The following is a 288,358-nucleotide window of genomic DNA, read 5'->3' as shown; positions in this document are numbered from 1 at the left end:
AAATGAGGAACAGAGTACGATAATTCCTAACTAAAATGCATAATTTTAAGATGGAAGAAACCTGAATACATTTTCAGGGCATTCCTAGATTATCAGTTTCCATTCTAGAGTAACAAGTAGCAAGCAAATGTTCTTTCACAAATCCTAGCCACATAAAAGGGAAATGAAAGAAATAAAAACTGCATCTCTGATATGAAAAAGAACAAGAAAATAGCATTTATGGCACTTACACCCAGAATTTCCCTTAAAGGTCTTCTAAGGGTGGAATCTAGTTCCATCAAAAAATACATTTTGAGTTATTATCCTGTGAGACAGAAATAAATAAGCTTAGTGGACTATGGCTTTTCTTGAAAAGCCATAATTTGGAGGATGCATAATGATAGGAGCACAGCTGGTAGACTGGTGCTTCCCTAATCAGGTTTTCATACCTATGTTGCAAAATAACTCAGTAGAAGTAAGAACTTTTCGAGGAGGATAGAGCACATACTACACAATGTTTATATATCTGTTTCTTTCAAGCCTTGCCTGTGGTGACTTGCTAAGGATTTTGTTCCAAAACATTTTTTCTCTTTTTCTTACCTCTGTAAATACAGTTTTATTTTTCAACTAAGTCAAGTATGACAAACTCTTAACTCACTGGATATACTCTATTTGTTCAGAGGCACTCTCCTAACAGTATAGCCATTTTTCTTTGGTTACAAAACGATGGCACTTTGATGGTATTAAATGCAGTTTTGTGTACTTAATGTAAACCTTTTCCAGGAAAATGAATCACTGTTGTGAATCTGATATGTAACTTGTGAATCTGCTATTTCCCTTAGCATATGACCAAATACAACTGAACTATTGCTGTTATTTGTCATTGTTATTTCAAGTTATACCTCCCCCTTCCTTTTAGAAAATGCTCCTTTCCAGAGCTTTAAGATGAATTTACATTAGCTGATATGTGGAATGGATATTTAAGTAATATATTTAAAAATTGTCATTCCCAGGTGCACAGTTTTTTCTTGTAGTTTAAATACATAGTGGTATTCTGATAAATGTATAATAGCTTGCTCTGCCAGCAATTTGTTCCACCATGCCATACCACTAACCACCAAAGAGTAAATCAGCACATTAAACAACTGCCCTATACAATGAGCATGTGCTCAAACCCAAGAGTTTATTTCTCTTTTCTCATGATTTTTTTTTAATTTGGCTCAATTGGTTATATTGATGAATATCTCATTAAAACCTTTAGGTAAGACTGTATATATATTCAGATACTCTTCATGTTTCACAATGAGAAAAACCAGTGAAACAATTAAATTTGACCTCTAAAATTTTAGGAACTGATGAGCTGAAAATTATAGACAGCGAATCTCTGTTTTTCCCCCAGTTCTATAAACAATTATAGAAACTTTAATGCAATATAATATATTTAATATTTAGAATTAATTGGTTGTATTCTATTTTTGATTCATAGTGACCACATAGATCAGGGATGTGAAACTCAAGTCCCACAGGCCGGATCTGGCCTGCAGGGTGCTTAGATCTGGCCTGTGGGCCGCCCTGGAAACAATGAAGGACTGGCCTGTGGTGCCTCTGCCAGTGAAAACAGAGCTCGGGAGGGCCACACGTGGCCTCCCAAGTTCTGTTTTCTCTGGCATTGGGTTGCAGGAGACCGTCCCAGCCAAAAATGGAGCTCACGAGCCCATTTTGCTGGCAGAACTCTCAGGGCCCCACAGATGCCCCTGACACAAGTGATGTCAAGCTGGTGATCCCCCCCCCCGGCCACACACACCTTTTCTTCCCCAGGTCAAACACAACACTGATGCAGCCCTCAATGAAATCGACTTTGACACCCCTGACATAGATAGGTTTTTCTCCAAGACAGTTTATCCACAACCCATTATTTTATGTCTTCCAATGGTGCATTCCTCACTTCTGTAACTGAACCCATCTATCTTGCTCTTGGTTGTCCTCTTCTCTTTCCTTCCATCTTTCCCAGCATTAGAGCTTTTTTCCATAGAGCTGATATAATACATCCAAAGTAAAATAATTTGAGCCTCGTCATTTGGAGTTTTAATGAGAACTCTGGGATGTTTCATTCAGTGATTCATCAGTTTGTTTTGTTGGCTGTCAACAATATTCTCGGGAGTCTTCTCCAACAGCAAAGTTCAAAAGCAACAATACTCTTTCTATCCTATTTCATCAAAATTCAGCTTTCACTTCCATAAAGTGTCACAGGAAATTAAGTGCCTTTCACAGTTCTGATATTTGTAACTATAGACACACCATGGCATTTAAATATTTTTGTCAAGGCCTTAATGGCTACTTTATAGAGTGCTAGTCTATGACGTATTTCTTAACTGCTTGTTCCTTTGATGTTAATGGTTGATCCTAAAAGACAGAAGCCACCCATCATTTCAAAATCTTCATTGTCAATTCTAAAGCTAATTGTTATACCTATTGTTATTAATTTGATTTTTTTTATATTTGATTTTAGTCCCATTTTTTCATTGTCCTTTTTGATTTTCAATACTAGCACTTGCAGATCCTTGCATTGTTAGTGTTATCAGCATAACTCAGGTTATTGTTGTTGTTGTTTTCTCTAATTTTAAAATCACATTCTTCTTCCAATCAAGCTTGCCTTAATAAATAAGGCAATAGGTTTAATAAATAAGGGGAGTTATGCAGCCTTGTTGCCCTGCTTTTCCAGCCTGGAGCAGTCTGTTTCATCAAGTCATGTCCTGACTGTGGCTTCCTGACCTGTATATAAGTTACTCATGAAAACAATTAGATTCTCTGGAACTCCCATTTTTCTGAACAGATTTTACAATCTGACATGATCAACATAATCAAAGGTTTTTCTATAATTAATGAAGCACCTACTGGATTCTTTCGGGGACTCTTTGTCTTTCTCAGTTATCCAGCGTGCATTGGCAATAAAATCTTGTGTTCCTCAACCTTCTCTAAAGCCAAGTTGAACAGTTGGCATCTCTTTTCCATGCAGGGCTCTAATCGGTACTGGAGGAAGCATATTTTGCTAGCTTTTGCAATTACGGATATTGTATAACTGCATTGTATGATATTGTTAACTCTCTCTTTATCACTCTCTATGAGCTATGGTGGCACAGTGGTTAGAATTCAGTACTGCAGACTACTTCTGCTGACTACAGGAAATTCGATAGTTCAAATCTCACTGGCTCAAGGTTGACTCAACCTTCCATCCTTCCAAAGTAAGTAAAATGACGAGCCAGATGGTTGGGGGCAATGTGCTGACTCTGTAAATCGCTTAGAGAGGGCTATAAAGTACTGTGAAGCAATATTTAAGTCTAAGTAATATTGCTATTGCTCTCCTTCTCTTTCTCTCTCTCTTTCCCTCTCTCTTTGGTATTGGAATGTAGATTGATGTCTTCCAATCAAATGGCCACTGTGTTGTTCTCCCATATGCTGGCATGGCTTGCTGCCCCTCAAAATAATTTCTAACTATTTTTATTGTCTTTCATATTTCTAATCCAGTAGTCTTCCTTTACCTTCCTGTAGGTTCAGACTTCAGGTTTCCGTAGTATGCATTCCAACATAAGATAAGCAAAAGTGACATACGGTATTTGGTATCCTTTTCTAAGGTATGGATTTTTAGTGTCTGCAATTCAAGTGTTGCATAGTGGGTTAATCATAATAAATACTAATCTACATTCAGAACATCTAGCAAATTTAAAAAAGACATTTCATCAAGGAAGAGCATTTTACCCTCATACTGTGAGTTTAATTTATTCTTAGCATTAACTTTTTTGTTGTTATTATTAAATTGTCAGGCTTTGCTGGATGTCCAACCATGGAATCCTATGACATAAATGTCATTCCTAAATCATCACACCCTTTTAGGAGTACAAACCTAAGATGTAGCTGATCATTCTTTAATTGTGACTTCATCTGTAAAGTTCAGCAGGATCATAAAGAAGAACTAGATAATATTTATTCCAGTTTTTATTTCCTTTTTCTTTTGAAGGCAGAAAAGGGCAGGCACTGAAGGAAATGTCAGAGAATGCAACTGATGTTATCTTTCTGCAGATTTCAAAAAGAAATCTTTGACTGTTTCTGTTCATGCTTAAATCTTGAAGTCCCTCCTAATTTACCACAATATACTGTAATTCCATTAAAGGACAAATATAAACATTCAAGTGAAACAATATGCATAAAGAATTACTGGGATAAAGGTACATTATAAATAGATATAAAAATAAAATACCTTCTAGTTTATTTTTTTTCTAATTCCCGAGTTTTAGAATCTGACACTCTACAAGTATACACATGCCTGTTAAAATAATTTTAGTTAAATAACAAGCTTTATGCCAGTGAATGTAATTATTATTTCATAGAATGGTCACAGAATTTCAATCACTTTATGTTTTTTTTTTTAATTTGAACCTCTTAATCTGTAATTCCGTAGCCAATGCACAGTGTCCCTGGGAACGCAGTAGAATAGAAGTTCTCTCTTTTCACTTGGAGTCAGAGAAGATATCAGTTTCAGAAGGGGTATTCTTGATTCTCCAAATTTCAATAAGGCTGGCTGTTTCTGATTTTAGGAAAGCCCAAAGTCAAAAAGGAGTTTTAGGATGAAAAACAATCTAGCTTTCCATCACTCTTCCAATATAGGGAAAGAATTAGATAACCCCTGATAATTTTGAAATAATAGAAAATACTTGTAGCTCGGGTTTTAGATTTTGGCAGTGATTTGCTCTCCAAACTTGTTTCAATTTAGTTTCTGAACATTTCATCCCAGCGAAATAGAAATGGTCAGCCCCTAGCAAGAAAACCATAAAATAGTTGGGCTTCTCTTTGTTTTTCAGTTTCCTTGACCTTAGCTTTCTTTGACCATCCAAATTCTGAAAACTATATTACAAACACACTTTTTCTGTAGCTCTTATTTCTATCTCAAGAAAATTTCTTATTTCTATCTCATTTGACATCTTTGCAAGGGAGGAAGATACTATTGTTGTAATAGTATCTTGTTACTAATAGTATCTTGTTAGTGTTTAACTGTTCTGCCCCAGCTATGGACCCCAAAGAACGCAGCACACACAAAGTCTGTACAAACCTAAGTTTACTAAATTAAATCAGTCTTTTTCAAACAAAGGCTGTTAATTAACTTTATTAACAGCCTACAAGAATCCAAAGAATAAATAATCATAATCTTACTATGGTTGGCAGAAAACCCAGAAGCAATTTGAAGGAAACTGATAAGAGAACTAAGATCCAGACGCGAAGGAGAGTGAACAAAGTTGTTTCCTGCAAATTGCCTCAGTTGTCGTCCTTCCTTAAATAAGCTAAGGGAGTGGCCAATTAGCCCCAAGCCTTACTCTCAAGGAGACCTCCTCCTGAGGAGCCACTCCTGCCTTTTGGCAGCTCTGCGCACCCGTGCATCGAGAAGAGGCTCCTCCTCCTCCTCCTCTTCACTTATAGAAGCTTCTGGAGGTTCTGAAGGCCCTGCTGAATCCCCGCCTCTGGCACCACATCTTCTCCATCCTCCCATTGTCTGACTCGAGTACCAGCTGCACAGGCTGCTGGCATAGCACCACACCAGCCTCCTCGCTGTCAGAATCAGGTACTAGCTGCACAGGCCGCTGACGGGCCACAACACTAACTGAGGGGGGTGGGATAATATGTGTTTTTGTCCTTTGGTGTTTTTTTTTTAATTCACATTTTTTTCTTTCAATGTTTTTGTTTAGTTTTGTTTTAACTCTGTTTAATTTTTTTTCTTTTAGATTTTGTATTTTAACCTTTTAAAAAAAAATAAAATAAAATTGTACAATAAAAAGAGCTCCCCATTTTTATTCTATGTGTAGAAGAGTAACAATAAGCCAACCATGGGTGATTTCATAAAGTTAAACAGGGTTATAAATGTGTAATATTTGAATGGAAGCTGTACTTTAAACTGGGAAATATAACAAATTCCAAAAAAAGGCTATGGAAAACCACTCTCATGATGTTTCCATTAAGTCAACTAGAAAGAAACATTACTGTCTAATGGTGGAAGCGAAAGAATTAAATTCCTACTCTTTATTTTCTCTATAAATTATACTGTGTAGAAGAATATAAGAAATAAGTCAACTGCAGATAATTAATGTTAAATTTAGTTTGAGAGTAAAAGTGCAATATATAGTCTGTGAGTATAAAATGTTACCCGGCTCAAAAAACCATATTCAAAGAACAAGGCAAACAAGATAGAGGAACACAATGCACCACATAAGAGAGAATGTGTTACAAAACAGACTAACAGATTACAATATTGTTATCCTTACTTTACTGTGTGTTGCATTGTACAATTTTGCTAGTTAAGATCTTTTCATCAATGTTCATAACTACATAACTGATGTATCAGTCCTACCTTACTCCCATTGTTAACTTTCATTTAAAAAATTATTTAAATGAATTTAAATATGCAGCAATTTGTGTGTGTGTGTGTGTGTGTGTGTGTGTGTGTGTGTGTGTAAAAAAAACTCTCTTTCTTCCTTGATTCCATTTGTCTAGGAGAAATTTACACCAGCTTCTATTAGAAGTCAGAAAAATGCTAACTCTTTCTTTTAGAATAACTTCCTGGATTCACCTTCTGACATTTTGCTCATTAATGTTTTCTGTCTAAATCCTAGTTTTTGCATTTGATAAGGATAATAAAAGAAGATGGAACTTTTCCTACCAATGGCAAATTTTCTTCTGTCCTCTACCCTCTTATAAAGCTGTGCTCATATCTGTACTCATCATACCCTTGAAAGAAGAAATTATGTGAGGTTTGCGAAGATGATTTAGTTAACAATAATTCATACTATCATAATTCCTGGCAATAAGCAACTACTACCAAAGACAGAGGTATTTTTAAAAGATATGTGATACTTTGTATTAAAAATGAAAATATTTTAAAGTTTACTTAACAGCTGTAGATCCCTGGAAGTGATTGACTATATATATATTTTGAAAGACCTTAAAAAGATTTTTTTTGGGAATTTAGAGGATTCTGAGCTGTGATCTTAGCCAGGATTTTAAACATTTTAACTAACAAACTTATAATGACACGGGAAAACACCCAAGATTTATTTATATATATATATATATATATATATATATATATATGCATATTCTTTGTAGCCAGGTTTTACCTACGTAAGCTACGATGTTCTACAGCCCTGGTTCTGTGAAATCTCATTTACACGTTTCTGGGCTTTTTGTTTCTTGCTGACAGACAGCAGACTCTGTCTGCCCTTTGGGAGACTCAGATAGCTATTTCTGCCTTATAAGGCTTCATCAGTGAGCCACACCCTCTTCTCAGGTATCCTCCCTGTAAAGGTACAATGTTTCTTTTTCTTTCTTTTTCATAGGCTTTGAGTCTCCCAAAGGGCAGCACAGAGTCTGCTGTCTGTCAGCAAGAAACAAAAAGCCCAGAAACGTGTGAATGAGATTTCACAGAACCAGGGCTGTAGAACATCATAGCTTACGTAGGTAAAACCTGGCTAGAAAGAATATGCACATAAAAGCCTATGAAAAAGAAAGAAAAAGAAATATATATAATATATAATATTTTAAAACATATCCAAACAGACTCTCACACATGGTCGAGTAGGGATTTCACTATCCTTTGATAATCTTAAAGCAAAAAGTATACTGCCTCCAACATGCTGGCAATTGGTGTGGAAATCTAATATTTGAATGAGATTTATAAGCATACAGTCCAAAGCAAGAAAGCTCAAAGTAAAATCAACTACATAATTTGAGCCTGTATAAATTGGATTTTTCAGGCTTAAACCACTCCTGGATATTTGCTCCCCACATGATGACCAGATGCTGCTGTGCCTCATGGACTTATGAGGAAAGGTGGTTCTTGTTCCCATTTCTTACAGAGAACTAGAGGATTAATTAAATGTGTATATGTATATCTAACTCGTTAGAACTGCCTCATAAACTCCTGATCAAAGAGGATATAGGTAAACAGTTGAAAAGTGGGAGAGGCAAAAAAACCCTTAAAACGGTTCAGTATAAAGTCAGGTGCCTTCTGTATTTTCAACCCAATTTCATTTTTTTCTTGAATATTTCTTAGCACATCTTTTTTTTTTAAAGAGAATGGGTACTAATAACTGATGATTCATCTTTTAAATATACTTTCAATAGGCAGTGCCAGAGATGCAGGTGATGTATATTCAGTAATATTTATATTTATAAAGAATGCAACTGCTCTTACTGCAGCCATTGTGAGACAAGAAAATGTGTATAGTTTTAGACACCTAGGCAAGGATTTGTATTTGGACAAGCAAATTGCCTGATAAGTACAAAAAGGTTGCTGTGCCAGACATAAGGAGCTACAAATCATAAAGGGAGGGGGAAGGGGGTGAAAGGAAACTGATGGTAGATTTCTTTGTGCTTAATGAAGGCAGCAATCATTAGAGTGAAGCAGGGAGCCAAAAGGTCAAGAACTTTAAAAAAGAAAGTCTATAGCCTTGAAGATGATGTACATCGACATCAAATGAAGGCAAAGAACGTTGTGTTCATAGCAACAGAAAGGCCACATCTAAATTTTAAGCCTACACAGTTGTTAGGCACTGGTGTGTGAAGCTTAGATTAAGCTGCTAAGTGTTTGTCTTAGAAGGGTTTCATATGATATGTGACATTTTTTGCTTAATTAAAACCATTCTTTATTGTTATGTGTGTTATAAAATATATGCCCTCAGGCATAGATAGTACTGAATAGATGCTTAAAATGTATATTACATTTGCCTTTAACTAAAATGGCACTCTGTTTAGGTATCTACGTTCACTCATTCATTTATTCATTCCACAGAGTTTTATGTTTATTCAATTTGTTGATTCTGGGTGACTTACTTCATGCCAGTATTTTAGCAGATGATCAACAACAACAACAAAAAAGAGGCCATGTCATTACTACCACAAAATTTGCAGTGGAAAAAAAAACATTACTTATTAACGTCCGTATATTTGCTGTTATAATTCCAATAACTTGTCACCATTTGTGATACTACTAGGACCTGGATAGAAGCTAAAGTGTGAAACAAAGTAGAAAACCTTGAAAAGGAATCCTGAGGCAGAAAATAGAACACTCAACACAGTATCAACTATCGAAAGTCACAAGTATAGCACTAAAAATGAAAATTTCAAGTTTCTTTTGAGGAATCATTAATGCATATGCAGAAATATATGCATTTCTTTCAATAAGTAGTTATAATAAAACTCCATATTTAATATGACTAATATATTAACATCAAAAAGAGTAAATGGAGGACAATCACAACCACTTCCTATTAAATTAAATGGGAGCGTGAAATAAAGAAAATTTTGGAAAACTGGATCTGCAGTTTGAAGACACTGCCACCAGTAAGACTGATGTAATCCAGTAGACTAAAAAAGACATAACTCCTTCCAATTTTCTCCCACGCTTTCCAAAAGTCCAGTTCTCAATAAGAATAAAGTTATGAAGTATAGAAAAAGGAATACACTACAGTAGAAGCATCAGGACAATGTTATTGGGCTATGAATCAGTCAGAAGTAGCAGTACTGAAAAAAAATTCTAATGACAATTATAATAATAATTCCTGAATAAAAACTAATAAAAATTTTAATACACCAGATGTAACTTTGGTTGAAAAGAAAAAAATATAGATAACTGATATTGATGTAGCAATATCAAGAGATAGTAGAAGACAAAGAAATTGGAGAACAATATGATACCTGGTAGTCATGTTTATTCATTCAGAACTTGGAATCAACAAATTCCAAACTTCTAGTCTAACATTCAGAAAGAATTTTAATAACAAGGAGAGTACAAATTTCAGTTGTAAAAGTATCATACTGCAAGCATAATAAAAATAGGTGGAACTCAAAATCAAGAGGAAAGCACTGAATTATTCATGCAATTTCCAATGGGTATTCAATAACATTTCTGGACTATTGATTTATTACTGATTACTACTGACTTTCAAATAAATCTGTTACAAAGTGAGAAAAATCATTGGATTCTGATTATATATAATTCCACTCCTTCTTTTCCTTCCTTCTTTCCTTCCTTCCTTTCCTCCTTCCCCTCTATCCCTCCCTCCTTCCCTCCTTCCTTCTTTCCGTCCTTCCTTCCTTTTGGAAAAGTTCAACCCTGATCTTTGACAGCTGTCTTAAAGGCATTTTGTACCATGTGTTTCGTCATTATCAAAACAATCTGATCCTTTCCCAATATTTATTATTCAAATTTCTATACCGCCCTTCTCCTTTCGGACTCAGGGCGGTGAACAGCCAAAATAAAACATTTATACATAAAGTGCAATTAAAAATAGATTTAAAATAATTAAATTTGGCCCATAGTTTAAAATTTATCAATTTAAAATCCATATCAAAATTTAAAATCAACCATAATCCCAATATAGGGATACTTTTTCTTAACTGCCAGTTCTGTTGTCTTTGTCCTTTCTTCAAGAGGGCAAAATAGTAAAAGCAAGTAAATCATTCCCTTTTTCATACTGATTTATGAACCCAAATATGACTAATTAATGTGTAGGTGCAAAACCACAAGAATAATGACATTTTAAGCCAACACGGGTAGTCAATAATTAGATTATATATTCAGCTTTGTGCTGGTAGATATCTTAAAAGAAGTATTACCTTGCGCACTTGCTCCTTTGTGTTTTTCTATTGAGACAAAACACATAGGCAAAGAAACAAATCTACTCCAATGAAACAAAAGCATTATTTTCAAGCTTTTGTTCATATAATAAATGCCACCTGGATTATAATTAGGTTTCGGGTAATGTTTAAAAGTGTTTCTATGAGTTTAAGAAGGCTGCCTTGAAAGCTTCTAATGGTGTGGCTTTTGCCTATCATTTAGGAAAGCGAGGACACGTTCATTTTGTCCTATCGAGACTGCACTGAGTCCCTGTCCCTGCATATTTCTAAATTCAGTGCAAGGTTCTGTCTTTGGTTTGAAAAACAGCCTCATTGTTTAACATGTAAATATTGGTCTCTCCTTGAATAATTCCATTCCCATCTGCACTAAATTCTGCTTAGACAATCTGCAGAATATCTGAGCAAAGAATCGTATGCATGTTTATACAGATAATCTTCGGTAGAAAAGTATGCTTTGGGCTTAAAAGTTTTTTTAATGGTTCTTAATATATGGAATTTCTCTGTGTGGATCAATAGGAATCTATTCTTTTATTTTAGATCTTAATTTTTCTTTTATTTACGTATTTTTAATGGTTAATTATTCAGCTACAGAATCTTTGTTCCGTTGGTTACAAAAAACTTTTTGGAGTGGGGAAGCTATAAAAATCTAAATAATAATGATAAAAATACATTCATTCTTTATTTTTTTAATTTTGCTTTAAGGTTAGGTTGCATTGTACAACTGTTTATACTATTTGCATTAGTGGTTTAAAAAGGGAAATGGATGTAAATAAATGCAATTTATTGGTAATGCCCTCATTAAAGAAGCCTCTTCATGATATTATATCATTTTTATCCGCATTCTCCAGCATGTAGATAAATAACAGGTTCCAAAGCCTTTTGGTTTAATTTCACAGCTATTAGCAACCATGCAGAGATCTAAAAGGCAAATCAGAATAAAAGGCATTGTAAAACAGGAAAGAAAATTACAGTTGCTGGCCAAATGCTGGACAGTTTTGAAAAGTCTTGCAATAGCCCAGTGTTTTCAAGGAATCACAAGAATGTTCAAAAATAATGGTTTTAATGCAATTCAAACAATGTTGGGGGGTTGGGGAAAACCATAGACATTATGCAAACGTATTAGCAAATGTAAAATGATAAATTAGCAAGCAGCTATTTAATTATTACTGTGACTAATTCTTGTAGATAGTGACACAACAAATGAACCTGAACTTGTTCTGGTTGATTGTAATGTTTTGCTGAAACATTTCCATTTGGTTTTTGTTTGCTGCTTGTGTGTAGTTTGCTGAAGGAGACAGCATCTGTTTAATGAGCTTCCACTTCATTACTGAGCTTCTTTCCTCACTGAGTCATTCTCCTTAAGTATTCAGGCTGTGTAATCCGGTGTTGTTTTAAAGCAAATACTAATTTATGATTACCTGTCACATTAGGCCATTGAAAATTGTACTCACACTTCCTTGCATGAGCAGAATGCTAATGAGCCGATTATGGATTGTTGAAACAGACTCTTATTAGCTGTCCATGCGGGTAAATATAGAATACAAGTTACTGGCTAGGCAGTGTGCTTGCTTTACTGGAAAAAGGATAAAAATTCTTCATATGCAAAGTGGATAGGCTGATTCTCTGACCAGGGATTACATATAATGATCATTTCATTATAGCATCATTAGAAACAGAAGTAAATATATCAAGAATGCAGTAAAAGGCTATGGTCTGCAAAAGGCAGACAAATAGCTATAATGCACAATGGAAAACATTATCTTTTTTTAAAAAAATGCAAATGTTCTTCAGTCTTCACATGTTCACCTTGGAATCTAAGGAAAATTTTTAAAAACACTTATTCTAAAGTGGGATACTGCCTCATGGACTAACTTGAGAACAGATGGCATCTCTCTAGGTTTTGCAGCTAAGCAAAGTTGGGCCTGATAAGACACCCAAAAAATAGTAGGATTTTTGGCTAGATTAGGAAGTTGGTGGGGGGGAAGCAACCTGGCAAAATACAAAAGACAATCACAAATCACTCCTACTATTGCCAAGAAAATTGCATAGTCCCCAGGAATTTGGCTCAGCCCAAAGGGGATTTTGCAGTTAGTAATTATTTGGGAACCTATTATTAGGAGGAAGGTGTGCAGTTGGAATTACCTAAACTACATGTCTTTACTAATTACAGGGATCTATAACAGTAAAATTGCAACTCCTACAAAACTAACGTTTGATGATTGGGATATAGAATATATCCAAGTAAATCCCAAGGATAGTTTTTTTTTTTTTCATATGAATTTAACCAAGCCCTGTACTTTTTTTTTGTATTATAAACTATTTATAAACAGTAATTAGCTGCCTTGGGGTATTTTATAGAGAAAGCAAAGGTAAACTATCAGTACTTAATGATAACATGCCATATATTAGCATGATATTATTTACTCTTCACAAGTGCATATGATCCCTGCATGATCATTTCTGTTATATGGAGATATTTATCCCAGATTTCAGGAGCGAATCTGGCTTAGATATAAAAAGATCAAGCTAGAAACAATCTGCATTCCTTACCTATTATATAAGATTAAATAAATTGTATGTTTGTTGTGTTTCCTAGTGTCCTTTCAAGGTCATCACAACTACCCAGTGGGCACCTTTCTTTGATGCTCTTGGCAGGTTGCTTAATGGCCGCTCTAGGATTTTGAGCTTTTCTGTCTTGCTCATGGATAAAAAGTTGCTTCTGCCACATATTAGTATTGTAGGCAGCTGGGAAACGGATTTTTGCTTTGTCATTCTAAAAGTTACTACTAAATTTTCAATATCTTCATTATAATTATATTCAAATTTTCAAGAAAGCGAAGGATGTTTAAAGCACAAGGAGTGGCTGCTTCTTAAATGCCCCAGCTACATCAGTAGATAGCAAATAGTTCTTTTCCATTTTCTTATTTAAAGTCTGTTATGTCCTTATAAGGACATCCGCCCGGATTGGCTGCCAGCCATCGGGCGGGAAAGTTTGAATCGCTGTCAGGGGCGGTGCGACTGCCGGAGCGAATATAAGGAGAGCTCCGGCAGCGCACAGCCAGTCTTGCTACTGTTTCTTGTTCTCAATAAAGTTACTAATGTAACGAGCTGGTCGCGTCTTCCATTCCTGCGCCGATCTAACACTGGCGACGAAGGACTAGAGGAAAGAGACGAACCTCGTGGCACCAAACCAACAAGACCAAGACGCCGGGACCTGAAACCACAGTAGGCATTCCCGAAGGCATGGCATCCGCTGAAGTCACTTTGCCAGCCCTTGCTCCATTCCGCCCAGGGAAGGACAAGTGGAAATCCTACGTGGTCAAATTCCGGCAATACCTGAGAGGCAACAACATCAGGGATGCCGATGATGACCGGAAAAAGGGCATCTTCCTGGCCAACTGCGGCTCCGAAGTCCTGGATATGGCAATCGATCTCGTAGCACCACGAGACATCGAAGAAGTGCCATGGACGGACCTGCTGCAGACCCTGGAAGAATACTATGCCCCAACTGGAACACCAGTGGTGAACCGTTTCACCTTCCATCAGAGGGACCAAAAGGAAGGTGAGACCATCAAAGAATTCGTGGCTGCCCTGCGCCAGATCGCAGCCAGCTGCGAGTTCGACCACGTGGACAACGCCATCGCTGACCGTGTGGTTTTCGGCATGAGGGACAGAAGCCTGCAAAAGAAATTCCTGAGCAGGAAGAAACTCGTGCTCAAGGATGTGGTGGAGGAAGCCACCGCATCCGAAATCTCAGAGAAAGCGGCTGCCGCAGTAAGCAGAGCTAAGGGAATCCACAAGATTCGCTCATCACAGCAATCATCAACCGAGGATTCCACAGCTGGATCCGAGTCGGAGGTGGAGTCCACCGTACACAAGGTATCCAGACCCCCAAGGTGGGAAGCCGCCCAACGAAGCTACAAGGGGGAGCGCTGTGCCAGCTGCAGAGGGGACCATGCCAGGGCGACCTGCAAGTGGAGAGATGCGACCTGCCGACGCTGCAACAGAAGGGGTCACATCGCCGAAGCTTGCAGAGCCGAGGAACCAGCCACATAGCCATCCAGCCACCGTCTCCGCGAGATTCGGAAGGATTACCAGAGATCATCCAAACGGTCCTCTGGCCCATCCAGACGCAGAGACGATGATTTTCCCCGGAGTGGAGCGGTCCACCAGACGACCATCGCACACACGGACTCACACAATGCCACCAAGTTCCACGTGACCATCCACGTGGAGGGAGCACCCTGCGAAATGGAGGTAGACTCGGGCTCGGTCTACTCCATCATAGACTGGCAACAACTGAAGCGCCTGCAACCCAGCATCACCAAACGTGACCTGAAGCCATTGCACTCCAAGCTCATCGACTTTGGGGGCAACCCCATTGGAGTGTTAGGAAGAGCCAACATCCGAGTCGCCTACAACGAGTTCAAAGGCAAGCTCCCCATCACCGTTGTGAAGGACAGCCGACCGAACCTGCTAGGAGTGGAGTGGTTTAAGCCGCTGGGCTTTCAATCGAAGGCATCAACCAAATTCGCAGGGACGAACTCGACAACCTCATCGAAGAGTTCAAGGAAGTCTTCGATGGTAAGCTGGGGAAATTTGTGGGGAGGCCAATCTCTTTTAATCTGGACAAGGGAATCACCCCAATTAGGCTGAAGCCCCGCCGGGTTCCATTTGCCCTGCGGCCTAAAGTAGACGAGCAGCTGGATAAGCTGATCGCCCAGGGCATCCTGGAACCGATCGATCATGCTTCATGGGAGACCCCCATTGTGACCCCACTGAAGCATGATGGGTCTGTGCGCATCTGCGCCGACTATCGTTGTACCATCAACAAGGCGTTGGCACAGAGCGCATACCCAGTCCCAGTAGTGCAGCACCTGTTGCATTCCCTGGGAACTGGCACAATTTTTGCAAAACTGGACCTGGCCCAGGCTTACCAGCAACTGCCAGTGGACGAAAAAACGGCGGAGGCCCAAACCATAGTCACACACAGGGGGGCATTCAAATGCAACCGTCTCCAGTTTGGAGTCAGCGCTGCCCCCGGCATCTTCCAATCAATGATGGAACGCCTCCTCCAAGGCGTTCCAGGGGTGGTGCCATACTTTGATGATGTGCTGATCTCCGGAGACTCACAGGCACAACTCCTTGATAGGCTCAGGCTTGTCCTGCAGCGCTTCAAGGCCAAGGGCTTGAGAGTCAGGAGAGATAAGTGCATCCTAGGAGTACAGGAAGTCGAGTTCCTGGGCTATCTCATTGATAGCACTGGCATCCACCCCACCAAATCTAAAGTGAAGGCAATCCATGAAGCTCCGAGCCCCAAAAACAAAACGGAACTTCAGGCATTCCTTGGGTTGCTCAACTTTTATGCAATCTTTCTTAAACAGAAAGCCACAGTTGCTGAGCCACTCCACCGCCTGCTGGGGAAAGCGGCTTCCTGGAAGTGGGGCCAGGAAGAGGAAGCAGCATTCCGAGCCGTGAAAGGACTTTTAACCTCAAAAAGCGTCCTCATCCAGTACAATGAGACGCTCCCCATTAAGCTAACCTGCGATGCGTCGCCCTACGGGGTGGGGGCAGTTCTCAGCCACGAACTGCCCAATGGCTCTGAAGCCCCAATAGCATTTTTCTCAAAAACCATGTCTGGCGCGGAACGCAACTACAGCCAGCTGGACAAAGAAGCCCTGGCCATCGTTGCAGGAGTGAAACGATTCCACGAGTATCTCTACGGGAGGAGTTTCACCATAGTCACCGATCACAAGCCACTCCTGGGGCTCCTCGCAGGCGACCAACCCACACCGACCTTCATGTCCCCGCGGATGACGAGGTGGGCCATCTTCTTAGCCGGCTACTCCTACAGGCTCGTGCACCAGCCAGGCACAGCCATAGGAAACGCCGATGCGCTGAGCAGATGCCCATTGAAGGATCCTGTAGAAGACCCAGCCCCCATGCTCCACCTATTCCACATAGACGACGACGCCAGCTGTCCAGTCTCGTCCGCAGATGTGGCAGTCCACACCCAGAAGGACCCCACACTCCGCCAAGTGAAGTCCTGGATCCTCAGGGGGTGGCCATCGCAACAGACGGAGGAGAAGTTCAGCCCGTTCGCCAGGAAGCAGAAGGAGCTGTCCACCATGAAGGGCTGCTTACTATGGGGAGACAGGGTGCTGATCCCAAGCACTCTGCAACGGCGGACACTCGAAACGTTGCATAAAGGGCACCCAGGCATCGTCCGCATGAAGGCCCTGGCACGGAGTTATGTCTGGTGGCCCGCACTGGACAAAGACATTGAAGAATGGGTCTCCAGATGTGACCCGTGCCAGGAAGTTCGCCCAGCGCCGCCACAAGCCGAAACAGCGAAGTGGGAGACCCCCAGCAACCCCTGGTCGAGGATACATATCGACTTCGCGGGCCCGATGCAAGGGCGCCACCTCCTCATCGTGGTAGATGCCTTCTCCAAGTGGCTCGAGGTGGTACCCATGGCATCTACCACAACGGAAGCGACGATCCGGGCCCTGCGCCGCCTTTTCGCCACCCATGGCCTACCGGATGTGCTGGTCTCCGACAACGGCCCCCAACTCACATCCCTGGCCATGGAGGCGTTCCTGGCAGGACTGGGCATCCGCCATGCCCTGTCCGCCCCCTACAGGCCAGCTGGGAACGGACAAGCGGAACGGATGGTGAGGCTCACCAAGGAGGCACTCACCAAGATGGGCACGGGCGACTGGCAGGAAAGAATAGACAACTTCCTCCTCACCCAGCACATCACGCCGCATGCCACCACCCACAAGAGCCCGGCCGAACTGTTGATGGGCAGAAGGTTGAGGTCACCATTGGACCGGCTGCACCCACAATACAGCCCAGAAGTGACCGCAACGGCCAGCCGCCCGCTTCGCGCCTTCAGCAAAGGAGATTCGATTTTCGCGCTGAATTTCCACGGCTCTCCTAAGTGGCTGAAGGGGAAGATAGACAGCACAACCGGCCCAAGATCCTACACCGTGGAGCTGGAAGATGGACAGGTCTGTAGACGTCACATCGACCAGCTCCGGAAAAGGTGGGGGGGAGTGCAAGAAAACCAGCCTGACAGGGGAGGCCTACAACACCCCGACGAGGTAGGCCTGCAACACCCCTGCGAGGTAGGCCTGCAACACCCCGGCGAGGAAGGCCTACGACACCCCTGCAAGGTAGGCCTACGACACCCCGACAAGGTAGGCCTACCACACCCCGGCGAGGCAGACCTCCACCACCCCGACGAGGCCGGCCAAGCACACTACCAGGCGCTAACACAGCGGCAGTCCGGAGCGGTAGACCGGGGTCAGCCGAATGGAGGGTGGCAACACCAACCCAGCAAGGTGGGCACCCGGCACGACAGGGCGAGAGACCGCCATCACAGCACACGAGTAGACCGGGACCTGCCCAGAGGGGAAGCACCACACCCCGCCAGCGAAGGCAACCCACATCAGCCCTGCCAGGGAGACCTCCACTCCAGGCGAGTAGACCGGGGACCATCGGAGATGGGCACACCGCAGCCCACGGGCAAGGGTGGCACACGACTCCCCGGCGAGAGGGACCCCCGTCCAGCGCAGAAGACAACCCGGCAACAACAACAACCCAGCCCAGATGACTCCAGCCACCAACCTGCGGTAGACCAGGGACTAGGGCGAAGGGAAAGCCAACAACAACCCGGCCAGGGAGGCCTGCGCCACCCCGACAGGGGAGACCGCCACCAACCCGCGGAGGTAGCCCCGCAACGACAGCCCGACCAGGGCGACCACTACCGACCTGACGGGGGAGGCCAACACCAGCCCGGCCAAGGAGACCTGCGCCACCCCTGCGAGGTCGGACACCACAACCCGAACCAAAAACCATCCACAGCTGGCAGACCGGACCCGAGGGCACCGATCCGAACCACCCACCAGGCAACAACGAGCCGAACCGCGACCGAACCGCAGCACCCGGGAGACCGGGGAAGAGCAAGTGACAGCCGGTGACTTACCAAGACTCAGACGCTCTTCCCGGGTCGGAACCGAGCAGCATCAACGAGGCGAGAGATCCACAGGCCAGGAGGAAGACCACCAGAACCAGCCATCCAAGGTCTGCGGTCCGGCCGGAGGCGCTGAGGGTGACCCCACACACTCGCCAGCCGAACCAAGCCCGGTTCCGGGGAAGGAACCAGAAGATGGAGGAGCCCCGTCCGTCCAGGGCGGGGACGAGGAAGAAGTGAGACTGCGCAGGTCAACTAGGGCGCTGAGGCGTCCTACGTACCTGCGGGACTACGTGACGTTTATAAATGAACTTTGAAATTTTTTTCGGACTAAGGGGGGAGGAGTGTTATGTCCTTATAAGGACATCCGCCCGGATTGGCTGCCAGCCATCGGGCGGGAAAGTTTGAATCGCTGTCAGGGGCGGTGCGACTGCCGGAGCGAATATAAGGAGAGCTCCGGCAGCGCACAGCCAGTCTTGCTACTGTTTCTTGTTCTCAATAAAGTTACTAATGTAACGAGCTGGTCGCGTCTTCCATTCCTGCGCCGATCTAACAAAGTCATTGATACTTCTTATGATTTCTATAGTGATTTTGGGGGTCCCTCCTGGTGGCATAAAGTTAAATTATAAATGAATGCATGTAGAAAAGACAAAAGCAGTCAAAGTAGCAGTTAAAATATAAAAGACAACAGAACCATAATCAAGGCAACTTCCATAATAAGTAGAAGCTTCTGGGAAAAAGGTCCATTTGGTATTGAAATAACTTTCAAGGTGGCTTGAGGCTAAATAAGCTTCTCTCAGCCCTGTACTTGGTTGGTGCTTAATATAATAGTCTACTTCATAATGCTTCACAATAGTAATTCAACTGTAAATGGCCCAGAGGTTCAGGTATACCTAATAAATAATCATATTTTCTAAAATAGTGATTGGTACCCACTATTTGTTCTCTAAATTTACACTATGATTACCACTGTTTACATTTTTTTTCAATACTAAGGTTTTTTCCCCTTATCTAAGCAACAAATGTAGCCATTTTGACAGATAAATATATTTCACAAACATACCGACTGTAACCTAAGCTCTGTTTAAAAATGTAATAAGTCAAGAATTTTAATATATGGGGATGACAGGCACACAGCAACCAGTCAGTACTTACTGGATACACTATTATTCAGTAATATGAATAAAATCAAAGAACCCTAAAACCTTTTAGAGAAAGTGCTTTTGGACAAATGTTAATTGCTGCTTGGTGAAATCCCTTTTACACTTTTAACTATTGACATTCAGTTTGATGTGAAAAAAATGGGACTTTTTAAAATCAGAGGCAACCAAAGAATGATGAAAAGATCTGTCACCAGGAATGTACACAACAGCATTTTATTTCATTTAACAAGAGCAAAGTGAGTATAAATCATTGCCAAACAAAAAAAAATGGAAGAAATCCAAAGGCATTCTGTGATCAAGAGACAAAAACCAAAAGCTTCTATTTTGAGAGAGAGAAACTTTCAGGAAATTGGGAAATGATTTTTGGCACCATAGTGAATTTAACCATTATTAAAACTAGACTGCCAACTTGCTATATCTTGATTTCCTGGCTAAAACTATTCTGATTTCATATTTTTCTGGTGCTATGAAAGGATGAATCAAACTCTCCTGCCTGTGTTTATATTTTAAGAGGACACTTTAAAATTTCAAATTTTCTCCCAGACACCCTTCACCAGCATAAAGTCTTTTTAAACTTCTTCTTAAGAGCAAATTAATGCAGAAAATAAAAAGGGTGGCAGAAAAAAGAAAAGGCAGATGAAAAGAGAAAATTGCTCTGCAATTCTCTTCTGTAAGGAGGTTTTTATGGAAGCACTGAGATGGCAATTAACAGTCAGCAACAGGCAAAATTAATTTGAGAACAAAATCAGGGTACATCCTCCCATGGAAAAACCAACCAAAAGCATTTCATTTCTCCAGGATTTTCAGTCATGCCAGAGTTGAGACACTCACAGCATTTAAAAGCCATTATCCACATAATTATTTTGTAAAGGTGCCTGAGGAAACAGTATTCCAAATCCCTCAGGAAGATTGTCAATAAAATAATCCAGTTCAAGTCCCTATAAATATCTAGCTCCCATAGTATTTATCTCTGAATGAGATTATTCTGAATGGATCACAATAATTGCTCCAAAATAGATAAAAACATGTCCTCAATTTTTTTTTTCTTGCTTTCATGTAACAAATTGCTGGCAAAGACTAGTGCTAGTCTCTGCATCCTTCACTGATATTTCTCATCGAAGTCTGAGGTAGTTCCCATATTTGATGCAGGCAGCTGATCCAAGAGAATCAGCAAATGTCACAAGATTAGTCTGTTGCATTTACATTCATCAATGAATAGTCATGGAATGTGATCAAATGTAGACTCTAAACTGGAGTAGGTAACCTGCATCTGAGGATAATGAGGATGAAGCAGTTCTCTTTCAGCCATGAGTGCCAAAAATGAAATGTGCTATCCCTTTTTTAGGCAGGAAATGGGCAAAATGATAATTCATATTCTAAAATTAAGCTAATCTCAAATCTCATTTTATTTTAGATACGGGGAAACCTTTTGACTCTGACCCTTTGTGTGATACTGTCATGACACCTTGTCCCTGAACTACCCACTGTAGTCTTTAAAAAGGTAAAGGTTCCCCTTGCAGGTTGGCAGTTCAGCGGTTTGAATCCCTAGTGCCGTGTAATGGGGTGAGCTCCCATTACTTGTCCCGGCTTCTGCCAACCTAGCTGTTCGAAAGCACATAAAAAATGCAAGTAGAAAAATAGAAATTGGTGGGAAGGTAACAGCGTTCCATGCGCCTTTGGCATTTAGTCATGCCAGCCACTGTGGTTTTTAATCACTCTCAATTTATTAAGTGGCCAGCAAAAGATTGTGCAATCTATTCTATAATGGTATGGTATGCTATGGTAAGAAAATCAGGAAAGCGTTTGAGAATATTAAAGGTAAGTAGATGTTATTTTCTCAGCACTATTCTCTTAGAATAAAAAAAATATGTACAGAATTAAAACTTTCATTGGAAACTATAATTATCCTATACTTTCTGGTGTAACAGCTTCTTCTGGGAATTTAGAATGATAAAAGACTAGTTTTATATATATATTTGGTATAAAATGGTTTGTCGTGATTGTGACTGCTTGAGGACTCCTGGATTGGAGCCAAAAGGCATGTCCTTTTTCATGTGAGTTTTTGCACCTCCCCAGGGATTACCCCTGATTAAGCCAGAAGAATAAGCATTTTAAAATCCAACAAAAATGTTAATAACTTTTCTAGATGAATGCAGTGTTCTTCACCTCAATTAGTGTGCATCACACCATAGAGGAATACAGTTTTCTGTATTGAGGTGGCAATAATTCTTCTCATCGAGGCAATTTGTATTGCCTCCAGTTTCTGACTGTAGCTGAACAGCCAGACAAGACTTGAGACAACACACAGTAAAACAACAAGGCAGATTCACACTTTAGAACCAATGAAGGGGAAAGGCACAATGCATCATGAAGCAGCTCTACTGAAGCCTATACAGCTCTAGGTTCTAACTAACATAGAACAAAAAGTTGCAATCCTTACATATGTTCCTAGACCTATCTCTAAGTAATATTCATGAAACAGTTTGGATGTTTGGTAGGATGGAAATCATATGCAAGCAAGATGTTATATTCAACCACACCTAGAATGAGAACAATTAATGACAAGAGGCCTCCATATTGCCACAGTTTTCATTCCCCACAGTTCAGAATAAATGTCAAGGCAATCTGTGATCTCTTGTCTTCACATTTGCCATCTGAAATGCTGATAATAAGATGAGCAAATCACCAGGTGGCCAAGATGTTACACAATATGCAGGAACAAAAATTCCTACACCCCTACACAAAAAGTAAAGTGAGAGAGGGAGACTTTGCAGATCAGGAGTTGAAGCAAGTGAAGCTTATCATTGCCACAGGTATGGGAGTGTGGATATCACAAAAGATGACAATCATGATTGAGTGATCAAAGCTTTGCCCCCTTTTTACATGTGTTGCATCCACCATCTTGAATTTTTCAATCACCTCTGCTGCAGCCATCCCTAAACTTTAATATTTCAACTTCATGAAAGGTGAACCAGAGATAAATCAGCTCAGTTTTACAGCACTGTAGGTGTTGTAGGAACACGAGGATGTACAGCTGTTTTCATTCTTGCAATGAATTCCCATTATTTATGACATTATTTATTCCAATGTTACTATTATATTAAACAAAAAATAAAGATGAAACTGAAAACACATAAAGTAAATAAAAGATGATTTTTGTTTACTCTTTTCATCTTAATTTGATTTGATGTGATTTCTTACTCAAAACATACATTTTAGACTACTAATCTAATAAAAAGGCTACTAGATAGTAGAAATATGTGACAGCATCAATATTCCAAGGAAGGATTCCCTTGTGTCAGGTGATTTGGCTGATGTCCTTTCAAATCATTTACAATGCCCTAACAATAAACTAGCATGAAATTTACTGTTTTGGTAAACTGAATTTATTGAGGCAAACCCTAGCTAAGAGTACTCTCCTGATACATCCTGTTATTCATTCTGTGTTTAGTAGAACAGTAGGTTTCTAATACAACCTGTTAAATGCAACTGTATGCAAAGTACTTGCAAATCAATTAATGAACCTGATTTGTGGAAGATTATAGAGACTATGTTAGATTTCAAGTGTTGATTCCTCTTTGCAAAGAACATTGTCTAAATGGAATTATAACTGAGCTAAACACAAATACCTAAAATGGTCAAAAGGTGGTTAGTAATCCATAAAACTACACAGTAATTAAACCTTCAATCCAACAGACTCTAAATATGAAAATTAAATCTTCCTATTATCAACCAAAAAGTAGAAGCTATTCCAGGGATAAGATATTAGAAGGTAAAAGAAGTAAAAGTAGATTCTAATATCTCTTGTAAAAAAAAAAAAAAAGCCTCAGAAACATATTTTCTTCGCCATTACCCCAAAAGGCCTGAGGGTTTTTTTTCAACCAGTTGGGTAGACCTGCAGAAATAAGGATCCCAGCAACATGGTTGTGAAGCATTAGAAACACTTTAGTGAGCAAATAATTTAATTACAGTCTTTGCTGAGGCAGCTTCTATGACTTACCCTCTGACCCTTTGTATTGTGGTACCTAGAGTCAGCGTGGGACTCACACTTCCTATTCCTGTCACAGAATCTCTCCATCTTGTACCATTTAATATAGTGTGCTCCAGGTGTTCTGTGGTGAATGAATAGTTATATTACTACCTGTCAGACACAATCACACTCTATTCATCATTCGCGGATGGCTGCGTGAAGCCCTGGTTCCAGCAGCCTCCCTCTCTATTTCCTTGTTCAAACGTCTGCAGTGCTTTCGGCCCATCTGTCAAGACTGTCATTTAGAGGGAAAACAGTATCAGCGCTTTAAATATATAGAGTTCTCTATTGAAACAGTGCTGTGATTGAACTGTCAGTGTTCTCCGTATCAGACAGTAATTCATGACTGGTCAGAGCTCCATTTAGGTTGCTATTACTATGTTGACCCCATTGGGTCAGGCTGACGGAGTTTTTTTCTCTCCTGCCAGATCTATAAATAGTGCAATTAACCTTTCAGGAATTACAAAATGTTCGTCTTTCCCCTCCCTCTTCAGTTGCTGCTTATGACATTTACAATAAAGAACAAATATCTTGAAATGTGAGAAGAAATTAGCTTGTGTTGAAATGTGTACCAGATGGCAGTACAAATAAAGACTATATTTATTCCCCTTCCGGTGTCCCTTTTGCTGGCAAGGCCTGTCCACTGATTTCAGACTTAGTTCTTTTAGAAATGGTTGATTCCCTACAGCTTTGAGCAAGCATGGCTGGAAAAGCCATTTTGGATAGTGTGTAAATAGATAAAATGCTCATTTTATGTGTATGTGTATATACACAAATATATATATCTGTGTGTATGGGTTTATATAAACACAGAGAGAGAGAGAGCGGGGGGGGGGGGCTATAGCCAAACAATGCTTTTTATTTGAATATAAGGCAGCAATTAGGTTTTTGTTTCCTGAAGAGATTTTAGTCTTGGATTTTAAGTATCATGTATTAAATATCATCAGTAGCTGTATTGTGGCCCCAGGATTATAAGATATCTGAGTTGGGGGGGGGAACCAAATATAAAACAAATTGCCATATGCCTTCTCTGTTATGGGAATCTTTTTCTAATTTTTCTTTCTTCAAAACTAAACCATCTTTTCCCCTCTATCAAAATTAAGTTATGATCTGTAATTTTTTAAAAAAAATTATGTATATATGTATCCATGTACGTGTATGAGTGTGTGTGCATTTATATGTATAAAAATCCCTACTTACCTCTAGGAGTGATCTATGCCCTCCTTAATTGAAGGTCCTCTACTAGAAACCTGGGATTTTGAAGGTTCTGCATAGCATCTTCCTACTACCACTGGGGTTACTTTGGCCTTTACTTTTTACTCCATTTCCTCCTTCAGGCTCCGATACTTCTCCAATTTCGCCAACTCCTTCTTCCTGATGTTGCTGTCACTTAGCATTGCTACATCTATCACCACTGCTGTTTTCTGGACTTTGTCTATTACAAATGATGTCTGGTTGATTGGCCAGTACCTGCCTGTTTGGAAGTTTCATAAGATCTTAGCTTTGTTATTTCCAGGATCTTCTATAGAATCTTTCATCTGGACTTGGGAAGCTCTAGCCCACAGGTCTTCAAACTTGGCAGCTTTAAGACTTGTGGACTTCAACTCCCAGAATTCTGGGAGTTGAAGTCCACTAGTCTTAAAGCTGCCAAGTTTGAAGACCTCTGCTCTAGCCCATGCACTATGCAAATGTCCCTGTATCCAATGCCAGCTACTTGTTGGTGCCATTCATTGGAGCTGCTTTGGCTCTTACACTCTGCTACTTTGAGTTGCATTATCTCTCTGCACAGTCTACACCTTGTGTCCTGTTAGTGCAGTTTGCCCACTTCTGTGGATCTGGGGCTGGATGTCTGTCTTTATGCTGCTAGGTTCAGTGCCTCAGTGCTGTCATTTAATCCAGCTCTTTCCAGCCACTGTAGGATTTCCTAGTGTCAGCCACTTCAGTGATCTGTCAATAGTAAATCCCATGCAGGATCTTGTCTTGCCATAGCACTTCCTCTGTTTTTCTTTATCCCACGTCTTCATTCTCTCAACATTTCATCTTACTGATGTACTCCTGATGCTCTGGCTTTCATCCAGGACAGGGGCTTTTGTTAAGGAATTGATGTTAATTCCTTTGTTAACAGGACATTAACATATTTTTAATAAATAAATAAAATTGAATGTGTATGTGTGTGTGTGTGTCAGTCTGGCAAATACAGTTTTTCTGGGGCTAGGATTTGGGGTTCCCCACCACAACCACCTCCAAACCCTTCTTTCTCACTCCCCCCACCCTCTGGAACATAAACTATATGTCTCCCTCCCAAACTGGGAGGAGATGAGTTGACTGACAGTTCTAATACCCAATCATTACACAGTAACAACAAATAGCATGGACAAAACTTGATTTGATGTATGAATATGTTCGCATGCACACATATACAGACAAACACAGACAATCCTATATATATCCAACAAAATTAACTGATAAGCCTTCTGTTGCTCTAAATACGATTTTATATGATTTTGCCTCAATTTATTGTTTTTTAAATGTGCTTTTATTTTGTAAAGTAAAAGCTACTTCATATTGAATTTATCCTTGGTGAATACACAGATAGATACATACTTTAATCTTGGCCACAATACGGTAGTGGTTTGCTTTTCATTCTTCTGGGATTTTTAGCTTTTAGCTAGCCTCTAGATGCTGCTGCTAAAGTGACTTTGGGTTTTGTTTATTTTTACAAAACCTCAGGGTTTTATATTACTTACACTGGACATAGAGAGCCAGTTTATTGTAGTGGTTAAGACATCAGGCCACAAACTGGAAAACTGTGAGTTCTTTTCCTGCCTTAGGCATTACACCAGCTGGGCTACTCACTCTCTCTCAGTCCTAGGAAGCAAACAATGGCAAACCACTTCTGAAAAACCTTGTCAAAACTGCAGGGATTAATCTAGGCAATAGTCAGGAGTAAAAAACGTATTCAAAGGTGTGTGTGTGTGTGTTACACATTCATGAATGCAAACACACACACACACAACAATCCCCACTCAATATACTACTGTACATTCTCTGAGGATGCAGTACTGCCAGTCACTGTTCTTTTTGGCTTTACTAGGAACTCATTTTATATATCCAAAATGAAAGATCAATGATCAATTGTTGGATGTTTCATTGCATATATCATTAGAATTCTTGGTTCAAGTCAGGGGTGGGTTCTACTTACCTTTACTACCGGTTCACAACGGGGCCATGCGCATGTGTTTGCTTCGTTCACGCACGCGCTCTTCTACGCATCTGCAGAAGCTTCTGCGCATCCACACAAGCGTTCTGATGATGTCGGGGTTGGTGGGCAGAGCCTCCCACCAGTTTTACTACTGGTTCTATAGAACCGGTGTGAACCAGGGGCAACCCACCACTGGTTCAAATTATTATTACTTATAAGATGGAGTTTCTGTATCTAAATTGTCAAAAACACTTCTTAAAATTCCAAGAACCAGGCACATTTTCTCTTTGGGGGGTTTTTTGTTTGTTTGTTTGTTTTTGGTTTTTTTTAGCCGACTTGCCTCCTGAAAAAAAGTAAGGAGTCAAAATCTTGCAGCAGCTTTGCAAACTTTCATCTGGCCTAATAAAAGTCAATACAGATTCATGTGGCTTACAGTAAAAGACTAAGGGCAGATAGTGTTACAAATTACAAGTCTGGAAGCCTCACTCAGCAGATAAGTGTCAGCTTAATATTTCAAAAGTTTGAAGAACTATTTTTTTCATATCTGAGTAAGTGTTTTATCACTAAGATGAATGTGACTTATACTGTTCTCTATATTTAATCTTCTATTTGTTATCATCTTTTTTAAAAAGCAGGCATACAGATTTATAAATAAAGTGGTTGATTTTAGCCATATCAGATAGAAATATATAAATACCTAAATTAATAGTTTACAAGTAAGGAACAATCATATACATCCTTTTGATTCTTTTTATTTTTGCAGAAAATAGAAAAATAGAAAAGAGACAGCAACCTATTTGCCAATTTGCTAATGGAAATTTTTAATATTAGTGAGAAAAAGGCAACACTACAGGTAGTCCTCAACTTACGATCCTAATTGAGCCCAAAATTTATGTTGCTAAGTGAAACATTTGATCAGTGAGCTTTGCCCCATTTTACGTCCTTTCTTGCCACAGGTGTTGAGTGAATCATTGCAGTTCTTAAGTTAGTAGCATTGCAGTTAAGTGAATCTGGCTGTCAGGCTTGTCAAAATGTCAGAAAAGCTGATGACATGATTTCAGTGCAACACTGCAACCGTCATAAATGTGAACCAGTTGCCAAGCATCCGAATTATGAGCACTTGACTGCAACAGTCATAAGTGTGAAAAACAGTCATGTGGCTTTTTTCAGTGCCGTTGAAACTTTGAATGGTCACTAAATGAATTGTTGTAAGTCGAGGACTACAGCGGTCAGACCATTTCATGAGTCTGTTCATATAACAGAATTAGTGGAAGAGTGGAAACTGAACAAACTGCTTAGGGCAGTTTGACAACTTGACAACTTTAAGCCTGGAGAACTTCAACTCCCAGAGTTGCTGGCTGGGGAATTCTGAGAGTTGAAGTCCACCAGGCTTAAAATTGTCTAGATTAAAGACCCCTGGTTTAGGGAATAAGATTGCAGAGACACTGCCCCGATCCTGGTGAGACAGAATGGAATTGTGTGCACCTATTCAAATCCAGAGTTATACAACAACTGGTTGTTGTTGTTTTTTGGTTAATGAAAATTAACCAAATGAAAATTTAAAATGTTAATGTCACCGTGGAAACTCTTATAAACCCTGCAACTTATACATTTCCAATTAAGATATTTGAAATGTTCAATTCATATCTGAAAAGAAAGCTGGGGCAAAGTCTCTCTGTTTCAGTGGTCCTATTCTATTCTATTCTATTCTATTCTATTCTATTCTATTCTATTCTATTCTATTCTATTCTATTCTATTCTATTCTATTCTATTCTTAATGGACGCAGTCATTGCTGCTGCTGTTATACTTGTAGTCCAAAGGCCAACCTCAGTGTGTAGGTCTGCCACTGAGAAGGAATAATGAAGGAAAAGTTGATATTGCCTTGGAGATAGTCACACAACAGAAAAGCATAAAAGAGCTTCTTGTCTGTATGATGATTATTTGTGGATGCACTTCAGACTGCTCTCAGTATCTCGGCTAAAGCCTTTGGTCTGATTCCAGAGTAAAACTCATCCCATTAGCTGCTACATTAGCAGCTTTGAAACTATGGCTATTCGGGTTTTGCAGAGTATTCAGGATTGTTTAATTATTCACAGCAAAAGAAAATCCGCCAAAGCTGTACCTTTCCAATAAACACAGAGACACGAGGGCAGAGGTTATCCTTCATGATCTAATGTTGCTGGAGATGGCAATACTGGAGACAAAACAATAAAAAGTCTTTTGTCTCAAGCAAAGGAAATGCAGAGAAAATGGATGGGGAGCGGGGTGGGGAGGGATATAATGTTTACATCCAGAGATAACTGCTTTTGAATCTCCTAAACTAACAATTGGTTCTTTCCCTCCCCCCTCTTCCTTCATGGTGGAACTAAATCACACAGTACATTCTTTATAAATTATACCACCCTTTGTTAATTACAGGGTGTTGACACTGCTTGTCAGTACTAAGCTCGGTAATGCTTTGTGTGCTTGGATTTTTAATAGCTGTTTGTTCTGCAGAATGTGACAGAGCTGTACAAGCCACTCGGATTGGACATTGCTCATATGCTTCTTTTTTTAAAGCTTTTCACATTTTGCTCTATTTTTAATGCACACACACATATGCATGCGTACACACACACACGCACACACACACACAATTAATTTCCAGTTGCACAGTTTGCATTCTCAAATGTCACGGTATTGATTCCGACAAAATAGACTGTGCCTTACAAACAAAGCTTTAGAGGTAGAGGAGAATCCAGTAAATCCTCTGCACTTCTCAAGCCACATCTGAGTGCCATAGATCTAGGATGCATTAGCATTCTCCTCCCAGTGAAAAATACATTGCCTGTCAGTTTGTTTCCAAAAGAATAACTTGGAAATGAAGCAAACTGGCAGGCAAGCCAGTTAGTCACCATGTTCCATTTGAGGCTAGATTACACAGGCATTTAAAAAAAAAAAAAAAAAGCTTCAACACACACACACACACACAAAAGCCACATATACAACATGATCTTTACAACACAATCTGACTGCAGAAATAGATTTTCACCAGGTATCAGATGCATCGACTGCAGAGCTTCTATTTAAACCAGGTTGATCATTAAATGAACATCAGAGAAGCCTTTCTCCCCACCAAAACAGTGTTTGCATGACAGTGAAAACCAAAATACATACACATCTTCATTTTAATCTCATTCCAAGCTCAGAGTCATCACCATGTTAAATTTATGGAAACTGAAATTTGTAGCAGGTTTCAAATTCCAGTTTATTCCAGCCTCAAAAAGTGCCCATTCTCACCATGACTGGCATGGTACGCTTAAGATTTTGGTTAAAGAATTGCATGTGATGGGAATTCAATGTTGGTATGCACAGGCTCATTAACCAGATTTTGGGCATATCCTATTTATTGCACAAGCATAATCTAAACTGGTGTAATTTGAGCATGCCGCATTCTTGAAGCCATCATACTTTTCCATTTTTTTTTTGCTGTGCAAGTAGCACTGTGAAGGTTGGCTCAGGCCAGATATTCTGATTTTTTCTACAGACATACAGTATTCCTAACGTTCTATCACTTGGTGAAAGTAATATGGCCCACATAGAGGCATTTCAAATATGCACTTGCATGCACCTGAGCACTGTTCTTCTTCTTCTTCTTCTTCTTCTTCTTCTTCTTCTTCTTCTTCTTCTTCTTCTTCTTCTTCTTCTTCTTCTTCTTCTTCTTCTTCTTCTTCTTCTTCTTCTTCTTCTTTTTTGTAATTCCTGATATAAAATACACAATTTTGTCCGCAAATGATTCCACACAGCTTGCAAATAAGATGTGATCCCAGTCTGTACCCAAATAAAATAACCTTAAGGGTTATTTGATTGACCTACACTGTTGTAAAGCTACCATATCCATTATTACTACATAGATTTATGGGTGGTGGCATTCCATTTTCAAGATATTTTAACTGCAGGAATATATTGCATGTAAATAAATCACATATATGGCACTTGACTACTTTATTTTCTTCAAATATTTCCATTTCTGTGCATTTTTCTGCTTTCTAAACAAGGTGGGGGGGGAGACCTCCATACCTTTCAAGTTCCTGATCTCTCCTTTTGTTGACAAGTAAAAGTGATCTCCCAGAGATAAAGATATTCCCTAACAAGGCAAGTCTCTGTGTATCCCAGAGCTGTGTCTGAGATGTAAGATTTATTACAGATGAAGGTGACGGCTGTGTCATATCTGCTTACACCAGACATACACAGTTGAGAACTTGGCTACACTCAGCATTCTAATAATTGGAATGGAACTCTGTTGAATAAAAATGGCCCATTCATCCTAATCCCTATAGTTTTTTATTGGGCTATTCCATTGGCATGAAAGAGACTAAAGCTGTTAATGGCAGCTGTTATAGACAACATACCTAAGATAAATTTAGGGCTTTTTGGCTCAGGAAACTCCTGGCTTTCTGCTACGAAAATAATTTCCTAATTGCAGCCCACTGTCTACCAAGACACAGTAGAGTTTAAACAATCCTGTGCACTGCAATGTGCTAAAATTTGCTGGTAGTTCAGTCAACATTTCAATGACCTTTTGCTGATTTTCCTTGGTATAATGAAGACATTATACTACATTTCTTGATCCAGACTTTTCACCAACATATAAATGTATGTAGCATGGAGCTTTGTCGTAATCCTTTATAGTTCTCTTCATGCACTGACCGCCAAAATAGTTTACCAACTCAAAATTCTAGATGGGATTAGAAAAAGAAACAGCTATTTTGACTAGACTAGAGCATTAAATGAGACCACACTCTTGGAACTGTTCTCTACTGCCTCCAACACTAATGGCTCATCAACAGGATAAATTCATATCTACACTTCAAGATATTAGCCTGAAAATAATGAATCTTGAATTTCCTCTGGCTTTCTGTGTAGCATGGTAAATATTAAATTCTTCATGAGGGAATTTAAATATTTAGTTTTCTAGTATTTGTACTTATCTGAGAGGTTGTCTCTTTCTATGAAGTGATCTGAATGGAATATATGTTCAAAATTTTACAGGACATTTTAGCTCCTGACTTTAATATATTGATAACCTGAAAAATTAATTGATCCCTTATGCCTTTCTATTCATTTGACAACTAGAAATGCACAGTTTTTAAATTTGTAACCTGATTACATTTCTACAATGAGACTAGTTTTTAAAGCATGAGTAGAATGCTTAATATGTGTTTTATAAATATGACCTATTGAACTCTACAGGAATTACCTATTTTCTCCAAATTAGGTGAATAGGACTGATGCATCCTGTCTAATGATAACGTTTTTTTAAATTAATATGTTGATAATAACTGTTTTGTTTTATTTTCACATATAAGAATAAAACTGGGGGAAAAAACATGATCCTCTTCAGTATGCTGCTGTAATCCATGTTGAATTTAGATCTTCAGGAAGTCAAAAGCAGTGAATATGGGTCATACAGGCAGGGTACATCTGAACACAGAATGCCCATTTAGGCATCACGACTAATAACTGTTAATAAGTCTTATGGTGAGTGTAAAATACTTGGGTTTGGGAAGCAGTAGGTGCAGGGACTGATCAATTAGTGTTCTAGAACATTACCAGGCATATTCAGCCCTTGACTATTTCAAGAGTTTTTAAGAGGTTATTGATCTTTAAGGATTATACTCTGGGTGGTAAAGGATAAATAGTCAGCATGTCCCTTCTTGCTATGGCAGGATTAAATGGAGAGTAATTCTAAATAGAAGATTTCAAGGTAAAGGGAATTCTTCAAACTTTCCTCTTAGGTTTATGATCTAAGGTTGAGGAAGCAAGATTATGGAGCTTGCAATACTCATACAATAGTCCTGAAGTTTCAGGAGATCCTCCCTTAACAGCGTACCCTATTTAAAAAGTGATGTTCTGAAAGTAAAAATGATAGTAGTTTATATAACCCTGGTCAAGCTAATGCAAACTGTTTAATATAACAAAGGAAAACAGCCTCTGACTGGTAGAATCTCAACTGATCTAGTTTAGCAGTTCTGTTCTAGCTTAAGTCAAATACAGTAGGAAAACCTTCAGGGGAAGTCACAAAAGATGATGAACATGACTATACAATCAAAGTCTTGCATCTGTGATGCATGTAAAGAAAGGGACAAGGTTTTGATGCTGTAGATCCCCCAGGATAAAATCATTAGTGTTCCTTTGAATTCTCTTCTGCTAAATGTCTAATGGATATCTCAGATGATTATCTTCAAAGTTTCCAATAATCCTTTGTAAGAAGATGTTTCATCAGAATTCCCAAATAGTAGCGTAACTTTGGAAGGGCAAATGTAAAGCAGAGAAAGAAATTCAGGAAGACCAAAAGCTTTAAATCAGTGGTTCTCAACCTGTGGGTCGCGACCCCTTTGGGGGGTCAAACGATCCTTTCACAGAGGTCGCCTAAGACCATAGGAAAACACATATTTTCAATGGTTTTAGGAATAATTTTATGGTTGGGGGTCACCACAACATGAGGAACTGTATTAAAGGGTCACAGCATTAGGAAGGTTGAGAACCACTGCTTTAAATGATCTGATTTTTGCTGAACTACATTCTTTTCAGGAGGAGTTTTATTTACATAAATTAATGATCTGGTGACAAGAAAGGAAATCCAGGATTGGGCTATAATACTATCTTCATGATCTCCATTAGTATTATCATCTTGGTAAGCTTATTTTTATAGGAAACAATAGCTCTAGGCTTCAAACCATGCATAGAGATCATGTGGGTAGAAAACACAGAAAATTTCACTTTCACTTACTCATATTTCAGTACTTGGCATGGAATACCAGGATGAATACTCCAGTGCAAAGCACTTTTTTTAAAAAAAAAAATGAATCAATACATATTAAATGCATTAAACACTATACTGACCTATTGAGAAGGATAATTCATAAGAACATATTCTAGAAATACAACGCTATCCTAGATTGGGAAAATAATCTGGATGTTATTCCACAAGCATTAACTACTTGCTACAAAGAAAAGAGGGAACTGTATGTAACTAATACAAAACACTAGTCGCGATAGGGTGGGAAGAGGAAAGAAGTGATAAAACAAATTTGGCATGAAATCTGATCTTCTCTAAAAACAAGCTATACTATTTATGGGAAGCAGTAGTAACACAGACTAATTCTTTCAAGCCTTGAGGGAAACGTTTAAGCCTTTTGAGGCATAATGGAGAGAGAGAAATGAAGCCAAGGGTTTAGTTATCAGGAAAAGAATGCTGTGGAAACAAATTTAGCAATTTAGTTTTTTTTAAAAAAAAAACCTGTTGATTGCCAAGGGTTGACAGGTGTACAGTTTCTTATTTTTCTGGATTACAGCCAATAAACAGTTTTAATATGCATCTAGTGCTTTACTATAAGGGAGAAAACAGCTGTCTCTCTGGCTCAGCATATAAAGAGACAAAAATATTAAGACAATCTGCACTTTATAGCAAAACTCTGAATAATTTTGCCAAACAGAGCTAAATAATTCATGGATTCTGTGCTAAATATATTTTATATCATAATTCACATCAAGCACACCAAGACCAACATCTTCCTCAACTTTCATGTGATTTTTTTTTTCAAAAAACCTATCCTTCTAGCCATCTCTAGATTTGCTTGAAGAAATTGAAGAAACAACTGAATTTTCTGAAACACAAGCATTTGCAAAAGGAATCAAACATTCAAGATAGCAAGTGAGGCCACCCCTTTGACTTTAGATCCCCCAGGACAGCCCAAGAATAAGTTCTTGCATAAAGTATGTGTGCTAAACTATCAGACCCTTTGGTCAACTCTCTCATGCTTATAACATTGCTAATGTTAAATGTAATATAAAAAATAGCTTCAAAACATGCTCTTAAAACATTTTGCTTTCTATTCATACTTTATATCTGTCTCTAACTTTGGCTACTTCATAATTAATGTCCATAAAATAATCCTGGGTTAATAAGAAAATGAACTAACTAACTTACTTACTTACTTACTTACTCATCTTTCTTAGCATTCTGATAGGAGCTACTCAGTTTAAATTTAAGGGAAAGCAAATGAAAAAAAAATCCTCCCAATATCCAGATAAACATGTGGTTTTCATTTGCAACCACATTCAACAATTGGACCTCCTAAATCCTTAAGTTTTCATAATGCTGAGAGATGTTTGCCATTAATAAACCCTTTGAACACAAAATATTTCCTCACTCTTCAGTTGCAAGTGTTTTTCTATGGTTCTTGGCAAAGCTTTCATTCTGAAGCCCAGTTCCCCCAGGAGGTTTTTAAAAATCCCAATATACCAGATGTAATAGACTATAAAAAATATTCAGCTGGCTTATATTAAATTTCTTCTTTGGGTTGGAGTTTGCTACATTATTAAAAGCTCCTGATAACCAGCTGGCAGACTGTCACTGTGTGTGCACACACATCTTGTTCTCTTCCAAATATAATATCCAAGGTATTAAATGCCAGCTTACTAAATTTGAAAAATTAATTCTGGATACCAGTAAGTCAACTAAAAAGTTAATGTCTATGAAAGTATAGTGCCATTAGATGGATTAAAATCAGTTTCACAAAATGACCTAAACATTTGCATTGGTCAAAGGGATTGGATTCCAAACCTATATTCTCATTCTCTGCTAAAATTAGAGGAAAATAATTGATAAGTGACACATAACTATAGTGTTATATTCATACAGTATTTGTGTCTCTCTGAGCCTGTGTGTATTTGTGTGATAGCATACAAAGCTAAAGCTTATTTTCATTGAATAGTGGAAATCTCCAATGATTAGAAATTATTTTTGGAGTTTAATATTTACAGAAATTGGCAAAATTGTTAGTGAGAAAATTAAAAGAGTGCTATGGCTACCTTTGCTGGGAACATTCATTGAATATAATAAAGTTTATCTAATGAGTTCTAATATTTTTTTGAAAGCCCTTCACTGTCCTTTCCTGAAAGTATTTAATAAACTACATACAGTAGTAGTCACATTCCCTCTTATATATTCTACCAGCATGTGGAGAAAATGTACTCTATATCTTAAGGTGGGGGTATTGAAGAATTAACCATCTTCAAATGACAAATTAAATAATCATATTGTCATTGTTTATAAATGTGTATGGACCGAATGAATGGCGTTATTATGGTTTGCCATGCAGTTAGCCAAATGTTCAACTGGATGTGGCATTTTTATCCACCTGTCGAGACCTTCCCAAAGATCTGGCATAGGCAGACATTCATGTTTGATGGTGTTAAAGCTATTATTGTAGAATGTTAGCTGTTCAATGTAAATCTGACTTTTGCAATTGACTGATGGTGAGTTTGCCAATGCAGATAGTATTCAAGTGGTGCTCCAGTTATTTTGGAATTGCACCTATTACTATTGGTACTACCTTTGTTTTCTATTACAACAGTTATTCCGTTTCTGTTTGCAAGTCTTTATTATTATTATTATTATTATTATTATTATTATTATTATTATTATTATTTAATCTTTAGTGAGATTCACAGCCTTTGAGGCTGGTTAATAGCTCAGCAGCTCGAGTCCTAACCAAGGACCTAGGAACTGTTAAGGTATCGTCGGAGGATGTAAGCTGTTCCGAGTAAGGTGTTTTTTTGTAGAGTCAAAATGTTCAAGTCCAGCAAATTTAGAATTTCTAAATAGCGGGGTAGCCTTTTGGGTATTGCTCCAAGGGCTCCAATTACAATCGGGACAACACACGATTTCTTTTTCCACAGTCGCTCAACTTCAATTTGCAAGTCCCGGTACTTTATGATTTTTTCTTGCTCCTTATCTTCAATCCGTGCATCATTATTATTATTATTATTATTATTATTATTATTATTATTATTATTATTATTATTATTATTATTATCTTTTATTCATTAAACATGAAATTCAGTCAACTGAACATTTAAAAATGTATCACAAATATCATTGACTGGCTCTGATAGTTAATACGGGTTGCTGCCAGCATCCTAAGTATCAACCAAGTATGTATGTTGTTCCGAGTAGTGCAGTCATTTGCAGTTCCACTGGTGTTATTGCAGGAAGCTACAATTTCTTGATGTATTTTGTAAAATTCTTGGACATGGTGCCAAGTGCCCCTATGACAATGGGTATCATTGTCACATGTTTCATCCATAATCACTTAGTTTCAATGGCCCGGTCGTGATATTTCATGATTTTTTCCAGTTGTTTTTCTTCAACTTTAGCATCTCCTGGTACAGCGATATTAATAAATTGTACGCATCTGTTTTCGACAACTGTGATATCTGGCGTTTTGTGTTCCAAATTATGATCTATCTGTATTCAAAAGTCCCACAAGACCTTCACCTTCTCATTTTATATAACTTTTTCCACTTTATGTTCCCATGACTTTTCGGATACAGGTAAATTGTATTTTTTACATAATGACCAATGGATTAATTTAGCAACTTGGTCATGTCTAGCTTTATAATCAGTTTGTGCAATTTTACTCACTCACATATTAAATGTGAAACAGTTTCAACTTTGTCATTGCAAAGTCAGCAGTTTGGATTGTCAGTGGATTTCTGTATCTTCGCTTTCGTGGCATTAGTTTGTAGTGCTTGTGCTTGAGCAGCAAGTATTAAACTTTCCATTTCTTTCATGATGGTTCCCATCTTAAGCCATGCCCATGTCAAGCTGTTATCACATTTAATGTCCTTCAATGTTTTTCAAGTGCTGTCCATGAAAAGCTTTGCTTTTCTATCTTTTTAATCTGTCATCTAGCTGTTTTCCCTTATATTCTGTCTTTGTTTCTGTTGTTTTAATAATGTTCTCCATTTTCACAGCCTGCAGCAATTTTTCTGTACTTTGGTTCACATAGTCATTCAAACTTCATTTTTCTTCTTCTACAGTTTGATGGATTTGCAATAGCCCTCTGCCCCCCTCTAGGCAGGTACAACCTGTCAATGTCACTTCGTGGGTGTAAAGCATGGTACATATTCAATAGTTTATGTGTTTTCTGGTCCAAGTTTTCCAGTTCAGCCACAGTCCAGTTGAAGATTCCAGCTGAGTAGCATATCACTGGAACTGCCCATGTATTAATGGCTTTAATTACATTTCTACCATTCAGTTTTGATTTTAATATTTTATGGACCCTCCTGATGTATTCCTTTTGCGTTGACTTTTCCATTTAAGATGTTATCTGTTTCCAACTTGCCTAGGTACTTGTAACCGTCATTCTTTGCTAATGCTTTCACAATTTCCCAGTTCTATTCCTTCTATTTTTTTCATTTTTCCTCACTGCAAGGATAATATCACACATTTTTCAAGTCCAAAGTTAATTCTGATGTCGCTGCTGAACAATTGAACTATGTTGAATATTGATTTAAGTTCAGTGGGGCTTTTTGCATACAATTTTAAGTAGTCCATGTACAGTAGATGGTTCATCTTGTCATGCTGGCTTGAGATTTGGTATCCCAGTTTTTTATTTTGTAGGATTATTGTCAGTAGAATTAATGCGATGTTGAAGAGTAGTGGTGAAAGTGAATCCCCTTGGAAGATTTCTCTTCTGATGTTGACTTCACCAATGTTCTCCCCATTTGCTGTTAGAACTGTTTTCCATTTTTTCATGTTTGCTTTCAAAAATGTACAAATATTTTTGCTTATTCCAGAGTTTTCCAGACAGGTGTTAATCCAGCTGTGGGGTAGTAAGTCAAATGCCTTCTTGTAATCGATCCATACCATATTCAAATTTGTTTTTCTTTGTCTTGCATTTTTTAGTACCATTTTGTCAATGAGCAGCTGATCTTTTGTTCCTCTTGATTTTTTATAATTTCCTTATTCTTCTACCGCATACAAGCTGTTTTCCATCAGACCATTGAATACTGAATTTGCCAATATTCTTGTAAAAAGTTTGAATGTTTTTGGCAGACAAGTAATTGGGCGATAGTTGCTTGGTTCTGTGCCCTTTTCTGGATCTTTCATTATCAAATATGTTCAGCCAGCTGTTAACCATTCTTTGCTTGTTGCATTTTGAAGCAACAAATTATTACTACTACTACTACTACTATTATTATTATTATTATCATTAAATTTATTATTAAATTTATTTGCTGTTCATCTCACATTTCAAGGCAATTCTAAAGTGCTACAAAACTAAATTTAAAATCTACCCTGGGGATATTAGATTGATATAAAAATAATAATTTTAGCAGTTCTTGCATCAAATAATGATGCAAAGAATTTGATTCACAATGACCATTAATAAAAAATAAGAAGCATTTTCTTTTTGCAATTGAATTATTTCTAAGTAGTTGCAGATGTTTGTTTGCAAATACAAATTAAAATTCTATTAAAAGCATTATTTTAAATGCTTTAGTACAAGAAAGAAAATCCACACATGGGACCAATTGCCTGTAAAAAGAAGTGCCTTTCTGTAAGAGAATATGTTTGCCGTTTCAGAAAAAGAGCGTCTAAAACAACCAAAGCTCAGATTAGTCAAACACAAGGGGATGGGAGGCAGCAGGAAGGGGAAGCACTGGTAATCACAAAGCTCACATTGTTGCATTTTGAAAAGGCTGCTGATCACTCATCGTGCTAATAGGCTGTTAATTCCAACAATCTCTCCAACAATTGTATTGTAGATATGACTTATAATATCATAAAAGAATGTTTAAAATCCAGTTATGGATTCTTACCAGTTCTTACACCAGTGTCCTACAGGCCAATGCCATTCTGAAGTTTATCAGTTCACAAAATATAACCTTCTAAAAACATCCCAAAAAATTTTATGGGACAGATAACACTATCAAACTTAGAATATGAAGACCACCATGAAAATCATTTTAATACAGAATCCATTTTGTACCTAGAAAAGGAAAGAGAACTTCAAATGTTTATAATGCATTCAGGGGCATATAGGCTAGAAGGTGGCTCTTGATCCAGGGGTGAAATGCTCCCGGTTCGGACCGGATCGCCTGATCCGGTAGCGATGGAGGCGGGTGGTTTGGAGAACTGGTAGTAAAAATTCCTGCGCCGCCCCCCCATGCCCAGTTGAGCTGCACAATCATCAGAGACTTTTATTTTTAATTTTTAAAAGCATTTTTTCTACAACCTCTTCGGCCAAAAATATGTTTTAAAAGTAAAAAAAAAGCCTCTGATGATCGTGCGACTCAGCTGGGATCGTCAGAGGCTTTTAAAAGCATTTTTTCTTTTCTCTGAAGAGGTTGTAGAAAAAATGCTTTTAAAAGCTCCTGACGATCCCAGCTGAGTTGCCTGATCGGCAAAGGCTTTTTTTTCTTTTAAAAGCCTCTGACGATCCAAGCTGAGTTGTCTGATCGGCAAAGGCTTTTAAAAGAAAAAAAGCCTCTGCCGATCAGGCAACTCAGCTGGAATCGTCAGAGCCTTTTGAAAGCATTTTTTTACAACCTCTTCGCCGAAGAGGTTGTAGAAAAAATGGTTTTAAAAGTAAAAAAAGAAAATGGCCACGCCCACCCAGTCACATTACCCCCACCACCAAGCAACGTCCACAGAACTGGTAGTAACAAATTTTAGATTTCACCACTGTCTTGATCCATAGATTTAAAAAATCTACTCTTCACTTCCAAGAAATGGAAGTTAAATGCAGCTGTTCCTTTTTTCTTTTTTTTAATTTGATTTATATGCCGCCCTTCTCCAGAGACTCAGGGCGGCTTACAATGCATTAAGCAATAGCCTTCATACTTTTGTATATATTTATACAAAGTCAGCTTATTGCCCCCACAAACTGGGTCCTCATTTAACCTACCTTAGAAAGGATAGAAGGCTGAGTCAACCTTGAGCCTGGTAAGACTCGAACCTGCAGAAATTGCAGGCAGCTGTGTTAATTACAGGGTGCATTAAACCACTGTACTACCAAGGCTCCTCTACCCTAGTCTAAAGGTCAAAAGGGCAGCAAAGTTTTTAGGAGCAGATTTCCTTGATATTTAGGTCCTTTGCCTGCACGTTTAAGAGAAATGGACCAATAGAGTGAAGTTGACAAGGAAAATATATGTTTCATGGTTGTTTGATTTCTTTTGATTTCTGCTTTGTTCAGACTAGTGATTGATAAAACTTGGGTTAGAAGGAGTTTGGTCATACCTGTTCAAATTAACACATTTTTATTAAATGGCATAAGCTTTTGTAAGCATTCATGAAATGTTACACAACTTTTTCATAAAATTCATTAGTCCGTAAAGATGCTACTAAATTGACTGATTTTTTGCTACAATAGCCTTTATAACTCTTCTTCTAATTTAGCACTTGTTGGTAGACCTCCCCCTGCCAGCTATTTGGTTCAGCTAGCTTAATCTCCAATTTTCACTTTGCTGCATTTATTAAAATAAAAATCCTTTATTTTATTTTTTTCTAACTCTTGTGCTGAGTTTGTACTATTATCGCGAATTTCAAAATTGCCTGAACCTGGTTACTCTGATAAACCGGAGCTTCTTGCTTGAGAAAGGAGATCTCTTGTTCTGCTCTTCTGGAGTTCCAGATAAGAAAAAGGGAATTTTCTCATTCAAGAACAGGTGGTGGCACCCAAATTACATTTACCAGATAGAAGTCTTTCACCAGAAGAAATAGCTACATACAAAAATCCTGGAAGTCATGTCTATAAGTAGAAAGGTAGAAGTCTCAGGCAGTCTTTTGTCACATATCTCTAAAATGTTGTGCCTTGTTACAGTGTGTATACATAAAAACACTTTTGGGTTTATTTCTTTATTTAATAGATTTATATGGGCTGTCCATCTACCAAAAGGAACTCTGGGTGGTAGCTTTGGAAATATGCTAATAGCTTCTTTGAAAATCACTGAATTAGTGACCTCTAATCCTATGTGAAAGATAAGAACTAGGCAGGCCATGCTGTCCCTGTGACATTCTAGTTCTGTGACATACAGAACTAAATATATCCTTGGCATGCTCTCTTCCAATGAAAACAAAATAAACAATGACATCACAATATGTTGCCTTCTGGTAACTTGGCTAGTTGGCCATTCCTGAAAGTAACATAACCATTCAAAGCAGTGGTGGGTTTCAAAATTTTTTACTACCAGTTCTGTGGGTGTGGTTTGGTGAGTGTGGCAGGGGAAGGATACTGTAAAATCTCCATTCCCACGCCACTCCAGGGGAAGGATACTATAAAATCTCCATTTCTTCCCCAATCCAGGGGAAGGTTACTGCAAAATCCCCATTTCCTCCCGATCAGCTGTGACTTGGGAGACAGAGAATATATGGGGGTGGGTCCAGTCAGAGGTGGTATTTACTGGTTCTCCGAACTACTCAAAATTTCTGCTACCGGTTCTCCAGAACTGGTAAGAACCTGCTGAAACCCACCTCTGATTCAAAGCAACCATTAAACAATTAAGCCATTTTATGAAATGAATTTTCTACTTGTTAACACAAAAATCAATAATATTACAGCAGTGGAACCAAATCTTAATGATTTAATGAAACTCTAATTTACCATTGAAAGACACTGTGCTATCAGTTTCTTAATGGAAACTATCATTACAGAAACCTCATTGTTAAAAATTAATTCCCTTTTTATGGTAGAATTTTTAGGCACCAAGTGGGAAGGAGATATAAAAAGATATGATCGTATCACTCTTCTCTAATTTTTTTTTTAACCTAGTATATTTTCATCTAAATATTTGGCAAGATCTAGCAATAAAAATATCTTAGCCTTTCAACTAAAAATATCCTTATATTTACAAATAATTCAGTGTCCCAATCTTATCTCTCTGTTGTTCATACAAGAACGGTTAGGCTGAGGTTTAGGGTATGGAGCATATTTACTTACAACTGTCTTATCTTGTTATTAATAAAACATAAATAATCTCACACCATAAACATCACAGAATAATTCTTTAAAGAATTGGCATCCAACATTTTATAAAACAACGGAATATGATATATTTGTCTTGGGCTTGCTTCTCTCCTTCTATTGTTTAGCACTTTGTCCTTATTTAGTACAATACAGGGAAGATAAACAATGGTGTACAAAGAGAAGATTTATATGGTATCTTTTAATAAAGGCTTATGTTTAATAGTAGATGTGTCCAATGGAAGAGAGGTATTTTGCAGTTAGTTTTCATTCTTTAAAAAGCAGCCCATGAAGGTCATAAAATGCCATAATTGTGAAGCATTAGATCTGAGGAGGAGCAGAAGTCATTCAAGTAGGATAATCAAAATAATCCTAGAAATGCAGTTGGGGTGGGGGAGGGGGTTGTTGCTCTTTTTTTTTTTTTTTTGCAAAAAAAAAGTGTTGTGATCTATATGCATTTGTGGATCACAGGCTGTCCATGCTTGTATTAACGCAAAGCATTTCAATTTATGTAAGCAAGCTAGAGTAGCATTTTTCGTCTGATCTATGCATGATTCAGCAAACAGTGCTTTCCTGGGAAATTGATTCTAAGGTTTGGGCTACTCTCTGGAGTAGCAGAGAGCTGCAATATGTAGGGGAAGAGTGGGGGAGAAATTCCACCTGGCCCAAATACAACATTTTCTTTGGCTTTTACTTTATGCACACTTATGAGATTAATGTTATACTTCCAAGTATATCTATTGCTAAACTGAAATTAACATTTCAGTTCATATTATATCACTTAATATTTTGTGGCATTTGCTGCTAAAATTAGAAATAAATTATTTGAGGACAGTTATAATTGTGTTTTAATTGCAACATGGTATGAGCATCTCTACAGGAGGCAAGAGCATTAGTTCATCCTATTGCCAAGTTTTAAGCTCAAGGGCAAGTGTCAGCTCAGGGGCAATTTTTTCAGGAAAATTGAAAACATCCAGTAGATTTACCCAGCATATTAATTTATATGGGTTATACATTGATTAATATTGATCTGCCACTGCATTATGATTATTAACTGATGAAGTATTTTTAAGAGTTGTTCTTTGCAATCCTTTCTCTTGTTTTCCTGCAACAATCCCTAAAATGACACATATATCAATCCGTTTTTAATATGTTACATTTTAACAGAATGTCACCATGAAGACAATGAACTAGGTCTTTCAAACATTCAGAATAAGGGCTGTAACATCACTTCACAATGTTCTCTGTCCATTTGGATAGCAGCAATCTTGGCTGGAAAGTTTTGTGCAATCATGACGTATTGGCCATTCCAGTGCTTTCTCCTCTTAGTTCCATTTGTCATGTCAGCAGGGGAAAGGATTGACAAGATTGTGGTTTTCTCAACACTTCACTGAACTGCAATCTTGTCCTCTTCAATCTCCTGCTGATTCAAACAATAAGAACCAATGGAAAGAATAGTTCAGTGTACTAAGGTCCAATCATAACAGATTTGGAGCTCTGGGGTGCTTAAAGGGGCACCTGTCCAAGCAGATGTCAGCTCAATATTAGAGCAGCTTCCCACAGAGATAGATTTTCTCACTGTCAGAAAGACATTGAAAGTAAATCCTTATTTTGTGAGCTTGTTTCTACATCAAGACAAGAGAGGCGAGAGCTTTCTTTTATCACTCTTCTTGTATCTTCTCAACTTGTGGAAAAGACAGCGGTGCTAGAAGTTAGAAACCCACTGAACATAAAACTTAGGTACAGACATAATCTAAACTTCCATTTTATTATAGATACCTAAGGAAGGCCAGACTCAATGAAAGCTTGCTCCTGCCACAGAAGCTTTTGCATGTTAAGAAATCTCCCTTGGGTTAGTCAGATGAGGAAATCGATTTGATTTAGTTTTAAATATGAATTTACCTAATTTTACACTTTCTAACTAATGTTTGAGGCAACATTTAGCTATATATCATGTATCAGGTTAGAGCTACAATCAAAATTCACTAATAACTTTTTAAAATAAAAATTGCTTTCACTAACGTGTACAAAAATGTGTCCCTTAGTGAAAGTTACAGCAGGGTGCTTGTGAATGTCAGAAAGACAGGACAGTAGCCATAGTAATTGCAATAAAAGCCCCACCTCTTTCCATATGTGTGTCATCAATACATGAATAAAACAGATGGAGCTTTGAACATCATCGTCTTGTCTATTTTAATAAATGCACATGCACATATGTGAACAGCATTAGAGAGTTGTGGATAACATTTTAAAAAATTGTCTACGGAAGGCAAAAAAGCATTTTTGGAGTAGTTGTATATCAAAATACATACATATTTTACAATGAACATTAAAAACAATCTCAAGTTCAGCGAGCCCAGCTTGATATACTGGCAAAAATAAGAAGCTGAAATAATTTAAATTCAGATTTGTGTATCCCTATTTGCCTGTTGCCCAAATCATCCATTTAATAAAAGCTAAGACAAAAATATGTAGCAAACTCTTATTTCCTGGAAGCTTGGTTAGCTTAAAAAAATACACTACTTCCACCAAATTGTTTAATTTATTTACAGGGGAGAATAAATTCATTGTATTCATTTCAAAATGAAATGGGCAGCAAATAAGCTTAATAAATAAATAAAATAAAACCCCAATCACATTAATCTCTATCCATATGCACATCCTTTGATGAGTGTGCCTGATGGTCTTCCTTATTCCATTGACTTCCTCTTTTTTGACTTGTACATGGCATATCACTTGGGAATGACTAGTCCCGAAGTTTTTCTGTGGTTGTATTTATCTCAAAGGTAACCAAATAGTTAATTTATTCTCTGATCTAGATGAAACATTACTTGGGTTGTCAATAAAAACATTTCTCTTTTTAAAAGCAATCAGCCATTTGGGTATTGACACAAATCATTCCTTGTTCATTTATCATTAGTTTGAAGAATAACTTTGGAGGATTTTAACTACAGGCCTTGCAAACAGTTGTTTATGTCTCAATTACCTCTTGTTTTGGATTACCGCAACATATTCACATGTGGCAGCCCTTAAAGACCATCTGGAAGCTACACCTGGTCCACATTGCTGTTTTGGGTGCCCCACAGTTCACCCACCCCTTGTAAGCTGCACTGGATTCCAGTTGCTTCCGGATGCAGTTATTACCTGGTAATAACCTGGTGCTGGTTATTACCTTTAAAGTCCTACATGGCATAAGGCCAGGTTTTTTTGTGGGAACATATCTCCCTGTCCAACAAGGTTAGTTAGGATGGGCATGTTCCAGGTCCTCTCCCTTAAATGTTGTCACTTGGTGAGACCTCCCACACGAGATCCAAGAGATAACTACCACATTAGCCTTGCAGAAGGCCATGAAGACCTGACTTTCCCACAAATGATGGGCCAGAATGGGGGTTGAACCAAAAGTCTGTTTAGTTTGGCTCCTTGTTGGAAGGATATTTTTCTTTTTATCATTATTTTAATGGATTTTTATGAGATATCTAGAATCATAAATGGCCATACAGGTTATGTAAATAAAGAAATAAATTAAATAACTATGATGTGTGGCTTCTGATATTTTTTTCCTACCAGCTGGATGACAAGATTTTTGGCCAATGTGAAACATCTTTAAATCTTCTGTGTATCTTAAGTGAGGCATGCACAAGTGTATTTAATAGATTAGTGGTAAATACATCTGTTAATTGTATATATTATATTCACACAATATGTTCAGTGTAATGTAACATTAATCCTATATAAGAAATGTGGGATGCTTTCACCATTGTCTCTATATTTAATGTCCAAGTGCTCCAAAACAGTTTAAAAACTATCCAAAATGTCTTCAGTTCTGTCCAATTGCTGACAACAGAGTGAAAAACTCTTCATAAGTTTATCTTAGCAATAGCCTCAAACTAGCATTTTAACAGGATCTGAAGCTCAAGAGTCATAGCCAGAGACTCTCAAAAATAAACAATTGATAGCTAGTTTCATAGTAATAAAAGCTACATTTACTCCATTCTAGAATGCTGCTGATCTTGAAGGAACACAGACGTCATTGGCTGCTTTCAAGAAGTGCAGACACTAATACAGAAAGACACTTCATCATAAGTACGAAGCAAGGTGACCCAGCAAATTGCTACTTTTAGAATCATCCTCCTCCTCCTCTCCCCTCAATTGACCAATGAGGATCTAAGTTATTATAACCAGGGAGATGGAGGGCTAATCCTCTTTCCAGCCCTTTATTTGTGCCTGTGTACAGAGGCAGGGAAAACAGGCGTTTAATGAAATAAAATAAAGCCAGAAGCAAAGAATTTTTATGTCAACTAGTTTATCCCTTGGTTACACTTAAAATTGGGTTAATCTTAGAATTAGGCTTAGATTTAAGAGTATTTACTAGATGACATGGAAATAATTGATTGTGAACAGAGAGGTTGGGGGGGATGGAAGCTAAAGGCTTGCCCACACTCATTTCAGCATAATATCTGACAGCAGATGCTCTACCGTTTTCAAATGTTCTGCTTGACAGAATTCCTAATTTGGGTATCGCCTTCCAGCATTTAAGATCATAGAAGCTGAAAAATGTACTTGCTCGCTGCTCTGTTAGTTTCCAACCTTGTTTTGCTTTTTTGTTTTTTAATCGAATAAGCCTTTTATCTTTCATATAAGAAAATGCCACTTGCTGATGAATGTGATGATGAAATGCACCTTCCTGAGTTTTTTGTAGAGAGTTACCTGGCCTGCACTGCTAGGATTGATACAGGCTAGAGAATTTTTAGAATTCAAGGGGGCAGGAGAGGCGCTTGAATGCACAGGGTGAAGTTCTTGCATTTTATCTCAGGAGGCTGAAATCCATCTCACATTGTGAGGCTGTGATGTTATTCATATGTTAACAGTATGCCATTTCCTCCAAGGGCTCAATATGCTGGAATAAAGACAATGTGTTGACATTGTGCTGAACACTTCCTGTCCAGAATACTGATCAACAATTGACATTCAGCTTTCCAAACCTAATCTGCCCAAAATAACCCACGATCTAACCTTTCAGATTCCGGTTAAAATAATTTATCATTTTGCAGAATGAAATGATGAAACAGACTATAACTGTATTTTCACTCTGCTTCTAAAATGCAGCTCTAGTGCCCCAGGGATGTCTTTCATCTCATGTAAGCACCAGCATATGATATGATTGTTAACATAGCTGGCCACCAGATGAAGTGAATTATCTAAACTGCCAAGGTTTTACTTTTATTCCAATTTAAACATCAGTTTAAGATAGAAACTCAAGGGTATTATGAAACCTTAATGTAAAGTATTTTACACAGGACAAAAAGGACTCTGGTTTGTTTTTTGTTTGTTTGTTAAAAACCCTCTAAAACAATTAGATGAGTGAGAAAATATACAAAGTAGGAAGAAAGTAGTGCATTCCTGCCTTTAATAGAGAACAAGATAGATAGGTTAAATTGTGGAATCCTTGATGTTCTCTGAGCTTGGTTGCTTGCAGATGTTTTCTGTTACCACATAACATCTTCATTGCTGTATACAGAGAACCTTAAGATTAATGGGAAGTGATCTATCCATAGGAAGGGTTTGATGGTAACATTCTCCAATTCCAGATTGTGGTGATATAATAATATATGACTATGAGTTGGACTGTCAATAAACAATAAATCAATAAACTGGATCAAAGCAAACATAGTTACCATGAAATTCTAAGGTGCCTCAGAATCTGGCCCAAAAGAAGGTAGGTTGAAGTCCCTCAGAACTGTAAACCCGGGGAACTCCATCACCAACTTGGCCATAGCATGGAACGGTTTAGTCAGTTGTGCAATAGGGAGGCTATTTCATTTGATCCCTATAGTGCAACTTCACAAACAGTATCTCAGGTCAGGTTATATCAGCCTTATGAAGTGGACCAAACAGGAAACACCATCAAATGTACTAATTTTATCTTATTGTATAGTTACATTAACAGAATTATACAAGTCTGAAAGTACATCTTTCCTTCCATCTCCTTTACAAATCAAGAATCTCACTGAGCCTCTTGTCCCTCCCACATTCCTGCTGTGAGCTGTTGTCTTTTACCTGACTATTCCTTTGGCTGTGTCTTTTGGCCCTATCTCCCAAGGTCATTCCATATACAATTGAAGGTTAATCTGTGGAGCAGAAACCCTGGTAGCTATCAAAGTTCTCTATAACAATAACCACTCCATCACTCTATCCCTGGAATCATGGCTGATGCCTTACATGAAATCTGGAGGAGAGCAGACTTCTGCAAGAGAGTTCCTCTCCTCTGCAACCAACCACATTGGTAATGGATATCAGGTTGGCCTTTTCATCCATAATAAAATCATGGATGAACAAACCTTATTGCAAACCAACTTGCACTAAGCATAAGCATCTTGAAACCAGGACCAATGAAACACCAAACACCAAAACATGGGACAAACCATAGCGGTCTACATCTGTTTTCTACCAATTTCGCCATGATCCTGCTTAGCTTCTCTACCCAAACAAGGTCAGACACGTGTCCACCAGTGAGAGCTTGGGAACAGCAACTATTTCTTCTAGAAATAACTAAATGCAGCTATAATTTTGTGACAAAACTATTTGAAACAACTGGCAAACTTGATATTCAGCAAGAAAAGAAAAAATTCTTCAAGGCTTTCTGGAAGAGTTGATGAAAAGTGGTACAAAGCCAAATCATTTCTTGAAAGTGTAAAAGAAAAAGATAGTAGAATGTCCCTTACACGCATAGCCTCGTGCCACGTGCATCGTGCAAACAATGTCATATCAGCAGAAATCCAGCCTAGTGATGTCTTGTGGCCCCTTTAAGATTAACACATTTATAATGGAATAAGCTTTCATTGGCTACATCCATCAGTGTTACCCTGATTTAGAGCAGGTTCATGAATACTGAAATTAGAAGGAAAGAAAATGCAAAAGTTACAGACTGTAATAAATTCTTTCATGGAGCTTTTTGAAGCATATGGCCAAAAAAAAAAAAGAAATTAAATAAATAAATGAAGATAATTAGCACTTCTTTTTGAAATTAATGAGCTAAATATGTTATTCCCCAAGACTCTGATGCTTGATTATAAATGTTATTTATTTCCAAAATTCATTTGGAAAGAAGTTTCAGAAGAATGGACAGTAAAACCAGAACTGAAATCAGTCCAGCAGAATAACAAAAGAACATCCATTAAAACAGCTAAAAAGAGAAAGCTGAGACATTATTTAAAAGACCTTCAATACAACCAATGGCTTGAATAAAGCAGAACAAGGTTCATTTAAGGAAATTGAATGAATATGTAACAAAAGGATAACAGAGTAGATCCCAGACAGGTTTCTCTGAGTAAATGACGCTGTAGCTCAGGGCTGTCAAACTTGCGGCCAGCGGACCAGATGCATCACGCACTGGACACGCCCACATGCAGTTTAGTGAAGGGGCAAAAAGTTGTGATACATCACGTTGCCGTGATGACATGAGTGTGACACCCGTGAGGTAGCTAGTCAAAGTTTACTGCCAAGTAGTTCAGAGCATAGGAATATACTTGAAGCAAACCTTCAGTTACAATCTCAGGGATTACATAGGACTATATGGAAAGAAGTATAGCTTTGGCTAATACCATGAAAACCATAAGGTTAACTTGAAGATCTCATCTCAAATGCTCTTTTAGAAAAGGAAGAATATGTGTGTAAAAATCCTCATAAAATACAGGTAGTCCTCGACTTACAACCACAATTGAGCCTAAATATTGGTTGTTAAATGAGACATTTGTTAAGTGAATTTTGCCTGATTTTACAAGTTTTCTTGCCATAGTTGTTAACTTAATCACTGCAGTTGTTAAGTAAGTAAGTGATACGGTTGCTAAGTGAATGTGGCTTCCCCACTGACTTTGTTTGTCAGAAGCTTGCAAAACTTCAGGACACTGCAACCGTCATAAGTGAGTCAGTTGGCAAGCCTCTGAATTTTGAATACATGACTATGGGGATGCTGCAATGGTCTCAAGGGTGAAAAACGGTCATAAGTCCCTTTTTTTGTAACTTCGAACAGTCACTGAATGAGCTGTTATAAGTCGAGGACTATCTGTATCAACTTTACCACTGCCATGTTTACAGAATGCTTACTGAATGAAAAATGGATGAATAGTATATTTTATAACATAGACGTTAATATAACTGTGTGAGGAAAAGAAGCAAAATAGGACATTGGACTACTGGCTCCAGATTCAATGCTAATAGTATGGAAAAGATGAGGTGATTTTAATATGAATCTATTCCACAACGCCACTTGATGGCACATATATGGCTACCTTTGTTGCAAATTATTTGCTCAGCATATTAGCTTGGCATAATATGAGGTTGGAGTCACATGGTGGTCATCCTACTACCGGCTGATCATGTTCAAAAAGATCATTTGCAATGATTTTGCTGTCATTTTAGCCAGTCTTCCACAGTAGCTTTCCAGGAAAGGGAATGCTAGAGGCAAGCTACCTTTGCACATTACTCACAACTCCTGTGCAAGTTGCCAATAACAAGCAAACCCTAACTTAGACATGAAACACAGGTAGGAAGCTCAGGCAGAAACCAATAACCCTGCTTGAGCAAAGAGTTTCAAAAGGTGAAACACACATTAAGAAGATTCCTCTTGTAGATGGTGACAAACATCCATAGGTTTTGTTTATCACATTGATCTCTTCATTGAGACATAGCAGGGAGTGCTCTCAGTAACTTCCTTAAGTGCCCAGATGCCATGTGTTCACACATGGAAAACACCAACCAAACAGGAAAGGGTGACCATAAGGAGATTGCAACTTCTTCCTCAACTTCTTCTCCCAATTCCCAGCTGCTCTATAAAGTGTATAAAAGGTAAGGTAAAGGTTCCCCTCGCACATATGTGCTAGTCGTTCCCGACTCTAGGGGGCAGTGCTCATCTCCGTTTCAAAGCCGAAGAGCCAGTGCTGTCCGAAGACGTCTCCGTGGTCATGTGGCCGGCATGACTAAATGCCAAAGACGCACGGAACGCTGTTACCTTCCCACCAAAGGTGGTCCCTATTTTTCTACTTGCACTTTTTATGTGCTTTTGAACTGCTAGGTTGGCAGAAGCTGGGACAAGTAACGGGAACTCACCCCATTACGCTGCACTAGGATTCAAATCGCTGAACTGCCGACCTTTCAATCAACAAGTTCAGCGTCTTAGCCATTGAGCCACCGCATTCCTATAAAATGTATAAGATTATACATATATTGGTGTGGGAGTATATTTAAAATGAAGGCTTAGAACTAATAAATTGGTAAATGATACCAGTGCTTGCAATTTGCTGTACTGTATATTATTTCTTTATTTTCTTGCAATACTTATAATTCTTTTTTGCTTTTTTTCTCTAAACAAGGATATTTTTTTTCCTGCTCTGTAATGAATTTTGTCTCATTTTCTCTGTATGCCTGTTAACTGTCCAATACCCTGAAGCATGTACTAATCAAAGGCCAGGAGGTCCCAAACTCAGCTTCCACCCTGCAATTTATTGTCTGCTGTGTGGTTTATCCACAGAATACTCTGATCTTCAGTAATCTCTCCAAGTGAAGACTGAGAAAAAAGTTATTGTTGGAAAATGGAGAATTTAAGATGAAACCAGGAGAACAATTGACTGCAGAGGGATTTATTTTTCAATGGTTTTCATATGCACAAGCAATGAGAAACAATGTTATTTCTTTGAGGAAAGATGCTATGGAAGAAGGATCTTGGGAATGGGATTGGGAGGTTGTTTGAATCCTCTGGAATGGATTCATCTCAGGAGATAGATGATGGGTAGGATGAGGCAAGGAGTGAAGGTTTCGTATATTTAGTTTACCTAATTAAGCATCATACTGTATTGAATCATTTGGAACAACAGGGTACATATGTGAGGCTGTTATTTGTGGATTATAGCTCTGCCTTTAACACCATTTTACCAACAGGTTGTTTTTTAAAATGTCCAATTTGGGTATAAATCAGAAGATTTGTTTGTGGATAAGGGATTTTCTGACAGATAGGCCACAGTCAGTAAGGATGGGATCTCACCATTCCTCTACTCTGATACTAAGCACAGGAGCCCCCCAAGGTTGTGTGCTAAGCCCTTTCCTTTATTCCTTGTACACACGTGATTGCACCCCATTGTATAACACCGACACAATTATTAAATTTGTGGATGACGCAACAGTGGTGGGGCTCATTAATAAGAACAATGAACATTATGTAAAACATACATCCACATAGTGAGATGGAATCAAATAGTCTATTTTCACCCCTAAACAAACATCGTAGTGAGGTTGCTCTTGTCCTTCAGTCCACAGAATGCTGGTTTTGCCTCCAAACATTTAATGACAACCAGTTGCTTTATCTTCTTTCTCAGTTCTCCTGCTCCACAATTCAGCTCTTTCCAAGTACGGATCAAACAGCTGCAACTCACCTACTCTTCAAATCACTGATAGAAAAAACATTTACACATAGCGCATATAATGCAAATCTGCTTTTACTTACTTTAAATAATCTATTTTTACATGAAGTTCTATGAGATGAGAACATCAATATTCTATATTTACCTCTGTCAAGGCATTGCTGGCCTACACTTGCCTTGAACTTAAATTGATTCTTATCATATTCTCTTTCCATTCTTGGAAGTTTATTTAAGGAACCCCATATTAAAATTTTGTAAAGACACAAAAGCAACTATTCAAAATCCAAATGACCAGAGTCAGACAATGTGGCCTCTAAAATATTTCTATTTGAACTGAGCAATAAAAATATGCTCTCTGTCCAATTTAAATATACGCTAAATGTTTAAGGGGCAGAAGTTGGCTTTTTAAAATTCTATTTGTATTAGGGATATTAGCCTTCTAAATGTGAGACTGCTCATTTGTTTGGCTTTCATCACGTTCTATTTCAGTATTAATGACGTCAAAATGTCTACTGTTTCCAGTATACTGATTAGAATCATAATTGGTTTCCATCTGATAACTCCATACCATTCAAGAAAAGTGACCCGAGGAGAGAATATTTGCATTCTAATTTAATCCAGACAATGCTTTCCAAAGGTGATAGACAGGTACAGCAAAGAATTGTACCTTGTATTCTCCAGCCTTAATCTTTCAGCTCAAGGCCATTTATAACAGTTCCAAATGCTGTTAAAACAGAAATCATAGTGGGGCAAATGGCACCGAGAATGATTGATTTAAATTCAAAGCACCATACAGAATGATTTGTTTGACATACCCAGTAGGAAAGTGGTATTTGTTGAACTTATTATTCATTTATGTATTCATGGGCGGTGAGGGAGAGAAAACAATAAGACTGTAATCTCTCTGCATCATATCTGGATACTCACATAAAAATGAACTTAGAGCTTTGAGGTGTTATGAGGTTTTTAACTTCTACAAAATAATTCTACATTGTTCTATCATTACCTTTGTCTAGAATTTAGATTACATTAACAAATCAGCAGGGGAAATTTAACTCGCATGTAAATTAAACTTCTTTTGAGGATTGCACATTAAAAATGAATATGCAATGTGCTAAGTGTTCATGTGGCCTTTTTCATCATTTATTTACTCATTTATGTCCTGAATGCTTCAATTGTCAAGAAAATACTGTGTTATCATTACTTGTTTACTGGAAGATTCAGTGCGTTCAAACAAATATCACACCAGGTGAAGGGCACTCTTCACCATTTGTTCGACTTCTGAATCACTGTTTATTTAATTGATAGTTGACTTCACAAGTTAGATGCCCAATTGGCATGCACAATTTCTCTCTAGCTTATGATAAATTTGCAAACGCCTTGTATGTTGAGCTTTCCCATCAGATATACTCCAGATGTTTTCGGCTGCAACTTCCATCACCCTTGCTGTGGCAGTCAGGATAATTGGAAATGTAAAGCAGCATGACTGGAAAATGTCAAAGTGGTTTATTCAAGACGCATTGCATTCTTATGAATTAAATAAAAAGAATGAAAATGCAATGCGAACCACCAAGATCAGCAGTGCCAGTTTTATAAGAAAAGATTATATAGTTATACTGTTGGATCCAGCTGTTGAGCAGCTAATTGCAAACATCTTGCACTTCCCAAGCCATGCAAATAAAGCAGTTGTCTATGTTATCTTTCTCTGTGTGTTCCAAGGACAAGCATGCAAGCTAAAAAAAAAATGGGATTGTTATTGCACTGCACTGGTGCATATTATATCAATTTATTACATTTATGTATCAGTTAAATTTATATTCTACTTTTTCTCTAGTAGTTTAAGCAATGTGCATACCATGCTTTCCTTCTATTTTCCTTATCACAACCTGTGGAAGTAGGTTGAGCTTATGGGAAATGATTGCCCCCAGGTCATCCCATGAGTTTTCATGAGTGATAGTAGACCAAACCTGTCCCATCCTAGTTCTTATCCATAGAATGAATGAATATCTATCTATCTATCTATCTATCTATCTATCTATCTATCTATCTATCTATCTATCTATCTATCTATATATATATATATATATATATCTCACATATCTCTCTCTCTCACACACACACACACACACATCTATATAATTATTATAAGCCACTCAGAGTAACCCCATTGTAAGATGAGCAGCCAATAAATTTTATAAGTAAATAAATACTTTGTCTTATGTATGTCGAGTCACGTGAATAGCTTAATACTTGTATTACAAAGATTTTTTTTACTATAAATTACAAGGCAGCTTCCCAATTTCAGTCATAGACCTTCATCACTGGGTTCTGGGCCAGTCTGCCATTCATTTGACTGCTGATTTGCAGTGAGTTGCTAAAAGGTCAAAGGAGAGGGAGGGCATAAGGATGAAAAGGGATAAAATGTTTACAAAAGTGAGAAGAGTTTGTATATGCATGCATCTGTATAAGGAAATTTTTATCCCAGCCCAACAATTTCATTTTATTCATTTTAGAACTTAGAACTTTGTCCAATTCTCCATCAATTGGATCTATAAAGCATGTTGTCAGGTTTCGATGCTATCTCAAAATAAATGAACTTCCAAACTGCCGATCTTTAAGGAAATTTTCTCTTTATTCGAGCACAGCAAACTGATCCTGACTCTTTTCGTGGTCAGTACTGACCTTTGCCTCCCAATCCCTCCCTTTCCGATCCCCAATTCTTGCTTCTCATTGGCTATCTTCCAAGTCACTTTCCTGATTCCTTTTTTGTCAGGTCACAGGAATGTCTCCCCCCTCCCCATCTCTGAGGAGACCGAATCTTCAAAGGGATTTAGCAGGCAAAAGTTCAGGCTTGTCCTCCCTTTTCTATGTCAGTTCTGAGACGCTGACACATGTACTAATAACAGAGTTGGAAGGGACCTTGGAGGTCTTCTAGTCCAACTCCCTGCATAAGCAGGAGACCCTATACCATTGAAGAGAAATGGCTGCCCAGTCTCTTCTTAATAACCTCCAATGATGGAGCATCACCAGCTTCTGGAGATAACCCATTCCACTAGTTTATTGTTCTCACTATCAAGCAATTTCTGCTTAGTTTTATGTTGCGTCTAATGCTGCTGATTAGTTTCCATCTTAGTTGTTTCTTGTCCTGCCTTTGGATGCTTTGGAAAATAGATTGAACCCCCACTTCTTTGTGGCAGCCTTCAAATATTAAAACATTGCTATCATGTCACTCTTAGTCCTTTTTTCCACTAGATTAGGCATACCCAATTCCTGCAACCATTTTTTAATGTTTAGCTTTCAGCCCCCTAGTCATCTTTGTTGCTCTTCTCTGCACTCTTTCTAGACTCTTACCATATTTTTTATATTTTGGTGGCCAAAACTGGATGTAGTATTCCAAGGGTGGTCATACCAAGCCATTATAAAGTGATACTAACAATTCACATGATCTTGATTCTATCCCCCTTTTAATGCAGCCTAGGACTACATTAGCTTTTTTGGCAGCTGCAGTACACTGCTGGCTCACATTTAAGTGGTTGTCCACTAGGACTCCTAGAGCCCACTTTTAGTTACTGCTATTGAGCTAGGTTCCACCTATTCTGTACCTGTGCATTTTGTTTTTCTTGTCTAGTGTTCAGTCTATCAAGATCCTTCTGGATGTTGAGTCTATCTTCTGGGAAATTGGCTATTCCTGCCAGCTTGTCTGCAAATTTTATGAGTTCCCCTCCTATCCCCTCATCTAAATCATTTATGAAGGTTTTTTAAATCATTTATGGATTATCTAAACCATCAAGCTGCCTTGTAATTTATAGTAAAAATAAATCTTTGCAATGCAAGTATTAGGCCATTCACATGATTCAACAATGTGGGAGAAAGTATAAGAGAAAAATAATGACTATACTATAGCTTTTAAGCTATTTGAATGTTAGTTGGTTGATTATGACAGGAAAATTCTCATTCCTCATTCCTCATAAATTGATTCTCATCTAAATAATTTATGAAGATTTACTTAAAAAATAAACCAAGTTGTATTGGTTGTGAATGATTTGTAGATAATTTAGATAATGGTTTCCAAATTTTGGTGGTATAAATCCAGTAAACAATCTTCACATATGTGCTGCAATAGATCAATTATATTTTGAATAAGATAATTGTGTACAGTTATTTTAAATAGTGAGGGCTTTCAAAGAGATTATAGTGACAATGCCTTCTACTCAAGAGGACTTTGCCAAAGGATTTATTCTTCCTTGCAGACAAGGAAAATAAAAGGAGATGTTCATTTCTAACTCTTACAAGACAGGAAGGAAAGAAGGAAGGAAGGAAGGAAGGAAGGAAGGAAGGAAGGAAGGAAGGAAGGAAGGAAGGAGGGAGGGAGGGAGGGAGGAGGGAAAGGAAAGGAAAGGAAAGGAAAGGAAGGGAAGGGAAGGGAAGGGAAAGGAAAGGAAAGGAAAGGAAAGGAAAGGAAAGGAAAGGAAAGGAAAGGAAAGGAAAGGAAAGGAAAGGAAAGGAAAGGAAAGGAAAGGAAGAAAGAAGACAACAGAATAACAATGAACTGTTGACTTTCTGGAACCTTTTACTTTCTGTAGCACATTCAACAATTAATCTGAATGCCAACCAAAATGTAAAGGCAATTAAATTTCATAACTTATTTACAGCATATGAAAGCACTGGATGGATTTACTTACAAAATGGATGAATACCAGTTTTCTTTTTAAATGTAAGTCATTGCTAGAGGATAAGTGTTACATGACACTTGAGTGATGCTGATATGTTTATGCTTGCCCATCTATACTGCTATCTCAGCAGTAACTTAAAGAAAACTGTAGCAATTAAGTAGAGTTTCAGATTGCACAACATTGCCCTGAGGCATGTATGGCTTGCAAATTGCAGAAGGAAAATGTACACACCATCTTCTGCACCTAATCAAAAGAGGTTCTGTTTCCTCCAGTGGTGGCCCAAGGCATTTTGTGGAGCACTACCTGGCCTACTTGGACACCTGGGCGAACACTGGTCATTATGTGTTTTGTGAGACAAGCTTAGATAACAGATCCTTGTATTGCAATGGTATCCCAATGTGCTTCTAATGTGAGTAATTTCCAGAGTCAAATGGAGGGATGTTTCCTTGATGGAATAGTTTAAGAGACGGGGTTTCAACTTCTGCTTCCTATAGAGTATCCTATAGAGCAGAGGTCTTCAAACTTGGCAGCTTTAAGACTTGTGGACTTCAACAAGAATTCTGAAGTTGAAGACCACAAGTCTTAAAGCTGCCAAGTTTGGGGACTCCTGCTATAGTGTATCATACAATAATAAGTGCATAATAGCATTAATACAATGCCAAGTAGGTATCTGCAGGTAGGACAAACCCCTCAGTATACTTATTTAAGCGGTCATGTCGGGAGTGTCTTCAAGGTTCATTTTTAAAAGTCAAGATGGTGGCAAGGCACATACAAATAGGCAACACTTTAATTCCATTGTCATGGTTACCAGCTTGACTTTTTTTTTTTTTACCATATCCTATAGATGTCTCTGACTTCTGTCATAAGTGGCATTTTTAGATCGCCCAGAACTCCTTGGGAGAGATTTGGAATGTAGATCTTAGAGACAAAATCGTACAAGCAATTCCCTAAGAATTTTTCCTAATACATTTCAGTTTGAGGGGGGAAAGGCAGTGGTTTACCTAGAAAACTCATTTTCATCCTCTCAATGACAAAATCCACTAAACAGCATGTACCAATGTGTACACATCGGGGGAAAGATGGAGATAGAATTGACCAATGTATATTTTCACCTTTAGTGTCCTACACATCATTTAAATACAGCTGTTTATAGATAGATCAATCATAACTTCTGTGTCTGGTGTCAAAACGAGCAGCTTATTTGAAGGTAACTCTAGCAGGCTTTAAGTATGATTCAAGCACGTGTACTGGCAATATCTTTGTTAAACCTAACTAGTACATTAAGCATTGTGGACAATTTTTGAAATCTCGAAATCTCTTTATCAGGCAAGAAGAGCAGAAAGACAATTGAACTTCTACTGCAGTCATAGTAGAAAAGCATCATAAGAAAGTCATAAGGACTTGCATAAATGGGAGAGCAGGGATGAAATTCAGCAGGTTCTGACAGGTTCTGGAGAACCGATAGTGGAAATTTTGAGCAGTTCGAAGAACCAGCAAATACCACCTCTGGCTGGCCCCAGAGTGGGGTGGGAATGGAGATTTTGCAATATCCTTCCCCTGCCACGCCAACCAAGCCACATCATACCACGCCCACCAAGCCAGGCTTGCAGAACTGGTAGTAAAAAAAAATTGGATTTCACCACTGCTTGAGAGGTAGAACCATTGGGGTGTCGATACATCTTTAGAAAAACTGCAAAATGCTGTTTCTTGGTAATGTCAGAATGCAAAAATCAGGAGAAAAGTATTACTTGTTGGGTCAAGAAATGGACCTTTTTGTGAGAGGCCATTGAAAAAACACTGAAATATGAATATCTAATTAAGATCAGTGATATGCAGACTGCTCTACTTCTTTCTATGTAGTAATGAAATTCTACAGTTCTGGAGCCAATTACGGAATTGGATTTAAGGTTTTAAATATTTATTTTTATAGGGGCTTTGATCTGATATTTATTGTTCCTAAGAAAATGAGGAAAATGTGCAAGATAGACAAGCACACACCAAAAAATTTCAAGCCCAATAGGGGAAGCTATACTGATAAAGACATTTTTAAATAGTTTTTGTAATGTGTATTTTAAAATACTACCACATCTGGGCAGCAAATATCCAGACAATCAGTAGATGGTGTCTAAGACATGGCCACATCCATCTTCTGAATGTTTGCATCCCAGATCTTGTTAGCCTTATGCAAGCAAATCTGAGAATCATCTTTTGCAATTATGCCAAGGCTGACCTTTAAAGATACAGGAGAGAACCTGTGTGCTACTGAAGATCTAAAGCATATCATTATGTATGCCAAGAAAGTTATTTTGAGAAGCTTTCTTCATATTGTTGCCCTACTGTCACTGCAATGCTGACCGAACACACAGAAGGTGAAGATTGTATTTTAAGCACTATTAAGAAGGAAATCTATTGAATTGTTTGTAATTTGGTCATACAAAGATCACTTGAAACGTGATGCTTGTTTTTTACGAGCCAAAACTTTCACATTAACTTTAGCCTAGATGAAATCTTTTAAACTCAAAATGCAATTATTTTTTTGTGAATCTTCGTCATGCCACACCCCAGCATGCATCGTATTTCTTAGTTCAGTAATACTCAGTTTAGGATTGGTTGTACTTGCTTGCATAATATCAGTGTGGTAAACTGAGCATGCTAAACAGAACAGAACAGAATAACAGAGTTGGAAGGGACCTTGGAGGTCTTCTAGTCCAACCCCTTGCTCTAGCAGGTAACCCTATACCATTCCAGACAAGTGGCTGTCCAGTCTCTTTTTAAAAGCCTCCAGTGATGGAGCACCCACAACTTCTGGAGGCAAATTGTTCCACTGGTTAATTGTTCTCACTGTTACGAAAGGTGTTATGGCCCCCCAGCGGCCTGCGCGGATTGTGGCTGATCCTGACGAAGAGGAGGCTGGTGTGGTGTCGCACCAGCAGCCTCCACAGCCAGCGCTCGCGTCGGACAGCGAGGAGACTGAAGAGGATGTGGTGCCAGAGGCAGAGACTCAGCCAGGGCCTTCAGAACCTCCAGAGGTTTCTTCAAATGGAGAGAGCGAAATGGAGGAGCCTCTCCTCAATGCTCGAGCATGCAGGGCTGCCAAAAGACAGGAGTGGCTACTCAGGATGAGGAGGTCTACTCAAGAGTAGGGCTTGAGGATAATTGACCACTCCCTTGGCCTATTTAAGTCACACGCAGCTAGTGTTTTTTTGCTGGAAACAACTTGTATTTATTATCAGAGTATTTTGGTTTATCATATCTTGTTTTCTGGGCTGGTTGCCAACCTTTGCCGGTCTTGTTTATTCTTGCTACTTAATAAATTTGATAAGGACCATTGGTGTGTGTCAATATCCTTCGAAATCTGGAGCTGGGGCAGAACAAAAGGTCTCCTTAGTTCCAGGTTGCTTCTCTCCTTGATTAGTTTCCCTCTATTGTTTCTTTTCTTGCCTTCTGGTGCTTTGGAAAATAGGTTGACCCCTTCTTTTTTGTGGCAGACACTCAAATATTAGAACACTTCTCTCATATCATCCCTAGGCCTTCTTTTCTCTACTAGACAAACCCAATTCCTGCAAGTGTTCTTCATATGTTTTAGCTTAATCATCTGCCTGAAAAAAAATGTTTAATGTTTAATGAAAATGAGGAATATGGTTGGGGTTTTTAAAGGTCATCCTCAGTGGTGGGATTCTGCTGGTTCTCTCCAGATCGCACGAACTGGTAGCAGCGACTGTGGGAGGCTCCGCCCATCCGCCCTGACGTAATGTGCGACTGCGCATGCACAGAAGGCCGCGCGCATGCTCACATTTGCGCGCTCACATTTGCGAACCAGTAGGAAAGGTAAGTGAATCCCACCTCTGGTCATCCTGTATAATTACACTTCAATAAATAGCAGGATCTGGCTAGCCTTGCCTGAATTCAGCAGTGAAATAGGGTTGGTCTTGGATAATACAGGTAATCCTTCTTACAACAGTCCATTTAGTGACCATTCAAAGTTACAATGGAACTAACAAAAATGACTTATGACCATTTTTCATACTTATGAACATTGCTGCATCCCCCATAGTCACATGCTCAAAATTTGGACACTTGGAAATTGGTTCATATTTATGATGGTTGCAGTGCCCAGGTCGCAAAAATCACCTTTTGCAACCTGACAAGCAAAGTCAATGGGGAAGTTAGATTCATTTGACAACCATGTTACTAATTTAACAACTGAAGTGATTCACTTAACAATTATGGCAAGAAAGGTCATAAAATGGGGCAAAACTCATTTAAAAAATGTCTCAGCAACAGAAATTTTCGATTCAATTGGGGTCATAAGTCAAGCACTACCTATACTTGGATGACAAACCAACAGGAAATACTATAGCTATAGGATAAATTGGAAAGTTGACCAAAGATCCTAGGACAGTGATGGCAAACCTTTTCAGCACTGAGGGCACCGAGTGCCAAAGTTCAGCACCAAGTGCCAAAAAGGTCGCGCGGAAACATAGCACATGCATGCTCATCGGGGCCGCCCTCTGGAAAAGCCGAACTTCTGGGTTCTAGCGTACATGCATGCCCGATGATCAGCTGGCCGGTGCGCATGCACAGGCCTGTTTTTGGCACTGCCACATGCGTGAAGGTATAGCACTCCAGAAAAGCTGAACCTCCGGGTTCTAGCGAGCATGCACTCCTGATGATCAGCCAACTGGCGCCCAAGTTCAGGCTGGTTTTTGGCACTGCCATGCGCATGAGGGGATCGCACTCTGGAAAAGCCAAACTTCCAGGTTCTGGCATGCATGCGCACCTGACAATTAGCTGGCCGGCAAGCATGCGCACAGTTTTTGGCACTGCCGTTCACGCAAAGGACAGCTGATTGTCATGGATGCATGCATGGCAGAAACCTGGAAGACAAATAGGCAAGGCCGCACGTGCCGGATGACATGGCTTTGTGTGCCACTTTGGGCATTCGTGTCATAGGTTCACCATCATAGTCCTAGGACAAGGTAAAAGCAGGCCACAATGTTTCATGAGGGACTCCAGGAAGTCAGGAAGTAGGTTTGACTTAAGGACAACACTATATTTATTTATCATTAGAGAAGCATCTTCAGTTTTTAATGAAGTAGGAAAAGGAGGGCAGGAGATATATACAGTAGATATATTGAGTTGCTAGTATTTTAAACAGTATGTTAACAAAATGGTAGTCTTAATATCAAGGTGGCACATATAATACAGAAAGCTTTATTTTCATAATAGCTAGAAACCTTTAAGATAAGTTTTGACTGGCCCAAAATCCTTCAATGAACTTTGATGATTTCTACTCTGATCTCACCAGGCTAGTACGAGCAACCAATCACAGACTTCATCAGGCATCTCTTATTTGCTTATCTTAAGCATGCTTATAGGCATAATGATGCCTAATTGGTCCAAATAAGATTTTGAATGATAGTTCTTTCGTTTAGTCCCAAGATAAAAGCACATAGTTTGGCTTTCATCTATATATTTATATATTTATCACCATAAAAACCTAGTGCTTCTCTTTCTTTTACCTTGCATTACCTTGCATTCCACCATTATGAACTCATTAATTATGGTGGAAAATATCCAGCATTATAAATGAGTTCACACAGCACATAAGTTATAGCAAGATTTCTTCATTTTCATGTATTCTATTAACCAAAATTATTGCTTTTGTAAATCAGTTCATGGTTTGAGGAACCTAGACAAGGTTAGTCAGAAGCTTCCAGGGACACCTGAAGTCAACTCCATCTAACCAGTTTAATTCCTAGACATTTTCTAGAAACCTTTTCCTTGACCCTCCTGACTTTTATCAATCCATCACTACATTCAGGAATCAGGGTTGCCAGGTCCAGATCATCCCAGTATGGCTGGAGATAAGAGAAATAGGAGGCTACCTATTTGAGAACCAGCAGTTTGGCTGTAGCACTAATAAATCAGTACTTTCTACAATATCAGCAAAAGTGAATTGCAGACTTTCCCCACATACTGAGGATTGTAAGATTCTCTTCCTCTCTGTTTAAAGTTACATTCTAGAGAAGGGCAAATTTTCTATGTTCCTCCTTTGGTTTTAAAAAAATAGAACATGAATGCAACCTCTTGATCAGAATAGTTTCTGCTGTTCTTTCATTGTTGTTGTTGTTGTTTTTAAAGTTTTGGAAAAGTTTTTTATGCTGTCCCCTTCTTCCACTGCATCTTGATGTTTTTAGTATGCTACCGATAGCTTTTGCAGAATTTTACTTTATAGGATTGCAAATAGATATTTTTAAAAAACAAAGTGAAAGCATAGTTAACTCTTATCTTAAAGAGCTAATTTATGCTGTGGATATTAAGAACAACTCACTCAGGGAGCAACATTCAGGTAGCAATTAGTTAAGGGACTACTAATGTAAGTGCAGAGAGCCAAAAGTAAAGCTACTTTAAATCAACCTAATGAATTTATAATACACATTAAAAAAGGAAGAGAAGAGAGAAGGGTGAAAAAAATGATTTGCAAGTATGCGCTGCAGGACAGGAAAAGGTTCTACAATCTTTACTTATACTTTATTATGGCCAAAGGCCAGCATAGCATAATACAATATAAAAAGTTTATAAATCATGATAAAGAGAGGGAAACATTCAAAACCCAACAAGGTATAGTCAAAAGTAAGTACTAAAAACCAAAATTAAAAAAAAAAGATAAAGATAAAAAAAATATAACAAGCAAATTCATCCTGTACAGAAATAATACAGCCAAAATGGAAATAAAATTACCCTATACACTATATATAATTGATCACATGTAAAGCAGGAAAATACCAGTGCAGGAAAGAAGTAAATCTAAAAAAAAATCCTTGCTGAAAACAGAAAATATATATGTTAAATACAATTAACATTATTTCAAAAAGCTATTACAAGTAGCTTTGGAGAGAAAAAAAGACAGTCTAAAAAAAAAGCACAGGTAGTTCTCTACTTACAACAGTTCATTTATTTATTTATTTTATTCGGCTTATATGCTGCCCTATCTCCCAATGGACTCAGGGTGGCTCACAATAATAAAAACACAAGCCACAATACAAAATAAAATCTAAAATCTAAAAAATTTAAAATTTAACCCTTAAAACCCTCCATCAGACCAGGTCAAGTGATTTAAAAAGCCAAGTTTTTAATTCACGACGGAAGGTGCAAATTAGTGAGCTTTCAGTTACAACAGCAGTGAAAAATGTGACTTATGACTGTTTTCCACAGTCAGGACCTTGCATTCCCATCATGTGGTCAAAATTCAGAGGCTTGGCAACTGACTCATATTTATGACCATTGCTGTGTCCCAAAATCATGTGATCCCCTTTTGTGACCTTCTGACAAGCAAGGACCCAGATTGTGGGGGCAATAAACTGACTTTGTTTAAATATACAAAAGTATGAAGGCTATTGCTTAGCGCATTGTAAACCATCCTGAGTCTTCGGAGAAGGGCGGCATATAAATCAAATTTTTAAAAAAAAGTCAGTGGGGAAATCAGATTCACTTAACATCTGGGTTACTAAATTATCAACTGCAGTGATTCACTTAACAACCATGGTAAGAAAAGTCATAAAATTGGGGGAAACTCACTTAACAAATGTCTCACAATAACAGAAATGTTGGACTCAATTGTGGTCGTAATCAAGGACTACCTTTATTTTGGAGGGACCAACATCTTTCTCATCTTAGATGCCACCACACAAAATTTCACTACATTGTACATTATGGTGAAGCTCTTGCTAGACAATAGGGAAGAGATGCTGATGTGTCTGGGATGACCTGGAAAATCCAGTAGCTGTGGTACAATAAACGTACAGTTGATTCTCAATATATGGCTATTTTATTGGCAAGCAAGTAGCACATGCTCAGTTGTGTCTAACTCTCCATCAATCAACTTGGACTGAAAATATTTTTATGTTTCTTCTCAAACATTGTGAAGGAAGAGCCAGCAAAAGTACTTCTATGCCCTGAATAAACCAATTCTGATTCTACCATTAGAAATTCCCAGTTGCCAAGGAATTAAGGTTATCCACAACATATCATTCATTTGCCAAGAGAAAGTTTCTCCCACTGTGTCTTGATTATCCAATTTTACTTGCAAAGAGAATTATGCTATTTTTCTGCTTAGTGAATTGCTACAATCAGACAAAAAAAAGATAGGCCAAACAACAACAGCAACAAATAATTCCATCAGTCATTTAGCTGATGTGTGATTCATTACATACCTGGAGAGCAGGTTTCTGTGACTATTGGTCCCCTTTCAGATTTTCTGAATTTTTACATATTTTTTCTACTAAGTATGATCAAGTTTCATGCAGGCCCAGCTGATGCATGTAGAGAATTTGGTTGAACTAATAATCAATTTTGACTGTTGCTTCCTTCATTTATCACATAAAATGAAGTCTTCCAACAAAAAGTAATTATCCCTCAAATTCTCTAATTAGTTATCCACCTTTGGCTGCAATAAGTGCCAATTAAATTCTTCCCATAAGTGATCAACCTGTCTTATCAGTGGGTAGGAATTTTGGTCTGTTCCTCAATGACTATCTGCTTTGACTCAGTAATATCTGAAGACTTTCTGACATAATCTATTTGTTTCAGATCCTGCCACAATATTTCTTTAAGTTTAGAGCTAGTCTTTGGCTATTCCAAAACAACAAATTTCTTATTTCTTTTCTTATAGCCTTGCTTCTACATTTAGATTATTTCCTTTCTGTATGACGCCTTTCCGTTTAGCCTCAGAGGCCTAATACTGTCCTATACAATTCTCTGCAAAATGCAGACTTCTTTTAACCAATTCCTAAATTTTGTCAATGCCATCTTCATGCTTGACGGGTGATATGAGGTTCTTCTTGTGGAATACAATGTCTGGTGTTCCACAAACCAGATTATACTCATGTAATCCAAAGAGTTCCAGTTTCCACTCATTCCTCTGTAGAAAATTCTACCACATAAACCACATTGTCTGCCTTCATGATATTCTAGGAATCTCATTTTTATCCACATCTCTTTTGAAGATGGATTCATGAGCACCAAATACCACCTGGATATCCTTATGAGATTTTTTGTGTCATTTTGCACAAGTTTATGCTGTTCATTTAGAGTATTTTTTATAGTTCTTTTTAACTATAACTCAATTTTCAGGAGATCAGTTATTTGATTTTTACTAATCTTTGAGCAATAGTAGAAGCACAAACATTCTGAAAAGCTTTTTAAAATTCTTGAATTGAACTCAGCTCTTTCTAATTACATGGACAAATCCATCCTTGCTTCCTCCTTTCCACACAATAATATGTAAATAGTTTGCTATTTATGCTATGCTGATGACATTATTCTGATAGCTGAAAATGCAGAAGTTTCACAAGTTCTAATAATGAAAGTCAAGGAGCACAATAAAAAATGGAACTAAGATGAAGTATAGAGAAAACTAAACTTACAACAACAGGTATACCAGCCAGCCTTGAAACTGACAATGAAGATATTGAAATGGTGAATAGTTTCTGACTTTTTTTTTTTTAATTTGATTTATATGCTGCCCTTCTCCCGAGACTCAGGGCGGCTTACAATGCATTAAGCAATAGCCTTCATACTTTTGTATATTTATACAAAGTCAGCTTATTGCCCCCACAAACTGGGTCCTCATTTAACCTACCTTAGAAAGGATGGAAGGCTGAGTCAACCTGGAGCCTGGTAAGATCCGAACCTGCAGTAATTGCAGGCAGCTGTGTTAATAACAGGGTGCATTAAACCACTGTACTACCAAGGCTTATTCTGGTAGTAAAAAAAGTATCTCTTCTCCCCAGTTTGTACCTGCTCTTTTTTTGCTCCTGGTCAGATCGTTCATCTACCAGGCACTGGAAGATAACTTCAGCAGCATTACCTGATCAGACCAAGGGAAAATATACAATAATTATCAACATTCTGATGATCTTGCACCCTGTGCTGGCAAATGAACTATCATATAGTTTCATATAAATGTTAAATAGGAGTGCCGAGAAGGTGGTACACTAGGACACCCAACACAGCAGGGGCTTCAGATTCAGACTCTCCTCTCCTCCAACACCAACTGGAACCAGCATCAATGAAAAGAAGAGGACTACTGAAGAATAGTGCCTCTTACTCACAGCTGTTCAGCCAGCCCAGAAGGATAAGCAAGAATGATAGGATTAAAGACTACAGAGAAATCAATGAGGGTCAGTTTGGAGGCTATTAACTGTTCCACTAGTTGAGACAGCAAAGAAGACTCCTGGGACATCTTTTTACCAAGAATATAACTTTACTGAAAATTCCATGTGAGTACAGAAGTGGAAAAGCCAATTCTAATGTTTTCGCCCACAAACAGCATAGGAAAACTTCCCCTTTTCCTGGTCCTCACACTGTCTATTTGTCTAGCCACTTGTGTTGCTTTTGGAACAGTCTCTCCACCTCAGACTTTCCCAGCTGATGACCTTGGAGAGCTGGATCTGCCTCAAGCTTCAAGTTGGCACACTTGCATTCCTTTACCCTCCCTGCTTGCCCGCTTGCATTCCAATGCATTTCCTCTCCCCTCCCACTGCTGGTTGTGAGTGGGGTTTGTGCAGAGAGCCAACTATGACAGATGCACTAATGTAACTCCAAGCCTGATAAAAGTCATGACAAGTGCAATCAAAGCCATCTTAATTTTATGAGAAGGTCTCAATTCTGAAAGAAATCCAGTTTATGACAAAATAGTTCAGGTTTTTTAGAAATTTGCATGATGTGCACTTGGAATTCTTTTCATTAGGCTGAAACTGATCATTTTAAACCAGTTTATCTAAGCCTCAGTTTAAAAGTGTATAAATATTTTCTAGAATTAGAAATAAATATTTTCTAGAATTAGCTCTGTAAATTTACATTACATACTGTAAATGGATGTGTTACAGTTGTGCCTTAATGTAATCTATTCATAGTTCACCTGCTTAGCTACTTTTAGTCCTTGCTTTAAAAATTTAGATTGTGGTTTGTGTGACCCAATTGTTTTTGCAAGAAAGAAATAAAAATACCAATTCAACTATCAGCTGAAATAGATTATATGTATTGAATAAAAATGCAGCCTAAAGTAGGAAAATAGAAAACACAGTATCTAATATATTAATATGTTCATACATAATGCCAAAATAGAAAAATAGTGGAATATATAATCAAGCTGACAGCTAAAATTAGATCAATTTGCTTGGCAGTCTTATTCTTTGCCTTTCTATTGAGAGCCAATTCAAACAACGAGAGAGAATATATACCAACAATCTATTGCTACCAATTGGGATAGGAATTATTTTTCCAATGCTCTATAATAATTATTTTAGTTCCTTGCCATTTGACTTATTATTGATACATAAAAATAGATTTCATATGCTAAAGACAAGAAAACAGATGCATGTTTAACAATCAGCAGTAATTTTAAAATCTTATTAACAACATTATGAATTTCTCTTCAAACTTAAATAATACAGAAGGCCAGATTCACGTCAATAATTGTTCTGGAACTAAACTATAATTCAAGCTACATAGAATCTGCAGCTAATAGCACTGAGACTTACCGTGTTTCCCCAAAAATAAGACAGGGTCTTAATTTCTTTTGAAACCCGAAATAAGGGCTTGGCCTTATTATCGGTGGTCTTATTATTTTGGGGCTGCTCATGGTTGTTGATGTGTTGAACAGCCTCTCGTCGGCTGTTCGCCTGAGACCATGCCCGCGTCCTCATGTCCCTGTGCCCGGCTCTTCAGTAGCCTGCTTGCAAGAGAGCCACTGCCTGGCGCTTTGGTGCCCACCCTTGGACACCTCCTTTCCGGCCAGGCAGAGCACCATTCACCAACCGAGCAGTGTCACGATGTGGCAAAGCCGGTCCTTGAGGAGTCCGTGCTGCCACCATCCCAGCACTGAGGCTGCCTTCCCCTACAGCTTCCAAACCCCAACTGGAGGCCACTGGAAGCGGAGAAGAGGCCAGTCAGGCCAGCTGCCTGCTGCTAAGTCTTCAGGAGCCTGGGCAGAGAGGTGGCGAAGTGTGAAGGGAGCCGCAACCCCGCATGGGAACTCCATGCTGCCACCATCCCAGCACTGAGATGGTAGATGGGACAGCCGCACGGACCTGGAACCATAGAGCTGACTTCCTGCTCTATGGTTCCAGGTCCCTGAGGCTGCCCTGGCTCCCAGAAGATTTGGCAGCAGGCGGCTGGCCCGACCGACTTCTTCTCTGCTTCCAGCTGGGGTTTGGAAGCCACAGAGGAAGCCAGCCTCAGTGCTGGGATGGCAGCAGCGTGGACTCCTCAAGGACCTGGTGCTCACTGGTTTCGCCCACATTGTGATCCTGGGATACCGCTCGGTTGGTGAGTAGCTCTGACTGGCTGGGTGGGCACCAATTGTCAAGAGGTGCCAGGTGGCTGATCACTTGTGAGCAGGGCAAAAGTTTTCAGGCAAATGGAAATGGATGGATGGATGGAAGAAAGGTGGGCGAGTGCCAAGAATGCTGGAGCAGCTCCCAATCAGCTCAGCTGATCTGCGTGTTGCCAATTAAGGAGACCAGCTGCCATTAACTGGCCGGGGAAGGGAAGGGCTGCCTTTTGTGATGCCCACACCCAACCCTTCACTAGGGTTTATTTTTGGGGGTAGGGCATATATTTACGGCCACCCCAAAAATCAGGCTTGGCCTTATTTTCAGGACTTGTCATATTTTTGGGAAAACGCATTTCATAGTGCTTTACAACCTTCGCTAAGTGGTTTACAGAATCAGCATATTGCCCCCAAGATTCTGGGTCCTCATTTTACTGACCCAGGAAGGAAGACTGAGTCAATCTTGAGCTGATGAGAATTGAACTGCTGACAGTCAGCAGAATTAGCCTGCAATACTGCATTCTAACCACTGTGCCACCATGGGTCTAAATAATAGTTATTTAATATTCACAACTGAATATTAAAATTCAGTTTTAAATGAATTTTAAAATGAATAAAGTCCTCAAATTATAATGGAAATTGGGACTGAATTGCCATCATTAAGTGAAATGGTCATAAAGTGTGATATCATGTGACTATGTCTGTCAGTGATGGCAATTCCAGACGTCTTCTATCTTGTCATTAAGCAAAGACCACAAAGGTCATTAAGTGACTTCCTAGCAGTTTCCCTGTTGAGTTTGCTTGTGGGAGGTTGTCAGGGAATGTAGGAAATTGTGATACCATAGCCTGGGGACACTACAACAGCTGGAACTACATCATCCTTTGTAACTAACTTTTCTTCAGCCTGATTGCAATTCTGAACAAATGGTTGTAGCCAAGGACCACTTGTATGAACATATTTCTATTGCATTCGCCTTCTGCTGGGAATTTGATAACAACAATCTTCCATTGTAGGTAGAACTGTAGCAGATGCTACACAAAATAAACCCAAGGTAAAAAGGAGACCAGTGGTAGCACTGTGCTGCAGAACATATTTATTCCCAGATGTTCTGCTGTGTGGGCAGTATTGGTCATCTTTCTTTGCTACCTGCCCATAGGATATCTCTATAGCTTCTACATATCCCCTACCAATAGACCAAAGTGAATAGTTTGCCTAGTTTGTCTCTCCACTAGTGTGACTACCACCCTGTTGCTTTGCCCTTTGTGCTACTTTTCCTCAAGTCATTATCATAAGGAAACATCTAGTTTTCTTCTCATTTTGCAGTCCAGTTCAACATGACTTAAGAGCTTCTTCTTTGGATACAAAACTGTAACCTGCCACAAAAAGGATACAACTTCCTGTGTTATTCTGATAGCATAGGTTTGATTATATATAATTAAAAAGTCAAGACACACCAAAAGAAATGTCTCAGGGAATATCGTTTGTCTTCCATTAATTCACTGTGAAAACTTTAAGCAGTTCTCTTCCTTAACATCTTCTCCAAACCCTGTTAATTGTTTAAAATATACAGGAATAGATATGATTAAGATTCCATATGCTTTTGTACTCTGTCACCGGATAATATAACATATCCAATGCTCTACCAAAAGAAGATGGAAAGCAGTCAGCATTTTATTGATTTGCAAGCAGCATTCAAAAGAACATGGATATTGTTTTTCCCAGCACTTTGAAATGTTACCATCCTAAATGGTCAAAGTTTACTTCATTTTACATTAAATTAAGCTCAAGAGCAAGAATGTAAATCACATGCTCACAAGTCTTCTTCCGACAAGCCTTTGTTACCATGGAAACATTTTTTTTTTCACAAGCATCAATCAATGAGCTGGTGGAAAACAAAAGATTATAGTGCACCAATTATACTTCAGCCAAATTAGAGAGGAAAAAACTGATAGAAAATAAGATAGGAAGAATGTAACAAGAACTTTGCAGAGGAAAGGAAACACAGAGAGAGGGGGGGAGAGGGAGAGAGAGAGAGAGAGAGAGAGAAGCAGCTAAACATGAATGAAGGAACATTTTTGTACTATTTATCAAAGATTGGACTGGCTGAAAATGCCTTGTACAGTAGCTCCCTACTTGCTTCCCAAAATAACACCTATTCACATTTTTAAGAGAAAATATCTGGGAAAAGCTGCTAAATTTCCTTATTTAAGCTTTGCCATTTATAAGATAATTATATTTCTATGCCTAAAAGAGAGCCCCAAATTGAATATTAAAATGGGTAAGATGCTTTGTGCTGATGCATTGGAATGACTGTCATTCTTTGAGGAGCTGGCAACGTGACAGACAAGTTAAGGCCAAGCTTAATGTAAGACTATGAGACTTTAAAAAGGAAAAGACATCCTGCCTGTCAAGACAGCCTGGCTGGGTATTCAGCAAAACAGTCCAGACAGTGACCCTGAGCAGCACACAGTGGGGGTCACGATTACATGCCCCTTTGCTTGGAGTCATAGCTTCAGGCAAACAATAGACATTGTTCACACTCCATTGTTCAAGAGCATTGGAAACATTCTATGGGGGGGGGAAATCAGTGTTATAACACAGCTGGAACATTCCGTTATTCTTTCAGGAAATTAATAGTATCAACTTTTTATATCCTGTTATTCCTTCAGTAATGCTGCATGGTACATTTTAGCTGAAGAATAACTATATTCTCCAGGATAGGCTAAGATATGATAAATAGATGGATGTTTTTACAGAGTGATTCCAGATTTTTCCTGGTCAAAACTGACCATAATATCTGCAAAAATAAGTTGGGAGCTCTTGCAAATGCCTTTATTGTATTTGTTCTTTGTTGTTCTAACAAGCTTTCTAGCAAAAGCATTTGGGATCGTTTCAACATTTATAACTGGAATGGTCTAATATGATGTTGCTGGACGTAATGGACTTGTGTATGCCTTCTTTTGAGTATGCTAGTGTTCCTGCCATTCATGCAGCTTTGAAGATTATAACAATACATAGTAGCATATACTATATACTAGTTAGCTATCTGTCTGTCTGCCTACATCAGGCATGTCTAACCCATGGCCTGCAGGCTACATACTGCCCTGGACAGCTGGAATCACAAGATCGTAAACTTCTATCATTATTGTGTGATTTATATACATTAACTATATTATATATTTTGTATGCAGCCCAGGACAATTCTTCTTCACTCAATGGGGCCCAGGCAAACCAAAAGTTGTACACTCATGGAACACACACACACACACACACACAGAGAGAGAGAGAGAGAGAGAGAGAGAGAGAACTGGTGTAAAGTAACTTTTTTGCCTTTTGTCCCATTATTGTTTCCAGAAATGTATTTGTCTAGAAGTGTATTAGACATTAACTAGAAGTGGTAGATAATTATAGTTTAATCATTGTTTTGCAGTGGTCCAGAACCCAAAGCAAATGTTAGAAACTTTCTTCTGAGTTAGTGCCGGAGGTGGAACGTGACATCAGGTGCTAGAAAAGGGCAGTAGGTGCTTTAATATCTGTAGTAAACTTGGTTAACTGGTTGGTTTTGTTGTGGTTTGGGGGAGTTTGGAAGATTTTTATGTGCAAAAATATATCTGCCAATATTTCAGAATCTAAAAAGGAACATGATTAGTCTGAAAGTTAAGCAAGCATTGAGCCTATTTACTACGTGGATGGGAGATTTTCAAGGAACAATAGGATGGAGGGTAGATTGAAAAGTCAGAGAATGTGGCATAATTGTGAATAGTGAAAAGTACAGGTCCACATTTGGTAGGACAGAAGAATCCATGAAGAAGTTTAAAATGAGTAGGATTCAGAGGTGGGGGGTTGGACGGAAAAAAAAACCCTTTCCCACAGGATCACAATGGGAAAAGCAGTTGGGGAATGTCTCAAAATGCTGCTAATTGCACAATTCATTCAAAATAAGTGCCATTGAGAATCAAAAGAGCAAATGAATTTCTTAGAGCAATTAGGTATTTTTGAGCTTCAACTTTCCTTTTGTTTTGCATTTAAGCTTTGAAAGGTAGTTATTGTTGTTTTACGCGCAGACACTCATACACACACACACAGGGGAAATAAGTGAAGTGTTAGTTGTTAGGCCTGTTCACCATGGCCATCATCATAAAGTATTTATTTAAAGATAAAGTATTTATAATAGGTAGAATGGATTCATAGAAATTTTTCATAACACACTTTCGGTGTATTTGATACACTGCTAGAGAAATGAGGTTATTGGGTGAATGTAATGAATTTGAACAAAATATGTGCTGAGAAATTGAGTTTTGTTATACCATCTGGGAAATCTCTTTCACTCAATAGTTATAAAGGCCCCAGTTTTCCAGTATTCTGCAAAAGCTTCTTGTTTTGTTTTCTTTTTAAAAGTGAAGAATGTTTTAAAATAAAGGCCCCAAATCATTTTTTTTTTCATTTCACTTCTTTAAAAGATCTACAGCTTGATTTTCTGCTGGGATTACTCTCCAGAAGTAAGCAGTGCTGAAACTCAAGACAGGTTATAGTGATTTACAACAGATCTTATTTACTCAAAATAGATTGTAGGGATTTAAATGGCACAATCCATTTCAAAATCATCATCTTGATCCATTGATTTAATGCATTGCAAATACAGATATCTTAAATACTATTCAGTAATATAAGATGCCAGAGTAAGGAGGGACAGAGGTGAATACTGGTTTTAGTGATCCACAGTTCTAGGTTCAAATTATAGCAACCGTGTGATCAGAGCAATAAGCATTGCTTAACTTTTAATGGCTTTGGAGCAATAGAACCACTGAAAGTAATTTATATAGCCTGCAGAAGAGGCCAAATTTCATGGCCCAAGAATGAAAATTGGAACAGGGATATTTGGGAGTGTCACAAAGGTCAAGAGGACACCAGCAGCCATGTGACTGATGCCTCATCCTCCCCCCCCCTTTTTTTTTACAGAAGTCAGAGATGCAAAATAATAGTTGAGAATAATCATGTGATCATAGCCACAATCTTGATTTTGTTGGGTCCCCCTGTCCTAACATCCCTGATCAGATGGACTGCATTTTTCAGTGCCTGGAATCTATCATCTCTGCCCCTGATCCACTCCAGACTTGGTTCTCCTCCAGATATGCCTTATTGTTGGGATAGGACAGGATAGGATAGGATATATATTTTTTCTCAATATCTCCTCTCTCTGTCCCAAAAATCACAGAGAATTACTCTTTCTCTTGAATGAACCGTTTTAATCTGTGAAATATGCTATACATTTTCTCCACTAGAGGAACTCTTTTTGCTCTTCATTTCACTGTATTTTTCCCAAAACAAGCAAAAATTAAGGGTTGTAAAATATTTATAAAGAGAGTGCAGTTTGAGAACTTTTGCACAGATTTCTAGGAAACTGCTAATATTTCAGCCTTAACAATAATCTAGATTTCCTGTAAACATTATCCATTAAAATAGGAAAAACATGAGTCCTTTAAAAAGAGATTCAGCTTAATACTTGTTCTGGCAAAAATTGATGATTCTAACTTTTTTGCAAAATGGCATCATGTTACGATAAAAATAAACAAAATCATTGTAGCCATTTATGTTTTCCCCAGATTAAATAATAGGAGAGCAAATATTCTGATCTTGGGTTCAAGTCAAATCAAATGTTTCTGGAAGGAAAGTAGAATGGATTGGGCCATTTATAGAGCTCTTGGAAAAGATCTGGTTAGTCTCCACGTAATCATACTAAATGCATAATTTAGGGCCATGAGATTTAACATTATTGGAAGAACCCACTGCATATTTAAATAAATAATGCACCTTTGAACATATTTAAGTTTTTTGCGGGGGAAAAGTCCAAGAGGACAAAGAGGAGGTATAATGGGTGTAATCATGTCACACTGATAGGCAGGACTGAATCTCTTTCCCCCCCCCCGTTTTTTTGGCAAAAAATAAGATTGGATTCCTCTTAGTTTATTTTGCCATGTGAAGCCTGGTTTGCAACACAGCTATTATTTTGTGTGTCAAAAATGAAGTTGTTTTGATAAAACTAATTAGCATCATTGGATCAAAAAAAAAAAAAAAAGGAGACATTTGGCCCAGAAGTGACAGGTTGTCTACCCCAGATAGTGATGATTAGGTGGGGGGGAAGGCAGAATAACCACAATAAGAAAAATATATTTATGCAACTATTAAATATTAAGATGTGAATTTGCCTTTGTATACTGCATAACAAACTATAAAAGAGTTGTACTGTGGAGTTTTGGTGCTCCCTGAGCTTGATTGTTGGCTTTCAGATGTTTTATTATCCATGCACTGATTATATTACCTAGTCAGGTAATAAAATGTCTGCAAGGCAATAACAAAGCTCAGAGAGCACCAAGGACTCCATAACAAACTATGTTTCCATATGATGACGTCATATTAAGAGAATACATAACTAGCCATCCTTTCCTTTTACACTTGTACTTACAGGGCATGCACCAATGTATATTCACACTTTGTGGTCATCATTGATGGTGTCATTACTTCATTGATAAAAATTGGGTGGCTATTATTTCACAGTTCCCATAACATTGCTGTCATCATTGGGAATGTCAAATGGCAACCTGCATCTTTTTAATACTGCCAGAGAAGCTCAGAAATCCTTGCAGATCATTTCATCAGTTGACTGATAAAGACAAGAACCGTGGCATCCTCATTTCCCCTAAATACAATGGAATCATTTATTTATTTATTTATTTATTTATTTATTTATTTATTGGTTCGATTTATATACCGCCCTTCTCCGGAGACTCAGGGTGGCTTACAATGCGTTAAGCAATAGCCTTCATACTTTTGTATATACCTGCTTAGTAGGGCTTTCTCTGCCCCCACAAACCGGGTCCGGATATATAACATATATCACTTAATTTACCAGTAATCTGTAAAGTTTGTTCCTTTTCCACAGCCAGAAAAAACAAAGATCAATATAATGGTAAAAATGGCCTATTTTATTATTTTATTATTTTATTTTATTGAATTTCTATACCGCCCTTCTCCCGAAGGACTCAGGGCAGTGTACAGCCAGAAATAAAACCATAACAATATAAAAATTAAAAACAATTAAAACAATTCAATAAATTGGCCAAAAACTCTAATAAAACAACCCATTAAAATAGTTAGGCCAGCCTGGCTTGTTGGAATAATAATGTTTTTAGGGCGCAATGAAAGGTACGAAGGACGGGAATCTTATGAATCTCTGGGGGCAGCTCATTCCAGAGGGTAGGGGCCCCCACAGAGAATGCTGTCCCCCTGGGGGTCATCAGCCAACATTGCCTAGCTGACGGCACCCAGAGGCGCCCCTCTCTATGGGAGTGTACCGGTCGATGGGAGGCTATCGTTGGCAGAAGGCGGTCTCATAAATATCCAGGTCCCAAGCCATGGAGCGCTTTAAAGGTAGCAACCAGCACCTTGAATCGCACCCGGAAGACCACCGGGAGCAAGTGCAGCTCGCGCAGGAGCGGTGTTACATGGGAGCGGCCACATTCTGGACCAGTTGGAGCCTCCGGGTGCTCTTCAAGGGGAGCCCCATGTAGAGAGCGTTACAATAGTCCAGACAGGAGGTGACGAGGGCGTGCATAAGGAGTCCCGGTCCAGAAAGGGATGCAACTGGTAAATCAGATGAACCTGATAAAAAGCCCCCCTGGCCACAGCCGTCAGGTGGTCTTCTAAGGACAGCTGCGAGTTATGCCTTATTATAAACACTCAAAAATTAAATCTGAATTAATACCTCACTTTATCCTATTGATTTGCTACGCTAAAAGCAAATTAACCCAGAGAAACTTGGAAAAGTCAGGCAGATTTACCCTTAATTCAACATTGGCTTTCACACTAATGGGATTTTATGGACTTCATGTTACAGTAGAGCTGAACTGTTTGCAATTCTTATTTGTTCATGTTGAACTTCTTTCATGCAAGACAGCTTATTCATATTACAGCTAGAAAATAGCTTTTTATGTTATTGATCCAGTGTTAACTAAGACAAGAATAACCTTATGGAAGGAGACTTTTAATTGCATCCATCCTATACCTGCCGATCCTGGTTTCATTGGGTGGGGTACTTAGATGTTTCTTCTGACAGAAGTCCTCAACAATTGTGACTTAATCCTTGTTCTGGCAAAAAATGATGATTCTAAGCTTTTTACAAAGGTTCTCTCAGCAGAGTTTCCTCTGTGGCTTCAACTCTCACACAAATAATTGTTTTGTAGTCATATTATGCAATTAATTTTTTTTCTTTCAACAGAGAAAAAGCCCTGATATGTCATGCTGATCTGCTGAGATAAGATTCAGTACCTACAGGGTTTTTTTTTTGTTTTGTTTTTATGAAACTGGCTTTAATTCAAAACTATAATTGATTTCTGCTAGCTTGCATTAGAAAGTGTTTTTGGTACATCACTTCTTTCATTCTAAACAACATTCTTATAAATAAATCTTTCAAACACAGTGGTGGGAAGTGCTTTAGAAAATTCAACAGAATTTCTTATACATGATTTGTTCTAATCAGTACATTTTAGATACAACACATGACTCTCCCACCTCCTCTAGATTATTTTGGCTCCCCCCCCCCTTTTGTCATCTTATACTAAGTTTACACATGCAAGGTTTCTGCCTGCACAAAATTTCCCAAAAACATCCTGAAATAATGTCACAGAAATCCGTAGAGCTGTTCTGTAATAGATGTTTTTCCCTCACTAAATCAATTCAGGGGCTAATTGGGGTGGAAGGTGACTATCTCTAGTGGTTATAAATACATTTGCATTGCTATCAATCTTTTTCCACAGACAACATTTAAGCAGGCAGAAGGGAAAAAGGCCATCAAGTTTAACTACATAGGCAATGCTGCCATCAAGTGGCAAAATTATTAGTTGGCACCACTGTGAAATAAAGCAGGAGTGAACTAACAGTGCAAGGGACAGGGAAGAAGAGAGAATGGATCTTAAAATAGATTGTTACTGGAATGGACTGAAGCATTTACGGTACAGCATTGTTTGTGGTTCATGCTGGTACCTTCCAGATTTGACTACTAGAACATGGTTTTGTTAAGTCATCTTGAAAAACTGTCAAGCACCTCTGCTCATTTTGGCAGTTTTTTTGGATAGCATGTGAACTGTTGATCTTTTTCATGATTGCTATATAAAAAATACTATTTAATCCTCCATGACTTGACAGCCTCAAGCACCGGATATTCAGAAGTCTGCTATATGTTTGCATCTAAACGTCTTTCTATGTCCCTATTTAAGACTCTTGAGGGACAATTGAATTCTTACATACCCAGCCTCCCACATATTTTTCTTCCTGCAAAATAGCACACATGATCATTTTTCGGCCCCCCTGTAGCCAACAACAATTTCCAATCGCCCGGTGGGTTCCCACAGACAGGGCCTCCTCAGGGTGCCGTCGGCCAGACAATGTCGGCTGGCGACCCCCCCCCCCCCCAGAGCTTTCTCTGTGGACGCACCCACCCTTTGGAATCAACTTCCTTTGGAGCTCCTGACCTTCGCTTGTTCGCCCGTGATTTGAAGACCTTGTTATTTCGAAGCCTGGACTGATGAGGGGGGTTTTTCTTAATAGTTTTTAAACTGATTTTAAATTGCTTTAATTCGGACTTTTTAATTTTATATTGTATTAATGTTATTGTGTATTTTACTGTTGTGAGCCGCCCTGAGTCCATTGGAGATAGGGCGGCATATAAATCGCAATAATAAATAAATAAATGATCAAGCAGCCTTAAAAATGGAACAAAGATAGACAGGAAGTTGTTCCATCTCAAAAGACTCTTAACTAGGCAGATAGTAATTCAAAATCAGATTCTTAGCTGTAGATGAAATACCAGATTGCCATAGTATCAAATGTAATGCCTGTCCTGTGTCAGAATCATTTTTCATATGGACAGGTTTTCCAGGATGCCAAATAGCTCATTTAAACTAGGTGGGCTTTTACAATTTCAATTGTTTCATTTGTTTGATAGCACTCTTGCTACTTGCACTGTTAAAGTTTAAAATGCATTGGTCTATGATTGCTTTGAGAATTCACTTAAATTTAAGGGCAGCATCATAAAATGAGAATGCACCATTTTGTGATCTGAAAGTCACATGCACATGTTGAAAGTCTGGGATTTAACCTCCAAGATAATTTGAATGATTGCCACAGAATTACGTTTAAAGTGATGGGGCAAATCATTACAAACATGGGATTATAATCACATTGATTGTATTCGATTTTAATTCATTTACATCTGTTTTAATTTTTTAAAAATTTAAATTCTAGCCTATCGAATAACTATTTTCAATTTTATTTAATTGAGTTCTATCAGTGATGTTCATGTGAACTTTCATTCATATGAAGGGGCCTTTCATTCCCATCTCCCAGCATTGCTTCCTGTCAAGAGCAGAATTGGGAGAGAAAGTTGAAAGATACAATGAGCAGGGAACTTTGTTTAGCCAGCATTTTTATGGAAGGATATGGGAAACACTAAATCGCATACTGCCTGTAACTTCAGAACACAAATACCTTTGTAGAAGCAGCCATGGATATTTCTTCTATCACTTTATCTGATTTAAATTATGAACTGATGGTGTATAAAATAATAAATATCTAAAGGGAATCCTACAGAAGCCCATGGTTCACTTTATAATGTTTCTCACTTCAGGACAAGGAGTAGCTAGCTTTCCTAACAAAACAAAACTAATAGAACAGGGAAATTTATCAAGCTAGTGAAGTAATTGGTAAGGTCCACCTTTAGATGTGTTCAAGCAAGAGTTAGGCTACCATTTTTCAAAGATACTTTAATTTGGATTTTTTCAGCAATAAGGTTTTACTTGGGTGAATAGTCCCTGCCAACTCTTATGATTCTATCTTAAGCTCTTTGTATTATTGTACATTAAGTAATAATTCAGTGAGTGTATTATTAAAATAGAAAAGTAGATGTATGACCTGTTCAGTTCAAAATTCAGTTACACTTAATTTTGCTAAATCTTCCTCAGGTCTGATGTGTGATTCTTTAATAAATGACTCCTCTTCACTCATGGGAATAATCTTGTTAGAGTTTTAGGTATCAAATTTATTATACGTTTGTACCTCTGGAATACTTAGAAAGGCTTGTTTCATCATTCTGAGTAAATGTACATGTCACTCAAAATGAAAGTGAAGAGTTTCTTCAGAACACAGTTTTAAAGAGGCACACACAATACATGGCACACAAATATGTGAAAGATGTAGCATATGAAATAAATATTGGCTTATTACAGCCAAGCAACACAAAAGATAAAAGCTGTTAAGTTGCAGAAGGAGAACAGTGTAAAAATTACAAATATGAATGCTTTTTTTAAAAAAAGAAAAAGAAAAAACACCTCCCTCCACATGCCAAATTGTTACAAAGCAAGACATTTATTTAAAATATTTCTATCTTATGTAGGCAATTAATAACATCAGTAAGAACTCAGCAATAAAAACATCAAAACAGCAGACAATTGCTAAAGCAGCAATTAAAATATTAAAAGAGCAGCTTGATTTTTTAAAAGAAAAAATATATTGAAAGAGAGAGGGGGGTTAACAGATAAGGTGAAGGTACCTTGGAGATCTTCTAGACCAGTGGGTCTCAACCTTCCTAATGCCACGACCCTTTAATACAGTTCCTCAAGTTGTGGTGACCCCCAACCATAAAATTATCCCTAAAACCATTGAAAATATGTGTTTTCCGATGGTCTTAGGCGACCCCTGTGAAAGGGTTGTTCGACCCCCAAAGGGGTCCCGACCCACAGGTTGAGAACCACTGTTCTAGACCAACCCCCTGCTCAAGCAGGTCCTATACCATTCTGTACAAATGGTTGTACAATCCGTTCTTAAAAGCCGTCAGTGATAGAATACCCACAACTTCTGAAGGCAAGCTGTTTCACTGATTACCGTATTTTTCGCACTGTAAGATGCTCCGGACGACAAGACGCACATTAGCTTTAGAGGAGGAAAACAAGAAAAAAAATATCTGCCTCTACCTCTCAGCATCCATCCTGTATTCATCTGGCTAGCGTCCTTGCAGCAAACAGCAAACAGTTTGCCTCCTCTATGTCTGCTGCCTCTGTCAGGGAACACTGGAGCCTTCACTGCTGAGCAGCTGATTGGTGGTTGGATTGGCTTCCCGGAATACTGCTGATCAGCTGTTCTAGGTCGCCTATCGCTGACTATCGTCGCCACTGCCGCTTGTTCGCAACCGCCACCCATTCACTGCCATCAATCGGCAGCGGTATGTGGGTGGCAGTGAACGGGTGATAGGCTGCAGCAGCGGCTAACAGGCACCGGGAGCAGCAAGCAGCAATAGGTGTCGGCGGCAATCCCACCTAAATCAGCTGATTGTCGGTATTCCAGGAGGCTGATCCAACCGCCAATCAGCTGCTTGGCAGCAAAGGCTCCAGCGTTCCCCAGCAGTGGCAAATGCCATCAGATCCAATCCCCTTCCCTGGCACAATATTCACTCTATAAGACGCACAGACATTTCCACCCATTTGAGGAGGGGGGGGTGCGTCTTATAGTGCGAAAAATATGATAATTGTTCTAACTGCCAGGAATTTGTCCTTATTTCTAGGTTGGTTCTTTCATTGAATCAATTTCCATCCATTGCTTCTTGTCCTGCCTTCGGATGCTTTGGAATGTAGATTGACCCCTTTTCTTTGTCACAGTCTGAGATACTGCAACAATGCTATCATTTCACTCCTAGTTCTGGCCCTTTACACTAGAAGCAGAGCCCCAGTTAAGACCTGGGCATATTTATCCATAAGTAAATATGCTTCCAATTTCTCTTTCTAGGTGGAGTTAACCCTTTCATTCTATAGGTAGTACACTCTTAACGTCTGCTCATTTAATAATGGTTCTAATTAACCATCATCTCAGAAAGGGTGCTTTATAGCCTGTAAAACTCTTTGGACTGTTGCAAAATGTCACCCACACTAACATTATACAGTCATATGGTTGTGATCTTGTTGCAACCAGTTGTCAAGCAGTCATGTGATTTCCGTTTGCAATCTTTTCTGAAAGATTCCTGAGAAAATCAATAGGGAAGCAGTCAGGGAAAGTTGCAAGTGTTTGTAGTCCCCTTCTACTGATTGACAAGTACTTATAAAGTAAGAATTGCAAGGATTGTGCATGACTTTGCGTATCTCGCTTTCTTTTCACAAGGATAGTCTTTAATTTTTCTGTCAAAAACAAATTATTTAACCATTCACAGAATAGTATTACACAGAATAGCATCCCATCTATTCATGTTTCAATCAGATATATCAATGACATATATTAAATTGGCAGTTGATGCAGTATGTGGTTAATAGCAATAGCACTTAGACTTATATACTGATTCGTAGCATTTTACAACACTCTCTAAGTAGTTTACAATGTTAGCATATTGCTTCCAATGGCAATATGCATTCTCATTTTACTGACCTCGGAAAGATGGAAGGCTGAGTCAACCTTGAGCCAGTCATGATCAAACTCCTAGCAATGGGCAGTTAGCCTGCAATACTCCATTCTAACCAGTGCACCACTGTGGCACTGACTGAGGTGTCAGATTAGCATTGGAAAGATACAGAAGTTCACAGGGATACATTGAACAAGTTACTGTCAAATCAATTTACGATAAAAAGTTGTTAGGGTGGACAATGGGAAAATGGAAGAAATATTATGGATGCCTAGAAATTAAAATAATAAACTCTATGGAACACTTAAGAAATAAACCAGGCAATTGTCTATGGAGATTCTCAATCATCCAGGTCATGGTTATCCCAAAAGTGCTTTTTTAAAAGGCAAGTGGACTTCCTTTGTTTTTCCTTGAAGATGCTTCGCTTCTCATCCAAGAAGCTTCTTCATTTCTGACTGAATGGTGGATAGCATTTATATTCCATCTGATCATTAACACTTTTCCTGAGAGTTGTTGAGGTCACTTGGAGGTATATCAGTGCCGTCAGGGTCACGTAGTGCAATAGTGCAAATGGGTGTGGAACCTTCTTGGAACTGCTGAAATGACTGTAAACAGGAGATAGGTATTGTTGTATCCCTACCCCTCTGTTGAGAGGGCCGTTCAATCTTAATGTAGATGGCCTCTGTGACCTCTTTCAAACTAGTGGTCCTCTCTATCCAGAATGTGGACTTTTACTATCTTCAAGAGTGCCTTTGTTTTTCCAAATGCAAATGGACTGCTGAATCTTGTCCTATGGGTTTGTTCTGCTATGTTGTGCCATGTCTTTGAGGTGGTTGTTTTGTTTCTCCATTGTACAGAACTGCACGTCCGCATTGTACTGCATATATCACATTGCTCAGTTTGTGTCTGGATGTTTTAGCCTTAGTTTATTTGGGGTTTAAAGTATATTGTGTTGGTTGAAAATCCTTCTGAGCTTTTCAGATATTCCTGCAACGTTTGGAATGACAATATTGTTTTGTTTGTTGTTCTTTTTTGTCTGTTATGGAGAAGCTCCTGCAGGATCTTTTTTTTTTTTTTAATTTGATGAAGGCCCAGTTGAGATAGCCACAAGTTCTGAGGTCTTCCTTAAAGTACATAGAACATAGAATAACAGAGCTAAAAGGGACCTTGGAGGTCTTCTTGTCCAACTCTCTGCCCAGGCAGGAAACCCTACACCACTTCAGACAAATGGTTATCCAACATCTTCTTTAAAATTTCCAGTGTTGGAGCATTCACAACTTCTGCAGACAAGTTGTTCCACTTATTGTTCTGTCAGGAAATTTCTCCTTAGTTCTAAGTTGCCTCTCTACTTGATTAGTTTCCACCCATTGCTTTTTGTTCTACCTTCAGGTGCTTTGGAGAATAGTTTGACTCCCTCTTCTTTGTGGCAACCCCCAAGATATTGGAACACTGCTATAATGTCTCCCTTAGTCCTTCTTTTCATTAAACTAGACATACTCAGTTCCTGCAACCGTTCATGTTTTAGCCTCCAGTCCACTAATCAATTTTGTTGCTCTTCTCTGCACTCTTTCTAGAGTCTCAACATCTTTTTTACATCGTGGCAACCAAAACTGAACGCAGTATTCGAAGTGTGGCTGTACCAAGACATTATAAAGTGGTATTAACACTTCATGTGATCTTGATTCTATCCCTGTTTATGCAGCCCAGAATTGTGTTGGCTTTTTTGGCAGCTGCTGCACACTACTGGATCATTTTTTTAAAAAAAAAATTATATGTCACCCTTCTCCAGAGACTCAGGGCGGCTTACAAAGCGTTAAGCAATAGCCTTCATACTTTTGTATATTTATACAAAGTCAGCTTATTGCCCCCACAAACTGGGTCCTCAATTTACCTACCTTAGAAAGGATGGAAGGCTGAGTCAACCTTGAGCCTGGTGAGATTCGAATTTACAGTAATTGCAGACAGCTGGTGTTAATCATAATGCTAACAGTCTGCTGAGCCACCAGGCCCCTATCTAAATGGTTGTCCACTAGGACTACAAGATCCCTCTCAGTTACTACTATTGAGCAAGGTACCACATATACTGTACCTGTGCATTTTGTTTTTCTTGCCTAAATGTAGAACCTTGCTTTTTTCACTGTTGAATAAATAAAGTGTTTTAGTTTTTTCTTTTCTAACTTTTCTTTTCATCTTTGCCTACTATTTTCCTGCCTACTTTAATTTGTATTCCTAGTCTGCTTTTTAGGAATGGGAGGTTTGGCTGAAGTAGCCATAACCTAAAAATGGAAAAGGCATGTATGCAGAGGGCAAAAGCTTGTCAAACTGATCCCTTTGGTAGGTAGATAACAAGGAACCAAGTTGATAAGGATCACAAAAATGTTACTAGGAGATAACCCCCCCCCCCCGCCACTCAATGGCAACTATTAGATCTGTGGATCAACAAGACAAGGTTTTAGGCAAACAAAATCTGTAGGCACATTTATACCATGTAGATTTGGTGGCTTCTGATCCTCTAATTAGTGCCTGGCAGCCTAGCTGAGAAGGATGTGAGCGAGTGGGGATAACTGTTTGAGAGCAAGCACAAAAGTACATTGTAAGTTGTAAAGTTTTGCTACCACTTTTAATTTATTGGGTGCACCTATCTAGAAAACCCAGGTCAACAGCAAGGGCAGCTGAAAGATTCACCTGCCTTGACAGGCTGTGTGTCTATGACTTGTGCTTAGAATGTGTTCAACATAGGCATAATATTCAAACACTGCTGCTGTATTATTATAAATACCATGAGTTTTATTGATTCAGTACTATACCAAAGGTCCTCATTTAATGACCACTCATTCACGACTATTCAAACTTGTCAGCGTTTAACCAATGGTAGCCGTGACCAAATATCATGTCATTAAGTGGCATGGTCACATGACATTCCGCTTTATAACAAATTACTTAGCAATAGAACTTGAGTGGTGTGGTGGCCTAGAGATGAAGATCTCACACCCACTCAGAAGGTTGAGAATGCAATTCTAGGCAGAGGCAGAAGTTTATCAGGGCACAAAGAGAAAATATCTGCTGCGAATTCCACACAGGCATCAAGAAGGACATCTGATCAGTAAACACTCAGTTCCACTCAGTGACTCCACACTGAAATAAGGAATTAAAGGGTGGTAAAAAGAAAAAAAACACCTTAGCAATGCAAATTCTGGTTCCAATTACTATTGTTAACCATAGATTACCTGATACAAGTAGATTAAATAAGTACAAATAAAGATTTCACTTTGTTTCATTCAGCACAAAAAATATATGCAGAGCTAATGCTTTGAGAACATCTAGGAGGTAAGAAAACATTAATATTTACCCATAAATAAAATATTATTTTTAGAAAGAGTTCAGCACAGGTATTAAAGAATTTTATTTTGAGCAGCTCTATATCCAGTTGGAATATTCTCCCAGTAAGTTTGAATTTGTGTCCTATTAAGGAAGTAATTTAGATGTTTTAAATAAGTGTCAGTGGGATTTTGAAACATTTCCAGTCCTCTCTCTCTTTTGGTAGAGTCAAAAAAGTGGGTAGGACGATAGCCTTACATACAATATGTATATACCATCTTATTTCAAAAAATAAGCAAAGAGAATTTTTCATCCCAACTCCCATACTAATCAATTAAAGCAGTGATTCAGTATGTAAGAAACATATTTACTTGGCATATGATTCTTAGGCATGATGGATAGATTAGCATCTTAACTGTAGATAATAATAATATACAAATGATTTGGCCCTTTCATGCAAAGTCTTTTCTAAGTTCCAGAAATTAAACTCTAGGCTTTTTTCTTCCACCAATGAACGTTAACTTGGCAGTTTGCTTGGTGGCCTTAAGCTACATCTTCTCTAGTCCGAGAACTGCTAGTTGCTGCCTCACTATTCTTTTAAAAAAATAAAAGTCTTGCAACCTGCCAATACAAATAGCCATGGAATTGAGCTAAGCAAAGAAACAAGAGCAATGAATTCACTCCAATGTGCTTCATGAATGTCAGATCAAAAGGTACATTTCTCTGGCAATTTTGTGTGGTTTCAAGCATGGAAGCCTTGCATCAATCTATTTCAAGGTTGGAATGGTTCATTTCAGTTTTCTGTGACCATAACATTTGAAATTTGCTGCTCATAATGGCTAAGTTTCATTCTCAGTTTGGAACAGCATATTTTGTTCTGACCTTGAAACAAACTCTTGGAATACATGAATATTGTTTCAAGCTCATACACTTAAAAAGATATCTTGAGCTTCATACATTTTTACATACCATTAATCTAAAGTATGCTGGTGACATTTTATCTTTTCACCTCGCCATCCATCTCTCTACTTTCTTTGGTGCTTGAAAAAGAGAGGATCAACAATTCCTGAAGATGAGGAGTCTTTGACCCTGCAGATCTACTTCTCTTTGGCTGGACATTCTCTATAATTTTTCTCATTTTCAGAATTTCAAACTAGATTATGATGGATTTTAATACTAGGATCACACCATACCTTCTACTTTCCAATTATTCCAAGCATAGGCACTCAACATTAGAAAGCATGTAATAAAGTTAAATGTCTATATCTGGCATAGTCGTTAAATGAAAATATATGAAACTGTCTGCAAGCATCCACTTTCTTATCACTTAGATTCATTAGTTCAGTGCTAACAAAAAAAATGAAAGCAAGGGTTAAAAAAAACTACCTTTATTTTTTTCTTCTTCATCCATTACATATTTTTAAACAGGGATGTGTTTTATTATTCATACATTCAGGCAATGTTGATTTTATTAGTTTAGACCGGGAAAAAGCATATAAATGCAGACATTGTTGATTTAACCTGAACACAACTGTGTAACTTTCTACTGACCAAGTCGTGTGTGAGAACATTCTCCTTAGCATTAAAATGGTATACTTAAAATATTGCTAAACAGCAATGTCTAGATTCCAGTCTTTGCAGTAAACGAACAAGCTTTACATTGATTTAATCTTCATAACTGGATTAATATACACAGTGTTATGTGTAAGGAATTCAGATCATATAAACACTGTACAGGGCAAAGAAAACCTTGAAACGGCTAGGTGTATGATAAGAAATATATTGCAAGTATTTACAAATATAATAGAGAAAAGAAATTTGGTCAAATACTGCAAAGAAGGTGTTAACCACCTACCTTCTTCCTTTTAAAAAAATCAGCCTCTTTTAGTGCTTAAAAGTATAATCAGCTGAAATGGTCAAGTGGAACTTTTTTACCAAATCATTTAGTTTATGCTTTTATTGGTCAAATCAAGTTGGTAAATTAAGAATTTATTACACTTATTAACAGCAACAGTGATTAACAATAGCCAGATTTGCACAATGTGTTTATATGTGCGCCTAATTCAAGATAACACACTGCAGTTTGGCAGTTAAGAAAAATAAATTATAAAACAATCCCTGTAAATGCAATAATGAATTCAACTGGTGTGCATTTATCAATTAATACACATTTTGAATGTTACCATAAGATATTAAAAATAAATAATTATGCCCAAAGGCATGCACTGATAGACAAAAGTTAGCTCTAGGAAACCCTTTTTATAAGAAGACACATAATTTGAGTTTTGGTCAACAAATTTGTCTAGCCTTTTTATTTCCTTTACTCAAATCCTTATGATACTGGCAGCTTAACATGATAAACATACTCTTCTGTCATTATGGCTTTAAACAAAGCAAACTGAAGGGAGAAGGAAGAAGAGAAAGAACTGCCTTTTCTAATAAACTGTTATTTAATAACACAGGCACTTTAAGGAATTATCGGGAAAGTACCTAATCAATCCAATCAGCTGTATTTTAGTGATGCAGTATTTTGTTGAAATGTAAGAATGTTCTAGAAACCTCCAGTGGCAATCATAAACCACAGGCTAACATTCATTGAAGAAAGGATTATGTTTAACCCACTTCCATTTTTCTTTCTTTAAATCTATAATATCTATACCTGTTTGTTACTTGGTACACCCAGACCTTCATTTTTAAAACTGTCATTCAACAATAATTTTTTATTAAGGTTTTGTGATTTCCCACTCTACATGTTTGCAGATACTTCCTAAGAGTGTGGTTTTATAACCCTTAAGCAACTTTCAGTTGATGTTTCAGCATTGATGTCATACATAACTGGAAGCACAACTTGCATTATACAAATATTTGCATTTCAGTACAAGCACTATTGCCACTTTAACTACACCGCATCTCAACTAGAGGTACAACAAAAGCAGATTTGAAAGCCCAGATTTTACAAACACTGATACACTTCCTCCCTTAGAAAGCACAGCATTTAGGCTTGTCTTCAAATGATTCATCCAGCTTCTGTCTTAGTACCACCAGGTAGTGACTACCATATTTGTAATAATATTAAGTGGCAAGTTTGCAAATGTAGTACCACCAGAGCAACAACTGGGGAAAAAAGTTTAAAAAACCCTCTATTACTGAGAAAAGAAATCTTAAAGCAAGATATTTTAAATGCTTGGATAATAATAGCTTAATTTCCAGTGTTCCTTCTCTTAATCATTTTCCATATGGCATCCCCCAAACTTTAGCAAATACCAGGTTTATAAAATATCTGATCTTCAGCTAATCACTGCTGATGTGTTCTAAGTCAAATTTTCTGAAGAAAAAAGACCATTATTTTTTTTTGTATCTTGTTCAAAAAGGTACTTATGTTGACACAGCATTAAAGCTCCCAGGAGAGATGATCCAAATTAAAAATATGTTGAACCACAAAATCAAAGTAAGTATGAGAACCTTCTCACTTAAAGATGATGCTGGAAAAATGAATGGTAACTAGAGATGATTTATCATGATATAGCAGATGAGTAAGTGAGTAATTCCACACCGTCTGTTTTCCTCCAAAGTCATTTGTGACGTTGAATGGTTTTCCTTTTCCTTCGCTTGAAGAAACAGCAGCACCTAAAATTGTTCATAAAAACAATCTTATATAAACAGAAAAGCATGCTTGATAAAGGTTACCATTGTCAGTTATCATGAAGTTTTGTAATTGAAGCCATTATATAAAATGCATTATAACAAACAAAAATGTATAATATATGTATAATAATGAAGACACATAATACAGGCCATTATGTATCTAAAAAGATGGTATGATGAGATAGTACAGTCATAGCAAAACATCAAATAAGCACAATGCAGGCATTTTCTTATCTGGTTTAATCAGTGTTTAGAAACAATATATTATGTATGTATTGCTATGTCCCATTATTGCAATTAGCCTATTATTTTAATACATTGGACAGATTTTGTGGGTATTTGAGAAGGTAGTCTTTTTAAAAAATGGATTCTCCTTTCCCCTGGACAGCTGAGAGCAGCATGTTACTAAAATTAGTAGTAGTGTATAGCAATACATCTCCATAATTCTAGGATTTCTAAAAGCCTCTAAATAACTAATATGTTTAATTTCTTTGTTATTTAATGTTAGCAATAGCATTACTAAAAGCTAAACGCTTATAGTATACTGTAGAATTAAGATTGGAAAACAACAAAGGTAGTGAACATTCCTACTAGTTTATCAATAGGAAAGCATTCTGGACTGATTGTGCTGTTTTTATAATAATATACAGCAGTGGTGAGTTTCTACTGGTTTGCCTGAACCAGGGCGAACCAGTAGTGGCGGCGGCACGAAGCTCTGCCCACCCTCCCGGACATCATCATGGACACTCTGCGCATGCGCAGAAGCACCACACGTGAGCTCACAGTTCCGAACCGTAGCGAAGGTAAGTGGAGCCCACTGCTGGTGTACAGAGCATATTATAAAAGATAATTACATCAAGTAAAACTCTGTAATCAACAAAATTGCCTAAGATCCTGGAAACCAAAAAAATGACATTGCTGTTTCACTAAAACTTTGCACAGCAGCTGAACTTCAGAAGACTCAATTGGGCATGGAAGGTAAAGATAGATATTCAATGGCATCTATTCAACTGCATCTATTCATTTTGGATATGTTGGTGGGGTCAGTATTGTCTACAAAATGTATGCATCTTCCAAGAGTTATCAGCAATTAAATGAATAAGATAATTCTTATTTCTATTAAGAATAAGATATCTCAAAATTTTCTTTAAAGTTTGGCATTTTTCTCTATTTTATAAAGAACTACTATTTCTGCAATGTTCATTCAATTTCTGAGGAAGTTAAAGAAATCTTTGCTTGAATGAACAGTAATGAGAAACTCAGAAATTCAAGTGTATCAATCAGGATTTAAACTTGGACCTCCAAATTGATTTATTATAATATCAGGGAATTAAAAAAGACATCAACTTGGGACCTAAGCAAGCTTCATTTTAGAACGAATTATGTAGGGTGAGCTGAGTACAATCCCTTAGCATAACTTATCTTCTAGCCTTTAAAACCATGATTAAGAACAAATCAAACATATTGTCCCACCAGAAACTGTAAATTTCTCTTCTTCTAAATATAAATTTTAATTAATCTATAACATATTGATGTGCTTCATTGTAGAACTGAAGAAAATGAGAACGGTAGCATGTCTTAAATTCTAACATCATCTCTGTTTCTTTGGACATAGACATTCCGTAAAATTTCAGCTATGTTAAAAAGTACAGTATTTAAATACAATAAAAGAACTAACTTCAGTGAAATGTCTGCTCTTAAGTAAATGGTCACTAGAGGGCCTCACTCTCATATATACTAAACATTTGTTATGTCCAAATTTTCTTCTCTTGTCTCTTTCTCCTCAAGGGCTCAAATGTTTGTGAAGCCAACATTCATACTAAAACTGTTATTAGGAGTTAAAGTTAGTCTGTACTAATTTATTTTACCATGCATTAAATATTCTAAAATGTTTCAAATCTTATACAGGAAACAGAAATTAACTGTTTACCAGAAATTTGTTGAGAAACATTTTTCAGAGAAACAACATTAGAGAATGCAAACATATATTAATTTATCAGCATGAATACAGTGGTTAATAGATTTTAAATGGGATTAATCAGCTAGTCCTACTCAGAATGGTGAATTGTTTTTCAAGAGACCATTGTTTGCCTTATGGTAGTGTCTCTACTGCAGCTTTTTGCAGTGATGATCTCTGGAAGAAACATACTTTTAATTATGGACACAACCCAATTATGTGCCATAATATGAAAATAAAACCAGGGGAAGGAAAAAAACAGAGAAGTACTTTCTCTGAAAAAGTTATTTTGGGAATGCTGATAGTCACAAATGTGTATGGAGGATACTAACAAAAAATTTCTTTGGCCTAGTTTTTTGCTATTAGTGTCAGAAAAGAGGAGCTGGAGTAGTTTAGTTTAGTTTATTCTTGACTGCTAATATAGACACCGTGGTGTACTCTAACCAATAGAGCAATTATATTTTGTAGTTTCTGTATTCCAACTGAAGCATCGTTGCAAGCTAAAGAGACTCACCTTCAAATGTTAAGCCCTTGATCCTAGCCTTAGATTCAGAGAAAGGTTAGAACCACACATGATATAGAAAAGTAATAATATCATAACTTTTGATTCTAACTCAATCTGTTTTATTAGATTGTATTATGTGTTTAAAAGGGTTCTTCTGAACATATTAGACTACAATACAAAGCATTTCTTTTGAAAGTGTTCATACTTGTCATTTTATATGATAACATGCCTGCTTTGAAAACTGATCCTTTCTTGGATGATGTATTAATCATTTGATTAGTTACTTGGGAGTATACAATTTAAAAAAATTAGCTACTTTTATCTTCTAAGAATGAGAGTAAAAAGTAGGCTCTTTAACTTATAAGACTTGTTCCTTGGCTAGGCAACCTTGATAATTTGCATCTAAATATTTTCCAAAGAGAAAATTTTTCCAGCCAAAGCCATCCAATTTTTATCCTTTTTATCCTCAGGGGACACTGGTGCTACTGGTGCTAGGTTTCAGCCACTTCAATTCTAACTGAATTTGGCAGAATATATCTAATAAGGAACAATCTTTATAATTTTATAATACTCAAACTGTGAGCCAGTTTGGTCTAGTGGCGAAGGCACCAGGCTAGAAAGCAAGGCACTGTGGGTTCAAGTCTCCCCTTAGCCATGAAAGCTGGCTGGGTGACCTTGGGTGGGTCCCTGTCCTTGAACATTCAATATGGAACTCTGATTCTATTGAAAGGCTGCATCACTCAATTGGTCCCCAGACTGAACAGTGGAAGAGAATTACAGCAGACCTGTACATTCAACTGCTAATGCAAACCCATTATAGTTTCCTTGAACTGGAATCAACTACGCCTTCTGATGTGATGACCACCAAGAAAAATTATATTGGGTATTTAGGTAGGTGTATAGATTAGACTGTCTCAGCAACAGCAAAGTAAAATTCAAATATTCCTATCAACCCAGTTACCTCCCTCACAATCCTTATTTGTTCCATTTCAGCTATGTTGAATGTCCATCTGTATTAGTTTCCAGGTCCAATATATGGTGCTGGTTTTGATCTATAAAGCCTTACGTGGCTTGGCACCTGGATCCCTTCTCCACATTGTCCAGCCAAATTGTGACTGACCAATTAGATCCAGCTAAGAGAAATTGCTGCAAATTCCACTTTGGGGGGGGGGGGGGGAGAGGCAAAGATGCCCTATTTTTCTCTTGCAATGCTAGCATTGCATAAATTCAATGCTATCGCTAAAACATATACAAAATACATACTAAATATATTTACATAATGTATATTATTATATATATTAAAAATGTTTAAGTATATTTAGAGGGACTGAACGGATAGTTTTGCATCCAACTAAATATAGTTGCATGATTAAAAAAAAATATATTATGTGAATAATCTGCCTTAGCCACAGCAATTTAAAAAAGTGACATAATCTACTGTACTGTATTATTAACTATATTACCCTACAGTTAACTTAGGATATATTATCATGGTCTCTCCAGGATCCTTCTTCAAAATGAAGGTGTATTAATTTATTAGAAGGGCTAGTAGCTTTATGCAACATCACTGCCACTTTCTGTAGTTTTACTGTAACATTTTTATAAACCACTATATTTAAAGCTATGGTTTTTATAATATACTTACGGTAGTTTTATGCCATGATGAGTAGCTACGAATTAACTTTTTTAAGCCACTGTTTTCACCTGCATTTTTCTGTTTATATCATGTATGGAAGATTGAAAAGTGGAGGAAATAAATGTTTAATAAGTTTATTTCCTTCAGTTTTGGTAATGAAAAGTTGACGATGAGAAGTTATAAGGAGAGGGGCTGAAGAATGGGGTGGTTTTTTTCCAAACCAATAAATACAATTTCATTAATTATATCCAAATATTGATTATTTAAAACATAAAAGAACTTCCAATGATATTATGAATATAACTTCCCTATCTGGTGCAATTATTAGCATTTATAAATTAGAAAAAAAAACCCATCATTTTAGAAATTTTGTCATTTTATCCAAAACTAAACTTGCCAATAATAAATTAAAAGTGAAAATGTTTTATAGACTGCTTTTTGAGATGAGTACAATGATTGAAATGTGGAAATGCACTAAAATACAAATTTGAGAGGAGTAATTGTTCTCTGAGTTTATCAATCACTAACAACTGTAATTTAGTGCTATTAAAATATTTAATTATTTATTAAGTTAAGGTATTACTGTGGAAGTTAAAATACCTGAAATTGTTGTTTTCCCTTTAAAATGGCAAATCGATGGGCAAAACAACTGTATTAAAGCATAAATTGAAATTAAAGCATAAATTCAGACGTATTAGATAAAAATACATAAATTCTACATCACTTCAAAACAAACAAGAATTGAAGCAGGCAAAAGTGCTCCTCAATACGCTAACAAGTTTCTCGTATTAAAGAAGACCAATATTAAAACAATTAAAATTATTTTGGTTTTTTTTTCCAATTGTACTTTTGTTTTTAAATGCTCTGGAGCTATTTCTGCCTGCCTGTGCTTTAAAACTCACCACATGTTCAACACTTTCTGGCAGCTAATATGAGGAAAATACAAGGAAGGGAAAAAAAATCAGAATGCAGCACATTGTAAAGAAAACTTACATTTGAACATATAATCCATACAGTCAAGTAATGAGTAAGACAGTAACATCAGTTAAATTAATGAAGACCAAATGAAGCAAACCAACAATACCATTTAAAATATTATAGTATTTCCTTTTCAAATTTCAACTTGTAGTTTAGGAATTTCTTCAAATAGTTTATGGCACAACAAACATACATATCTTGCTTACTTTGTTGCATAGATCATAATTCTTTCTGGGTGTTTTAATGTGGTAGAGAATTTCATATCCAGAGATTGAGATATTTTCAGTCAATTTCAATTGTGCCTGTCCCTAATACCATCCTTTGTAAATGGCAATTTTTTTTTTAATTGATTTATATGCCGCTCTTCTCCGGAGACTCAGGGCGGCTTACAATGTGTTAAGCAATAGCCTTCATACTTTTGTATATTTATACAAAGTCAGCTTATTGCCCCCATAAACTGGGTCCTCATTTTACCTACCTTAGAAAGGATGGAAGGCTGAGTCAACCTTGAGCCTGGTGAGATTCGAACTTACAGTAATTGCAGACAGCTGGTATTAATCACAATGCTTTTAGTCTGCTGAGTCACCAGGCCCGTCTCCTGGTGGCTCATATAACTTGACTCTGGGTTATATATCCCATTCCCTACAGAGTTTTGGTGCACCTCAGGAGAGGAAAATGAATTGCTTCCATGTATAAAATCTGAAGTATTTTCATGTATAAAAGCTGCACCCTTTGCTGTATTGTGAGTGAGAGTATTTTTTACATTATTTTTAAAAGTTCTGGGAAATGCTATTTTTCCTTGCTTATAGGTGAGCAGAATGCTGTTGTAAACAACAGCAAGCTGCGTAATGGCAAAACCCCTCTATCACATTATTGTACTAGTATTTATTCTAGTAGTATTCTATATGGTGGGGAAATTGTACTGCCTGAAGAGTATAATAGGTTAGAGTTAGACTAAGAAACCATTTTATAGATAAGTAAATGGAATTTCTCTGATACACACTCTTACAGTTAAAAAAAAAAGAACTGTTTAAGGATTTCATGTATTACTTGTCACAGTTAAGAACTTAAATATCATGGGAGTTTCAATTGGAAAATTGAATCTCACAAAATGTGCTGTCTCCAAAGAGATTATTTCAAAGCAATACATACTTGGTTTCATCCATAACTTCTACTTCAGTAGGGGCTGTGATGGGTGCATTTGAACGACCAGCAGTAGGATCATCAGTGTTGAGTTCTCCATTTGTTGAGCTTACAACCTGCAATGGCAAAAAGATTCAAAAATTATGCAATAATAATTGCCTACATTTACTACACTGGTTTATTACGACAGCAAAGAGTTGGAATTAGTGTATGAACGTATTATTTCATAGATGGTAGTATGTTTTTTTTATTCAGTCAAGTATTCCCATTACTAATTATTGCAAGATCCAATCTGGGTCAGTCACCGAGACCAGAGCTTTTGGACTCCTTAGGGAACTTTTCTCTACTGGAATATGTGCTTTGGTCCCCTGAGGATGGGCTCCAGTACAAATCTGAAAACTCACAAGAATAAACCTCTGGTCCCGATGACCAACCCAGTTTGGATCTTGCAACATTATCCTGGGACACGTATATCTGCCTTTATTAATTACTAATTAAATAAGCATTCTCCAACTGCTTGAAAAAGCCATCTACAAAAATGGTGCTAGCAATACAAAATATTGCAACATTTTTTCCCTTCACAGAGCTGGGGTGAGTGTGGCCTGTGCATGACACATCCAGCCTGCGGGCTACCAGTTTGACACCCCTGCTTTAGTGGAAATGGAAAATACAGAATAAAACTAAAGGCAGAGTACAGAAACAACTAAATTGAAATTCTGAGTGACTTAAAAATATAATCATTACCAACAGATTGTTTCAATTCAAATCAGAGAATTTTGATTCCAAAAATCTTCTCTTTAAAGATGCTGTTAATTCCTTTATGATTGCCAAATTTAGTAATATAGACTAGTATTTCAAATGCTGGGAAACTATTAAAGAAAGAAAATGCATAAAGTCCATTCATTACCAGGAACAAAATGCACAAAAAAAGAAACCACTTTGCATAGATGAACTACTACGTCTCTCATCACAGATAACCTTTAGTAAAAACTGATAAATACTTATGTTTCTCAGCACACAGATCTATTTTCCCAAAAACATAAGACAGTCCATGGTAATTGCAGTAGATTCCCACTCACAGTGAAAATGACAATTATTTCCTATATCTATTACAAAGATTGACAAAGTGATTATGGAAGGTACCCAAAAGAGAAATCAAATCATCTTTCTGGCATCTTATTAACGTGTATTAAAGATGTTTGTTACATGTTTTCCAAAAACTGTAGTAAACAACCTTAAAAACAATTTAATTTATAGAATTTTTTTTTAAAGTGTATATAAACTGAGGACTACAATCTGACATTTTACAGAAACAACACAAAAAACATAATTAACAAAATGCATTTCCTAGTAGATAATGTTATACTTCAATATTAGTTACAATGCACATACCTTTTTTATTTATTTTATTTTTTTATTTTATTTATGGGCAGGTTTCAAAAAATGAATCAGTCTAATTTTCTTTCAACAAAGCAGAATGTATCATGCAGTAAAGTATTATTATCTCTATGGCTTATCCTAAATCACTAATCCTGTCTCAGATGCAAATTACGGTAATTTAATATAGGAAATTAGATTATCATTAAGCATGAGAGACAACAGCAGACTAGCCAACTACAGCTAGACAAATAATTCTTCAAATATGCCTTTTCTAAGGATGTGGGTGATTTGAAATTGCTATATAGCCATTCAAAAATATATATATTATAATTAATGGAGAGATATTGGTGTTTTTTTTTAAAAATGAAATAAGCCCTTTGCAGAAGCAAAAGAAAAGGACATCGAAGGTATAAAAAAACTGCTGGGAAAGCAGCAGGAAATAGATCTAAATCCTTATTGAAACAGAGAAGGAATAGTAGGTGACAGGGAACCTTCCATCTGCTTCTGCACAAATTTATAAAATTATAGATACATGAGCTCTCTTTACATCACATGGACTTGCAACAACTTTTACTGGATTTAGTAAACTTGTTTTTCAAGACTGTTTTAGGGAAAATGTACAACTACATAGGCATAATATATTTGAGATATATTATTCACTAATTAAGCAATTATAATATTCACAAATCAGGAAGATGATATAAGGGGGTAGATTTGACTACACTTCCAATGGATTATTATAATAATAGGAATATAAATATTTTTTTCAATCATAAGCACAAAAGGACATTAAATAGGAACTGGAAATTGTTACTATAAAGGGTGATTCATATGATCAAAATATTACTAGTAGCCAGTAATCATTTGAAGCTCTAATGGCACTGCCATTTTCACTACACGTCATTCAGTGACAATTTTATTGCCTAGGAGTCATCCAAATATGTTTTCTTCAAAATGCAGATGGCTGTTCTTATACAAGCACTTGTAGAAACAAAAACAAATTTTGCCTGATTTTTTTATTATGGCTTTTATGACAGAAGACATATAGTTATGGACACAATTAGAAGTAAATGGCAACTAAACACATGCCATTTTTGTCCAAGGAGATTAAGATGTGGAAATAGTCATGCAAAAAACAGAAAATACCTGTACCGAGCCACCATGTCTGTCTGCTGCCAGGTGAGCTCTCAAGTGATGGGGGTTGGCCTGATGGGGGTCCCAAGCTGCCCTGTGGTCTGTTGACTGCCAGTAATATAATGCATTAAGCATGCATACAAGAGGAGGAAAAAGAACCCAAAATATATTAAATATATCATGCAGCTAATCAATTGTATTTTATTCTAAATAAAGAGCACAAAAATGCATAGAAACCTATGCATGTATAATAAAACATGTACAAATGCAGAAACAAATCAGTTTAAAGTCCCCCTTTTAAAAAGATACATAACAATGAGTGGAATCATTTAACAACACATCAAACATGGAATCCCATGCAGACAGAATAAAAATATTTGGGAAACTAATTTTGGAAATTATACACTTTTTTTTTTAAGAAAAAAATATTTCTAAATTATTCTGAATAATTAGGGGCGTGCAAAATAATTCCAAGAACCATTTTTATTATGAATCAGCTGATCAAGCAATATTTTCCTGAAATAAAACACCCATGATCTGAGGGTGTTTTGAGAGTTTGAGAATGGAACAAAATGGAGCTTTTTGGGGGGGTCATCATTTCAAGTATTGCTTCAAGCAACTTGAGTGTTTCTTACTTCCTGAGATTGGGATTTTATTTTCTAAACTTAATATGAGGTTTAATATATGCTTGGGTAACAGAAAAATGAACTATTGGAGCAAAGCAGTGGGAAGGTGATTACCATATGCTTAAGTCAGTAGCCATTCCAGATTCAACTTTTCTTGATAGAAGCATAAAAGGAAGAACAGGAGTGCTGTGAGGGACATGTGATTGTGGTAGAGTCACTATAACTGATGCTTGTGTTGCTGAGTATAAATTCTATCTGCATGCTCTCTAAAGCCCTCTTTGGGATTTCATTTTTTAATCTTGATTTTAATCTTGTAGTTATTTTCTGATCTTATCTACTGTGCTTGTTAATGTGAAGTTACCAGAGTACATTTAAAGTGATGAAAAGATGCTGTCTTAGTGTACTCTGTTGAGAGTTTCTGGACAATTGCCTACAGATAAGAAATCTCCAGCATGCATTTAGAAATGCAAAGATGATTTTATGCTGATTTCATTTATTGAATCAGATGGAAGGTATTTTACTTTTCTAGGCACTTCTGTGCTATCTTAGCATTGAACTTCAGGATCCCTTTCAGAAATTGAAAGTATCGCAGAATATTAAATCTTAGCTATTTTATTCTGCAGAAATATAGGTTTGCAATAAGTATATACAACAATAATTCTTGATTTTGCATATGAGCTGTAAATGTGGGCATTGCTACTGGCAGAGTCTGTCAAAATAGTAATAGTGGGAATGAGTGGTATTCATTAATACAAAGTAGTTATATAATTAAGTAACACTTTTCTGCAGTCAGCATAGCTATACAATTATTCTTATGTAATGCATGGTTTCATCTTCATCACCACTCAATTTGTGCTTGATGAAATGTCAGTTTAATTGAAAGCATTTATATTTGTAGATGCAGATACTAATTGCTAATTGAAGAAGGCACGCACACTTGAACATACACACACCTTTTGGGAGAAAGATGTAATAATGGACTGCTATTCTACCCATTCTTACATCCTCATGTGGATGAAAAACAAAGGGGGCAAGGAACTTCTTCTGAATGTCCACTGCTACTTATGGCCACAATACTTGAAATGTTTTTAGTTCTGTTCCATTAAGACATAGAATAGCTGGACACAGCCAACTTAAAATATTCTAATGGAATGTTTTAGGCAGGCTGTTCTGTTACAAATACTGTTTCATTTCTCATTTCATAAACACCTCAAGAATTTTCACTGAGCACAAAATAATAAAACGAGAACTTCAGTATTTCCATGGCATGCACACTTAACTTATACATATCAAATTATAGTCAAATTTAATGCTTAAATACGAAAAACATGATTTTATTTATTTATTTATTTGTTTTAAATTGTATACCGCCCTTCTCCAACTCAGGGCGGTGAACAGCCAAAATAAAACAGAACATACATGATATGTCCATGATAACCTATCTTACTATATTTTAAAGTTATAATTTATTTTACATTTAAAGATAATGTCAAGATGACAACATTAATATACATTTTATTACTAGCAAACCGATGCCACATTGGGACACTGTTTCGGAGATATTTCTTTAGTGAGGAACAGAGAAACAGGATGACCACAAGTGTGGGGGGGGGAGGAAGGAATAGTTGGAGTGGGAGCACCTTCTGACTTCCTGCCAGCTTCCCTATTGAGTTTCCTTGTGGGAAATTGGCGGGGAGTACTGGAAATGTTTCGTTCTTTCCTTTGACTCCTTTCTTCATGTTTCTTCCTTCCTCTTTGTTACTTCATGTATCTCACCCTTCCTTCCTTCCTTCATCACTTTTTCCCTCCCCCTCTTCCTTACTTTCCTTCCCCACTTCCTTTCACAGGTTTCATGCAACAGAACTAGAAAAACTTGAGTATACGCAAGCGCAAAAATTAAGATAAAATAGAATTTAGTATCTTATCACTCAGTTAAAATAAAGTACAGTATAGTAAATTATCACTTGTTCTTGCTCACAAAAATTATTTTCCATGTGATTAGTTTTCATTCCAAAAATTCTAAGCCAAATTAGTACAGGAATTATAATAATATTAATTTTACATTCAATGGTCATTGTTTTACTTTTTAAAATTAAAAAAATAGATTCAGAAGAGTCATAATAAACAACTTCAATGATTATAAAAAGACCAAATGAAAGCTGTGGGATCACTTCTACAGAATGAATTTTCACTTTCTTAGGCCAAATTAATTTAGTTTAGAAGCAGCAATATTACCTCTCAAAAGAAACAAAATTTAGTAATAAAAATATGTAAGATATGAGTTTGAAGCTGGCTTCAAATCCTGACCTAAAGAGGATGCTGATTATACAGAACTTTAATTAATTCCCATGATAATATGTTTAACCACTGTCAATACAGGGAAATTCTCTTTGAAGACAGCAATGGGATAATCTCAAATCCACTATTAAACTTTCAAATTCCTTTTTAATTATGCCTGTATTAACAATACCTTTTTAACATTATATCGTACAATACAGTATTACACAAGATTATTTAAAGTCTAGAGTCAAAACAATGATATTAATAAATGTTTCTTCAAAGAAACAGATGATAGTCACAAACTATTACTATTACAATGCAACATGAAACTGTCATACAATATTGCTAGATGGCATACCTGATTTTTGGACTGCTGCATCTTATCTCTGTGTGGATGTGCTTCTCTATTGGAAGTTATTGCAGGATCTGAATGAATGGAACCCACTGGAGTAGGCTGCACAAAATGTATTATAGGTACATGATAAGAAAACTGGGACAACAGTAACTATTTTTTATTTTTTTTGAGAAATAGTGAAAGATTATTTTTAGTTTCCATGATAACTTGACTTGCAAGCCTTTAGTATTGGCACATGTGGACAGAGGGGAATAATTTTGTTGATTATAAGATTAACTTATAGTAAATAAATTCATCACTACAACAGACAAATCATTTAAATTCCTTTAAAACAGTGATTCTCAACCTGTGGGTCGGGACCCCTTTGGGGGTCGAACGACCCTTTCACAGGGGTCGCCTAAGACCATCCGAAAACACATATTTTCAATGGTCAATGGAATAATTTTATGGTTGGGGGTCACCACAACATGAGGAACTGTATTAAAGGGTAGCGGCATTAGGAAGGCTGAGACCCACTGCTTTAAAACATCTTAAATAAATCAAAAAACCCAGTAGCCCAAGAAGGAAAACGGGAGCTGAAAGGAGCCATTTACAACTGAAGTGTAGCTGTAACAGCTATTATGTAGGATAGGCAGACAGAAACTAGCACTCTGCATTCATGAACACTCACAAACAGTCAGAAAACACAATAAAAATTCTGTAATTTCACAACACATGGACACACTCAACCTCAACTGGGAGACTGAGAGTACCCTAGACTAAGCCAAATCCAAAAATGCTGAAGAATTTCTGGAAGCTTGGCATGCAAATAAATCAGCCATCAATAGACATATAAAAATAAACTATAGTTATCATTCAAAAGAAACAACAAAAAGCTAAGAAGGAAACAAAAAAGACCAAAACACGTTCCTCCACCTTCCAAAAGCCAACACTTAAATAAGTAGGGATTAATACCAGATGAACTATCAAGCCAAAAACAATACCCTAATCAATGAACTACCAAGGAGAAAACCACACCCCCTACCAACACTGGCAAGGCAAACTCTGTATATAAACAGGAGGCAAATCCCACACTCATCAGCACTGATGATGTTACCTGGTTTGGTAATAATCTTTCAGCAAGCAAACAACTAAACTCAGAGTACCAAGGACATAGAAGTAGTCCTTGATTTATGATCACAACTGGGGCCAGAATGTTAAAGCAGTTGTTTTATGATCCCAATTTTAGGACCTTTTTGCAACAGTTGTTAAGAGAAGCACTGAAGTAGCCAATGAATCACATAGCCATTACATTAATCTGGTTTCCCTCATTGACTTTGCTTGTCAGAAGGAACCTGGGAAGATTGCAAATGATGATCACATGGCCCCACGACACTGCAACCATTGTAAATATGTGCTAGTTGACAAATGGATTATGACCCAAAACTAGCAAAATATTCAGGTCCTTGTTAGGCCTGTAACGTCATGTTACTCACCTCTCAACTCTTCCCTGTTTGGCACATAAGACTATTAAAACTAATTCAAATTAGAATGGCCCTGTTAAATATAAGATGTTGATTCATTTCCTTAAAAAATGAAGTAAGGATTTAGTGCGTACTCTTCAGAGGATCATAGTGAACTGAATGGTTCTTACAAAATGATAACTATGCTATGCCTTTTTACAGCCACTTTGTGTCAATGAATAGAAAGCTAGGATATAATCTTATCATAAAAAATGGAGCAATAAAACATTACCTAAATAATACAAGACCATTCAATGTAAGCTAAATAAAGGTTACTACAATTTTTATACTGTCTGTTAGAATGTTCAATTTTTTTAAGAATATAAAAAAAATTATAGAAGTATACTTACCAGTTGTTTACCAATCCAGTCATATTCATAATCAAACATATAACCCTTCCGATCAAATAAGTCTGTAAAGAGCTTTCTTAAGTAGTCGTAATCTGGTTTTTCAAAGAAATCTAGCCTTCTCACATAACGAAGGTAGGTAGCCATTTCTTCTACAGGAATAAAGAAACATTGGTAATATTAATTGCTAGAAAAATTAGTGTCAATTACTGTTAAGTCTCAGCTTTTTTGCATAAAAAGATAAAATATCTTTATAAATTATCATTTTATATACATACTTCCAATCTTATCAATTATATTTATTCAAATTGTATGTGTTTTTCTAACAAATTTGTGATCAGAAGATCTGGAGGGAGAAAGGAGTATAGAAAAAAAAACCTATGCAACCTATTTTTCCAACCTTTTCCCATCAGACTATTTTTCCACTGAAGGGGGAGGGGATTAAAAGCCACTATAAATAACTAAATATAACATTTATTAAATAATACTATAAAACAATGTTGCAGCCAATTCAATTTCAAAATTAATGGATAAAAATCAATGAAAGTAATATTACTTTGGGGGGCAGGGATATCAGTAGATGAAACTTTGAGAGCTTAGATGACATCATTCGTATCACAGCATGTTGTCACTATTCCAAAACTGATAACCAGAAATATTGCTGTTGCAATATGCTGAAAGACCTGTATTCCCATGATTTTTATTTGCTCTTTATCATCCTTATTAATTGAGGAAGTATTAGTGGTGTTTAAAGAGATACACAAATTGAAAAACTTTTCAATTTATGAAAAAAATCTTTGAAATGCAAATGAGAATATTCAGACAAAATTTTTAATACATATTTTTATCAAAAAGAATCAGGAATTTAAATTTAGAAGTGTGTGCTGTCTCATAGTTATTGGGAATAATTAGTAATTGCTTCTGTGCATTGTAACTTAAAGACTTAGTCCCAACAAATGATGCATATAATGGTAGCCTTAATGCCCAAGATAATAAATTATTACTGCCTTTCATTTTATTCTTTAAATTTTATTCTTTAAATTAAGTAGAAGAACATGTCCTAAGAGTTTGAGAGTTTCCCAAATTTCTTCAGGACAATATGAAAACCAAATAATAAATTTGTCTTTTATGACTGTATCAATGGATTATTTTCTTTCCATTTTCCAGCCTGAAAAAAGATAAAATTTGGATAATCAAATCAAATGTCTAATCATGACAGCTTGAAGTTCCAGCTATAATATTGATTGCATTTTCAACGATAGTTTGGCTAAAGGTAACACTTTTTTTCATAATGCCATTAGTATACCAAAATATAGGAATGGAATGATTAAGCCAGCACATTTTACCAATTATATGTGTCATTCAGATTGTAATGCATCAAATTATTTGCACAGACCTAATTTAAAAAAAAAAAAGAAAATCATGGAAACTATGTCAATATCTTGCTTAGTACAGGAACCCAAATTAAGTCACTTCCGACAATTGGCTGTCCAGCATCCACAAGAACACACTCGGTAAAGGAAAGGCCATGATTAACGTTATATAACAAATCCTTGCAAGTTATAATAGGTACATCTTTTGATTATGTCATTTTGAACTAGTCTTATGTAACCAATACAGTGCTAATTATCTTCTTCTTACAGTACAATGTTATTGAAAATCTTCTACGGCATTAGCATCTTCTCTGAATAGAACTGAAATATGTGTCTGCACAGATAGTTACAGAAATTAACAATCTCAAAATCACTAAGGCACGTATATGTAATTTTCAGCAGAGAAACTCTAATATAATTTTTTTTCAGAATAGAATTAACATTTAAAATTGCATATATACTGTTGAATGATGTACTGAAAACTTAGAACTACTTGAATTATAACAACTTTGAATATATAAGCATTGGGAAGCAATATATTGTACAATTGGAAAAAATACAATCTCGGACTTCAAATCCTGAATGGAAGCAAATATTAATCTTTGAATTGGCTCTTTATAAATGTAATGGAAAGACTGACCAATGTGATTCATGAGGACAAAATTTAATCTGGCCAAGTAAGAAATAGAATAGTGGTTTGTGTATTCATTGTGATGTATTTTTTACAGCAATAAAATATATTGAAACATTTTTGCAGTCCTTAAGCTTTTCTTTATGCTTCAAATTAATCTCATTAAATTTCTGAAATATTCCAGACAAGTAAGTAATATATTTTTCATATTTTGGTATTTATTGCAGAAATCATTTTTTTTTCTTTATGATAGAATGAAAACCTAATCCTGAATAAATCCACAGCTCTATCAAACAGCTGTCTTAAAAATCTACCAAATATCCATGTTTAATAAATGAACAAACTGCAGTTATCTTAACAAGGTTGCTGAAACAATTTATTTTTTCGTTGTTGTTGTTGTTGTTGTTGTTGTTGTTGTTGTTGTTATTATTATTATTATTATTATTATTAATTTATTATTATATTTCTATACCGCCTTTCTCCTGTAGGACTCAAGGCGGTGTACAGTCAAGAAAAATATAGACACACAAACATCATAAAATTGCTAATTAAAATTGTTACTTAGTTTGGTCAATTAAATAAAACCCAGAATTAGATAACATTTAAAAAATCATTCGCATGTTTGTATGTTTAGCCCTGCCTGTAGGAACATCAGGGTCTTGAAGGCACGGCGGAAAGCACGGAGATCAGGGATATTCCGTATCTCCGGGGGCAGATCATTCCAAAATTGAATTTAATCTAATTTATTTCATTTACCACAATATTTAGTGAATCGTGTACATTTGGACATAAAATGGTCAGCAAAGCAATTCTTGTGAGGTATGCAATGAATACAGAAAATGTTTGGAGCTGCTTTTTCAAAAATGCCATAAATCTGCAATATTTTCCTTCCGCAGAACTCTTATCAATTACACACAGCAATAATGTTTCTTAATGGAATACTGGCATTTTCAAGGTATGCTTTTAATGCAGCAAAATTGATTTGCTATAAGACTTTTTGTAGCTCCATATCTTCTTAGAGGATATAAAGTTATCTTCAAAATTTAATATACAGTCCATTAATAAAACTTTGCTGTCCACAGCTTTATCCAACCATAGGGAGAATTTTATTGTTTTCAATATCATTACCCATTTCATCAATGCTTCTTTGTACCACAGTATTACTATTTGGTAAGAGTTTCAATAGTTCAGTTGGTTCTTGATGCATTACTATAGAAATAACTTCCTGCAAACATGGTATTTATCAATGCTATGTTAGCAATAAACTCTGAAATACAGTAAAATGAGTAAAATCTGTTTGGCCTTCTTAGAACATTTTTTTTTAATGTAGCAAGTATTGTTTAATGTTTAATAAATAACCTATGAACATTTCTGAAATATTCAAAGTCTTTATCATTTTTGCCTGGATGCTTTTCATAAAGATGATTAAGAATTGAGAAAGTTTCCCTGCTTCATTTGAAACTGCAGAAATAGTGTGCTTTTCTAAAGCATCTTATAACAACAAGACTAAGTGTATATGGGAAGTTATTTGATAAGTAATGATGAGAGTCATTTATATTTGGAAGCATAGTTTCAAAACATCTTATATTTCTCATGGCATATTAACAAATATACAAGGATTCAAATAATCAATTCAAGTAACATGAGTTGCACATGCTTAAATACTGATACTTCTACTGAGTTATAGATGGAGATAACTCAGGATGCCAAATACAAATAAAATAGCAATATGTTCTGACCAACACATAAACAAGGAAAACTGAAATTTTTTTTAAAAAAATCAACCAGATGAGCAAGTTCATTACTTCCTTCTTTTTCATTGTGCCTATCAAAAATCAAGAAATACTCATGCGGGTGGTGGAAAGTGCAATAAACTGATTAAAGAGCATACTATTAGAGAAACGGGTTAAAAGCCAGGGGTGAAATGCTCCCGGTTCGGACCGGATCGCCCAATCTGGTAGCGATGGCGGCGGGTGATTCGGAGAACTGGTAGCAAAAATCCCTGCGCACCCCACCCCCCAATGCCCAGCTGAGCCGCACAATCATCAGAGGCTGTTTTTTTAACTTTTAAAAGCATTTTTTCTACAACCTCTTCAGCTGTCACATTACACCCCACCAAGCCATGTCCACAGAACCGGTAGTAATAAATTTTAGATTTCACCCCTGTTAAAAGCAGTAGAATTAGTGCAAAATTCTTCATTCAGGGAACAATAATCAAATGCATATACAGTACATTCAGATAGTATGCAATTATAGCCTTCAGTTTTTTGGGGTATGACGCGACAAGCTTTGCACACCTGGATTGGAAGATTTTCTGCCATTCTTCCTTGAAAATCCTCTCAAGCTTAGTCAAGTTGAATGGCCCCTCCAGAGGACATTTTCAGGTCCCTCCAGAGATGTTCAATAGGGTTCAAGTCAAGGCTCTGGCTGGACCACTCTCAGACATTCAGAGTTGTCTAAGACACTCCTGTGATGTCTTGGCTGTGTGCTTAGGATCATTGTCATGTTTAAAAGTGAACCTTCAGCACAGGCTGAAGTCCTGAGTGCTGTGGAACAGGTTTTCATTGAGGATATTCCTGTACTTTGATCCATTCGGCTTTCCCTTAACCCTGCCCAGTCTCCCAGTGCCTGCTGCTGAAAAACACCCCCATATCATGATGCTGCCACCACCATCCTTCACTGTTGGGATGGTATTGGGATGAGTGGTGCCTGGTTTCCTCCAGACATAGCGTTTAGAATTGAGGCCAAACAGTTCAATCTTGATTTCATCAGACTAGAGTATCTTGTTCCTTACAGTCTGAGAGTCCTTCAGTTGCTTTTTTGCAAACTCCAAGTGGGCTTTCATGTGTTTTGCACTGAGAAGAAGCTTCTGCCATAAACCCTGGATCGGTGGACGGCTGCAGTGATGGTTGTCCTTCTAGAACTGTGTCCCAACTACACACAGGATCTTTGGAGCTCAATCAGAATGACCATCAGGTTCTTGGTCACCTCTCTTAATAAGGCCTTCTCCCCTAATTGCTCAGTTTTACTGGGCAACCATCTCTTGGAAGAGTCCCGGTTGTGCCAAACTTCTTCTATTTGAGAATTATGGAGGCCACTGTGCTCTTAGGAACCTTCAGTGCAGCAGAGATTTTATTATAGCCTTCCCCAGATCAGTGCCTTGCAATAATCTGTTTCTGAGCTCTGCCGGCAGTTCCTTTGACCCAATGGCTTTTGCTCTTCTGCTACAGTATGCATTTTCATCTGTGATGTCTTCTATAGAGTGGTATGTGCTTTTCCAAATCATCAATTTAATTTACCACAGGTGGACTCTAATCAAGGTATAGAAACATGTCAGAAATTCACCAGAGCTGAATTTTATGTGTTGTTGCAAAAGGTCTGAATACTTGGGCCAATGTGACATTTCAGTTTTTTTCTTTTTAATAAATTTACAGACATTTCTAAAATTCTGTTTTCATTTTATCATTATGGGGTACTAAGTATAGATTAATGATAAAAAAAGAATTTCAATAACTGTAGGGTGCAGCATGACAAAATGAAGGAGGTCTGAAGACTTTAAAGTGCATTTAAAGTTTAAATTTAAACAACAGCAATAAAACAATTCATAGCAAGTAATTATTCTATTTTATTCTGTTTTGTTAGGATACCATATGAAATACTATATCCCGTTCTAGATATAATTTCAAGAGGAATTCAGTGACAGTGAAATGGGTTCAGAGAACGACAATAAGGATGAAAGAATACTAGAAATATTAGAATAGTCAGCATTCTTCAAAATACCCATTAAGCATGCCATACAAAAACTAGGTCAAAACCTGATATCTCTTGTTGAAGACTTAAGACAGGAAATAGTGAATCTAAGTTACAGGAAGGAAGTTAGATTCTGGCTGAATGTTACACAAAGCTTCCTAACCTTATGAGCAGCTTCACACTGCAGTTAATTAATCGGAGAAGTGATGTGCTCCTCATCATTTGCAGTGTTCAAGGGAAGTCTAGACAGATTTAATTTCAATTCTCGAACTGTGCAGGAAGCTATTTGGTGGCCTAAATGGCCTTTCCAACTCTATGAGTCTAATTATTGCAGCATTAATTGCACTATCTGGCACTATAATATATTGTATAACAAGCAATATAGCCCACTCATAGCCTACTCAATAGCAGAACTCTTTACCTGGGAAGTTTTCACATAGTACTTCAATAGGAGTTGCTCTCTTGGTATCTCCAATTTTCTGATACCGTTCTTTCAATGTATCTGCCTAAGTTGAAAAAGCATCAAGTTAACTGTTTCTGAAACATTCTATAAAACTTTGATAATATCAGAAGAAACAAGGCAAATCTAAAGAATTCATACTACCTTTAAGCCTTGCCAGGGAAGGCTGCCTCTTAAAAAATACATGAACATATGACCTAAAGCTTCCAAATCATCTCTTCTACTTTGCTCTGAAAATGTAAATTGAAAATATGAAGACTAGATTTATAAATGTATAAAATCAATGGAAAATATGTACAAATACGTAACTGTATAAAATAATGTAACATTTTCTGAAAATATAAACTAACAGCGAATTTAGAGATAAGAACTCCATCAAGTAAATCTGACATAACCCACGAAATGTAAAAGCATTAACTGACTGTACAGACACATCACTGAACTAATTAGAATGTTATGATTCTAAGCTTTCTCTTTTTTTCTTTTATATCTTTTGATTATAGATTTCCAGAGACAGAGATCCAGAATGGACGTTGGTCTTACCTGATACGTCCCTTCTCGACATGAGGAAAAACGTCAGTCAGGATGGGTTAGCGTCCCGTCTAGCCAATGACCGAGCACTTTCCAAAGACAAAACTCCGCCCTCCGAAGGAGCCCCAGTTCTTCGATGAGGCGAAGCGATGGACTCGTGCTCCGTGTCCTCCTGAAACAAGAGAGAGTTAATATCACCCCTCCCCCACCACCGGAACGAACCAAAGGGTGGGACTGACTGACGTTTTTCCTCATGTCGAGAAGGGACGTATCAGGTAAGACCAACGTCCATTCTCCCTCTCAGAGGAAAAACGTCAGTCAGGATGGGGACATACCAAAGCCAGATGTCACCAGGGAGGGAAGAAAAATGGTCCGGTGGTCCTCAAGGAAGGTGAACCGACTGTAGAACCCTTCTGCCGAATGCAGCGTCAGCGGAAGCAAATGAATCCACTCTGTAATGCCTGACGAAGGGACTGATGGTTGTCCATGTGGCTGCACGGCAAACTTCTTCGAGGGGAGCCTGAGTAGACCAGGCGGCCGATGTTGAGGCGCTCCTCGTTGAATGAGCTGTGATGGGATGCGGCAGAGGAGAATTCGAATGCCGGTAAGCTAAGGCGATAGCGGCTCTGATCCAACGACCTAAAGTCACACTAGATACCCGTACTCCCAGGGCTGAGGGGTGAAAGGCAACAAACAGAGCCTCCGTCTTTCGGTGTAAGGACGTCCGGGTGATATAAATCTTCAACGCCTGGCGGACGTCCAGCGTGTGCCAAGCCCTCTCCAGTTGATGGGAAGGGCGAGGGCAAAAGTCCGGGAGCACGAGCTCCTGTGCCCTGTGAAAGGTCGAGTTTACTTTGGGCACGAAGGCGGGATCCAGCCGGAGAACCACCCTATCGGCATGGAAAATACAAAGGTCCGACCGGACAGATAATGCTGCCAGTTCTGAAATTCTGCGGGAAGAAGTGATAGCCACTAAGAATGCCACTTTCAACGAAAGGAAACGCAGTGAGACGGATCGAAGAGGCTCGAAGGGAGGTGACATGAGCGCTTTTAGGACTTTATTCAAGTTCCACGTTGGAAACCGATGAACGGGTGGAGGGCGTAGATTTGTAGCTCCCCGTAGGAAGGTTGTGATGATTGGATGACGAGAAATGGGATCCTTCGAACCGCAGGACAAGACGGAAGCAATGGCGGCCAGTTGTCGACGTAGCGTGTTGGGTCTAAGTCCTTTGCGAAGGCCCGATTGAAGGAACATCAGCACGTGAATAATGGAAGCCGAAGTAGGTGAAATAGGAACCGATGAACACCACGAAACAAAAGCCCTCCAAGTGGCCTCATAAATTCTGACGGTAGAGGGTCTGCGGGCGGCCTGGATCGTGGACACGACATCTGCCGGGATTCTGGCCCCCGTCAGGAGGAGCCGCTCAACCGCCAAACGGTCAAGCGAAGCCACTCCGGGTTCGGATGAATCAGAGACCCCTGTGACAAACTGACCTTGGAGGCAGGGATTTGCCAAGGAGGAGCCACTGAAAGGCTCATCAAGTCCGCGAACCAGGGGCGCATATGCCAAAACGGGGCCACCAGGAGAAGCTGCGCTTGTTCGGAAAGCATCTTCCGTATAACCCTGGGAATCAATGGGAGAGGGGGAAAGGCGTACAAAAGTCCCGAGGGCCAAGGGCTGCGAAGGGCATCCGTGGCTTCCGCCCGGAGGTCTAGGAACCTGGAAAAATAACGGGGAAGACGATGGTTCAAACGAGAGGCGAATAAATCTACAATTGGGCATCCAAATTTAGAGACGATATCTCGGAAGAGCTCTTGCGAGATGGACCATTCGCCGTGGTCCACCTGCGAACGGCTGAGGGAATCAGCCTGGATGTTGTCAGCTCCGGAAATGTAATCTGCCCTGATTGAAGCAAGATGGTCCTCGGCCCATAAACCCAATAAACGGGCCTCGTTCATCAGAGAATGAGATCTGGTACCCCCCAACCTATTAACATGAGCCTTGGCCGTGGTGTTATCGGTTAGGACTAAAACGTGTCTACCGTCCACCAAATCGCTGAACCGAAGCAAGGCGAGGCGAATTGCCCGCAGTTCCAACAGGTTAATACTGAGAAGAGATTCCTGAGGGGTCCACTGACCCTGAGCCATGTGATGTCGTAGATGCGCACCCCAGCCCGAGAGACTAGCATCCGTAGTCAACTGAATCCTCTCTGGTTCCCTGAAGGTAGAACCCCGAGATAAAGCGGGAGAGGTCCACCAGAGCAGAGAGTGAAGTACCGGTTGGGGAATCCTGATACGCCGAGAAGAGGCCGCAAGGTTATCACGTTGAAAGGGTAGGAGGAGCCATTGGAGCTCTCTACTATGCAAACGGGACCATGGGGTAATACCGAAAGAGGAGACCATCATTCCCAAAAGACGGGAAAGGACGAGGGCTGTAGCTGAGCCAGATCGCAGACATTTGCGCGCCAAGGAGCGCAGATTAGACTGGCGTTCCGGCGAAAGGTAAACCGTAGAGGAGACAGTATCAATAGAGGCCCCTAAATGAAGTATACAGGTAGAAGGGGACAGATGGCTCTTGGACCAATTTATAGAAAAACCATGAGACTGGAGAGAAAACAGAACAAAGGACAAATGCTGCTGAGCTGCCTGAAGTGAAGGAGACATAACTAATATGTCATCCAAATAAAACTGAAGGCGGATAGGGTGTGACCTGATGAAACCAATTAACGATGCCATAATCTTAGTAAATACCCTGGGCGCCGAAGAAAGCCCAAAGGGTAAAGCCTTGTACTGGTAATGGGAACCCCTGAAAGCAAAACGGAGGAACTGGCGATGAGCCGGTAAAATCGGAACATGAAGGTAAGCATCTGTTAGGTCAATAGAAGAAAGAAAATCGGAAGGACGAATGGACTCAAGGATAGACGAAAGGGAATGCATCTTGAACCGGCGGTATTTAACGTGCCGGTTCAAAGCCTTTAGGTCTAAAATAGGACGCCAACCACCCGAAGCTTTCTGTACAACAAAAAGACGGGAGTAGAAACCATGGCCCTGTTCAGAAAGAGGGACTTTCTCAATGGCGGAAATTCGTAAAAGATGCTCAATAGCGTCCGAAACAATTCCTGACCTGACTCGGTCCCGAGACACAGGGCAAGGAATAAAACGGGAGGGGGGAAGGGAAGAAAATTCCAAAGCCAATCCAAAAGAAACAGTGTTAAGAACCCAGGAATCGCTTATGGAGGAGGCCCACTGCTCACGATAAAGGGAAAGGCGACCTCCAATGGGGTAATGGAAATGGACCTCACCTACCCCTGCGAGACCATCGACCTCCCCTGCCTCCTCGGAAAGGTTTACGAAACCTGGAACCCTGTCTGACCTGGGAATCCCGTGGAGGTCTGGAAGGAAAGGAGCGTTGTCCTCGAGGTTGAAAGGAAGAGGAAGCAGAGGTCCGAAAAGGCTGGTATCTTGGAGAAGAGAAACGGGAGTCAGAGCGCCATGAAGCAGGGGGAAGAATCTTCCGTCGATCCCTGGTTTCGACAAGCAAGGGTTCCAAAGCCGAACCAAAGAGGGAGCCGCTAGAATAAGGAGCTGAAGCGAGTTGCCATTTGCTTCGTATATCGGCTTGCCAATTTCTAAGCCACAAAAGGCGGCGAGATGTTACGTTAGAACCCAAAGCTCTGGCCGAAAAGCGAGTGGAATTTAAAGTAGCATCAGCCGAATACTCTAAGGCTGCTGCAATCTTATTTAGATCTTGATGTGACCGAGCGTCAGAAAGCGGAAGTCTGGCTTGTAGTTGCTTGAGCCACAGCAAAGCCGCTCTGTTAAAGAAAGAGGCAGAAGTCGATGCCCGGATAGACCAGGCCATAGCCTGATGACCTTTTAAGAGAGTTTTTTCTGCTCTTTTGTCCTCAGGCCTAAGAGAATCCTCAGGGGGACCCGCAGGATGAGAAGAATCAGTTAAGGCCACAATAGGAGAGTCGACTTTAGGGGCCTGTAACAAATCAGCTAACGGAGGAGCAGAGTTGTATAGACGCTTGTCCAATCCGTTAGGGCTAGGCCCAGCCCCTGGCAAGGCCCATTGACGATGGAGAACATCAGTAAATAACTTAGGAGCCGGAATGGTGTCAGGCTCGGCGGTAGGTTCCGCAAACATGGCTGCTGCAGGGTCTGAAGTAGACGAAGATGGAGCAGTTGTCGGAGGTGAACCCAAACGGGTAACGGCAATGGCCTTAAACAATAAAGATCGGAAGAGGTGCGGCTTGAAGAGGCCAACAAAAGCCGGCTGGTCGGGTCCCAGGCCTTCATCGTCCGACCAGGCTTGATCCGGGTACTCCTCCCCCTCTGACATTGAGGCTTGATCGAGGGAAGCCCGGGGAGCAGAAAAATCGTGATCAGGTAAGGAACCATCCCGTGCCTCGGTGGGAGAAGGAGGATCCGCTCTTAAGTTGGAAGCGGAAGGAGCCTGGTGAAGACAATCCGCTATGGACTGTCGTATGGCTCTGGAAATGAAGGCCTCCAAGGAGTCAGCCATAGGAGTAGACAAAGTTGGAGGTGGAGGGGGAGTAGGAGGCAAGGCCAAAGGCTGGTTAGAGTCAGGGAGTGTTTGAAACAGTCTTTGAGGCTCCGAAGGGGACACCGTATGATGGTCCTCAGCAACATCGGGGAGAGATCCCGCACCGAACGAGGGGAGCGAGACCCTGCTGGAGGTTGAGAAGAGAGGCAGTTAGACCTTTGAGCCTGTGACTGTGCCCGCGAAAAGGCCTTTTCCATGGCCTTATGCCGGCGCTGTTCCTCTCGGGAAGAACCCGATTTAGAGGATTGGACCTTATCAGATGGAGCCTTATCCCTTTTGGAACGGGATTTCTTGGCCGGAGGAGGCAGCAAGGAAGAAGTCCCCTCGAGGGGATCGCTAGGGTGGCGCCTACGAGAGGAAGCAGGGCCCTCAGAATTCCGCATGGAGGAAGCCATTCTGGGTAATAGGCAGACTTCGGCTGAGAAGGCTATCCGCTGATTTACAGGGCTTAATAAAGAGACCAGCAGGCAAGAAAAAACGGCAGTTGAAGCCCTTTCCTGTCAATCACTCTTTCGCGCCAAAAACTGAGGAGGACAAAAGGGCGCGCAGTAAGGCCGTTGACTGCAAAGTTTCAAAACGGCTGGTAAGGCGAGCGTCGCTCGAGCCTTATCTTTCCAATCGCCCTTTTTCTCAGATCGCCCCGGTGCGCCAATCAGCTGGGGGGGGGCGCTCTCCTCCGTCAATGGCAGGCTTCGAGTGTCAAATAGTCTGTAAGGCGAGCGTCCGCTCAAGCCTTATCGGTCCGATCGCCCCCAGCGCCGATCAGATGGAATGAGAGGGGGGGCGCTCTCCTCAGAAGCTAGCCGGCTTCAAGGCTTCAATGGCCTGTAAGGCGAGCGTCCGCTCCAGCCTTATCTTTCCGATCGCCCCCAAAGCGCCGATCAGATGGAATGGGGGGGGGCGCTCTCCTCAGAAGCTAGCCGGCTTCAAGGTTTCAATGGCCTGTAAGGCGAGCGTCCGCTCCAGCCTTATCTTTCCGATCGCCCCCAAAGCGCCGATCAGATGGAAGGAGGGGGGGGGGAAAGCTCTCTTCAGTCGCTAGCCTAGAGGCCTTAAACGCGACTCAGGCTAGCCGGTAAAACTGTTAGCGCCGTCAATCTGCTGCTAGGCAACGGCCGTCTCAATGCAGCAATAACTATTAGGAATAAACTCGCCCTGTAGCAAGGCACAAAGCCTGCAGGAGCGAGAAGTACTTGCGGTCAGATAGAAGATGGCAATCACAATAGAAGGCAGTCAAAAGGCGAGGAAAAATCTCAGTCAAAGGAGGACACGTCCTGTCTTAGCGAAGACCGAGACGAAGAACTGGGGCTCCTTCGGAGGGCGGAGTTTTGTCTTTGGAAAGTGCTCGGTCATTGGCTAGACGGGACGCTAACCCATCCTGACTGACGTTTTTCCTCTGAGAGGGAGAAACTGTTTTCTCCAACATTTTAACAAGTTTTCCCAGCAATCTATAAGCTAAAGTACGAAGAGAAAATTGTAAACCTTCTTTAAATCTATATAAATTGTTATTATGAAAATATGGAAGAACTGACACAAGTGCCATTTTTCAGGTTTGGGACCATTGATTTCTCCTTGATAGCTATTTTCTCTTGTTTTCTAATGTGTTTTATTTTCTACTGATGCTTTACAGGTAGTTCTCAACTTATGACCGGTCATATAACAACTGTTCAAAGTTACAACAAACTCCCCAAAAGGTACTTACAACCCAGTTCCAAAGTTCCAACAGCCAGACTCATCTCATGTGACCGCATTTTGGGGGCTTGGAAACCAGCCCACATTCACAGTCATTTGCAGCATCCTACAGTTACATGATCCTGATTTACATTTTTGTTGAAAACAGTTTTTGGCAAAAACATCCCACAGCAAACAACAGGCTCACTTTACAACTGTGATGTTCACTTAACTATTATGAATTCATTAAATGACCAATATGATTCATGTAACGACTGCTGCAAACAAAATCATACTATCAGGTTCGTCATATGATGACCTAATTTACAACTGTCACGACTTATGACCATAATGGACAGGCTCCACTACGTTCGTAAATCAAGGACTACCTGCAATTATGTTTTCTACACAGAGCTGTTATATGTGAGGTGGATGGCTATTTAAATCTAATAAATAATGCTGCATTATGAAAAGCTGAGGAGCTATACAAGCTGTTTAGAGCTAAATTTTCATTAAGAAGAATATAACTGAACTTGACAGTTTATTAAAAACTTACATTAATAATTAGGATTTGGCCATGCACCGATAACATTAAAGAATTATATCCATACTCTTACACATATGTTTGAAGGAAATAGATTAAGTTTATAAAAAAATTATAAATATACAAGCTGCTAAGCTGCTGTGTTCATGTTCATACATACATACATACCTTTTCCTAAATGTGTATTTATACTCATGTATCTAGCAGTTCCTGTAAGGCTTTTGTGTTCTCGATATGGTATGTGCTTCTTTGTTTCTGGATCTATATACTCTTTTGCCAAACCAAAATCTATAATATGAATAATTTGTTGAGTTTTGTTTCCTGGTCGTCCTATTAAGAAGTTTTCAGGTTTTACATCTCTGTATATTAAGTTCTTTGAATGAACATATTCCATTCGTGAAATCTATCAAACAGAATGAAAGATTAAAATTAAAATAGTCATATCTTTAGTAATAAAAAAAATGAAGGAGTTACTGTGTTTTCCTGTCTTGGAATTCAAGATTTTTCATGAATGAAATTAAAAATGAAAACTTTCCTAATATTAATTTATTTTGCTTCATAATATAAATACAGCTGGTGATATACAGAGGCAGCTAGCCACCTTGGTGATCCCTGGCTAACACCTGCCATACGCCTGCCTGCCCCCCAAAAAAGCTGATGATATATACCTATCCATTAAAGACAGTACCTTTGAAAAAATATTCCTTCATTAAATTATACACTGGTTGCCATTATGTGTTGTTAATGATAGTTCATACAACAAAGGTATTTTTAAGCTTTAAAACACTGAAGAAAAAATAGACACAGAAGAAAAAAGCTTTGTTCAAATGTCTTGTAAATTAACTGACTGTCAGATATCCATAGATTTGAGAATATTCTGCTACACTTGTACTCTTCATGCGTAAAAAGGGCACTTCCTGCAGAATCACACTATAATTCAAATTTATTTCACTAGTAAACTTTCCATTATTTTTACTTATAGTTATCCTTTTTTATGGATTGTTGGCTATATGGATAGACACGAGTGCAACACAGAACCAACAACATATTACCTTCTAAACCTATGCAAAGATACCTTTATCATATATCCAACATCTCAGAAACTACCAAAAAAATATAATAACGTCTACACATTCTGGTAGCCATAAACAAACAATACTATCCAAAGCTACTTAAGCAAAACCCAAAGACCAACAATATATAATGCAAGAACTATGAAAACTATTATGTGGGGCAGAAAATTGAGAGAAAATATCCATGAATGTCAACTGGCAGTTAGAAGACATGATAAAAACTCCTTAGTTTCACAACAGACAAGTTCAACCCACTTTTTGAATTGGAAAACTGTAAACATATTAGATTAAACCAGATTAAAAACATGATAGAGAATTCCTAAAAGCATAGAACCCTAATTAATCACCCATTAAAAGATATATTGAAATAAGTTCCATGTACAAACCTTTTAAGAAAGCAAACAACCAACCAAACCTAAAAGAAAAAGACAAACACATCCTTTTTCATCACACACCTATTAATCAATACCCAGATAAGGAACCAGAACCAGTTAAAGAGAAACTACAAAGTAAAAGATAACATCCCACTCTATTTTTTTTAAATGAAAGCAACCTCAAAGTCAAACATGTCTCCATTGTTTACAATAATAAAGCCCCAAAATCAATCAAGGAAAAATAATGTCCAAATCAAAGCAGATAACATAACCTACCACTTATAAACAGTTAGCAAACGCCTCTCTCCCATTTACTGATGTTACCTAGACTGGTAATGAAACATCAGCTCAAAAAACACCAGGAACCCAATAATGATACACTTTTTGTGCATTCTTGATATTTTTATATTATTTAAGTATAAGGTACAGAAGACAATTTATAGAGAAGCTCTACTCACCAGTTGTATGGCTATCATAAGTACAGTTTTCAGGGAAAAAGTCCTATCACACAAATCAAATAAATCTTCCAAACTAGGTCCCAGTAGTTCCAGCACCATGGCATTGTATTTGCCACAAGGGCCAAAATAATAAACCTGAGGTATTCCATCTAAACAGTGAAAACAAATGGTATACATAACATTTAGTTGCATTCAGTTCCTAAACAGACTTTGCTTTATCTTAGATACATTTACAAATGAAAATTTATCTTGCTTAGTTATAAAAAACACAACAGGCAACAACATCCCTTTATGGAATTTTGTAACGGTTCAGTCTCAGTCTGTTATTTAACTATTTCCATAGAAACAATATCAAGTGAAAAGCTTAAATATATGGAAGAACATAATATTCAGTACAAAGATATGTTAATGGGTTTATTAACTATACAAACTACCAATTTCACATTATTAATTCTTTTAATATTTTAATCAAATAATGAATCTAGAAAAAATCTGTACAAAAGCATAACCTTAGGTTGTTATTTTTCCTAACTGTATCTTCTCAAATTTCACTGTAACAAATTCCCATTTCATTATACTCTGTTTCCCTGAAAATAAGACATCCCCTGATAATAAGCCCAATTGGGATTTTGAGTGTATGCGCTAAAATAAACCTCTCCCTAAAAATATTTAAATGCAGAGCTGGAAATCAGGTAAGGCAGCAAGAGGAGCCCCATCTTGCTTCATACGTCCCAAAATAATAAGATCTCCCTGAAAATAAGACCAAGCGCTTATTTTGGGGTTCAAACAAATGTAAGACAGGGTCTTATTTTTAGCGAAACATGGTAGATAAAAATTTTAATGAGACTACTTTAACAGAAATGAAGGAAATATCTAATGCTTTTTGCAGCAAGCCTCACCAGTAGATATACTTAATTTAAAAGCGTCGAGGATCTCAAACTATGTTAATTTGTAAGTATTTCCAAATCAAAATATTTTCACCTTTCATTAGTATCTAAAATAGCAAACAGGTCCATTTTAAAATCAGTGAAATCTTCATTTATTATAAATTTGTTGTTATAAAACCTTATCCCACAAAGATGACTTTTATAATACTAGTCATGGGAAATCTTTATAAAATGCTTGTAAATTTTTAACTAGCTCTGCCCATGAGAGATAGAGCATCTTATTTAAATAGGTGATGCCTTATCAAAGCTTACTTTAGCTTTTTAAAAAATTAAATGTTCACTTTATGTATGTAGGATCAAACCTATAGCCACATATGATTAAAGCACATTAACTCTTTTTTCAATTACAAGGCAGTTTGAAAATTATGAAGACAAGGGTACTTTGATGGGTGGCTTTACCTGTGAATACCTTATTAGGCAAATGCTAAATGTCACTGCAGTCAAATATGTAATTTGCTATGTATCAATAATACATATCATTAAATGTTTCACTGTCTAGTACAGCAAAAATATTATAGTTAATAAACTTTCATAATCTAAATGACAAGTTCCCAATTTAATACAGACATTGCATAGTAAAATATTGATAAAACAAAACTGTTCTTTAAATAATTAAAATATATTTAAAGCAATACAATTAGAAATAATTAATTAATGAAGTTATTTAACTTTCAACTGCAAGTTGACTTAAGAATAAAAGGCTGAGTAAGAACTGATCAAATCTTGCCTGTCAAGGAAAGGACAAAAGCTAGCCTGACTGCTTTATCACATTTACAGGGTCTGAGAGGACTTATCAAGAAAACTTTCTCATATTTCTGACAAAGATACAGTCAGTGGTGTAAACCAGTACTAGTATACAGGTATATATATACCAATACAAGTTTGTTTCAATAACAATTTATATTCCGCTACAAATTATACTTACCTCCAGACCCTAGCTGCTTGTAGAATCTGTATTCCAAGTGCAGTTGTGGTGCTCTTGACTTCATTGGTTCCTGGAAAAACAAAAAAAAAATGTTTTGAAAGTGAAAATCTACACTAATACAATACTGATAATAAAAAGAGGCAGACAGAAATAGATGTATTTGCAGATACGTAATTTATTTGCTACACTAGTATTGCTCTGTTACTTTCTCCATGGGAGAAAGAATGCCTAAGCGCTCTTAATATATTAATCAGATGCATGCCTAAATAACTACAAAATATATAGCACATACACAGTGTTTCTAATCTCAGCAACTATGTGGACTTCAGCTTCCAGAATTCCCCTGTCAGCATGTGATATATATTTATTCTAGTTGGCACCATATACCTCCTATAGAACAAGGATATTGTCTGAAATATTCAAAGACTCATCAATCTTACTGCAGGGTAAAGTGACCTCTACGGCTATAAGCATGTATTACCAGCTCTGATTGGTAAATGTGTTTCCACTTTTCTGGAGAAGAATAGGCTAGCCACCATCACCATGTTTAAATTACTGCAATACGACTTATATGGGTCTACACAAGTTGCTGACGTACCTAGGCATGCCCATACTACACAGTGTTGAATCAACTGTGTGACCTACTTAGTAGCTACTGAGCCAGGTTCAAAGCTTTGCATATTCAGTAAAGGCTTAAACTGCCTTTCTGGAAACAGACTGGGCAGTGGCTAAAATTATCAGATGCAGTCATGTGATTTGTCTCACAACTTCAGACAGACTTTCTCTGTAATAGTACCTACTTTCTGGAAAGTTTTGTACTGCAGTATTTAGAAGATACCTACTGTTATATAGTTTAGGTTTGTTTTGGTTTTTTTAAAAAAGAGTAATCTCTTCACACAGGTCTACCTTATCAGATTTTGTTCTGTATCAAGTATTTAAATATCAGAATTTTTATTGTCTTTATACTTCAGGATATATTAACATTCTAATTCAATACCTAAAGTCATTAAAGAAATATTCTACAACTTTCCAGAGCAGACTTGAACAATATTTAGGAGCATACAAAAGAGAAAAAAACTCCCTGAGGCAGAGTGAAAATCTCCAGAAAATTTGAAATAGAAGAAAACAATTGGGGGAGGGGGCAGAATTGAAATGCAAGAAGTACTTTTTTTAGTATCATGTTTCCCTGAAAATAAGACCGTCTTATATTTTTTTGAACCCCGAAATAAGCGCTTGGCCTTATTTTCGGGGAGGTCTTATTATTTTGGGGCAGGTGGAGCAAGATGGGGCTCCTCTTGCCATCTTATCTGATTTCCAGCACTGCGTTTAAATATTTTCAGTTAGGGCTTATTTGAGGGGAAAGTTTATTTAGCGCATCCACTGAAAAGCCCGATTGGGCTTATTATCAGGGGATGTCTTATTTTCGGGGAAACAGGGTACACTTATAGGTATGTTTTGCTATGCATACTATAACTAGATTCATCTGTAAAATAATATACGGTGATGAATCTTTTATTAACTGAATTTATCTTTTACTGCAAATGCAAAATTATACTGTACTTTAAAAAATACATATTGTGTGGCACCCTTGAGAATTAGTCCTGAAATCTATTTTGTTTGTTTACCCTCAATATTCTTCCTTTGTGTGCCTTACTCATGATTGTCCAATGATTACTTGCATTTGGTAATTACTGCTAGGCTTATCACTGTGAGAATTAATTCTCACCCAATGCTGATGATATTCAGATCTCTTAGTCTTTTGAAGTCTTTGATGATACACATAATCAGCTATATTGAAATGTCTTATTAACATTTCATCTTCAATATCCATCCATCCATCCATCCATCTATTTATTTATTTTTTTATTTATTTTATTTTATTTTATTTTATTTCTATACCGCCCTACTCCCGAAGGACTCAGGGCGGTGAACAGCCAACAATAAAATCCATACATACAAAATTTAAAAGCAGAATTAAAATCAAATTAAATAGTTTTGGCCCAGACAAAATAAAACCCCAATCAATTTAAAACCAATTTTAAAATTTGAATATATAAAATACTAAAAAAATTAAAAATTCTTTTATAAAAGAGGGAGAAAATTAGGCCAGACCCGCCTGGTGAAATAAAAAGGTCTTTAGAGCATGGTGGAAGGTGCGCAGATCCGGGATCCTCCGCATCTCCGGCGGGAGCTCGTTCCAGATAGTAGGTGCCCCCACAGAGAAGGCTCTCTCCCTGGGGGCCGCCAGTCGGCATTGTTTGGCCGACGGCACCCAGAGGAGCCCCTCTCTATGGAAGCGTACCGGCCAGTGGGAGGCTATTGGTGGTAGTAGGCGGTCCCGCAAGTACCCAGGTCCTGAGCCATGGAGCGCTTTAAAGGTGGTAACCAAAACCTTGAAGCGCACCCGGAAGACCACTGGGAGCCAGTGCAGCTCACGCAGGAGGGGTGTTACATGGGAACGCCAAGTCGCTCCCATTACCACCCGCGTGGCCGCACTCTGCGCCAGTTGGAGCCTCTGGGTGCTCCTCAAGGGGAGCCCCATGTAGAGAGTGTTACAATAGTCCAGGCGGGAGGTGACGAGGGCATGAGTCACCATGCGTAAGGTGTCCCGATCCAGAAAGGGACGCAACTGGCGAATCAGGCGAACCTGATGAAAAATCCTCCCAGTCACAGCCGTCAAGTCGGCCGTCAAGTTTATCACCTCACTGTATAGAGAGATTGGTATGTTTCAACCTGATGGTCCCTTTCATTCTTTATTGTGTTTCCCATCCACTCCACTGATTCCCAAATTATTCCAGTTTCCTCCACTGGAGCCTTACGTTCTGTCAATTCTCTTCCAATTTATGATTCTCACAAAGAAAGTTGTATATTTTTGTCAGGGAGCGAGGATCAGGGAGTTTCTAACTGAGAAATCTGGCATTTTTTTCTGGTTGTTTCACCTTGGTTATTTCAAACTCAGATTAGCGCAGTCATCTTTTTGCAGATGCTCCTGACTTCTCCCTCCATCCTTTGAATCCAGAATACTACACCTTGGTATTTCTAAACCTTCCATGCTATACTTATGACTCATTACTCCACCAATTACCATTTCAAGCCAGCATCCAGCATACTGATGCTTTTATTTAAGAGCTTCTGGACACAAACCCATCAGAATTTGCCTGCTTCTTTCTCTACAATCATTCTCTTCCTACAGTTGAGCAAGGCCTTTTTTATATAGATTAGAAATTCTCTACAGATACAGCTTCTAGATTGCAGGCACCTGACTCCATGATGTTGGAATTGGCTTCCTTGTTCTTTTTATTTTTGTGAAGATTTGATAACCCTTTAAAGGGGGTTTAAAGACCTATTTATTCGACTTGTGGGTGGGTGGATGTCGGCCATTTTTTTCCTACCTTATTGGCAGCAGTTTCTAGTTTAAAACCTGTTTTATATTAAATATCAAGAAAGCAACTGTCTGAAATATTGAAGGGTAATTATCTAAACCAGGGTGTCAAACTCAACTTCATTGAGGGCCGGGTTGTGTTTGACCTCAGGGGGCCATGGTGGGCGTGACCAGCTCAACATCACACTCAACGCCTGTGGTGGCCCAAGCGCTCTGCCGGCAAAACGGGCTCCTGAGCTCCGTTTCACTGGCAGAGGGTTGCAGGAGCCCGTCACGGCCCTTCTGAGCTCCATTTTCTCTGGCAGATGCACTGCAGGCTGGTTCTTCAGTGTTTCCAGTATTTCTAGATCTAAGAACCCCACGGGCTGGATCTGGTCCCCGGGCCTTGAGTTTGACACCCCTGATTTAAAGCATAACATTTTAGAAAAATGTGTTAATCTTTTTCTTTCAAGTTAACCATAACAAAAATAAAATGTTAAGGAAAAACATTGCATTTTTATTTTATGCTTTCACGTCTCCACTCTTTTCCCATTTCATTAAAAGAAGCACTTTATTCAGCAAATCAACCATAAATTCCACCCTTATTCAATAATAAAAAGAAAGTAAACTCATTACTGCTTAAATGGCATAAAGAAGTTCAAATAATGCCTTTACTGACTGGAAAGTAATTTGGGCTTCTAAGGTTTATAGCAATAATGGAGGCATAAGGCTATTTGAAGTCTTTAGCATAACTAATACAGAGGCTGGCTAACATTTCAACATCTTAGAAACTTCTGGAAGTTATACTTAAGCTTGAACATATGCAGGAAAAGAGATTCCTCTTTTTGACAAAATGTTTTAATCCAAAGACAACACTGGAAGATTTCACTTTCCAACTAAGTAGATAGCTGACTGCCAATATATTATAAAAGGAAACACCAAAAAATAGATATATTCTAGCCATACAAGTTGCAGCAGGATTAATACAGAATGAAAAACAGATATAGAAAAAATACAAAGATTACCTTCAACTGGACAGTATATAACCCAAGATGTATATTTGTAAAAGCCAAACAAAGCTAGAAGCTTAAAATTACTAAAATGACCGAAAGGCATCATATATCAAAATTGGCTGCAAAACAATCCAAGATATGCTCAAGATATGAATCTTTATCACAAGAGCATGTGGACACTATTCACAAAGTTTGTGTACCTTAACTGTAAGGCCAGTGGGCTACCAACCACAAGGGATTAATACACACTCTCACATACAGTAGTGGCCAAAATTGTGGAAACCTTTTGGTAAAAGTATATTTTTGAAGTTTGATGGCTAATAACACCACTTTTTTTTGGAGTAGTACCATAAAATTATATATCAATGGAAAGATAATTTAATCAAGAATGCAATGCTTTCAACCTTTGTTTGAGAGATAAAAATGGTTTTTTTCGTGGAATTCTAGATTTTAGGCCAAATCCCTGCAGTCTGCGCTGAATAGTCCTTGCACTCAACTTCACATTGCATTGCGCCATTTCATCTTGTATACACCCAGATAAGTTTCTTCTGTCATGTAGGCCCAGTCTCTTAATTCTTCTATCATCACTTGCTGTTGTGTATCTTTTTCTGCCTTTACCAGTGTCACTTTGTAGTGATTGAGTCTCCTTATACCTCTTCAAAAACTTAGAAATGCCACCTTTAGTTATGTTTCCTCTAATTTTTCTTCTAATTTCTTTATAACTGTAGCCTTATTCACTTAATAATACTATTTTACATGGCTTTCTGGGCAACCAGTCAACTCTTTGCATCATTACTTTAATTTTATTACATTTTACAAGCTCACTAAATGAAAGAACACAAAAAACCCCAATCAACTTGATAGCGATCACGTAACACACTGACAAATGTCTTTCCTCTCAGCATCAATACATGACATTAATAACTGAATGTGATCTGATTGGCTCATTGCCAAAACAAGATGACACCTGATTTGCTCTCTAAACACTTATGATCATTGGTTACAATCAGATGAAGGAAAGCTACCTGATATCAACCTAAGCAAATTGTGCTTCCTTTTTCTGGTTATTTGGCTATAACTTTTCATTGAATACAGATAATTGAACAAACTTTGTTGCATTACATTCTTGATTAAATTATATTTCCATTTATATATAATTTTATGATACTACTCCAAAAGAAACGGTATTATTAGCCATCAAATCTCAAAAATACACTTTTCCCAAAAGGGTTCCACAATTTTGGCCACTACTGTATAAACACATGCACATATGACTCCTAAATTCAAATGAAAATAGCCAAAGAGAAAGCAGACAGAAGCCAAAACACAAGGGAAAAAATGGTTATAAACTTTTCTAGGGACAAAAGATAACAGATAACATTGAACAAAAAAGGAATCAAAGCACCTAACAAAGACAGTATACTTTAAAATTACAAACGAAACGCAAACCAAGATCATAAGAGTTATATTAAACTGCTCAGCAACAGGGGCATTATAAATATTATCTCATGAGAGAGAGAAGTTGAGGCAAGTGAAAAAAAAATAGCCAAGTTTATCTGAAGGTGGATTATAACCCAGATCTCTAAGTATGGCAGTTCTGATCAATCAATCTGAAGAATTTATCTTTATTTCATGTTGTGTTTGTTTCATTCATTCATCCATCCATCCATCCATCCATTTTTAATTAAATGTATTGGCCATCCAACTCCAGTTGATCCTGGGAGGCATGCATAACTAGAAAAAAACATAAAACAGCTAAAACATTAAATTAGTCAGCTCAGACTAAAACAACAATAAACAACAAAATCAACAAAACAAGAAGGCTCCATTAAATAAATAATAGACATCAACTTCAGGCATGGAACCAAAGACAAGTTTTCAAAGCTTTCTGGAACCCTAGGAGAGAGAGCACTGCCCTTATATTTGAGGGAAGCTGTTTCAGATGGTAGAAGACACACAGAGAAGGCACAATTTCCTAGGTTCCACAAGATGGCAATGTTTAATGGACATGACCTGAAGCACAGCCACTTTGCCGAAATGTATTGGATGGTCAGAAACAATTGGAGACAAGTAATTTCTCTGATATCCAGCCTCTATGCCATACAGGGCTTAATAAATAAAAAAAACAGCACTCTGAATTGGACTGAGAAGCCAATCAGCAGCCAATGCAGTTCGCATAGCAGTGATTATATATATGGACACCCCAAAAGGTGTCCATTACTACTCATGCTATTGGATTTTGAATCAGCTGTAGCTTCTGGATGCATGTTATTCATTGCAATAATCTAAGTGATCAGGACATGAGTGATTGTCAGGAAAGAACACAGCTGGCCTACAAGATGGACCTGTACAAAGATGAACTAAACAGTAGCTGCAACTGAGAAAGACCTCCAAGTTATGCATCTATCTTGAATGAGGAAGAATAGTTCCCTCCAAGATCAAGGATAGCAACATCCCCAACCCAGGGAGTCCACAGCCACTCAAGTCTTGTTAAGACTGAACTGAAGTCTATTCTGTTCCATACAGACCCATACAGCTTCCAGACACTGGGTCAATACATAGTGCCACTTGGGATAGAGATGTAGCATTGTGGTTTTATCATACCTGCAACTTCTGGATTACCGAACCCAGTGGCTTCGTATAGATATTGAATATGAGAGGAGAGAGCAGAGTCCTGAGGCACCCTGCATGTGAGGCGCAACAGACATGATCTCTCTCTCTCTCAACACCGATTAGAACTGACCACCAAGGAAGACAGTGAACCACTAAATCACAGTGCCTCCCACTCCCTAACCCCCACAACCAGTCCAGAAGGATACTGTGGTTGACATTATCAGTTACAATTTCATGTAAAGAGTCAACATAAATGTAACATAAACTGTACTAATGGTACATTTAATTGCTAGAAATTGCTTGGAGAAATGCTGGAAAGTTGGGAAGCTGCCAACAGCTCAGTACTGACTCAACTGTCTCGGTAAACTTGAAATTACTATGCTCTACATAATATGTATACACACACACACACACATACATATACACAAATTGTGTGTCCATGTGCATGTGTTTATATAATGGAAATCAGATACTATTCTATCCAATCATTATTTAGGTTTTCTTTAAAAATTGCCTTCACTTATTTATGAAAAGTGAATAAAGAGAAAACAAGAAAACTGTTGAGAAAAAGACAACAATAAGTGTGCATTTATGTGTGTCTTTGTGAATGTGTAGGCATCTCACACATACTGTATATGAGATATGATACTTAAAAATTAAATTTCAACAGTGTAAAATTACAATATTGAATATTTGAATATTCAATATTCAATATTTGAATAGGAAGTCATATAACATTCGCACAATGAACAATTGGTTGCTAGAAGAACCATCAAAACTATTATCATAGTACATGCATCTTTTTATTTCATCAGAGAGAGTAAAGTATTGGTTGCTTCCAATAATAAGCAATAACCTTCCTCCTGTCCCCAAATCTTTAAAAACTTTTCTATACTATCTCATATACAATATATCACTCTCTTTGTACAGTATAAACAGACAGATGAATGTGAATGTAGGCCAAAGGTGCGTAAAACATTCATGCTTCAAGTTCAAAAGCTTCATTTGAAATTCAGAGCAGGGCCTTTGAATTTCAAACAGGTTACACTGACCACTCCAGAACTGCTTTGAGTTTTGAGTTCAAATACCATTTTTGAGCTCTGCATATTTCTATCAGAGTCAGTGCACCCACTTATTAGGTCCATGTGTTTGGGGGCTTGAAATATTTTGTGCAGTTCTAAATATAAGCATGCACATTCAAACGTTTCACCCCTGGATATCATTTTTTTCTTTATACAGTCAGAGATAAGAGTTTAGGCTAATCTGCAATTTTGGAAATATTTACATCTTTTGCATTAAATTATAAATATGGGATAAAGGTGTTCTGTATTTCCTACATTAAAATGTCCAGTGCCATATTGTTTAGCATTTAATTATCAATCCTGCAAGAAAAGACAATATTACTCCTGGGTTGCCTTTTCTTAACTTTATAGAAATGAAAAGTTAATTAAGCTATGAAAGCATAAAGGAGAATGTACTTCACAAGAAAATAGTCTCACTTTTTAAAATCACACAAATACTTTTCTTCTAGTCCTAAGAAATAAGTTGTTCAGATATGAATAATGAAATTATATAGCTTTCAGAATTATTTCATGAGGCAAACCTCTTATTATGTAACATGGTACAACATCAGCAGAGCTTCTTTATTATGACTTTCATGTTAAAGTATATAATTTGAGATGATTTATATCTTAGTCTTGTAATTTAAAATCTAAAAGAGTGATGTGGGAGGGATATCCACATAAAAGAAGAAAGTCTGTATTCCACTGAAATTATTTGAAAAAGCTCAATGATTTTTTTAACTTCTCGAAAACAGATTAAAATATTGTGCATTTTTATATCAAATAATAACTAATGTTAACTTACCAGTTTAATTGCCACATATTCATTAGTATACAAATTTTTTCCTTAAAAAAATGAAAAACAGGAATGTTAGAATTTATCTCTCTGTATATATATAAGTAAATTCATCCTATTAGTCAAATTATCTTCAATGAATGTATAGCAAAAAACAAAAACATATTTAATAGCTTAAACAAAACTGACGTGCATTAGTTTATAGATCAAAAAACACTAATATAATTCAGTCTTCTGCTTTTTCTTATTATTTCAATGTCTGAACATTATTTTAATATTTTTTACCTATGCTCATAGTAGCTAACAATTTAATGCATTCAAATGTTACCTTATAGTTAAAAAACAGCAATGCATATCTTAAAACATTGTTTTTAATTCTCACTTTTCTTCCATAATGCACAAAAGGCCCTCTCTCTTCCCCTTGTTTCCAGAGTTATATGGAAGCTTCAAAATATGGATATTAGGATTCATAGGAATGAATGAAAGGGGGGCACAGGTGAAGAATTCTCCCATTATGTAAATGGAAGAACAAGCAAGTATATTATCAATATGTACGGTATTGCGCAAAAGTCCTAGGTCACCACCCACTTTGTTTTAATGAATTTTTTGTTCTCTATATTAAGATTCAAATGGAAAATACAGGAAATATGTACAGTTTTTAGAACAAAATGGCTTCTTCAGGCAAAAAGTCAATATTTAGTGTGACCTCCCTTGGCTCTAAGCACATCTTGAACTCTTTTGGGGAGATTGTCCTGAGGTTTTCTGAGGTAATCTTCTGGTATATTATACCTGGCTTCTTTCAGCATTTCCCAGAGTTCGTCTTTAGATTCAGGTTGTCTTTTACTTGTTTCTTGTTCAGGTGATCCCATACTGCCTCTATAATATTCAAGTCTGTGAAGGCCAGTCCATGACTGTCAGCTGTTTTCCTTGCTAAATATGATTTAACTGTAGTAGCAGTGTACTTGGAATTATTATCATGCTGAAAAATAAACCCATTCCCAATCACCCATTCTGGGTGTTTTTCAGAAGGAATGGCATAATGAATTAAAACTTGTCTGTACTTTTCAGTATTCATGATCCCATCAATACAGACAATATTGCCAACACCACTGGCAAAAAATAAAGGCCCAAACCAGGACAGACCTTCTTCCATGTTTCACTGAAGGCCACAAGCACTCATTCCTTCATTTCTGTCCAATTCTTCTTCTCACATATTGAAAAAAAAAATTCAAATTTGGATTCATCACTCCATAATATTCTTTTCCACTGATCCTTACTCCAGTTTTTGTGAGATTTAGCATACCTTAGCCTTTTCACCGTATTCCCTTTATATAAAAGTTTTTTGGCTGCTAACCTTCCATTCCCAATCAAGCTTCTCTGATTGTAAAGGGGTCAACTTGGCATCCTTATGAAGCTGCCAGATGCTGAGCCAGGTCCTTGCTGAACCTCTTCCAGTCTTTCAAGGAAAAAACTATAAGAAACTTCTCATAAGAATTTGAAAGTTTCCTTGGATTTCCAGTCCTTTTTCTGTCCTTGACTTCTCTTGATCTCAAATGTCTGTTGAATAGTTTGAATAGCAAATCTTGAATATCCAGTTTGTTTTTGAGAGTGGCCTTGCAAAAATATGATTTCATGTTTATCACATTCTATGATCTTTGGCATTTTGACTGGAATGATGTGATTGAAAATTGTCTTATTAGCAAACTTCCAAAGAATTACAGTCATACAACATATGTATGTACAATGTAATGCTCAAGCATGTTTTGAACAAACCTGGTGTAATAGACCTTTTTTGTACAGCAGTCATTTTGGCATCAAACAGTAGGACACCTATAGATGTTAGCAATGACAGCATATAGCATTGCATTCCATTTAAGTTTACAGCTGCCATGTGTTTGCTGTTGCTCAAGTTTAGGGGAGGTCACACTACATACTTGCCACTTTGGTCAATGGAAGCTGTTCAGCCGCCCCCTGCTTTTTGTTTTTGAATATTGTATTTTCTGGTTGTGTTCTAATAAGGAGATTGAGACATAATTATGGTCATTATATCATTGATGTAATAATAGATCTAACGATGGTGTAAGACTTTTGTGCAGTACTGTATATTTTGTTATTGTCCCATGATTCTTTATTTAAATGCAGGAATCAAGGTACTGACAGCAACTTGTTCATCTGAAATTCCAACTCTGATTCTGATTTTTTGTATTAACAATTAGAAATAGTTACCTCCATCTCATAGGTAAGAGGTTGTAATTATTGCATGATACAATAACTGACCTCATAGTACTGTATTTTAATCGTCTAAACTTTCCTCCCACTTACAGTAGCTTCACTAAATGATCATGTATTATAATTATGAATAGAAAAGAAGAAAAAAACTGATCCCCAAAAGCCTTTATTATTGCTGATTTTAATTTTATACAACTACGTATAAAATTAGGTTCAATGTCTAGAATCAGGTTCAATGTCTATGTCAGTATTTAACTCTCTTTTGTTTCCTTAAGCCATAAAGCTATAAAGTCCCAAGGAGGTATTGCAGCCCTCAATATTTGAGATTATCCATAGTTTCTTTAAATTATGTATATAGTACAAGTTATCTATCTTTTCCTGTCTAAAAACCTAAGGAAAACTCAGTAATAGCATCCCTGTCACCAGCCTGGCAAGACAATCTGGAGACATGAGGAGACAGAGCTAGCTTCCTTCCTCCCTCCCTCCCATTTCAGCACTAAGAAAGAACACCTCTGCCAGGTCCATGCAAGGTACATGGCAATAACCTGGTCCTCCAAGCTCCAAGATGTGCCAGGACTCTGCTCACCAGAGGACCATCAACTAGATTATGGCTATTTTGAGTCATAATCCAAAGCTCACAAATGCTTGCCTTCTAGGGGGTGCCATCCCCATGGAATAAGTAGCTCCTTTGCAAGGCTACAAACGGTCACTAGAAGAAGACAGTGAGCCATGCCTGGCCTGTGGAGCACCAGCAGGCAGATTGAGTTGCCTATGGGAATATTGGATAGATTGAGACTGAAATAAGGCAGTGTGGGTCGGCAGGAGTAGGCAGCCAAAAGGACAGAGATTGGGGCATACAGAAGTGCACACTGTGGTTTTAAAAGCCAGTAGGCCGCAAATGCCCAAATTATGATTGCATGATTGCAGGGCCACTGCAATGACTGTAACTTTGGTTGTAACTATCATTTGTTTGGTGCTATCATAACTTGGAATTTTGTTAAGCAAAAACTAACTGTATAAAACACATAGCATCTCTACCAGGTCAAAGTAGGAAGTCTTACAATCAGGTTCAATGTAAGAATTCAGCTATTTATATTAATGACTTCTAGGTAAGCAAGGAGGGGAAGAGATATAGAACACAGTAGAAACAAAACAAAAGCAGACTTTTGTAACACTTCATATTGAAGACTGAAGGGAGAGGGAGAAGGAGACCCATGGTATAATGAATAAAGTATTAGACAAACAAAGGGAAGACCCTGGTTTAAATCTGTCTTTAGTCATGGAAGTTCACCGAGTCACTTTGGGTCATACACTTCCTCTCAGTTCAACCCATCAGACAAAGTTGTTATAAAAAAAAATAGGTAACTGTTTTGCTTAGTTAAAAGTGAATACCAAATAAAAATACTAAATTCTACTAGCATATATTTCTTAAAGCAGCTGCATGTTTTCCAGAGATCATGTAACTATCTCTTGATACTGTAATACCAGGTACAGTAGCACATTTAGTTCAGGAAGTTGTAGAAAAGTGCTACATTCAAGTCTGCTATACGCTCTATAGGATCTTTGTGCCTTCAAATCCAAAGTACCAGACCACTTTGAAAATTCTCCACAAAGGTAATAAATAACGGTTCCTCAGTTTTCCATGCAGACCAGCATTCTGCAAAATATTGTGGGGCTTGCAAACCTCTTTTATTAAATAGCCAGAAAGAATTTTTGCAGTAAGATTCCAATATCCCAGTTTTTGTTCAGCTGAGATGACATAAGGGCAATGGTCATGGATATGTGAAAACAATTAAATAAAGAACTGAAACAGACACCAAAGCATCTTATTTCCTGAACTCTGCCTCTAAAGCAAGTTTATGTAATTCATAGTGTCTGATGAAAGTGTTTGAAACAGCTATATGGCAGTCCAACAGTCTACTTGTCAAGTAGAAAGAACCACTGTCAAGAGTAGTTTGTCAAGTAATATATGCAGTATGTATTGAGTTTTTTGCCCTGTGAAGCTTTGTTTGTTGAATTATCATGGCAATAAAATCTTTCCACCAAGGACTCAAAGAAACCAGATGCATTAAAAAATACACCAAGACATTAAAAACTCTTGCTTGTTCTGTTGCATATATCCAGTTTATATCATTCTGGCTCCATTGGTAAGATTTGAAAGAAAGGAAGTTAGGGCCTGGATATTTACAGGACTGCCTGCTGCCACTGACTGCCTCCCACTGACCGATACGCTTCCACAGAGAGGGCCTCCTCAGGGTGTCGTTGGCCAAATAATACCGACTGGCGACTCCCAGGGGGATAGCCTTCTCGGTGGGGGTTCCTGCCCTATGGAACGAATTGCCCCCAGATATATGAAGGATCCCCGACCTCCGTGCCTTCCGTCGTGCGCTGAAGACCCTGTTATTCCAGCAAGCCGGTCTGATGGGACAATAATTTTAATCAGGTTTAAATATGGGTTTTTAATATGGTTTTATAAGGGTTTTAGAATGGGAATTTTAAATTCGGCCAAAATTGAATTATTTTAATATGGTTTTTAAATTTGTTTTATATATTATTTTATTATGGCTGTTCACCGCCCTGAGTCCTTCGGGAGAAGGGCGGTATAAAAATATAATAAAATCAAAAACAAAAATCAAAAACACTTCACTTGATGACTGTCACAACTTATTAACTGTAATAAGTAGTGTCACCACTTGTAATAAGTGGGCTTACTATGGTTGTCAGTAGATGATTACAACAAAATCTTGCAGGACCTGCAAGTTACCATTAGGTTTCCAAGAAGTACTAATTCTTATTTATAAAACCTTATATAGGTTTTGCACACAGTGTTCCTCTGCCCAAGGAGAGATATTCTCAGAAGAATATGCTGATACTATCCCATTGTTATGAGGTGAAGGAAGATGAGACTAGAAAGTAGTTTTTCAACTAGGGCACTTATATTTTGGAACAGACTCCTTGTATAAGTTAGACAGCCCCCACCACACACACACACACACCAGCTTTCCAGAAATTGAAAAAGGCTGCTATTCCAGAGGGCTTTGGAAAAGTTATCGTTCACCATAATTATGGGTTGGGTCTTTTTATTGTTACTGTTGGTTCTGATTTTAAGGTTTTTGTGTTATTTGGGTATTTATTTAACTATTTTCTTACTGTGCATGATATAGCACATTTGGAAGCCATATCAAAAGGTCTTGGATGACATTTAGAAAACCTGTGCATTGACAATATTTACAGTTGTCAATTACAAAAGGCCACACTACTTGGATCCGCACATCCTAGATTTTGGGAAGAATATGATATGTATATGAGCCAATCCCAACTAAAGAACTGGTAGCTGTGATTTCATATTGTTATACAGTACATATAATAATAAGATAATAGCAGGGGTGAAATCCAGCAGGTCCTGACAGGTTCTGGAGAACCATTAACTGAAATTTTGAGCAGTTCAGAGAACCATAGTGGAAATTTTGAGTAGTTCGGAGAACCGGCAAATACCACCTCTGGCTGGCCCCAGAGTGGGGTGGGAATGGAGATTTTGCAATATCCTTCCCCTAGGAGTGGGGGGGAATGGGGATTTTTCAGTATCCTTCCCTTGGAGTGGGGTGGGAATGGAGATTTTGCAGTATCCTTCCCGCCACGCCCACCAAGCCACACCACGCCCACCAAGCCACACCCACAAAACCAGTAATAAAAAAAACTGGATTTCACCACTGGATAATAGCCATAATGTACATCACAGGGAAAGAATTTTTTCTGAAGCATAACTTATTACATCCCTTATTTTCCATGCTGGTTAGGTTAACATTAGGAGCACCTGAGTCTCTGTTGGAGTCTCTGCTAGGATGCTCATGTAGGAAAGGAATATATACTCTCCAGAAGATTTCTGTAAGCAATTCTAACAGACTTCTATCTAATCTGCACCACTGAAAATTATCCCTTCCTTTTAATCCTATAACAACCCTGTGAGGTAGGTTGGATCAGAGACTAAAGTTCACTTGAATTCCATCAGTGATCTCCAAGTTTAGTTACAGACCTTTGAATAAATCAAAGTCCAATAAGTTATTACACTAAAATGACTCTCTGCTTAGTACAAATTTTCTTTTTCACTACAGAGGCAAGAAAACAAAGCGAGCAATAAGAACGAAAGTTAAAAAAAGAAACAGGAATCAAAGGTTGAAAATGAATAGGAAGATAAATTTGCTCAATAAATGGTAAATAAGTAAATGAATTGCTAAATCAAGAGTTTGGTGCATAAGTAAAACTCTCTTGGAAAATGACTTAAATACTGCAAAAATCTGCATATCTTTAGGGCCCTTGTCCAACTAGCTGTTTGCTACTAAATAAATAGTAGTAAACCTAACCTAATCTAATTTCTAAACTTAATATTATATCATCTACTAGTACATCTTGGTTCTGAACAGGGTGGATAAAAATCAATGATTTTTTTAAAAAAAATCAAAAAAATCAGATTTTTTTGATTTAAATAGGATTTTTTTTAAATAAAATGCTTTTTGAGGAAAATATATTACCATCCAAAGGTTATTCCATCATGAAATAAAGATTAGTTTTTTAATTATGTAGAATAAGGCTGTATATGTTTAATTTTTTTGGTAAATAAATTCCATTAATCCATTCACAATGTCATGCTCTTCCAGAGGTTTTTGTAAGATTATTGGGCAGTTTCTCTGCCTACAAGATATTATCACAGATGCTTGGTTTACTTTTGCAGTTCTCAAAACTGAATTTGACTCAGCAGAGATCACATGCCTCTTCTTCACAGCAAAAATGTTATAACATGAGCAGAGTTGAGAAAAAGACCTTAATCCTATTGTTCTACAAACCTATGAATACAGAATCAACCCCTTCACTGCTAAGTTTCAAGAAGTTCAGTGAATAGAATAGAAACAATAGTTTTCTGATTGTTTGGAGTGGAATAGATCTGCACAAGAAGAAAGCGAAACTAAGTGTGAGGAGGAAGGGGCAAGAAGACAAGCAGTACAAAATGAAAGTGAAACTTTCTGAGCACAATACTGCACAGCCACAAACAGACAAGTCTTTGGATCTTTTTGTGTGTATGACCTGAGGTTTATCACATTCTTTCCTTGGAGGAAAAAAACCTGTAAGACCCAGTTTGGCAATATTTTAATGAAGTTCCTTTACCTATCGGAAAGGCAGGCATGCGTGCAAACTGCAAACACTGCAACAAAGAAATGCAAGGCCTGGTGGCCCGAATGAGGCAACATCATGAGAAGTGCTGTGATGAAGATGACCAAAGAAACACATTTGAACAGGCAGGATCTTCAGGTTGGTAAACATTTTTATTGAATCATATTTCTAAAGACTGCCTTGAACTCTCATGTTTGAGCAAAATTATATTTCTTATTATTACTGCATGTTACTGTCATTTGGTACAGTTATGAAGAAAAGCAAATATACCTTTTGGGGCAGTGCTGTGTACAATAAGCAGAAATTGTATAAACAATAAAATAACAGCATTGACTTTTTTGTTTAGGGGAATTCATGGATTCTGGAAACTATCCACCTTCAAGATCACCATCCTCCTGTTCTGCAGTTTCAGAGTTATCCATCCAGGATAGTGCTTCATTAGCATCATCATCATCAGACACCCACAGCCACATATCACTATCACCTAAAAGAAAGAAAAATCCCTTCCCTCCTGGAACCACCATAGATAAGTTTGTGATAAAAACTAGCAGATTAGAAAAAGAATTAATTGATGAAAAAATTGCCCAGTTTGTTTATGCAACGAACTCTTCTTTCCATCTGACTGAAAACCCACATTTCATTAATATGGTTCAGTCACTGAGACCAGGATACAGTCCACCCAGCAGAGCAGATGTTGCAGGGAAACTGCTGGATAAAGTGTATGACAGAGAAATGGAGCAATGTGCAACAGCTCTGGAAGGTAGAATTGTTAACCTAAGTATTGATGGGTGGAGTAATGTCCACAATGATCCTATTGTACGTGCTTGTATAATAACAGAAGAAGGGAAAGTCTTCCTTGCACAAACAATTGATACGTCAGGAAATGCACACACAGCAGAATACTTACAAGAAGTGGCAGTAAAAACTATAATAATATGTGAACAAAAATTCAAATGTCTAGTACGCATTTGGTCACAGACAATGCTGCAAATGTATCCAAGATGAGAAGAAATTTAGAAGAGCAGGAAGGGAATACAAAGCTAATAACATATGGTTGCACTGTTCATTTGCTGCACCTCTTAGCCAAAGACTTAAGTGTTCCAGAAATAAAGACTAATGTTGTTGAAATTGCTAAATACTTCCATAACAATCATTTTGCTGCAGCAGCTCTGAAAAGGACAGGTGGAACCAAGCTAATGCTCCCACAAGATGTTAGATGGAACTCTGTGGTGGACTGTTTTGAGCAGTATATCAAGAACTGGCCTATTCTGATGACAGTTTGTGAAGAAAATCGAGATAAAATAGATACTGTCACGGCCAAAATCCTCAACACTGGGCTTAAGAGAAATGGTGAACATATGCTGAGCATCCTGAAACCCATCTCTGAAGCTTTAAACAAAATACAGAAAAATAGCTGTTTTATTGCTAATGCTGTTGAAATTTGGAAGGAATTGAGTGAATACTTAAAAACCGAACTACACATGGACAGAATTAAATTACAAGCATTAAAAAAACGAATGGGACAAGTACTGTCTCCAGCTCATTTTTTGGCAAATATTGTCAATATCCAGTATCAGGGTCAAAACTTAAGTGCTGAGGAAGAGGAGTTAGCTATGACATGGGTATCCAGCAATCATCCATCTGTAATGCCAACTATAATAAACTTCAAAGCTAACCATTCAAGAAATATATGTTTGCTGAAGATATTTTAAAGAAAGTCACACCAGTGAACTGGTGGAAGTCACTTAAGCACTTGGATTTAGAGACTGTTTAAGTAATGATTTCACTTTTAACAGCAGTAGCTTCTTCTGCAGGCGTTGAAAGAATATTCTCTTCCTTTGGACTCATTCATTCTAAATTGAGAAATCGTTTGGGACCCGATAAAGCAGGAAAGCTTGTTTTTCTTTTCCAGATTATGAACAAAGAAGAAGATGAAGATGACGAGTGAGCTACAGAGGACAGTATTTAAGTTTTTCATGTGTAGGCTGGGCTGACAGTCTAAGTTTCTTAAAATATATATATTTTGTTTAGCCAAATTAGTTAACAAACATGGATGTTTGTTTAAGCAAATAACATATGCTGTAATGTTATTGTTTCAGTTGAATAAATCTATTTAAATTGTTATTATTAAGGTAATGATTAACAGAACAGAAAAGTTGTCCAAATATGAATGATTAACCTATCAAACTGGAGATTAAAAAAACTAATATGAAAAGTTATTATTCTAAAAATCTTCATCTACTTGCATATTAAAGTTATACCAGCAAGAATTAGTCTTTATGTAGAAAACTATGATTTAAATCAAGCCTTACTGACTAGTGATTTAAATCGTTATTTAAATCAGTTCGATTTAAATCAAATCCACCCTGGTTCTGAATGTATTTCATTACATACAAATACATACACACACACACACACACATATAAACATTTATGTTTACAATTTTCCATTGCCTATCACCACTGAGCTGGAACCAATTACTATCTACTAGAGAAATATTGCTTTGAATAGTGTAAATTTGAATAATGCAACCATTTGATGGATTTAGCCCCACTAATCGAAACTTACCTGTCTTCATATCAATATGCTTGACAACTAATGAGTTCCAGCAACATCTCTTTTCCCAGCAACCCCTTTTACTATCATATACCCTGCACACAGATTAAACACATCATTGGAATCCAAGTCATGGTATCAATTTCGTTTTTCCTATGCATGAGCTGTTGTTAGGTAAGTAACTGATTTGCAGTTGTTTTCATCATCAAGTTTAAACCATCACTCCACTATTCAAATTCAAAATTTTCATAATAATATTTTAAATCTAAGCAGTAATGTTATTATAAAGGACAATGCCAGAGCAAAACTAGCAAACAAAAAAAATCTGAAAAAATACATGAACAAGAATATGAAGAGCTGCCAACTTGTTTCCTGCTATTCCTCAGCTTTCTTTTAGAGATGGGTTTCACCTCACTCTGTCTCAGGATCTAGGTCTAGTGGCATATGCATTTCCTTTAATGTTCATTTTGCTGTCAGTTTCTGCTATCTGATTTAATTATCTTAGATCTACCCAGTACTTCTTGTCCTTTCTGTCTTCTTTCTATCTTCTGTCTGACCTTTTCACTAAGCTTTGGCCAATTTGTTAAAAACATTTTTAACAAAGGGCATTTTTGTGTCCAACTAACCATATTTATTTTTTACATGGCAGCTTTTTTTGATCTAACTCTCAACTACATCTCTAAAATGTTCCATTTTCCTAAATTGCTTTTCACCCATCCAAAATAGCACTTTTGACTATTGTTTTTTTCATGCTACAATTTTGGGGGTTTTTTTGGTGAGTGGGTAAGATTATACTCTTGAATAAATCAATTCACTATGTTTTGTAAACATGGTTACAGCTGAGCATGATATGTAAACCAATGATTTATTAAATAAACTGTAGTTAAAACAATACATGGCTTAGAGCAATGTAGAAAATCATACAAAACATCACTCTCAAACTGTTCTCTCATTAGTGTCTGTCTTGGGCTCAATCATGGATCCAAAATTACATTTACTTGCAGAAGTATTTTTCGGAAAACTAAAATTCAAATTAAATTACTATCAGATTATAACTCCATATCACAATCCAACTGAATTCATAATTTCTTAATACATTACAAGGCTAACTTGAACACAAGCTTGAATCATCTAATATATATTTCTTCAAAACAGGCCAGTTAAATATCACTTTTAGTGGAAATTGTTTGGGAAGTACAGTTTAAGATTAAACAAGCAGTATTCTAATGTAGGTTGCCTGATCATTTCTGTTTTCCAGTGGCAACAACTAAAAATTATTCTATTATCTTTTTAACATTATACTCAATATGTTTTATTATTAAGTGTGGCCCAACTGACTATAATGGTTCAACAGATTGTAGTTTAAAATCCCAAGTGAGTGTTATGTGTGAATAACTCCAAAGAGCTAACCTGGTGTTATATATTACTTCCTGTTCAAACATAATATTGGCAGAGCTGTCACAAGGAAATATAAGTTGATCTGATTTTGAATGTGCTAGTGAATGAAATTATTCTTTAGACACATATTGTCTTTAGGAGTTTTTACTGGACTGTTTAGATAAAGAAAGGCTTACCTAATCGTAGCTCCCCAAAATTGCCACAACCAATTTTCTTTCCAACTCTGAAGTTAGGTCCAACCATTAACACACCAGAATTTGAAGAGCTACCTCGTGGATTGTGACTTGAGCGTCCACTAGGCCTTGCCATTCTATCATCCAGTTTGTCTTTGTCTTTTTTTTTATCCATATCAAGTTTATGGTACTCCACTTTGAATGTCTTTCCCCAATCAAGGCAAGCCAAGTCAAATGGGGTAAAGTAGAAATGGAAACATCCTTAGTTAAGTGCTCCACTTAGTTACTGTGAGTTATGAAGCTGCTGCAGGCAGTCACTCTTTGCGTATTCATCCCATTCGCAAAGTGTTTTTCACTGGTAGCTATTAAAGCAAAATCTCAGTAGCTCTTCTATCAGCACCATTTACTGTTTAAAGTGCTTCTGTAACAAAAATAACCATTTATTAAATAATTATGTTGCATATAGCAGAAAATTAAATTTTGTTAAACCAATAAACATTTAATAAAAGCTATTCACAGGTTATTACAATACCTGCTATAAAAAACAGCAATAAAGATACCACAAATAATTATTCAGAATAATGCACACCAAACTGCAATTAAGTTGCAGAAATCCACGTGAGTACAAATCAAAACAACTATACACTATAATATTTGCTCAATCCTAAACTTAATTTCAATCCAGTGTAATCCATATTCAATAACCTATCACCAACACAAGAGGTGTTTTGACTAAATGGAATACTATATAAAATATAAAACAGTTACAGATAATACTTGATTTACCAATGGAATTTCTGTCACTAAGCAATACAATCATAAAGTGTGATGTCATGTGGCCACAATGCTTAGTGACAACAATCCAGACAGTCTCTGTTGCTGTTGTTCAATGAACCCCATTACTCATTAACTAAGGATTCCCCTCAATTTTACCCCTGTATTCTTTTTAGTGAAATATGATGTGAATGTTCTATACAATAAATAAATAAATCCCTCCCCCCCAATCCAATCCATTCCCAACTTGATCACTCACAATTCCAAATCTATTAAGGAACTACCTCCTCTGGAAATCCCCACTTGCCTATCCACTCTATCCATCCTTGCCTTTTGGGCTGCCCATCTAGTTAATACTGCCATCTGCCCTTGTCACTTAGTCCTACAATCACCACCAATGCATTTTTTACAATCCATTTTACCCCTTTGTCTTCATTTTCTTTTGGAACAGATCTTTGGGTATTTCCATTAATAAACAAGTAGTCCTCAGGTTACAACCACTCATTCAGAGGCCATTCAAAGTGAGGGGGACTTGTGATCCTGAAATTTGGCCATCACAGGCCCACAGTCTCATGCTTGTGATCTGGATGCTTGGCAACCAGTTCTCATTTACAACAGCTGCAGGACCCACAGTCAAGTGATCGCCATGTGCAACTTCTGTGCCAGCTTCCCACAAAGTCAATGGGCAAGCTAGTAAGAGATTACAAGTTGCCCCGTCTCTGTCAAGCACAGGGGAAATCAGGAGATTCAGGCAGCTCATATGAGTATAAAGATTTATTGCAAGATTAATTTCTCTACAAGAATCTGACCAACTAGTGGTCAAAGGAAATCAGCAGGAGATAAGAAAGGCACTGAATGAAGGTGGGCAGGATTTAGATCTCTTGCAGGCATGTAGAGACTCTTGACTTATGACAGGTTGATCCCTCCTTTGGTTTCAACCTGGTCATCTCCTACAGGCTCTTTTTCACCCTCTGCACTTCATAATGCCTGCCCACCCATGCTCTGTAGCACCCAGCTACCTGTATTCTGTAGCACCCACCCACAGTACCCACTTGTAACTCTCACCTGCCAGCCTGCTTGCCTGGGACGTCTGCCTCTTCCCACATCACAATCACATGAGGTCCTAGTTTAACACTCTGCGTGATCCTGGGCTTATGACAACAATCTGGACTGTCATCAGTAAACAATGCAATCATGTGATATCATGCTTTACAACTCCATCAGTTGGTGACAGTAATTCGGTTCCAATTGCTGTCATAACCTGAGAACTACCTGTATCTGTTACGAAGTCCCAACTCTCATTAGAGATAAACTCACAGACTAAACAACTAAGCAGCACAATTTGATGACAGGCCCATCAATATCAAAAACAATGAGTCATCAAAAATATGAGTGCAGGTCAAAGTATTTCACCAATGGAAAAGGGAATTTCAGGAATCAAAAATGCTAAACAAATCTGGCTTCTTTTCGTGCTTTATGTTACTATTAGCAATTTGTTAATTAATACTCCTGCTGTTGTTGATTAGTTAAAAGTCTATTTCCTGAAGGTTTTCACTTTAATTGTCTTTCCTGAACTCCCTACAACTACACTTATTATCAAAGAGTCATTTCTTCACCCTTCTGTAAATAAGATAATTTATAAATCATACTCACCCAAGAAAATGTTCCACCTTTTTCATATTTTCTCATCACAAGTTATACACTGTTTTATTTGTGCATGGCATCTGAAAATAAAAATTCAGTCAACATTATCAATAAACATAATTCAGTATTTTAATACACAAAATACTGTAATATAAATACTTCTTGGTGCAATTAATACTTTACAATTTACCCTATCAAATATATGTGTATGCATGTAGGCTGATGGTGAAAAGTACGCTAGCAATGTATTTTGACTGAAAATGTTATTGTGAATATACTTGAGTTTTTCTGACCTTTAGGGATTTCTACTCCTGTATTATTCCACAATAATACATTTAAACCATCCTGGTCACCTTTCTTATCATTAAAACCTGGCATTCATACCACTTTAGGTAGCTAAAGTGATACAGATTCAAAAAGCAATATGGATAGCCAGGAAGCTACAGATCAGTTAGCTTAACAATATTTGAACACTCTTTAAAGAGAGCTATCATCAAGTCACATATCTGCCTGATGAAGAATCAGTATAATTCTTGCAAAGACAAGATCTATACCTTTCTAGGCTTTCAGTGTTCACTAGAACTGTGTGATCCAGCATATTTCATTCTTTCAAAAGGAACATGACTTAAAATTTATCAATTCAAGTGGCTTTCTTATACATTGAACACAGGAATCACTTCATGGAAAAAACAGGATTTTGGGAAGACAGGGTAGTTTAAAATGTTTTCTATTTTTTTCTGGTAATCTAAGCTTTAAAAGTACCATCTTGAGACATACATTATGAACTGCTGTCTCAACTTGGTCTATATACCATACTGAAGTTCCAGATGGTATTTTTGGAATACAGATAAAACAGATATGTGGGAACACCAGCAATGGAATGGAGTATATAGGATATGGCAGTGTGAGGAATTTATGCTTTAATTGTTTTGCTTGCTTTATGCAGGCTCCAAGAACAAAATATTGACACTTTTTCAAAATTCCACCAACAAGCAGAGTTTCCTTGTACAGGTAGTCCTTGGCTTATGTCCATTTATTCAGCAACCATTCAAAGTTATGGCAATACTAAAGGGCCTGACCCATGACTACTATTTGTGACCTTCCCTGTGGCTTCTCACAAGCAAAGTCAAAGGGAAAACCACAGGAAAAATCACAAGTCACTACTTCCCAAGCACCCATTCCCTCCAATGTGCAGCCTCCACTGGCCTGCCTGGGCTCTCCCAACTCACTGCCCCCTGCATTGTCCTTCCAGGGCTGCCCCCAAGCCACCTTTCCTGGGACTCCTGCTGCTTCCCACTTAACAACCTGAATGTCTTGGGGTTATGACAGCAAGCACAATTGCCAGTATTAGTGTTACTAAGTGATGCAGTCACATCACACATTATCACTGCATCATTTAGTGACAGCAATTTTGGTCCCAATTGCTATTGTAGTCTGAGGACTACCTGTATTTGTTATATAGTTAACAATATTATGTTTCTTGGTTTATTGTATAATAAAAGTGAATACAAATAATTATTGTTTAGCATATATAATTCTGCTACAAATTGCATAGATATTTCATGCAACTAATGTTTTAAAAAATACTATTATAATTCCATTTTAGTTTGTGGTAAAGTAGGACTACTTACAATAAAATCTGAATTGACTTGGTAAGTTATAACACAATAGTTTGAGCAAAAACAGAAAATTACAATAATAAAAAGTGTTTGTTCACAAACAGATTTATACAAAGAACTATATTGGGACCAGTGCCTTTTAATATAAATGAAGTGTGGGTAAGAATGAATTGTTGCAGATTACACTGTTTACAGTGGTGAATCTAAAATAACTACAAAGAACTCAAACAGCTTTTTCAGCTCATGATAGGCAACCAGAAGGCAAACACAAATACAATTCAATGTAAGTACAAAGAGTAGGGGATAGGATAACCATAATATCATATATACTGAGGAAGTCCAAAGATGATATGCCTAGTGATATTTTACATTGTATATAATTTCGGGAAACTAAAATCAGGAATCTCTTTTCCCCTTTTGTGCAACTGGATACAGATTTGAGATTCTAAGTAAGTCAATTGGAGGTGCCATTCACTTATAGTTAATATAATATGTGGCAACCAGTAATGGAATATTCGTTTCACAGGAAACAAATAAACAAAAATATACTCCTTCCTCAAATTAATCACAGTACTGAACATTTCTCAGTGTTTTCTATAACCATTCATTGTTTGGGAGTATAGAGTGGGGAGAGGGACCTTTGTGAAGCTTTGACCTTATGGCCTGTGGTGCTTTCCCCAGTTTAGGATGAACAAATTATATTCAATACAATTATACAAAGCCTAAAGACCTTCAACATTTTTTCAGCTGGAGGTGGGGTAGAACATTAAATCAGACTGTTTAAACTTTGTAACTGCTGTCTTTGTTACATTAGTTGCTATGCTTTCAAATGTTCATTCTAACAATCTGAACATTCTAAAATAATGTGTAACATTTACAGTACAATCCTGTTTGTTTGCTCAAAAGTTAACACCAAAGTTATGACTACAAATGGATAGGATCGCATATTTTAAATTACATACATCATCAAAATCATGATTTAAAATCCTTTTATAACCCAAAGAATGTACTAGTAAAAGAAATGAAAATGTCACAGGATAAGATTTTTTCAAAATATGTTGTGTTTGAGACAAAAAAAAAAACAAGTTCAAAAACTTTTTGAAAATCTTCTAGGATACTATGTATTTTACCCTTAAAATTTTATGCTTGTAAAATGAATAAAATAATAGAATGGATTGTATTAGTGTGTTCTAAATATAGAACTAATCCAATTTTCTAGTTTTAAATATCCTATTAAATATTTCCAAACAAAGCAAATCCACACTACATTATACAGCAAATTCAATTCAAAATGTTAATCATTCATTCTTTAGACAGTGGTGCTTAAGTTTATTAAGTTTATGAAAAAGTTCTATTTTGGTCTTATCCAACCAAGAGGATTTGGAGAAAGAGGGTATGAGATATGTGGGATCACAGAGTGGCCAGGAAAAGAGGGCACAAGCAGCATGTGATGAAATGTGTGGATGATTTGGGTCAGGTGTGTCAAACCCACTCACATCGCGAGCCATATTATGACATACTGCGATGTTTTTTGCCTTTGTGGAGCTGGGGTGCGTGGGCCGTATCCGGCCTGCAAGCCACCAGTTTGACAGGCCTGATTTGGGGGATTGAGGGGAAAAAATGCTGCCTGGGAAACAATCAGATAAGAGAGAGAGAGAGAGAGAGAGAGAAGGGGGGGGAGAGAGTGAGAGAGGGGTGTGTGTCCCCAATGGATTAACGATTAGAGGAAAAGTCAGGACCTGACCTAACTGATCAGGTGGTTTTGAGTGCAAAGTTCAGAGTTGTAAGATTCTGCTAATGTAGCCTCTCAATAAAGTAGAATTAATTCATCTAGTCAGGTTTTCTCGCTAGTTTAGGACTGATATAGATGGATCTATCTGGTTTAGGGCTGACATGTTTCCTCTCTGGAAGGGCTGATATTGTGCAACTGCTGAAAGGTCAGGGAAAGAAGACACAGGGTGTGAAGAGTGAAAGGGAAAAGAAAGGTGTGATGCATGGGAGCAAAGAAAGGCGAGGGAGGTTGGAGACTTAACAAAGCAACTTGCAAGCTTCATTGCTTAGTGGTTTACCCACCGACATTGCTTGTGGGAAGCTGGCAGGAAGATCACAAATAGTGATCACATGATTGTGGGACACTACAATGCAAACTGGTTGCAAAGTGCCCAAATTTTGTTCATGGAGTCTGTAACGTAACTTTATAACTAATGGTCATACATCAAGGACTATATATGTAGCTTTGATTGATTTTCCTAAATAAATAAATGGACAAGTATGTTTTGTACTCACTTAATTGGGTTATTTTAGGATATGTAGAAAACATAATTTTTAGGTTATATTTATGCAGAAATATTGAAAATTCAAAAGATTTCACAAACTTTTAAATACCACTGTATATCAATGATACTTATGTTTGCAGAATAGCCATTTTATATTAAGGTCATAGATTAATACACAAGTAAAAGTGCCACTATTGCCTACATTAGATGGAACAAATCCCAGTGAAATAGGAGAGGGGAAGCTCTTATAACCAATTTAGGCTTTATTATAAAACTCCAGAAAAACTAAGAAATTCTCTCTGATAATCTACAGAATTAACACTTAAACCTCAAGAGGTTATTCATATTCTTTAGTATACAGTCCATATAATTATTCATGTTTCTGAAAATGTTTCTAAGAAACATTTTCAAGTTTAGTCCCCCCCCCTCCCGATTAGTACAGTCCTAACTAGTCTTTTAAATTGGGATAGGCTATTAGAATTAGCCATCAAAATGTAAAGATATCATCATTATGTCTTTTCTTCAACTATTTTTTTTACAGTACAAAAGGTTTTAAAACAGTAAAAAATCACTCAACTCAATGTAAAATTTTATGAATCAGGCAGGGCAACTCCACAATAAAAGCTTCATTGGAAAGGTTCATTTTGGTCAGTGAAGCAAAATTACTTCATTAGGAAAAGACACTCTAGTTCCTCAACAGTCCTTTTTGTTGTTTACATTAAAAGAACTTATGTAAAGAAAAAGGAGTAATCTTCTTTAAAGCTTATTCCTTAATTGCTTTAAATATAAAAACTATTGAATAAATCTCCATAGCTCCTTCCCGGAACAGCTACTCTATTCAGAAACTGCATAACTTTTTTTGTTTGTTTGTTTGGGAAGTAATGATATACTGAGATCTCCCAATAGTGTGATAGTTGAACATTATGATTTTTTTTCCTTACAAATCTTATTAGTCATGGTAAAGAGTGGTGCATAATCTTAAGAACAGATACTGTATGCTGCTATTTCAAGGGGTGAGAAAACTGGTAACCAAAATGTAACATATCTGAGGTTGATCTGAGAAACAGAGTGGGGTAGGTTTTGAAGTTTAATGGTTTTCTTTAGAATACACAGTAGCTTTCATGTGTTTCCGCTTCAAAATGAAAATAAACTTTATAAGGATTTGTTATGGTCACCGGTAGCTTCAGGGGCTATAGGTTGTCATCCTGTTTTATTTAAACTATATTGCAACAACAAAAATAGAATAATTGGGATGAGCCCCAATCCTGCAATCACACAACACTGAAAATATGAATAGCTTTTTGAAACACAATTTTCTCAAATATATTATTTGTATGTATTTTTCAAAGATCACATATCACGATAGAACACTTTATTTTCAAAGACTCTGAAACTAAAAAATAAACCATATTACAATGAAGCAATACAAAAGCTACATTAATCATGATTTACAGATTCATTTTAAGATTATTATAATTTTAACTCAAAAGATATGCAACATAGCATCCTCCATATATTTTGGATTTCAACCTGCATGAATCCCAACTACAATGAATAGTAGGATTATGAGAATACTAGCCCACATTAGGACGACAACTTTGTGACCAAGAAAAAGGTCTGAACTACATTCTCTGGTTATTTTTGTGTTTCTGATTCTGTAACAACTGAATGTCTCTAATAAACAGGTTTTCTAGGGGAGGAAGTATTTGAGCATTTAGCGTTTTTTAAATCAGAGATGGGGAATCAATATACCTCCTAGATAATATTAACAATTCCCACCAAGAATGATGGGATTTGTAGTTGGCATACCTGAGCTAGAATATTCACCATTTTTCTTCTACATTATGATGAACTTCTTGAATTAGGATTGATAATGAGAAAAACAGTGATCAGACTGGCAAACAGAAATATTGTGCCTTAATTAAATGGAAAGCATTATTACTAATGTTTTGCTTACAATAAAAGAGTCAATTACTATTTCTCAGCCTAACTTCACACATTTAGATTATACATGGACACTATAGAATCAGACATTTTTTTAACCCAAATACCAACAGGATCAAATAAAACATACATAAAACCCAGATCGATATCAGATGTCAAATACCCTGGGAATTAATAAGGAAATGTTTATACAAACAGCTTTTTAATTTTTTAAAAATATCATCCAGTAGAGATGAAGTCTCCACTCATCATTCACAATATTGGTGCCACTACTGAGAAGGCGGTCGACCTAACCATCTCCAGCAAGCCATCCATTTTTCAGCTACTCTTACTATAAGCCCACAGATGATAAACAGAGATCCCCGTTAATAACATAAAGTTTTTCTTTACGTGAGACAAATCTGTAAAGGGTTTTATATGTTAAAAGAGACACTCTGATTTTGACTCAGGTAGCAATGGGAAACTAGTGCATATGAGCCACTCCATGCTTCCAATGGAGAATGCGAGGCAGAATTCACCACAGAATTCCTGAATCATTGCAGTTTCTGGATTATTTTCAAAGGTATCACGCATGTAAAGTGTTTTACAGCAAACTATTCATAAGGTAATGAATGAGTCCGTTTAGCCCTAACCAAGAAATATGAATGCAGTAGAAAAAGGAATACTTCATCACCAGTCACCTGAACTATCAGACTACAGGGAATCAACAAGTACCCCCAGTCCATCCACAAGCCTTTTTCAGTGAGTTTGAAATCCCATATGCATTGAGATTAAATAATTTGGTGCAATCAAATGATAAGAAGAGTTATTGTGGTTTACAAATCTTGAGTTATATATTACTTGTTCATACTTATTCAACGGATCAGATGAAACAAGGTCATGATTAATGCTATGTAAATCCAGCCATATTGTAAATATGTATATATTTTTTCATTTTTGCTTCTTATAATTTACCAGTCTATACTCATAAAACAGCAACATGTATCAAGAAATGCCAGAAGCTTTGACAATGCTGATTATATATTTCAGAAGTGGGGCTGAAATCAGTTGCCACCTCTGCTATCAAAACAGAGTTATTTGTTTTATGACAAAATTACACATATTTTTAAAATAGATAAAAAATGTGTAACAAGGCTAAACAGAAATTTAATCAAGCATGGAAATAGGTTCTTCAAATCCTATTTTAGGCAATTTTCCACCTAGTATCAAGTTTCTCTCTGAATAAAGAAGGAAAACTTGCTTCACTCTATATTAGCAGCCTTTACAAAAATCATAACTGATTGTTACATCTAGCCAGCTCATAAACTCAAGAGTTTATTCTCACCCGCAGAAAAGTTTTTGCTTATGCTACAACCAGTGTTTCCCAACCTGGGCAACTTTAAGATGTCCAGATTTCAATTTCCAGAATTCCCCCATCAGCTGGCTAATTTTCAAGCTTTATTAAATTTCTGATTAGCCTTGTTAAAACATGGTTGACTGGGGAATTCTGGGAGTTGAAGTCCAGACATCATAAAGTTGCCAAGGTTGAGAAACACTACTTGATATACACAATCTAAAATACAGAATACCCTAGCAAGACTGAATTGTGTATTTTCCATACACATTTGTTAAAATCATTCTATTCTTGAGCAAGCTAAGGACATTCTTTCTATTTTCTACCCCCTGAAGAACATTCAAAATTAAAAACGTAATTCAGAATTCCACAGAAAGGTTTGTTTACAAAACATGGCTTACATAGACAGTGCTAAACAGTCAAAACCTTTGTTAAACTTTTTTCATATAGCAAAGAGCAAAGTATTAATGCATAAACTGTTATACCCTAACTTTCCAAGAACTGTAACATAATTTAGCAATAGACATGCAAGACTCTCTAAAGTTTGTTTCATACAAATATTTTAACAAAAGTTAATCAGAGTAACCCTGATCTAATGTACGTGTATAGTATATTTCTGAAACTTTTGAGTTTTCATAATCTAAACATGAGAACAGTATTTTATGAGCACATTATGATCCATCTATTAAAAACATGAAAACAGTTTTAGATTGCATCATATATCCAAATCTTGAAAGAAATTGTATGATCCGCTGTGCGGATCTGGATGGGGAGGAACAGGCTTCGACTCAACACTTCCAAGACCGAGTGGCTGTGGATGCCGGCATCCCGATATAGCCAGCTGGCACCATCGCTGGCTATTGGGGGCGAGTCATTGACGCCCACAGAGGGGGCTCGCAACTTGGGCGTCCTCCTGGACACACGGCTGTCTTTAGAAGAGCATATGACGGCCGTGGCCAGGGGGCTTTTTATCAGGTTCGCCTGATACGCCAGTTGCGCCCCTTTCTGAGTCGGGATTCCTTATGCACAGTCACTCACGCTCTTGTCACTTCTCACCTGGACTACGCTAACGGTCTCTACATGGGGCTCCCCTTGAGGAGCACCCGGAGGCTCCAGCTGGTCCAGAATGCGGCCGCGCGGGTGATCACGGGAGCGACATGGCGCTCCCATATAACACCTCTCCTGCGCAAGCTGCACTGGCTCCCGGTGGCCTTCCGGGTACGCTTCAAGGTGTTGGTTCTCACCTTTAAAGCGCTCCATGGCTTAGGGCCAGGGTATTTATGAGACCGCCTTCTGCTACCGATAACCTCCCACTGGCCAATACGTTCTCACAGAGAGGGCCTCCTCAGAGTGCCGTCAGTCAAGCAATGTCGGCCGGAGGCCCCCAGGGGGAGAGCCTTCTCTGTGGGAGCACTCGCCCTCTGGAACGAGCTACCTCCCGGAATACGGCTGATTCCGGATCTCGGTACTTTCCGTAAAGCCCTGAAGACGTTTTTATTTCAGCAAGCCGGCCTGGCCTGAATAGGTTTTATGGGTTAGTTTTTTAATTGTATTGCTAGGGGTTTTAAATTGGGGCGGCCGTTTAATTTAATTTATTTTTAATTATTTTAACTTTTATATTGTATGTTATTTTAATTTTCGGCTGTTCACCGCCCTGAGTCCCTTCGGGGAGAAGGGTGGGATATAAATTTACTAAATAAAAATAAATAAAAATTTAAAAAAAAATTATACAGATATAATACAGCAATAGGAAAAGTCTAATAAAGAGCTATTAATACTACTGTGTGACCTTCTGCTATTATACATTAATCCAAACTTTATGGTCTTAACACAATTCCTAATAGCTTTATAAAAGAAAGGACAACTTTCAGAGTGCAATACTTTTAATGGATTCTTTGAAGAAGAGATTGAATTAGTTCAAAATGAATTTGAATACGCTAAAAATATGATACACACAAAACCCTTTGTAACAACTCAGAAGTAAAAGTAATTACCAACTTTGAAAGCTAATTGGGTTTCTATCCATTATATCATTTTGGCTTATTATAATTTGACACCTCAATATAATACAAAACTTGCACATAAAGCCAGTATAATGCATGCAACATTTAAAGATCTGCACAAATCATTTGAAAGTAAATAAGAGTGTTCATTCTTAAGATAATTCAGTGCTCATTGTAAATACTTTTTTCCCAGTTGAACAATTCCTACAAGTTGTAACTGCAGCTTAATAAAGCCATTTTTGAAAGAGAGGTAGGAGTAAGCCTCCAGAAAGAGAGCTTCACAGTGTTTTGCCATGTTGCCATCAGTTTTTTAAAACTCTGAAGAACGTGTAACAATAACAGATCTTTGCAGCAGCTTTTCTGGTTTTTCAACACAAGCATCAGTGATCCGAAGTAATCACCTCTGCTTTCTATGGGGTGACTGGGAAAGGAAGATCCGATTCAACCAGGCAAACACACACACACAGACAGACAGACACACAGACACACACACACAGAGAGAGAGAGAGAGAGAGAGAGAGAGAGAGAGAGAGAGAGAGAGAGAGGTTTCTTACCATAATAAATCTCGTCTGCGGAGGATGGTTCCTCATTGGAAAAGGATCAGGCTGCTAATTGTCTTCTGTTTTTCGGGCTGGAGGAGCAGCCAAACTGCGGAGCCTTGGTTCTCACCTCTCCCCAATCTTCACATCGCCTTAACACTCCTTCGCAAGGAACGGCAGATGCGTGCGCGTTGTGAGAGCCTTCCACCCTCATGTATTATGCACACATAATCCTTTCCACTGGTACGCGCGCTGAGGGGGGGGAAAAAAAACTCGAAAGAAAAACCACGCATACACAACACGCTCCCATCTCCACAGCACGGAGGGAACAGAGGAATTTCAGAGCAAGCCAACCAACCTTACGCCTGTTCCCCTCAGAAGCTCCGCTTCGCCCTTCGCGACGCGGACCCCCAGGCTTTTCCCAGGGAAGCCCACGCACAAGGAACATAAACACCTCCAATCCGCCGCAGGGTTACGGCTCCCTTTTCCCACCAAAAAGGGAGCAACAAGCCTCACAACTAAGAGGCGGGCCCCGGTCCTTCGCCTCTTCCGCCCAGACCTCCCCCACCCCACACACACACTTGCCACCTTCTTTCTCCATTGTACACCGTTCAAGGAGAGCCACCCCTCCCTCCCTCTCTCCCCGCCGCCGCCGCCGCCTTTTCCCTTCTTCTCTCCATCCCCGCCGCGGCCGCTGCCTCCCCCACCTTTTGGCCACGGCGCGCTCGGAGAAGCGACTCTTACCTTGGAGGAGCCACTGAGGCCGACTCCGGCCTTGCCCTTCTCTCGCCGGGGCGGGGAGGTGCAGGTGCCTCTCAGGCTCGGGGGCAGCAGGAACCGGGAAAAGGAAGGAGGGAAGGTGGCGCTGCCGCCGCTGCTGCTGCTGCTGCGGCGGTTACGGGGGAGGGTGGGAAAAAGAGGGAAGGGGAGGAGTCTGCGCTGCCCCTGGCCGGCGCGAGGAGGCAGCGAGGGCGAGGGAAGGCTTTCGGGACCGAGTCCCGGGGACTGAGAGCGACTGGACTGTCGTCCTTCTGGTCGCCTCTCCTCCGTCCCTCTGAGGGGGAAAAAAACGAGCCCCGCGAATCCTTGTCCGGGAGGTTTTGATTCAGCAAGGAGCCGGCTTACGGAACTCTTTTCCGGGACTGGCTGCGGCGATTTGATGCAACGGAGTTTTCTCGCTGGTTCCTCTCGCCCCGCCTCACGAACCACAGGAACCGTAGCTATCCGGGCCGCAGGCCTGAAGTGGAGGGGCGGAGCCTCCTGGAAAGGGGTGGAGCCGCGCCCACGAGCGAGCCGACCATGAGGACTGTTTTTTTTTTTAAACGGATTCAATCGGGGAAGTGGGCGGAGCTAAGAGCGGTGATGACTCACGCCGAGGGGAAAAGAGGGAGGAGCCTCGGGAACGTGTGGGGACGGAGGGAGGCTGGTGAGAAAACGCGCCACGGGAGAACTAAGTCTCTGGTTTGAGGTTTGGAGAGCCCGCCTTCCTCTTTGGTTTGAAAGACAACTTTTCTGTCCAATCAACAAGAAGAGGCGTGCTGAGCGAAAAGGGGGAAGGTTTCCGTCTTTTGCAAGCGATGTTTTTTTTTACCTGGCCGGAAGAAAAACGGACCTGTGGGACGGTGGTTTCCTTTCTCTTTTTTTACCCGAGTAATGATTGGCTTGGAGGCATGGTTGGCACAGGTCTGTCCTGTGTTTACCCGAAAGGGGTAACCTGACAAAGGATTACAGTTGTATAAGGCATTCCTGGTTGCGTTGACTGCAAAAATCACATCCTCTGATTAAATGGAGTTTACTCCGAAGTGAGCGGACGGAGGATTGTATCTGATGGGGCACAATGGCTTTTTCTGTAGCCTCTTAGTCTTCCCAGTGGAAAGGGGATTTGCCAGGTAAGCTCTCTTCTAGAAGGATTGTTGCTTTCCCCAGCGATAAGTGCTAAACTGCTTTAGTCATTAGTAATTCTGGACATATTACGGCTTTTTTGTTTTTTGTATCTTGAACAAGGACAATTTAAACCTAGGATATTCCATTAATCAAGGCCAGAGTTTGATGTATTTGTTAATCAAAACAGGATTAAAATGTTTCTATAATAGCAAGATAGGAAATTAAATAAGTGCAACCCTATACTTGATGGGTCCATACTGGATGGATATAGGATTAGGATTGCAGCTAAAGTGCACCATGTGACTGTGGATACATAACTGGGGTGGATGGATTCTTCAGTCATAGGATTGCAAAAAGGAGAGGAGATAGCAGCCCAGACAGTATCTTTTCTTGCTTATTTATCAGACCTGAAGTACATTCTCTACTACCAAAAGACTGTAAATGAAACAGGTTATTTGAACCGTCAAGAAACATTCGACAACTGTAAAAGCTGAGCTGAAAATGCTTAAAAGAGAATCACTGAGCAATTATTTTGTGCTGTGTTCTTACTACTGTTGTGAAAATAAGTTTTAAAAGCCAAACACATTCTTTTGTGCTGCTGCCAGAACTTGCTTTCCAACTAGTGGTCAAATAAAAGCCATGATTTCTTCAACTGTTTCTATTTTTATTGTAATTGATAAAAATATGGCAATCTTGGATACTTGGATTCACATACTGCCAGGAGGACTCTTTAAATTTTTTTGTCAGAACGTTGTGAAAATTCAGCCAATTGTGATTTATTTTTAAAAAGTGGGACTTCGCCTGCTATAGGTTTTATGGTTGCTCTTTTATAAATCAGACTTTAATTATGTTTGTTTCTATGTCATGTGCCATAATAGTGTATTATATTTTATAGTTACCCTGTTTCCCCCAAAATAAGACATCCCCTCATAATAAGCCCAATCGGGCTTTTGAGCACATGGCAATAAGGCCAAGTGCTTATTTCAGGATTCAAAAAAATGTAAGACAGGGTCTTATTTGGGGAAAACATGATAGTTGTAAGTGTTCCAGAGTCATTGAGTGAGTTGAGAGGCTATATAAACGTGTTTAATAATAGTAGTTTTAAAGCAAACATGAGATAAAATATATGCATTTAAACAGAAAATTGTCTTCTGATAGCTAATTACTGAACACCATGGAACAAGACAGCACCTTCACCCAAAAACCATTTCCATCCATCCCAGCTAAGAATCTACATCTGGACCTCTCTATGGGAAAGTAGTAAGAATGGATTTATGTCTCTTTGTGAGATTGATCTCCAGGATTCTTGAAAAACCGGTTGGGTGACTTTGGGCTAGCCCAGGAGTGGAGTGTCAAACTCACGATGACATGTCATCACATGACATATCACAACTTTTTCCCCCTTTGCTAAAATGGCTATTGCATGACACGTTTGGCCCGCAGGCCACATGTATGACACCCCTGGGCTAGACTCAACCCAACTCCATAGGATTGTTATGGGAAAAATGCTTTGAGTTGTATATGAATAAGGATAAAAGAAAACCCGGTTAATTGCCTCAATTAACTTTTGAGAACATATTTCAATTATTTCAAATCACTGTTGTGGTTTGACTCCCTAAATTCCACAAGAAGTGTGGTCTTTAGAATTCGGTTTATGATAATAGGTGAGATATATTTTTATATAGGTAATAGGTAGGAATACACACACACACCTAATTTCTGGCTTTATTTTAGGAAGTTCCTTTTTTTACTAAATTGTGCCTCAAATTGCCCATTATGACATACAGAGTATTGGACTACATGGTTGTTTTTTTAATCCTGATCATCAAGACTATTTTTAACAATGTTATTGGTAACACTATGAAGTTTAGACAGAATAGCCTATTGATATTTAGAAACAGTTCTGTGATTATTGGAAAAAATCAGAGCAATTATTCAGCAGGTGAAATTGACCTGATCTAAATTGGATATAACCAGTATCAGTTTTCTTTTTTTCATATCAAAGTCGTGTCTGCTGAAGACAATAATTTTGTAAAAAACATTATAAATACCGTAATAGTTACATTTTATTGCAACGCCATTGATTGCAACATATGCATTCACTTGCAACTGGCCTTATGAATTCTCTACATAAAGCTCCTATCCTTTGATGTAAGGAATTGGTTAATGTAGGGAATGGTTCCCATTCTATTTTGGACCTTCCCATTGATTGTTGGATTTGGCCATTGTCTGAAAAGAACCATGTAGCTGCCGTGTCCCTTGATTCAGCTTAACATTTGATGTTTTTCTTATTTGTTAACTGCTTGATAAAGAAAAGAATAGTGAACTCTGGAATACTGTATGTATGGACTGGATTCCTGGTATAACCACTGATACTGCATATCAAATGATGCCTTAAATTGTGAAACTGCTGTTGTTCAGTGCCATGATTGGTGCATTCAACCAGAATTATCTTAGATCTCCTGATTGTAGCACTGAGTGTTAGTATGTTATGTACTACTTCTTTGTTTTCTGTTTTGCAGATTAAAACACATAGACGTTAGAAAATTATATTAGCATTACCCTGGAACAACAATTGTTGGTGTAATATGAAACAGGCCTCTAAGCATCTAAACATGGGTAATTAAGCATATTGTATAGATGAAAAAGATAGCCAAGCTCATTCCTTTTAAATCCCTTTGCTTAATGTAAATCTAAGATTCAAAATGTACCTTTTATGTTTATTTTTAAAATAAGCCGTGTTTTGTTCTAGTTTTTTAAAAAAGTTCATTTTGTTTAGTTTTTGTCCCCAAGTAGCAAAGATAATCAAGAGTAGAAAAAAATAGGATTTTTTTTTTAAAAAAAATCTTCCATAGAAATTCTATTTATTTTATGGCATTTTTGAGAGCTTTACTGCTATAAAAATATGTTATTTTTATTAAAAAATAAAAAATTTCCATGGAAATTCTATTTACTTTATGGCATTTTTGAGAGCTTTTATCACTATAAAATATGTTGTTTTTATTCAAAATAAATTCAAAATATATTGCACCTGCATTTTTGTTGAATTATTGTTTTGTAATGTGTGTTTTAAACAGTCAATATTTAGCATGCAGTTCTGTTCGTTCCTGATTCTGCTGTTTTATCACGTTTTTAGCTTTGAGCTTTTTAGCTTAGAATATCCAAAGTTTTATTGAATTATGTCACTCAGACAAACAAAACTTAAATCATTAAGGAGGTCCTCCTTCTAAATAGTAAAATAGCAGATTCAGTCAGATACTAACTAGATTTTAACACAGCATTTTAATTCACATTCAGTTTGTGCCCCAGAGGTTGATTCAGTTTATATATAATTGGAGTTAAATATTCTGTAGTGATAACCTATCTTGAATGTAACAGGACATCATTTTTTGTATAATTCAAGGCGTGTGCAAGTATTAAAACATAGTTTAATTAATGAAATTCATTTGGCTTCCTAGAGAGGAGAAATGCCTCTTATGTCTTCCTCTTTGCTTTATTCAGTGGCTGCCACTGATATTGTATGTAATCAACTAGTAGGAGCCAAATGGGTGACTGAATTGAAAGAGAGAGTGGTTCTGAACAGTTTATATGGCAAAACAAAGATGAAGAGGAAAAACGTAAAGATAAGCAAACAGAGGTCAGTGCCAAAGTGATCAGAAGCATCAAAGGCCAGGACCAATTCAAGAAAGAAGAAAGATAGGTTTTACATTTGCTGAAAGTAATTAAAACTATTCTGTTGGCTTTGTTGCTAGCTAAATGTTACTTCAAAATCCCATCATGAATCTTCATGGTGTCTCTCATATCAAAATATACTTTTTAAAAACTTCATTTCCATGTCAATTTCAGTTTATTATTTCACATGCTCACAAGCTCTGGAACCAACCTATTTGTTGAAGATGATTAGGAAATGGCCACCATCCAGTATGCTGTTAAGCACATTAACTCCCATTGTGTTCTTTTTATTTCAAAGGAACGTAAGCATCCTTAATTGTACATTGGATTGTTGCCTCTTCCTGGGCCCTGTTCAAAAAATGTAATAAACATTTTACTCACAATCTGCACAGACTATAAAATGAAGAGCAACTAGAGATCTTGGTTTGCATAGTCTTCAGTCAACTCCATTTCTTTAGATAAATAATGCATGCTAAATCCTGAGATCAAAATTAAATTATGATGCTATGAACAGAGCTTGAATCATCAATTTGAATCAGTGCAAGTGTTACAGTGAAATACACTATTTGCATCATGGCAATCTGTAGGAGTCGTACAGTAGCCTAGAGATGGAACTCCCACCTCATAATCAGGGTTCGATCCTGGGTAGAGGCAGATATTCCTCTCTCTGAGCACACTGAGAATATATCTGCTGAACAAAACTCTGCATTGGTGACAGGAAGGACATCCAGCCATTAAAACACTCTGCTGGCTCCCTTCAGTTGCCCAGACTCTACCCTGCAAGGGATTATGTGGTTGTTAAATGAATATTATGATGATGATCATGATAATCTGTATGTGGCTAGTATTTCCTTCTCTGTGCAATATTTTGGCTATCATTAAAATAAGTACTTGGGATCTTTAACTATCTCCAAACAAATGACTTTGCCACATTTCAATTTAATACCAGTTGACTTCATGGTAGAGGCAACAGGAATGAATGTTGACAAGCAATTCCCAAAGAGATGATATTTTCTTTGCATCAATAGCAGACATCTGGTTTTTCATTGTTGTTTGGTAACCTTCATAGTAAAATGTCTCTTAAACCAGCGGGCCCCAACCTTGGCATCTTGGAGGACCAGCGGGGGGGAGGGAACCAGGCCGCCTGAGCGGTGGCCAACATGCATATGCCCACTCACAGCTCGACTTGCACAAGCAGCGGGCCAGGTCTGTTTCTTTTTGTTGTCTTGTTATCTTGTTGTATTTTACTCCTTTGATTTTATCTGTCATGTATCTGTGTGTGTGTGTGTGTGTGTGTGTGTGTGTGTATACATAAATATACATTTTTAAATATTTTTTTAACTTGTAAACCACTCAGAATTGTTGGGAGTCAGGCAGTATATAAATTTAATAAATATTTTAAATATTCCAGGATCTTTATGAAAAAGTAAAATTAGACACAGTATAAATTTTATAATTGTCCTTCCCTACAAAACACTCTTCTTTGCATGATTATAGTGAAAAACTCTTCTATTTGGTTTAATCTTCTGAAATTCAGAGAACTCTACAGCGTGTACTGCAAAGTCAGACTATACAAGGCTATATGAGCCATGATGGTGCAGTGGTTAGAAGGCAGTACTGCAGACTACTGCCAGCTACAATCATCAGTTCAATTCTCACCAGCTCAAGCTTGACTCAGCCTTCCATCCTTCCAACATACAGTTGCAAGAAAAACTATGTGAACCCCTCGGGATTACGTTTACGATTATGGGAGTTTTGCATGAATTGGTCATAAAATGTGCTCTGAACTTCATCTAAGTAACAATAATAGAAATACACAGTCTGCTTAAAATAATACTACACAAACATTAGATGTTGCCATGGTTTAATTGACATAACATGTAAACATTCACAATGCAGGGAGGAAAAAGTATGTGAGCCCCTAGCCTAATGACTTCTCCAAGAGCTAATTGGAGCCAGGAGTGAACCAACCTTGACTCCAATCAGTGTAATGATATTGGATGTGTTGCTGACAGCTGTCCTGCCCTTTAAAATCACACACCTGTTTTGGGGTTACTGGTTTCAAGAAGCACTGTCTGATGTGAACCATGCCTCGCAGAAAAGAGCTCTCAGAAGACCTACGATCAAGAATTGTTGACTTGCATGAAGCTGGAAAGGGTTACAAAAGTATCTCCAAAAGCCTTGATATTCATGTGTCCACAGTAAGACAGACTGTCTACAAATGGAGAAAGTTTAGCACTGTTGCTACTCTCCCTAGGCGTGGTCGTCCTGTAAAAATGATTGCAAGCGCACAGTGCAGAATGCTTCATGAGGTAAAGAAGAATCCTAGAGTGTCAGCTAAAGACCTACAGAAATCTCTGGCACATGCTAACATTTTTGTTGACACATCTACAATAAGTAAAACATTAAACAAGAATGGAGTACATGGGAGGACACCACGGAGGAAGCCATTGCTGTCCAAAAAAAATATTGCAGCACGTTTGAAATTTGCAAAAGAGCACCTGGATGTTCCACAGCACTACTGGCAAAATATACTGTGGACAGATGAAACCAAAATTGAGTTGTTTGGGAAGAACACACAACACTATGTGTGGAGAAAAAAAGGCACAGCACACCAATATCAAAACCTCATCCCCACTGTAAAACATGGTGGAGGGAGCATCATGGTTTGGGGCTGCTTTGCTGCCTCAGGGCCTGGACGGATTGTTGTCATTGATGGGAAAATGAATTCCAGAGTTTATCAAGACATTTTGCAACGTACGACCATCTGTCCGCCAACTGAAGCTCTGCAGAAGATGGGTGATGCAACAGGACAATGACCCAAAGCATACAAGTAATTCAACAAAAAAAATGGCTTCAACAGCACAGAATACGCCTTCTGGAGTGGCCCAGTCAGAGTCCTGACCTCAACCCGATTGAAATGCTGTGGCATGACCTTAAGAGAGCGATTCACACCAGACATCCCAAGAATATTGCTATACTGAAACAGTTTTGTGCAGAGGAGTGGTCCAAAATTACTCCAGATCGTTGTGCAGGTCTGATCTGCAACTACAGGAAACGTTTGGTTGATGTTATTGCTGCCAAAGGAGGGTCAACCAGTTATTAAGTCCAAAGGTTCACATACTTTTTCCTCCCTGCACTGTGAATGTTTACATGTTATGTTCCATTAAACCATGGCAACATCTAATGTTTGTGTAGTATTATTTTAAGCAGACTGTGTTTTACTATTGTTGTGACAATAGTAGTTCAGAGCACATTTTATGACCAATTCATGCAAAACTCCACGTAATCCCAAGGGGTTCACATACTTTTCCTTGCAACTGTAGGTAAAATGAGGACCCCAAAAAAATATTTTTCTTCCTGCACAAAAGCCCTTGAAAGACATCTGATTTAAACATGTTAAATACAGATCTTCAGTTAAGATCAAAACAGCTTGGAATGCAGCAAAAAGATTATAAGAACCTCACAGGGCCTTTAAGTCAATATCCAACACCCACACCCACACCCGAATTCAAACCATGCAGACTACACATTCCATAACATAACTTCTCTTTTGACCTATTGTACTGAATAAACTTTGCAGAGACATGGGGTAAAGCATCTGCAGAAAACCTGACAGGCATCTCAGTATTAATACTGCAAAGTCTGGAGAACCTTATCACAAAGCATGTAGAAAGATAAATAGATTGCTTTAAGGTACAGAAAAGTCAAAATAGCTGATAAGACCAAGTTCTTCAGCAAGATCATCCAAGATACCAAATTAATCTCAGTCCCATAACTCACTTGAAAGTGGCTTAAAGTAAGTCTACATAATCAGTAATATCCAGGTGTATCCTAGAAAGTTTTTTAAAAAAGCTCATTTAATAAAAAGTTTATTGATTTCTTTTAAGCAAGAAAGAACAACTTCCTCCCATAAAATAGTGTTTCTTACTTCAGTGGGATAACTCCTCTTTGGGATAGTCATATGGAGCAAGAAAGGCAGACGAAAACAGCTGATAGTCTTTACCGATTCATATGCCTATCAATATCCTCAAGATTTCCAAGTCAAAAAGAGAATTCTAAACAACATCCAAATGACTTCTCCTGATACTGGAGCAAAAATAATTGTGGATCATTGTCCTCAAAAAATTAAACCCCTCTTCCTCCCTTTCTATTTATATGCAACACATGGAAGCTATCTTAAGAATAACAATCCTGTGAAATAAGTTGTGCTTAGAGCCATGATGGCGAACCTATGGCACCCGTTCCCGAAGTGGCACACGGAGCCATGTCGCCTGGCACGCGTGGTGTCTCCTATTTCTTTTCTGGGTTTCTGGCCGCATGCGCATGCGATGATCATCTGGCTTCGTGCATGCGGCAGTGCCAGAAACCGGAAGAGCTGGTCTTCCGTTTTCTGGCATGAGCATGTGCGCCAGCCAGCTCATCAGTGCATACGCATGCGTGGCAGTAACCTGAAGACTTGCGCGCTGGAAACCGGAAGTACCTTATCCGTCATTCACATGCCCCCTGGGCAGCTCCTCTTCCTCATCGTGACTCAGCACTCAGTGCCAAAAAGGTTGCCATCGCTGGCTTAGAGACTGAGTCAACAGAATGATTTGCATGGCTGAACATGGTTTTTGAGGCTGAGACTCCTTGTTTCTAATCTTACTCTTCAATGATTACATTAGACTGACTTACAGAAGAACATCAGCAATCTAATCTGAGAATCCAATATTGAGAAAACAACATTGGTTTTGAATTTTCTTCATTGCTGTAGGCTATATATCTTTTTTTTTTTACTGTTCCAATTTTGTTTTCTAAATAAATCTATGGTGCCCTGAATCCACTGAAAATTGCCAAATAATGGATATCTGCAGTTCTTCCCAGCACAACACTTATATTATTCAGCTGGAATTTACATCAGACAAAATTGATCAGATTAAATCATAGAACTGCAAGCACAAATGGATTGGGATTTTTTTTTTTTATTTCTTGAGGATATGTTTCCATGCACTGAGAATATAACTGAGAGTATTAAGGCCCAATAACTTGTTTTTAAGGCAATAGATGCATAATTATAGCATAAATGTTGCTATAGCAATATCATGTAAGCACTATCTTCGTTTTTATTAGTGTGTTGATATTCGTGCTTCATTTTTTTTTTTTTGTTACATATAAAACAGCATAGTTAGGATAAATTGCCCATCTGATAAGAGCCTACTTTATTTTTGCAAACAATCCAAAGCTCATAAGTGACTTCATAAATCACTATACAAATCATCTTCAGAACACTTCTTATTGTATTTCCTTCCTAGAATGAAATACTTCCAATTATATATAATTTGGCATCTGTCATTTCTGCTACTGCTGATTTTTAAAACGCTCCATAGAGTAAAATTCCTGATTGCAATATTTTAAATCAGGTATAAGAATTTACAAATGCAGTTCAAACAATATATTCACTATTTCTACCTAGAAAAATATTTCTGTTATAAAATATGAATATAATTTTGAAATGGCAACCAGATTTGACTAAAACGGTCCCTAAATCTAATTCTTCTGAGCTTTTTGCTATTCTGTTTGCTGTATTTTAAACTTGCAGTTTCTAGCAGCTAACAATAAGAACATAATTGATTTCTTATGCTACACCGATTTATAAAGCTGATCAGTAAACCAATAGCAGAATTATGAATAATAAGTGAGAGATTTTCACAATTTCCTAAAACTTTTATCAGAACAAATAACCAAATGAGCATGCTCTCCAAAAATGGGTATACAACTTTCTCAACACAATGAAAGAAGAATGCAGTTTAGAATAGAATAGAATAACAGACTTGGAAGGGACCTTGGAGGTCTTCTAGTCCAACCCCCTGCCCAGGCAGGAAACCCTACACCACTTCAGGCATAGGTTATCCAACATTTTCTTAAAAATTTCCAGTGTTGGAGCATTCACAACTTCTGCAGACAAGCTGTTCCACTTATTAATTGTTCTGTCAGGAAATTTCTCCTTAGTTCTATGTTACTTCTCTCCTTGATTAGTTTCCACCCATTGCTTCTTGTCCTACCCTCAGGTGCTTTGAAGAATAGTTTGACTCCTTCTTCTTTGTGACAACCCCTGAGATATTGGAACACTGGTATCATGTCTCCCCTAGTCCTTCTTTTCATTAAACTAGACATACCCAGTTCCTGCAACCGTTCTTCATATATTTTAGCCTGCAGTCCCCTAATCATCTTTGTTGCTCTTCTCTGCACTCTTTCTAGAGTCTCAACATCTTTTTTACATCATGGCAACCAAAACTGAATGCAGTATTCGAAGTGTGGCCGTACCAAGGGATTATAAAGTGTATTAACACTTCATGTGATCTTGATTCTATCCCTCTGTTTATGCAGCCCAGAACTGTGTTGCCTTTTTTGGCAGCTGCTGCACCCTGCTGGATCATATCTAAATGGTTGTCCACTAGGACTCCGAGATCCCTCTCACAGTTACTACTATTGAGCAAGGTACCACATATACTGTACCTGTGCATTTTGTTTTTCTTGCCTAAATGTAGAACCTTACTTTTTTCACTGTTGAATTTCATTTTGTTAGATAGTGCCCAATGTTCAAGTCTGTCAAGATCCTTCTATATCTTGAGCCTATCTTCTGGAGTGTTGGCTATTTCTGCCAGCTTGGTGTCATCTGCAAATTTGATGAGTTCCCCATCTATCCTCTCGTCCAAGTCATTGATGAAGATGTTGAAGAATACTGGGCCTAAACAGAGCTTTGGGGTACTCCACTGCTTACTTCCCTCCATGTAGATGCAGTTCCATTGAGGACTACAGTGCAGATGGTCAGCCAGTTACAAATCCATCTGGTGGTGATACTGTCTAACCCACATTTTTCTACTTTTATCTAGTAGTAGGTTATGGTCTACTTTATCAAATGCTTTACTGAAGTCCAAGTAAATTATATCGACAGTATTCCTCTGGTCTACTAATTTTGTCACTCTGTCAAAAAATGCAATAAGATTAGTCTGGCATGATCTGTTTTTGACAAACCCATGTTGGCTTTTGGTTATTACTTTGTTTGCGTCTAGGTGTTCAGTGATTCGTTGCTTGATTAACTTTTCCAGAATCTTCCCTGGTACTGAGGTCAGGCTGATAGGTCTGTAGTTTCCTGAATCTGGTTTTTTTTCTTTTTTGAAGATGGGAACTACATCAGCTCTTTTCCAGTCCTCTGGCAGTTCCCCTGTGCTCCATGATCTTTGAAACATATAGTTCAGTGGTTCTGAGATCTCGTCTGCCAATTCCTTCAGAACCTTGGGGTGTAATCCATCCGGTCCTGGTGATTTGAACTCATCTAGGGTAGATAGGTGTTCACTTACCATTTTCTTCCCTATTTTAACTTGTGTTCCTAATCTGTTTTTTGTAGTGCTGTTTTTGATAGGTTGGACTGTTTTTTTCTTTTGTGTAAAGACAGATGCAAAAAATGAGTTATGTAGTTCTGCTTTCTCCCTGTTGCTTGTCCCTTCTTGCCACTTTCTCCCAGCAATGGGCCAATTGTTTCCTTGACTTTTTTATTGTTTATAGCATGTTGGAAGAAGCTTTTTTTGTTGTTGTTATTTTTTACTTTTGTCGCAAGCCTTTGTTCATTGTGAGCCTTAGCTTTCCTCACTTCATCTTTACAGGTTCGGGCTATTTGCTGATATTCTGCTTTAGTTATTTGCTCCTCTTTCCACTTTTTATACTTGTTCTTTTTGTTTTTCAATTTGTCAGGGAGTTCTTTATGCAACCATGCTGGTTTCTTTTGAGCTATTATTTTTCTTCTTCATTGATATTGTGCTAGACTGGCGTTTTATAATCTCACTTTTCAAAATTTCCCAAGCTTCTTGAGTTGTTTTCTCTTTGAGGATTCTCATCCATGGAATCCTTCTCAAGCTCTATGTTTTTTGAAATTAGCTCTCTTAAAGTCTAAGATGACTTTGCTCTACTACTTGTGTTTACATAATGTTGAATTCCAATATTGCGTGATCCCTTGCCCCCAAGGTTCCTGTAGCTTCAACACCTTCTATCCAGGGGTGAAATGCTCCCAGTTCGGACCGATTCGCCCGATCCGGTAGCGAGGGCGGTGGGTGGTTCGGAGAACCAGTAGCAAAAATCTCTGGGGCCCCCCCATGCCCAGCTGAGCCACGTGATCATCAGAGGCTTTTTTTTTTATTTTTAAAAGCATTTTTTCTACAACTTCTTCAGCCGAAAAAATGCTTTTAAAAGTAAAAAAAAAAAAAGCCTTTGATGATCGCACGGCTCAGCTGGGATCGTCAGAGGCTTTTAAAAGCATTTCTTTTACAACCTCTTTGGCCGAAGAGGTTGTAGAAAAAATGTTTTTAAAAGAAAAAAAAGCCTCTGACGATCAGGCAACTCAGCTGGGATTTTGTAGAATCCCATTTTGTAGAAAAAATGGTTTTAAAAGTAAAAAAAAAAAAGTTGGCCACACCCACTCAGTCACATTACCCACCACCACCAAGCCACGCCCACAGTAACAAATTTTACATTTCACCACTGCTTCTATCATTTCATCTCTGTTAGTGACAATTAAGCCCAATATGGCTGATCCCCTTGTTCCCTTCTCTACTTTTTGAGAAACAAAGTTGTCTGCTAGGTTTATTTGGAACCTATTAGATCTTCCACTTGGTGCAGAGTTTGTCTCCCAGTTGATGTCAGGGTAGTTAAAATCCCCCATTACCATTGTGATGTGCTTCCTACATACTTTAGTTAGCTGACTAGCTAACTAAGAAGTTAATCTACTTCTTATGAAATGCAACTTTATAAGAATGTAATACTATATTTTATGTTTAATTCTTTGATGACTTGCCAAAATAGATTTTAAAAGAATTGATGCCACAAAGTATTTTAAGTAGAAGATCCAGTCTCAAAGCATTTTTCCAGAATGTTTGAGCCTGTCATGTTTGAAATACAGTAGTAATACATTTTTTTATACTATACTTCAGTGTCGGAAGCACCAAAGAGCTTCTGTGGTGAAAGGATTAACTGGTGATATCTCTGTGGCCCAGGGTACACCCAGATGGGGGCTCCTTTCATGTTCCCATTAATGAGCCCACCGAAGTGATATCTATTTATCTACTCACATTTGCATGCTTTTGAACTGCTAGGTGGGCAGGAGCTGAAGCAAATGACGGGCGCTCACTCTATCACAAAGTAGCACTCAGGCTTCGAACATGGGCTTGCAGATTGTCAACCCAGTATCCTAACCATGTGAGCCACTGCACTCCTATGAAATTTCCCTAATATTACATGAGGTAGATCTGTATAATTCTGATGTTATAAATTGTTAATATTTATCTGGTAATCTTAATTTTAAAAAATCTGTAACTTGGCTTATGAAATCATATTGAAATGGATAGGTAAAATCTTCAATACAGTATATTCTATTGAAGATTTTTCATTACTGTATTAAAAGCTAATACAAGCTATATTCAGAAAAATAAGGGAAAGTAAAAAAAGTGCAAAGTAGGATAAAGAAAAAACAAAAAAGGAAGAAGATAAAGAAAATACAGTGACATCCAATCTTGACAACAAATATAAACAAGAAAATAAATATCCTGTCTTCCCATAATCTATCGCTTATCCAACCTCTTCAAGATTGAAAAATCTTCAGAATTGGGTGAATTCAGTGAACTTTCAGAAAGGTTCACTGAGTGAGCCTTTCTTTTATCAGTTTAAGAAGAAAAATATTCGTTGCTAGTTTTGTAACATTTTATTTTAAGTAAAAATTTTAAAAGAGAACGATAATGTGGTTTTAGCTTTTAAATCCTAGGAATTTAGATGAAATTGATTTTAAAAAAAGATGTAGAAGTCAACTAAAAATATCCTTTCCTGTGGGAAGAGTGACTGTGCTTATAAATTGCTAATAAAAAGGCTTTGAAGACTTCTTCTAATGTCTTCTAATGAAGACATTAGAAAACACCAGATGGCCTCCTTAAAGAAAATTTACAACTGATGGGCTCAAGAATTATGTGAGTTAGTTAACTCTATTGTAACCAAAAAATGTTGAAAAGAATCTAGTTCCTTTGAATAACATTGAATGTTTCTCTTTATTTCTCTTGAAGCTCCAAAATCATTTAATTGCTTCATCAAGTATTCTATACTAGTTTTGGGGTCTCATAGAAATATAACTAACTCATCAGCAAAAGCCTTCAATTAATAAACTTCCATTTTTAATTTTTATGCTTGTTATTTTCTCATGTCTAATATCTCTAGTCAAAATTTCCAACATTAATATTAACAACAAAGGAGATATGGGACATCCTAGTCTCATGCTCTTTTGAATTTCACATGGTTTATTTAAGTCTCCATTAATAATAATCACTTGTTATGAAGTTTAAATCACTGTAACTGCTTGAATAAATTTCTTCCTGAAGTTCATATCTTCCAAATTGGGTCTTTAAACATAAAGACCCAATTTAAATTGTTAGAGGCTTTCTCCACATCCGGAAATATTGAAGCTGTTTTTCTCATTGTTGTATTGTAAATATTCGATAACATTCAAAACAGTTCTCACATTACAGTGTTTCTTAGTTGTCCTTTTAGCAAAAACCCAGATTAGTCTTCATGAATACAAGACTAAAACCACCTTCAATCTTTCTGCCAATATTTCAGTAAAAAGTCTGTATTCATTATTTAATAATGAAATTGGTCAATAGTTTTTTATTTTCAAGGCATCTTGACCCTCTGATAATAGTGTTATATCGGCTCCTTTCCAAGTTTAAGACATCTTTGCTCCCTGCAGATCCATTATATCTTTTAATGGCTGTAGGAGTTGGTCCTCAAAACATTTATAGAATTGATTTGTGGGATTATCTGAACCCTGAGCTTTTCAATTTTTGTTTGTTTAATAGTATCTGATACAGGTAATCCTTGACTTACAACAATTTGTTTAGTTATCTAACAACTGCACTGAAAAAAATGACTTACAATAATTGCAATATGGCCATGGTCACTTGATCAAAATTCAGACTCTTGGCACCTGGTATTTGTGACAGTTGCAGTGCCCCAGGATCATGTGCTCCCCTTTTACAACCTCGTGACAAGCAAAGTCAATGGAGAAGCCAGATTCACTTAACAGCAGAGTGGATTTGATTTAAATCGAGTTGTTTTTTATCACAATTTAAATCATGATTTCAATCACTAGTAAAAAGACTTGATTTAAATCAACTCGATTTAAATCATAATTTTTAAAGAGCAACTGTCATCTCTGCTGCTCCTTTGACCCACTGTTGACTCACCGATAGTCCCAGTGTTGCAGAATATACAGCCTCATGCTACATAACTAAGCTCCATTTCATGCTGAATAAACTAAATTATTTATGTATCTTAACTAGAAAACTATCTTATGATAGATTTTTACCCCAGAAGTTTTTTATTAAAATAAATTCGATAAAAATCAAAAAAATCAATTTAAATCAAAAAAATCCAATTTTTTTTTAATTTTTTTTAAAAACCATTGATTTTTATCCACCCTGCTTAACAGCCATGTTACTAACTTAACAACAGCAGTGATTCACTTAACAAATGTGTCAAGAAAGGTCATAAAATGGGGCAAAACTCACAACAAATGTTTTAGCAACAGAAATTTTGGGTTCAGTTGCAGTCGTAAGTTGAGGACTAGCTGTATTTCAAAGGTGGTTTACTGGTTCGTTCATAAGTTGTCTCTAAGCTTGTAAGGGAGTAGGTAAGTGTTGTCTTTATAGATAATCTATTTTTTGTGTGTCTACTTCCTGTTCTAAAATTGGGATGAAAATTATGAAGATTTTTTAATGAGGTCATTTTTATTACCATGTCACTTTCTTGGATTTTCTCTATCACTTTCTTTTCTATTTCTTTTCTCAATTTGTGAGCCAGCCATCTTCCTGATTAATTGCAAATTCAAAATGCTTCTGTTTCACATAATTCAGTTTAGTTTCTCTTTCTCAGACTGTTAAGATAGATAATTGTTGGTAGCACAATTTAATTTGATGTAAGATTTTAGAATCCATTGGTATTTTTTCTTTATTTCTAATTTCATCCACTATTTTTTGCATATTTTCCGAGATTTCTTGTTCTCTAAATGGTTATATTGTATAATCTCTTGTGACCACTTTATTAGCATCCCAGTCATTAGATTTGTTACTTTGTCCAAACCGTTACCAAAATATTCATTTAATTTTTTATAATTTATTCCTATTGTAAAATAGATTCACTTAATCTCAATCTGAAATTGAAAATATTTTTTCTATCAAAGAACTAGATTATGGTATGAAAAAAATTAGGCAAAATATCAACACAAATTTTGTTTCATATCAAAAAATTTATATCAATTCTTGAGAATGATTTATATCATTCTGAAAAGAAAGTATATTCTCTGACAAATCCATTTCAGGCCTCCATTTCATTAAAAACAATTGCAAGGATTGTTTCAGGAAATCAGGCAAAAAATAATTTGATGTTTCTGAATGATGTGAAATCAAAAAGATATCCAAGAGTATATTCACATCTTTAATCAATATCTCTATCAAGGAACTACAAACTCAGATAAACAATCTAACAATAAACAGCCTAATCACAAGACTACCAAGACCACTCCCACCAACACTGACAAGGCAAACCACTAGTACCATGTTGGCACAGGTGCCACAGGTGGCACACGGAGCCATATCTGTGGGCACGCGAGCGCATGTGCCAGCTGATTTTCAGGCCTTCCGGATCCACCGGAAGTTGGGAAACAGGCTGTTTCTGGGTCTCCGGAGGGCGTCCGGGGCGGTGGGGAAGGCGATTTTCGCCCTCCCCAGGCTCCTAGAAAGCCTCTGGAGCCTGGGAAGGGCAAAAAATGGGGCCACCTACCGGGCCCACCATGTCATCACGTGCCAAAAGCGGGGGGAGAGCGGGGGGGGTCACGTGGGAGGATGGGGCGCATTGAATTATGGATGTGGGCACACTCGTGTGCAATCCCCCCCACTCCGTCCACTTTTGGCACACGACGGCAAAAAGGTTAGCCATCACTGCACTAGTATATAAAATGAGAGCAAATCCCACTGCCTTCTAGCAGTGATGACATTACTTAGTTTGGTAATGCAAGGTTTCCTTAGAGATGTCTGAGTTTGGATGTCTGCAAGGAAACATCCAAGCTCAGAAAGCATCAAAGAACCCCACATATCCGAGGTTTTACATCATACACTAATCTTTCATGGTAGTCTTTGGCCTTCTTTAACATATATTTCAAGTGCAAACATTTGCAATAAATATGGAATTAAAAGCAATAATATTCATCAACAAGATGCATACAAATGTCCCCTACTTAATTTTGGAGATGCTCAATCTTAGAATAAGCATTGACAAGCTTTTTGTTTCCTTTATGACCATGTCTAAAAAACAGATACCCTTCTCTCAGAGAATATGAAAGAGGGTGCATTAGAAGGATTCCCCCAGGTCCTTACTAGATGCTTTTGAAAATTTATCACTGATCAAATGTTTAGTCCAAACAATGTAATAGCTTACTCAAACTTAGGATGGGTAGGATCATGCCATATAGCAGAAACTAAACCAGATTCACATGACCTGTAGGCACAAGAATAAATATTCATATAAACAGGGTCTGTATTTATTTAAAAGAAAAGCTACACTCTTTTGTCTATTGTAAAAGAAACATGATTTTATCTGACCAGTGTTTCCATACCATCCAAATAATTTGTGCATGTTATAATTAGAGAAGTGATTACTTCATGTTTGTTGCCCTTAATAATTTTCTTAGCTGAATTTTTCACAGCATTGCAGGCATTTCCATATATTCATTATTGGAACTTCTAGCATTGGAATCAAACATTACCAGGAATTTTAAGCTACAGTGTACTTCATCAGAGACTTAACAAATAGCCTTTCTTTAATTCAAAAAATACTGCTTTACCTCCTTATCACTGGAATACCTATGGATCATGGTTTCTTTGCTATGACAAAGAAACATAACTGCAGATAAGCCAAATAAGCTTTTTAACAAAAATGCCATGAAAAATGTACCATCCACAAATGCCACCCTTGAAATTTTTAAATGTTTTAATTTGTACAACTGGATTATCCATGACTAATCAATGGATTTTCCATTTTTCAGGATATTTAGTTGAAACTTCATAATTAGTTTATGTTAGTTTTGGTTGCTGACATCACCTCCCCAGTACAGCATTTAACTATTATGAGCTCAATAAAATTATTTACCTTCATTGTTTTGATTATAAAGAATCATTAAGTATGCAAGATGACAATTTTTCCTATATAATGAATTTAATTAAGTTGTCTTTACTTTCAGCTAAAGTGTTATCTGCCTAGCTGAAACTATTAGTAATTTAACCCCCAATTTTAATTGCAGTTGTCATCTTTTTGCAATTCTGCTATTTTAATAATTTTAATAATTATTTTACAGGAATGAGGACAGTATGCATACTTGTTTTGCTATCTTCCCCATTCTAAAAAATTCTGTGGGTTTTTTTTTTCAAATTCAATTTTTACAGTAGATTTTTGTACTATGTGAAGTTCATTAAAGGAATAATTAGTCATTCTGGCACAACCATTTCACTTTAATATAGTCTACATTTTGCATGAGCTACACACTTAAAAGACCTCTTTCATAGTTTCCTCCATGGTTGAGAAACTCAAATCCATCTTGGCAACAAGATCAAAGTAGTCAATTATTTGTTTCCACGATCCTGTTCTGTCAGCTTATGCCATGACTAAATGGATTGACAGTTCAAGGCTTTCAACAAATGACAAAAGCAGAGTCATTCCATCACAACGTAAGTTCCTCCTCATCTTAGTAAACCCAACATAGCACAACCAACGCAATCTATAAAAAGGATAACACTGCCATGCATCAAAAATGTCTCTGAAACCACCAACAGACTATTATAACCACATGGAATTAGTATAGCATACAAATCAACTAAAGCTTTCCAAAACATTCTAAGTAAACCAAAACACCCAGCTGAGGTAGCTGAATAAAAACCAGGGGTCATTTACAATTTACAGACTGCAAAGCCACTACGTAGGAGAAACAAGCAGAAGACTAGCAGAACATATCTATGAACACCAACTAGTAGTTAGAAGACAGCAGCAGTAGTTCACAGCATATGAGAGATCATAGTTTCAAATGGAAAACACTGACCATTCTAGATCAAGGCAAGTCCAAAACTGCTAAAGAGTTCCTGGTAACCTGGCAATCTGACAATTGGCCATCAATAAACACATAGACATAAACAACATCTACATACTGCACAAAAGAGTCAATAAGTCAAAAAAGGAACCAAAAAAAACCCAAAACACCTTCCACCAGCAATCAACACCCAGATGAGCATAGATTAACAAGATTAACATCAGACCAACAATCAAGAAGTAAACAATACCCCAATCAAGGAACTGCCAAACAAGCTAACAGTAGACAGCCCTCCAAGACCATTTGCGTCAACAGTGACAGGACAAGCCACTAGAATATAAATAGAGAATAAACCCACTCCTTACTAGCAATGATAATGTTACCTAGTTTGGGTAATGAAACATCTGCAAGAAAACAATCAAGCTCAGAGCACCAAGGCCCCACTCAGTGTTTATCATATGATTTTTAAATGACTTTGCTTCTCTCAATGGCTGTGTTCACATAACAGGCTTGCCCATTGTTAATTGAATCAGGACTTATCTGATTCTTTAAGTTCATATAATACATTGAACAAATGTATTATATGTTCATATATATAACACAAGGGATGGGTTTATATAAGATTAAATATTCTGTAGTTTGTGGTTCACTGTATTGGACAGATTAAACATCTTTAAGAGCATTTTAGAACTTCCTGCTATGATAACTAGTTTTAGCTCTTATAATAACAAAGATAGAAAACAAATGAACTGTATCTCTTTTGAATAGCTGTCCTTTTAAAACCAGTTTTCTCCAGGTTTCAAACCTTCTGCTGATCCATAATGATAGGTGTGTAATCACAGAATTAGGTCAGCTGCTGAGCTAATCCCATGAGTGACTGGAAAAAGCCTCCTGTAGGGACTATTTCCATATGGTGGCATAGCTCACATAATACTTAAGACATACAGTACTGTAATTTGTAATATGTAGCTTCAGATGAATAAACTTAAGTAAAACTAAAAATGCTTCATGTGACATATGCACTATTAATCAAAATGCAATATAAAATCAATCCTTATGTCCCAGGACATGAGCTCTAACACAATGACTTTTTTCCAAGCAATTTATATTCCCTTGTTTTGTGGAAGTCCTAGGCTTAAACTGTGTGACAAACAAATGCACAGTAACATAATCATAGATTTAACCTATAATATTTCTCAAGCAAATCCTCTTGCTAATTCTGGTTAAGAATAAACATCTGTTGTCAGATACCACTTCACATACAACTCGGAAGCTTTTGAGAGGAATGCTGTTGGGCAAAGAGCCAGGAAAAAGCAACACCGGTTCTGCAAGATGGGAAAGTCAGAGCAATACACTTCCATCTACTGACAGAATGTGCCTCCTAGGAATTCTTGGCAAGTAAATTAAAATCCCTGACTTATTCATAGCAGCAACTGAAGAAGCTCTTATTTCTTATCATAAACAACCAAAGCCAGTTGCTGGGCTTTCTTTAGTGTATTTCAGATATGAAGACAATAACTCAGGTAAAAATAATCACTTATAACAATCCGCATAACAGTTAAATATATACTTATGCGGAGCATGGCTCACATAGTTAGGATGCTGGGTTGAAAATCAGCAAGCCTGCATTTGAGACCCAAGTGTTGCTATGTGGTGGGTGAGTTGCTGTCATTTGCTCCAGCTCCTGCTGACCTAGCAGTTCAAAAGTGAATAAGCACAAGTAGATAGATAGGTACCACTTCACAGGGCACATTAATGGGGACATGAAAGGAGCCCCTGACTTGGCATCCCCTAGGCAACATAGTATCACCAGCTAATCCTTTCACTCTGGAAGTACCTTGGTGCTTCTGACATGAAAGCAGCAGTAATATATGCTGTTTGGTGGAAGAATGATTTCTGTACTTTTTAAATTAGAAGAGAACCCAACTTTATTTAATTTTATGTATTATGCTCTCTTTCATTTTTGCCCAGCCATGTTGCCAAGAAAAAGATCCTTTTGAGTGTATTCTGATATGTGAAAATGAGTTCTCTAAAAGGCTGCATTCTTTAGCTTCGGATTCTCTTCCTTTTATTACACCAATATAGTCTAGGTTCACGTGCCATGTTATGGCTCAAAGTTATTTGCTTTATGATTTAACATGTTATTTGATTTAACATGTTAACATGTTAAACCTTTGTGCCTTAGTCAACAAAACATGATTTAAAGAAATATGTGATAAATAAACTTAATGTGTTCTTGTAGTTCTTGAAGCCCAATTCAAGTATTTTTCAATGTGTAACTCAACATTGTGAAAGGGAATAGGGGTCTGCCAAGTGGCCTCATGTTTGATATATCACACACACCAAAGTTCAAATCCTGGAATAAAAGTGAAATAAATATCCTACTATGAAGATTTTCATCCCTTCTGAATTCCTGCAGCTCATTCGCCTGGATTTTTCACTACTCAGTTTTAGCAGAACATGACTAACTTTTCATTCTCTTACCTCTTTTGACTTTTGAACCATATTTTGTGTTTAGATCAGTAATTTCCAACTTTTTTGAATTTATCTTTAATGTCAGACTGCAGTATGAAATGTGCTCAATTCTTTTTTAAATATACGAGTTCATTCTCATTTGTTCTATCTTTTTGTTTCACTACATTGCCCTATTTCTTTTACAAAATTTCTCACAATAAGTGAATTCTGCTCTGTGACTCAGCTCATACTGAATATGACCCAGGAATGAATCATACTTTTTCCACCCAGCAGTTTTAGACAAATGTGTTAGACAAAGCAAAATTCTCCAGTTAAGAAATAACTTGGTCCATCTTAAAGAGTTTTCCCAGCTGTTTCTAATGTTTGCTATTTTATCTTGTATAAGTCCAGGTTTTCATCTTTTTTCTGACATTTTTTAAAAAATCTATTTCATATTCTGTTTGTGAAATTTTGTAATGAGTATGCCAAATGTATAATTTAGATTAGTCTGCAATATGGCTGTAGAACAACTTGTGATACTGATATCTACCTTTCTGCTTTGATTAGATAATTGTATACCATCTGGGATAAATTGGTTTTATGGTTGTGTAACTATCTCAGCTGGTACAGTATGATACAGCTTTATTATTCACTCCTTATTTCTGTGCACAGTGGAAAATTGGCAAAAAGAGATTGCCTGAAGAATGAAAAATACTCTAGCAAGCTATTAACTTCAGCAAGTATTAGATCAGGTCCAAAATGAGCACATACTGTAATGTTATTACTAAAATGCTGAAAAGTAACCTTTTGGAATGCTGTATCAAAGTCTATTTCTTGGATGGTACTTCTAGAAGACCAATTGGACTAAAGATCAAAGACACAGAGCAGTATAACCATGGCATTATCAGGACTATGATGACAGAAGTGCATCCCCATAGCTGACCAAAGTTTTTTTTTTCCTATTCAGTGGTAATTCTCCCGAAGCAATGCAGCTAAAAAAGAGCAAAGATAAACAAAGAAATATTGTATATGATCAGACCGAAGACTAAAGTGTTCTTACTGTTATGTTTTTCTTATAACCAAAGACTTTCCCATCCTTCCCATAGCAACTAATATTTTTTTTTAAAAAAGGGTGTTGCACATAAAGGTGTTTTTTTTCTTCAAAAGGCAACTGGACTGTTTTTTCCTTGAGGAAAATGTTTCACTTCTCATTCAAGAAACTTGATCAGTTCTGATGGATCATTGAGACTGGATGGGGGGGGAGGGGGTTGGAAGGATAGGTTTTGATAGGATGGTGAGGGGGATGGAAGGATTGTATTTCTTTGCAGTCATCTGGTCATTAGCATTCTCTGAAGGCTGTTGAGGCCACTTGGGAGTTTATCTGTCCTCTCAGGTTCACCTGAATCAGGGTGCAGTTGGTTGTGGAATCTTCTTGGAACTCATGCAAGGGCTGCATTGTAAACTGGAGATAAGTGGTTCTGTCCCCTATGTTGAAGGAGGTGTGTTCAATCCTAACATAGATGGTCCTCCCTATCCAAAATATGGACTTTACTGTCTTCAAAAGAGTGACCTTCTGTCTTAGTGTATTCTTGGGCTTAAAGTGTATGTGTATGTTGTGTTGGTTTTATCCTTGAGGTGGACCAGCTCCTGTCTTAATGTATTTTTGTGCATTATTTAAACCCAAGAATACACAAAGGCACAAGTTTGTCCACCCCAAGGATAAAACACCCAGATGCAAACTGAGCAATGTGATATATGCAATACAATGCAGTGAAAGATATGCAGATCTGTATGTTGGTGAAACAAAACAACCACTTCACAAGCACATGACACAACATAGGAGATTAAACCCATCAGGACAGGTTTCAGCGGTCCGTCTGCATTTGAAAGACGAAGACCACTCTTGAAGGCAGCAAAGTCCAATTCTTAAAAGCAGCTGTGTTTAGTGGAGATCTTTTTCAGCATTGATGAGGCCCAGAACTGATAAATGAAACAAAATATTTGACAGCAGAAGGATTGTGCCAGTTTTGAAACCAGCAAGCAGAAAAGCTAATAATATAATTCTTTTTACCATGTATTTCTAGAAAGGAGAGGTTTTTTTTTTCTTTTTAAATTTGTAGCGTGAAACTGAAGAGGCAGAATGATGTACTCATTACTGACCAGCAGAAACACCAATTAGAAACAGTACTTGTCTGTTGGCAAGAATGGCAAATTGTTACCGACCATTGATTATGAGTGAAATAAACTCAATAAAGAAAACCGACCATTGATTATGAGTGAAATAAACTCAGTAAAGAAAACAAGCCCATTCTGATTATTTAAACAATCAGGACAGCTTGCTGAAGTTACATTTTATTTCACAGGACTGACAAGACTGGCCTGGAGTCACCTGGTGAGCTTCAGGGACTGAGGCTTGACTTGGGCCTGAGTCTCCCTAGTTCCTAACCAATGCCATGGTGAATCAGCTGTTACCTCTTTTCAAACCAACAGGTAAAGGTTTTTAGTGATACTGCAATGTTATGGGTTGCATGCGTAATCAAAACCTTATAACTACTTTACAGACGTCTCAGATAGCTAAAGTAGCCTGATGTAGAGCACTTTGCTACTTTTGCAAGTGAGACATAAGAGAGGATATGAAATAAGGCCTCTGGGGGAATGACTAAACCGTGAAAAACCATAAGAAAGAGGCTCAGCAGCAGTACAATGAAGGTATTGGAGCCACAAGTGAAGCATACATTCTTCTCTTCTGCCATCTTCTACAGGAAATGGTTCATACATACATTCAAGATTTTTATGATAGATGTCACCAGGAAAATGGGTCAAGCAAATAAGTTAATAAAGAATTCCTAATGACTGATTATCATGGCAGGAAAAAAAAAGAGTATTCAGTAAATTAAAGTCTTTAATAACGTATCATTTGTAACTATATGGATTTATGGCATAATTAATTCCCCAAAGAAACACATGCTGTATGCTTCATTCGGAACAAATTTTAAATATTTCATTTAATGTTTACTATTACGTTTATTCTTTTAATGCAACTGATAATTTGTAATATGTGAAAATACTAAACCTCTGCTTTCCTTTTTCAGCCTCCTTGACAAGTTAAGGGGAAATGAGGCTTGGAGCACAAGATGTAAATTTTATATGCTGCTGATTGACCAATTTGATTTTTACATGATAAATGAATAGTTCCACTACTAAATGGCTAGCTTAGTGTTATTCATTTGTGCAGCATAAACACAAAAGAAGCAACAGGATTTTTATGTTGTCTTATAGGCATAATGGGTTTTTAGCGGAAAAGAATCATATGGAAATTGATTCACTGTTCATTTTCCTAATGGCAGCTGCAAAAGAAACAACATTAATTATTTTAGTAATGTGAATGATTTGCAAAATATGCTACATATATTTTATGGCCCTATAATGGATCATGATAGCCACTCAGCCTGAAAGCTATTTTTCCCTTTATATGAAAATAGTTAAAACTACAGCATTTATTTATAAATAAATAAATAACATTTCAATTCTGATAAAATTATGCTCCTGGGCTTTGTTGTACAAGTGAAATATAAAATTAATCATGGTGTATAAGGAACTGGCCTTAACCTGATTCTTATTAAGATCTTTGGAAGCTGAAATACTCTAAAAGGTAAAGGTAAAGGTTTTCCTCGCACATATGTGCTAGTCATTCCTGACTCTAGGGCCGTGATGGCGAACCTATGGCACGCGTGCCACAGGTGGCACGCGGAGCCATATTAGTGGGCATGCCAGCTCAGCTCTGGGGCGCATGCGCGCGCTGGCCAGCTGATTTTCGGGCCTTCTGGGCCCACCAGAAGTAGGGAAACAGGCTGTTTCCTGCCTCTGGAGGGCCTGGGGGGGTGGGGAAGGCCCGTTTTTCTTTCTTACCTGGCTCCAGATCCTCTTTGTGTATCTGGGAACGGCGAAAACAGCCTTTCCCACTCCCTTGGAGGCCCTACGGAGGCTGAAAGGGCCCATTTCCCCATTCCCGGTGGGACAGGAAGTGACTTTTTTTCCTGTCCCCAGCCTCCAGAGACTCCTAGAGAGGCTCCTATAGACTCCTAGAGACTCCTAGAGAGGTTCTGGAGGCTGGGAACAGCAAAAAATGTCACTTCCTGTCCCACCAGGAGTTGGGAAATGGGCCTTTTCAGCCTCCATAGGGCCTCCAAGGGAGTGGGAAAGGCTGTTTTCGCCGTTCCCAGATACACAGAGAGGATCTGGAACCAGGTAAGAAAGAAAAACGGGCCTACCAGGCCATCATGTGCCAGGAGCGGGGGGGAGGGAGGAGGGGGTTGCGCACACATGCACGTGGGCACGTGTGCGCGCGACCCTCCCCCGCCCCCCTCTCCTGGCACGTGATGGCAAAAAGGTTAGCCATCACTGCTCTAGGGGGTGGTGCTCATCTCTGTTTCAAAGCCAAAGAGCCAGTGCTGTCTCCATGGTCATGTGGCCAGCATGACTAAATGCCAAAGGTGCACTGTTACCTTCCCACCAAAGATGGTCCCTATTTTTCTACTTGCATTTTTTATGTGCTTTCGAACTGCTAGGTTGGCAGAAGCTGGGACAATTAATGGGAGCTCACCCCGTTTCACGGCACTAGGGATTCAAACCGCTGAACTGTCAACCTTTCGATCGACAAGCTCAGCATCTTAGCCTCTGAGCCACAACGTCCCTTTAATGCTTTATATATATATCGAGGCACCTGGTCTAGCCCAGCATGTGGGAGGGAGCATACTGCATCCCTTTTGCCTTTCAGCTCCAATCTAGGAGCCCTCAAGCAGTCGCATTCACAACAAACCGTTTTATACCAAATTTATATTTCACTGATAAAGAAATAAAGGGAGACTAGTATAGATCTATTTCAAGCTATATAGCTCTCATCAGCTAGCCATATATATATTATATTTTTGAAATACTTTACAAGAGATCATACATGAGAAACATGATACATCAATAAAAGACTTTAGAAACATTTCGAACCCATTTGACTGATTTTACCTTACCAATTCAATTCAATTCAAATCTTCATTGTCAGTGCACAACATATGTACAATGAGATTGGTTGAGCTCCCTCAGTGCTCCCTCCACAACACAATACAACTCACAATACATACCTTAGCCAATATGATATGTAAATCATAGTTTTTATCATGTTTTTCCCTTTTTGGGCTTCTCTTTTTATTTTATTATATTTGTATTGCTATTACAGGCATATCACGAAGATATTGTGTGTTTAGTTTCAATAAAGCAAATTGCAATAAAGTGAACGACACATTTTTCTTTAGTTCTAAGTGCATATAAATGTTATTCTTACACTATAGACTATGAAACGTGCGATAGTATTGTGCTTAAAAATGTATATACATTAATTAAAAATACTTTATTGCTAAGAATGGGAATCATCATCTGAGCGTTCACCGAGTCATAATCTTTTTGCTGATAGAGGATCTTGTGAAAAATTAAAGTGATATGTGTGAAGCACAACAAAGGAAATAGAATAAAATGAAGGATGCATACATATTTGCAGACAGAGAGAAAGAGCTTACAGGTTTTTATAGCTAAACTGGGTACTTGGTTTAATCAATAAACCATGATTAAAAATGAATTGCTTGTTTCTCTTACAGTTTCATATAACAAGTATCTTCTTTTAACAACCCTGTAACCCCTTGCATTGGGACAGAATCAGGGTGACTGAGTGGAGCTGAGCATTTGCTGCCAGATGCCCTTCCTGACACCTATGCAGAGTTCACAGCAGACAATTACTCATTGCACCCAGAGAAATATCTGCCACTACCTAAAACTGAACTCACAGCCTCCTGATTGTGAGGAAAGAGCTCCACCTCTAGGCCACTGTGCTGCTCGCACAACAAGCATCATTAATGCCAACCAAACAGTGCTAAACATCTCAAGAAGAGCAACAGTACAGTGTGTAGGATTCATCTTTAATATGGGAAGGAGAAATGATGCTGCCCAAGTCCCATATAGTAAGTAGTTGTGACTTACCAGGTTTAAAGCAACAGTAAATCAATCAGGCCTATCTCAACATCATAAATTCAGTCCACATTTCAGGCACACCTATCAGGTTCACCAGACAGAATAAATTTGAAGGAGGAGCAAGTGAAAATAAATGAGGGAAATGGTATCTAGGAATTCTAAGGCAGGAATCAGTAAGGTTTTCACAGAACACCATTGCTGATTCCAGGTTGTTTTCTAAATAATTGCTTCTTCTGCCTGATCACAGCTGGCTCAGGCCTGGGTCCCCTCAGCAACTTACTGCAATGGAGCCTTGCTAGGTTTGCTTGAAGACTTACGATTCCTATGCCACCTTTTGATGCCTTCTCTTCAGTGATGGCAGTCTTGAGGACTGGGAAGAGAAGATAGTGGTTCCTGGCTTGGGTCAATTTCCATTGAGTCCAGAGCCAGAACAGTGAAGCTAATTGCTGATTCAACATTTGCATGACCTCAATTTTCACATTGAACAGAGTGGCAGGTGTTCCTACTCCCCAAATAGCACATTCTGTGTCTATTGTTTTTCAGAAGCCCTACCGAGAAGCTTCCTAGGATAAAGCACCAATTAGAAATTCCTTTGGAGGGAGAACTCAAAGGCTGCTTTTCCTCACACAGAAAAATGCACGGAACAAGAAAAAGCTGAATTGTCACCAAAGGAGGCAAAATGTCTGCTGTAAATAAACTAAGAGCCTTATTACTAAATCTGTATTTTAGTAACTGGACCCTGAAACAAAAAGATGGAAATACAGTTTTGTTTCCTTGTAAAATGAAATAAAGATGTTTTGTTTGTGGGCAACAAATTGGCCTCACCTTTTTTTTTTTTTTTTGCTAAAAGCATTAACATCTATAATATCTAAATATTTAAACCAATGGGCAATTATCCCAATGTTACTTAAGTGTATGCAGCTGGCATTTTACAAAGTCTTGGATGACATGCCACAGAATGATAATGCAGGGCTTATATTTGAGTCCTGTTTCCACTAAGAAAAAAATAATTGAAACGTCAATAAAAATGCACAAATATATGGCTTTGAATATACTGTACATCTCAATTTACATGATGAAAAGGAGTTTGGGATGAATGCTACATAAAAAATTGGAACTTAAGTCTTCTTCAGCACCAAAACAATTTTCAATTTTGGGAATAATTCTAATGGAAAGAAAACTAGAAATAATATAAAAATAGCCACAAATATATAGTAGAAACCACCTAGTTCTTGAGGAATTTTTTTTTAAATACTTGACTTGATTTTGATTCCCTTGACTGCATGAATTACAACAATATGAAGATATTTTGCCATTTAATTTTTTAAATTTCACTGTCTCATCTAAAATACTAAAAAGCATAAAAAGCACAAAACAGTCTTCTATAATAGGCAATTAATCATAACAAACATAAGTTATTGGAAAAAATGCAAAGAATTTACTGCTTTGAGTTAATGCTGCTAATGCTGATACTATATCAAAATGGTGGGAAAGTTAAGCAAATAATATTTTTTGTTCCTTTCCTTGGCATTGTATCATTCCCTCCCTGTTTTCCAGCTTTTCTCATAATGATACAATGCTAACTTTTCTGTAGGACCGGTTATACTGTGGATGTCCTTGTGCACCACTACAATGTTATAGAATTCAACTGGCATGCAAAGATCTTTCTTGGCTCCCTGCTTTCTCTGACCTTTAACCAGATAATGTTACATTTTAAAAGTGGAATACTGGCATGCTTTAAAACAAAATGCCAGCTTTCTGCATCATTAAAGCACTCTTCTAAGGGGGGGGGATGATAGGTATCTATTCTAGTACTACCTTTGGAAGAGTATAGCCCTCCCTCCCCCCCAAAAAAACAACACCAAAACAAACAATAAAAAATAGAAGGCAATGTCTTTTTGGTAACTGAACCATAAACTCTTAATCAAGATTAACTCATTATGTGGTATAAATGCATCCCAGGTTGTTTGGATGCATACTCATGGAAAGCTATGCAACTGATTTAAGTAAAATATGATTATAGAAAAATATCATATGGTAGTAATAAAAGCACAGTTAAAAGAATGCTGAAAGTAGGATGAAATATTCTGAAGAACATGGAAATGTTGGTAGGATTGTGATTGGTTATAACCATTGCAGGAGATATTTCCAAATTCCAGCTGCTCAGAGGTCCATATGACAGGTTTTCCCAGCATGGAAATATAAGAAAAACTTAATGTTATATATCTATCTCTCATTTAAGTTGTTGAAAATAGGCTAGAATTGAAGTTGAAGCTCTGAACTCTTCAGTAGTTTTTTCCATACTAAGATCGCATCGCATATTGTAATTAATAGAAAGGCAAATAATACAGATATAGACTTCAGATTGTTCAGAAGACATTTTATACATCTCAAAATTGCCCAATATATTTATTTCAGTGCAAATTCTGGTTCTCAGTTTATAAGTTTAAAAATATACTCATCCCAAGGAGGGTTTGTCTGCAATAAGGCCACGGAAGGTCTACAACGCTAGATAGAAAGATAATGTAAACTTATTGGGAGACCGAGCCAGGCATTTGGCTCCACTTCTGAAGATCACGGAAGCTAAAATTAGCTTCCCAGTAATCTTCATAAAGGAAAACGAAGATCGAAAACCAAGAGGAAGGATTATTCTCCTCTCACCCCTTCAAGAATTGTATAGGGTAATGTAATTGACTTGTTTTGAGGTGAGACCAAAACTAAAAAAAGGAAACTTTCAGTGGTATCTGTACATACGGTATGCTAGTGAAAAACAGATGACTTATCTGAGAGTCCAAACCAAGGCGGGTGCTCGTTCAATTAAGTCTTATCACCCACATATCTGAAAATGGCAAAGGGGTCGAAAGGAAGACAATTTGGAGGAAGAGTGGATCCGATTACAGTTAGTACGGGTGACCAAGGGATCTGCAGCAGAGGTCTTCAAACTCGGCCGCTTTAAGACTTGTTGGACTTCAACTCCCAGAATTCTGCAGCATAATCATAGCTGGCTGGAGAATTCTGGGAGTTGAAGTCCACAAGTCTTAAAGCGGCCAAGTTTGGGGACCCCTGTTCTGCAGAAAGTAAAGCAGATCCCCTTAAGCCTGAGGGGAAACACCCTCACCGCCCGCTTGCAACGGAAAATCATTATTTGCACATCTCTATCTGCGAAGATGAGACGGTCCTTAATAGAGCGCAATGACGGGAAGCTCACTTGCGCTGACTAATCTTTTTGTTTAAATCCTCCCCTCCCCACCCAATTAGCCGTTTGGGACCATCTGTTTTCGGAATGGATGTGCAGCTCCTTTTGTTCACTTTCATTAACTGTACGGGGGGAGTCCGGTTGCTAATTCGCATGTAAGCTGAGGACACCCACAGCTGTTCAAAACTGAAACTTATCCCTCCCTGAGGGGAGACCGAATCACACCTGCTGCTTTCAGGGCGCAGGGCTCCTTTCTTGAACTTTCCCGCCGCGCCAGTGAGGGTCGCTGTGGGCCCTTTTCCTTCGTTCCGAAAACGGCGACCGAGAGACGGAAGTGAAGCCACATAGGCTGGAGGCAAACGCTGCCCTTTTTTTCCCCTCGGCGGCTGGTTCTTGAGTTCCGGCATGCCTTCTCCTTACGCCTCCCGGTTGCTAAGCGGCGGCTGAATTGAAAAAGAGTCGGAGGCGCGAAAGAGCTCCGGGCCGGCGGGACTGGGAGGAGAAACACCTGCCTCCTGGCGTGGCTCTTCGGCGTCCGATTATAGGAAAGCGGCTTTGGACGTTAAAAGCTGTGCTTGCATCTTCTGGAGAAGCCCCCTTTTTTCTTTTTTTGGCTCGGTAGCCGCTGCGCCGTATGAAAATGGGCGCTAAGTCTGACCAGCTCCTCATTGTGGTCTCTATCTTGGAAGGTAACGTTTAAAGCAGCTCTCTCGGAGTATTATCGATTCACTCAGCGCGTGTATCTGGAGAGGAAATGGTGGGAAAGCAATCATCGCATCCCTTCTCCTGCCTGTGAATACTGCCCAAAATAAATCAACCTGGCCGCTTCCAGATGTTGAGTTCTTAGAGGCTCCTGCGGTTGGAGAAGACTTTTGAAGGCGATGGGGTGGACCATTTTGGGTTTGGGTAGCTAACGTTCAGGCATCAAATCTGTCCCTAAGGGTAGTGGCACAGATGGCAAAATCTTATGGGTACCTCATCTGAATAAGCCAACAATATTCTAAAATATTATTTCATCAGCTTGGTGCTGTCCTGAAATGTGTGTTATGTGAGGTAATGAGAGGGAACACTGTGAGGAAATCTTTATTTTACCCATAGTCATTACAGGGTTGGGCACTCTTGTATATTTAATAAAATAATAAATAATTTCCTACATAGCACCTATAGGCAACAATCTTTCCCTTTTTCATATTTGATTAGGAATTTATTAAATAGTTTCCAGTGGTTAAAATTGTCCCCACATTTTCCCGTTAATGGCAGATATCTGGTTAGTGGATTTCTGGCCAAAAAAACATTGTACTATAAACATAAAGGCAGGCTGTACTGGAAAACACAATAAGGAAGGAAAAATACATATAGTGTTGTTTTTAGACTATTAAGTCTATAATAGCAGTTGTTACACATTGTTCACACTATAATTCAGACTTTCCTACTTCAGAGGTGATCTAATTGATGTCTCCAATTTATGGGAGATTATATTGGAACAGACAATCAAATCAATACATTGATTCTTGTCACTCTACAAATTGGTAAATAAGCATGGTCTGAAGTCACATTACTTAAACTTTTAGGCAAATATGGATTTGTCCATTTTTAGTTTAGTTACTACATTAGAGTTAAGCATGAGGAATTCTTGTTACATTATGGGTTTCCACAATAAACTCATGCTTCACATGGTAGTTTTTGTAGTGACAAATGCTTTACAAATTACTTTTTGGTTATATATTACTCAAATTTTGTTGGTGAGTTGATCTATAGTGCATTTATTTACCCATACAGTAGAGCTGGGTCTGACTTTACATTGCAGTGGTACTTAAAGTAGTCCTAAATATACATAAGATTTCTGCCGCAATATGTTTATGTGATCATATAATTTCAGAATTTCATAGATTATAAAACTTGTTTTGGCAGGTGGTTTGGATTTTTGCTCGAGGGAATGCTGGAAGAATCTGTATGATATGTTTTTGTACTTGTACTCTACAGAGCTGATGGATAGAATAGCTGTAGCAAAAGAGAATTCCTCTCCCCTCTGCTTCATAGATTATCTGCTTGATTTGTGTGCAGCCTGAAGATGTGCTGCCTTGCTTCCTAGCTTCAGTTGGCAGCTAATAAAACAGGAGAAAATTTTTAACCATTTTCTTGATTGACATATTGGAAGCCCCATACCAAATAGATAGAATACCATGTTGGTCAGTTTTATAGTTCTATTGTTGTCCTAGAGCCGTGATGGCGAACCTATGGCATGCATGCCAGAGGTGGCACACAGAGCCCTCTCTGATGGCACGCAAGCCATCACCCCAGTTCAGGTCCGCTGCGCATGCATGCATGCCTCCAGCTGGCCTTCAGGTCTCTGCCATGCAGGCACAGGGGGCGTTGCGGATGTGGGGGGGGGGCACATGCACATGCATGAGGGCAGGGCATGTGCGGGGGGCAGGGCACATGCGGGGGGGCCTCACATGCATTGCATTTTGAGGGTTTGGGTGTGCGCGCTTTGTGCACTCGGGCGAGAAAAGGTTAGCCATCACTGTCCTAGAGTGTGTTATCAGGCAAGACTTAAGACTTATATTCCAGAGTAAGCAAAAATAGACTGATGCTTTTCTCCTGCAGGAACCTTTAAGAGACTATAGGACAATAATGGTAAACTTTTTGGGGTCAGAATATCAAAAATTTGGAAAATGCCTAACTTGACTCTGCTGACATGTCACATCCAATCCCAAACAAAAGAGAAACCGTTCTCTCTCTCTCTTGCCACCATTTAGGCCACCCTGAACAGAGGCACCCGAGACTAGGTCTGAAGTAGATGGCTTTGACTTCAACCCTAATGCCACTGCTGCTTCTCAGTCACATTGTGCCCTTTCCCATGGCTCATGAGTTGTGTACCACTTCCCCTCAGGCAATATTCTCTTTCTGTTGACATGCCCTCACTGTCCTACCTGAGGCTGATGTGGGTTGCATGAGATCTTCTTTCTTGAAGCAGCTTTGGAGAATGCTGTTCTATGGTCTCAGCTTCCTAAAACTGTGAAAGTATGCCCTGTTCTCGTGCAATTTTCAAAGGTTGTGTAAGAACTCATCCTATTCCTCTGCATCCATCAAAAATTGTATGAGAATGGATATGCTTTCATAAATAGTTGTGTGTTGATGAATACTGATACATCACCCAAAACATTGTGGCATACCACTTTGGCACGTGTCATTACTGCTGTACAATATGAGTTTGGGCTAGTCTCTGAGGAATTGGGAGTACAGCCACATACATGCGTTAGTTTTGATATATTGTGAAAAAAGTTCATACATTAGTCTGTAAATTCTGTCAGTGTTTTCCTTCACATTGTATTGGCCATTTCTCTTGGAAAAATGTAATCTGGAGCATTTAAATATGTAACTGCTATAAACCTGGTCCCTAATTGTATTTGTACTTTATTCTTAATTAGAATTTTGGCTTAGTATGAATGAATTTGATCTTTCCCACTTCTGCTAGCGTAAGTAAAGAAATGACCCATGGAAGCTTTGTGGTTTGTAGCAATATGTACAAACTGGAAAGATGAAAACCAGGAACTCCTTTTATTTGATAAAACAAATGAGGCAGCATTTCCTGTTAACATTTTATGCTAAACAAAATACATGAGTTTCTATGTTAGCTCAATAGTAATAGAGAAATGGATTATTTATGCTGCATGCTACAGCATGCTACCTGTTCCCTTTAAACTAGAATTTGTCTTAGCAGAATATGTAAACACAAGCATTACATTTTTGAACCAATCATCTGAGTTACTGTCCGTTGCAGACACAATCAAGTTTTGCTAGGTATAATTGGGATAAACTGTTTTTTCAAAATTTATTTGAAACCAATCCATAGAAGATATAGTTATGCAGTGGTTAAAGAATAGTTTTTGAAAATTTGAATCAGATTGCACAGTACAGTTTTTCTATTTAACAGCTTCTTAAATGTATTTTTCTTTTCTTTTTTTCCCTAGGGCGTTATTTCCCAAAACGTCCAAAGCGTATGCTGGTAGTAGAAGCAAAGTTTGATGGCGAACATTTAGCTACAGATCCTGTAGAACATACTGATCAACCAGAATTTGCCACGGAGTTAGCTTGGGAACTTGATAGGAAAGCACTTCACCAACACAGGTTATTTCTCAAAAAGTTGTGAATCGGTTAATTACATTGACCTGCTTTAGGGTCTTGGAATTTTTTTTAATAATAATTATAGTGAGTTGATCTGTGACAATGCTGTAAATGAGACACAAGAGATCAGTTGTTTCCTATGGTTGTTATTTTTTCAAATGTCTTTTCAATAGAAGAAATAAATGTTGTAACGGAATATGTGATTGTTAACTATTACCATATATCTAAAATAAAGATAAATCTTTTATGCTTCCAGTTTTATTTTTCTTTTAATGGGAAGATTATCATAGATTTGCTTAGAACAAACTAATAGATCTGTTTTCTTCTATCCATTCATCCTTTGGGAAAAGATTATTTTAAACACTAGATTGTATTTCTTCTGAATAAAAATGGTAGTAAACGCTCTTTGTTCTTGTGAGAGAATACTTTTAATTAGTATAGTTGTTTCTGATATACGTAAAATATTAAGATAATTGCATTCAAACTCACAATAGAAAAAAGAAATAAAATCAAAATATGATATAAAGGCTAACAATTCTTGCATGGGATTCATATTTTGTACAGATTACAGCGTACACCTGTCAAGTTGCAGTGCTTTGCTTTGGATTCTCTATCTTCAGTTAAAGAGACGATAGGTTATATTGTGCTAGATTTAAGAACTGCTCAAGAGAAAAAGCAGGTATTTGTAATTCTGTATCTATTTCATGATAAAATAGGTTTCCTTTCTGGTATTCCATATTTAAGTTGTTTTGATTTGGATTAAGTAATAATGTATTACCAGACTTAACTTTGCACAGAGTTGAGTGTATATGTTTGGATTATACCATTTCAGATTACTGGTGAGCTTTCAAATAATTGATAATTACATATAATTCTCCTTAAAGGAAAAAAAACCACATAGACACAGGAAAGAATGTGATTTGACTTTCTATCATTTAGCTTTTTGAGTGATAGAAACTTTCCCAGTACAGGAGTTTGGGATTCCACCTGTAATATAAAGCAGTATAGAAAAGATATTGCTTTAGTGAAACTGGGCTTTAGATTAACTAAATTATGCAATGTGCATATTCATACAATATGCTATACAGTGATTTAATCAGAGTTTATTGAAGCCCATAGTCAACTATGACCTACCTATAAGGTCCCTTCCAATTCTGTTAATCTATAAGCTTGACACTTAACTATTGACCATATAATTCAAACTACGTTGGATTTACAGGCTAAAATACAGACAAATATGGATATTTTAGTGTGGTACATTGTATGATTTATTCAGGCAAATATGTAAGTGTGGTCATAGACCAACTTTACTAAATCTTTTTCCTATAAGACACCCTTAAGATCTAATGTTAAAGTATACTCGGTGCTATTTTGGAAGAGACTATCTGTTCTTAGAAAATTTTTCAGTGTTAATGGAAATAAAAGCTGATGAAATATTATTAAGCTTATGCAAAAATGGAGTAAACCATAATAAAACATTTTATTTCAATTTTCGTAGGTCTCTAATTTAAGACCATAATAATATATTCATGTTGCTTAATCGTTTTTGGTTTAGGGAAATTGAACTAAAAACTGATACCGGTAACACATAGAATAGATTAATAAATGCCTATATACTGCACATCTGATTTTTTTTTTTTGTTGTTATATAGTTATTGTAATGAAAAGAGAATGACTACTTATAATTATTTGTTAATTTTATTTTTTTGAACTCTTTTAATATATTTTTGCTTAACTGCTTAATTTATCTTGCTGCACTGCAAATGTATTATTTTATGGTTCTTATTATTATTTCTTTATTGTAAGCATATTATTTATCTCTTTTTCAATAAAATTGCTACAGCCACCAAAATGGTATCCTTTACTCAGCAACAGATACACAAAATTTAAGCCTGAATTGCAACTAAATCTGATGTTAGAAACTGACACCAAAGCATCCATCGATGGTTTTAAAGCAAGGGAAGCACCTCCCAGAGAAATGGCAGGTTAGTAGTAAAATAAATGCTTTTTTTTCATAGAAAACAGCAAAAATTCTGTGAATTGTGATAAATCTATGAATATTCTAGGTCCAGAAATGGTTGGCAAATTTGTCATACAAATGTCTTATAAACTTGTTTCTGTTATTATTTCTATTGAATACGTTATTTTGTGCCTAAAAATAACTTGTCAGCTTCGTGTAGTTACACTAGTTTATTAATTTTAAATATATGTCTATATAATTTAATTATTTGATTTTACTTATTCAGGTGATAGATCTCCAGATTAGATTTTTAAGTAGACCCATTAAGTCAAAAGTCTGCTCAGTCCTATCTTGGTTAATAATTTTTATTTAGAAGTTTATATAGAGTTATGTCTTTGCGAAATACGTTAAACTGATTTATTTATCTTGTGAATTCATTTCATTTTTAATAAAGTTTGTTCAAAGTCAGAAGAGATTCCATTCTATCTCTCTTAATGGTAGTTCTGATTGTGTCTTCTTATATGTCAATATATTCAGACTAATTTACTTTAAAAATTAAGTTATTAGAATTATAAACTGGTCGCATATCTACTATTTTTTTCTGTGTTGGAATTTTAATTTTATAATTAAATCTTACTGCTATTTTTAAATAATTCTTCAGCATGTGTACAGTTACTCTACTTAAACTTGATTCAACAGTTTTACTCTTCATACTTTTATATTCTCTGTCCTAAATATTTTTTATATTCTGTTAGAAATTTTAGCAAAGTATAATCTTAATGCATTCTGTATTTCATATGGTGGAATTTCTTTTCATCCATATGCTTCATAACATTTTCTTGCACTCTTCATATTAAATTTGATTTATAGTCAATTTGTGTAACCTAGTAAAGCCAGTTTATAAAACCCAGGCATTGTGCCCGCTGTCTGTGAACAGTGCTATAACTTCTGTTTGCACTCATGACCTTCAGTTAAACTGGTATGATATTTTATTGCAGTCCCCCTTGTTAGTTCACAGGAATGAATATATGGAAATGTTTTACAATATAAAAACCGTGATTTTTATGAATCACTTTCAACACAAAATTATGTTAAATTATTCCAAGTTGGTAAAGAACTGACCGATTATGAATGCAAATGAGTTAAAAGGCAGGGTTTAAAAATGTTATGTGTATATATAAGTGTGTGTATATGTATTACACACAAAAATTAAATATATATCTACCCATCTACCTACCTACCTAGCATCTATTAACTATTTATCTACCTACCTATCAAACTATAAATAGTATATATGCACACACATAAACACATACACAAATGTGGGATAAATTTATACGGTTTTTTTTATATCTACTAAGAAATGTTTTAGTTTTCTTGAGACACAACTTTTGTAAACTGCAGTGACCAAATTGGTCTTAGGTGTGTTCACAGCATAATAACCTATTAATACTTCTGTTATCTATTCAACTTTCAGATCAATTTTTTTTGTTCAGAAAATCCAAGTCAAATTTCTTCTTTTTTAAAGTATCTTTTCAGTTTCCTGGATTGGACCCCAAAAATCTTGTACCTGTGCTAAATGAAGAGGAAGGTTATCATCAAATTGGACCAGCAGAATATTGTCGTGACTATTTTGTTTTGTCAGTTACTATTGCATTTGCTACACAGTTAGAACAGGTAATACTATTGATTTATGTTTTTAAATGGGTTGTTGTAGTGAATGCAGATTCTTATTTGGTTACCTAGTGGTTAATTTTATAAAGCATGATCTTCACAGTGCATGATGACTTTGTAATATTATCAAACTTGGGATTCTATATACTCTTTAAAATTATTAGAAAGAAATATTTTGGACCTTATTGCATAGCACCCACCTCTGCTCATTAAAGCTGCCCATATTTTTTTTCAGCTGTCCATATAACTGATTTGTGTTTCATTAACTTTAATTGTTTCTTTCAATGGTCACATCGCTTGCGCAGAAGCCTAGAATTAGACAAGCAGCTTTAATGAGTATTAGTGGGACTGGATTATGCAAATTCTGAATCACTTCAAATCATATTTGCAGTATACATGGTCCTATTATCTGTCTCCTTCTCTTTCTTGCTCTAAAATCTAAAAATATAAATTAACTGTATTCTGTCCTGATGGGAGTAGCTAAAAAATTGATGAGCAGGAGCTAATGGTTACTCTTATCTTTGAGTCCTCCGGTTTTATATTTGCTAAATATTTAAATGCCTAAATCAATTTCGTACAATGTGGAAGAATCTTTATAATGGAAGTGCAAATGAATGGTCATAGTTCCAAATAATCAGTCTGAGGACACAGTCTATTTTGTGTTTCCCTCTACATTCACAATAGTTAATACCTACCACAGTGAAAATTCCAGAACGAAAGCCTGAGTTCTTCTTTTACTATTCACTACTTGGTAATGACGTTACCAATGAACCATTTACTGACCTGATGAATCCAAACTTTGAACCAGAAAGGGCATCTGTTAGAATACGCAGCACCATTGAAGTTCTAAGAGCTTATTTTTTTGGTCACTCAAAGTTGCAGGTAAGCATTTTCACAATTTGTGTGACAATATTTAAACCTTAATAGTTGTTCTAGAATCTGAAATAATCCTGTGGACTAATCACAATCCAGTCTAGCATGCGTGCAAAAGTTTTGGCCCTACAGAAAAGCAACATTATAATTCAATAGGCTCATGCATCAGCAGAATTGGTGATATTCTTGTTATACTTTAATGGCAGGCAGCATTTCCTTCTGCTTGTGGGTTGTTTAAGTAGAAATGATCTAGCATGTCTCTCCCTGGTTTAGTAGTACCATTAATCTCTGGATCAGTTTTGCTGTCCTTGTATGGGTTGTGAGTTGTGACTCCTGTCCTATAACATGATTATTTGAAGCTATTGCTAAATTGTTACTTGAAGCATTAGGGATTTTAGAAAATAAGACAATCTGAGGAAGATCAAATTCTAGGGAATCTTTGCTTCCATAAGAAGTTAATCTAAGATTCATTAGAAATTCTTGTGCATTATATTTAAAGAATAGTGTTTGCATTTGGAGATGATTGTGTAAATTCTTTAAATATGACTAATCAGTATGATTTTTCTCCTCATAATACTCTTTTGACTTCTAGATTCATCTCTGCTGTGGGGATCAATCTCTTGGAAGTACTGAAATTCTTTTAACTAGCTTATTAAAGAAAGGAAGTGCCGAAATTTGCCACCATCCAGTAGCTATAGAAGGAGCATTTATTCTTGTTCCACCTAATAGAGCTCGGCAAAAACTGCCACCCATGCCTTTGGATATGGCACCTACTGTTGGGGTTTCAGTATCACTTCAAAAGGATGACAGAGTTTGTCAGGTGCAGCCCATTTTTTGTTACATACTTTGTGTTACTATTTAAAACATAGAATGCAATAAAAATATAGTGATGATCACTGTTACATGAAAATGAAATTAATGCTAATCATAAATCTTGCTTTTGGTTTGTTCAGCCTATAATCCAACCAGCTGCAAAGGCTGAGACTGAAAATGTGAAAAAAGATTCATCTCCAACACATGATAAAGAAGGGAGACCTGAAAATGGCTCTCAAGATATCCTACCTCAGACACAACATTCTCCTCCCATAAAAGAGGATGCTACAGAAAGTGAAGTAGAAAGTATTCAGTATGACAGAAATCCAAAATTACAGAAAAAAGGTAATAATTTCTTGTATTTCTTGTAACTTAATTATTATCTCTACCCCAAAGTTATTCTTGCCTTGTATGTTGTTTTATAGCAGGGTTCCAAGTAATACCCCCAACTAAAGAAGACTCCAAGGCTAGCAATTCCTCAAAGATTCATTTTATTAGAGATGTCATATTGGCACCTCTGGGAAAACCCGAATCTGACATTTCTTGGGTTTCCCCCACCCAAAAGAAAGTCAAAGAACCATCCCCTGCATCCACATGTCCATCACATGATCCAATCAATCCACCATCCGAACTGGAGTCAGCCCCCAGTACTCCTACCCAGAAGACAGCCCCCAGTCACTCCTACCCAGATGCAGGCTGAACGTCCTTGACTCTCAGGGAAAAGAATGTTGTTATGGCTATATATCTTCACCAACTCCTTGCAAATCCCCTCTCCCGTTTTCCCAGACACTAAATGTGGCAGCCCTGAAGTTCCAAAGAAAAGATGGCCTTCAGGGCTGACAGCATCATAGAGAAAAATGTTACTCTGCACAATTATTTAATCTAATTTAAAACATTGTAAAAGCTCTGAGTATATGGAAAGAGTCAGCAGGTGATTATAATCTACCTATGGAATCCCTTTATGTTTAGTTTGAGAGCATCATCTGGTTATGGTTGTAGGTTTCAAGTTTCATTTTAAAGTAGATTGTTAGCATAAAAACACTAGTTTTTTTCTATGTAAACAGAATACAGTAATGTGCAGGTACTTTATATGATTTTGCCCTTACATAAAAACCTCTTGAAATCTGGAAATTTATTTTGTAAATACTAGCCTTCCAATAGGTTGGCAGGAGCTGGGGCAAGTAATGGGAACTCATCCTTTCATGGGCCACTCAGAACTCGAACCCAAACTGTCAGCTTTCCAGCTGACAAGTTCAGTGTCTGTAACTGCTGAGTCATTGCACCTTAGAGTAATAGTAACTTACACTTATTTAAAACTGTTACAACAGTATATCAAAGATTGAGAAGTCTTTATTGGAATAAAAGCTAACACTTTTTTAAAGATAAATTTTGTGTTTATATTTGCAGCTTTGAAAAGTAAAATGCCTGCTTCTCAGACTCAACATCCCAGTACTTCTGAATCCACTACAGGGCAAAAAATTGCTGTTCCTGCATCATCCCATCATTTTTGTTTTTCAGTAGATTTAAAAGCTATCCATAATCTGGATGCTGGATTTCCTGTTAATTGTATGTTAAGGTATGAAAGCTTTACACTGTAATTCATTGGGAAGGCATGCTTTATTTATGTTATATAAAACAATGTAAAATTTTAATATATAGATCTAGATCTTAAGTAAAAACTGTATGAAAAAACTATTTTATGGGAGTTCCTTTCTTTGGAGGATATTTTCTTGTTAAAAATACTAAAACCTTAAATACGTTGTTTTCTCCTAGAAATGTTGAGATTGTTCACAGTCATCTCTTTCTGATATATTGTAAGAAACAATTATTTTTGATACTAGTGTGTCTTTGCTATGATTCTAAACATTTTGAGATAAAAAGCAATAAATCGGCCAACCAGGATGCTAAATTGGAGATTTGGGCTTAACAATAGAATGATGTACAAGGAAAATATAATAATAATGTTTTAGTCATCGTTAATTGCATTTTTCTTTGAGCTATAGGCCAACACTATTTTGGTTTGGTTTTCTCATACTATGGCTGAGTTTAAGCTAAATCATGATGTGCTTTGCTAGATTCTGTTGTAGAATATTATATGAGGCATTATTAGTAGTAAAGTATAGCTAAGCTTCGTTTAGTTACTAATCTAGGATCTACTTATGGATTATTCAGGAAATTCTGTTTAAAGCAAATTATGGTTTAACATACCATGTCAACACAAATAGTATTTATGGAAAAGTACCTCTTAAAGAATGCAGATATTCTGGTTTCTTTTTGCAAACAGTTTTTCTGAAAGTTCCTTTTATGTACATTTTTACAACTGAAAATACTGCTGTAGCCACTTACATATTTATCTATTTCCAGATAGAAAATCACTAAGTGGTAATAGAAGCATATAACTTTTGCCTGACATCTTTTAGTATTCTGTCGTATGTGATGTGATTTGGGACATGATCATTCCATTAGAAATTGAATACCTCTTGGGATACAAATACAGGGAAGAATATTTTTTATAGGAGAAGAGAGGAGCAGAAAAGTCCAAATAAAAGATATCTCCCCTGAAGTCTTTAATATTAGACTAAATTGTGATATGCATATTCAAAACATCACCACCCTTACAGACTTCAATTTGATCTTGTTTTCAACCTGATAAAAAATGTAGAACAGAATGGTGATGCCATCAGATGATGTACTAGATTTTATATGTTAACATTTTAGAAATAGCCATCAGAACAAGAAAAGCCTTTAGTGCAAACTAAATAATACTTTTTAGGAGTCTTGTCCCATTCATGTTGAAAGTACCAAGGCACTTCCTGGTTGAAAGGATTAGCCACTGACATCACTGTTGCCCAGGGGGATACCAAGTTGGGACTCCTTTCATGTCCTCGTTAATGAGCCTCACTGAATTGGTACCTGTTTATCTACTCATGTTTGCACACTTCCGAACTGCTAGGTGGGCAGGAGCTGGATATTTTTTAGGAGCAAGAGGCTGTAATTCTACCCCATTTATAGGGAGATAACATCCCTTCAAAATGGTCCCAAAGATCACATTTATGTAGACTGATTTTATATGTCTGACTCCACCATGGTTTGTTGAATAAACCACAATTGGTTAATTTTATCAGTAAGTCATAAAGCTTGTTATATTTGATTGACAGGTTACATTAGGCCAAAATCAAATAAACTGCGTGGCTATATCAAGGAATCCCCATTTCAAAAATAGAATTCTGCTCAATCTTCTCTGAATGTATTGCAATACAATAAGACCTACACATTCAGATGTGTAGTGAGGTTACTATTACTTCAGTCTCCCTGACAAATTTTGTAATTAATATTGAATATTGAAATTTTCAAGTTCAAAGATTTATTAAGCTATTAGTACTTTGAATTTATAATATATTTCCTGAAATTTGCTTAAAATTACTGGTCAGGTTGATTTGATATTAATTTTGTTTTCCTCCATAGATATTCATACCCATTTTTTGGCAGTGCTGCACCCATTATGACAAATCCTCCTGTGGAAGTAAGAAAAAACATGGAAGTATTTCTTCCACAGTCTTACTGTGCATTTGATTTTGCAACTATGCCCTATCAGCTTCAAGATACCTTTTGCAGGTAACTTATGTACTGAGATTCTTTTAATAATAGATACATTAATATATTCACTTTTATGCAAGCTAAGTTTCCCATACTAAGATGTTTACCATTTAAAATGTGTTCTAAATCACTTGTTTGTTCAGATAGCGTATGTATCTTGTCCCTATGTTTGTACAATGTGTTTTTAAAAAGAAATTATGGTTGTTTTAAAAGTATGTGATCCTACCTTTTTTATGGGGAGCAGAATTTACAACTTTGAATTGACCTATGCCAATCATAGATTAATGAGCAGAAAAAAATAGATCAAATTGTCATCATTATCAGCCAGGTGGCAGATAAGAGACTGGGACCCTAATTGCCTTACAGAAGTTTGTGATATTACTTTCAAAGATAAGAATATGTATGCCATTGCATAAACTAATAGTTTTTGTAATGCTACAATGAAAATGTAGCATTACATTTATGTAATGCTACATTTGTAGCAGAGAAAGTATTGATTTTAATAATTTTATTTATTTGTTAAATTTACGCACCAACCAAAGTGACTCTGGATAGTTTACACCATTATAATAAATCCATATAAAGACATGAATAACAGCATAAATTAAAAACAATGAAAAATGGGTAAAAACTTCCAAGTACAGATAAAATTAAGGTGCAAAATTCAATTGCACCAGCTGAAGCTACTGAATACTTTTCAAGGGCAGCCCTCTATAGTGATGTCCCGGTGCCTGGAGGCCGTGCGGGTCTAGATGGGGAGGAACAGGCTCCGACTCAACCCCTCCAAGACCGAGTAGCTGTGGTTGCCGGCGTCCCGATATAGCCAGCTGGTGCCATCGCTGGCTATTGGGGGCGAGTCATTGGCCCCCACGGAGAGGGCTCGTAACTTGGGCGTCCTCCTGGATGCAAGGCTGTCTTTAGAAGAGCATATGACGGCCGTGGCCAGGGGGGCTTTTTATCAGGTTCGCCTGATATGCCAGTTGCACCTCTTTCTGGATCGGGACTCCTTATGGACTCCTTATGCATGGTCACTCATGCCCTCGTTACTTCCCGCCTGGACTACTGTAATGCTCTCTACATGGGGCTCCCCTTGAGGAGCACCCGGAAGTTCCAACTGGTCCAGAATGCGGCCGCGTAGGTGATTATGGGGGAGACATGGCACTCCCATGTAACACCTCTCCTGCGCGAGCTGCACTGGCTTCCGGTAGTCTTCCAGGTGCGCTTCAAGGTATTGGTTCTCATCTTTAAAGCGCTCCATGGCTTAGGGCCTGGGTATCTACGAGACCACCTTCTGCCACCGATAACCTCCCACCGGCCAATACGCTCCCACAGAGAGGGTCTCCTCAGGGTGCCGTCGGTCAAGCAATGTCGCCTGGCGACCCCCAGGGGGAGAGCCTTCTCTGTGGGGTCACCCGCCCTCTGGAACGAGCTACACCAGGGATACAACTGATCCCGGACCTCGGTACTTTCCGCCAGCGCTGAAGACTTTCTTATTTCAGCAAGCCAGGCTGGCTTAACATTTTTAATGGGTTAATTTTATGGGTAAGGGGTTTTAAATTGGGGAAGCCAAATTGATTTAATTATTTTTTAAACTATTTTAATTTTCATATTGTATGTATTTTAATCCTGGCTGTTCACCGCCCTGAGTCCTTTGGGAGAAGGGCGGTATAAAAATTTAAACAATAATAATAATAATAATAATAATAATAATAATAATAATAATAATAATAATAATAATAATAATAATATAATAGAGCATGTTACAATAATCTATTCTGAAAGTGAGTGTATGAGTGACTAAGTAGAGCTTTACATTCCAGGAAGGGGCACAAGTGATACACAACACGAAACTGTGCAAAATAGGAGTTGTGAGTCTAGAAGAAACCCATATTGCACACTGGGTCTGTCTGGGGCAGTGCCACTTCATCCAGTTCCAAAGATGGTAAAGTCCCAGAACCAGAAGGCCTCCAAATCCAGAACCAAACAGTCTGGCCAGAGTTCAGCTGAAGCTCCCCATACAAACCCCTGCAACTTCCCACATTAGGACAAAATGTCAACCACATATCTGCCCCAGGGTAGAGATATATAACAGTATCATCAGCATTCCTCACCCCATGGCAACAGATTATTTCACTCAGCAGCTTCATGTAGATATTAAAAAGGAGTAGAGAGACTACTACGAAACCCTGCAGAACTCTACATAGCTAGGGTTGAGGACAGGACCTTCTCACTCCCAATTAACATCAAGAGGTACCTGCCTGCAGAAAGGAAATGAACCAGGTCAGTACTGTGCTTCCCACTGCCACTTCCAGAGCCAAGATAGTATTTAATAATGTCTTCATTTCTGATTGAAACATATCTTACCATTGCTCCAGTAGGCAAGATCAAATAATTTTCTTTTGTATCACTTAGAGAACAATGTCCCATCCAGTTTTTACTCTTCACTAAATTTACACTTTCTTATTTTTCTACATCCATATTTTAAAATCTCAATTTCTCTTTTCTGTCTGGACCTCTGACAATCCAGGAAATCCCTGACTTTCTGATCATATCAGAAGAGTCTTAAATGGCTAGAGTTGCTATTTCAGTTAAGTCCTCCAAACACACCCTTGTTGGGAAACATCATTCAGTCTATTCCTCCTACTCATACCAAGAAGTATTTTTGTCAGTTGCATAGGAGGAGGCAGGGGCTACTACCTTTGGCTGTAATGTTGGTTAATCCTTTTTTGAAACCAGATGAATTGGAGCAGCATAGTGAAGAATATTTCCCTCACCATGAGATTGGTGGGACCACCCTCCATCTGGATTTCTGTTGCTAGATCAGACGAGTAATTTTCCCTGAATCTGCCTCTGATCCCAGTATTCTTTCCCCGGGGATCTGAAAGGCAATTCCTTGTTTTCCTTGGAAACCGTACATGTCAGGCAGATGATTGAACAGAACATTGACTCAGTCTATTCAAAGTAAATCTTGAAGAATAGGTCCTCCAATGCTACTGAGATCACCATGAGGTTTGTCAAACTTTAAATAGACCTGCATTGCTAGTCAGCTGCAAGTTGTCCCAATTCCTTTCCAGATTCTTCATAGAAGAAACATTAGCCTAGGATGCTCTAAAAACAAATTATCAAAATTATCTACCATGTATCTTCTTATTACTCCCCTCTCTACAGTATCTGGAGAAGGTAGAAATCATCCTGGTAGCTTTTAAGTGGCCCAGAAGACTTCTATATTTAGTTACAGGAGCTGTGCATGGGCTCTCTACATCAGGCTGAACCTTCTCAATCGGGGATACTGTTTCACCTAGATCAAGTTTGGCTTTAGCAGTTGGGATATAGATTGATTACAAACAGTGTGGACCTTAGGTTGCAATGCAGCCCCCATTCAAACTGTTTTAGACTCTTGTACATAGTCCAGTTGTCTGGATTTTCAAAATCATTAAGCACACTTTTTGTTGTACTTTTTGCTCATTACCGTTGCAATTTCTCAAATAACGACTTTTTAAAAGCAAGCCTGATGATTCAAGTTACTACTCCTATCTGCATAGAGGTATTTAAGAATAACATTAAGACTAACCTAAACACATTCACTCATCAAGAGATTCTTACGCAGAATTTCATGCTCCATAGCAGAAGCTTCCCGGGCATACCATCCAGTGCAGGTAAATAAAAAATCTGTACTGTATATTGGAACACAGCCATTTTAAACAATGTTTCTCTGTTAACACAACATGGAGGCCCTTATAGCCATATCAATTTAACTTTTTTCTCCTGCTTCAACAATTTAATGGACATTTGGATTTGTGCTTCTAATCTTGGAAGGAGGAGGTTTTGGTTATTGATATATCAGTACTATTATTCAACTCTTTGGTGCTGTTACTAATATTGTTCATCAAGCCCTAACTGGTTAAAAGGTCGTTCTTGTTTGTAGCCACCAACAGGCACATTTTTTTTAAAAAAAGGTTATTCTTGGGAGGAGCATGCCAGCTAAGGAAATTCATGGTGGAAAAAAGGATTTCACTATATGTCTAATATTCCAGTCTTTGCCTGCTACTGTCATGAAAAGGATTCTGTATTTTATCATGTAGTGACCCAGGTTAAACAACTGAAGCCTATAAAACTAGCAATGCTTATTTTAAATTGAATGTACTCTTAGGAAATAATACTTGTTAATTGAAAAAGTAAATATATCAGTGTGTGTTTATGAACCCTGACATCTGCTGTGACAATGCAAATATATTACAATGAGCTTTCAAATGTCAATAGCTAAACATTTAGGAATGGAAAAATTAAAATAACAACTGCCTTGAAGTTCCAATCTAGAATTGCCTCCTATTTTTAGAATCGTAAAACGTAAAATGGCAGATGAAGTCTAAAAATATATTGTAGTACTTGGATTTCTTTTAGGATGAATTGCCACAGCAATTGGGTAAATCACAAATATGAGTATCTTTTTTTTTTTTTAATTTTGATTTATATGCCGCCCTTCTCCGGAGACTCAGGGCGGCTTACAATGCGCTAAGCAATAGCCTTCATTCTTTTGTATATTTATACAAAGTCAGCTTATTGACCCCACAGCTGGGTCCTCAATTTACCTACCTTAGAAAGGATGGAAGGCTGAGTCAACCTTGAGCCTTGGCGAGATTCGAACCTGCAGTAATTTAAGGCAGCTGGTCTTAATAACTAGCTTAATAACAGGGTGCCTTAGACCACTGTACTACCAAGGCTCTTTAAATTTAAAGGCTCTTTAAATTTCAAGTGATTGTACTTTTAAAGCATTTTTGCATTTATTTATATATTGAAAGCTAAACAATCTAATTTATTTGTGCTTATTTGTTTATAACTAAACAATCTAATTAAAGTACTTTAACTTGTGGAAAAAATAGTTTTTACTGCATTCTTGCATTCTTCTGTATAACTGGGTTAGACTACTTACAGCTTTCACCTTAATTCCATGCAAAGTGGCATTTGAAAAATAAAAGATGCATACTTCCATTGAGACAAGTAGGGGAAGACATACAAAAAAGTAGTTTCTTGTAAATTACCTATTCTTCCTACATTTCAGGTTACCATTGCTGGTGGAATTGTGGCATAAAGATAAAACAACTAAAGACTTGCTTCTAGGAGTTGCAAGACTCCAGCTTTCAAAAGTTTTGTCTATGGAAAAAACACGTTTTCTAGGAGGAAATAGCGAGCAGTGTTGGCGTCAGACCTTCAGTGAAACTGTTCCTATTACAGCAGCACAAGGGTAGATATTTTGAAAAATTGGGGTTCCTGCAATAAAGCCAATTCTTTTTAATAGCCTGGATCAGTGTTTCTCAACCTCAACGAATATGATGTATGGACTTCAGTTCTCAGGTTGGCTGGACGAGTTCTGGGAGTTGAACTCCATACATCTTCAAGTTGCTACGGTTGACCAACACTGCCATCGACACATTCTGCATTATATAGGTAGTGCTTGCTTAACAATCTTCCCCACTTAGCAGCTGCTTCAGTTTTGATGGTGTTGAAAAATAACTTTATGACCGATCACACTTAAGGCTATTGCAACCTTCCTTATGTCATATGATCGGGACTACAGTAGCTGTAATTAAAATGCAGTGTTTAGTTTTATGTAGGATTACACTGAAGCTTTTACTTTTCTGTTTTTCAAGTTTACAAATTGTTTTTAATGATGTAATATTTATTAAATTATTTCATTGTTTAATACTCATTTAATAACTTAATATAATGCATTTGTACTTTGTACACCTTTTTCATTTTAGGAGAATATTTGGAATTGAATTCCAAATTCTACCGTAGTTGATCATTCAGATTTGATATTCCAGTTTTGCTAGTAAGATAAATTGTGAATCGCAGTGTAGCTGAATATAATAGCCACTAGATGGCACTGCTTCAGATCTAATTAGTTTTATAGCCACTGACGCAGGGAAATAATTATTTTCTTCAATTTTCTAATGTAATGAAGTGACTATAGTTCTCTGCTTAGGTTGGACAATTTCAGATATCCTATTTATATTTGTTTTTCTTATGTTTAGATACTCAATATTTTATTGTACTTGCATTATTAGGTATTAATGAAAATGAGTGGGGAATGTAAACTGCAAATAAAGGTTTTGCTGAGTAATAATTTCATTTTTTTACTCAACCAAAACAATTAAAAGAGCCTATAATTCATCAAGATTTGTCCACCTATATCCATACTAGCAGATTTTACAATTGCTTGGGATTTTTAAGCTGGTCTTCCTAATCGTCCAGGAAAAGAAATAGTGTCTTTAAAAGGCTAAAACTTTTGTTCTTAAAACATTAGCACTTGTATATGGACTGATTAAATTAGGATGTATGGCTATATACAATTGAAATATATATGGATATATCTAAGATAAAGAACTATTAGTAGAATTTGAGAACATTTGATACATTATTAAAATACTAGCTAATATATAGGATTAATAGTCATCGTCTAAGTCTCCTAGTGGAGTATAGACCAGCAAATCTGATGCAAAATAATTCTCTGCTTTTTGTTTAAATGTAACACATCTTGCAAATACTATTGGTCTTTCAGCTTGCATCAGTTTTTAAAAAATCAGGTCAAAATGTAAGAACCTAAGCTTTTAGAAGACTCTAGGCAATCCTTAAGAACAACAATATAAAAGAATGAAATTAAAAAACAACATACTTCCATGATTAAGAGGGAAATCCTGTTTAATGTCAAAATATGATAGCTATGTAGTTTTATCATTAAAAAATGTTTCTGTTTCTCTTTATTGTGAAAGTTCAAAAACTTTCTTTTATAGCTAAATGAAAAAAGAAATATGTTATTGCTTTATAGGCCAAGCAACAAGATTGCAGATCTTTCATATATCGTGACTCTAGAAGATTATGGACTTGTGAAAATGCATGAAGTTCTGGTGTCTGATTCTTCTCGGGTAAATGAACATGTATCATTTCAAGTTAAGAGAGAAAGCATTTCATTAGAAATCATTTGAAAGTATTTATTTTATCCCATGTTTAGTGTTTAGGTGCTGATGAGCTACTCGGTGTTCCTAAAGTACAGCCTGAAGTCCATACTGAACCAAGAGAAACTCTGGAATATAAAGCAGCACTTGAACTAGAAATGTGGAAAGAACTACAAGAAGATCTTTTTGAGAATCAGGTTATTTCATAATATTTATAGTTGTTAAACTGTGGATCTACTTAGACAAGTGAAAGAAATAATAACCTTCAGTCCTTTAGCTATAGCATATAACTGGGTTTGCTATAACGTTGGGTAAGCACAGTGAATGAATACTTCCTGTGGTTTGGAATTCTTTAATATAAAAATCAGGCTGATACATAAAAGATAGCAAAGTAACACAAGCAAAGAGGAATAAACATTAGCTGTGACAACACCCAACGCAGAAGGCAAGTCTAGAAGCAGGAGGTTCTTAATACGGTGTGCCTATAAAGAAAGATCTGAAACATCAGATTGTTCCGAAAGGCTGTCAAGACTTAAATGTAGAGTAATTACAAAGTAGAGATAAAAAACACAGAGGAGAACCAGTGTGGTGTTTTGGTTAAAGCAGTGGTTCCCAACATGGGACCCATGCCCCACAGGGGGGCAATTTGATTTTTAATGGGGGCCATTGGAACCTTGTTTAAACCAAGTTAATGGGCTTTTAGGCTTCCTCCTGTGAGTAGGAGTTCACTTTTTGAATAGTAAGAATTATATGTCAACTGGGGGGAGAGGGGAGTCAGGATTTTTGAGATGCTTAGGTGGGGCATGGCCAAAAAAAGGTTGGGAACCACTGGGTTAAAGTATTGGATTAGGACCTGGGAGAGAGAGGGGGGGGGTTAAGGCCATTTTCAGGCATTGTAATTCACCAGGTGATACCACACATCCAGCCACCAAAGCAGCGGATTGCTTTCATACTGAAAAAAAAGCATACTGAAAAAAGCAGTAGGATCCTGAAGATTCCACTGCCAGATATCTGTCCAGGATTTGTTGTGGGAAAAATAGAAGATATTCATGCATGCCATGAATGTATCTCAATCTCTTAGATGTAAAGCAGGATACAAATCTAATGGTTAAATGAACTTAGACATAACCAAGGTATGCTAAAACAAAGAGATCCATGATTGAATTCTAGGGTACAAATAAGAGCTTTTGAGGTCACTGATCACTTGACTAATGTGGGGTAAAATTACAAAAGCTATTCTTCCAAGAGATAAATAGGCAGAATACATAAAACAAAATGACCACGATAGATATCCAAGAAATGTTTTCTTTTTGTTGCTTCAGGATTTGACCTTCGGATTTTAAATTATCTAATTTAAGATATTCTCATGAATTGCTTAACTAGACTGGGGATTTAGATAGGCAATTTCTCTTACAGATCATGGATTTTCATTATGATATAATGTACATTAACAGTAATATTCTGGACTTTCAATCATACATTGAAAGTCCAGAATATTACTGTTGATGTTTTGATCTAGCTGCTCAGAATCTCCTATTCATAGACTTTTTTATTGTGAAACAATATAATCTACATATTAAACTAAGTAACAGGATGAAATCCAGAAAAATACAAATTATACAGTGTATGTGCACATGATTGTTGTCAGTAACGATCTCATTAGATTTAGTTTTTCACCTAGAGGAACTATCCATTGGTAATGGATCTTCAAATATAACATAAGTATTCTTTGTTACATTAGATAACTTGAACTGTACATGATATCATAAGTGGAAACAAAGATCCAGAGATTAATGATAGAACTGTGTTAGTTGTCTTTTTTCCCCAAAAAATAAAATAAAAACCACTTCTTGTAGCTGAAGAAGAAGGAGTTGGCTCATATGCAGGCACTGGCAGAAGAGTGGAAAAAAAGGGATAGAGAAAGAGAAGCCTTGGTAAAGAAAAAAGTAAGTGCTTTCACTTTAGAATTCTCATATATCATTGACTTCTGAGACCATTTACCATGATAAACTTTAAATAGAAGCAGTATGAAGAATTTTCTGTAACTGATAAATTGCATAAAAATACTAGCTCATTTTGGAAACAGAACAGACTTTATTACTATTCACATGTTAAGCTGCATTATTCCTTTTTAAGTGTATAAAAAGACAGCCGACATGTCTGTTTTCTCTAAACCATAACAGAGGTGCAGGGAATCTATTTCTGTTGTCCAGTCATCCATTTCTTTGTAGCATGTATCAGATATAACATTCAAATAATAAATGTTAAATATTAAAATATTTTTAATATTGAATATTAAAATGTGTCTCAAAGTCAAATTAATATATGTGAGGACTTCTTCCCAGAATATAACAAATTCAGGATATGTCAACATACGCTTCAATGAAGCATTATTCTCATTATAAAAACAGGATGATTTATTCATTCATTTTATACAAATACAAAGGGTTCACCAAGTCTGAAAGACTGTTAGATAAATTATACAGAGAGTTATAGTCTAGGATCCTTTGATATTTTTTTTGATACAGAAATTAAGGTAGTCTGCCACTGTTAGAAAAACAGATAATCTATATTGATACTTCAGAATTCAGTATGTATGGAAGGACCCTAATTGTGCATCTTTGCACAATTGGCTCACTGTGATATTATTAGTTTTCCTCAACAAAGTTCAAAAGAATAAATCCTCTTTCTGAACTGCTTCTTCAAACTCCAGCATTAATTAGAGTATCAAAACAGCATTAATTAGAGTATCAAATGTCTAGAGTATCAAGACATTAACTAAAAGGCAATATTTAAGTTACATTTATAGAAATATTTCAATGTTTCCCATTTTGTCTATTTTACTTTCTTCTATATATGCCTTAGGTTGCAGAATATACAGTTTTGGAAGAAAAACTTCAGAAAACTTTAACTGACTTAGAAAAACGTGAAAAACAGCTGGTCAGTGCTGAAACTGAGGTAAATGGATGCCAAACTATGCTATCCATTGTACAGTACATTTTTTAAAAAAACAATATTTTTGTCACAGTGATTTCCAGTTGTTTTAGATGTTTTTGCACTGTAATTTTTGCCAGCAATATGGATTTGGGTTTTATTCTTCACAGATCCTTTGAAAATTGGCATAAAATACAATATTTTACTTTCTATGTGTAACTTTTGCTGATTGACAAAGGTATATCTTTGCATATTTTTATTAAATGTTTAAAACCTATTTCAAGATCTCTGGATGAAGATAACTGGATCAAGTGATATTGTAGTTTATTAAAAAGTTAAAATTAGCTACATGCAGTGATTTTGAGAGTACAAAGAAACAAATGGACACATTTATAAAGTAATGTCAAATGTTAAGTTGTTCAGATGTGAATGCGTGTTTTCAAACTGCTTTTATAAAAACTCATTTTAAGCTCCAGCGGTTAAAGAAGGAACTCCAAGCAGAATATGAACGAAATCAGCAGGAAGTTCAAGATACAATACGGCGAGTCAGACAAGAATGTGCACACCAGATTGAGCTGGAAAGGGCAAGAATTAGGCAATTTGAAGAGGACAAGAACCGTGCACAAGAACAAGTATGAGTTGTTTATATTTTCCAACATAACTAAATTATTAATACTAGAAATAGATGTAAATTTTAAAAGTAAATGTATTAGTGCTATCAGTTTGCTTAATGCATGTCTACAGTAGTGGCCAAAACTGTGGAAACCTTTTGGGAAAAGTGTGTTCCCAAAAGGTTTCCACAATTTTGGCCACTACTGTAAATTGTCTAAGAATGGCATTGCTTACTGAAGGATCCCTTTCTTTAGTTGAAGATCAACTGTATACTTAACACTGGTTTCTCAATTGATCAGCATTAAACTTTGAGGGACTTGACATTAAAAACCTCACAGAACATCATTTTTGTATCTGTTACATTTTTGTTTGTTTTGGTCATGTGGATTGTATCCACATTTTTCATTTCCTACAGCTTTTCCATCTGTGTGTATGCAAGTACATGTGTATATTTGGGGTAGCCTTGTAGGAATGATTTTTTTCCTAGACATATGTTGTTTTAAACTTCATTGCAGCCATTCATAATCAAAGCCATGCATTGTGTTCATATTCAGTAATTAATTTGTTAATATAAGACATACAACATCAGCTGATGGTAACACAAAAGGATAAAGCCAAGCAAAAAGCAGTACATGTTCTCCTCTTCTCCCACTTGAAACAAGAACAGAAATCCTACATATTTTCTAAGAAAGAACTTCCACACAAAGACAACGTTAAAAATTGTTTTTAATGGTCAAGCCAAACATCTGGCTGTACTATCCATAATAGAGACATTAAGTTAACTCCCACATTCTCACCATAACGTTTTTATCTTCAAATATTTGCTTCCTTTTTTTACATACTAGGGAAGTTTTGAAATTCTCTGATTTGACTTTAGATTTCTCTCTCTCTTTCTCTCTCTCTCTCTCCCTCTCCTTCCCCCATTCTCTCTCTCTCTCTCTATTAGTTTTCTAAGTTGTATCCCGAAGCTAGTGTCTTTTTGTGCATTTGGAGACAAAACATATGCTTAATATGAAAGTAAGAAGTATCACTACTACTACAGAAATTAAACTATAATGCTGTAAGTTAATCAGAACTGAGATTGATAATTAAAGCCATTTTGTATTTAATTATCAGTGTCATTTTGTGCCAGAAAGTCCAACAGCATGTATACACATCAGCCACCCATAATATATCTAGATTCTGTTGAGTTTAAGTTGCAGTTAAGTAACTTTCCTACACAAGGTGTATGTACTGTTCCCAAGAATTCCACCCACCCCACTCCGTGAGGAAATAACAGAGCTAAAACCATGTTACCAGAGGACCTTGTGTTTAATCCACTATAATTTTCACTTTCTGTTTTCCCTCTAAATCTGTTCATAAGCTTTGGAGAAGTTTTGGGGGCTATAAGCATACATTATAACTGTAATATCTGTTTTGTTGGCCAAAAAACAGTTCCTCTCAGCTCTGTGTTATCCAAGTGTAAATACATTCAGGTTATTTGTTTTTGAAAACAGCTATATGAAGCAGAAAACAAGCATAAGGTTCTGGAGAAAGAATTTCAGCAATATAAGGAGCAACAGAGTAACAGACCGGAAATCCGACTGCAATCAGAAATAGGGATTCTAACTTTAGAGAAGGTACAGCTATCAATTTCTAATCCCATCTCCTTTTCAATTGTATTCATTTTTAAAGCACATCATGCATTAATAGCATTATAACTCACTTAAGAAAATCAGGAAATCAATTTTACATTTGACGGCAGCCAAAACGTGGATAAAGCAAAGTAATACTTACTGTACAGAGAAACAGCCAGTGATAGTATCCCTCTGTAAACTGTGATTTATTAATTTATTGGTGTATTTTTCAAATTATTTTATTACTAATAACTAGAAAATGATGATTCATTCTAGTCAAAGCTTTGTTTTGATAACTTAGTACTTTAGTTTTCTAACTTAGTAACCTAATATTAACAACATAAGGGTCTAGAAGCTACCAATAGTATAATTCAGTTTTTCATAGCTAAAGCAGAAGATTGTTTAAGAATGGACTATTTTAGAAGTGCAAATGGCAGTATTAATATATGAAGGAAATCAAAGAGGGTACCATTTTCTGCTAATTTTGAAGTCAGGTAGTCATTTATTACAGAAATGTGATCTTTCATATTGAGAATTTAACCTTACAGTCTGAACAAATGGAAAACAAACATTAACTGCAATTCACTGATAATACATACAAAGACATACTCAATTAAGCTAAAAAATGAATAGCTAGTGTGTATTTTACAAAATAAATGTTATCTAACCCCTTTGAAATATTTAAAAACTGTTTATATGAACTGTCTTGGAATGCAAATCAATCTAGTTTTGCTTTGTTTGACAATAAAAATAAGATTCTTGCTTAAACAAGAATATTATTTTATGTCACAATATTTATATCAAGTTGCATAACAGTTTAATGGTGCATATTGTACTACACAGTTTTTGGAATCCAAATTCTGTGTATTTGATTGTGTAAAAATTATTTCAGTTTTTATTACTGTATAGTATATTGATAAAATTATTTTTTACTAGGGGGATCTTGAAAGAAAGTTGGAATCAGCTACTAAAGCAAAGCTACATTACAAGCAACAATGGGCACGAGCATTGAAGGAACTAGCAAGGCTAAAACAGGTGTGTAATAAAAATAAAGTAAATAAATACATAAGGAACTTCTCCATAAGGGAGGTAGGGATTGCTGGATAAATCTAATAATTGATGTAATCAAGCATCCATGATTGTTCTTTTCAACAGCTTTTAGTTTTCACATACTATGGAATGAAAGGTTTTATTAGATTGTACTTCAGTCTATTTTTTTGAAATTGCATATTTGATTATACTTCTCTGTTATATCCATTTCCTTCTAATTTCTACGGTAGAAAAATGATAAGTGGTAGGATGTAAAAAGTGATGCCTAAAGAAAAGAAGGCTTACCATTTTTATTAATTAGTTGAATTTCTGACAAATTTATCCAAGAACAGATATAGTTGTGCCTTTCAAAACATAAAATTCTAAACTTCAAAGAAAAATATAGTCTTAATAACATAACAATAGCAAGAACATGCTTTCCTTTGTATTGGTGGAACCAAAACTACTATTCACAAAATTACTTTATTAAACAACCTATTGGAGGTACTAGCAAAATAATGTTTAAAGTGTTACAATAAATTTCATGGTTGAAGAGAAGAGCAGTGCCTACTGACATCCTGTCTGTGGCAAAACTCAACATAGAATGGTGTATTTTTATGAGGCAAACTAATCTGGAATATTGTGTCACTCTTGAGATATTTTAGTTACAATTCAAATTAAACTCAATTGATATGCCCAGGAACATGAAATATGGAAATTGCAGTTTGAAGAATCCTATGTTATTATCCTGACTTGAAATGGTAATTTGATCATGTAATTCTGATGTGCAAGTGGATTTGTTACCTGCAATTTCATTACCTGCACTCTTTAAACAAAGCAGACTTAGTTATCTGTGGTAAATATATTTACCGTTTTGGATGTTATTTTATAGTAAAATAGTGAACTGAATTTTGCATATATAGTAGTACTTCAGTACTCATCATTAATTGATTCTGGGAGGCACACTGAGTACCAAAAACAATGAATACCAAACAAATTTTCCCATAAGAAATAATGTAATGAGTCACAAGGCAGCTGAAACCAACAAGTTGTTGCTTATGCGTTGAGTACCAAACAAATATTGAGTACCAGGACAAAATTTTCATGTCAAAATGCATTGAGTATCAAATTTGATAAATTTCAAAGCAGTTGAGTACCAAGGTACCACTGTATATAAAGTATATTATTAACTGTCTTTTTATCTATGGTCTTGTCATTCATTGTTGTTTGGCTGGACTAGAACTGCAAATAATGAAGGCCACTTGTTAGAAATATTGCAACACTAATTGTCATTGAGTGTGCTTGTGAAGTACAATCTGGACACAGTACTTACATATGTAAACTACTGCCTTTTTAGAAAATGAAATTTTGAGCTACTGGCTCTCTTAATTGTTTGAGGCATTATAGTACACATAGATCAAGTGAACTACTGCCTGTTTGTTAGTGTTTTCTAATAATGTAATAATGTGTATGGATAACTAAGATTTTTTTAGCTGCAGAGCAGATTTTCTGGTTCCAGTAAGCTTGTTAGCTTTATTTCGGCCATCAGTTCCTAAAAATTGCATTGTATGAGCTGTTATACTCAAAAGTATATTTTTTCTGGATCTAGTAGTATGCCTAATACCAAGACTCCCACCCCCAGCACCACAAACCAGTACAAATCTGTGGCCTGTTAGGAAGTGGGCCATGGAAGCAGCGGGTGAACGAGCAAATCTTCATCTGTACATGTGCAGGATGTAGGTTGTGTGCAAAACCATGCCCCTCCCCTTCCCCGTCCATGGAAGACAATTTTTCTTCCATAACCAGTCCTTGGTGCCAGAAAGGCTGGTGGCCACTGCCTAGCACTGCCTAGCACATAACCTATTAGATGTAATTTTAGCATGCAAGGGAAAGTGCAGAAATATATAAATATTTGTATGCTTAGCCAATTAAAATATATTTTCTAAAACTTCTGAGCATACCTTTTTTTTTCTTTTGAGCTTAGGCTAAAGTGAAGCTTAAAGATTCTTCTATTATTGATATTCAAATTTTGTGGATTTTAAGGAATATTAAGGTTGCATAAAGTTTTATTATTTGTGTCTGCGTGTTTGTGTTTAATTTGGGTTAATATCATTAATTTCACATTGATTCCCATGAATAGCCAGCAATTTTTGCCAAAAACATGTCACTCCAGACCTCTCTGGAGAGCTGCAGAAAACATTTGTATAGTGAGAATTAGACACAGAAAACAGTATCTTGGATTGTTAATAAATATTAATGATAAAACCTAACTGACAAAATTTTGGAAAGGGGATGAAATGCTTTGTGGCCACTGCCAAAGAACTGTTTAGAAAGATTTCTAATAAAAAATGAAAGGCATAATAAAGATATGAGTTACAGGATATCATGTAAAATATGCAAGTATTTTGCATAATACCCTTCTATTTAATTACTAGCTTCTACTCCGAATTTTCTATGCTGAGGGCAATAACAGCCCTTTCTAATGGAGTTATTAAAATATAAATATAAAAATAAAAATTTACATATTTCTACTGCAAAAATATGTAACATAATCTAGTGTTAATTTAGGCAGAATTACAGCAATTGGTTTTAAAAGTTGGTGTCAATTAAATAACTATAGTCATCTGTAATACTGAGACAAGATTTTAAACCCTGATTTACAACATCAACTTATGTATGAGTCAGTATTAACTGATGTACAGGTAAGTCTACATTTTTTGGCTGGGAGACTCATAGATCACTGCTATAGGAGGAGAGCCATGTTAATTTATAGCATCTTTTCCAACTAACGAATGTTATTAAAATGCATACACTTTTGAGAGCTACATCTTATTGAAATGGATCTGATGAAATGATCTGAAACTCATGAAAGTTTATGTCTTTTAATTTTTTTAAAAAAAGTTGAAAAGGGTGCCACTAGGCTCCTGATAGGTTGCTAGAGAATCGCAGCTACTGTATCCTTAGGGATGAGAATGACATCACCTGAATACAGAATAGTTCCTATATTTGTTTTCTCAAATTGAAGTCTTCTTGATGCATTGTGGTGCAACTCTTAGAATTCTCAACCAACAGTAGACAACACAAGTTGGAAAAAGCCTAAAGGTTTCATGAAATTGTTCTCACAAATTGGCATGGCTTACATGATCTGAGAATGGGGATTGGAGTTTGTATAGGCTTATGCAGAGTTTTCAAGAATATGGAATATGGTGGGCCTTGGGATTCTGATCTAGAGCTTGCCATTTCCTGGTGTATCCTGACTTGATCCTTGCAATTGTAATAGTGTATTAATAAAATATAGTGGACAACTGACATGGTTCTTACTTAACAACTACAGTCTGCCCTGGACCAACTTTGGGGGAAATTAAAAGATAATAAATCAACAGTAGTTGGCCAGCAGAGTAAGGCTGGAGAATACAAAAAAGATCTTGCAGAAAAGTTGTATTTAAGACAGTCGTGTCAGATATATTCTGGAGAAAATGGCAAATCTCCCCTTTCAAAATTTGTATGTTCACACCGCTTAACATTGAAGAAAGGCGATTTGATTTGCATTTTGAATCTGTACTCTTTTCAGCAGTTGCAGAAATTACTGTTTTTCATTATGTGATGTATGTATAATGCTTGTGAATTCCTGCATTAAAAAAGGGACTTCCACTTGGAACATAAAAATAAATCCTCAGATAATCAAAACATGTATGTCAATATTTAAAAGTAAATTTATTGCAGAATTTACACAACCAAAATATAATGGATTTCCATATGCATATTAATATTTCAGTTTGAGCTTTTGTCAAGAAAGTAACTTACTTTTGTTAATATAAGAAACCTTAAATTAGAAAACTTATAGCATATTGCTTTTGAAGTTATAGCTAGAAAGAATGTTGCATCCAACTTGGTGATTACAGAAGGATCTGTCTGGATTTTGAATGTTTCTGTAAAAACTCAAAGTATGTACATTTGAGATAAGTGGTTATTAAAGAGTTTAAGTCTTACCATTTTTGTACTATATGGGGGATTTGTCCGCAGCACAACCAGCACATTTGTTTTAAACAAACACAGACTTTATTGGCTGACACTGTCTCTATCTTGTCCAGCCTCCTGCTTATCCTCTCAAAGTAATTAATGTGATTAATTTACAAGTAATTTAGCCAAGAAGAGGATGTAAATCTTTCCTTAAAAAAACAGTTAGAAGTCCAACTCTTAGTTAAAAACTGTGTCTTGAAACCATCCAGACCCTCCTACTAACTTGTCAGCTTTAGGTTATTTTCAGAAAACTTGAGTTGAGTTGCTGCGACTTATTTGTACAGGTTTTTTTCCCACAGATTTTTTTTTTTTTTTTTTTTTTTTGGGTATGTGCAAGTGGGAGAGAAAATAGTCGCTGCTATTTAGCCATTGTTTAGTCTAGTGTGTGTATGTTTACATCTTCCCTCTGGATTTATAAGCTGCTATGAAAAAATAAAGATTATTCTCAATTGATTGAAGAATTTCTTAACTATGGCACCTGGTAGCATGCAAGGATGTTTTCTAGAACTGTTTTTCTTTTAACATTAGTAGTTTTATTATAAGCTTGATTTGTTGTTGTTGATATAGAGTCTAGAGGTCCAAATGAGACATAGTCGAGACAACATAAAATATCTTACTTTGTAATTTTGTAAATTTACTGCTAGTTAAACAGAGAAAACATTAGAAATCTAACAGAAGTATAACTAAAAATATTATTCTGTTTCTTTCTACAGAAATAAAGAACCAGTGTCTAGTTAGTGTACTGTATACTTGCCTTCAGATTTTATTTTATTCGAACACAGTAGACAAGAATATATAGGAAATAATGGAGAAAGAGAGAGAGAGAGAGAGAGTCTGTTGTTTATAGATATTCAAATGAAAACTTATCTGATTACAAAGCTTCCTTTTTCTGTTCAGTCCTTTTGCAACTGATGTGCCATTATTGAGAGTTTCTTCTGTAATATTTTCTATCAGGTGACACAAGTTGCTGGAATGAGAAGTCTGTGTTTAAATATGAGTAACGCCATGCTTCTGCAACCAAAGAATTTATCTGGTGTTTCTGGTGTTTCTACATGTTGATAATGCCACTCAACAGTCTTGTATGAACCATTATTTCCATCCTTCAAATTCCATTCTTCTTCATAGTAAATGAAAATGGAAATAATTTCTTAGTCTTTTAAGAATTGCAGAAGGATCGTGGATTATAGCTCTGCGGGGCGATAAAGATATCTCTGGAAAGCTGTTAGATCAGATTTGAAAGCTTTTCAATGTTTGCGAACAGCTCTAAAACGTTATTGAAACAGCAAGTTTTAGAAAATTATTTTAGAAAAACTATTTTCTATCAATATGAGATAAATACTGCTAAATACAGTTTTAAAAATACCCATATTCATTCATTTTTATTCTGCCTTTATTATTTTTATAATAACTCAAGGCGGTAAACATACCCAATACTTCTTCCTGTTGTTTTCTTCACAACAATCCTGTGAGGTGGGTTTGCTGAGAAAGACTGATTAACTCAAAGTCACTCAGCTGGTTTTCATGACTAAGGTGAGACTAGAACTCACAGTCTCCTGATTTTGAGCCTGGTGCCTTAACCACTAGAGCAAACTGGCTCTCCTGAGATCACTGAAATGACTTTCCAAAAGTCGGTAGTTTGAGCACTAATGTGTGTATAATAAATACATTGCACATAAAAGAGTGTACTCAAAATGAAGAAGGGAAACCCTTTGCTTCTTTGGTTCATGTTCAAACAAAATAGCTTAATTTACAATATTCCAATTGGGCACCATGTTAGCATAGGGACAATGGCAACTTGACACAAGATTTTTCCTTTTTTCCCTTAGGTTCTCAAAAATAGATGAGGTGGTAGTCCATACCTGACATTCCCTCTACAGAAAATTGGCCCAAAGGACAACTTTTTAAAAAAATTCAAATATGAAATATTTTAATATTTATACTACCATTTGCAAACAGTGGGAAGGATTTAAAAAAATTCATTGTTCCGATTGCCAGGACCAAGAAACTGAATCCAGTAAAGAAACGATAGGCATGGCTTCACTTCACCTTGAACACCTTGACCAGTTCTTTCTCACAGGGAGGGACTACTCAGGGTACCGTCAGTCAAATTATACCGACTGGCGACTCCCAGGGGGAGAGCCTTCTCTGTGAGGGCTCCAACCCTTTGGAATGAACTGCCCTCTGAGATACGAAATATCCCTGATCTCCGTGCTTTCCGCCGTGCCCTCAAGACCCTGATGTTCCAACAGGCAGGGCTAAACATATGAACATGTGAATGATTTTTTAAAATGTTATCTAATTCTGGGTTTTATTTAATTGACCAAACTAAGTAATAATTTTAATTAGCAATTCTATATTTTTCTTGACTGTACACCGCCTTGAGTCCTACGGGAGAAAAGCGGTATAGAAATATAATTAATAATAATAATAATAATAATAACTTAGCAGAAAAATACGCTTCATGGGCTGTTGATTTGAGGTTTCTTCCTAATGAACATTTTTTATATTTGGAAGCCTCCTTGCCAGATTAGCAGACAAAGCAATATTACTTTTATATTGTGCAGTTTGAAAGTTGAATATCATAAGAGCACATGTTTGCATTTAACAATGGAAACCAAAGCCTAGCATACATAAAATGACAATAATATTATGTAATAACCTATGAAGTCTAATTTCCCCATACAAGAACTTTAAAAGCAGCAATAAAATATATACATTCAGGGATGCTGTAGTAGCTGCTCAATGTTTACTAATGAACTTTTTGCTTAAGTCACATTCCCTTGAGCAGTCTGCCTCAACTAATATTGGATGGTGCACATTCTAAATCTCTCTGACTTAATTTTTTAAAAAGCTACTTGCAAGATATCAAAATGGCAACAAACTAACCTGCTTTTGTCCCAAGAGAAAAGACAGGGATATAATGTTTTGTCCAAGCTTGAAATAAAATATCCTTTCCATACTTTGCACATCCTTACCTTATATGTGGAAAAAATAAACCATATGTGCTTCCGCAGTTAGATTGTTAAGACCTTCATTATTGTATAACCTTATTGTGCAAATGTATACGTTGCTGTTTACAGCAAATTTGAAGTGCAGTTCAAGTCCCTTTGAATTGCTGCCCATATAATTAGGACACTTGGCTAGCGTGGCTGAAAACCTTTAAGAATACCTGGAAGGGGAACAAAAGTTGTACGGCATGCAAAGGCAGCCTGGAATCACAGAGTTTGGTTGGTGCAGTTTTCAGTGATTTAAATAGTCATTAAAACAAATATGGAGTGTTTGTTTTCTGTTGTACATTGTGTGAAACAAAGGTATCCGGAAAAAAAATCTCCGCTGTAACGGCTCTCATTTCAGTACCAAACATGGATAAAAAATCTTTTCAACCAAAAATCTTTCTTACAGACAGTTCATTCTTTTTATAAACCTCTACTCTAATCATCATAAATCATCTACTTCAGACATAGTCTGGGAAGTTGAGAATGATTTGGATCCTACAGTCCTATCAGACATGTGGAACTCTAAAGTTGAAAACTGGCTAATTACTTTTGCTGTTTTAACAAGAATATAGCATGTGCCTAATATCATGTATCACATGCTTTCTAAGAAAATTATTTTAGTCCTTATAAGGGCTTACAGGGCAGACAATTTGTATTTGGCTTATTCAAGCTTTGAGCAGACATAATATCTCAGATACAAAAAAACATTTTTTTTGTTTGGATTATTGAAAGAAAGAAGACCAGCAACACATGTTTTTAATCCAAAACCAGATATTTTGTAATGGTTTCAGCAATGCAAAACTATTCAGCACTAAATCCTATTGAGTTCAATGGAATTTGATCCCATTAATGTATCCATAAGTCTGTAGCCAATGTGTGTGTTGTGTACTAGACAACACATGACCTGTTGTATCATCATTTCAGAGACATTTCCTTACCAGATTCCTCAGTGCCTTCAACAGTCACAGGGTTTCTAATGTACTTGAAAAGTTCTTTAAAATTCAGAGGGATCTTCAGAGATGTATCTACCTTGAAACTAGTATATGATGAACACTTATAGCATCTTTAAACATCAGGATTGGCCATGGAAATGTTTTATGACATTTTACCTTATGTCATAAAATGCTTTATAATAATTTTATATCATGATTTTTTTAAAATAAAATTTGCCATATTTCAATTCCACAGGAGTTATGGGCCTTAGATTTTGGACACACTGTGTAAGATAGCTCATTTCAAGGTATCTTGGTAGAAAATGTTTTGCCGTATGATGCATGAGTTAAAAGTTGCAGACATTAGAATTTTAGTAGATTATCAAAAATTTAATCGAACTTTTATTCCATTACAAGTAGTCCTCGTGTAGCGACTGCAATTGGAAACAGCAATTTGGTCATTGAATAATGCTTATCATTAAGTGAAACTACAACTACTAGTGGGTGGCCCTAGAAATGTAGGGCCACCACTACACTAATTGTCATTTATCTCAACTTTTTAATAAATGATCAAAAGGAAGAAATGTATAATTACATGGATTTTAAGTCTCTTTCTATGGTATCCCTATTTCTGTATGTAACTCATGTAAATGCTTTCAACACTTTTTAAATACAAATGTAGATCGTAGCTTTTATGATGCTTGCAAAGTATTCCCTTATTTCCTACCTCACTTGCAATGCACAAACCAAGTACACAGTCCCTGATTAAATTAGATAAACTGTCGAATACGGTGGAAGTATTTCTGTAAAATTAAATGTAGTTGGCTTTTCCTTAGCGTGAGCAAGAAAATGCTATGGCCCGTCTTAAAAAGCAGCAACAAGAACTTGAACACATGAGACTTCGGTACCTTGCAGCAGAAGAGAAAGAATTAGGGAAGACACAACGGCAAGAGCTAGAGGATATCAGAAATGAACTGAACAGGTATTGTACCATTTGCTGAATTTTTTACTTCTGCTGCTAAACAGGTGAAGGTTCAGCTAAGTCAAATTTAATTGGCTGTCAGTCCTGTAAAAGAACACAGCTTTCTGTCCCTTAGGTAATATTTGCCCATTTATAAAATGTAGCAACCTTGTTTTATAGGAAATCTATGCCAAAGGCCACCAGACCTAGTTTTTTATCTTGACTGTAGCAAATAATACAGCAAGATTTTTTTTTTACCTCCTGTTCTAAGCCAACCTTTTTGCTACATAAAAAGACATATTAATAGTTCTCACATCTCTCGTGAGCATAACACTTTCTATTTTAAATGGCTACCTTTAAACTATATATTTTTGAATGCTTTCAAACTGTTTAATTCTTAATAAAGATCACTCAAATTTATGTACTTGAGAAAAGCACTTGCGTCTTCCAGCACAGGGCTTATGCAATAAAATTTGCATTGAGGCTCTTCTAATTAGATTAATCTTTTCATTTCAACTAATTTCAATAGAAAGCTGGCTTTGAAAAGCAAAAGAGCAGAATGTAGAGCACAACTCAGTGCAATTTTTCCTTTTAGATTGAAACAAGAAGAAGATAAGAAAAAGTCACAAGATGGCCAAGAGTTGTTGGGAGTCCAACTGCAAAATGCTCACACTGGGAAAGGAGACGAGGCTTTGGATGACTACCTTGCACGTCTAATAGAAGAGAGGGATACCTTGTTGAGAACAGGTGTATATAATCATGAAGATCACATCGTAAGTGAGCTTGATCGTCAAATCAGTGAAGTGCTTATAAAAAGAAATAGAAGCAAGTAGCAGGACTCAGAGAATTGGTCATATATATATGTACATTTTTTACTTCCAAGATTCAAGTTTTAGCAAATGGTAGCTTGAATCAGATTTTGAAGGATTTGTGTATATACTCTTCGGTTTTCCAAGACTTACTGCTGTATTAGAACATCACTACTCTACTTTTGAGAAATGAGAAGAAGCATGGATTACTTCAATTATTTTATTATTTTTTAACCTATTTATTTATGTCAATTTGATCAGTATTGCAAAAGCTTTTATTTACACATTGGAAGTATTTCTTGTCAGAATTTTTTGCTTGCTTATTTTATTATATGCCTGGTTTTTTAATACATTTATATTTAGATTTATAATAAAACGCCATTTCAATAAAACTGCATTTAGAAAATGTCCTACAGTAATTTGTAGTAACTCTTAAGCAAAATTAAGATTACATCACACCTTTATATTTTAATACTTTTCCTCATACGACAGATTTTGCTTTAAACAAACTACTATACTTATTCAGATGATTGGTTGTTTAACAATAGGTTGTAGAAATAGGCCTTATTTAGGTTGAAAAGCACAATTCTTACTGACAAGTAGCTGGATCCTAACCAAGTTATGTTGATCTCAGTTTTCTGAGATCAATTCAGTTAAGATCCATCAAGCAATGGCACCTGGTTTATCTGGGCCATATTTGTACTGAAGTAAATGGTGGAAGAGTATTTGGAAACTTTGGTAGCAGATAGCCAAGTTTTTAAGTGCATTCCTCTGATCTGTAAAAGGAGATGGATTACTTAATATTACATCTTTTATAAACACTTTGCATATCAAATAGTTGTCAGGATAGATTAATGTTTTCCTTACACCAATATTATTTTCATCCATAAATTAAAGTTTATATGGAATTAAGTAAGGGTTTATCGGTATATCTGGAAGCTACTGTCTATATCAGTTGTCTATTCCAACACTAAGCAAGCGCACATTTGTTTGGATATTACCATGCATAAATCTCATTACACAGTGATTTTACATGTGTAGGATTATTCAAGACAGATTTTGTGATATAAATAATCCAACATAGCAAGCTATTGCTCCATGCTTAAAATTGGAAAATAAAATGGTTAATTCAACAGTGTAATTATCCATCTGTTGGATTTAATTATTTAATTAAATTTAATGATTAAATATGCATCTCTTTAAAGGATATTTTAAGATGTTGATAACTTAGGCTATACCCAAATAATTTATCTTCTATGTGATATGTAATATACACATACATACATACATATACACTCTAAATCTTACTTTATCGTGCTTATTTATATTGTTTTATTGATTTTCTTGCTTGATTGTTGTGCGATGCCCAGACTCATTGAAAGTTGTGCAACATATTTAATAATAATATATTCACCACCAGGTAAAAAGTAACAGTGGAAGAAAGCTTACACACAGAATTGATTTTGGACTCAAAATCATATGCCATTTGTTTCTGCCTGAGTTAGCCATATCAACTTCGGTGATGCATAATTCTCAGCAATATGTTCAGTGTGTGCTTGTTATAGATGGAGTGTCAAATGTGCATGTGAAGTATGGGATTGTTTTATTCTGTGGTTTGGATGGGAATCTGCATCTTAATCCTTTCATAGATACTAGTCTGAATGTTGCCTGCCCTGACCATTTCTTTGTGCATACAACTGAAAACATTCACTAGGCATTTTTCCTCTCACGGATGAATAAGGAATTTAGTTTATCTTTTATTTTACATCCATAGTTTAAAACAACCGAGGCTGCAGCATAGCCTTAATCAGGATGGTGCCAGAAGTGATAGAATTCCAAATGTGATGATGGGCAGAAATAAAATGGGAAAATATCACTATCGCCTTAACGATAGGCAGTGTGTCTTCAATAATAGACCCCTTTCCTTTTCCAGTTTTTTATCTAATGAGGAACTCAAAATAACAAAAAGATTTGTGACTTTAAACGTCATAATATGAACACTTTTTTTTTCTGTAAACTTAAAATACGTTTATATTCAATATTGAATATATAAAAGTAACGTGAAAGTTTACTTCAAAAAATTGGTCTTAAAATGGATTTTTAGTAAAAAAAAAAAATCATCTATATGCTGGTGATGAAATGAACTCAATTTTTCAGCATTTTGAGACAAAATGCATTTGTGTTTTCCACACATATTCTGTTAGAATATTTTCATTATACTTCAGATCTCATTTCTACACTGAAGACCATATATTTTACGTTATTGGTGGCTTTGTTTATATTACAGGATTTTTAAAAGATGTATTTACATTGTAAATCTATTCACATTGTAAGTCATTGTAAATAATTTTTGCTGACTATTCTTTTAAAGGACTGAAACAGGAAAATATTTTTTCTTCAGTTAATTTTCATTAATTGTACCATTTGCATTTAAAGATTTTGTAATGTTGAACAGTTTACTTCAATATGTGATATATTTGCAATAAATCGCATTCATAATTATTATCCTGGAATTTAAATAATGCAACAGTGAGCAATTATAATTTGTACATAATTTAATTTATTGCATTGCTAACATGTCATAAAAGAAAATGCCAATAAACCTGAAATATTCTTTTATGTTTCGTACAGTTACATTGTATAGGTCTAAAATGTAAATCAAATATTGAATTTGCAACTACCTCTCAAACACTAGAGGGGGCCTTAACATTAAATAAAGGACATTTTTTCAATCTAAAATGTATTTTAAGCTTTGGTGAACATGAATTCAACACAAACCTTTAAATATGTGTTATTTAACTCCTTTTAAAATAGCACTAAACACAATTTCACATACATTCCTTTAAAGATAAAAATACACACATGAAATCTATTACACTTTCTAAGTATCTCCTTAAGCATATCTGTGTAGCTTATGCAGCACTTGATGCTTTCCGGCTCCAAAGATGGCTTTTCACAAGTAATCCGATAGCAAATCAAGTTTAACTGTGTCAGTTATCACAGAGGAGAAAGTGAACTAATGTCTATTGGTTTCCAATTTTTATCCACAAACCAGGTGATGAATATGGATATATTTGGTTCCATTGTTAATTTTTCTTTTATCTAGAAGAGATTCCTATCTGTGCAGGATGGAACATTATTTAACACTTGCAGCCTTCCACTTCTATGTTGGAAGGTTTTGACACTTCCTAATAGTCTGTAGGAGAGCCAGTTTGGTGTAGTGGTTAAGGCATCATGACAGAAACCAGGAGGCCATGAGTTCTAGTCCCACCTTAGGTGCAAAGCCAGACCTACTCACTTTCTCTCAGTCCTACTAAGGAGGCAAGGACAAACCACTTCTGAAAAACCTTGCTAAAACTGCAGGGACTTCTTCTGAGAATGGGACACAATTAAACAGAAGAAAGCAAATAGTCTGTAATGAAACAATAAGCTTTTATGAATACGTTCTTACTATTTATAAAATTGCTTTACGTCCTTATTGACTTGATTTTCATTCCAAACAGCAAAACAGCACTTAACTCATTAGCATTATCTGATTCATTTTTTCCAGCTTCATTGTTAACAGCTACACACACAGATAAATAGTAAGAGAAATTAAGCAGTATAAATAGAGGCAATAGAATTTATTTTTAGAAAAGAAATGTATTCTGGGATAGTGAAATAAGAAATCTCTGCTTAAAGTATAATTATTTGATTATACGTGGTGTTTCAAATAATGTCTATTTCCTAGCAGAAGACACTGCAGGCAAAATAATTTATACTTCATTTTATTTTGCTACTGCTATTTCAAAATAATCATGACCTATCTTTAGAATGGGAAGTCCCAAACATGTTCAAGGAAAACCTAGAAAATGATGGCTCCATATGCTTAGATCTTATTTCATTTACTTCTCTGAAGGGTTGCATTTCTGTTTTCATTAGAAATGTTTTTACAGATGTTGGCTCTCCAGATATGAACTCTCTGGTGGAGAGGTGGTCGGATATTTGGCATCTAGAACAAAAAAGAAAAGAAAAGAAATCAGCTCTGAAAGCCTAATACAGAGAGAAATAATTTACTGTCTTTATGATGTATAAATGTATAACAGGTCTACAGAGGCTTTAAGACTGAGTAATTGAATTTGAGCTAATACAGAAATGTTTGCAATTAGTCTTTTAGAACGAAATATATCATTCATCATGATAAAGGACTAAAAAAGCAGCCATAAATAACACTTTTGGAAAAGTTGTGCCCACTAATTTATAATATTTTCTTTTTCATTTGAAATAATTATATTAATCTGAATATATATCTTGAGAATACCTTTTTTTGTGCCAATGCTTACTTTTACTAAATAACCAAATTGGAACAAACATCTCAAACAGTGATGGCATTCAGACTAATTTGAGCTCCAGAAAAAAAAAAGCATATTTTGAAAGACTTTGTGCAGGAAGATTTTGTCTTCTTTCATGTATTCTGTGAAGTGATGACATCTATTATTCAAATTTCACTTGTCTTATTTCTAACTGAAGCGGAAAACTTACATTTCCTTTGGATAGAATAATGTTTACCATTTCAGATTCCAAAACTATTAGTGATACCCAATATTGTGTGAACATACTAACTCACCATCAGCTTTCCAGCTCTCTGGAGCCTATTTGTAATTAGGGGAAGTTTCAGAGATGAGAAGATGGAATCTATATACCAACAGGGTCTCTTCCACTGGCCAAGAGAAACTGAATTTATTGCTTAAAATAATAAAAATGAGTTAAATATAACTCTTAAAAACATATCCAGGCCATTGTCATTGTACTTTTATGGAAGTGACTGGCTATTGACTTCTGCTAAGACAATTTTCAACATCCTAGTCTACCAGCAACCATGTCTTAACTATATACCATATTTAAACAGAAGTGTGATTATAGTTTTACTCCCTATTTTTGCTTATTTGGGACTTGAATTGTGCAAGGATTGCTTAATATGTTTGTGGCCAGATCTTCAGATAGGAACATAATCCAGATCACATTATATTGGTCTACAGTTGGGGAACAGATAATCCAAATTTGTTTCTGATTCTGGTATTCTCTGCTTTTCCAGAATCTAATATGCAAAATATAAATGTTTAATAGCTTCTATAACTTTATTAAAAGAGGATGAGATTTTCAGGAAAGTTAGAGATAGGCTGATTATCTGATCAATAATTCTATGTAAGAAAATTTAAACCACAATCATTTGACCATAGCATATACTTATTGCTGTAAGACTCTCAGTAGTTCAACATGAGGATACATGTAAGGACTTGGACAATCTCTCAAGAGTCATTCCCTAATATACTGATTTTTTATGTAAATAAAGGGAAAGGATGAGAAAATATAGTCAGAGCTATAAGAAGGAAATTTTAATATAGTCAGAGCTATAAGGGAGATTTTTTTAAAGAATAATCTATAGGTATGGTTGTTATATTATTTACATTATTATTTACAGTTAAAAATAGAAGTTAATAAATAATGAGAAAAGATGAATTAAAACTAAGTAAAAGAAGCTACTACAATTTAAGTGTTTATATGTGTAAATCAAATGCTTAAGTCGTCTAACTCATAATGATTATATAAAAACATATCCAGTACAATGAAAACAAAGATGATGATAATAGCTGCCTTTAAAAAAAAGCTAAGCTATGTAAATAAAGGGAAAGGATGAGAAAAGAGAAAGAAAAAGCTACATCAACTTAACTGAAAAAGGATTAGATGAGAGTGGAAATGAGGATAAAAATGTGGGTATGGTTTGCAAGTAGTATTGCTGGGAATACAACCATATGAACAAACAAATTGAGCCACACTGAAGTGTGAAGGCAAGCATCTTTCTCTTAGCTGTGCTCCTTTCCACAAAGCAGGGTCAAGCTGACTTCAGATCAATCTGAATTCAGTACTCCTTAGTTCCACTGAGAAAATATGTGATTGGGCTTCTGGAGGAAGAAATGGTGGACTGAAGACAGCTCCATGAAAAGCGGAGCTGACAACTGCAGCAGAGAACGAAGAGCCAATGGTAGACAGGCTTTTCAAACTTCTCCAGACAAAGAAGGGATCGGAGATCGCCCACAAGTGCTCCAGACAGTTGCTTCTCATGAAATAACTGCAAACAACAACAACAGTTTGAAGTGGATTTTAAACATGGGGGACAAGGGAATAGCCATCAGTCAGAAAGCACCAGGTGAGTCTGCCTTCAAACCTTAATGAAAGAAAATTTTAATTACAAGCTTAAGAACAAAACAAAACAAAAAACAATAAACAGGAAAAAGCTAATTAAGACTTTGATTCTAGTTATAAATGGATTAAGGGTCCAGTTAAATTTGAAAAAAGGCTTTGAAATTATTTATATATATATATCACATTTTCATGCCACATAAATTTGGAGCAGATGCATGCTTTCCTCTCCATCCACATGAAAAATGTTCATAATTCTGACTCTGAGGCCACGGATTATCTCACTGAATTTACAAGTTAGTACTCTTTCATCCTCTTCACATTCACTGTCTCCTGACATTTCTGTGTGGGAAAAACAAAGCTTTTACCTTCTGAACAGAACCAAATAAAGACTTTTATTTGGAGAAAATGGTCAAAAATGTGTTGGGTAGTTTTATCTATTTTTAAAGCTTCAGCAGCTTTTTCTTACTGAAGTGATACTGGTCATTTTATCAGGAAATTATTGTGGTAAACTTAGAGAAAAATGATTCCCAGTGTTCTTTCATGTTTCAGTTTTTCATTGTATAACAGCTGTCTGATTCTAAATAGAGGAAAGGGGTATATATTGTAGATTTTTCATTTCAATCAAGCTTATTATTATCAAATCCATAGCTTATTATGGAGATAGTTACAATTTCTAAACAAATTTAGTATCTACAGATGTTGCAGAGCTTTGTTTTGTCCTGAAATGTAGACTTATTTTTTTCTAAATATTCCAAGATGGAATTATTCCAAAAAACTGAGGACATTGGATGTTTGGATGAATCAATATTGTTTTTCTTATTGGGAGGGGCTACGTATTGACTGTATATAACTCATTTACATCCCAAAATCGTGTTGCTGAAATTCAGTGATAAAACTACTGATTTGGGGCTATGCAATTTTGGTTTGACTTGTGTTGTTGCGAAAGAAGGACAGGGAAGCTGGAGGCTTCTGGAACACATATCCAACTTTAATTCACTCTCATATAGCCCATGATCTGAATGTTGATAAACAATTCCAGAGACTTTTTCAAGGTGGGAATAGAAGCAAGTTGACCTCTGACCTATCCCAGGCTCATCTATACCCAGTGATGTCAAGTGTGATCAGGGAAGTGAGTTCCTGCCCCCCAATCCTGGGAAAGTTGCCTTTCCCTGCCCTAGATATTTAACAAATGACACAATGGCTGGTATTTAGTTTTTCTCTGAAATATGTTTCTGACCTGATAAAGCAAACAAATATATACAAATCTGCAATTGCTAGGGAAGGATATTGTGTTATTGTGGGTGGAGTGAAGGGAGCTCTGTTAAATAGTAATGCCTGAGACAACTTAATATTAAAAAACCAAAATAATAACCATTACTACACTAAAAAGTATATATATAACTACATATTTGCTACATATTTTTACACAGTCAAAAAGAATAAATAAATATCGAAGATGTTTATCTGACCTGTCTCTCATTTTGTTATTAGCAGATAACAGAAGCCACCTTTTACAAAGTTTACAAAGCCACAGTTTACAAAGTCAGGTTGGTAAAATAGTTGTAACATTTTGAATGGCATGTCTATTTTAATTTCTGCCATTCTAGAACATGTCCCTAAAACCACACAAATATTTTTCAGACTATGAGACGCTCCGAAGTATAAGACGCACCTAGCTTTTGGGGAGGAAAACAAGTGGGGAAAAATCTGCCTTTGCCTCCCAGCAATTTATCTCCTTGCAGCAAACAGCAAACAGACTGGTCAGTTTCACCACAGCCTGATTTAGCACAAGCAGCTGATTGGTGGTTGGATCGGCTTCCTGCAATACCGCCTATCAGCTGTTCCAGGCTGTGGGGATCACCACTGCCTGCCGCCACCCATTGCTATCACCACCTCCGTGCACCCCATTTTTGGCCTCCGCGCATCCTGTTTTTGGCCTCTGCGTGCCCCGTTTTCAGCCTCCACATATCCCATTTGTTTTGAGCATATAGTGCTGCTTCTTTAGATTTCAGACCAATGAAATTGTGATATTCAAAAGGAACTTTTAAAGTTTGTTTAATCTTTTAAGTTTGTTATTACTGAATTATTGCACTGCTTGATGCTTTGGTTCAAGCTATGTTGAATCCATTTAAATGATTTCATTTCTCATAAGCTAATTTTATTACAGTAAAATGGTTTGCATTATGCACTGCTTGCTTCACTGTAGCAGAGTATTTTTTGAAACTCAACAATAGCCAGATAAATGATAGTATGGAGATTTAAATAAACATACATTCATGTTATGTTGCTTGGCCAGAATGATTTATAGTCATTTTCTACTTTGTGTTCTGAGCTCTGGACATAAAAGACCAGGGCCTTCTGCTGTTTATCCAAGCCAAATCCCCTGTTTGTTCTGCCTAAGCGGTTTTTGATTCTGTAATATATTGCAGGCTTTAGTTTCAGGGTTTATTCCCTCCAGGAATGGAGGAATTAGATACATTAACTGACAAAGATAAGGCATGAATGTTGTAGCCTAATAGCCATTACAATAGTTATTATGATAGCAAAAATGGAATTTATTTTTCAGATTTCAGATTTCTATACCGCACTTCTCCTTTCGGAATGTAAGAAAATCAGTTCAAATTGTTTCCTTAAAATTTATTGATGAGAATGAATGAATATGGAATACAGAATCCTTTTTAATCTCACCGTATCAAATACTCTAAGAAGCTGTAAAGGAAAGAAAAGGTCACAACACTTTTTGAGACTACATGAAACAGTGATGGGTAGTAGCTCCTTTATTCCAAATCTTTGCAGTCTGTTCTGTAATGGAACAGTTTAATAAATTGTTACATGATCAGTCCAAAGTTTACCTTGCAGTTTATCATTAAGATTTGTGACATTGGCATGGATTATAGATAAGGACATCTTGGTAAGGGACAATAACTTGAATTTTCACCGTTTCTGGTCTTTAAAAAAAGAAGTGTATATCTTTCATTGTTTGAAATCAGACTTACAAGTATTGCCTTGTCAAAAGTGATGGCAAGCAGGTGAATAGCATTTCTATTACTTATGAATGGCAGGAAGGTAATATTAAGGTAAAGGTAAAGGTTCCCCTTGCACATATGTGCTAGTCGTTCCTGACTCTAGGGGGCGGTGCTCATCTCCGTTTCAAAGCCGAAGAGCCAGCGCTATCCAAAGATGTCTCCGTGGTCATGTGGCCGGCATGACTAAACACCAAAGGCGCACGGAACGCTGTTACCTTCCCACCAAAGGTGGTCCCTATTGTTCTACTTGCATTTTTTACGTGCTTTCCAACTGCTAAGTTGGCAGAAGCTGGGACAAGTAACAGGAGCTCACCCTGTTATGCAGCACTAGGGATTCAAACTGCTGAACTGCCTACCTTTCAATCGACAAGCTCAGCGTCTTAGTCACTGAGCCACCGTGTCCCTTTTAAGGTAATATTACACAACATCAAATCTGGATACCTCTCAATTGTACTGATGAAAATGCAATCACCAGATTGGTCCCTGGGACACAGTTTTCAGCAGGATTAGCTCAAGACACTGTCTGGCCTAAGGAGAAGAAAAAAACAGAGAAGTCTCCTATTTTGATACTCAGACTTTGGTTTGGCTAGCAACTGAAACTCATTTCAGCATTGGCTTGCACTGCTTTTCACCATTACATTCAAGATAGCCATCTTTTTCAGGCTTTGTTATATATTAGGCATGTCAATTGCACTGATTTGCAAATCAAATTTAGGTATCAATAATATTTTATAATGCCATAAATAGATGAGGATCCAAAATATAGTTCTCTCTTATGCAGTTGCTGCTGGATTAAAATCTCATTAACTATCTTCTTGTATTTTTTTTACCAAAAATGTTGCTGTTAGGAAAATGACTCAATGACTTCTTAAAGGCAGCATCCCACTTTTGGAAGTTTCCATGTAAAGCAATGAAAATATTTATGTTTCACCTATATTTTAATAGTTTAAATGAAAATTAATATGAAACTAAAAACAAAAATACTCCGTTGACAGTTTCATTGGATAAATCATGGAAGTGGACTTTTTTTTGAGTAACATGTAGGACTAAATTGTAGTCAGTGTTTATTTGATAAAAGTTATGCTGTCCTTAAAGTCTATGCTGAAAGCCTCTGTCCATTTGTTCAGTGCTTGATTTGCACAGACCATGTAGATAACATTTGTCTCTGTACTAATGCTTTTAGAGTTACAATTGGAACACAGATAAGGTCACACACCAAGCCTGAACATGAGGTTCAGCTTCCCTTCCAATCCTGTTTTGATCCAGAAATTTCTCCTCACACAAACACTTGCTGCCCTTTATTAAATCTTAGCCTGGTTCGCTCCTACCAAGTATGGTAAATTCTTGACATTTTTTTTCTTTTTTTACCAAGTGCAGCACGATTGTAAATACTACTTAGTTGAGAAACCACATTTTCAAAGAGGAAGCGAAAAATAACTGAGCAATGTGTGTGCTGGAGAAGGCAGGAATAGCACACACGTAGCTATCAGTAGACTTAAGAATGGTGTCTGGAAAGCTTCAGAGGATGCTAATCTCAATTCAGGTTTTACTTTTAAGGAATAGCAATAAAACGGCTGGTGAGATAGGAGAACTGTTTACATCCATTTTGTGCACATCACTAATGTTCCTTCCTTTAAACATCCAGCTACGTAATTTCATTGAAATTCATGGGGAAAAGAAAAACCTGACATTCTGAGCAAGGTGTCTTACTTTGTTGTTGGGAAGAAATAATTCTGTTACACCTCAACAGTCTCCATGTCTAGCTAGATGTTTAGAAGAGGATTTATTAGTAGTTCTGATGTTATTGAGGGTGGTCTGTTTCTTGCTGGATTGTTTTTTTGTTTTCTTCTCAAGGGAAAACAGGCTTTCCAAGTATAGCACTTGGTAAAATACTTTCAGCCAAACTGGAGTGTAAAATCTGCAACTGATAGCATTGTGGGCTACCACTAGCTCTACCAAATATATGTCTTCAATATATTTATTTAGCTGGCCTAACAAAACAATTGCAGATGAAGCCTCCATTAAGCTTAACAACAATTAACTATGCACTCCAAAAAAAAAAACAAAACCAACAACCTTGTGTTGCTAATGCTGTAACTAACTCTTAGATAAAGATGAGCCAAAAGAAAAGCTTCAACCCTGAAGATTAGGAAGGTTCAAATGGGTTAAAGCAGTCCTTAAATTAACACCGGCTGTTTCTACAGTGACCTTAATTTATATCATATCTTAGATAATGCCAGCACTTAAGAAGTTTTGTTTCCTCCAAAGCACTATTTGCATAGGAAGATTTCAGATTTCTTGCCTTCCTTCTTCCAGTCTTATTTTCAATGAATTTCTGCCATCTTTCCCTCCCTCCATCAGACACCTTTCTATGACCAAATATCTGAGTTTGCTAAATTGTATCAGGTAAAGAGCCAGGATCAAGCACCCAATTAAAAAAATCTCCCTAAGTCCTATTATTGCATTAAATTAGGGTGTTTAAAAATACCATGATGAATGCAACCCTGAATTTATGAAACACTGTAATGAACTGTGGGAGCTTTGATATCATCTCAAAGAACAAGGACATGTTTATTTGAAAGTAATGACTTTAGTGATTTAAGTGAAGGTCCAAGAAATCTAAAGAAGGAAGAGGTATGGATAATTATCCCAATAGAGCAGGATAATGCCAGCAGGAAATTGAAAATGGTGCCTGGTGACTCACGTTTTTCTTCCATCCTTACATTTGCAATGTTTTCTGGTACGTGACCAAGATCAGCAATTATATACTGGTGAAATTTTACACAGTGCATCCAGTACAATTCAAATGACAAACAACATACACTCCCTCAAGTTAATCGCTTAAGAAGTATTTGTGATAGGCACTGAAATGTTTGGCTAGAAAGAGGACAGCTCATCACAGGCAGCTTTGTTTCTAATGTATACAAATGCTGGAATGCCTTTGGTTTCATCATGAAAGCCAGCGAGCATGCATTGGTTGCAACCTAAATAAATGTACTATTTTGTCCCAGAGCTTGGATAAATTCATCATGCTTTAGATATCTCAGAAAAACACTTCAGGAAAAAAAATTGATTTTTACGATCTGAAAAGTATGTGTGTGAGAGAAAGAACTTCATATTCTGAAGATTCCCAGGAAGAGAGTTATTATGGATTAGGTCAGAAGAGTAAATCAGGAATTAGATGGCTTTTTTCCCCTCTGAAGATAGAGGTTCATAAGATTTACATTAGATCCTTTATTTCAGTTTCTCACTTCTGCCATTAACAATAATGAGAGGTATAGATTTCATAATATGTATTACAGCAAGTTCTGATTGTATCTGGAATTCACTGTCTTGGATAAATGGAGTGGGCCCAATTCATACAAGTGGTGACCAGTGTGACCAATCATTTTTTGACAACTGCCATATATACTGGTAACCTACAAATGGATTTCCCATGGTGTGTAAGTATTTTACTGCTGTCAAAACCTATGGGAAAAAAGTTTTCAAATTTTCTGATACGTCATGGGGAGCCATTTTACAGAATCTTCTGTCTGTCCCACATCTGTACGGATGTATCTTCCCCTGTGGGTTGCTTTGTGAATTATTAGGATCTACAACAGGCCAAGGAAAAATGTTTTAACTGTATGGGCAACAGCATACTTCCACTGGATACCAATGTTGTAAGCAACTAGATTCAGAACGAAGGATATGATTTATTCCACTTTTACCATTGAATATCCACTACTCAATGCCACTTACATGGATACTTAAATTTTTCTTAAAAAGATTGTTGGGCTACAATTGCGATTGTTAACTACTATCGATCTCCCAGATTACAGATTATAGTAGAGGCATCTACTATAGCACATTCCTATATGTACACACCATCCAAATAGCCCTGTAACACAATTGTGCTTACTTGTCAAGAAACAATTAATGTTTCTCTAAAGCAAATTATCCTCCTAAGTTAGGGTAGAAAGTGGCAATTGAAGAGTTTGGTATTACTTCCACTTCTTTTCACTTGTCACAGGAGCAGCAATTATTTACACTAAACAGAACACTAAAGGTGTCCTGTTAGATGTTCATAGCCTTTTGACTGACATGAGTAGAGTCTTTGCATATTGCCTCAGACTCTTTGTTCAGATGAACAAGAATGCCTTATGCCACCAGGCTTGAAATTTTAGGATTAGACAACTTAGAACTACACCGCTGGTCTGACCTAAGCATAGTTGTTCTGTCCCCGTCTCACACACGCACACAAACAGACAGCCGGAGGTTAAATAAACTGGCAGACAACCAATTCTTCTGATAAGAGGTTTGGCATCAACCCAGTACTGCTTGCCAAGAACTTTACTCATAAACAAGATACACACAGTTCAAGAATTGTCCAGTCCGTAATTAAATCCAAGGCAGATAATGCTGTTTCCAAAGATGCAATGTGACTCAATAGTAGTTAGTTTTGTCTGTCACAGAGTCTGAATGGCCACCTCACCCCCTTTTATACCCGGTGGGGTGTGGTCCAGTGACTCAGCTTAATCTCTGGCACGCCTCTTCTTCTGTTGCGCACGCTTATCTCTGCGACGCTGCCGAGGATCCAGACAAGACTCATCTCCCTCAGTACTGTCCACCTGTGGCTGCATGGATGTGCTTGGCCCCGGCCCTATCTCTTGACCTTCGGCGGACACCGAAGGCATTGCCAGAGAGGAGGGTTCTGGAGAGGGAGGCCTTGCCAACTCCTCTCCTTCACTCTCGGAGTCCTCTCCTGCCGATGATACAGGCTCAGGTAACAGAGCCACAACAATAGTACACAAAATTATCTGCTACAACATCCTACCTGTCAATGACTATTTCAGTTTCAATCGCAATAATACACGAGCACACAATAGATACAAACTTAATTGCTCCAAACTCAATTGCAGAAAATATGACTTCAGCAACAGAGTGGTCAATGCCTAGAATGCACTACCTGATTCTGTGGTTACTTCTCCAAACCCCCATAACTTTAACCTTAGACTGTCTACTGTTGACCTCACCCCATTCCTAAGAGATCTGTAAGGGGCGTGCATAAGCGCCCAGTGGTAAAATCCTAATTTTTTTACTACTGGTTCTGTAGGCATGGCTTGGTTGGCGTGGTGTGGCTTGGTGGACATGGCTTGGTGGGCATGGCAGGGGAAGGATACTGCAAAATCTCCATTCCCTCCCCACTCCAAGGAAGAATACTGCAGAATCCCAATCCCTCCCCACTCTGGGGCCAGCTAGAGAGGTATTTGCCGGTTCTCTGAACTACTCAAAATTTCCGCTACCGGTTCTCCAGAACCTGTCAGAACCTGCTGGATTTCACCCCTGCTACCGTCCCTGTCCTACTGTTCCCATTTATTCGTATCCTTATCCTGTATTCATAATCATGTTTATACTTATATCTGTTATCTTATACGTGTTTGACAAATAAAATAAATCAAACCAATAAAAAAATTAAAAAATAAAATAAACAAATAAATAAAAATAAATTTACAAGGAAGAAAAAAACCTTATAACTAAGAGCAAGAACTGTATTAGATTTCAGTTTAATATCCAATTAGATGTTCCAGAACTTCCATAGCAACTTTTTTTAGTAAAAAGGATTTGTTGTGTGTGGGAAGGGGAGCCAAATGCTATAATGAAAACTCAGCTGTGCAACAAAAATTCTCCCTTTCTTCCAAGCCCTTCCTCCTTTACAAAAACTTTTAGCCTCCTTTAAATGCATTAATGCAAGCACTCATGTTTGGCTGCGAGTTCAGTAATGCCAGAGTTACTATAAGGGCATTTACTGTATATTATATTCTGTCTTCTGTATCTTTCATAAGGGAGTTATTATGTGTCACTTGGAAATACTGGATAACACTCTTTATTAGCCTCATGATACTGAAGCCCATCAATACCTGTCTAAACCTGATGAGATCATGCTATGATTGTTAATCAGACTGAAAGAAAAAAAAAGTGAGAGGATGAAAAATACTTTTAAGGGAAAAATCAATTAAAAACTGTAGGATACAGGTAAATATACTGAATTTCCTGCATAAAGTAAAAAACAACTGATTGGCTTTATGGTTAAATGAAGCAGAGTTTTAGCATTGGAACTACTGCATTAATTCAGTGCTGGTGGCAGAACATGTGATTTCGCAACAGTGTTTTATTTCCATTTTTATAAAATACTGTTGAGTCAGGGAAATATTTCTATTTGAGCAGTGGCATTAAAATATAGTTGTGCTCTGGTTATTCCTGACTTTAATTTACTTTTTAATTTTGTGATATAAACATTCCTATGTAAATGTTCCCCACTTTTCATCTCTGGGCAATTTCTTTCTGTTCTCTGGATCTGCTGCACCAGTTTTCATCTCCGTGCAAATTCACAGAGCATGTACTGGGCACACCAAAGGTCACCTAAGTTCAGGGGTGAAATTCAGCAGGTTCTGACAGGTTCTGGAGAAGCGGTAGAGGAAATTTTGAGTAGTTCGGAGAACTAGCAAATACCACCTCTGGCTGGCCCCAGATTGGGGTGGAAATGGAGATTTTGCAATATCCTTCCCCCAGGGGTGGGAATGAAGATTTTGCAGTATCCTTCCCCTGCCATGCCCACCAAGCCACACCATGCCCACCAAGCCATGCCCACAGAACTGGTAGTAAAAAAAGATGATTTTAAGGGTCTACAGCAGGGGTGAAATGCTCCCGGTTCGGACCGGATCGCCCAATCTGGTAGCGATGGCAGTGGGTGGTTTGGAGAACCAGTAGCAAAAATCCATGCCCAGCTGAGCCGCATAATCATCAGAGGCTTTTTTTTTACTTTTAAAAGCATTTTTTCTACAACCTCTTCCAACAAAAAAATGCTTTTAAAAGTAAAAAAAAAGAAGCCTCTGATGATTGCGCAGCTCAGCTGGGATCATCAAAGGCTTTTCAAAGCATTTTTTTCTGCAACCTCTTGACTGAAGAGGTGGTAAAAAAAATGCTTTGAAAAGTCTCTGACGATCCCAGCTGAGTTGCCTGATTGGCAGAGAGGTATTTTTTAAAAAATACCTCTCTGCCGATCAGACAACTCAGCTGGGATTGTTAGAGAGGTATTTTTTAAAAAAGCCCCTCTGACGATCCCAGCTGAGTTGCTGATCGGCAGAGGCTTTTCAAAGCATTAGAAAAAATGCTTTGAAAAGTTAAAAAAAAAAAGTTGGCCATGCCCACCCAATCACATTAAACCCCCCCCACCAAGCCACACCCACAGAACCGGTAGTAACAAATTTTACATTTCATCCCTGGTCTACAGTATGGAATTTAAGAACAAGACAGGAAGCTTTATCACTTGCAACAGTAATATCTAAATGGCTATCTGCTCAATTTATTCTGTGTCAGAAAACAGATAGGTAAAAGGCAACATAATCATGTCTGGGACTTGGGGAATGATGACTTTGAAAAATGACTCAAAGGGTCTCACTTTTATGTTGGAAGTTACTATGCTGATTGAAAAGCTCTACACATTCATTTTGGATCTGGCAAAATACTTTCAGATTAAGGTTCCCTGCTTATAACTATTAAGATATATTGGCTGGCATACCTGTTATTAATAGAATAGTTTAATTGTCAGACTGTACACATTCATGAAAAGTTTTGTAAAACAAGGGAGGTGATTGAGATAAAATTCAATGCTAGGCATATCATCCTCAAAGTCCTACTGCATTAATAGCACTAGCACTAGCAATACCACTTAGACTTACATACTGCTTTGCAGCCCACTCTAAGCAGTTTACAGAGTCAGCATATTGCCCCCAACAATCTGGGTCCTCACTATACCAATCTCAGTAGATGGAAGGCTGAGTCAACGTTGAGCTGGTGAGACTCGAACTGTTGAACTGCTGGCAGTCAGCAGGTAGAAGAATTAGCCTGCAATACTGCATTCTAACTATTCCGCCACTGCAGCTCTTTAAATGCCATTAAATGGTACTCTTTCCCAAGTCATAGTTCCATCCATGCAGAATTCCAAACTCAGTGGAATTCTGAGCAAATGTATCCCCCACTGGCAATGGCAACAGCAGGAGACAGACAAAATATCAGAGGGTACTTATTCCTGCAAGTAGAAACCCTAAGGCCATCTAGCTCACTAAAATTGGACAGATGCCCTCCTTTGCCTATCCTCACCTTGTGAAGCGCTTCTGCCTACCAGAGCAGTGAGCAAAACAAAGCACTGGCTCAAACCAAGAGTGCAAGGGATGGCTCTGGGCCTTATCTCCACAGGTCCCACAATGCAGAAGAACTTTAAGCAGGCTAGTGTGGTACAGATTCAAACTTCCCATCTCCTTATAACCTGCCCTCCAAAAGCCAATAGATGTATTATATAGTATTATGTATTAAAGTGGCATACTTATATTGGGCCAGTAATCTCTCTTCTTTTCAAAATAGGTACACCCAATTCCTGCTTACACCAATAAGTCTTAGAGGAACCTTTGCTGTAGGCAACATAGAACTGCTAACATAAGTATGTGTTGGCACCAAAATAACTTGTTCTGCAAATCATTAGTCTTGCCTTGACTGGATTGTCTTAATCAGACTGACTTAACTGTGAAAAGGTCTATTTCACTATTTCTCTTTTCTTAAATAGTTTAACCACAAAGTCTTAGATGTAGACCAGTGGTAGGTTGCCCCCAGTTTGGACCGGTTTGCAAGAACCTGTAGTAAAACTGGCAGGAGGCTCCACCCACTGACCTGGACATCATCATAGGAGATCTGCACATGAGCAGATGAGCGATGTGAACCGGTAGTAAAGGTAAGTAGAACCTATCCCTGACGTAGATCTTTCATGGGGCCGGCTATATAATTTTATGTGGAACTTGTCAAGAGTGCCTTTTTTTTTCAGTATCCAACAATATGAGATGCTTTATCACAACTAGAGGGTTCTTTTGGTTTCTGCTGTGTTAAAAAATACATTTGGTGAGCCCACATCTTCTGGGATGCTCACATTTTCCAAAGCATTCCTCAAGCTTGAACAACTTAAGTAAACTAAAATGGAACAAATGAAAGCTGAAGCTTTGACTTTAAAGAAAAATAATCAAGATTGACAGTTCAATCACAGTTTTGTGGAAAACTATGTGCTAAGTTAAATGTAGCTAGTATTAATTATAGAACACTGAAATAATCTATGTATATATTCTGACAAATGCTGTAGTCTTTAATTATGTTGGCTATCTACCTGGGAATACTATTTTTTATGGCCGTCATCCTTCAACCCCAAATATGCAAAGCACACTTCCTTGAAGAAAAGCATTTCAGAATCTCAGATTAGGCTAAATCTACATTCCTTTGGGTATCCATAATTCTTCGTGTTGGAAATATTAATGGATAATCTGGAAACTAAACTTTTTGCCAATTTATTCCTTCCATTTGCTCACCTCACAATGTGAAGTTCACACTGCAGAAAATCTAAGGGGACAGCTAGCAATTCATGCATGTTAAGTCAAGATGACATCAGACTAATATATTCATAATATGCAACACCAGGCAGGAAAGCAGCATCTAAAATAAATTAGATTGATAGGCTGCTTTGGGGCTCTTTTAGAGAGCAAGTATCCGTGGCTCCTTTAACCTTTAAAGCAATTTAAGCTCTAAATGAACGACAGGTAGAAATACGAGACATATTTCTGTTTATTAATTGCCTTTATAGATTCCATTCTTGCAGTTTACTAGGTCAGTATTCACAGATGAGGGGGGCAAAGTCACTAGCATTTGAAACAGTGGCGGGTTGCTCCTGATTTGGTCCGGTCCTTGCGAACCAGTAGTAATGGTGACGGGAGGCTCTGCCCATCCACCCCGACGTCATCACTGATGATCTGCACATGCGCTTCCATTGCGAACCGGTAGTAAAAGTAAGTGGGACCACCCCTGGTTTGAAAGCTATCTGTAAGCATTCTGCTTAAAACTAATGGGACAATTGTTTTCACCCTTGATTTTATTTTCTCAGTGTCTTTTACACAACTTCCATTCTCAGTCAATGTTTTCTTTGTTTTTATATCTCTTTTCCTTTGGCAGCTTAAGGCAGCCTCATTTTATCTTTGCAATATAGTCCTATGCTTTTGACTGAACTGAGATACAGATCTCACTAAGCTAAAAGAAATTGGTTTGTTTATGTGGATCTAGTCAGTCTGGTTTGTCAACTGTAGTTTATAGCTTCATGTGATGTGTGAAAAACCTTGATGGAATGAGCAGACACTATATCATCCAGTGAACCTCATAGTCAAGTGGGGACTTGAAACTCAGTGTGTCCACTCTATACAATACTTCAACTACTGCACCACACTAGGTATAATTGCAATAGTTGCATCAGTTATTGGAAATTTGGCCCATAACAATGCAACATCAATGTGAAAATTAAAATGACTGGATTTAGCAAAGTGCAAAGCTCCTCACACCAAGGATCCATCCTAGCTATCTAAAAAGAGTCCTGACGAATCAGATCTAAAGATCTGCCAGTTTTATTGAGAATTTCCTGTCAGAGTTGCTACCTACAAGCCTGCAGTGTATGCTAAAAGACAATGGGTCTTATTAGATTCATTATTCACTATAGTCTTCCCCATCTCTGCTGCCCTATAGCCTAGAGTGTTTCTTGTATTATTCTTGTAGATGTACACAATTAATGGATTGATTAAGTCATTCCTGTTTATACTGTATAATGCTGTTTTAAGTATGCAGTCTTTGAATCCCCTCACATGGAGTGTATTCAGCCCTGCTGCCTGTTTTAATTGTGAAAAGTAGCACTTGGATTCTCCTTAAATGGCTGCTGATGGGTGTACCTCAAGTAAAGCTGCACAGCACTTCCGATTCAGAGGCTGAAATGTTCTTTAGAACAGGTGAGGATGTTCAAATAGCATTGATCTGCAACTTTTTAAAGCAGCTGCAATTCTTCCTGCAGTTGTATAGTGTTGGAAGAAATATCCTTCTGGGTTCAGTTCCAAGTGGGGAAAAAAAGACACTGGATTCATGGAAGTTGCTTGGAAAGAAGGTTTATTGATGAACAGTATCACATGGCTTGAGTTCCTGAGCAGAAAAAAGGGCCGAGATGCTGAGAGTGCCTCAGTTTTATTCCCTCTGTTGGACTTTGAATTTGAGCTTGTATTCTGATTGGTTGTCAGACTCCCATGGGGCAATGCAAGGACAACTCTGTAGTCTGTCTGTGTACTAAGTTTGTTTGAGCCTTGTTGGGTGATGCAATCTCCCCAGGTGCCATGTGGGGAATTCTGTTGCTAGATGGGTAGAGGGCTAATCCTATCTTTGTTGGATCTTGGATGAGGACAATTCCTACTATGGCTCTGCCTGCAGGAGGTAGAACTTTGTTATGTAGAATAGACTGGTCAAGGCCTTAATGGCCCATTGACAAAGGTAGGGAGGGCTGAGTTTCTGCCTTCCTTTTAGGGGAAATATTCTTCTCTTTTAATATTTCCCAAAATATCTCATTTTCCTAGGAGAGAGGTGGGTGCTAACTTCCTACAATAGCTACAGTACATCTGCAGATATGTTTAGTTTAAGTATTTGGAGAAAATGCTACATGCATGCTCCTTCATGCTCTGAAGCAACTGTTTACCTTCACAAAAGAAACAGTATAAAGCCTTACTTCTAGGCACAAAATGATTGGGACTGAGTGCACAGGACAAGCAATGTTGTTATTTTTTATTTTGGAATAGGCTAGTCATTATGACTTATTGATAATTCTATGCTCCTTAAAAAGTTAGTTGTAAGGCTAAAAACTGAAAGAGAGGGAGTTCTAGTCCCATCTTGGAGGGTAGAGCCAAGGATTTTGTTCAGTATCTGTACAACAAAATCACTCAGATTCGGGAAGATCTGGACTCCGACTGGGTAGTCTCAGGGGGAGGGACTGGGGCAGGTCTTGAGAATGTTATCCGGGATGAGTTTGATCCTGTGACCCCTGAGGACGTGGACAGGATTCTGGGTAGACTGAACGTGATCACTTGTTTATTGGACCCGTGTCCTTCCTGGTTAGTGCTGGCTTCCCGGGAGGTGACGCTAAACTGGCTCCAGGGGATTATAAATGCTTCATTGGGTGAGGGTGACTTCCCCGCCGCCTTGAAAGAGGCGGTGGTGAGGCCTCTCCTCAAGAAGCCTTCCCTGGACCTGGCAATGTTGGTTAATTATCGTCCGGTCTCCAACCTTAGTTTTGTGGCGAAGGTTGTCGAGAGTGTGGTTGCACAACAGCTTCCCCAGCACCTGGATGAGACGACGTATCTGGATCCGTTCCAGTCGGGTTTCAGACCCGGGTACAGCATGGAAACAGCATTGGTTGCGTTGGTTGATGATCTCTGGAGGACTCTGTCCTGGTCCTGTTAGACCTCTCAGCGGCTTTTGATACCATCGACCATGGTATCATGCTGCACCGATTGGAAGAGTTAGAGGTGGGAGGCACTGTACTACGGTGGTTCTCCTCCTTTCTCTCCGGCCGGTTGCAGTCTGTGTTGGCAGGGGGGCAGAGGTCGACCCCGAGGCCCCTCATATGTGGGGTGCCACAAGGGTCGGTCCTCTCGCCCCTTTTGTTCAACATTTATGTAAAGCCACTGGGTGAGATCATCCGTGGTTTCGGGGTGAAGTACCACCAGTACGCTGATGACACCCAGCTGTACATCTCCACCCCACCCAATGATGCCCTTGAAGTGATGTCTCGGTGTCTGGAGGCCATGCGGATCTGGATGGGGAGGAACAGGCTCAGGCTCAACCCATCCAAGACCGAGTGGCTGTGGTTTCCGACATCCTGATATCATCAGTTGACGCCATCGCTGACTATTGGGGGCAAATTGCTGGCCCCCACGGAGAGGGCTCGCAATTTGGGCGTCCTCCTGGACTCACGGCTGTCTTTAGAAGAGCACTTGACGGCCGTGACCAGGAGGATCTTTCATCAGGTTCGCCTGATTCGCCAGTTGCGTCCCTTTCTGGATCGGGACTCCCTACACACAGTCACTCATGCCCTCGTTACCTCCCGCCTGGACTATTGTAACACTCTCTACATGGGGCTCCCCTTGAGGAGCACCCGGAGGCTCCAACTGGCGCAGAGTGCGGCCGCGCGGGTAGTTATGGGAGCAACATGGCGCTCCCATGTGACACCTCCCCTGCGTGAGCTGCACTGGCTCCCGGTGGTCTTCCAGGTGTGCTTCAAGGTTTTGGTTGCTACCTTTAGAGTGCTCCATGGCTTAGGACCTGGCTACTTACGGGACCGCCTACTACCACAAACAGCCTCCCACCGGCCGGTACACTCTCATAGAGAGGGGCTCCTCCAGGTGCCATCAGCCAAACAATGCCAACTGGCAGCCCCTAGGGAGGGCCTTCTCTGTGGGGGCACCTACTATCTGGAACGAGCTCCCCCCGGAGATACTGAGGATCCCGGATCTATGCACTTTCCGCCGTGCTTTGAAGACACTCCTATTCCAGCAGGCCGGCCTGTCCTAATTTTTCCCCCTTCTTTTAAATTTTTAAACTCAAATTTTAATTCGTTTTAAATTATTGGGAGTTTTAAATTGTCTCGGGCAACAATTATTTAATTGGGTTTTAATCATGTCTTAACTTTTGTATTTATGTGTTTTATTTCATGCCTGTTCACCGCCCTGAGTCCTTCGGGAGTAGGGCGGTATATAAATTTAATAAAATGAAAAAAAATGAAAAAATGAAAGCCAGCTGGGAGACCTTGGGCCAGTCCCTTTCTTTCAGTCCTTGGAAAGAAGTAATGACAAACCACTTCTGAAAACTTGCCAGAAAAAAAACCCTGCAGGCACCTATTCAGGCAGTTGATTGGAGTCAACACTGGCTTGAAGACACTTTTTTTTGGTAAAGTACTACAACCAACTAATGGTTTAATTTGTTTATCCCCATGTCCTTTCCTGCCTGTCTTTTGTGACTTCTATAGTGATGTGAAAAGATCTCTGCCTATACATGAACTTCCTAGGAAGGAAATTCTAATCTTTGTCCTATAAAAATCACCAAGCTGTTTTATGCCTTAGAGAAAGAAGGTCATGCAGATCCTGTAAAAATAAATATACCAGCAGCAACAATTTATTTATTACTTTACTATTTATCACACTTGTATGCCACCTGACTTTCAATGACTCTGGGCTCTCGTAAGAAACAAAAAAATTACAATAAAATCATTAAAAGATAAAAAAAACCCACAACATGGCAAGCACAACAGACAAAAGGGTATGAAGCAAGAGGTCTCCTTCTTCATCATCAAAGAGTCCTAGATAAAGAGCCAAATCTTTAATAAAAGTATCAGCGCAGAAATAGAGGCAAGATGAACAATACTTTCTTGTCATTTTTCATCTGTAAATTCCATACAGAGCTTTAGAATTTGAATTGAATTCAGAGTTGGAATTCTATGTCTCAGAGGGAGAAAGTTGCTCTACACATAACTCCTGAGCTCCTTTCCTATTGATATGTAGTTCAGGACCCATAGGCAACCACAAAGGGTGTTCAAAAAAGGCAAGAATCATACAACTATGGTTGCCACCTGTACTTTTTTTAAACTCTTCACCCCCTCCCCATGCACACCCATCAGACAGGGGTGCCTTGTCATAAACATCTGCACCTTTTGAGGTGTGTCTGTTTTGCTGCTCAGTGACTTGCTCAGACTGGTAACTGTCTCTGGTGAATGGTCACTAACAGGGCAAATCCATTATAACTTTCTATTATTCTCTAGAAAACTATCACTTAAGGATCATCCAACTGCTCCTGCTGCTGCTCTGCATCTCTGTGTGTGTTGTGTGTGTGTGTGTGTGTGTGTGTGTGTGTGTGTGTGAGAGAGAGAGAGAGAGAGAGAGAGAGAGAGAGAGAGAGAGAGAGAGAGAGGCAGAGGCAGAGGCAGAGACAGAGACAGAGACAGAGAGATCCACTAGACAGAGGTTTAGAATTGTTGCTCCTTCAGTCATTACTGGATTATAATTCCTAAGAATCCTACCTAACATGATCAATGAAAAGAAATGATGGGAATCATAAGTCAGCAGCCTCTGGGAGACCATTGGTCTTCTGGATAGCAATAGATACTAAGATAGGATCCTAAGCAGTAGGAAACCAGTGAAATGACTTAAAAATTAGGTAGAGTCCGAATAGCTGAGATCACCCAGAAACAAAATCACATTATATATAGATGGAAAACAAACAAACAATATTTTCCCCCATTGTATTTATATAGTATACAGAGGAATTTACATTGGATGCTCAATATGGTTATGTTCCATAATAAAATAAGTAAAACAGAAAGGCGCTTTCAGGTTAACACTTTCCACTTCTTCTGCACTTTCTTTGCACTGATTATGTTACCTAGTTGGGTAGCAAAACACTGCAAGCACACAATTAAGCTTCAGAGAGCTCCAAGACAGTTCAACCCTGAGGTGCAGATACCATCTTGTATTGTTTGTTTTTTTGGACTGTACAGCCTAGGCTCCTGTTTACATATTGATGTTACTTGGAAATGAAGAAAACACATTTAGAAGATATTTGCTATCTTCCTTCATATTAATTTGTTCTAAGCCCTTTGGTTTGGTTCTGAATTGATACAAAATTTGTGCTACAATATTGAGGCTACTAACCACCACTTTCTCTCAGCTTAAGACTTTACTTCCTGAATGTAAAGTTGCATTTAAATATCCAGTATTCCCATATGGAGTGTAGAAAGTGAATAGGTAACACATTTTGCCCCACTCTGATTAGTTTTCCTGTGTAAAGGCTGTTCTTACCATTTAACAACTAGAGTGCCTTGCAAGAAAGTTGATAAAAGGATGATAAACAAGAAGAGTTACCAGTAAGTAAATTGTTGCACCAGGGCTCCTATTGTTCCCAAAGCCATTTTTGTGGGCACTGGTACATCTTTTAATCACTGTACTTAATTTAGATGTCCTACCATTTTCGTGTAACAATTCCCTGAAAACAGAGCGGCCATTATAATAATCTTAAAAGGAGGAAGTAAAGAAAGAATAGTTAGGAGGAATACCATTTTTAACAACTAATGCTTCTCCAATTAAAAATAAACCTCTAACAATAAGGAATCATGTTAAATGTGTGCTCACAAACCTATTCATCCCACTGATAGAAGAGAAAATTTGCAGCTCAAGATTGAACTAAGGGGTCCTTGATGCTCTCTGAACTTGGTGTTCTTGCAAAAGTTTAATTACCAAACTAGCTAACATCATCAGTGCTAGAAGGGAGTTAAACCTTTTCAAACATTACTCCACATTTTTTATTTTTTTATTTTTTATTGTTAATGGTGACGATCCACAGTAATACAGATTTTACAAGGTACAGCTTCATCTAGTAGTGGAGATTTTTTTTTTCAACCCAGATGTGGTAGCTGTGACAAAATAATCCCATAAATCATGTTTCAATTTGTCTCCAAGTTATTTCAATATACATCTTTGGTGTTAAGTATGTAACAGTATATTATTTCAGTGTTTTGTTCTTGTAATTCATTCTCAAGTAAATATTTAAAGTGTAACTTTATTATACTTTATGGGTGAACGATCAAACCTTAGCACATAAAAATTAAAAGGTCTGTAACACAGCCCAGGCCAAGAATGTAATAATAAAGGATTGTTCAGTTTATTTATGTTTTTCAAGAGAAGGGGGGAAAACTGGTAACAAACTCTGTTTATATTCTCTGTCACATCCTGTTTTACCTTTCTCCTGACCCATGCAATACCAATTAATGTCAGTTTAAGGACACACAGTTTCTCTGGGGAAAAATTCCACACCTTAAAAACATGGGGGACTGGGAAGAAGAAAAGATAACTGACATTTCAGCCGCTGTTATCACCACTAGTGCCCAGGGAGTTTAATGTGTGGTCACTGTCAGTCGATCATCCTCACGCACCAGACAAGCAACCATTACTTTGTTGCTCAGCAATTTTACACGCAGGGCATGTTTGTGTTTCTCATTAATTTGTCAGCTTCCATTTTAGAGACATTCTTGTTTAATCAGTGAAAGTCAGAAGGTAAACCAAAATATTTTTGCAGACTCTATCTAATGAGACTATTTAGTTAGCTGTTGACAGCAAATGTCATGAATGACAGGAATAGAAGTAGATGCTAGAGAAGATTTATATCAATTTATACAACCACATGCTGTGTAACCCATTCTAGCTGCATCCTCGGTGAAACTCCAGGCAGAAAATACCACCACTTCTACAGTTCAGTAACTATAGGACTATATCTACTTTGTTCTCAGAAGGTCCCAGACTATGTAAGTGTAGCTGGAAAAATTCTTTCCTGGACTTCTGTTGTGGACTTCTATTATCATACCGCCAGTCAATAAGAGCAACCTTATGTCAGATGTACTAGTAGTCTAACTTGGTATTAAGGTGGCTTTTTATGCTCCCGTATCCTTTTTTGAGCTTCTGATTAAATATTGGATTGATGTTTCCAATACCCAACAATATTTATTTACTTTTGAAATGATTATTAGGTGTTCAAGAATGCCATAGTCCCATTGTGCAATTACAATAAAGATAATGCCACAAGATATGGATACATTGCAGGGAGGGGTGGGATCCTACTGGTTTAACAACTGGTTTGCTAAATGTGCGCAAATTACAGAAAATTGAATTTCCGCGTTGCTGAGAGCAAGGAAAACAGCTGAGGAGTGGCAATCCACTCGCCGCTCCAATCAGCTGTGTTTTGGAAGCAGAAATATAGGTGAATATAATGCAGGGATGGGCGGGTGGGCCCAGTTCAAAGAATGAGGAAACCGGTTCGCTAATAGCTGAAAGTCGGAGCTAGCAGTTCTCCCGAACCAGTCTGAACCAGTAGAAATCCACCACTGATGGCAGGGAAACATAATAAACTACCTCATATACATCTAAAATTGTAAGTACATCATCATTTCAATGGGATAGAAAGACTGTGAACTAAGCAGGACTGCATTCTCTGCCCCATTGCAGAAGAAGTAAAGGAAGAAAAAAACTGTGCACAAAAAACTGCATATGAATTGAATTTATGTGATAACGGGAGTTTTGTGCTTTTAAGATATTTAACTAAGTGGAAAGTTAAGCATGTAGTGGTTTTTTTTCGGCTAAAGAAAGGAAATGACAAGAACAATAGCCTGTATAGTCAGCCAGCATGTAACTGTGCTGTATGTTCGGTCTCATCCATCCAGCACGACAACATAGGGTGACACAGTTATTCTTTTCAACTGGTATGATTGCCACTATATAGCTTTCCACCTTAATTTCGACCTTTTAATCAGCAATTAGGTGCAGGGCCAAAAGAATGAAAATGTTTTTCTCTTTGTGAATAATTGAAACCAAACAAAAAAAGAAAAAATGACAGTATTTTAGTAGTCAATCTGAAGAGGCCTATGATTTCTGAAATATATAACCAGATTATAACCCACAAACTGGATTAAAATAGTATTTGGAGTTTAATAATATCTTGAATATGTAGTGAGGAGAAGAAAAAAGGATTCCAAGGGTCTTGCCTAAAGAAAGGAGCAGTAGGCAGACCCGTCCAAACTGTATCAGGAAAATAAGAATTGGGAAAGGTTTGAGCATAGCCAAAATTGCAATCTGCAATCAGAAATCTGGAAGCATTGGATTTTCTTTCTAAATCATGAAATATTTAATAGATGGTTGTGGGCTCAAAAATATTTCCTTTCTCTCAGCTAGACTGCTCTTTCTCGGGGAAGATATAAGGAACAAAACTATTGAGTAAACTTTTCCCTGGCTATTTAACCTTGGACTGGAATTGTATTTGCTTAGAGATGTAGCTGGTGAATTTTCTTAAGTGTTGGTAGTAGATGTGATAAATGCAGAAGGTATAATAGATGTAAAAGGGATTAGGTTACATGTCAGTTATGTATACATTCTCTAATAGGGAACTCTGGAAACTTGCCGTAAGAGCCTGTTATGTAAGTTAACCGAGCTCTGTATATTTTCAGACACATTATTTATCATATGGTGATGGGGAACAAGATCTTATATGTAGGCAATGAGAATCAAAATAAACACTTTGCATTTTCCTGAGCATAAATAAAAGGGTGTATGCACGCACTAATCTTTCTCAAGGATTACAAATACAATGTCAGGAAGTGATGATTTCTTTAGGCAACTTAATCCTGGTTTAAAGACGTCACTTTGGTACAGCTTCATATTTGTTTGTTTTAATTAACACCCTTGTGACTCCAATCATGATGTAAGTGATAACTAAATAGTATTTTGAATATAAAAGAAAGCCCTAGATCTTCCCAGTTAGATATTCTGGAGCTGTGTTGGGACTGCAATTCCCATCATGATAGGAAGTGGTAGTCTAAGATGTGAGGGAGATGGGGAAGTGGTAGTTTAACACATCAGGTTTGGAGAACTCCCATCTATTCTAAAGTCCTTGGAATTTGGATCTCCAGCTCAGGTCAAGGGCTTCTCCAGCTCAAGTCATCATCTAAATTCAGGAGCATCGGTTCTGATGCAAGATTACACATACAGCTGAGAATCTGCTGAAGTTTTTCCAATCTTACAGCTCTATTTCAGCAGTAAAGGCCATGAAAAGCAATGTTTTTAAAAGCTTAATGCTGTACTAACTGTCTAATGTAAAACCTTGTTCTTAAAAAAAATTGATATGTCATTTTGTGAGCCTTAGGGTAAAATTTAATTTCAGGGCTCTCTTTTTCCCAGACCACGTACAAAAGAGATTAATGTCTGAAATTTCAACTGTATTTGTTTTACAAATTTGTCCAACTCCCTTGAGAAGAATTGTCTTGTATAATTTGAAGACTAGTAATTCCATTGCAATGACCTCTAGTGTTATAATTATAGAAAGCAAACTTGCACAAAGTCAGGCAAGTGAACATTAATACTTTTACTTTCTCTCCATCTCTCCCTCTCCCTCCTTCTCTCTCTGGGTGGGTGGGTGGGTGGGTGAGTGAGATGTACTGCTATTGCTATGTTGAAATGTTTGCCAAAAATGCCATGTATTCTGCAGTTAGAAGCATTAGAGGTATTCTTGAATAGTCACTTCTTTCCTGGAGCTTAAAAAGTAGTATTTTATCATACCATTCTTTTTACGACCATATAGCATCATAATAGTCAGTACTTGTGATCTGGCCTTTACCAGTTTCATGGGTATTTTATTAATCATGTTTATATAATATAAGCAAATGAAATAGTGCTGGCATTAGGTACTAGAAAAGGTGAACAAGAATAAGTCTGCACCATAAGTAGCTCACCCTTTTCTCCTTTGCAGATTATAATTTCATCACAGACCAGAAACAAACCCTGTTTCTAAAACATTATTCAACATAAGTTAACATGTTGCTTTAGATACACACTCAAAATTTACCGGATTTCTTTCAGATGAAATAGATGGAAATATCTACTGTGGTCTTGCAAAAAGTTAATAAATGGTTAAGCCCTCCCCCAACCCCCTTACTTCAACAACTGTATTCTTTCCCAAAGCTCCCTGAGAATAAAGACTCTTGAACTAGGCAATTCTTGATTTTAGGTACCAATATTTCTAAAAGTGTGATAAACAGAAGGACTCATATATTAACATCATTTCTACTATCATACTACTTAAACGTTATACTAAAAGAACAATATTGGTTTTCTGGTCTAAATGGTGCAAAATAAAATATAAGTTCAATGAATATAAAATGGAACACAGAACATCATGGTCTAAAAGTTTTATCAATTTATTTTGAACCCCAGATATGTGGCAATAAAACCTTTAATGTTTCTCTTATTCTAGGTTTCAATCAGTGGTGGGTTGCCCCCGGTTGCAAACCAGTAGTAAAACTGGCAGGAGGCTCTGCCTACCGACCCCAACATCATCAGGAAGCTTCTGCATATGCGCAGAAGCACGTGTGCGAGTGAAGCATGCACGTGTGGTCCCATTGCAAACCGGTAAAAAAGGTAAGTAGAACCCACCCCTGGCTTCAATGAAACAAGGATCTCAAAAAACCTCTAGTACAAGTAGGCTCCCCCTCTGATTGCCTCCATCTCCCCATATTGCCTTGCCCAATATTGCCTTGCCCAATATTCAACTGTGACCTATCTGCCCCCAATTCCTCTCTTCTCTTCCCTTTCTCACTTCAGCCACCACTGCTGCAATCTCCAACTATCAATAGAGCAATATACCACAGCCCCACTTTTGAAGTTTCAGATGCCACAGTAGCATTCTGGTCGCTTGTTATTTCTTAATAATAACCTATACGATGTACCCATGCTTATTCATATTGCATTGCAGACTTTCTTCTATAGAGTTTAAATACTTGCCTTCTCTTCTCATCCATACTGTGCCAATCACAGCATTAGATATGTTCTTCTGGCCTCTTTAACCAGGTCCAGGACCTCAACAAGTACCCCAAAATACCAAACTACAAAGCATTGAATATAGGGGGAAAAAAGATTTGCAAAGCATCCACATTATTCAGTCATTGATCTATACTTAATGTATAAGAGCTGTCTCCTAGTGGTTAACTCTTGAAATAAATTCATGGTGTCAGTAAGGACACCCATTCAAGGTCAGTGCTTTCCTTATCACTGATCTAAAAGAAGCAAAGGCGTTAGTCAACTAGAATACATATCATGCACTGCTCCAGATAACCTCTTCTTGCTAGTAGCTCTCGTGTCAGCTTTCCTGCAGCCATTTACATATTTAACATTAATGTCTGCAGGACAGAAGCCACACTGATCTCTACATGAGTCAGGACTGAGTTCTGCTTGCAAGAAAGCCAATGTATTGTTTCACTATGATCATTCTGGATTGTTAAAACTTGAATTGGGTTTCTATAATCCAATGGATATTTTTTTTTTCTTTGTCCAATTTAGATGAACAACATCCCTTCAAGTACTGTTGAATTCCAAGTGGCACAGTCAATTGTCAAAAGTGTTTGACATTTGGAGGACCACATATTTTCCAGTGAAGCAGTTTTAGGCTCATCCTGCTAGGAAAATGTTTTTTTCTTTTATGGAAATCCTCACATGGATTCTCATAGTACTAGTTTAAATGAAAGTACCGTACTTTGCATACACTTTATGATATTTTGTGAAATTAAATTTAAAATGGGTCCCAATGAGCAGAGAAAAAGAAGACCATCTCCATGGGGTTTGTATTGAGTACAATATGCTCATAGGAAGAGCCCTGCTGAATTAGACCAAAGATTAATATACTCCAACCTCCTGTTCTCTACAGTGGTTAATTGGTTAATTAGATACCTATGGAAAGTTCACAATAATTTGATGAATGAGGGTCATTGCTGAATGTACTAATGAAATTAAGAAACCCGTGGCATCACAGGAGTTTTATTAATACCAATTAAGTTGATATATTCGATTCCAGTTTTTAAATAGCATTTATTTCAGATGCTGTTCTAAATTTTTGCAACTGCTGCTGCTATGGGTATTTTGATTCCTGCAAATGCCAACCATTTAGAGCTTGGTGGTTTTGAGAATTGTATGCCATGACCCCACACAGACATTCTCAATACTAGAACTTGGAAAATCAAAAATTCTCCCGGAGATCATGAAGAAGGAATGTTTTTACTTGATGTATATGTTGGAAAAAGTATGTAAAGACTTGGCTGTGTTAACATATTTGACCTAACAATTGTTCCCATAGCTTTATACTCCTGAATTCTCACACAAAGCAGTAGGAAGTTTGAGCAAGGCCAAAGAATTTAAGGTTTGGCAGGAAGGAAAAGAAATTGAAAAAATAATACTTTTATATTTGGTCAAATTCTTTGTTGTTTCAAAAAACCGAAAATTGAGATGTTAAGAAGAAGACATCATATTAAGAGAAGCTAAGCAGGAAGAGAAATCTTAAAAACTATAATAAATGCAAACCCCTGAAGAATCTTTGCTTAATAGCCCCACTTTTGCTGGAGAATTCTGTATCTCTTCATATTACTGTTGGTGCTACACAATCTAGGACACAAAACCTAAATATTATATTGTGCAAGTTAGAAGCTGAACAATGTTTTTGAAGTTATGCCCAAATGGGAAAATGTTAAAGGAACTTTCTCAGCCCTATCACTGCAGAGGAAGCAAACAGTCTATTAAGAATAGCAGGTGAATAGCTATTGCAATGGAACTTGTACAAAAGTTGCAGCTAGTGTGTTCACCTATAGATGAAGAGACCAGAAGTGAGGACTAGTAACTGCCAGCAGAACAAATTGTCCTGTGCCAGAACAACTAAAAGTTATAGTAATACGTCTTTATCTCTCTGCAATCCCAGTTGTGAAGATCTGCTCTGTCTCTCTCAACCTATTGTTCCATTTTCATGTTCATACAAGGCATGTATGAAGATAATGCGGTTAATACAGTATATCATCGACTTTATTTATTTATTTATTTATTTATTTATTTATTTATTTATTTATTTATTTATTTATTGGTTCGATTTATATGCCGCCCTTCTCCGGAGATTCAGGGCGGCTTACAATGCATTAAGCAATAGCCTTCATACTTATATATATAGTTGCTTAGTAGGGCTTTCGGACCCCCCTAAGCGGTGTTCTTTTTTATACAAAGTCAGCTTATTGCCCCCACAATCATTTTACCTACCTCGAAAGGATGGAAGGCTGAGTCAACCTTGAGCCTGGTGAGATTTGAACTTGCAGTAATTGCAGGCAGCTAGTGCTATTTAACAGCACTTTAGTCTGCTGCGCCACCAAGGCTCTTATGTAAGTGATTACTTACTTTTGTATCTCTTTTCTTTTTATCTTCACCCTACTCGTCACTAATGGCAAGAGTTTCAATTTATGATAAACAATGTATTAGAAAAATGAAAAAAATAAAATAGCAATCAGGGTTTTTAATCATGCAACCTAGAAACTTGTCATACCAATTTTGAGAGCTTGAGGAATATTATTGGTGAAATACTTCATTCATGGAGTCTAAGTATTCATAGCACATGTACTGTAGATTGCAGCAGCCAATGAGGCATGACAGGGAGAGTTTTGGACATGTTCACTTCTTTTTCCTACTTTGCACCAAAGTAGCAAATCCTTTTTCTGGCAGTTCTTTATTATTTATTTTACTTACTTCAATTGCTTCTTGGCAGATTTTGGATTATCCAGTCTCTGATCATACAAATACCCTCACAGATAATCTAGTGCCGTGATGGCGAACCAATGGCATGCATGCCCGAAGTAGCATGCAGAGCCATCTTTTCAGGCACAGGAGCTGTCACCAAACTCACCTGCAGCTGTGCATGCGCACACACACACCCAGATGGTGTTCAGGCCTCCAGTACACATGCACGCAATTCAGGGAACCCAGCTGGTCTTCGGAGCTCTCCTGTGCATGCACGTGTGTTTGTGCATGCATGCAAGAGTACTTGCGTGCAGTGCATGCATGCATAGATGGCGTTTGCATGCATGCATTGCACATGTGAAAACTGTGCACATGAGCAGATGGTGTGATTGTCCATGCAGCACATGGGAGAGCCGTGCAGAAGCCATGCACATGCGCAGATGGTGCTGTTGCACTTGCAGTGCATGGAGGAGAAGCCACGTGATAGCACGAATAGTATGCACACGCAAAGCACATACTTTTTCAGCACTCGGTGAGTAAAAGATTCGCCACCACTGATCTAGTGGGATTGGCATACCAGGAGGGGATATGACCAACCTATTTTTTTCAGGTGGCCATGCTTAGATATAAGCATGTTCTTTCAGTAACTTATTCTGTTTTTATTGTTGCTATCTCTCCCTCATCACTAAGTGGGACAATAGAGGGAACAATAACATTTGTCAGAGGCTATGGAGTGCTGTTATGAATTTCTTCTTCTCATAAATGATTCAGAATGAAGCAGGTTTTCCCTTATTATGTATGAGTTAATCAGAAAAAACATTAGCAATGGAAATCATAACTGATTCATAAACTGGAATTTAAAACAAGGCTCCATACTTACTTAAAAGTCAGCCTCATTAGAATCAAAGGGATGTAATTTCAAAGAAAATATTTTGAGATGAGAACATTAATATGAAATACAAAGTTATTTCTTTTGGAGAAATCCATCATGAGACACAAACCATGCTCCCTCAATATGGTGTCACGATCCAGTATTAAGACATAAACATAATTCAAAATCTGTCCATTGTATCATTAATTTAAAATCTGGTCTAAATGTATTTACCATAAGTCTTCAGTTGTCTTGAATCAAGGGCCATACATGTCTTAACGAATAATTTATCTTCAGAAATATCTGTAGTTGAAATAATGCTTCTGCATAATCTATTAGTGGGCTTTGTTTAAATAAAATACATTAAGTGGAGTTTAATATTGGTTTGTAAAGAAAAAAATATGTGAGCCAAATTAATCTGATAATTTATTTGCAATGAATATGCAACACAGCCAGCACAGTTCCTCTCAATGTCCAGCCAGAGTCATTGAGAGTAACGATGACAGGAAAATGATCAACCCTGAACAGTATTGTCCTCCGCCCATAATTCAAATGTTTATATCGTAATGGAAATGGAACCTTAAATTATTGCTGGATGGCTGATTGGAAGTTGCTGTACCTGTTTTCAAAAAATGTTGTAAGTAAAAATTGATGGAATTTTGAAAATGGAAAACTATTGTATGGGAGTCTGTAGCACTGAAAGAGCTCATTGGAATAGGGCCATAAACTGCATTTATTTGAGTCAATTTTGCATTAATCAGTGTGTGTTGAAGATTACGTTCTCTCTTTTTATATTTAGTGGTTCATATATTATCAAAAGTGCCTTTAAGTGTTTTGAAGAAACACATTAAAATACACTGTAGTGCTTTGGCAGCTGACAATTTTAATGTATAACAGGTACAACTTGCCTTTGAAATCTGAGTTATCTGAGATATTGTATTATTATTTTAATTTTTAAAAATTCAGGAACCAAGGAATTCATTACACTCTAAAATAATAATAACTTTTTTCAGTAAAGTCACTAATAAAAATAGGATTGAACTATGTGATATAAACCATATTTGTCTTCGAGAAGTAAGAAATAGACGTTTGTCATGTTTGGATAATATGTAAAAAATTGAAAAGATGTGAAACATATATAAAGCTATATCAATTCTCTAAAGCACATATTTTCCTTGGTAACTCAATAAAATAAATCTAACATGTCAGAAAACTGAATATACCCAAACAGTCATAGATCTGCAGTTTTGTCTACAGCATTTTCTACAAGAAGAAGAGCTGTTCCCAAATTACAGTAGTAAGAAAAAAATGTAATTTATGTTACTTAAAAACATTAATATGCACATTACTCTGCTATTGTTGAACCTGTTTATAAAGATGATTCCCATTTCTCTTATATCTCCAGATTGTTTAAACATATACAGATGCAATATTATTAGCAATTTAGAGATTGAGTTTAAACAACTTTCAATCTAATTCTTCAATTTCCGCAGAGATTCAAGATACTAGTGCGAGTAAGCACTACATAGGGGACTATTACACTTTCATAAATAAGGGCCTGGGTGAGGAGAAACTGAGTTGCAATTCAACTGTACCAGGACAGAGTGTTTGTGGGGTTTTGCATCCCCTTTCCACCACCACCCCTGATCAGGAGAATTGAATCTCTACTTCTAGGCAGGGTAACACTTCCCTGGACAGATCTCTTGTGCTTCTTGACTTGTAGCTTTTGATGAAAACGTAGGTGGCAGCTGTGGCCAGGGGATCCTTTACATATATCCATCCTGTTTGCCAATTGTACCCATTTCTGGACCACTTGGTTTTGTTCACAATCATTCCTGGCTTTAGTCATCTCCTACTTAGACTGCCATGTGTTCTACACCATCCAGAAGCTGCATCTAGTTCAATATACAGCAGCCTACAGTTTTGTGTACCCTGTGGTTCACCCAAATAACATCACTGCTGCATGAATTGCACTGGCTCCCAGTTGCTTTCTTGGTGCATTTCAAGGTGTTAATTATCACCTTTAAAGACCTAGAGGCACAGGGCCAGGTTGCTTGCAGGATCGCCTCTCCCCAAGAGTATCTGCCCATCCTGCTAGGTTAGAAAGGGGAATGTTGCCACGTGATGAGACCTCAAAGATGTCCCGTTTTGGTGGTCACTCCAGCCCTTTGGAACAGCTTCCCATTTGAGATCTGAGAGATCCCACTCTTTTAGCCTTTTGGAGGCCCATGAAGACTCTTTCCCCAAGTGTTGGGCTAGGATGAGAGTTCAGTTGGGGTGCTATTTAGCACTTGGAGGAAGGGTACTTTTGATTTTAGCTATGTTTCAATGGATTGTGGTGAGCTGCCTAGAATCATTATTGAAGTAAGCAGCCATATAAACAGTGTAAGTAAGTAAATACTCAGAAATGCTTCTGGTGCTCATTCCACCACTACTATTAGTGCTAGTCTTGTGAAGATTGCCAATGATATTAAATCAAGAGTGTATGATTGCCTCATCTCAATGCTATTTGTTTAGTTAGGTTTTTGGGTGTTATAATTGGTTTTTCTTTTTTATTTCATCTAAGCAGGTTTTGTTCACTTTAGGTTTTATGCCCCATGGATCATGTCCTAGAGCTTCCAGTCTTTATTCAGGCAAAATGCCCATCAGGGCTTCAAGACAGATTTTGCCAAAACATAGTCTGAACAAGAAGTTACATTCACAGATGAAATTATCTTTGAACTTGCCTGACACAATCACTGATAGATCATAATTTGGAAGAAACCAAAAACAAAAATTGCTTCACAAGTATGTTTGTTCTACACCAAATGGATTTTTACATCATGAATACATAGCGAAGAAATATGGCATGTATAATATATTAGGACAAGGCAGTAGGTAAACATGATCAGTCTGGGAATAGGTTTGTGTGAACAAATGAGTATTTATTTCAGACCAAGACCACACAAATTCATGCCAGTGACAATTCTGTGTAAGTGCATTACTATAATTCATTACATGAAGTCAAAGTTATCAGTATTTGGCTGGGCTCCTGACCCACAGAAATAGTGTGAAAATAAAGTGTATTTCTTTTTTTAAAAAAATCACATGTACATGGACGGACATTGCCAAAGAACTTTTCACCCAACTTTGGGTTGGCACAAAACAATGCCGGCATTAAATTTGCTGTTCCTGTTGCCAGTCCTTATTGCATTTCTGTCTCTGATCCAAAACCTTGCTGAATGGTGTCCTGATTGTGAGGGTGCCGGTCATTAAAAGGATTTTGATTTTCTATATCAGCAATGCAGGGACAAATGATACCACCTGCATAATGATGACATCATAAAAATGTCACAACTCATGTACTTTTATTAGAAATTCCAATACTACTGAGTATTATGTAATATGTAATACCAGCCTTTGTATAGTTACATCATCATTGCTTATGATTTTGGCATCAATGATTTGCCATGGCCATGCTAGTCTTTGCTTAACCGTTTTAATACATCTCCAACCAATGAAGGAAAGATCAATCAATGAAGGCTATGAACCATGAATGGGAAGTGTCCAACTCTAGGATTCTCTTGGCTGGTTTGACTGCCCTTCCTCCCATGTCTATTTGGGCATCTCCCAAGCAATAATTACATATGAAATAAAGAAAAATATGGAAAAACACTGAAACAAAAGTAGTCTCGGAGAGGAGGAAAACAGCTTCTGGCACAATTGTGTAGACAACTAGATCCTGCAAAGAATGATAATTGAAACTCATTAGCAGCTTGACCACCACATCTCTTTCTTAAGGGGAAGGAGGGTGATCCAAACCAATGGAGATTGGTAAATGAGCAACAATAATCCAGTTCAACATTCTCTATTATTTTACAGGCATTGCAATGAACATAGGTGGAGATAATATATCAAAGTTTTTTTAAAAAAGGATAAAGATAAATATTTTCATGAATAACATTTAGAATACTCTTAAAATTGAATTTTGCAAATACCGTATTTCTTCTTCTCCAAATAAAATAGTAGATTTCTTTTTTTTAATTTTCTTCTATTTTGTTGGCTACTTGGAGAGTTGGGATCTAAAAGGGGGGGGGACGACAAGTGACTGTAGGAATAAGAGATTGGTGTAGTTCACAAAGACTAGGGATGCAAGAGCATGACTACTAAAAGTGGAGTTAGGGCCAGAGATATAAATAGGCAAGTGATATTGCTTTATTTGCAACTTGACAGGGAATTAAGATTTTGATTTCTACGCTAATTTGCACAAGTTTTCCTGCAGAGAAATCCAAATGGGTAGAGGTGGGCAGATAGCGATGAAGGAAGTCTGGCATCCACCTCCCCTTCTTGCTCTGACACAAGAAGAAAACATAGGAAGGTTTCAGTTGGAATGTGATCACATTAGCATGCTCCACATAAGTAAAATAATAAAATTCTGAAAAGTAAGTAAGTAAGTAAGTAAGTAAGTAAGTAAGTAAGTAAGTATGTAAGTAAGTAAGTAAGTAAGTAAATAGAGCCTGGTGTTTCCTAGTTTATTCTCAGATGTTTTGCGAAATAGAATTCTTACTAAATGAGTTCAGAGCTATATAAAACTTAAGTATGTGCACACACATACACAAACAAACCATGTCTGCTTAATTCTCTTAGCTTTCTATTCCCCTGGATTCTTTTTTCTTAATTTATTGCTACTCTCTTTTCACAACTAATATCCTTCTCATGCTCCAGATATTTCCATTTTCAATTCTGGTCCATGGTTCTAATCAAAGCCTTCTTAACTTTAAACATTGAATTATGCATGCTAAATATATTTAGCAAAAAATTCTTGATTTACATAATTTATTCTGATCACATAATTGAGCCCTAATAGCATGGAATTCTAGATCTCCACCTGTTCCATAGTTCTAAAATATGTTCTCTGTTGCAGTAAGTCGTAGTGAAGTTTCATGCCATTCTCTCTTTCAAAGAACTGCAGAATTTAAGCTGCCAAATGTTAAACATTTGGTTTTGTGCAATTGATTACTAATTTCAGCAAGAGGGTTGGCAACCACGATATAATGGAATAAGAAGAAGCAGACTGTCTAAAGAAAAACATGAAAATCAATTTTATGGAATTCTCAGAGAAGTTCTGTTGTGGCTTTCATTCTCAGACTTATCTATACACAGGAAGAATGTGGTTATTTCTCTCTCTCTCTCTCCCTCCCTCTCTCTCTCTCTCCCTCCCTCCTTTCCCCCCCTCTCTCTTTCTCCCTCCTTGTTCTTATCTCCCAAACATTGCAATTTATAGTACAATGTTACATAAATAGCAACATACTGTAAGTTACAAAATAATATATAAGAATGCCCCAAAAAGAGACACTTTGTCAGATATCCTTTTCTGTTTTAATGCTCCATTCCCAAGGTGTAATTGAGGCAGGGGCTACATCATAAGCTACTGGTGGAGAGGAAGCAGCAAGTGGTGTGCAAAGCTGGTTTTCTGAATCTCTTTCTTTCCCTGACCTACTTTTCCCATTTCTCTTCTGACTCTCTTTTTATTTTTCTTTCTCTGCATGTTCAAGACCATTGGGAAAAAAAAGATACTGAGCTTTTTCCAGAGACTGGAGTTTTGAGTCATTAGGTTTTTTGAGATTATTTTTTTTTCAATTTGATTTATATGCCGCCCTTCTCCGGAGACTCAGAGCGGCTTACAATGCGTTAAGCAATAGCCTTCATACTTTTGTATATTTATACACAGTCAGCTTATTGCCGCCACAAACTGGGTCCTCAATTTACCTACCTTAGAAAGGATGGAAGGCTGAGTCAACCTTGAGCCTGGTGAGATTCGAATTTACAGTAATTGCAGACAGCTGGTGTTAATCACAATGCTATCAGTCTGCTGAGCCACCAGGCCCTGCCAAAGATCATATGAAATCAAGGTTCCCCCCACTTCTGTCACCCTACATGTCTCTCCCCACCTATCCCTATGTCTCCTCAGGCCTTTGACCTGCTCCCAACCCAGCCATTCAGCCACCAAAGATAGCCTAAAGCAGCAGAAACTACCAGCATGTGCAGGATCAGTACAGTTTGCAGGCCAAGGCCTACTTCCCACCCAGCCATCCAAGGAAGCCTAAAGCCACCCAAGTTTGTCGTGCAATGTGCTGCATCCTATTCTGCAAGCATGTGTTATAGTCGCGAACCTGTAAGGGGTTCCCTGTTTAAGGAGGCTTCAAAATAGCACGTGGATGCCACGAGGAAGCCTCTGTAGGAAAACTAGGCCTCACATTGCATCAGTTGGGCACCTCTCTGCAAAAAAACAAAAACAGAAAGGTAAGTTGGGTGCAGCTGTATTCTGGAGCTGGCTAAGGAGCAGACTAAATCCCACAAGTCCCTGGCTGGTTTCTCCTGCCAGCTTTAGGCTCCCTTGGGTGGCTGAGTGTTTTTGGGGAGAGGGGATTTAATGACTGCATAAGGAAAAGCAAGGGAGAGGGGTCATTAAGTAAGGTGATCTCGCTTAATGGCCATCACAATTTGTGACCTCAATGGGCAGGATCCATTAGGGTCATAACTTTGGGACTACCTTCATTTTATTCTAAGATGCCCAGAGTCACCTACATGAGATGGGCAGCTGTATAATCAAATAAATAAATAGTTCAGCTTTGGTTTGCTTTGGCTAGACAAATAACCTATCATCTAAATGAAGCCAAAATAAAATACTTTGTTTGTTTCCCATCCCAGGCCTAGATATCCTAAATTAGTGGCTCCCCTTCTATTAAAGTTTCAGCAGGTGACAGCGCATTGCTGACCTTGTCAGGGCTTAGAAGCTAAGCAGGCTCTGGCTTGGTTAGTATTTGGCAGGAGCCTGCTATGAAATACCTCAACTGAAGGCTAAACTTGAAATCAAAAACATATTTCAAACTGTAGCCAATTAATGTGTCTATGAAGTCAGTAGGTGGAGTTAATAACGAAGGACACATACTTAACCTTTATTAATTTTCAGGGGCTTGAAATAGATATAAGGAAAAACCTGAAAAATACTAGCTGATGCCCTCTCTCTCTCTCTCTCTCTCTCTCTCTCTCTCTCTCTCTCTCTCTCTCTCTCTCTCTCTCTCTCTCTCTCTCTCTCTCTCTCTCTCTCGTTATGAGCATTAACAATCAGGAGACTGACAGTAGATGAAGCAATGTAGGAGGAGAAGCCAAGAAAACCCTGGGAAAGAAAGACAGGTGACTCACCAAGATGGATGAAAGGGGGACTCCTAAATTCTGCAATTTGGGGATGTGTTTCTATAATATAAATTTGATAAAAAAATAAATAAATAATATAAAAAATGGAAAGTAGGTATTTATACTTCCTTTCCCCAAAATTACATAGAAAAGAAAAAGGATTCTATTTAGCATTAAGCCATTGAATTGGAAATGACTTAACAAATCAGTTGAAGAGGAATTTGGACTCTATATCCAGATTCTGAAGAACATTCATAGAAATGATTTTCTTTCCTTTTTTTTTCTTTTGCAAACATAATACGGTGTTTGAATTGCTCAAGGCAGTGACCTCCAATTGACCTTTAAACCAATGCTCAAATACTGACATTCAGTTCAAAAGTCATCCCCAAATAGCTATTTGTGTGCAATTTCTGAACACATGATGAACTCATCACATCTCTCTATTATCTGTTTTGTTATTAAAACAAAATTTTAGTCAGTTTATCTAACTAAAGACAAACAGGAAAATTAAACAATAAAACTTTGTATATACGATCCAAATTTTTAGAATTCCCCAGCTGAGATTAGTCTGTGATTTATAACAAGATTTTTAATTCTGTCTTGATTAATTTCATTTCTCTAGCATATTCTAACACTTATCTGTTTATGGCTAGTTTGAAAGGAAATAAGAGTATAAAAATATCAATAGCAGTTAGAATTAATTTCTATTCCACATCTGGTACCAGTTAAACTTATGTACAGCAGAATCATTTACTTTTCTAAAGAATCAAATTAAGCATATCTAATTAAAAATACAGTTGTTAGTGATTCTAACAACCAAGAGAAATACTTTAAAAAATGTTGTTGATGATTTAAAGTACTGTAACAAGTTCTCAAGAATCACAAGAAGAAGAAGAAATAGTCAGCTCTGAACTGCTTCTTCCTATCAATATTCCAGAACTTTCACAGGTAAAAAAAAAAAACCTTATATGGGGTGACATTTTCCCCATCTATTATATTTCTGTCAATTATATTTCCCCATCTATTATATTTCTCACCTAATGAGAAGGAAGGACTCACTGGAGAAGAGCCTAATGCTGGGAAAGATTGAGGGCAAAAGAAGAATGGGATGACAGAGAATGAAGTGGCTGGATGGAGTCACTGGAGCAGTCAGTGTGAGTTTAAATGGATTCCAGAGGATGGTAGAGGACAGGAAGGCCTGGACGAACATTGTCCATGGGGTCACGATAGGTCGGACATGACTTCACAACTAACAACAACAACAAATTATATTTCTGAAAAGAAATTGAACCTCAAAAATGGAACAACTTTATTAAATAGGCTAATGTAGAAAAAGGAGAATTTCTTTCATACTTTAAAAATAAGTAAATAACAGAAATTGAGTAATGCCAACTCTGCTCATCTGTTGAAATTGTACGTTTTATTTTAGCTGTTCTGGGAATTCTGTTGTGTTTCATCTCAGTTCTTTGAAAGCCAATTTATTCATATTTTTCTATGCTATTTAACCTTTTCCTTATGCATTTTCTGATTATGATTAGTACACACAAACACACAACACAGAATTCTGTGATTTAGAAGTGTAAACTCAAGTTTAAAGAAAAAGTTCATGTTTATTTATTGTTTTAAATCTGGAAAAAAATCCCTTGCACTTGTATTTTTATAAGTTCTGAATGGTTGAACAAAACAATTATTAATACCAATTTCATGTCCAATATAAGGCTGTTGGTTCTTACCAAATATTACTAACCGTTTCCTTTCCTTTCCTGAATTTTAAGAATAACATTAGAATAACCTTCACTGGGAGCTTTCTTATTGGAAAACAATGTTGCTGACAGAGATAAAGTGTACTATTGGGATCCACGCAGCCCATTCTGGGTTTCATGGCTGAGTGATTTAATGTTTGTAGCAAAGTGTCCAAAACTTGGTTATTTTCGTTGCCAATTTGCTGGAAAGGATAATCGGGGAAAGCAAATAATTCTATTAACTGATCCTTAGTCAGATCCGTTTATTTATATTTTAAGTCTCAGCTTTATTGCAGATTTTTTTTTTTAAAAAAAGTTTAAATGTACTTGTTAAAGAAGTATTAAGCTGCTGTAGGATTGCAGCTTACTTTATGAACTTAAATCTGTCCTCCCTGAATCTTTTACTTTCTATCCTGGGTTATATGTGCACCTTTTTGTGACATGTGAAGTTAGAGAGTAAGGTATTGGGATCCTGGACTGAAGGAGGACAAACATTGGCCTTCAAGTCACAAAACAGCAATGCATAGATCAGTGTTTCTCAACCTTACCAACTTTAAGAAGTCTGGACTTCAACTCCCAGAATTTCCCAGCCAGCAAACATCTTAAATTTGCTAAGGTTGAGTAACACCGACATAGACTGCTGTACCCCAAAATACAGTACAGTTGTACTTTTCAATTTTTGCCCATCACAAAAACATTGTATCCATTCAACTTCTAAGACAAGTAGACATATCCATCTACATATGTATATTTCCCAATGCTGCTACTGCACTGATGGCATGACGATTGGGTTCTGGCTTGAAGTGGGTTAACAATTCAGTTTTTAAAAAAGGAGGGTGAAAATAAGAGAATGAATGAGAACAAGAAAGGATAAAGGAGCAATAAAAGACCAATTTAGAAATTTGCCTATCATACTGTGCACCCAGATCTCTATTAATTATACTGTCAACTTGCTCATTAAATGCAAAAAAATCAGTTCAAGATTTTTTTTGGGAAGTGGGGAATCTTTGTGTCCATGTAGAACAATATCAAACAAGAGTAGTAGGTTTAGTAGATTTAATATTATTATTTTAAAGCTTAATTCCTTTAAGTCAATATTTATGTGGCTTATATATATATACAGTATAGTACTCTAGTTGTAAAAAGGCTGTTCATGTCTGGCATGAAGTGGTGATTGATCCTGAATTCACAAAGCAGAGTAAAATGTGAAATGAAAATGCCCAATGAATACTTCAGGAGAGACAATGAATACTTATTTTTGGGGGGTTCGGTTAGAACTCCAACTCCCAGAATTCCCACCCAACAGTGGTTAATATCCTGCTGCTAAATGTTTGAGGAGTTGTACTTTCAATGAATTTACTGGACATCAGATTGGGAAAGTTGTCATGGCTATCTTGTATTTACAGTTCTCAGTAGACATGCAAATAACCAAACTCAGAGAATTCAAGGACTCCAAAGCTATCATTTAAGACACTTTAAACACTTGTCGTAATCTAATTTTCCTTTGATTGCTGTAAACAGATTCCGTTCAGAACTGAAATAAAAAACACATCTGGAACCAAAACGGAGATTTGCTGAATTAGAGTGTTATGTTCCTTGGCAACAGTCTTCCCTACAAAGTGGCAGGATGGCATAGCGAGCTGGGGACAGAATATGATACCAAAACACAAACTCAAGATTCCAGAATTTAATATCTTTGTAGTAGAACACTTTATAAAATAAAAAATTGCCAAGTCTATGAGGCCTTCTTAAATTCCCAAATGAAAAGTTCAAGAATTTATGGCAGCACTGTTAGATGTGGAGGCCAACTAAACTCTGAATGTTGATCTTAGTTATGTTTAAATTTCTCCTGCCTTCTGGCAATATGAGCCATAGTGGAAAGAAATAATTTATTCATGATGCTTGGATCATTTAAAGACTTGAGAGTACCTAGCTAGAATGTGAAGGGTGTAATTTATGTCATTGGTATGGACTTTGGCTGGTAAAGGTTAGCTGTGTTTTCTCTCTACTTTCTTATGGTGATGTTGGTAGCAGAGAATCCAAATATCACTCAAAGAGAAGGAGTGGAATGTAGCATTATGCCAGCTCCTCTTGCTATCAGACTTTAATATAATTATAAACAAAGAGTTTTGACATATGAAAGCCATATTTGCCAGTTGGAACCCATGCTTTTTCATTGTTGTAAAAGTCACATTTGCAGCCATATCTGACTCCTTTCGTTATTGTTTTAACTATACACAGCTATTTTTATATGGCTTATTTTGGCAAGACAATATTATATACAGAAAATAGATACATCATCCATCTTCGGTCCAAACAAAGTATAAAATTAAAAAGTTCCTCATATAAATAATGTCACCTACATTTATAAATCATCAGATTAGATTTGATGTTTTGAAACTATCAGGGTCTCAAATGAATAGTTCTGATATTTTCAAAGGTTATATTTCAAATGTGGAATGAAGATCTTTGATCAGATATTGCTTGGATACTTAATTTTATAAATATGCATCCTAGGTTGCCATAGTAACATTTTCATGACAATGCATAATAAACAATATCAGTTCATTTAAAACTAAAGCTAAGAGCAATCAATAAAACCTCAATCCAAAGCAAGATCTAAGAACAGAAATAAAGCTAAGCAAAATCTAAAGCAAAAAAATTGAAACCTCAATTATTATTCTAAAAAAATGGTTGATTAAAGAGGAAAGTCATTTTACTTTCTGCCTTTACTCTGAACTGATTTTGTGACATCATGACCTAATTAAATTTCAATTACTGCATGTTTCATTTCATACATTCTTTGAAATTGATACTAATTAATGTAACCAGATGTTGTAGTGTCATCAAATAGTCTTTGGATCCTCATTGTGTGGGCTCATACAGTCAGAAAGAAGATGCAGGCAGAACTCTTAAAGCTGTTTTGTATATTTGTTTGTTCTGAATTCTGTCAAAACAGTTATTGATTGTATTTGCTACAAGTTGCAAATACAATCAAGAAAATGAGTGAAATTGTACTGGTGGATTTATGAACAAAAGTGATTTTTAATCAAGGTGAACCTATTCAAAAATCCAAAGAAGAGTTGGAATCAGAAGGATGTGTCTGTCACTGGTTTACATATTTACAATTGAAAGAAAAGTTTAAATTATACTTTAAAAGTTATGGATTTGACTTTGCAAAAAATGAATTGGAAACTGTACTGTATAGTAACGATAAACATATTATTGCTAAGTTATTGAAACTGAATCTAGAGAATGATTGTATGAAACATATGATTCAATGAGCAAGGAACTTTGGGTATAATATAATGCTTGAACAATGGAAAATATGTGGATGAAGGGTTTGAATTTTACATTAAATTATAACTTGAAAGAATTTTTTAATAAAATGTACCATTGGTATTTAACACCAGATAAATGTCAAAAAAGTATAAAGGTGTTTCAAATATATGTTGGAAATGTAAATGTAAAGAATAATTTTTTTATCATCTCTGGTGGACTTGCAACAAAACAAAAAAATATTGGAGTAGGATTCACATCTTAATACAGAAGATTCTTAAGTGAATGTAAAGATAAAATCTGACACTTTTCTTTTAGGTTTAATGTACAAAGAATTTGAAAACAAATTTGGATTTTTTAATATATGCTGATAGCAGCAAGAAAGCTCTATGCACAAAAATGGAAAGATACTTTACTTCCCACAAAGGATGACTGGATAGAAAAACTGATGGAATTAGCAGAGATGACTAAATTGATAGACTTAATCAAAGAAAATACAGCTAACTTTGTTTCTACTTGGAAACCACTTTTGTACTTTGTGGGAAAAATGAAATTTTGACTTCATTAAAAGTTGAGGCTGTATGTTATTATTATATTCTCTAAGCTTAAAAAAGTCAGAAGTCAATGCTTTTCTTTCTTTCTTCCCCTTTCCCTTACACTTTTTCCTCTGTCATCCCCTACTCTGCCAATATTTTTATTTTTATTCTGTATTTTGATAAACTAATAAAAAACTTGGAACTCAAACAAAATGAGTGAGATTATAACATTTATCTCAACTTGAACTAATTGTAAATGACTTCATTTCACATCAAGACAATTTCAAATGAAGTGATGATGGCCACCACTTCAAAGACATCAGGCATCAATTTTATTTTCACAAGAATTAAGATGAAATTGCAAAAAGCTGGATATTTTAAGATCATTAATGGAGGCTATTTTTTAAAAAAAAAATTAAAAAAATGCAGAAGATAGCCACAGAGGTCCCCCCAAAAATCATTTCATATAGTCTAAGAGACATATAAATAGTTATTCTGTAAATAACTGTATATGTACATGATAATCATTTTGGAGCTGGAACTGTACATTTGTTTAAATGATAAGAAAGAATTAATTGATTCAAATTTGGAACTTAATTGACTCAAAATTGTAATGTTTTATATTTAAATTCAATTTGTTTACCTCAACTATCAGATGTCCCCAGGCTATGTTCAAAATCAAAATCAAACATCATATAATGAAAGTGAAATATTATAGATTCCATTATATATGGCTACATTGGGATGCTTCTTATTCAACCGATTTAGCAGCTTTTTTACCAGTTCCCTTATTGTGAATGCTATAGATGTAACTGTTCATTATAAACATAATTAGGATTTAAGGTATTAGACCTGACTATTGGTTATTTTAACAGTGTAGCTGGACATTCTTTTAAAGTTCAATGCACACATCCTTTGAAGAAGAGGATGATGCTTGCAGAAATAAGGCTGGTGTGACAAGAAAAAGAGAGTCTGTGTTTATTGATCAATAAATCACAGTCACCAGAACTGACCTGCTGACTTTAAGTTCTGTAGGTCAAGGAATTCTGTGCTGTTTTGCAACTTCACCTCTTGGGTGAGTCTTTTAATCAACACTATAAAGCTAGATAGCACATCAAACAATAAAGTTTGGGATGTTTCTGTAGCTTGTTTTAAATGAGTAAATTGCTCTGTAACAAGTTCTGAGGAAGAGATATGTCTAGTAAGATGTTCAGCATTTTCTGTATCATATCGTAGTTCTCAGAAGGGAACACTGGAGAACGGGACGGGAAATCCATTTTGCTATCAACAATTTCCCCTGTCAAGCACTCTTATAGTGTAGCCTTTCTGTCAGCTTTGATTATAGTAGAATTTATGACTAAGAAGCTAAATGAAGAATTGCTGCCACAGGAGACAGCCCCGAACTATTAATGTCTATTTAGATTTTGCTACTGACTTTGATTTTAAAAAAATTAATCAGGGAATCATATTTTTAGTGATACTACGCCACATTCATACATACATATGCAAAAAATATACTATATTGTGTGTACACACACACACACACATATATACACTCTGTATGTGTGTGTATGCTTGGAATACACATACACAGAAATAGAGAGAGAAATACAGAGAAATACTCATTTACTATAAATACAAGTAATCAGTGTAAAATAAAATGTTACAACTATCATTAACCAAACAGACCATGCATACACACACACACACATATGCACCAAAAGATACAGAAATAAAAAACTGCAATAAAAAGTTAAAGACCCATTGTAGTAAACTGAAGAGGTATAAAATGTTGTTCAGCATTAACAATAGTTACTAGGCACCTAATTCAATTCATATTGTATACTTCAGGGGTGTCAAACTCGATTTCATTGAGGGCGCATCAGGGTAGTGTTTGACTTTGGGGGGGCTGAGGGCGTGGCAGGGTAGGCATGGCCAGCTCGTGTCAGGGGCGCCAGTGGTGGCCCAAATGCTCTGCCAGCAAAAACGGGCTCCCGTGCTCCGTTTTTGGCTGCGATGGCCTCCTGCAACCCTCTGCCAGAGAAAGTGGAGCTCACACGCAGCCCTCCTGAACGCCGTTTTCACTGGCAGAGGCATGGTGAGCTGGTCCTTCACTGTTTCCAGGGTGGTCCCGCAGGTCAGATCTAAGCATCCCATGGGCCAGATCCGGCTCCCAGGCCTTGAGTTTGACATCCCAGTATACTTTTTAAATGATAATGAGATATTATGAGAATGTTGATATGAGAGGACCAAATCATTTTGAGTTTTCTACATCATACCACCAACTTAAACTTCAAACATTTTAATGTTATTTTTCCTTGTATTCTTATAGTTCAGTGGCATATAACATTGGGTGCAACTAAGGTCTGAAGAGATAAGAATGATGATTTAGTGATATCACTAAGGAGATTGAATGTTTAGGCCTTCGTTTTTGGGGAAAGAGGAGTTGAGTTTGTTAAGCCAAATAACAGCCTGAATCCTGGAGATGAAAATTGGTGCCCATTGCATTACTATTTCTCAGTAGTTTGCTGACAAAATTTAGATGCAGAATTTCCAGGGTGTTTGGACTATATAAAAAAAATTAGATTCAGATCTGTATACAAGCAATAGCTCTTGTTATACCTCAGGGTAATTAAGATCTAAAATATAAATGTCAGGTGTTATTCTTTCCAGATGATGTTAGTCCAAAAGAGGAAAAGAAAGAGAAGATGCATTTATAATTTTGAAAACTGTTTTTTTCTGAGCAAAAGAATGATTGAAATAAGTTCTTATCTTTGTTTTTACGATTTAATAGACCTTAATTCTGACTTACTTAATTTGGCTATGCCTAAAACAATATTTGGTAGTTAAACAGCATAAGTAAATATTTGCAGTGCACAATTACTGTAAAAATCTTTCATCACTACCATGCTCAAGAAAATAAATCATGACCAACCTATCTTCAAATAACATTTGTGACTCCCCCATTGGCAACCATTTGTTAACTGCCTAAGATAAAAGTGGAAAAAAACCCAGACAATAGTTTACATTCCAAAGTATTTATGTATGGCCCTGTACTGTTAGACTTGCTCTCAAAAGTATAATTTATTTGTACTGTTTTTGGCTATCAGTCCCTTTCAGAAATTGGTTTGAGAAGACTTAGCAGAATCATTCATCTTTTCTTTAAAAGGTGATCACTGGCAGCTTTATCAAAGAAAAAAGTCTGTTTAGTTATAGAACTATCTAACATTTTATAATTACAGCACAATATTAAACTTTAGAAGCTGTACAGTATATTAGTGATAACTCTTCTTTCAGTTTTAGAAAGAAGAATTTCAGTTTCCCCAATTCAACAGCCTATGCTGGGGGCCTTCAGGACCTGGAGCTATTCACACAAGGATACGAGCACACAAGAAACAATATTTTTAGGAAAACATAACATAGTTTCCATAATGCTGAACTACAACCATTGCTAACAGACTATTATTTTAAGTAATCTGTTTGTTGAGTTAGGTATGGATTCCATCAGTATACATCACAACTTCTTTTTTTAAATGACTTACGAACTTTTCCAATAGATTTATGCTTACAGTGTAATAGATGAGGTACTGGAGATCATAAAGGTGTGACTAACGGGAACATGACACAATGTTTTGAGATACATTGACTCTTCCTCTAAACCAGAGAAAGGCTTTCTTCTGAAGTAGCATGGGAAAATTTTAGTGGAAGCTGTGGGAACTGAGAAGGTGGTACTCTGGCATCCTGTTTGGAAAATGTTGGCCCCCGACCTGTGCCCAAATTGAGCATCATGTACCAAAATCATGCTTGCTCTGATACTAGTTGGAAGGATAGGATGTCTCTGTCCTTCGACAAGGCTTTAGAAATCTTGGGAGAGCTGAATCAGTGTATTGAAAGAAAATAGGATATTTTGTCATGCTGTTTTTCATTGTTTCTTTAATTAACTTGTCCTTGCACTTAATCTTCTGATGTTTGACATATTCTTGTCTTGACTTTATAACATCTATTATTCTTCTCTCCCAAAAAAATCCTTTTCCTCAATATCATTGTATTTAAATTTCTGAAATGTTGCAGGAATCTCTAATGGAACAGTAACTCTGCTATATGACAATTACATCATATTGAATAATCCTAATAAACACATTTTTAAAACCTGCAAGTTCATGCTTTTGAAGTCACTTATTTCTTTGGAATAGGACAGTTGTGATATTTTGCAAATAAATTTCATATAATTTCTTCAAGAAATATTAAATTATTGACAAATTTAAAAACTCTTGCATCTATCCATCTGGAATGTGGCTATTATATCTGCAAATGTACCCAATGCCATCCACAAGAATAAGTTATGGCCATTTCCATCACTAAGGTGACAGGAGATGGAAGAATTTGAATTTTCTGAATTGACATTCAGACTTGTATCACTGAATCATCCAAAGTCAAGTGGACTACTAGCAGAGCCCTAATTTCATTTCTGAAAATACTAGAAAGTTTATTAGCATTTCAGTCAAGACTGAAAAGACCTAAATCAAGAAAAAATATAAGACAAATCTAACTCTCTTAGATACTATATACAAATACATGCATTTAATACTATCTGAAAAGAAAATGTATATTTTTCTTTAAACATGGCTGAAACTAAGGATTTAATAATCTATACCAAATGAATTGTATTTATGTATTTATCAGTAGCCCAAGGAACCTTCAAATAGTAAGAGAGTTTAGCTTGAATGGTGTCTGGGAAAAAGGGGGAACAAGGGCTTAAGAATATGGATGCAAGAAATGTGGACAGAAGATATGGGTGTTGGACCAAAAAAGTAACTTTGCAAACCTTTAAGAGCAGGTCTCAGGAAACAGACCTTCCAAACAAATTCTGCTTGTCATTAAAAAAGTGAATAATTAGCATGTGTTTGGTTGTTTGTTTGTTTGTCTGTCTGTCTATCTATCTTTCTGTCTTCAAGCAACAGCTGCTGTGAGACTATTGTTCATTCATGTTTTGTTTAAGACAATAAGGGTATTTTAGAACTATTCCTCATCTTTATGCCTTGCAGATTGGCCATGCTGGCTGACGATTGCGTACTTGGAGGACATGTGTTTAGGAAAGGTGACTACAGAGTAAGAGACCTGCAAATTTAAGTTGACGGTTTGTATTAATTTTAGCAGAGATATGTTATTTCACATCTAAAACATGAATGTTGGAAATATAATATAGAAGGTGGATAAATGCCACAGCAAAGCTTGCTCAATAACTGTAGCTATGTGTTCCCATACTTTTCATTATACACTCTAAGTGGGACATTAATTTTGAATTTCCTGTCTCTTGAGCGGTTTCGCTATTGATTTTTTTTCAAACCGCACACCAAAAGGAAAAAAAAAAAACCCAAACCCCACACTACAAATAATTTCCACTTCTTAAGAGAAGGACACTCTTAAATAGATTCTGCATGACAGCGCCATCACTTTGCTAACCTAAGGTGGCCAAATCACACTGTGCTCCTAATTTTTTTTTTTAAAAAAAGGCCTGAGTTCAGGTTTTAGTTGAATGTTATAATATGAGTCATGCCCATGAATGCCTAGATTATGGAATGAAAATTTATTCCACTGATATCCTGTGCCAATGCAAACAAAAGGGAGTTCTTTTCTTAGAAAATTCACTTGATGTAACTAAATGAGGGATACTGTGTAGAACAGTGAGATCATGACTGAGATGTGTGAGAGTCAAATAGGAAATTAAAGAAAAATGGATAGCTATGGAAAGATTAGAGTGATTAAAAGGGGGAAAACCCTAACTTTAACTGCAGGTGGTTTACGGTCACTTAGGGGCCAACAGTTGTTCTGACCTAGAATCATAGAAGAATTGGAAGGGATTTAAGAGTTCATCTAACCCTCTAAACACTGCAGGTCTTCCATCTACTATAGATGACTATCTACTGGAAAACCTCCAGTGAAGGGTAAGAAACCAGTCTATGCTGCAATTCCAGAGAGTGGCAGATAATAATAATAATAATAATAATAATAATAATAATAATAATAATAATAATAATAATAATAATAATAATAATAATAATAGGAAGAAGAAGAGGAAGAGGAGGAGGAAGAAGAAGAAGAAGAAGAAGAAGAAGAAGAAGAAGAAGAAGAAGAAGAAGAAGAAGAAGAAGAAGAAGAAGAAGAAGAAGAAGAAGAAGAAGAAGAAGAAATGATGACAACTTTACATGGGCATGGCTTAAGATGGGAACATCAAGAAAGAAACAGAAGGTTTAATACTCGCTGCTCAAGAACAAGCACCACAAACTAATGCCATGAAAGCAAAGATACAAAATCCACCAACAATCCAAACTGCTGACTTTGCAACAACAAAGTCGAAACTGTTTCACATTTAATATGTGAATGCAGCAAAATCACACATGATCAACTGATTACAAAGCTAGACACGACCGAGTTGCTAAATTAATCCACTGGTCATTATGTAAAAAATATGATTTACCTGTATCCAAAAAGTCATGGGAACATAAAGTGGAAAAAGTTATAGAAAATGATAAGGTGAAGATCTTGTGGGACTTTAAAATACAGACAGATTGTCACTTGGAACACAACACACCAGATATCACAGTTCTCAAAAAATGAAACGTACAATTTATTGACATTGCGGTACCAGGAGTCAAAGAAAAAGAACTGGAAAAAATCATGAAATATCGTGACCTGGCCATTGAAACTACATGGCTATGGATGAAACATGTAACAGTGATACCCATTGTCATTGTCATCGGGGCACTTGGTACCATGTCCAAGAATTTTATAAGATACATTAACAAATTGCAGCTTCCTGCAATAACACCAGCGGAACTGCAAAAAACTGCGCTACTTGAAACATCGTACATCTTAAGAAGGTACTTGGTTGATACCTAGGACGCTGGCAGCAACCCGTATCAACCATTAGCACCAGTCAATGGTATTTGTGATGCATTTTTGAATGTTCAGTTGACAGAGTTTCATGTTTAATGAATAAAGTAAATAATAATAATAATAATAATAATAATAATAATAATAATAATAACAACAACAACAACAACAACAACAACAACTTTATTGTCATTGTACACAGTATACCTATATAACGAAATTCACTTAACACCCAAAGACCAGGTCCAACACACACAACAATTCCCAAACACCCCCCCACCCACCACAAATTCCCTACCCCTAAACCACCCAAACAACAGACCAAGTAATGCTGTCCAAGAGCTCATTGTTGAGTGCAATTATAGCTCTGGGATAAAAACTATTCAGAAAACATGTGGTCCAAGTTTTAATTGTTCTATATCTTCTGTCAGAAGGCAACAGTCCAAAAAGATTGTAAGCAGGATGGGAAGAGTCTCTGAGAATGTTATGCAACTTCCTCAAACAGCAAGACTCGAAGATGTCATCCAGGGCTGGTAGCTGGAGTCCGATGATATTCTGGGCAGTTTTAATGATTCTCTGTAGAGCTTTTCTGTCCGCTACAGAGCTGCTCCCATACCATGCAAGAATGCTATATGTCAGGACACTCTCAATGGTGCTGCGATAGTAGGACAGAAGAAGATGCTGAGATAGATTTATTTTCCTGAGATAAAATTATTGGCAACAAGTTCTTCCTAATGCATAATGCATATCAATATTCTTAAAGTTTTAATCCCATTAATACTAGCACTATCTGAGAATAAGTCTGAACCCTCTACAATGTGGCAACCCTTCAGATGTTTGAAGACAGCTATCAATTTTCCTCTCAACTTTACTTATGTAAGTTAAATATACCTGATCTTTTAACCAGGTTTCCAGTCGTTTCACATCTTGGTAACACTTATCTGGATTGTTCCAGGTCATCAATGTACTTTTAAACTGGGAACTGGGGTATGCAGAATTGAACACAATGTTCCAAGTGATTCCTGATCTGGGCAGAGTAGAAAGGGATAGTTACTTCCTGTGCCCTGGACTTTATATGCCTCTCAATGCTCCTCAGGATGCCATTGGTCTTCTTTGCAGCTACATAACATTGTTGGGACATGTTGGGCTTAGTACACCTAAATCCAGAATAATACCAAGACATTTCCTCTATTCCCACTCTTAAGTTTTGTTTTTATTTTTTTCCTGAAAAAAATATAACTGGAAAGAATTAGAAGCCAAATAAATACTATTTTTCAGAGTAGTGAATTCAATAAGACAAGCTTTTTTATATATATCCTTTATTCTTCTGTAAATAATTTTCAAGAAGATTAACAGAAATTTATGGTATCATAGCACTACAGCAATGCTGGGTTTCTATCGGTTCACCCCGATTCGAGTGAACCAGCTGTCATCATGGATGTTCTGCGCAAGCACAGAAGGTTCTGCGCATGCGCAGAAGCGCCATGTGCACACTCCCGATTCTGAACCGGTAGCGAAGGTAAGTGGAACCCACTACTGCACTTCAGTTCCCATGTACATAGAAATAACATTAGGAGGGTGGAGAAACTTGCATCATTCTTCATTTTAACTCTAAGACTAAGAGGAAAGCAAAACTGCTGGTAATAGTTATTGGTTAGCAAATGAGACTGAAAGAACATCTAAAGGCAAAGCTCTTACACAGTAATTGTCTTGTTTTCCAATTTTACTTCGACTTTTTATCTAAAATCTATGACTACAAGAGGAGTTCAGAATACTTGGGTGGCTAAATTTTGAAATATAATAAGAGAAGCACATTAACTTGGATACATTTATATGTTTATTAATCCATTCCTTGTGCAGATGCTGGTAGGCCTAAAAAATGCAGACCACTGGTAGAGAACATCAAAAAGAACTTAAAATAGGGTAATAAAAATGGACATTCCTTATATTTCTATTTTTCCTTGAAATATCTATTAAAAATGACAGAAAGGGTGGATTTTTCCATGACTTTAAAATTTCTAGAAACAATTTTTCTGGTAATAGTAATATATTGCATGTAATACATTATTAAATATTACACAGACACACACATAAAATAGTAAATAGTATATTTATATTTATATATACTTACTAATATATTTATTATTGCTAGTTGCCATTAAATTTTATTAACATAGTTTCTAGAACACTAAGCAGCAATTTAGTTTTACAAATACCATGAAGAACCAGCAAACATTTCCATTCCATAAAGTTAGTAGTTTACCATAAGCAAATAATACAAATAATAAAACAACTGCAAACAAAAGAACTAGAAATTGCCATATTCCCACTTCCTCTAACATACAGGTACCATTGCCATATAAGTACGTGTTTGGCTTATTTACTGTGCTACTTTCATTAGAACTGAGATTGCGTACTGAAACTCATTGCTTTTGAGTACTCCTCTTGGAAAACTAGTCTAAATAACTGTAAAGAGTACATCCTAAACCAGTTTCAGTCAACCTGTTCCAGGTTAGCTGCCTGTGGTTCCAAAATCTATGATTAGCTCTTGTTGTCATTTCCTTTGCTGCCTTTTAAAGGTGAGAAGGTGAATTCAAGAATCCAGGTTCTTCTAAAACTCCTGAAGAACAGATTTAATTCTTACCTCCCGTGTGAACCATTTGTGTCTCATTAGTTTATGACTGATTGCCCAGTTGAGCGAGAAGGCTGAGATATAATCTCCTGCCGCCTGAATCCATACAATTTCTTGCTTTCAAGAACTCTGCTAACATAATGAAAGCTGCCTAACTTTGGATGATTGACTAGCGAGGCCACTTGTAAACCAGCAGGCTGTCTGTTGCCCAATTACCTGGTTATTTTCTCAAGTACAGTAGTTTTATACAATTATTCTGCCGTCGTGGCTCTGGTGCTTATACAAAAGGTCATATAACACAAGGAACAAAACGAAACAAAACAAAAATGACATACTGTTCACAGACTGAAGTAGTGTTTTTTCAAGTGGCATAAGCGGTGAGTTAATGCACTAATCATTACTTCTTGACATATATGGCTGCAATGAAAGCAGGTTCTACAAGGCAGGAAAGGTCCCTCAGAGGGGAGCATGGCTAGAGCACTGAGATTTGGTTTCCTTCAAAATGTGAGATCAGGTAACAAGCACAGCTTGAATTTCGGCCTTGAGCCACTAGATGGTGATCCTTTTAAATTAGGATCACTCAAGAGGTGAAAGAATTGTAAGATGTTGAATTAAAAACACCTTCGTTTCAAGAAAAGCTAAACATGGACCTCTTTTTTGCTTTGTTAAATCAGAAGCCTACTTTTAGTCTTTTCTAAAATGAAGTCCAGGACCTTCTGGGCACTTTCAAACAGCAGTCAAGTAGAACCCGCAAGTTCCACATTAACACCACAACATTCACACCGCTGTATTCAATCAATTGCTAAAATTATCTAGGGTTCTAGCTGGTCAATGGAAGTGAGCAAAAAAAGTCACACAGCCATCATTTCCTTCCTTCCTTTGCTGTCCACCAATGGGGAGGATAACTACTACTGTGGAGATGGGGTGAAAAGCTATCTCTTAGAGAAAATGAGATTGGGTATGTGAGATAGTGGCATAGTGCTCTGGCAGAAGGGAAGAAAGAAGGATAAGACAAAGGAACTAGGTGGTATGATGAAGTTCCCACCAATGGAAATCTCCTGACCTGCAGCTCGTTGAATACTTCTTGATATTTTTGTTCTGGAGCACAAGAGTTCACACAAGCAATAATGTGGTCTCTTTAGTTTACATATTACATTAATATATATATATTTATTTTTACATATTACATTAATATTGTGGGATATTGTTATGCAAGGGTTAGGTCAAATCTAATCCCATCTATGGAATCTGAGAAGGAGAGTATTTAATCTTTAGAGTACATTTAGAACACAGTTGAATAGCCTCATTACAAATGAAGCAATCCTGTTCTATGGATGAATAACAATAACATTTAGACTTATATACTGCCCCGTAGCACTTTATAACATTCTCTGGGTGGTTTACAATGTCAGCCTATTGCCCCCAACAATCTGGTTCTTCATTTTACCGATCTTGAAAGGACGGAAGGCTGAGTCAACATTGAGCTCCGTCAGGGTTGAACTCTAGACTGCGGGCAAAGTTTGCACCTCCAATATTGCACTTTAACCACCAGGGCTTGAAAGTTGTATCGTATCTCTGGTATGTGGTACAAATAAAGAAAAAGAAGGATATCTGCCTTCTTATGTAGCATCAACAAACAATATTATCAAGAGAACTGCTGAACCTGACAAATATATATATATGTTTTCTCAGGTTTTTGCGGGTGTTTGTATGTAGGTCTTTGGTTATTCGGGTCTTCTCCCACGTAAAATTGGAAGTGTCTTGGCGACGTTTCGACGAAGTCTCATTCAGCCAATCAGAGCACAACCAAGCCCCTAACCAATCAGAACACACCTCCACCCAATCAGAACACAGCCAAGTTCCCACCCAATCAGCTCACACCCCCACTAGCAGTTAAAAGGAAGAGACAGCTGCGATCTCACATTGCTCCTGGAAGCACGAAGCCGAGAACACCAGCCTGAAGATGACGAATGAGACTTCGTCGAAACGTCGCCAAGACACTTCCAATTTTACGTGGGAGAAGACCCGAATAACCAAAGACCTATATATATATATATATATATATATATATATATATATATATATATATATATATATATATATATATATATATATATATATATGTGTGTGTGTGTGTGTGTGTGTGTGTGTGTGTGTGTGTGTGTGTGTGTGTGTGTGTGTGTGTTTTTCTTCTAGCCAGGTTTTCCCTACGTAACCAAGGTTTTTCTGCAGCCCTAGCTCAGTAAAATCACATCCACTCGATTCTGGGCTTTTTTTCTTTCTGGCAGCCAGCAAGTTCTAGAAGAAAAACACACATAAATCCTACGAAGAACTAAGAAAATAGATAGTAGCTCAGGCTGCTTACTCATTGATTATAATAAGGTTCAACCTAATAACCCATTCTGAGTATGCATTCTCTTGGGGAAAAGAAGTTGTTGGTTACAAATTGGCATGAGTAAGACAAGAGTCCTGAGTTTAAAGCTAAAAACAAATGGAGATATCACATCCAGACTCACCTTTTCAATCTTCACATGTTTTATTCATTGAAATATATTCAAATTCATACAAGCCATATCTCCCTGATTCCCATAAGGATTTTTCCCCATTCTCTATGCTTCTCATTCTCTCTCTCTCTCCCTCTCTCTCCCTCCCTCTGTGTGTGTGTGTCTGTGTCTGTGTGTCTGTATGTGTTTTGTGTGTGATTTTTGGAGTAAAATATTCTGAGGAATATTTCTTCACTACATTCTCCCTAATGACCCTAAATTCTCTCCAGGAGCATTATTTGCTGTGAACTGGGCAGTCATTTTTGTGTTATAATTACTTTATAATTGATTAAAATTTGAGTTAAGGATAATTGTCAGCATGGACCACTGACCTACAGTAATCAGGTTGCAGTGACTATTTGGAAGAGTTCTAAATTTCAAAGGGATTCTTTATTTTTCATTATTTCATCACACAAAGAAGAAAATGACAGCAGTTCTTCTGAGGTCAAAGATACATTAATAGCTTATTTTCAGATAGCTGGAGAGTTTTTTTTTTACAAGAGAAATGATGCAGAAAGTAGTTCTTTCAGGACACAATGATTAATGAATTTCTAAGTGCTCAGTTTTTAATATTGATATACTGTTAGTTTTTCTTAGTTTCTCTTCATTGCAAATTTAAATGATAGCTAATGAAAAATCTTCATAAGAAGAGAAATATTTTATTAACCAAATAGAATAGAATAGAATTCTTATTGGCCAAGTGTGATTGTGCACACAAGGAATTTGTCAGGGTACATAAAAAGAGAAGAACAAAAAAAAATACATTCATCAAGAATCATAAAATACAACACTTAGTGATAGTCATAGGTTACTAAATAAACAATCAAATCATAGGAAACAAATAAAACAATATAAATAGTAGAGATACAAGCAACAAGGTTATAGTCATAAGTGGGAGGAGATAGGTAATAGGAAGGATGAGAAGAAGAATAGTAATACAGTCTTAGTAAATAGTTTGACAGTGTTGTGGGAATTAGTTGTTTAACAGAGTGATTGCATTCAGGGAAAAACTCTCCTTGTGTCTAGTTGTTCAGGTGTGCAGTCCCTATAGCGTCATTTTGAGGGTAGAAGTTGAAACAATTTATGTCCAGGATGTGAAGGGTCTGTAGATATTTTCACAGCCCTCTTTTTGACTTTTGCAATATACAGGTCCTCAATGGAAGGCAGGTTGGTAGTAATTGTTTTTCTGCAGTTCTAATTATCCATTGAAGTCTGTGTCTGTCTTATTTGGTTGCAGAGCCAAACAGACAGTTATAGAGGTGCAGATTACAGACTCAATAATTCCTCTGTAGAACTGAACCAGCAGCTCCATGGGTGTTTGAGCTTTCTGAGTTGGTGCAGAAAGAACATTCTTTGTTGTGCTTTTTTGATGACATTTTTGATGTTAGGTTTCCATTTTAAGTCTTGAGATATGATAGAATCTAGAAACTTGAAGGTCTCTACTATTGATACTGGATTGTCTAGAATTGTAAGAGGCGGTAGTATATGAGGGTTTCTCCTAAAATCTACCACCATTTCTGCGGTTTTGAGTGTATTTAGTTTAAGATTGTTCCGGTTGTTCCAAAAGGCTAGTTGTTCAACCTTCCGTCTGTATGTAGATTCATTGTTGTCTTGAATGAGACCAATCACTGTTGTATGATCTGCAAACTTCACTAGTTTAACAGATGGATCGTTTGAGATGCAGTCATTGGTATACAGAGAGAAGAGAAGTGGAGCAAGCACACAGCCCTGGGGGACCCCTGTGCTAATTGTACAGGTATGTGATGTGATTTTGCCTAGCTTCACCTGCTGCTTCCTGTCTGTTAGGAAGCTTATGATCCATTTACAAGCGTGGTCAGGGATTTAGTTTAGTTAGAATAATATCTGGAATGATGGTATTGAATGCTGAGCTGAAGTCTACAAAGAGGACCCTTGCATCGGTCTTTGGAGATTCAAGATGTTGTAGGCTGTAGAGCAGAGTCCTATTAACACTGTATTTACACTTCATTTTCCTCAAAAATGAGTGGGTGAAAATGAAAATGGTGTGATCTCATAGCTTCTAACACAAAATGCCACTACGTATATATCTAAATTATTTACAATTACAAAAGAACATATATGAAATATTACTTAATTGTTTTTTAGAAAAAGAAGTACCCTTTTACCATTTGAATTACAAAGTCATTATGACAACAGAGCACACATTTTAATATTCTGTTCACTTAAGGAATATTTCACTTTATTCTTAATTACATTCAAAATCATGAAATGAGCCACAAGTAAGGAAAGATTGTTCACCAATAAATGTGTGTGTGCAAGGGTCAATAGAAACCAAAGAAACGGGCACAAAATACCAGAATTAATGGGGCTTGGAAAACATTTGTGATTGATAGGGCCTCGAAGCACTCAAAATCTATAGGTAGAAATATGCTTGGAAATGTGTGATGAGTGTTCATGTAGCATCCCTCTGTGGGTCTCTAAATCAGTGACATCTTTTCTCAGAATTATGTGGCTGACTGCCACACAATTCCAGGAAAAAAAATGCATTTGATTAAAGGAGTTGTAGGCAGATGCTATGTACGTGTCCTCAGATGATCCAAATCACCTTTTCATTTTTAATCCAAGACACCACATAACCCTAGTAAACATGTCTCATAAATATTTCAATGTTTTTTTTAAATGTTATTAATATACCATTTTAAGAAGCAGATAATTACATAGCACTCTCTTAATTTCATATTTATCGCTTTGATGTCTATGGAAGCCTTGGATATCCAGAGGATGCCCTTATTAAGAATAAACCCCATAAATTCCATTACTAAGCTGCATTGGCCCTTTCAATAAGTAAAAAAACATAGGCTGAATGGAGCAAGCTTTTATATAGTGAAAGATCAGGAAGACTCCGTAGATTAAAGATAGATGTTTCCTCTTCAGACTCACTGGCTATGCACAATATGAAGTAGTATTAAGCCTTTCAAGGCAAATTTACATACACTAAATGTATTGGGTGCAATACTGTTATTGCTTGTGGAAACCACCAATCTGGTGACAACTACAATTTATTTCATCAAGTGGAATTCCTACACTCAGTTATTCTTCCAAATTATGGAGAGGAATAACCCACCCTCCTCAGGATCTAAGGGTCTAAAAATACATGAGGTACATAAGAGTATAAAAGCAAATATATGTTTTTCTCCTTCCCCTTAAAATTACCTTTCTTGAGACTGCATTGTCACTGTATTTTAGTATTGGCGGACATACATTTAGGATCAGTATAATGGATCACTAAGATGCTGAGTGAGTGAGTAGACTAAGATGCTAAGACGTGAGTAAGGCTAAGATGCTGAGCTTGTCGACCGAAAGGGATTGTCGAATCCCTAGTGCCGCGTAATAGGGTTAGCTCCCGTTACTTGTCCCAGCTTCTGCCAACCTAGCAGTTTTAAAGCACGTAAAAAATGCAAGTATAAAATAGGGACCACTTTTGGTGTGAAGGTAACAGCATTCCGTGTGCCTTTGGCATTTAGTCATGCTGGCCACATGACCACGGAGATGTCTTCGGACAGCACTGGCTCTTTTGCTTTGAAACGGAGATGAGCACTGCCCCCTACAGTCAGGAACGATTAACACATATGTGCGAGGGGAACCTTTACCTTTATCTTTAATGGATCACTCAGAGTATACTTTTTGTTATCTGCAGAAAACATTTTAATTGAGTACAACTGCTGTCATTTCATGTTAAAAATGGCCAGCTTTTTGCATGCTGAAATCTTTCATGAATTTGCCCAGATTCTCACACAGCTTTTTCTACAAGATTGGTTATCACAGCTGCTACAATGAAAGAAAAGAAAAACATAGACACTGACTTCCTCAGTAACTGTACTATGTACTGTCAAGTACTTTGATAAGATAGGAAAGGCACATGGCTATAAATGACTAGCCGTCTCTTTTAATGCTTTTGGAATAGAACAACAAAAGGCTATGCAAGCAGAGGCATTGTCAATATTCCTCAAAGCATTCACTACCTCAATGACCATATCCATATTATTATCCGTGAATGATTTTATTAGATTTAATGGCTACCCAACTACTTTCGAACTGAACAGCTTACAATATTAAAAGTAATAAAACAGAAACATGACCAAAAAAAAAAATCCATATTTGGGGAAAATTCACTCCCTATCTTTTGAACATCTTTCCTTTTTCTGTTCTATGTGGAAATCCTGATTGATCAATTTCTAAATGATTTAGCTGTTCTAAAACCTGATCTGTATTGTATAGCAGTGTATCTCAACCTTGCTGGCTCAGGAATTCTGGGAGTTGAAGTCCACACCACTTCAAGTTGCCAAAGTTGAGAAATACTGTTCTACAGTGTTTAACTAATAACTCTTATGCTTCCCTGCCACTGGCTCTTTGTGTTTGGGCTGATGAAGACTAAAATCAAAAATGTCTATAAGGCACTGGATTAATGTCCACTTGCATCTACAGGACAGAAAGACCAAGTCACATCACTATTGATGGTATTATCATCCTGGCATCATAATGCCAATGACACAAATTATATAATGATACATTACACACAGGCGTTATATCATTGTGACTTGCCAGATCCCTGTGTTTAAGCTTGTTTTAGAGCTTTGAGTATCAAATAATAATAATAATAATAATAATAATAATAATAATAATAATAATAATAATAATAATAATAATAATAATAATAATTTTATTTATATACCGCCCTTCTCCTGAAGCACTCGGGACGGTGTACAGACAGAATTAAAATATAAATATACAATATCATAGTTAAAATTAATTAAAAACATTAAATAGTTTTGGCCGAATTTTAAAACCCAAAATTAAAACCCAATTTAAAATCATTCAGTTACACAGCCCTGCCTGTCAGAACAGTAGAGTCTTGAGGGCACAGCGAAAGACCTGGAGGTCAGAGTTGTTATGAATATCTGGGGGCAATTCATTCCAAAGGGCAGGAGCTCCGACAGAGAACGCTCTCCTCCTGGGTGTCGCCAGCCGACATAACTTGGTTGATGGCACCCTGAGGAGTCCCTCTCTGTGGGAGCGAACTGGTCGGTGGGAGGCTGTTGGTGGCAGAAGGTGGTCCCGTAGATATCCTGGTCCTATGCCATGTAGTGCTTTAAAGGTGGTGACCAACACCTTGAATTGCACTCGGAAGACCACTGGGAGCCAGTGCAGCTCGCGCAGGAGAGGTGTTACATGGGTGTAACGAGGTGTGCCCATAACCACCCGCGCAGCCGCATTATGGACCAGTTGGAGCCTCCGAGTGCTCTTCAAGGGGAGCCCCATGTAGAGAGCATTACAATAGTCCAGATGGGAGGTGACGAGGGCATGAGTGACCGTGCACAAGGCATCCCGGCCCAGAAAGGGACGCAACTGGCGGATCAGGCAAACCTGATAAAAAGCCCCCCTGGCTACGGCCGTCATATGCTCTTCTAAAGACAGCCGTGAGTCCAGGAGCACACCCAGATTGCGGGCCCTCTCTGTGGGGGGCAGAGATTCACTCCCAATAGTCAGCGATGGCACCAGCTGACTATACCGGGACGCCGGGAGCCACAGCCGCTCAGTCTTGGAAGGGTTGAGCTTGAGCCTATTTCTCCCCATCCAGACCCGCACGGCCTCCAGGCAGTGGGACATCACATCAAGGGCATCATTGGGGTGGTTTGGGGTGGAGATGTACTGCTGGGTTTCATCAGCGTTTATAATCTTTATTTAGTCACTGAAATATTTCCATATTTATTTTATTAATTGAATCCCATACTTTGCATTGTGGTTTTTTTTTTTTTTTTTTTTTGTAGTAATTCTTTTGTTTGTAGTGCTAGGAATGACTCTGGCAGGACATGTACAAGATTCTGTAAGTAGCATTCCTGAGATTTTTGTGGTTTTTGTTTCCTCACCTGGCCTATCTTGAAGAGCTGTCATCAAACTTGAAAAACTGCCACAATTTTGCTCTATTCTTTCTTATGCTAAAAGGAATCAAGGTGAGTTTATGGTGAATTCCTTTCTCATGTGTTCCACTTTCCAGAACTGAGTTCTTATTTTTCCTTCCCTTAACCATTTCTTAATTATGAATCCATTCCTTCATCAGGGTTATTTTACTCCACACCCCATCTTAATTTTTATCACCCATCTTCCTTGCAGACCCCCCCTCCCCCACATAAATGGTTTGGAATTAAAATGGTGTCTTCAACTTTGGCACACTCCAAATTCCGCATTGGAATTTCTTTGCTGACTAAAGAGCTCTGGGAAATACAGTTTTAATTTATGGGGAGATTCAGATTTCCTTCAAATTTGATTTCCTTCAAATCCTAAAACATTTCAGAATAGTGCTATAGTGCTATTGTGCACCACATTTCATTAGTACCATTGAATTAGAGAAAGTGTTAACCCCCAGCATATTTTACAGTCATATAATTTTACCACAAAAACAAGTTAACAGTGGAATCTGTTGTTTATTTATAGCCTTTTGATTGTAATACAATCAAAACTGAAGAAAATTGCATTTGCGGTATATGCTGTTAGTGTTTATTGATGCCGGCCATTGAGGCAGAACCAGTAGAAATTTAAATTGTTATTTGGCCTAGAAATCAGTGAAATCAAATTTCTTTACTATCCTAAATATTTTGGATTCCTTTTCTTAAGTATGAGTCATTATGAGCTATTTTGAATAGATGCGTTCTCTAAAGCCTGTAAGAGGTGACTGCCTTATCTTAGCACAAAAACATGCCAGGAGACACATTACTCAGAAGCAGTGTTGTTGATTATGCTGCTGTCACTCATTCCACGACCAACTTCCTAAAAGTGGATCTGACTTTTTTCCTTGAAAATTTAATCTGATGCAAATTACAGCTGGGAAAAAAATATACATGTTTTTTGTGGTACA

General features: G+C 37.2%; 2 protein-coding genes and 2 long non-coding RNA genes across 11 annotated transcripts; 3 read left to right on the top strand and 1 right to left on the bottom strand.

Annotated features, from left to right (window-relative positions):
- Window positions 1-88,379: 88,379 nt before the first annotated feature.
- On the bottom strand, window positions 88,380-155,634 carry CSNK1G3 (casein kinase 1 gamma 3). 8 transcript variants are annotated; one of them, XM_034409973.2, is made up of 16 exons: window positions 155,045-155,630; window positions 154,316-154,552; window positions 144,596-144,666; window positions 142,172-142,589; window positions 130,656-130,696; window positions 121,803-121,872; window positions 119,931-120,079; window positions 118,194-118,428; window positions 110,854-110,939; window positions 110,671-110,755; window positions 104,499-104,647; window positions 102,650-102,745; window positions 99,398-99,493; window positions 96,881-96,987; window positions 95,653-95,676; window positions 88,380-90,634 (listed from the first exon to the last, which is right to left on the bottom strand). In XM_034409973.2, the coding sequence occupies exons 4-16, from the start codon at window positions 142,341-142,343 to the stop codon at window positions 90,580-90,582; spliced, it is 1,365 nt and encodes a 454-aa protein (XP_034265864.1). In that variant the 5' UTR covers window positions 142,344-142,589; window positions 144,596-144,666; window positions 154,316-154,552; window positions 155,045-155,630; the 3' UTR covers window positions 88,380-90,579. The 8 variants fall into 8 exon arrangements, with proteins under 8 accessions (XP_034265864.1, XP_034265861.1, XP_087742138.1 ...); XM_034409970.2 differs by lacking the exon at window positions 95,653-95,676 and adding an exon at window positions 95,351-95,399; XM_087886012.1 differs by having other exon boundaries at window positions 99,404-99,493.
- Window positions 155,635-155,706: 72 nt separating this feature from the next.
- LOC117661312 (uncharacterized) lies at window positions 155,707-184,291 on the top strand. Its single transcript, XR_004589957.3, has 3 exons — window positions 155,707-156,189; window positions 179,825-179,951; window positions 184,020-184,291. It is a non-coding gene; the product is annotated as an uncharacterized LOC117661312 (long non-coding RNA).
- On the top strand, window positions 158,722-159,879 carry LOC148115112 (uncharacterized). The gene is made up of 2 exons (XR_015732186.1): window positions 158,722-158,803; window positions 159,686-159,879. It is a non-coding gene; the product is annotated as an uncharacterized LOC148115112 (long non-coding RNA).
- Window positions 184,292-186,977: 2,686 nt separating the features above from the next.
- Window positions 186,978-225,318, top strand: CEP120 (centrosomal protein 120). The gene is made up of 20 exons (XM_034409969.3): window positions 186,978-187,361; window positions 190,647-190,803; window positions 191,365-191,479; window positions 192,644-192,785; window positions 194,289-194,437; window positions 195,119-195,316; window positions 195,900-196,127; window positions 196,261-196,465; window positions 197,528-197,696; window positions 199,586-199,735; window positions 204,777-204,959; window positions 206,544-206,640; window positions 206,727-206,867; window positions 208,527-208,616; window positions 209,536-209,628; window positions 210,075-210,236; window positions 211,713-211,835; window positions 212,769-212,867; window positions 221,646-221,791; window positions 222,366-225,318. Exons 1-20 carry the CDS (start codon window positions 187,307-187,309, stop codon window positions 222,601-222,603), a joined length of 2,940 nt encoding a protein of 979 aa, XP_034265860.2. The 5' UTR covers window positions 186,978-187,306; the 3' UTR covers window positions 222,604-225,318.
- Window positions 225,319-288,358: the final 63,040 nt, after the last annotated feature.

The sequence above is a fragment of the Pantherophis guttatus genome, chromosome 2 (genome assembly GCF_059756535.1).
Source record: "Pantherophis guttatus breed Tessera chromosome 2, ASM5975653v1, whole genome shotgun sequence".
Taxonomy (NCBI): domain Eukaryota; kingdom Metazoa; phylum Chordata; class Lepidosauria; order Squamata; family Colubridae; genus Pantherophis; species Pantherophis guttatus.
Note: the sequence above shows the minus strand (reverse complement) of the source record. Positions and strands in the feature narration are given on the sequence as shown.

Excerpts from the sequence above, each read along its gene's own strand:
- CSNK1G3 (XM_034409970.2), bottom strand. The coding sequence starts at position 142,343 with ATGGATAAAAAAAAAGACAAAGACAAACTGGATGATAGAATGGCAAGG. Across the intron at positions 110,756-110,853 it reads TTCCCTGGCAAGGCTTAAAG|GCAGATACATTGAAAGAACG; the intron begins GTAGTATGAATT and ends TTTTCAACTTAG. Across the intron at positions 90,635-95,350 it reads AGGGAAAACAACAATTTCAG|GTGCTGCTGTTTCTTCAAGC; the intron begins GTATTTTAACTT and ends GAACAATTTTAG.
- CEP120 (XM_034409969.3), top strand. The coding sequence starts at position 187,307 with ATGAAAATGGGCGCTAAGTCTGACCAGCTCCTCATTGTGGTCTCTATC. Across the intron at positions 195,317-195,899 it reads TTGGTCACTCAAAGTTGCAG|ATTCATCTCTGCTGTGGGGA; the intron begins GTAAGCATTTTC and ends TTTGACTTCTAG. Across the intron at positions 210,237-211,712 it reads AGAACCGTGCACAAGAACAA|CTATATGAAGCAGAAAACAA; the intron begins GTATGAGTTGTT and ends TTTTGAAAACAG.